Here is a 225,623-nt window from a genome sequence, read left to right on the forward strand (position 1 = left end):
TCGATCGAGCTCGTACGCCAGGTGCACGATTGGACTCGTGTAAGGGTGAGGTTAAACGAGATCGAGAACAGAAATTTGCCGAAGAAGCTGCTCCGGGGCTGCGTTCCGTAACGAGAGATCACCTGATACAGCGGCTCCGGTGAACCGGTTACTTTCAACGGGTTGCGTTCTAGGCGGCCAATCCATGTTTTCTTCCCGCAAAAAGAATGAGACGATAATCCACGATATCGGAAATCTATCAGGTAAGCTGACCTATATAGGAATCACGGACGAAGGAGAAGTTTCAAAGTTGGTTATGCGCGCGAACGAGTCAAGCGTATGTGTACCACCTGGCGTCGGATCTAGTAATCACTGTTAATCACGTGATCGATCTTTAGCGTAAGTAGCGTAATAATCGTTGTAGCACCGCGGACACGGTTATTCTCCGCATACGATAAAATACGGCGGTGAAATAAATAAAATCGGGGCCATTAAAAATCGGTCCCCCAGGGGGGGCGAGTCTCTTAATTTTTCCGCCGCGTCCGCCATAAAAGCTAACGACTTAATCGCACGTGAACGTACAAATTGCGTGATTGTATAATTAGAACCGGCCGGGATCGTGTAAGCGGGCATTTTTGTCGTCGGAAACGTGCGGCTCCACGGCTACCTTTTTCTTCCTACCACGAAATATCGCGGCCACGTTGTAAACAAGCTGCCTACGTGAGTATAAATAATTCATGCACGCGCGCCAATTCGCCAGAGAGAGAGAGAGAGAGTGAGAGCGAGTGAGTTAGTGCGAGAGAGGGGAGGGGAGAGAGCAGAGTCTGTTCTTGTATACATATAGGTTTACGAACAGAAACAAAAAAAGAAGTAAAGTGGTTCGCGATGAATTCTCGTATACGATTCGCGTGTGCGAGTATGTACGATGTAACGACGAGGAAATTGTTATTGGGGTCACTTCCGCGGAAATTTCGGGTTGCTTGTTAATTTTGTGCAAATTCGATGGGGAGTCGAGAACATTTACATATTGCATCGTCGCGAGTATTTGCATGTGCAGATTTGATTAACTACAGCGAACCATATCGTTATTATTCAAACAATGGCGTTAATACCCGTGCTCAGTGGTTTTAAGCTAGGTTAACCTGGCTATAACCTATATTCGACCCAATCGAACTCCAACGTACAACAATGGTAACATGGTAGGTTTAACCTATACTATCTCGTGAAAATATTCGAATACTTGTCATAGCAAGCTTTTATGTGTATAGTGCGTATGTTGCGTAAAGCATTTTGAAATTTCATTGGTACTTTCATAAGGAACAACATACATTTATCAAATTACTGCGAATGTCTACGCGTTTTTGGGATATTTAAGGTTTCCAAGATCTACGAAATGCATATAACATGTACAAATGTATAAAATATTCAAAGTAAGACACTTATTAGAATATTTAAGGAATATTCAGTAAATAAAACGAATTTTCATTTAGAATCTATTTCTTTAGTCACGTTAAGAAAAATATAAAATCGCGTAGACAATCGCGGTCTATGTATAATTAGTGTTAAAGATGGGCGCATTAATTTAATATTTATTACTAAATAATTGCCTAAGTAATGTCTTATTTTTCAAAACTATGTCCCACATTCTTAATCATTCTTGAACGTCTCTTCAAAAAATTCAACTTTTATTCTTATCCATTTTGACAAGCAAAATTAAATAGATAAATGTGGCAACAGATAGTAACAAATTATTACTGATAGCCAGGTCTCATTATAATGTTAATGAAATTTCAACGTGTTCTGACTAATATATATAATGTATTCCGATACTTTCGTAAGCTACTGTATGTGAATACGTCAAACCTTGTAACCTCGATGACTAATCAGGCTAGTGGTGTATTTGAAATTTCTTGGTACTCGATTAAAAAGTAAAGTTCGATTATCGATGGCTACGGAACGATTGATGAATTATCTCTCATCTTTCACGAGGCGCATCGTCTCGAGCCGGACCTCCGTTCGCGAAAAAGGTGAAAAAAGACGGTTTACCGCCGCGAGTTGTAATTATGAGCTTTTTTCTCAATGGCAACACGTTGTAACTGTTAAGGCGTAATCGCGAAATCTCCGGAACGTCGACTGGTTCGCCTGGGTGTTCCCCATTAATTTTGCAATTTTTAAGAAACGAACGATCACCGTAATCGATGTTGAAATTTTTTAATGGCTTCCTCGTTTTTTCTTCGGGGCCATGGACGATGATGATTCAAGGTGTATCGAAAAACGCGCAGACGGTCTCTCTGTATGAATATTTATTCCCCCCATTATTTTTCGAGAATACAGTAGCTCGCGAAGATATTTCAACACTTGTAGATAACTTTTATGAATATCTTGATATTTCATTAGCGCCGTTATGAGACTCGTCTATTGTGATTGCATCGATCAAATTTCCAACTAATCCGAAGATGTACATGCGTAGAAGTTGCAAGATATTTACAAGTTGCAAATATATATTTCTTACCACAAACAATTTAAACAATTGATATTCGGTAGAACCACCTGTAACACATAGAATATTCAAGATACCCTATACTAATTTTTTATAAATTAATTTCTATGCTACTTTTACTACTTTTATTAGATATATGTGTGCACTAAATATCTTGTAATATTTACATTACATTTTCAGATTGGTTTTAAACTTTCTCAACATAACCACGACACCCGTGTCTCGTTACAGATACTGAAATTTTAAAATGTCTTACATTTAAATTTAAAATTAAATGTCTAAACATAAAACATAAAAATATAAAATTTAAATGTCTAATTTAAAATGTCTAACGAATAGAATATGCACATGAAAATTGTCTATGGTAAGCGTTCGAATGATTCCACGAGGCACTATATTCATTCTGTCGAATGGAAGAAAGCGAGCAAAACGAGAGGACTGTTTCACCGGCGTCGGAGACTTTTACGATTAACCTGTAAAAAATTTACAGGATTCTCGTCTTGGCCCTTGGTGGAAATAAATTTTTCCGCTCGGCGTGCACGAACCGCGAGCGTCGCGTGATGAAAATGTTAATCCATAAATGTTTGAAACGCTCGCCAGGGCGAATTCGTCGCATGCTTAACCTCCTTCGATTATCCTCGAGCGCGATGAATGTTTCATGTGCGCGATTTTACGCCGTGTCCGCGAAATTCCATTGCCATTATAAAATTGAAAAGTATTTGTAATTAACGATGTCCATCTCCACTATTATTCTTTTCCCTTTGTTCCCTTTTTATATTCTTCGAGTGTTTAGACGAGGTAATTCAGAAAAGGCATAAATCTTTAAATCAAATACAATAGAACTTTAAAATAGCATTTCATCAATTCTATCCACTACCTATTACTTAACTAACAGCATACATTGGTAATGCAACGTATGTATATTCCCAATATTATTTTATCTGTTTCTCATTATTCTTGTCAACGTTACTATTTTTAACATCAATACAAATTTTCTTTCGATTAATACAATTCAGGTAAACGAAGTTTTACCGTAAAGGATCAAATAACGATGGAGACGGTGGAAACCGGAAGTAACTAACAGAAGGAGATACAAAGAATCAAACGAAGTGGAACGAAGTAGAAAAACGTTATAAAACTGGAGGAACGAAAAGGTAAAATGAAAGTCTAATGAAACGCTTCTATATTTGCGAGAAATTCAGATAGATATACGATAAAAATGGTGGACGATCGTGCAGATTTTCCACGTTGGTGTTGCAACGGTTGGTACGGTTGAAAAAAACGTATGGACTGTCGGACACGTCGGTGAGAATATGGCGATAATCTCTCGGGCAGAAACGAGTGGCAGTCACGGCAATGCCTAATCTGGAAAATCTACGAGCCGTGACATTCCATTTTCATGGTCAATTAATGCAACGCAATCGATTCACCGCCGCCGCTGACACCGTTCCAATCCTTTCACTCGTGTCTCCCGCCGATTTTTTACCACGGCCAGAGGCGATAATTGCTCGTCCAAGTTGTTGCCTAGTTCCAGCTAAACGGAATCAATTAACGAACGGTGAACGCGAACATGGGATTACTTCAGCGTTCTTTCATTACCGATCCCTGTGATTTAGACGTCGGTTAAGTCCTGGTTAAATAGAACTTGATTATAAATTAACTTGAATTAAGTGCAAATTAATCTCTGCGGGAACGAGCTTATTAAGGTGAGAAAATGTAATTATTTTTTATCTTTTAATTGTATTTGGTTAGTAGATATTTCGAAATTTTATATCTGGCGGATAAGACTGGAATGGTAGCTTCAGATGGCTGAACAAAATTTAATTATATATCATTAGTACGGCTTTTGTATTCTGGATTTTGTATTTGGAGTTTAGAGTGACGAACCAAAGGAAGTTTAAAGTTAAAATGTAATGAATAAATGCAATATATATTATAGAATTGACAATTGTTACCAACATAGTAAGAAGTGGTTAGTGTAAAAATTGCTGGAATGCATCCATTCCAATCTTACCTTTTTTCAACCGCCACCATGTATTTTGTATTTTTGTATCATCTTTTGGAATAATGTAGATATTACGTATGTAGTTATCGTAGTATATTTTAGACTTTATATCTTTGGATACTGTGTGTTGTATCTTTTGGTTCATCTCTTGCAATAATACTCGAACTCAACAGGAACTGAACGTGTTCCATATGAGATTAAATAAATCTGACTTAACGTGGATTTAAATTGCTTTTGGATATATATTTAACTTCGATTAGGTCTCGAGGTGAATTTAAGATATCATGCGACAAATATGCATGACGTTTATTGTCTCCATAGCAACTGTACGGTAGATAATAAAAGAAGAGAATCAGGAAGCTATCATTTAGACATAATTTGCATTATGTGGCAATAACTTCTCGCGTTGAACAGCTCAGATTCTGCTGACATACAAGGTGTTGAATTAAAATTCCATTAGGTTTATGCAAATTTAAATTTCGGTTACATCTAAGTCAGTCCAACTTCCCACGACAGAAACTTATTTTAAGCCTGGATTAATTAAACCTCGTTAACAAGTAGCATTGTAAATAATAAAATATTCTCAAATATTCATTTTCCAACCTGAATTCATCGCCACTGTGATAATCCTCCTGCCAATATCTTCTCAAATAATTCATAAAATTTTACAACATGCTACAGACGACTGTCTTATATAAAATCACCCGTTAACGTGTATCATTTTAAATAACAAAAATCTGACCAACAAGTAAACGTGTAAAACACGAATTAGTTGAAAGTGGAGGCAAACAAAGGTTCGTGCAGGATTAAGCAAAATCCACAGGACTGTCTATATTAAAATCGAAGGGTAAACAACCACTTCGTGCCAATAAATGTTCTATCGTGGTCGCTTCGACCGCGAGACACAATTACATCTGCAAACATCGCGCGGGCAATTACGAGTGGCGTGCGTGCACGTCGAATCCGCGAACGCTATTAAGTCGAGGATAGTCTTGCAGGAAGCAAGATGAAATTGAAGGGAAGGAAGAACCTTCAGGTCGGGAGAAAATACTAACTGCCAGGAAATGTGGCTGAGCTCGAGCATTTTGCGGTGGAGTAGGTCATGGCCTGCCCGCTTATTTACCAATGGAACGTTCCACCCGAATTTTTTCTTTCTTTCACGTTTTATTTCTCTTCTCTTTTGCGACGAATACTACTGTATATAAGTTCAAGAGATCATTTAATTCCTTGTAATGAAATGACAAAAAATTGAAAGCGATTAATTTAGGAAACAATGATCACTTTATCTTCAAAACGTCTTGCGTTTCTTCATCTCTGTATCAGATACAGAAAATTTATAGCTTGAAGTTTTAGTAGGAAATAAATAATTAGTAACTGCATTATGTGTGATGCCACTAATGAAATTTATGTTGCTAATTTCGATGCCTCGGAGTATTAATCTTCTATAATCGTAATTAGATCACGGATGTTTATACATTTATTGGAAATTTAAAAGCGCAAAAATATACCTACATGACTTGTAAGAATTTCTAAAAACGTCTAAAGCGAAACGCTGGCTATAATATATAGTATGTGAAATAAATCTTTATCAAGATTCCATTTAGTTACATTTCTGGAAATATGAAATCGTAAGAGAAAATTTTGGGAAGTAATAATTGTTATAACTGGCAGTAATATCGGTACTGAAATTAAAGAATAAAATTTAGATACTACAATTTAATAATATTCGAAGAACTTGAACCATTTATAGCACTGTCTTCAAACTACAGAAATCTCTATTGTGCCTTTGATTTATATAATGCACGTATCTAACATATTAATCTACTTTATTTATTTGTATATGTCTATCGATAATTTGGTCTTTGAAATGTTAAAATTAGCTAGATCACTGACCATGCTTCAAAATTTATTTCATAAATTACCAATGTTATGATAGAAACTTGAAGATATTAGGGATTTAGAAAGATGTTCATTAGACGTTAATAGTGTGAACGATGGAACTATTTGATAGATAGATATAACAGATTACTCGGGAGACTCGCGATTTTATGGAATTCCTTCTGGCTAATTGGTGGTTGGGACGCGTTTGAATTACAAAGTATCTCCCTGTATCGAAGTTAATAAGACAGGGAGCGGCTGTTGCAGGTGTGAATTATTGCGGGCACCAAAGAGATTGAAGTTCGACTTCGCGCTAATTATAGGAAACTCTGGTAGCAAGGCTGTCATTAGTGTTCAGCATGAAACTATTAGCAGAATTATTTCCATCGATGTTCAGACTTGCCTCTTTGAAACACTTGATGAACCTTGCCAGTTGCGTAGAATTTAATCGTACTAATTCATTCGGTACAGAATAATCTTCATTCTGAGCCCGCGTATCAGATAGCAGAAATTTCAATTACATTAAAATGTAAATTGCTTCAGAAAGTAATTTAGTAGGTTTATCTCTCTTCTGTCATTTATTTATTCTTTCAAGGGAACTCTTTAACATGTATAATTTGTGACATAAGAAAAGAAAGGAAAACATTGAACTACTGTGAATAAGTTGTTACTGAAGTTAATAAGTTTCTTTTCATTAGTTTATTTATCAACTTGTTTAAGTTTAATATCTGACGTGTAAGTTAGAAAGAGAAGAAAAGGATTGGATTACTATAAATTGTCAGCACCAGCAGACGATTATTCCTTCTACTTCCATTATCTTATTTATTTATTTCTTGTAACTGAATATTCTTAATATCCAACGTCTGACATAATCTTTAATACATGTCACAAAGTAGCAAGGTAAATATTCAATTACGATAGGTGTCACAGCTATCAGACATTTCTCTCATCTTCAATTTCATCTATTTATTTATTTAAACTGAAGATTGTCTAATATCTAAATTACAGAAATACATTTGAACTAAGAAAAAGATCATAAGCAACGAATTACGAGCATCGAATTAAAGTTGGCTTGTAGTTCCAATAGAAATTCTGTTGGAAGCCAAGTATATCCATAAAAGAAATCGATATTCCTACTTGATACACTGCATCGTGTTCTGTTTAATCTCTTTATTTAGAGTAATAGAAATTTTTTAGCAGAAAAATCTACAAAAGAAACCAATACTCCTAACATAATTGCGTTCTCTTAACCCTCTTATTCCACTGTCCTTCCTGCTTTCAAACGCCGAAAGACAAGCAGAAGTAATTTGCCGGGTTCGATAACGAATCAATGTCCCGCCCTTTAAACTCGACGAAAGCAATAATCGACGATCCGAGTTGAGGCACGTAAAACGCGATCACTTAACCATCACGAAACACGGGAACAGTTGGAAGGGGTTCAGGGATTCCAGCGGAGGCAAGAGATACGTATCGGTTGACTTTTATGCGGCTCGTTTTTCGATTTTATTCCGCGCGTTCGCCGAGCAGCCAGCCAGTTTCGCGGTAATCGATTCGATCACGAAAGCTGCTCGTCTTTTCGTTGTCTCTGAATACGGCCAACCCCCTTGTATCCCCTTCCGCTTCGATATTAGCATAGCCGCCACCCCCTCGAGCTTGGATTAGCGGTTTCTTAAAAAGTCGTTCGCGAAACGAAACTCCTTCCCTTAACGTGTTTTTCCCTGTTAGCAACATTTGTGCGCAAATTGCGCCCTTGTGAAATCCAAGCAGATGCCATGTTTAGGATTAGGGTTAGGCTATCGTCATTCTTAATAGTTTTCGTATGACCATGATCAGTTTCCATAAATCTTTTTGGAACGTTTAAGGTGGAAGCTCGTATGGATGGAGTTTCTCAGCTTGAATTTTCTATTCGGTATTCGGTGCTTTGCTTACATACGTGAAAATACAACTCTTGGTAATTATCGAAATTAAACGATAATTAATTATTTTGTTGAGTTTCAAAGATAGCAGTATAGCGTTCTTTTTTATGAATTTAAAGTGGACGCTTATTTCGGTGGAATTTCCCAGGTTAAATTTCTTCTTGCATTTGGAGTCTTGTTCAGCTTTTTATTTGTCCAATATGAAACTTAAGATCTCCATACTTTATCTCATTAAACTCCTCGAGAAATTCGAAAACTCCACTTTTCAATACTATATTTAGAGATTCTATTTCCCTCCTCGATAGATCAAAACGCTCCCCCAAAAAGAAAAGGACAAATAAAAAATAAATTTCAAAAAATATCCCCGCTTCCTAATTATGATATAAAATTAAGAAAATGAAAAATAAATTTCAAATAAATTAAAGGAAATTCTCCATTGAGAAAACATTTAAAAATCACCTCTTTTAAGCCACTTACACCTTGCGAGTCGTCTGTTAGTGGTAGAATCGATTGACTCGTTCCCGGTGGATCGAAACGGATTTACATTTAATAGTCGCAGAAGTCGCGGCCAATACGCGATGACAGATTGCATTCCCGACGATAAATTCGAGACCACCCCCTTTGGCAAAGGGGTGGGCCCGAGGGCTGGCCGGTACCAAGCGTGTAGCGTGCTCCGGCCAAAGAGCACGGTTTAATATCGTTTATAAATTATTCCACGGAGATAGCCATCAGCATACAAATTGGTTCGGCGAGGACCTCCGGCTGGGCCGCGTGTTTCCTTCGATTCCCATTAGGCACGGATCCTTTTTCCGCGTCTGTCTGCCACGTAGAACGTTTCTCCACCCGAGAAACCATTTCGAAATAGAAAGTGAAGGAAAATTAATAGCCATTGTTATTTTCTTGCTGTAAGATATTTCGAAGCGTTGAAGAAGTTCTTAGGGGTAGTTTTAGTGATAGTGATCGGTAAACTGTGAATTTTTATGCAAACTCGTATTCTTATAAATCCAATTAAACAAATGGAACCTAAGTAAAAATTAATTTCATCCACTGAATATCGCGTTAACGTTATGCGTTGGATATCTTCCATACTTTTGTATATTATGTAGATTCTAACGATGTTTGGTAATCGATTTTTAATTTCCTACGGGTGCATGAAAATTCGCTGTTTAATAATTAATTGTGCTTATAATTAGAATTTTGTTTCCTCGCGATAGAAAACAGCTACGAATACATAATCGATCACCACTTCTCGATACTTCGTTTCAAGCCGTGTAAATATTTTTTAAAATTCCTTAATCTGAAGCTGAACTGTATAAATAACGATGTACAAATGAAACGGTAGATTTGATATACAATAACACGGAATTATCTTCATCAAGTAATTAATCATGGCATCGTTCTATACCGAATGATTTTCCACGAAGAACTTCATCTCGAATATCGAAGTTCGATAAAATCACATCGAGACAACTGGACCTTGCCCGCTATCCTATCAAGAAAAAAATACCACCCCAGGGAACCATATAGATCAATCAAAAACTCGTAACCGATAAAGGCTAAAAGGTAAGAAAAAAGCCTGGCTTCGACGATACGAAGATTAGGAAGCAATTGGAATGCCCGGTGGTCTTTGATCGGCGTCGAAACTCGTCCACGACAGAGGCAAGGGGGCTAGTTTCGGAGTTGAAGGGGACCCATGGACCACTCGACACAGTCCGATAGCCGACGAGGATTTAATTGACACCGGGAGGTGTCGCAGCGCTAAACTATGCAAAGTGGCCGACTCGGCGGTCGGCTTTCGCTTTCTCGGCCGACCCTCTGGAACGCGAAGGGACGTCCTACGTGACGATCCATCCGGAGAAATTAAGGTTGCACGCGTTTTTAGACTGATCGATCGATCTGTCTCCGACGTCTGACCCAACTGTCTATCTGGGCTGGATGGTTTTGAGGGAAACGGACTTTTGTGGCTGTGTTTTCGGGCTGGAAGAGATGGAAGAAATGATGGAGGACGCCGTTAGTGTGCTTCTGAACGATTGGAATGGTTTCGTGAGCAATGATCGCGAGATCGAGAAGAATTGATTGTAATTATGGCTTTGTCTGGAGAGAATGGAACTGGTCGAGTAGTGGAAAAGTTAAAGACGAAAAATGTGGATTTTGTAGCTTGCCTGGTATATTGTGTGTCCTTTCACAAACTTTACATCGAAGTAAGAAACGTCACTACTTACATTTCTGTTGTTTTTTCATGGTTACTATGATCCCTGACTCGACCTAAATTAAATTCATGTAGCTGTTTGTTTAACAGAACTGACAGCTCATTTGGTAGCCTAAGATGTCGCGTATTATCACAGGTTCAATCAAACTGTAAAGATGAAGCTTTGTATAAGATATAATCGTCGACTATTTTGTCTCTAGTAGAAAGAAATAAAGAACAGTGATAGGAAATAAAAGCAACCACGCCTAGTCACGCCTAGTCAACAACGTGTCAGCTGGATTAATTACAAATTCCCTGCGAAACACACACGACACTAACTAGTTGCCAACCCACCCTCCAGTATCCATTACTGAAACCAAACATAAAATCGATCTTCCCCTAAGACATAATCATGCAACCTCCAACTTCTTTTCCAATTCATACTCCATCTGGCAATTCTTCTCTAAATGCAAAGTATCCCTAACAAGCCGTGGACAATCAAGCAGGTTGAGCCCCGTCAGATTCCCTCGATTCCTCCGCCTTTCCTTGCGTCTACCAAACGAAGAACTCCGCAGGAGAAGAAGAAGAAGAAGAAGAAACTATGAAAAAAATCCGACGAAAGGATCGGAAGGAGACGGAAACGGACGCGGAACGGTAGGAAAAAAATGGCGAAAAATGCGAACTTCTCACCGCGGCCAGCGACAAAGGGTTGCCGTGGCGTGCTCGCGGCTCGCAGATAAATCTTTCCGTCTCTGTTCCGCCATCGTCGGCGCGTTAGTTGGAAGCGGAGAGGAGCCTTGGCCCTTTCTGGTCCAAGCCTAGCCGGGTACCACCGTTCCCCGCCCCGGTTGGCTCTCATTTACACTACGAGCACCAGGATTTACTGGCCGCAGAATACAATGCGGACCTGTCCGTGTCCATCCAGCGCGACCGGGAGCCATCCTCTCTAGTCGTGTACACCTCTTCGTCGTGGGCTATAGATATCCGTGGCTTTGGTCGCTTTGGCTCGAGCCTTCTACCTCTACTCTCTCTTTCTCTCTCTCTCTATCTCTCTCTGGACTCGGCTTGGTTCGGTCCTGGCTTGGTGTCTTCGATGGGAAGAGGAATAATGGAAACGGAGAGTGTCGGACGGAGCGGATTTACGCTGGCAACCGACGCGAGATTGATGCTTGTCCACGGTTCTTGCTTCTCGTTTTTCGGTTATGCCCTGGCTGATTAATTGGACCGCGGCTGGGATTGTTAATTGACATCGTCAACTTTAAGTTCTCAGAGATTCGGCATTGGGATTCCTGTTTGAGTTCTTGCTTTGGGATAAAGGAAGACCGGAGGCATTCTGATGCAGCTTTTTGATCGTTCCTGTTTCTGATGAAAGTTGCTATCGCGCGTACAATGCAAGTGGAATCTTGAGAACTGGATGAAGTACTACACGCATGCACACCGTAGCCTAAAACTGCTACGACGGTTACCATATCTTCTTGAAAGTTGAAAAGAGTTGTATGGCTGAATTGCGTTCCAATATTTTGCATAACTCGGCAGTTTGGACGACGAAGAAAGTATTATTACTTAAAAGTCATAGCCCACACCAAGTATGGAAGTTTTATTGAAAATGGCTAGTGTCCTAGGAGTTTTGGAGCGATTGAAGTTATAACAAGAACCTTAGAAGCCTGGCTGTCCAATTAACCGTTTACTTGTAATTAGATTCGGTCCAATCTTATGTTTAAAGTTTCATGAACGTACAGAATGGATATAAAGAATACTACTTTGTACAATATTCGATAGGTCAAGCAAATTCTCTATCTAAATTCCGTATTTTTAATTGTATTTCAAAAAATGAAGCCGAAATATTCGCAGTCCTCTGATGATGTGATTGCGTTTTATAGTATAGCATGAGGATTGAAAATTTTAGGGTAGCTTCATGGCATTGCGAGCTATTGATCGAATGGAATCCTCGGTTTGCGAATCTCTAACGAGACCACATCGACGTGAAACTTTCGGCCTGTTCTCCATTCGCACCTGGTCCCCGAAAACGGTCTTTCGATCGCCGTTTCACGATGAGAGAACGAGACGCGGCTTGGCTTTGGGAAAGGGTTAGCGGAACGAGGGCTTTCTAGCGGGACAACGTTTGTCGGCGCGTTTGAGGGCTCCGATGCCGCCGCCTCGAAGCCGCTTAAAGGCACCGAACTGTTACATTGGTACAGTTCTCTCACCCTCGGAAGGTGCCTGCCTCTCTGGTGTCCAGGTGAGAACGGGTGGTTGAATTCTGGAGATGCTTCGGGACAGAGCTCGACGACACGATGCTCTTCCGATGGTCAGGGATTCCAAGGATCCTTTTAAAATCGTTATCAAGAAGATTCTTAGGTACTTATGGGCTACACTCTCTTGCACGATAATTTTCCAACTGATATTATCATTGTGTATTAACAAGTGGATTATAAATATAATTTTATAATTTTCGGTAGAATGTGAGTGCCAAAGTTCATTATCTGGAACAAGATTGGAGACCTTAGATCAAGACAGATAGAGATTCTAGAACGTAATAATGTAAACGTCATAATGTAAACCTGTTTACGAGATTATGTCTCTCCTCGATTATTTTAATCATTTGCAACGATTACTTCTTGTTATTCGATTCCAGATTTTCCTCTTCGCATTTGTAATGTTCATAATTGTTCCTCTCATTCTTGAATCGTTATCTGGCATGAATGCAAAATTCTGTCCGATCGATTGATCCTTGATAATTTATTCCAATCGTCACATCTTATGGTATAATGTTACGCTGTCTTAATAATTATGAACAGGGTGTATATATATACATAGAACCGCAAAAGGCCGGGTATAAAAATCAAAATGACGCGAAGAACGATCCCCTAATTGTTTAAAGGAGCGCATAAACGAGCACCAATCCTAGGAACGTTGCCTGAAGCCAAGACACCAAAGCTAAACGCGTTAGTCGTTTAGAGGATTTACATTCGCGGCGATCGTTGGAAACTAAGATGGCCAATAAACCCGCGACCGTTCGGGCATTACTTTTCTCTCTCATCGTCGTTCAAGGCCTGGTCTCGCGTACAAAGTCCTGGGCTGGGCATGTTTGCGTCTCTTCCCCTTTCCCGGACGGATCGTGTGGGAGTGACTCTCGTCCGGCGCGGCTGATTTGCGATCAATTTGCCCTAATTTACAATCGGTGCCGTGGGTGCCGCGGAGCCTTCAGCATCTCCTGGCCATGAAAGGCCAGAAGACCGGCCCTTGCGTTCCTCCTGCGGACCGAAAGATTCATCCCGACCGACGAGAAATTAATCGGACGCCTTGTAAACGTCGCACGGCCTTCGTCCACTTCGCTCGAACGCTTTTGTGGCGCTTCGAATGCTCTTAGAAGGAGATCTGGCCTGATGGCGCTAGTTGTCTAGCTACGCCGCGTGAATAGGAAAAGGAACAAGCTGGAACCATATAATTAACATTCTACGCTACTTTCTTGCACTCTTAAAGGAAGCTTTAAAAGTCAAATCGATCAACATCGTGTTTTGTAATTTTCTCAATTTTATTAGGATACATACAATCAGTAGGACGCTTTTTATCGTTTATTCTACAATTAGACTTTTTTTAAAACGAATTATTTACTTCTATAAGATTATTTATTGTAAGAAGATGATGTGATAATTGTTGATTTGAGAAGTTTATCAATGTGTCATCCGAGTAGTTCGGGGCTTAAGGTGAGTTTCACATATTTGGCTACGTAAATTATTCTGAAGAAATTCATTGAAATACCCTGTTAATCTGAGTACGTCCAAATTTATTTGAAAAAACCTGTCCAAATTTCCTCTCTTTATTTGAGCTTTCGATTCGATGTATTATTTCAGTTGTAGTATTTCTTTGTTAATTAGTTCCAGAAAAGAATATTGCATAGTGTGAACGTACTGTAAAAATCAGAAAACATTGGATGGAATTATCGTTCTGGAAGGATGAAAGGGTTAAATTCGAGGTTACTTCAAAAAGGTAGGGATAAAAATTTAGTCAAGTTAGGATTTAAAAAAAATGGAAGAACAACGGATAGATTTTTTGAATGATTGAGCTATTAGTCTGTCAGATTTATAAATAATTGCTCGGCATTTTAATAGCGTCATAACAAATTCATTGACATTCCGCGCGGGATCTATGGCTAATTAATTAAAAACTTTCTCGCGGCGTCGATGATAGAGCATTTCGAAAATTCTGCCCGGCCGGCCTCGTTAAAATTTTAACGACGTTATAATTTTTTAACGAGCGTCCTCGACTCGACCCCGAGTAATTAAATAAAACTCTGACAATTCTACACTTCATTAACCACCGCCCCGTCAAATCCGCGCTTGACTAATTAATTTCCCGCCTTCGTTAATCGCGCTGATGCCACGTTAATTAATACCTCGATACACCTATGCTTGCTTATTGAATGCCATTCACGTCGTTCTACAAATTTTCATGTCAAAATATATCAATTCGATGTATTCATTTCTTTTTTTTTTAACATTTAACGTTTCCTTTTCATTTATCACTTGCTGGTTTAATCGGATCGAAATATTTTAAAAAGCAACGAAGATATAAAGCGATGAAAAATTCTATATACAGTGGCTCCTTCTTCTTATGCATATATTATACAAAACATTTTGAAATCACATCAGCACTGTAACGAGATCACGACTATCGTGATTATATTAGCAAAATTTGAAACGGATGTACAAATATACGCACAAGTTACATTTACAGATATTTATTCGTATCTCCAAACTATTGAAACAATCAAATTATTCGCTATATTAATTAATACGCATTGCGACGATCTTTAGCACTAATTGTATGTTTAAGACCATTACGTACTATACAAGCCATATACTAATTTCTCGCTCAGTGTATATTTGCAATAAATATCTTGTAACTTCTACACGCGTTTCCCGTTTGATTTCAAATTTTCCTATCGCAATCGCGATAGTCGTGTCTCGTTACAGTGCTAACGGAACTTTAGAGAGTTTCGTACAATGCGCGTGATATATCCGCAGAAACATTCTGCGATGAATGTTCGAACGATTTGGCGGGTCACCGTATACATTTCGAGAAATATTGAGTAAACGACTTGAAGAGATTCAATGGCGCGAGATTCAATTAACCGTAAGATCTCGTTTCTCGATCGAATCTCAAAGTCTTCAGAAAGGAGCTCTACTACTTGAGCGGTTCTCGAGCCGCTAAAACGTTTCTATCGCTTTGATTAATCCCCGTTTTATCGCTGAATGGACGTTTCCGCTGGAGCTCGAGACGTTTTTCGCACCTACGAGCAGACAGGTCAGTCTTTATTAGTATCAGGCGAGAACGGCGGATTTACGCGTAACGGTATCGTCTCCTGGTACTCTGGGCAAGTTTTATTCGTTTCCAGACTCCTGCGGAATACGCGGCAAAAATAATGGCAGGAAATATAAATTTCGCCTCGCTGTGACGGCGAGATAAGCGACCGGCAGACTGGTTCCTCAGCAACGACACACTCTTTTAATTACTTTATTATTTGTTCGATGAACCACTTCGATGGTCACGAAAGACAAGCAGAACGTTGTCTGTTATCAGTTGTAAAAGGTGGAATTAAATTGAGTTAATGAGTCGAAGTAAATATAAGAAATGGTACGAGATAGATTTATTGAGGAAATCAATTTTTAATGGTGAGAAACGAAGGAGATTCGATAAATTTAACGTTAGGACTGGCAAGTCTGTTAAAACTCTGTCCTTTTCCTTTTCTTGTCTCTGGCTGTATAATTTGCATAAAGACATCAGCCATCTAATTTCAGAAATAAACGTTACAACAAAAACCACGGAACAAACTCCATAAAAAGACGTACGCCAAAATCTCATTTCGAATAAACGAGAAACGCGAAGGTGTGTACCAAGAAGGGAACCAGTAGAGGAGGCGGCTATATACCATAAGGGACATATCGTATACATAAAGACGTCGACCAATACGTTAACCACCTGATCCTGATCCACCTGAAAATTAAACATCGTAAAAATTTCATTGAAAATGAATGGGAAACACAAAGGTATCCCACGAAAGAAACCAAAGTGGATAAGACCACTGTGATATTAAAGTTACAACGACGTCAACCAATGCTAGACATTTAGCATCTAATCTGAAAATTAAGCGTTACAACAAACTTCAAGAAAGCGCATACTATGGCAAAATTTCACGTAGAACAGGCAAGAAACGCGAAAGGAGGGAAGCACTGGACAGGACGGCTGTATTTAATTATATAAAGACACCAAGCAATACATTAACCGTCTAATCCCAAAATGAAAGATCGCAACAAGACAAACTTGATAAAAATACGCGCGCCAAAATTTCGTTTAAAATAAACGAGAAACGCGAAGGTATACCAAGAAGAAGACCGGTGGTGGGGACGGCTGTATTTTACCGTCTCGGTTCCATGGGGCCCGCTATACATAACGCTGGCCCCCTCACAAAGGGCTCGTGGTGAGATGGTAGCCTACAAGATCGGATAATATGGGTAGTTATTTGTCGGCGCCGATGTTGGTTTTTCGAGGCGATGTGTTGGCTCGTGCGTGTGAGGCCCCCCGCAGCGTCGGACCCGCTTGCTCCGGGGCCCGATATCCCCACCGCTATTAGTATTTCCATCGTCCTTGTCGCTCTTCCCGCCTCGTGGCCGTCATCCGAACCACCCGTTCCACCACGTTCCCTTATCTCCGCGCTTCTCATCACTTTTCGCGCTCTATCTGCCGGTCAGTCGCGACCGTTCGCGTTCTGAGAGATCAGCGATCAGATTAAACGCGAAATGGGCATTAATAGGGACCCCCGGCTGGTGAGCAGCTCTGTCCAGTTTTGCAGTGGGATTCACTCGCTCCGATCCAGCCTGATCACTTTCGACGATCGAGGATTTCGATTCGCGGGACTGAGGTTCCATTGGGTTGGCAACTAAGATTGCGGATTTTGTTATTACCACCTAATGACAAAATCTGCAATCGCTTAGTTGCCAACTCAATGTTCAAAGTCGAATTTCGCAGATGTTAGGCCTGTTCGGACGAGTCGACGTTCTGGATAAATCGATATACATGTCGGAGATGAAAGGACATCGGGGCTTTTCTTTTGGAATGTTTGGGAAGGTCCCCGATACTTTAGTCCAGACTTTTTATTATAGCCGTACTTAAACAATAAAACTGAGAAATAGGTGTTTATGATTTAATCCAATTATGTTTGCCCGAGATTTATGACAGTGGGCTTGGGCTCGAAGTGACATAACGGGTCGCTGAACGTAGCCACGGTCACAGGAGGGACGTGTATCTAACAGAACTATAGAGTAATTAAATAGCTCTCCTTAAAAACAAAGATTGACCCGAGGGATACAGAGAGGTACGGAGAGGAGTATATAATCCACTTGGACTGAGGTTGAGTCTAATAAGTTTGACTAGTACCGTGCACCAGTACGTTGAGTGACACCAGAATCTTGTATCAGATCGGCTTCGTCATCCCGTGGACCGTGGATTGGTAATCGAACCTGAACTCATTGTCATCGACTTCTCGATTATCCAATCAATCTCATCTATGTTATCCAACAACGATGTCCAACTCACATGAAGATTCGTTACACGCCCCGACTTGCAACGTTAACCCGACATCTGTATCAATGTAATCGAATATCTAAATAGAGTGGCTACAAGAGGTATTAGCACATAGCCTGGGTATGAATTTTTAATGAAGCGGTTCTTCACCAGATTCTACGTTTCTCTTTCATGGTACCAAACTTTTGTAGACATATGGAAGTACCGTTGGAAGATACGAAATTTAATATACTTGAGCCTTTTTTAATTGGTATATTATGGACCTTGACTAATTAGTATCTAAATGTTACGATAAATAGAATGCGGATACTTTTTGTAGCCACTGTAGATCGCTGTGAGTGTACGAGTGTAGCCTTCGCATGGTTCGAAACGTCAGACAGCGTGGCATTTGAACGCGGATTCCGCACAGAAATCAGAATTCGCTAGCCACGTTCGCAGGTCACGTTGGCACGTTTGCAGGCCACGTCCTCGCGTTGCGCCAGTTCGAATATGCATCAATTGTAACTGTGGTCTTCTTTTCTTGGAAGAAGTTCGGTATAATGTTCGTGGATCGGCCAAATGAAATTCTGCCTGTCTCGCTTCAAGAAGATTACGAGTTTTCATGCAAATTTATATTTTTACGAATACAAATAACGAAATTGAGTCTAAACGGAGACTTGTTTCGTTCGCAACCACTTTGGATGTTTCACCTACCTTGTTGCATTATATTCACTTTTATTCGCTTACAACTGCTTATGCAACGTAATATATTTAATTGTAACTTAGGTTTTCTAAGACGTTTGCAGAAATCCTTAGAACAGAGTCCCTAAACTTTGTGGCGACCATAAAGCGACCTTCGGCCGCGCTTATCCGACTCTCGGCTTGTCTAATCGCAATAAACCGAGAAAGGCGAGAGCCGTTAACCGGAAAAATATGGACACCGGCTCGGAGGGGTGCAAACGACGTGCAGAACGGTGTGCAGGGCGGTGTGTGGGTTGGGAAGGGGCCGACTGCCGCCACACACATGCTGCGTCGAGGCGTCCGTAACGTCTTTTAATCACGAAATGAGCCGGCTCTCTTCAAACGGGCAGGGGCCCGCGGTCCTCTGTTGGCCGAATTAAGTAAATCAATAAATAACGAGGATACCTCGGCAACACCTGCGCGCACCTCTCCTCGCCGGCACCGAGTAACAGGATTTACGGCGCAGGGCGCCGCGTCGCGCCGATTCTTCTCTTTCTTCTCTCTCTTCCCACTCTTTTCTCTTCTCTTCCATTTTCGTCCTACGATTTTTGCCTGCCTCGCAGTCTTACAGATACTACGACTTTTACTATAATTGGATATAGTTGTTGCATACAAAACGTCAATTGGCGTTGCCGAGTCGTAGGCGATCTATACAGCGTTTAGAACGAACATATTTGCTTTCCGAGTATTTCATTTCCGTTTACGTTCTAGAAATATTTCTCGCGATCAAAATTATTAATAGTATTTTACGCGTAGAACGTAGAATATACTTTCGATTTGGATAATCTACTTAGGACTATGGTGGAAGACGAAAGAAGGTTTAAAGGATTATAACACTTTGCTATAGTCTGGATTATTGAGTCACTGTGGTTATGTCCGACCTCACAATACCTAAGATACTAAAAGATTAAGATCATTCTGACGATCTCGACACGACTTTCTATCTAATCTCGAAGAAAAACCTACTGTCTACGACGAAGCTCTTGGGTTTAATTAATTTTACAGTAAGCTGGTGAATCAATTGCCTCGTAGTATGAAGTTCAGCGTAAAACCGCTATCGAATTTTATTGACAATCTTAATACAATCTTGTACAACTGCTGGAACTTTAATCTGCAGAATAAATCGAAAAACTCGAAGCACATTTATACCGTGCAGCTCCTTCCTTCTCATTAATTTTACATGAAGCTGGTGAACTAATTCCACCGTAGAACGAAGATCACTGTAAAACCGCTATCGTGGTTTCACGCCGAGTATAAAGACTATAATTTATACGGGATCAGACGTCGTTCGAGAGGCTGAAACTGTGATCCGCGCGGGTCAACGCAGCTGCACGCCTCTCGCGATCTCTCTTTATTAATTTTAATACAGATAAGAGGCGGTAATGAGGACACGCTGGATCACACAGATAACGAACGAATGAAACGAAACGATCGTATCGTGGCCGCAATTAATCGGCCATGCGTTTAATTCCCGCGAAGCCCAGCTGCTTTTCGGTCTTCTGATTTTCGCTCGCGATTTACAGCATCCAATTTGTTGACAGGCAGAAGCACTTGAAACAGTCCACTGTACCGACTATCGAGTACTGTTTTCGATAAAACGGACCTTATTTAAATAAATAGCACGAATTATAAAATAGAAATGTCGATGTCAATGCTGGTTTAAACGAGACTTATTTTGAAACGTCGATGCTAATGTTCGCTTAAATGAATTTTATATCGTAAGAATGAGCGGAATGAGACTCCACGCTACACACGGTTAAGGTATATTTGCTGTTGATTCAGAACGGTAAATTATTTTCATATCGGAAACTACTTTTTCATTCGTTTTATAAAGTTTAATATAATCAACGAAGCTCACGAATAATTATACTTTAATAAGAATCTAGACATATAATCTATAATTAACGGCGTATAATTAACGACATGACAATAATTAGTAACGCAGGCTGTACGCGAGAACGCAACCAATCAAAATTAAGCACGATAATTCCCTTCTTGTTAAATGAAATTTTATCATTCACGTTTATAAACCAATTTTACGTTTTGTTCTTCGTCCATACGTTTTTAAATCCGTGACGTGTTCGAAACAAATGAAACGATAAGTAGCGACGGAACGGCTGAAAATGAAACGAGGACAAAATAGAAACAGAAATGGCACGGACGATCGTCGAAAGCGATAAAAAGGTAGAATCGTTATTGGAAGATCGTGTTGGGCAGCAACAATTATGGGAAAGGTAACAACAAAGGGCACATTAGTGAAAATGGGAACGACTTGGCTGCGAAGCAGGAAGCGACGATGAGAAGGAGGCGCCAGTAAAGAGGACACATAAAGAAACGAATGAAAAAATGATCGTAGAGTAACGTAACGCAACCGACGATACTATGGGACCTCGTAAATAATAATTATCATGAGAATCATCGGGGAAAAAACGTGGATAGCCGCGGAAAAAGCTTTCGATCGCGTTGATTTATGGCTTCGCGTTCACAATGGACCTTGGATTAGCCTGCCACACTGGGAAATCAGGTTTCCTGATTCTCGATTTCAATAGAAAATCTTATTGCCATCTTAAACGATAAAACAGGACATAAGCTCGTTATGCCAATCGCAATAATAACCCTCTGTAACAGAGTGGAATTTATAAGACGAAGATTGTTGGTGGTTACGATTTTTCATTTTGATTTGGAATGTACAATACGCGTATAGGAAGCAATAGTTGTCTCGCTTTTATTTGAAAGCACGAAGCGACAGATTATGTGGCATCGGTGACGATTGCGATGATTTCTTTTCGATTAATTTACATCATCGAACTCTGTTTCTTAATATCGTGGCTCTGAAAGAGAATTCCAAGATTCGACTAATATTTTTCACGCTACAATTTTATGGAACTGAACGAAGCTGAAGTATTTATGAAATTTCAACGAACCAATGCCTGGTTTTTAATTAATGGGTTAATAAATATATAGCGATGACATATTTGAGACACTTGTACAGGATCGATCATGAGTCAATAATTATAGAAAATTAAAATTACTAAAAGATTACACGCTTTGAAAAGTGAGCAACGATTGGAAGAATACAGAGTATACGAAGATACTGAAAATAGTTTGTAAAACTGTAGAAAGAATAAAATTTGTAAGAATGGTTCGACAAAAGAAATTTCGTAATTTTATCCAACTTCGAGAAAGGCCATAAATAACATCTATTAAAGCGTGCATACATTTCTTACTTCTAAGTGAAATTTCTAAGTTAATTAATAATCGCACGACGAAGATTAAAGTAGAAGATTACGTCGTCGAAAGACGATACCGCAAGAGTACTGCGGAATAAATGAAAATAGCTAAAATACCTATGTTGAAGAAAACAGCAAGTGGAAAACGCTAAACACCGTCATCAAGCTCCCACGAAACTCAGCCATATTAAAAATATTACAGGAATGAAGCAAACACAATGAAAAGTATTACACACGAAAGTATCTCCTACTTGCTCGATGATAAAACAGTTGGTAAATCATGGCATCAACGAGCCATTAAAATCCTAAGTTGGCAAAAATGTGTTCTCCGTTAAGAGAAAGAACGAAAGGGGGAAATTCCTGATTGATGCAGACAGGAAACAGGTCCTCGATCCCTGGTGAATCCTCGCAACCGCGGGACAAAGCGCTGGTATGGCCAGAATGTTAAACGCGCCTGCTTCAACTCTAAACTTCTTAACGAGCATAATTTAATAAGCTGGCCGGTGCGTTGTGGCCCGATTTTATGTGGCATTGTAAGTAGAAGAGCGCGGGAATCAGCGGCGGAAACTACGCGAACAAGCCATGACTCTCGTGTCCTTCTTCTGGCTGGTCGTTGTCACGGACCGATTGCCACCCTGGCTCTCGATCTTTCCGATCGAGATAATCTCTGTCGAGAATTAACGTCGTCACGACGTTCGATGAGAAGGATAGTTTTATCGTGACACTTTTTATTGGGTTAATTAGAAAGTATCAGAAGGTTCGTAAATTCGAAGAAAAGGAGTTTGTGTGGCGTTCTGCTACAGAATACTCGACTGTCATAACCAATTTCTCAAAAATTCTCATCGATTCCGCGATAAAATCCACCGTCTCTTCCTCGTTCTCGAATCTCCCAAGCGAAAGCTAGCCGGTGGAACAGGGACAATCAGATTAATTATCATGATTGACGATTAAACTCCCAAAATGCTGAATTACCATATCTGATATCTCGAACATTCACAATAAAGACACGATAGATTTGAGTGTAGCCAGCGGAATAGCGATAATCAGGTAAACATTACCATTACCGACACTTGAACCCTCGAAACTCTGAACTACCATACCTAGTATCTCAAGAACTCCCATCAATCCCACAATAAATTGAATCGACTCATCCCGATGCTGAATCCGCCAAGCGAATGGTAGCCGGTGAAACAGCGATGTTACCATTACTTGAACCTTAAAAATAGCGAACCAGCGATTTATCAAAATTCGATGAAATTTCTCAAAAATCGTTGAGAAGTGGCCATCAGTTGCGTAATAAGCGACCTAATCCTGATGTCGGATTCCACGAAGCGAAAGGTAGCCAGCGGAATAGCGATAATTAGGTAAACATTACCATTACCGACACTTGAACCCTCGAAACTCTGAACTACCATACCTAGTATCTCAAGAACTCCCATCAATCCCACAATAAATTGAATCGACTCATTCCGATGCTGAATCCGTCAAGCGAATGGCAGCCGGTGAAACAGCGATGTTACCATTACTTGAACCTCGAAAATACCGAACAGGCGATTTATCAAAATTCGATGAAATTTCTCAAAAATAGTTGAGAAGTGGCCATCAGTTGCGTAATAAGCGACCTAATGCTGATGTCGGATTCCACGAAGCGAAAGGTAGCCGGCGACAGCAGCGACAAGCAACGGGCCACGGTAGCCGCAGAGCGCCATTTCGCAAATTGAAATGGAACGGGCTGGCGGGTTTTTTTCTCGCCGTTTAACCGTAATACGCAGCGCGTTTATCCGCGTGTACCGGGGGCCCCGGCAAAAAGAGGAGAACTGGCGCGTACAAACGGCAAGGAAATATTGCTCGGTGTCGGCGCGCGAAAATTTATTGCCGCGCCTGCTGTCGAGAGCCGGAGGCCGCGCGAACACAGCCGCCCGACTTCCAGAGGAAAGAGGGCTATTCGAGGCTACGACGGCGTATACGTGTGTTTGCGTGCGTTTCAAGACGGAGAGAGGAAATTCGGAATGGGAGGAATTGGTGAAAGGAGTGGATGGAAGAGGAAAATGAGGAAAGTGGCTAGAGGATGTTGGCGAATGAGTGATTGAGGAAAGAGAACAATGGACGAGCCGAGGTAGGAACTGGTTAGTGGATGTTGAAGTATTGGAAAGGCGCGTATTGGGTAAGAGAGTGCGTGAGAGGAAGTAAGGGAGAAGAACAAATCGTGAGTAGGAGAAGAGAAGTGAAATTAGACGGATTTGCGCGAGTTAAGATGCGGAGGAAAGAATGAAAGATGAACCAAGATGAAATATATAGGAAAATGTCAAGAAGGAAGAAGATTGTGCAAGGCGGAGGTAAGAGAAAAGAAGTAAAATCGAGTGCCATGAGGTTGAGAGTAAAAGAGAAAAGAGGAAATTACATGGATCTGTACGAGTTAGAATACGAAGAAGAAAATGAGAAACAGCTCATTTTCGAAGCAGCTAATTATACTTTTAGAAACTGTCTCGTGTTTTAACAAAGTATCGACAAACTATCATTAAGTATTCGAACTGTACATAATAATTCACGTAAATGTTTTGTCAAAGCGTTAAAAGTCTTGCCCCTTTGCTGAAACGCTGAAATATAAAAGATGGAAAACCGGGTTAAAAATACGGAGGCAAAGAGGGGCCAAAAAATACCCGAAAACAACGTCAAGAACATGAAAGACAGCCAGGAAGAAAAAGTAAAATAAGAAGTCGCAAGGAATAGAGAGGCTTTAATAAAAGGGAATGGACAAGGGGAAGGAACGTTGTGTTTCGGCTAATCGAAAATGTGAAATGAAACACGAACGATGCTTTCGTGTAGCCGTGTCTGACGGTCCGTTAAATTATCGTGCAAAACGATTACAATGTCCTCGTGTTTTCTTTTGACCCCGATGCTCTGACCATTTACTTTCCTTTCTTTTTCTTTTCTTTTTTTTTTTGTTTTATTTCACAAGCAACGGCTCGTTAAACGAGCTTCGTCGTCCGTCGCGTATCCGTCAAGTCGGCTTTTTTCTTTACGGATCGCCGTGATTCGCCGCGACAAATAGTCCGAGTGAAACGAGTCGTGCTCGCTGTTAGAAGCGGGCTGCCTTGGATTCTGACGTATGAGCCCGCGCAAAGGGAAATCGTGGAGATCCTATGAGCGATGGTCCCTCGTGAAACGCGACTTGATATTTTATTTCTGGAGATCTATCCGTTTTCTCCGCTTTTTCGACGAATTACTTCTTGGAAATATTCGAATACTCGTTTACATATTTTTGACAGAGTGTAAGTCTGTTGTAGAATTGTAAACGAACGTGGATCAATGATAACTTTGCTTCTTATTCTCGTTTTTGAGAGACTGTTTTACGGGAAAGATCTTCAGGATTCGCATAATGTTCAAAAATACGTTACATGTATCTTAATTATTTAACGTTTGTTTCCACGTACGTAAATCTAACTTTTTTTTAGCTACGCCCGTAAAAAAGCGAAATGCCTAACGAACGTTCGTTTCCAGCAATTTTTACAACAGAAATTTACCGATACTTGTATCGATCCAAATATTTCGATATTTTTCTATCGCCAAAATAGACGGAGGGTACAGGTCTTCTTGCCATAATTTTTCCACGATGCGATAAATTGATGGAATGAAACGAAACACTGACGGAACTTCTAAAATTAAAAGGGGCGAGGTTAAAAAATAGAGCAACGTCGACGGTGTTTTTGCTAAAGCGATGATCTCGAAAAAAAAAAAAAAAATTGTTAACCCACGTTAAAGAGGATTTTTCTGGTATAATTTTCTGCTATAATAACGGTGAATGAGGAAAAAACGGCGGGTATCTCGTTACCCGGGGCGTACGCGCGTTAATAAACTCACGAGGGCGAGTTTCCTCGGTGCGGACCGGCGAGCTACATAAATTTCGCGGATAATTCCAATCTATCAGGCTTACGTAAGCGCGGAGTACGAGAGCGGTGCAAAACACCCACGTGCGTTCCCTCGCCGTGCGAAAGATGCTATCGTTCGTTGACGGGATGCATTACAAAATTATGCAAAGCGGCGACGCTCGCGATTAATATCTTCGGGAGGTCTGAGCTTGCCAGCGAGCCATACAGGGTGGCTCTTGCTCCAATGTCGATTCTTTAACGAGTAAATCCGCGGTCTGAGTGTCCCATAATTTCCTCATGATTCTAGGAATACAAATATTTGGACCTTTCTGTGGTCGATGAAATTAGAAGTGAACAAGTTTTTGGAAGAAAAATAGTTTCGTCAAGAAATTCCATTTCTGTGAATTCACGTATACGATAATTAAATTTAATCGACGAATTAGTCGGTAGTTTCACCTTTTCCATAAAATCACGTGTTTTTTCAATAATTCTCACCCGCAGAGGTAATATAATTCCGTTTCCTCGACGTCTCAACTCCAGCAAAGTCTATTCGAAAAATCGTCCTGTAGTAAAAATACACATTGCAAAAACTCACACTGTTCATCTGCAATTCAGATCCAATTGATCTTTCAATTCCTCTAACTCAACTCCTCGCAAACTAATTGCAACATTGAAAATTTCCATTCCTCGGTCATCCCAGATGGCCAGTTTACGGTGAAGCTTATCCAAAACTCCTATTCCTATTCCATGTTATCCGCCTTAATTACCCCAGCGATCCGTAAGAACCACGTAGCTCGTAACGATTCCTTTTCTCCGAACGTCGTTCCAATTTTCCATTTCCCTGTCGTTGCACGTTGGCCAGCTCCAACGAAGCGTATCCGGAAGAAGCTCTCGGGTCGGATCGGTCGATCCAGGGAATAGATAAAAGCCCGGCCAAACGTCAGCGTTTCGAAGGAAGCCGGCAGCTGTGTCACAAGCTGCTCACCTGTTGTCTCTGAGTCTAATTACGCGACCCGATATAAAGCGGACACGAGCACGCCGTTATGCGGTCGTGCATGCAGCGAACGCGGGCAAGATTTATCGACTCGTTTAGCCCTCTCGTTCCAGAAGAAGGGAGAGGAAGGAGAGGACCACACAAGAAATTAGCCAGGAGTAAGGAAACGCTGGCTTAATTCCGTTAGCACCTTCCGGCCAGCGACTGATTATCGCGTTCCTCGTACACCTTTTTTTTCTTTCTCCTTCGTTTCCTCCTGTTAATCGTGTTGAACGGTCCGCAGGCTCACCGGGCAGGTTCGTTTCGAACTGTTTTTCGCACGGTTCTTCGGTATATTCTCTCGTTCTACGAGATTATCTGCCTGACGATGATCAATTAGAGGCTCGTCGATATAGCAAAGATTGGTTTGGTGGAGAATTTGTTGCTGGAAATGCGCTGCCGTTTGGAAGTCGCGCGTCGTCGTTTATTCTTTCTTCGTTTACAATTTTTTTTTTAATTAATTTACATAGTATAATGGTATTTCTTTAAAATCGTGGCTGTGAAAGAAGATTCATGTATTCGTTTAATACAATTTTCGTCAGAATTTTTCATATAGGTTTTACATTTCGAAAAGGTATTCAAAAAGTATCTATAGATACGAGAGAAGGGAAACTTCGTATTAGGAAACGTGAAAATTTATTAGTAGGAATATAGGTTGATTAAGGATTTATAATTTGAAAAAGCGCTTAATTTTTCGTCCGTCTACGAACATTACCGAATAACCTATATATATAACAATTAGTTTAATCTTAGATGCAGAAATTAGTGTACACCGTGTCCAGATTAGTTTATTCTTTGTTATAAATAATTTCTCGTGGAACAAGTTGAACAATACAGAGACGCAATGAGATTTATGGAAATATATTAGCAGAGAAGGCACTTTATCATCTTCAGGGACAAGTAGATACCGTAACCGAGAACCTTAAACAGTATCGGCATTCGAAAAGGAGATCACAGGCGAAGACCAATTAATGCAGGCAATTACAAGCGGCGCTGGCTGAAAATATTCCATAAAAAGTTGTCACAGGTCATAAACTCGCAGTCTGTTATTCTCAGCCGTCTGATAGCTCTCTAAGGGAGCAGATCTTATCAGGTGGCACTTGGTTCTGGACGAACATCAGCCATGAAGCTTCCACTATTGGGCTGGTGTCCAATTTTAGCTCGGTCTAATTAGCTCGAATATTTTCAAGCTGATCCATCTGCGATCAAACGAAAATCGAACACTTCAGAATGAAAATTTCTTTGTGTCTGGTGAAACGATTATAAAGAAACTATATTGAAAACTATACTTATTCTCTATAGAGATATTAATTTATTTTTAGGAACTATACTTACAAAGTAAAATTAAACTTCATGGAAGAACTATATTTGTGGCTAAACGTATATTTCTTCCTAATATTCCAATGTTAAATTCCAACCCAAAATTCCAATGTCTAACGTTATTCCAATTCTTCAAATTTCTTGATCTTTTTTAAGTTTCTTTTCTAACTTCTCCTTCTTCTGAAACAAACTTCTTGCAGGCTCTTAGAAAGTCCAATCGAGTCAATGAATTCCTCACTCTGGTTGGATTTAATTTAGGATGTAATTTGGTAAAAACTCCTGTACTTAACTCCTCCAGGATCGAATTTCATTGGATTATAGACATTTTTTTTCTTTTTACGAATTAGTAATAATTACGTAGCTTTCAGGTAGTTTTATTCATCGATGCGACTATTCAAATTCTCTCAAAAATATATTTAATTCTTTGTAAGCTTTCTTTTTCTTCTTTTTATTCTTCCGAAACAGACTCATCGTAGTCAATGGACCCTTAGAAAGTGCAATCAAGTCATTGGAATCCTCACACCAGTTGGATTTAATTTACGTAATAAGTGCCTTCCCTGCTAATATATTTCCTCTTCTTGATACGAGTTTTTCTTACGATTATTTACTTTGAATCGGTGGCCTCTTATTTTTTCGTAACTACTTTTGTTCTCTTAATTTTCCTTTCTCCTCAATCGCTCCTTCCATTGCTCATTTTTTCGTCGCAATTTTTCCTATGAATTACCAACAATTTTTCTAAAGTACTCCTTCTATGAATTCTTAAATACTTTTCCCAATTTTGAAGATCCTTTCGAGGTCTTTCTCTTCAAGTCGTTCGCATTCGATAATACGAAAACTGACCTAAAAGCCAACGCCTTTTTCGCTCAGATATATTGTATATTGTCTCTCTCATCCATTCAGTTCCACAGATTGCACTTCACAATTTTCCAGTCATCGGAGAAGCTCGTGAATGATACCGAGCCGATTTTATGCGTTTCTCCCTTTCGACGTCGGTCGTGCGACAATTTTTCGCGTACGTTTCTCGATTTAGCGCCGCATAAAATCGCATCGGCGACGAAAAGCAAGGGCCCATTACGCGATTCGCCTCTTCAACGGCGCGCGACGAGTTAAAAATCGGCACGGCATAACATTGACAAATCGATTCGCTGATTTTGCGTTATTGAAACGCATCGGTTCTGCTGAAACGATAAAAATAAAAAAAAAAAGAAGGAAAAAAGCGACACGTCGATTATTTCGCGCGTCGCGCGATATCCTTCCAATATGAAATTAAATCGCATAAATGATTTCGTGTAAATACACGCGTTGCTCGCAAAATTGCCAGTCGAAATGCCAAATTTCCTTCGTTTTCAACTTTTCCGCTGCTTTTACAATTTCACCATAGAATCTCGTTCATCCGAACAATCCGAGTTTCGCGATAATAGACGACTCCCTAATTTTCTTATTAAACCGAACAATAGATTTTAATTTTAGGATTTCTATCTTTGCTTCTCGTCCTCTGTAGAATTATTGTATCGCGCGAAAGTATTTGAATATTTGTTACAGAAAATTTTCATGAGTGGCATAGAATATCCGGGAAATTTATTAACATTGTAACGAGACACGATTTTCATGATTATATTGGTGAAATTTGAAACCATTCTGAGATTGTACATGGAAACTATGAAATATTTATTGTTATATATTTTTAAACTATGAAATGTTTTATATACTGAATTATTTGCCATACAATGATTCGTATATTGAATCATTTCTACATCCGAGGTTTTACGATATTCGTATGTTTTCATTATGGATGAAAACTTGTTTAATTTCGACGAAGAAATAAAACAAAAGGGAAGAGTGGATGATTCATCGGCGTGGAGGATGCAGCTAGCAGACTCTATCTTTCGAATTTCATCGCTGTGTAATCGGCTTTGCCCTAAGCTGACAGCGGAACACCGTCTTACAGTCTGCTCGTGGCAGCTTTGCACGAACCTGTCGACTTTGCAATCGATTCCACTAGTCCAGAAATCGATCGACGCGTAAGTGCTTTCAGCGTGCCGCTTCAACTTCTTCGCCAGTTTACCGACTTCGATTGGCCCGTGATCCTTAACGATCTTTTAATAGAAACGCGCTTTTACCCGATGCGTTTGTAAAGACCAAGTATCGTACTAACATAAAAATGTCGAGATTTGGACTAGAAAAAGAATCTGACGAAAGAAACAGTCAGAAAAGAGCAGATCTTCTGGAAGATTAGAAAAGTATTCTTCAAAATGCAAAATATAAAAAACAGAAGAACAGAAACGTGGGCTCAAGAAATCATAGAGGAAATGAAATAATAGTAAAGAATAATCTCAAGATATTAGGAACCAGAGGATTAAAGATATTGAATAAAAAATATTCTAGAAAATCGAAGAATCGATCTACGGAAGGAAAGAATAACGCTAAGGATTAAATAAAGCGAATAGAGGGAAAAGAAAGAAGCAAAAGAAAAAATAACGTCAGCAGGAAACGAGGGACACTTTGAAGAAGCTTGAAACATCAAGAAACCCCGGATCGACGTTCGAGCGAACGATATAGAGGAAAGCCACGAGAGAGAAAGAAGAAAACGAATCAGGAAACGAACGACACCGATCCTCAGGCGTATCCTCGTCCCAGGGCTTCGGGTAACGCGATCGATGCGCGATATCGATGACTGAAGCTGCAATGAACCGAAACGACCATCTTCGACGTGGCAGCGAACGGATGCAACAAATTCCCCATCCCTCGAACAGAAACGGAAGGCCAAACTCGAAGACCAAAGATGAAAACGAGAAGCAGAAAAAGAAAAGACGTGGAAGAACCCGTGAAAATAATAAGAAAAATATGACGAGTGCATTTTCTCCGATCTCTTCGCTTTAATAGTCGCTTTGTAATTAAAGAAACAATAGGAGCCAGCCTGGTGCGAGCCTAATCGACGCACGTATATTTCCATCGTTTTAATCGCTAGACTGCGAATTTATGCGATTTTGTATTTCTAGCAACGAGACTGAAGAAATGGAAGCTAGACGTACAAGTTTCTCTAGTCTACTAAATGTTATAACAAATACTCTTCTTGGAATACTTTACATACGTGTATTTATGTATCGTACATTCTGTATATATTTGTTTCTCATACATTTTGCAGTTTTAAATTTCCCAAAAATGCCACAAATCTATAAAAAGGAAAACTGCTTCCCGAACTAACAGCCAAACATCTGCAGCCGAGACGAATCTCTCGGCATAAGTTCCATTTGTTCGGTCGCGTCCAAAACGGTATATACCCGCGTAGAAATCCTACTTGCATGTCGTATTCTTCCTCTACGATCTTTACATGGCAACACGAAGTTAAAGTTGAGAAAAAGATGTGAAGATGAAGAGAGTGGAATGAGAAGCGAATCACGTGAAATTACCAGGATCCAGAGACGAGAGTTGGAGATCTTGGACACGCGAAGACGAAGGGATCGGCGATCGAGCGAATCGATAGGGACTGGTCGAAGACTTGGCTTGGTATAAAGTTGTCCGTTACGGCTTCTCTATATAATCCAGAAGCTGAAAAGCCCCTTATGGCGGGCAGACAGTTGGCCGTCGTTTGTTACGACGTCTGCCACCCCCGTAACCCTCCCACTTGCTATTCCTGGGTCGCATGGTTCCCCATGGTTCCACGGTTGGATTTTCAGCGAGCTTGAACTGCGGGAATCATCTGATTGCGTGCAGCCGGCCGGAAGATCCAATTCCTCCAATTAAGCTTTCGCACTTTTTGATGGCGAGGGAAACGTGTTGGCAGGGTTGTCGGAGGAATGGCTGTGAAGAAGGAAGCAGGGATTTGGAAGAAACGGAAGAAAACGACGGAAGTGAAGGAAATAGAGAAGAAGTCGTAAATGTTGAGGATAAGAGGGAATTCACGAAGAAATGGAAGAAAATTATACGGTGGAAATGGAACAAGCGGAGAGGAGGTTGTAGATGCGGAAGTTAAGAGGAAATTCGCTAAGAAAGGAGAGAAAAGGGGAGGGATTTATAAGGAAAAATAGAAGGACGACGGTGAAACGGAAAGAAGCGAGCAAATTGGAACGAGATCGAGGAAAATGACGAAAAATTTGAAAACATGTGAGAAATCGTGAAAATCGAGATGACGATGGAATACGAGGGATGAAGAGGGGAGAGTTCGAGACAGAGCAAAGAGCAAAAGGAGGATGAGTAGGCGAGGGTAAAGAATCGCGGAGGGGAGCGAGAAAAAAAGGGAGAAAGGATTAAGCCGCTTGTTAAAATCCGACATTAAGGGCGTCGCCGGTCGATTGGATTCAGTCGGCTCGCGTGACAATTGACTCACGTCATCAGCGTGATCCGCAATCTCGTCGTCGGGAAGGAGATTGCTCTGCAAAATTCGCGGTCCCGACGTTATAAAGTTTGCGGCTTCAGCGGGGGCTCGCCGCATTGTTCTCCGAGCCTTTTTTCATTCACCGAGCCAACCCTGTAATTCTTTCCGATCTCCTCGTTCTTCCGTATATACGTTCGTTTTACGTTCGAAATATTCCGATTTCTCGTTCACGATCAATTTCGTTTTCAACGTTGCGTGGTGCAGATCGCGGTCTTTAAGATTACGAGTTCCAAGCGATGCTGTACTGCACACAGATACATATCGTTGATCCACTTCTTAACCGTTCTAACTGCATTTCTGAGAATGTATCGGATTGGCAACTAAGTGATTGCAGACTTTGTCATTAGGTGATATCAAAATCCGCAATCCTTAGTTGCCAGTCCGCGTGCATCTCATTAATGTAAAGAGTACGAATGTATCCTGATGTGATGAAAATTCAACTTGAAAACTAACAGATACGATTCTCTTGACTCCTAATTCCAGACGATCGTGTTAAACCTCGTAAACCTTCAACTCAGTTTTCTCAGTTCACGAATTAGCGCAGATAGAAGAATTTTAAGAACCACAGCCTCAAATATGTTTACTTAGAATCCGTAGCACGGTATCCACGGTCTAACGATCGCGAATACGATCCAACAATTTTGACCGATAGGGACCACCGTCCATTCCACCGATTCGAAATCCGGGGATTCAGAATGATCGATAGTGCACGAAGATCGCGGTCAGCTAGCATCGAACGCATCCCATGGTTCCAATGGTGAGTCCTGTCGATGGGGTGAGTCGATTTCGTCGACGCAGCTGACTCATCTCCGTCAGACGAGTAGTGTATCGGTATCGCCCCACGCGTTATCACGTTCCATCTCGGCCGCCTCTCGCAGAACCTCCACCCCCGAAACTCGTTTTCCACGCTCGACTCGTTCACGATCAGCGGCCAGCCCGCGTTTATTCGTTTGTGAAATTAGTGCTGGTTTTGTCGTGTCTACGAGCGACCACCGAGGGCGATCCACGATAGCCGTGGATATTAGCGAAACCGAGGGTGTTCTAGTCGCGCTACCCTGTCCCTTGCAGAGCCACTGCCACGGTTTATAATAGTTATTAGGCGAACAGAATCATTTTCGCAGGATTTACGTCGTGCGGGACGATGTTACGCGTGTTTCGAGAGTCGTAGAAGGATTTCATTGGACGAGGAGGAATTGTTTTTTGGAAATTTTGTATTTCGCCGAATTTTCCTATATTCGTTTATATCGCGAATAGGATGACGTTTCGTTCGATGGTTTGTAAAATGAAAATTATCAGTTTAGGAGTTTTGTATTTTAAGGAAATCTTTGCTCTTTGATAATGGCAAGTAGACGATGTCCCGTTCGATGCTTTGTAAAATGAAAATCCTCCGGTTGGAACGGAAGAGACGTCTTTGGAAATTCTGGAAATTGCTTTAAAATTGGATAATTCAGAGCTTGATTAACTTTCTTAAAAATCTATCGCGGTAGTTGTGCACTTCCTTCTCTTTATCGGTTTACTTTTAACGCGTTCGAATTCAGCGATACAAAAGACTCGATTATTCGAACTACTCGTCAAAGACACGAACCTTTTGCAATCCTGGTCGTGCGCGATGCTTCGTTCGATGATCGATAGAAATTCTGTGTCTTGTGGTTGCAGTGGTTTATCTTTCAGAACGGAAGAGTTGTCTTTAGAAATTCTATCTTTTGATGGAATTTCCTTCATACCCTTGAATAATGTCTTCTGCAATCTCCTTCAGCCATAGGACGAAAATTAAATTTTTCACATATTCGTGTGGTTTTTATACAAAAATCGACAAAGCACGGATTGACAAAGCGAAAGAAATTATTCTTCGTCAACGGCAAGCAATTTCATCTTCGCAAACGCAAACTCTCCTCGACAAACTGTCAAACGTTCCAATGTCGAAAAATAAAATCATCCGCTGCAAGAATCCATAGGGAGTACCATTAGAAAAGACGTTGCAATAAAAATATTCGAAAACGACTCTGAGGCTTGCACGATTCCCATCGTAATCTTCGAAAGCCAGAGGACGTTCGGACGGTTGGAACGGTCTAAAAATCGTTCGATTCCGTGGATGTCCACTGTCCGGATCTAATTGCATCGGTTCCGAAGGATCCCGCAGGGACACCGTAAAGCCGATCTCCGATCGGTCTCGGTAAACGATCTGTATTGGCGGGGCCGACGTGATCTTATCTTGAGCAGCGGCGGTGATCTCGCTTTGGTCGCCGTATTCCCCGGCGATGTCTATCTTTTCGACACCCTCACCGATAAAACCGGCGTTCGACCGCGTACCACGGTCTGGCCGATCTCTCTATTCGTACCGTCGCGCCCCACGAACAACGATCCACGCTCGATCCTACGTCTTACCAATCCTCCAGCATCTCTCGATCGTGTTCTTTTAATATACGCTACCGGCCATGAGTATATCAGGACAGCTCTTGATATTTAATATTTGATATTTAATGAGATAAAAATATAACATTTAATATTAAATGATATTTATTTGATATTGATAATAATATTTGATATTTAATTACAGCTCTTGATATTTAATATAACGTCTTTTGGAATCTACCTCAGTCATAGGACTAAAGTTAAATTGTTCACATATTCGTGTGGTTTTTATACAAAAATCGACAAAGCGAAAGAAATTATTCTTCGTCAACGGCGAGCAATTTCATCTTCGCAAACGCAAACTCTTCTCGACAAACCGTCAAACGTCTCAATATCATTCATTTCGTATCTACATCGGCGTAGCTTTTATAAATCTGTTACATCGTTTGCGAAGTATGTGTCGTATAATATAAAGTATAGTGTAAGGTAGATGTAAAATTTGTTTTTTAGTAAGTGTTTTAGTCTTTTAAGATGTGATATTTATTTATAGCTAACGGTGTACAAATATCCCTAATACGAGTAATATTTTGAAAAATAGCCTTGGTAGAAGTCAGCAACTAACTGAAGCTGCAGTCTACATTGCATACGGATGTGTTTTACGCGCATGAAACACGACTAACGTCTTTCTCGTTCGATGGTTTCGTATACAAGTTTGCCTTATCTTTTACTCGAGAACGATTTGGAATTTGATGGGCGATATTAGACGCACTTAGCCTATGTACCTTGTGAGAAACTGGGTGGTCCAGGAGAAATATGTACGCATTGGTTAACGTTATTAAAATTTATAGCAAAGTGCTGTTGTGATACTAAATTGTCGAAAGATTCGAACGTCGTACCTCTGATTCGAGATAAGTTTTGATTTCCTAAAACATGGACAGCCTACAAGCTGCTCTTAAGTCGCTTCTACCTTCGGATTCCTCCGATTTTCAGCTACGTCGTATTGAAATACTATTCTTCCTTATAGAGTGACGTCAAAATGCAAAACTTACGGGAAATGCAATTACCATATATTACGATACATACGATGGCTAAAAATGTCTTGTCCGAAATTGTACCAGTACGATGACGACAGTCGAGTCTCGCCAGGCGATAGCTAATGAAGTTCAGCAAGCGATACATTGGCAAAAATATTCTATGCTGAGTGTCGGAATACTTTCGCCTGTATTACTTTCAACTGTATGCGTATCTTTCGCCTCGATATCTGCATCCTTCGTTCGGAGCAGTCGTAGTATTAAACGACACCGAACTTCACGTTTCTCGAGTTATCGCGGCGTAGCCGCGGCCGCGGCGCATAAAGTCCACGGCCAGCGCAGAGATCGGGCTTAATTAACTCCGAGAGCGGACGATGGGGCGAGCTCGTTTGGCGGGGCCCCGAGGACGCCCGGGCCCTCTGGGTGGCCGCTGCCTCGGCCACGGATTCCAGTTTCTCGATAATTGGTCGAGGTGTTTCGACACCCGACCACACCGGCCTCCGAGTATGAGGAATAAATCGAAAAAGGCTTCCGTCTCTCTCTGCCTCTTTCTCTTTCCCCTTCTGTTCGATTATGTTGCCTATAGTCGGGCCAGACTGATTTAAGGGGCGATCGCCGGGGAAGGGGTTGAGAGATGGCACGATAGCCAGAACCGATGACACCACCAGAGGCGCCTACTTACGATCGTTATGACGCCGAGACCGGGCGATTAATTTGCTTCTGGTGGTGGTCCCTTCGTAAGGGTGTGCATTTGGAAACGATTTGGCCGAGGATTGAGACATAAAGATCGCGCTAGGTTGCAGATTTTAATAATTTTGAGGGGAGTAAATGTGCCTGGAGCTGCAAGAGTTCACCTGTATCCGATCGTCGTCGATCTCCGTAGTTTTTAGCGTTTTTTACAGAGTCGAGGTATCGAAGAGGAGTAACATAGATCGTGGAATTTGTATTTGAAAATATTTTTAAAATTCATTCATTATCGTATATATGTATCGTTCCTATCGTACGTAGGCTCGATAAGTATAGTAATTGTTAAGGTTATTTGGTGTATGTGGAATCAAAGAAACGCGTGGGTAAATTGTAAGGTATTGTAAGTATATATATATTGTAAATATTAAAGTACAAAGTGTGGAATACAATGTAAGCTGGTCCAGATCCGCACGCTAGCAATGTTACCCTGAGACTAAAAGAACTCTGAAGCCAACGTCGCACATGTACCGCTTATGGTCTGTCCTCGACGCATTCTTTTGTCTATGCGCTATCGATGGCTTCAGCGCTTGAGAAAACCGAAGACCAGATGTAGAGTTTTCTTAGAAGTGGCGATCACTTCAACGGTAATATTAGAAAATGTTATGTTAATCCGGTGATATTTAATGTTTTATAAAATTACACTTGTTCTTCCATCGTATAGACATATATTAACTTTTATACATCATAGTGTTCTATGATAGTTCTCACGAAGGATCGAATCGTTCTGAATCTTCCTAATTGTAATCTTGTAATTACGTAACGCGTAAGACTCGCTTCAAGCACGACACAGATGCAATGAAAATAATTCATACGCACGTACGTGCTGATGTTGCCTCAAATCTGTAACCATTTTTGCGTTTCCATAATCCGCAACTGTTCACCTACGTAAAAGCTGCTCAAAGTGGCTACCTTCGGTCTATGTACGAGCTTGCGGTCGTCGCGTAAAGAGATCACACGATTTTTCAAAAATGTCAGGTACGCGTCGAATAATACAGACCGGGGGAAGCCATTTCCATCGTCTTCTATGAACGTAAGCGGTTGCGGATTATTGAAACGCAGAAACGTATAGATTCATTCATAAATTCGGAGTAAAATAGAACGCACGTTCGTGTGGACTCTTCTCCTTGCTTTTGCGTCTCTTGTCCACTCCCCAAGCGAGTTCCGCGTGTTATGACACACCCTGTATTACGTTCTACGAAAAATAAATAAGCGTCCACGTAGTAGAGCAAATACGAGGAGGCAAATCACACTGGAGGAGAAACAGGTGTGTTAAAATTCCTGGTTTTCGTGTATCGAATCGATCGGATGCGTCCTAGTTTCGCGTGAATCGTTCGACGAAATATCGCGTTGGTAAATCTTGAACAATCGTGGTGCATAACTACGGCTCAAAGTAAATACTCAGGGCCCCGAAGAGAAATTGCATGATATGTGTAATTGACCGTAAAGAAACTGTAGCGCTCCGCCTCGGCGAAATATCTTGATTACGCCTCGGCCAAAGCTGATCAGAATGAGTGGACACGCGCATTAATCTTAACAGCGTCGGTCTGTGCAATTATAGAAACGCCAACGGTTGCCTCGTTCTCATGCAAAAAGGAGAAACTGGCTGTGTTGGTGCGTACAGTAAGTCACAGAAGTATCCGCACTGTCGCAATTATCGAATTCGACGATTCCTTTAAATTTCCATTTATATCGTCGCCAATTGCTATCTTCTAGAAAACGATATATTTCAATCAGAAGCTTAATTGCCACACTGTAATGTATATCTATACTGATAGACATTTGCCAATTGTATATTGTCGGAGAGTATCAGAGAATATTAACGTAAAGACTACCGACAGTTAAGACAAAACTATTTTTACCAAAACCAGTCAAAATGGATGGTCTTTAAAAAATACGTAATAATAAAATATTCTTATATTCTTATATTATATATTTTTTGATATTATTAATTCGTCTGGGACTATGATCCCTAAACGAGGGTTGGCACATTTATGAAATTATAAAATCATTCGCACTGGCGTGGTAGTTCTCGTGTTAAAAAGGAGAAGAACATAACAAGTCACATTTATCGTTTATTGGAGGAGGACAGCGTTACCAAATTCGTCTTCCTATTTGGCTTTTACATTCTCTTCGTAATTTGAAAAGTATCGTCGTAATATTGCAACATCTAAGATATTAAAATATTGCTTCCTGATAGCTTGCAAACCTTCGTCGACCAACGATATTTAAAAAAAAAAACATCTTCTTTGGTCATAGCACGTTCTTTTCATTCTCAGCCATGTTACATTAAATAAAGTGCTACTTGTTAGTAATAAAGTAACAGGGAAGTAAGGAGATGGATAAAAATATACAATTTATCAGATATCCCTGCTGTGATCTTCATTCGAATTGAATAGCTGCGACGATACGAGTATTTCTGCGACATACTGTATATCGTTTATAAGCAGGCCAGCACACGGCCGTTGAAATAATTAATCAGCGATTAATGCCTGGTTCGCAATCAGGCCCTAAAGAGAACTGTTTAATATGCATGAATCGGTGACTTCACAGGCCGATATCGTCAATTTGTTTGCCGGCAAAATCCTCCTGAATTCTTCGACGATCGCCAGGTAAATCTTGCGTTCGCTTCTTTTCTTCTTGTTCCAGTTGTATATCTGCCTTTGGATATATGAGCTTGTAAGTTGTTGCAGATACTCGAGATTAAGTTTTCGATCAGCATTTTATAAATCATATTGGATATTATCGAGTTAAGAGCAACCTATATACAGACTTTCTGCTTCCAATTAATCAACATATTATCCTTCGTCTAAATTCTACAATTATATCAAATTTCAAGTATATTTCACAGCATCCTCGTAATCTATCATTTTTTCGAAATTACAAAACTCGTTCTCACCCAATACTAACCTTCCTCGTTGTTTCGTTAAATTTGTCAGATATCCTGTTGGCTCCTCGAGTTTCTCATCCTTCGTTCTCCACACATTTTCATCGTCGTTCCGTTTACCGAATTTCCCTGCACAATTTCACCAACGGCCGCAAATGTCGACCAGGGAATCGCGTCATTCTCGTACAGCACGTTTTCCCAGGGCTTTTTATCCGAGCGTTTCGCCTGGAAACGAGCGCCATGTCGCTTGCAGCGTAATCCTGATCTCGAGGATGCAGGACAGGGTCCGAGGCTCGGTCGTCGATCCTTATCTTCGCTCGTGAAAAGAGTTGAGAGGATATTTCGTAGTTTCACCACGTTTTCGGTTTTCGTTGCGGTCGTAGCCAAAGGGAACGGGAAGAATCCTTCGTCCCCCTTCCTCCCTCTCGATGGAGGGAGTACGTGCACCGGAAACCGTGCACGGACCACGTTTTTTATCTCGAATGCATCTGACACCCGCGCCTCGTCCACCCAGAAACCAACGTCCAACCTGATATAAACATCTCTTCGTCCACCCACCCCTCCCCTCCCACCCCACCGCGCTCCACGTTTTATACAAGTCTCAGATCCAGACGCCGGGTCCTGGGACACACAAAGAGGCGCTCCTCCACCGGAAGCCAAGGTTACAGTCTCGAGATCAAAGAAAGGGGGAAGGCGGAGTGACGTTGCTTTGCAACTTGACAGTTCGCGTCGACTTTTTGCAAACTGCGAGATCGTCGCGCTGCAAATTCTTGTCGCGTTTTCGTCGGTTAATAGACCCGATAAGTTTGAACCTCGGAGGAGGAATCGAGGCAAAGGAATTTTTTCACAGTTTCATTGGTTCTCGTGTGTTTTCGTTAGAGCTCGTGGTGAAGAAGGCGGAAGTATCGCGGTAACAAGCGATGAAAATTGGGAAAATTGGGAAGAATAAATGAAACATGATAAAGAGAATGTTTCAATAGCTTAGAAAGGAAAGAGTATTGGAAGTTGGACGAAGAACGTGGAATATGGAAGATAAAAATTCAGAATAAAAAGAGAATCCAAGGAATGCAAAAGAGGTAGAGAAATTTCGAAAAGATGAATCAAGAAGCATGATATTTCGAGTAAAATTACATAAAATTTTCAAAGACCACGCGAGGTGAATCTTTTGCCGTATTCAATACAGGGGAAAATAATTGGAACAATTGGGGAAGAGAAGAGGAAGAAGCGACTGATAACGTACTCGGCGGGCGAACAGATAAAATTTGTAGCACGGCGGGATCGAGCAGGAAGTTAATAGCTGTGAAAGAGCGAGAGGGTGGGGAGGGTCACGAAATTTGTGAGGGTTTTTTTGGTAGATTCATTAGAAACGTACGATTAGCCCATGGAGAAGCGGTCGGGGCTAGCCTCGTAAAAGTAATCTATAATTGGCTCGTAAAACAATAAAGTCTATTAAACTTGGACGAGCGTGAGGTACTACAGGAAAGTTCCTCGAAAAGGCGGCCAGTGTAATGGCCGGCCAGTACTTTAATAACTAATAACCAACGATCGTGGCGCAATCAGAGTTCCAACCGGCCCTACAACTCCTTGGCGTCTTAATACGACGACGTATTCATGAGATCTTATGAAAAATAGTGAAACTAAAATGTCTATTTAGAGACAGTGACCGTGAAATTTCTGAAATTTTGTTGCGACTGTTACATGTTCAATTATGTAACCTCCATCGTGTGCTTTTTACCGATTTTCATGGAACGATAATCTGGTATCGTTAATTTATTAAATCGTTAACCGAGTTGTCCTTTAACGGGAAATTTCTGGCGAACACGAAATTGAAAGTGGACTGAGACAAAGGGATTTCAAATATTTTAATTGTTGCAAATGTAAATATGGTATAATTGAAACTTTTACTGCAAGTGAATTAAGTCGACGTTTCAAACGATTAGTAAAATAATTGTACGCGGAAGACGAGAGACCAGAGCAACGAGTTACATTTGTGGTAATTGTACAAATCAACAATCTTACGTATTATTCGGCAAACTTGAAGACCGATCAAAGCGATCGATTAACCTTCGTTTACATTAAAAACGAGTACAATTCTCGATAAAACGAACACCTACCCGTTTGATCGATAATGACAGTTCTATGCAAAATATTATTGACGTAAGCGACGAGTTATATTTGCATTAATTATAAAAATCTTGATATGTTCTATATAAATAATCAACGATCTAAAAAATTAACTAAACTCGGTTAACCCGAAGAGATCGATTATCCATCGCCCATTCAGAACGAATAAACATTTTCAAAAAATTGAATATCCTCTCCTTTTACCAATAATGGCAAAAAGAAAAAAAAAGAAAAAAATAATGGCAGACGACTATTATTCGTCGAACGCGGGATGAACAACGGAAACTTCAGAAGCAGAATAAGGTTTAAAGTCAGTGGATTGCTCCATGGAAGTCCATGGAGTGAATTTAAAAGCACTCGCAGTTCCTCCTTTCCTTGTGGAGATAACCGTTGGCCCCTGGTCGCTTTCCTTCGCTTTGTTGCATGCCTGCCGATACGATCCGGTGATTTGGTCGAGCAGCGAGACCTTAAGTGGCCGTTTATGCGAACCAGAGGAAGCTGAAGAGGGAACCGGAATTTCAGCGAAGCCCGCGCGCCGTGACCTTATACGAAGCTGACTCGATCTCTCGCAATCAATTAGATCGCCGATAAAGACGACACTGTTCCGGAAGCAACTTGTCAGCTTTTTGTTTATTCGAACGCTCGTTCGATACGTCGACGACTCGCCTAACCCTTTCCTTTCTTTACAAATCTTGGAAATCGTCTCTGGATATTTTCAAGCAAATTCGATAGAAGGTGCACGTATTTGATATTAAATATTTTACTTCAAGGTCAGTTGTCCGATGTCTCCTGACGTTCATTGGCGATCAATGAATATTTTGTGCTTCGCTTAATTTTTTAAAGCTTATCGATACGAATATTAACGAGTCTCTTGGAAACTAAACCGATCAACTTATGAATTTCAATAAATTTTTCTATTTCCTTACTTAAGCGTACAATCAGTAAGTTAGTCCATTTTTCCTTGAAAAGAGCAGTGTGCGAACATAATGTTAACGTAACTAATTTAATTAACAAGTTTCTTTATCTACGATAAAGGTTATATTTTACGAGAATGAATTTGATTAAAAAAAGATGTTTCTTTTACATCCACGTTTATTATATACCCAGCTATCTGTTAATCCATCGCAGTAAACAAATCTTTTAATTAATTAATCGGTACAGCGACGATCATATACATTGTATCGGTTCGTATCTTCGTTTCTTAATGGCATAGTTGATGGAGTTAGAATCTGTTATTATTGTCGAAGGGTTTAAAACGTTCGAGCCTACGTTTAACCATGGTTTCTTCGAGCAGCCCTTTTGCCAGATTATTTGGACGGTGTTTATGTCTAGCGTATGGTCCTTGTTCTAGCGTTAGCCATGTAAAGAGGTCGATACTGATCTCGAAAATTGGATATCGTATGTCCCTTTCTGTCCTTCGTAAAATCACTCCTGAAGGGATCCAATAGTGAATAACATAAAAAATAATCCGAACCCAAGTGGTCTAATTAACGACAAATCTCTTTATCTAAAATCAACGCTGCGTGCTACCACCATACGCAAAAGTGCTCAGTGTCAGAGAGTCCGTGACAGGGAGCGAAGCGATAACGAATGGCGTCCTCGAAGGAACAGAGATCTCTAGAATCATCGGTAGACACCTTCGAACCGATCGGTACAGGATCTAAGATACAGCTACCTGAGTTCAACCCCCTGGTCGAAAGAGCAAACTCGCAGCAGCAACCGCCACCAGTCGAACCTTACCCGGCAACAATTTAATTAATTCCTCGTTCTCCGGCGACATGCCGGCAGCCCGGGATCAAACGGATGAAGCGGATGTCAGGCGAGGCAAAGCCGAGAAAACGACCTCCGAGTCGTTATTACCTGTCCGACCGGCCGTTGGAAGAGCGTCACCAGTCAGAGGATCCCTCTGCAGCAGGTAGCACACGTGAACGTGGTTTTCGCGAGGGGGCAATGGTGTCGAGCGACACTTGTCTCTTCGTGAAAAACTGGACGTTCCTGGTCGTCGACCAATGGCGTGGAAATTGCTCGGTTTCATTCCGTGAACGTAGCAGCTTTTGCAGAGTTTCGATGATACTGGAAGTCCGCGATGGCAATTTTCACTCTAACACTTTCATTTCTTAAGCAAACCTACGATCTGTATAAAATCGACAGAGGATGTTACACGTGTCTATAACGATTCCTTGTATTGTTCTATATTTCTCAATTCTATCTGATCCTATACTTTGTGCCTCGACTTGACGTATTTGTCAAACTTGAGATAGGTTTTGCTACTCGAAAAATATGATACGGGTGAAAAGAGACCAGCGAGGTTGAAGGTCAGAGGATGATACATGGTATTATACGTGGTTGATGCTTTTATCTTCGGAACAGGACACGTTCGATTTGACGAATTTGATTCTGGCCGAATCTTCGTCAAGATCGAAGAATATTACGTGGCGTTAGAACCGAGTCGCGATGTCGAGGGTAAACGTACGCTCGATTTCACGATTCTCTTTTTGATCACATAATTTTTTATCCGCAAACGAATCCTCGAAACGTAGCATAATTTACCTTTGCGCGTGATTAACAAGGGTCGACCTCAATTCCTCATTGCAACCTACGTTTCGGTCACTTGTGGTTATCTATAAACATCGTGATAGCGCAGATATGGTAAGAAATCTTTCGTCATATGACAACCTCGATGCACTTGGGATGTATCTGATATTATGGTTCTTCTAAAATTTATCAGGAATGTACCAAATTATTAAAAAAGGCGACGATGAGTTCGGCGCCAATGGAGACACCGAGCTCCATCCATCAGCGGTGAACGGTCGTCTTCTGGTATTCTCTACCGGTGCCCCCTTTACCCCTTGGCGTCGTTGGACCATTCCTGTCCTCATTCCACCTCCGTCCACCATCCTTCATTCCTGTTGAACCTTAATTCCAACAGTGCATTCTCCGTTACGTCCTGGCCCTCGTTTTTACCACGCAGCTGGATTTTCTTCTCGATTTTTTTCTCCAGGCTCGATGATCAGGGGCGCTGGCTGCTTTAGGCACAGCACTGTGTTCTCTGCAGTCAGATTAGGTTACCGTTATTTTCGTATATTGATTATGGAAGCCCGATAAAAATTTGTCTATCACCGATTGCTACAATATTTAGATCAGGACGTGTATTTTAAATTATTGTATATATTTGCAGGAATTGTTTATTATCGGGGTAAAGTTCCTTTCACACTGTAGCTGCAGTATTTTTAGTTAGGTCGCAGGTGTATTTCGAATCACTCTACGTGATTACAAAAATTGTTTATGCCCAGGTAAGGTTTTTTCTTCGCTAGAAAATATTATTATATAAATATATTATGTAATAAATATTGAATAGTATACAAAAATTGTTTGCATTGTGGTTAGAAACTTGTTGCATTGTGATTCGGACAGGTATACGTACTCCTCTGTACATTTGTACTGACATCGACAAGTTAAGAACATGTCGTGCCCTAGTTGCAATATTTCTTCGCCACCGTATACATTTAGAAAATTTTTACTACTAAGGAAGCTGAAAGCTTGTTTCATTAGTGTCCAGATATTTTCTCTATATTCACGAAAATAAGTTATCGTTAAACATAGCAAAATCAATCTGTCGAATATTTCTCGTAAAGAGGATTATTCATTTCATCGCAACATCTGTCTCACTGTTTTTTTTAAATAATTTTCTGCTCTCTGAATTTATTATCGAATAATTCAATTTAGATGATTCACGGTCTACTACGAACCGTTAAAAATAATCTCTTAGAGCAGAAAGTAAACTATAGCAAGATATAGAGATTATGGCCGCGAGAATCGTTTTAAATCAATTAGGATCGCGGTACGTTGCTTCATCGACGCGAGAAAACGATAAAAATGGCAGCTGTTAGGTCGCGATAAATATAATAAATCCCCTGTAACAGCGTGAAATTACCGAGACGTGTATTATTCAATTTCCGCCGACCTACCTAATAAATCCTGTTAATCGTTTTATTAATAGGTCGTTTTATTAATTAATAAATATACTGCGATCGAACGTGGCGTCGATTGCCCTTTGTACGCCGATGTTTTATCTTTTTAATTAAAAGCCCACAGCGTGTGCACGTCGCAAGTCGTAATACGCGGCGTAATTGCGCGATCCGACGCTTCGATTTTAATTTTCGATACGCAGCGCTCGATCCGTTGTTGAAACTTATCTCTACCCCCATGAAATCGATTATTTATGAGCTTCTTATGGCAGCATCGGTGAAACTATTCATTACATCGTTACCTAGGTTTCCACTTTTTTTTATTAACCGCTTTCGATCAATTATCACGGTCATATTGCTCTTTATAGCTATATGCGTAGCTTCCTAATTAATATGTAATTAAAAATACACCAACTCTAGCGAGTTGTTCAATACCAAAATATTCCATCATCGTTTCGTATATTGCAAGATGTAGCCATTAACCTGTTAACCGCGGAATTTAGTTTCAAAAAACCCTTACGGGGTGCACAGGTAAAATCCACTACTTCAAATAAGATAAAAAATCCATCAAGTTCCAACTTTGTAAATATCAAGGAAACATAAAGAAACGCCAAAACTGTTCGCGATGTCAGAGATCGTTGAAAGTAAAAATGAGAATTTACCAACAGAGCGATTTAATACGCGAAATTACAAAGTAATCGAAGAAATTATACAACTGCCGTCGGTTAGTCCAATCCGAGTACAGACGTTAAAGAAACGACGTTCATAGCACGAAACCAATTAACACGGATGCGATGTTGCAACTATAAACATAGCGTTGCGTCGATTATTACAATGTGGTGGCGCGGCGTCGGAAAATTAAAGGGAAAAACGAAGGAGTAACGAAGTAGCTAATGTATTCCGATTATATGTATTTCTTTTGCGCCACGTTGTATATCCGTCGCGGAAAAAGTGATTTACAGCGGCAAGGTATCGGTAGTAAATTAGCGAGGTCAGTGAGTTATGCGCGCTGTTAATTGCAGAATTCATTTAACCAGAGGAAAAGTGGTGGTGAACTGTGTAGATGTAGAATGCGGAAAAATAGCGAAACGTGTCGCGCGTTCCACGTGCTCGATAATTTTCCGTGGAAAAATTGTGACTCGCAGTGGCTCGATCAATCGCAACACGTCGCTTCTACGGTTCGTTAACGAGTACGTGCGAGTTTCAACGCTTGGGATCAGCAAATATCAAAGAAAATATTTCATTTGATGGAATAAATAACACGCATTATTCCATATAGAGTTGTGCTTAGAGTAACTTAGCTAATGTCAGACGATTATGTATGTAATTCATTAAATAAAACATTCACAGTGAATAATTAAGTAGGACTGTACACTTAACTAATATGAAACAATTATGTATGTAATTTATTGAATAAAACATACACAGCGAATAATTAAGTAGGACTGAGTTAATTAAGTGAAACAGGATTTTACCACCCAGAAATGTGATAGTTACGATAAATTCTCCAGCTATATTATTAAGATAAGTCTTAGAAATAGAAATCCACTGAGCAAATGTAATGCGTAAAGTGGCATGTATTTGGAATATAATATTCATGAACTTTTTGCAAAAACAATCCAACTGATACATGTATAATTTAAAACGAAACAAAACTGTACCTGGGTTTCCTGGTAGTAATTGTGTGAATATTAAATTGCGGGTTTGAGTAGAAAAATGGTTGTACACGTGTATTTTTTCACGAACAAAATAAGTACAGCAAATGATGTATAAAGCTACTTAATTTAAGAGTTTTATTACTTGCACTGTTTGCTATGCAGTTAATGCGCATTGATGTAACAAGTATAACATTTAGAAACATACAGATGTTAAAATTCTAACAGGCAATTTTCTCTAGTAGAGTGTAGATACAGGTTTTTCTATTCAAACTTAAACATATTTCTCTATTAAAATGCTAGTTTATTCTTAGGTTTGCCAAATTAAATATACTTTTACTCTTTTCCTCCCTTCGACTATACAAAATACATAATAATCGAATAATTTGTGTAATTTCTCATAATCGTAAATATTTAAAAAACGATGCAAAGTAGATCTAATTACTTTAAGCTCGTCGATAAAAGAAGGACAAATCTTCCTCGTAACAATTGTAACCTACATGCAACAGAAATAAATCAAACTTCTATATTCGATGAAAAATTGGTTATTTTGGAAATTCTATCACGTTATACCAAAGCTGCAATAATTCTGTCGATTTTGTAAATCGTCCCACCATAAAGACTCAAAATCTAAAGAAGAAATTCCTGTAACAAAAAAAAGAACCTAATTTCTGTATTCGATTAAAAAATTATCGTTTCAGAAATAATGCAGCAAATTATAACAGCACTGCGATCATTTTTTGCCTCATCAAGAAACACTAAAAACCGTCATTAATCGTCCTTGGAAGAAAAAGAAATCCTTCCAGTTCTCCATTGGGCTTCCGGAAAAATTCCTCGAAAAGAGCTGGTGGCGCAGGTAACGCGTCACAGAACCCATTCACGGCCACCCTTAAATAACAGCGACACCTCAGCCTCCCGTTAACGGACCGACCTGGTCTCGAGAAACACGCGTGCACGTTTTTCAACGCACGCTGCGTTCCACTATAAAGGCAAAGGGTGGCTCGCCTCGATGCGACCAGATAAGCCAGACTCGTTATTTAGAGACTTTCTAAGGGACGATCGCTCGCCAGACACGGCCAGGAATTACAATGACGACGCGTGACACCCTGCGCGCGTGGAAATTTTCAATCGCGCAGGAAGTAACGAGGAAAGGTCGATAGAATCTGGCTTCTGAGCCTCACGCACGGCTTTCGGTGATTTTTACAGAGATAGGGTGAAGTATTCTTATGTGTTATACGTTGCATATTCGTATCTTTGAGGTTAGGAATATTTGGGATTTTTTGTCATTCTCTACGAAAGGGTCACGTTCGTGAACGATGATATACGAAGAACACACGAGAAGAACGTGAGAAGTTCGTGTTTTGTAGCTTCGTATTTTCGAACAATTCGTTAGGTTCTCGAATATAGGCTTCTTGAGAGTAGGCGATACTTTGTCAAATTTTGCAAACGATCGAGCAAGGAATGATTTTCCGAAATGTTCGGTAGGATGGAAAAATGCGTAGTTTGTATCTCAAACAAGTCCAAATCTTGAACTTGATTATTGTTTTTCGTCTGTTGCGTGGTGCAGCTTGAAATGCAACGAATCGATCAATTTCAAACTAAAACAGTTGCTCCGAATTTTATAAAGAAATTCATCCTCCATCTTACGAATGAATTAAAAAGGATAACGTCGGGGCAAGAAACCAGTCAACGTCAAACAACAATGCCTTCTCTAAATTTTATAAAGAACTTCATCTTGAAGAAATAAATAAAAAGAAATCTTAGAAAATTCTGTGCAAACCTCGAATGAATCAACATGCAACAAAAATAGCTGCTCTGAATTGTACAAATAAATTTGTCTTCGAATACCAGTACGAAAAAGTATCTAATCTGGAAGCAGAATCTGAAATTAATCACGAGAAATAATCTTAAAGCAGAAACTCGGATCTCCTTCGCGGTTTATCTTATCCGTGACCGATTCGCAACACTAATTGCAGCCACTAACATAATCTTTCAACTCAAGTCTACCGAACGATTCCAGCTGTCCGAAGCTTGTCGCCCGTGTAACAGTAAAAGCAAAAGACGCGAAGGCGGACTTTAATGAATCGAAGGGCTCGAAACGAGCTCTCTACTATGACACCTACGCGTCCAGCCTCGTGGGTGCGATCGTAAACGAATTAAGGGTTTCCAAGCGGGTTGTAAAGCGACACGATTAAACCGCCGCGCGGCTATAAAGGGCTGTGAAGACCAATTAACACGATCCGTGACAACGGGATTGTAAGTCACACGACCTGTTACAGTTGTCGCTGCGAAAAACAGCGTCGGATGTCTGCTTCTCCAAAATTTAAGATTTTTGCTTTTTCTTTTTTACCTACACCAAGTTTCGATGCGACCAATCTGCTAATTATCGGAGATCGAAAACAAATGTAACGTTGGTACAGGGTTTCTTCCCTCTGTACCCTCTAACTTCAAATATATTCTACCCTTGTGTGCTTTCGATTGACTCTCTTTTGAACAGAGTCTTTCGAGAACCGTTGTAAGTGTCAATGGAAACGTAATAACTAGATTGTGGATCCTTATGCATCTTTGGATCTTTATGGACGTAGCTAGAGAAAGAGGAAAGAAGATTTAAATAGGAATTTGTTTCATCTAGCAAATATTATAACAAAGGCTATATTATTTATATGTATTACCTATATATATTGTGAGTGCTTTTGCAACTTTAAATTTCCCATAAATGCGAACAAATTTGGCTAACAAATTTTTAAAAGCAACGTATATGCTCGAAAACCTAAGATTTTTGCTTTTTCTTTTTTACCTACACCAAGTTTCGATGGGACCAATCTGCTAATTATCGGAGATCGAAAACAAATGTAACGTTGGTATAAGGTTTCTTCCCTCTGGACCCTCTAACTTCAAATATATTCTACCCTTGTGTGCTTTCGATTGACACTCCTTTGAACAGAGTCTTTCGAGAACCGTTGTAAGTGTCAATGGAAACGTAATAACTAGATTGTGGATCCTTATGCATCTTTGAATCTTTATGGACGTAGCTAAAGTAAGAAGAAAGAAGATTTAAATAGGAATTTGTTTCATCTAGCAAATATTATAACAAAGGCTATATTATTTATATGTATTACCTGTATATATTGTGAGTGCTTTTGCAACTTTAAATTTCCCATAAATGCGAACAAATTTGGCTAACAAATTTTAAAAGGCAATGTATATGCTCGAAAACCAGTAGGCGTGACATCCGCCAATCATCGTGAAAGTTTGACATCCAAAAATTAATAAGCACTCGTCAATTATCAGTCCTTACGAGATCTGTTTCGAGGAAGCTTCTCAATTACGAAATAGAAATGGTACAAAAATGAAACCGTCATACGCGGAAGCATCAGGTCCCAAAAAAAGGAAACGATGATAGAGGTACTGAAGTTTGCTCAGATAAAAGCAAAGATACATATCAATTTCTTATTTCCTGGACTAGTTGAGTAGCCAAGAAATACAGGACACACCAGTCGATAAAGGAAATCTCGAGGAAAAAGAACAGAACGGTTCGTTCCTATCTTCCTTTCCTGTTTTCCGTTTCCCAACGCGGACACGCAAAGAGTTTTAAGGGGCTTCCCGTTCGACCGGCCGACGGCAGGCCGGCCAAACTAGCGGCACGAAACTTACTCGCGAGGGGAGCCACTCGTCCGGTTCTTTTCTAACGAGCAACACATTTCTGCAACGCGTTCTCCTTTGCATTGCAAATAGGTGTCTAACGAGAACTCTATGTTCGACCTGGCCACTGCTGGAAAAAGTTTCTGGGATCTAGATCTAACGCGTTTCCTCAGAAAGTTCCTAGATCTATGCCAATCGCGATAAAAAGATGAAAATTAATACCGAAGATTCGTACTTTTGTCGTAATCGAGAGTGAAGGATCGATGTTTCTCAAGATTTCATGATAAATTTAACGAATATTATTCCCGAGGAAAGTTACTGCGAATTTCCTGAAAGTTCCTAGGTCCTCGAAAAAAGGTCGCTAAAACCATTCCTATTGGAACTATCGTTTCTGGTCTGTTGAAATTAACTTTGAACCAGTTCCAAGAAAGAAGAAGAATGACAGAGATTTCCGTAAAAATTCCCTCTTCTATGTTGATCTAAGATATCATAATATTTAATAAAGATCGTTTCTTAAAGAGAAAAATCATTATATAAAGAGAATTTTGTAAGAATTGCTAATAGATCGCCTGAAAAATTATCCAAGCGATCGTCCGGATGATTGTTACACTGTTTCTCTTGAGGCCAATTTTGGATCCAATAAAAACAGGAGAATCGCAGTGAATTCCCTAAATTATAATAAAAATTCCCTATGACCGTACATCAATCCTTATATAATATACGATAAAATAAGGAAACGTGTTAAATAAATTTTAATGTAAATTAATTAATTTAGTACTTTCAGCGAATTTTCATTCCTTTAAGTTCTGATTATGACATTTAATACTCGTGGAAGGAAAATTTGCTTCGAAAATCGATCGAGATCCGGATATGTTTCTATAATCTGAAAATATCGAGAATAATTGCGACTGAGATCTCAATCGAATATAATTCGTCTCTTCCTGAAATTTCGATCGATATAGAAAATAAGGGGTTTCTTTAACCGGATACGCCAACCCTCTAAAACTGGCATAACGTGTCATTCCCGAGGAAACTATTGCCACGTTCTAGGGTCTAATTGGCCCGTCAACGTCTCGTTATCCTGATTCTTTCACCGTAGTCCAAGCTCCTACCTTCTTTTTCTCTCTGTCCTTTTCCTTTTTTTTTTTTTTTTTTTTTTTTTTTTTTTGTTAAAAGAAGACGTCGTGACAGCTGGTACCGAGATCCCTGGTAGTGGATCGTGATTGACGGTCGCATGAAAACTCGTCCCTTCTCTGTTTAGAGGTATCTCCATTGAAGTTAAGCTTAGTAATAGGGTAGCTTAAAATTCAGCCTGTCAAACCTGTCAACGATAACTTGAAAATTTCTTAGTTTTATTTATAATGTTCCCCTTATACAGCAGCGTAATAGAGTAGTTTAAAGTTTCAACTACGAAACCAAACATAGCTATGAAAATTCTTGCTTATACTTGGCGAATCTTGCTTGAGAAATTATTAAACCTTCTTTTAACCGAGATGCAACGTTTCTTTAACCGTTGCTTGACCGTTACTAATAAAAAACACGTATTTTCCTATGTTTCGGCAAACATGTTTGTATATTTGCACTCTCCTCAAACAGTACGTTGATTTGGATTTTCCATATCCAGATTTGTTTTTCCCTCGACGATGTCAAGCCCATCTTTCGAGCACTAAAATATACTTACTTATATAGATCCAAATAAACGTACTATGTTTTCGATTTACTATGTTTCGTTAGGAGGTACAATTTTTCATTTCAGCATTTTCGTTTTAATTAAAACCGATTCATACTCTGGCCATAAATTCTTTCTACTAACATTTCGAACTAATTTTACCGAAAACAAACACGTTCGTCTTAATAATTTGTACGTAGATAAAAATTGTAAAAATTGTTAAAAATTGCAATTAAAGGTAACGTCGTGTTAACTGCTCCTTACGGTAAACCATGAATAATTGCACGATCTAGTACGTGTTCAGCTAAAATGTTGAAGCCGCGGCATCTTCCTGCCATACGAGAATGTCTACCGCGGCGACCTCTGTTAATTACCATCGTTAATTGGCCGACCTATCATCCGAGAGACAATTATGGAAGCAATTTACGAGCAGGCGGACAACGCTCGATATCCCGGTGGCGGAATCGTCGTAGGTAAGTCGCGAGAGGCTCCGAGGGATAATCGGTTCTTCGACAGCTTGTCCCGGTTCCTTGGAGACAGTGCGGGCCGCACGCACTCGGTTCTTCTGACGATTGCGTGCATTCCCTGCGACGAAGAGTGAAACGCGGCACGCCAGGCCGCGTATAGCTGTGAAACGCACAGCTGTTAAACCCGCAGCTAAAAAGCATACTAAATGACCGGCCATAAAGGCCGCGTAATGACTGCCACGGGACACGCAGGGCGCCCGTTTGCCCGAACTTTGTCCTTCGGTAATTGACCCTCACTATGGCAAAAATTCACTACGGTGACTCCGCTTTTCCCGTAACTTTGACATTCTCCTCGAACGAATGCCGTGGAATTCTCAAATTGCCTCAATTTGGAGAAAGTATCGGAGCTTGTTCGAAGAGTTGGTTGCGTTTTTATGATGAATTTTTATCAGGTAATGAAACAAATATTGCCCTTAGCCGGCTACCAGAGAGAATTAAAGAGGGACGTAAGAAACTCGCCAAGGAAATAAGTTCTTTTCCAAGGAGATAACGTCGAAGCTGCTATATTCCGGAAATAATATTTCTTCGTCTCCTTTAACATTCCAAAAGTATCGCTCGTTGTAGCGTTAAAATATTCTTTGTCATAATAATGGTAGTTTTGGTTTCTACAAAGCAGCGTCGATTTTCCAGAAGCACATTTATGACGATTCTCTAATTTGCGTGTCGTTTTATGATTAAACAGCAGAATCTTGGTATCAAGTTGTCACATACGAAATTCCCTTTCAACGCTTCCTAATGAGAATTTATTCGCTGAAGAAAGATTATAAATAATGTACAAAGATAGAAAAATTGATTTATCAATTTAGCAAATTTGTATAATACAATTGGACGTCTGATACGCTAAATTTTAATCTACGGTCGTTGTATAATATTCTTCTCCTGTTCCAAAGTAGTAAACTCGAAATTTAAATGCATAACGCGGCGAATACCTAATGTGTCTATTTAAAATGCTTATCAGTTGATTCAAATTTGGGAATAAATAAATTGCTATTGCAAATAAATAAATATGTTTTATTGGAAAAATACGATAATAACTGGCGTGTGCAAGGACTGTGTGACGGCTGGAAGAGATCCGCGGGCCGCAGGTTAAGAACCGCGCATCTGAAGAGCCACCTTGTGCCACCTTTCCAACCGCACAATTCTCACCCCACAAAATCCAACGATCCAAAACCTTCCACTCATCCATACCTCCCTGCAGAAGGAGCGTCCTACCATCTGGAAATACCTGTACTCGAAACGAGCGAACGTAGCCCGTGTCAAGTGCCGCACGATTTGACGCGGACCGCTCCGCTCCGCATACCAGGACCACGACGACTTTATGGGCGGCGTTCGTCGCTTGGATTCTCGTTGAATTCTTTCGATCGGGGTTCCTGGCGACTCTCGATTCGCCAGGGGGACAGCGGGGTGCTTCAGTCGGATTTCTCGATGGCACGTCGCCGATTTCACACCCTAAGTGGCGCGGTGCCTCTGTTCCGGCCACCAACACCGCCTCGCCCTTCCTATCGCCACAGAGCGCATACAAGTAGCTGCTGGCTGAATAAAAGATGAGATTCACACCGAGTCTTGTTCGCGGCTTTCTCTTCTCGCTTTTTCTGTCGTTTCTCGCGGCGGCGGCGGCGGCTGCGGCTGGCTGGCTGGTTGGCTGGCTATGCTTAATAAAGTGACTTCGCAAGCGGCGGGCAAAAGCTTCGAACGAGAACGCGCGGGACCGGTCTACGGACGCGGTGAACACGGCAGAATGGAAGCTGGTGGCTGGACACAGGAGACCGGTTCCGATCTTCATCGGACGCTCGATAAATCGGACGATAGCGTTAAACGCGAGTCCACCGTGTGAGTTTCTCAGGAGACGCGGAGGAGTAGGTGGATGATGGTCCAGGACGCGTCTCGGATGTTGGCTTGGGGCTTTCCAGAGCTTCGCTTTGCATTGTTTAGATCTTTGTTCAAGTGTAACAACCAGTTAGTTCTTTTTCACGAGTATACTCGTCGTAGCTTATCTTTCACGACACGCTTTTCAAAGAGTTTTGCAACAGCTAACTGGTTAAGTTGTAGAAATTAATGATAAGTCTGTAATCGGAAGACAGTAGGTGCTAGCGTCTCGTGCAATCAGCAGACTATGAATTAATTTGCTATGTATGCTCTAACACGTGTATGATACTTACCATTAACATCTACAAGTATTATCTAGTAATAGCTGTTTAAACACAAATCAAAATTCAAATTTTAAAACATCAAGAAGCGTTTTCGACAGTCTTCAGAGACGAAGCGGCGATATTTTAATAATAAATACCAGATAGTATATTCACTATTAAATAACAACTAGAGTATTATATAGCAAATTAGTTTGTAGCCTGCTGATTTCATAAAAGGATAGCGAGTACTGTCTTCCGATTATATATAATAATTTCATCGTTAACCTGTACATTTCAATCAAGCTCGAACATCGTTGTTTAATGTATAATGATGTCGTGTAATTACATTAATTTATTACGATCCAAGCCAAATGTTCAAATTCCCATGAACGATAATTTATATGCCACACTACGAACCAAGACACTTTGACGAATATAAAATTCTGTAAGATTGAAATAATAGCTGCAAAAGTAAGAGGAAACGAAAGACTCAATCACGAATGGGTTAAACATGGAACAAATTCGGATTAATAGCCGTACAAAGACAGCCATCATCGCATGGAATAATCCTAACCTATCGAGGAAGCCTGGACGATCCATTGGAACTGCGGGAAGGTTCATATCCGTGGATCGTTTCGCAATGCAATTTAGAGGCGCGTCTAGGACCTAATTGGACCGTCAACGTCTCGTTATCCTGTCTCCCTGTCCCGTGACAGCCGGTACCGGCGTCCTCGGTTCGCAGTTTTCAGTCGTTAAAAGCCAGGCCCGCGATCCATCGGGCAAATTAAACGTCCCACGGAAAGTCTCTTCTCGTCCTCGTTCCCTTATTGATTCGTAATGGTCGGACGCTCGCTGGCGTGTCTCATGCAATCTCCCGATATTGCGAAAAGACGATGGAACGCGGTCCTCTGCGACGAAAACCGGTTCCCAACCGCACAGAACCAAACGTTCGAACCCCCAAATATAGGGTAAGCTGGGGGTTATTTGAGAACAGAAGTATATTAAAGTCGAGTTAAGTGATTCACGTGGTAATTGGGCAAATTTGATGATGAAAAGACTGGGGTTGTTCGTGGAAATTTTAATTCTTCTCGTGACAATCGGAGAAATAAAACTTGGGAAGAAACTTGCTTCGTCCATCGATTATTACAAACGAGTGGTGTACTTTGGATATTTTATACGTATTTGCGTATTATGCGTATGTTTGCACTTTCGAATATCCCATTATTGCATAAACATCCGCGCTCTAATTAACGTATTACCGACTAGTGGTCTGTCTTGATTAGACTGGCAGATACTTATGCAAATTCATATTTCTGCGAATATAATTAACGAAATGATACCTAAAGGTACATATTTATTTCGCCTGCTGTAAATATTACAACGAGTACTATACTTACGGTATTTTCTATATTTGTGTGTTTCTAGTACACACACATTCGGCCTATTTCTTCACCATCGAATTTCTCATAAGTTCAGAAGAATCGGTAGTCTACCCATGGTATGAGAAATGTCGATTATTCCGTGCAAAGTTGAGGATTAAATTTCACAATGCTGAATTTCAGGTAACTCGAGTAACCATTCGTTACCAAATATCGTTTAGGCTATCTTTTGATAACTGTAGTATCGGTGAAATTCCAATGGGAAACGTTGACAGTCATAGACTCGAATTATCGATGACGCTGAGCGTATTTGCATAATGACCAGCGTTGTATAATTAAATGGAACACGTACCAATAGATCGTTCGTCCGCCTCTGGTATGTATGCAGGGTTTATGTTTGATAATATATATCGGATGAAAATTTCAGGAGAATTTCGTCAGATAATGGAAATTTGTGAGTTCGACAGATATAATGAAAGTTTGAGAAGAAGACGATAGATTATATTCAGTGTGATATGATCTTTGAAAACGTATACTGTTTCTTGGTTAGTATTGGGTTGTCCCAAAAGTTCCTTTCGTTTTGTAAGGAAGTAGATGCGCAACATTTTTTGTTTTATATTAATTAAATTACGTTTGATCCATTTTATTCTATTACTATAAAATGGATCATACATAAATCCATAAAATAATATAAAACGAAAAATGTTGTGCATGTATTGTTTCACTGATGAAACGAAAGAAACTTTCCGGACAACCTAATAGTATCATAGAAGAGTACGAGTTGTGTAGCAGGAAATCAATGATAGTTTCAGTTCATATATTGTTTTCGTTCGGAATTATGTATATTTTAAACTAATTTATGCTAAATATTAATAAATCCTTTTTTATAAATTTAAGAAGACAATTTTGAACGAAGAAAACTATTCGCTAAGTTACGTTCCACTTAGCGAAAAATATCCTACTTGATTAATTTCACAATCCTTGTATCTCGGCCATTGCAAAGCTACATTCTCGCACCTCAACAAAACCGCGTTAAAAACCAACCGCTCGTTTCTATCGCAAACTACGTATCTGTGTTCTCGATCACGGTACAAACATCCATCAAGCCACCATTGCGATCCATACGCTCGAAAGCAAAGGAAACCTCTGTGCTAAGACAATCTTTCAGCAGAGAAAAAAACCTCTTCGAACGCCGACTAAAAGCGGTGTTCTCACCCCGGGGACGCGACGGCTCGCAGACAATCTTGGAATCCCGATAAGACAGGGGCGTGCCAGGTGAAAATCGGTTGGCGGACAGAGGTTTCCGTAAAGCCGGAGCGTAATCGCGGTCGTCTGAATTACCGTGGTCGCACTAATGGCCAAATTAAGCGGCGTTTCTATACGGAATTACGGAAGCCGCCGCGCCGATATTTCAAGCATTCGCCGCCGTTAAGGCGAAGTAACGAGGCGAGATAAGGCGCCCCACCGTACTTAAGGCCCTTAGGGCCCTGCTTAGGGGCCCACACAGAAGCCACCGCCAGCTGACTCACCCCACTACCGTTGTTCAGGGCCCAGAAGCCCATCTTCGTCGAACGCGCAGCGCAAGGCCATCGTACTGTCCTCCTCCACGCGTCTCAGTCGGAACAGAGTGTGTGGGGCCACGCATTTATTTGATGGTGTTTCACGTTCTCCGCGGAGAAATTATCGCTACGAGGTATGCTCACTTACTGTGACCAACCGCGCGAGTAGCAGTGGCTTTGAGTCGCTTTTGAGATCGTTGTTTCACGCGTCAACCTTATGGACGATCGGTGTCCGCGTACGCTACTGCGCACAGGTCATCCAACACTTGCTTCCTCTGAGCAAAATTGAATTGTACCACATACATTCGACTTTTTTAATTCGTCTCATTCTTTGGTCGTAAGTTATTCAGTCAAGGATTGTACGATTTTGTATTACGAAATAAGATTCGTAATGGAACGTTTCGACGTCGGGTAATGCCGAGCATATGTCCATTCTTCAATTTTAACGATCACTTTATTGAAAGTAGACAAGTGTCTGAGTGTGACTTATGGACAGGAGCGCGCATGTAACTTTGACTGGCAGCTTTTTGATATACTCTCAGCGTATAAATCGCGCTGAGAGCATTGCAAGACGAGACGCTTGTTCGTGGAACATTCATGAAAGACCAAACTGTGGCAGAATGTTTAAAAAATATAAATCGAAGGGGAAACTATGCAAAGGTTCGTCGCCTAAGTCGTAGATTGAGTTGGCAAGGGAACTTTAAAAAATCATAGGCTGTCATACTTGGATTTCTTCAAATTTCATTATATCGTGGATTGTGTATAAGCGAAGGAAGAAGTAGATGTAGAAGTAGTAGGGAGGATATAAAACAAACTCTTGAAACACTCTCTCGTAATTAAAATGTTGAAATTCAAGATTCAATTAATTTAGATTGACTGGACAAAGTTAAATGTCGCATTGTTGCAACGTCGCTGCTTGATGGTATAATATTATCTAGAATTTTCAAGTCTTAAAATCTTCGATCCCAAGTCAGCTGTGTGGAGTGTTCACGTCACGAGGATCTGCATTCACATAGCGTTTGAAAGATCGTTTCCTCGTTTCAGGCAAATTGTGACAGCAGTCTGGCGTAGAAGTTAGCGATTGTTATAGCGGTTGAGTAATTGAAGACAGCTGTGGGTAGCGGAATTTAGAGAAACTCGGCTTCCCTTTAATTCGTGAGCATAAATTACGTTTCCTGCTGATACTAATCGGCCTCGTTGACGTTTACACGGAGAATTACAGGGTGGCTAGACAAATTTCACAGATGCTCATGGAAATAGGAATTATTCCGCGACACCGCAGGTGTGGTGTAACAAAGGCAAGATTCTACAGTACAATTCACACGTGCTGTGGGAACACATTAAATAGCGGATTCTTTTTATTTCGGTGTCACTTCATCGTCGTTTAAATTCGCTGTAATCAGGTCGCTGTACGCTCGTCACCATCCAACGTTATCTTTAATTCGTTCACCAGAAAGTTTCCAATTTTTCTTTGACTGGTTCATCCTTTGCAGTCAACTACAGATCGTTAAGATTATTGACAACTCGTTGTCAGCTGAGATCGTACTTGAAAGTGAATTCTTTGTCTACAAAGAACGGCTTGAAGTAATTTACCCTAACGTTAAAATTGCGAGAGTTTTTAAACACGCCAGAATCATTCCTTCATTTATAAAAATTATTACGTCGAATCATTACCGTTACGCTATCCCAAGAAGTTTTTGAAAGAAGACCGGTATAAATGACAAAATTTTCAAAATGCAGAGAAAATACATATGCTATGGAACATCGAGAAACTCGGAAATTTATAACAGAGTATGAGAATAGATATCCTAAAAATACCTCATTTTTGGAAGAAGGTCATTCGTGTTGTACTAGTTTCCGTCTGTCTTCCACGAGTCGCGTATCAACGGCGACGATTATCTCGATTCATTCGACGTACGTGTACAACACACGCTTTACAAATTCGGCGGGTCAGCGGCATTAAACTCGTGGAGAAGCTTAGTGGTGAGCGATGAATGGCATTAAAATCGTTCAAGGATGACCAAGGATTAAGATCGCGTTTCGGTGTGCCGAACACAGAGGGACCTTTCGCCTGTTTTCCGGCCAATTTAGAGCGATTACGCGTCCACGCCAGATCCGCCCGGTCCTCCCTCTCCTTTTTCGAGCATCAGGATAATTGCACACGCCAAAAGATATATTACATATACCAACCTGTCGCGAAGCTTGCTCGTTCGCCATTAGCACCGGCAACGTGATTGTTTCCGGGCTGGCAATTTAATGCACCGGGTTTCCTTATCTCGCACGACAGTGATTTTTCTTACTCCAACTTTGATACTAACGACGTATCCACCACATATACATATTCATTTACAGTTCATACAAGTTCAGATTTACATCATTCAGTTACATACACATTTATTACACTACCCAACGTGTATCTTTTTCTTTTTTTCTTTTCATACGAGGATAATCCAAACCGTATAGCTTTAAGAAATTAATTTACATATAATCACCTCTCGCGTTTGAGCATTCGCGATTCGACATCCTTGGATATTATAGCGAACCGACGATATCCTTGATCTCCATTCGAACGAAAGAAATTTGATGTCAGAGAAGAGAAGGAATATTTTTCTCTCCGTATAAATTCGGATTTCGGAGACTCCACCGTACTACGTTTTAAATAAACATTTAGACCAGCGATTTTCAATCTTTTTCCTCTCGTGACACACATAAAGTAATCACTGCGATTATTCTTATATATATATATTACACATATTACACTTGGTTCAGAACATTTCGAGGACTATCGCTGTTCCGGTAGCTGTCACCTCTTTTGTATGACGATCTAACGAGAAAGTGCAGGTGAAATTTGAAAAATTCTGTTCGGAAATAAATTTACAGTATGTGATATAAATGACGAATCGAACTTTGAGAGAGATCGGAGAGAAACATCGCTTCTTCCACATACAAGATCAAAGCTTACTATACCGAAGCATCGTTACCCGCTTGTCCTCGGTTTCCCTATCAGTAGATTCGTCCGCGGAGCGGGCGTATTAAAATGACAGAAATTGGCCGCGCCCGAGGTGCGTTGTCCAATGGACGGGCCGGTGGGTCCCCGTCATTTCCATATTGTAATGTCCCGTATCCTGTCGAGGCCGGCCGATATTATGCGCTAACAAACCATTTAGGCCAGGTGTTAAATTGTCTGTGACGGGTTGGAACGGTCGATACCCGGTTGTCGTCTCCTTCTTCGGCCCCGCGTAGCGTAATTCTTGCGCGTGTAACCGAAAGATCGAGTCCCGTGGACGAGCGTTAATGGCTGCAAATTGGTCAGAAAAACGGACCCTGGGTGCCGACTGAAAAAAGGTCCGCCCGTTTCCTGTTTACGATCCATCGAGACGACGAACGAGGACTGTCTGCCTCTCTCTCTCTTTCTCTCTCTCTCTTTCGACATCCTTCTCATCGTTTTCCTTTTTCCTTTTTTATCATCTTTCTCTCTCTTCTTTAGAGGGCCCACGGTGACTGGTTATAATCGATTCGATCGGCCAATTCTTCGGACGGAGTCATTAGTAGACGGTCGTCATGAAATTTAATCCTTCGCTGCATCGCGCGCTGCTCTCTTCTTTTCAACCCGGGACCCTAAAGAGTTGTTTATTATGTTCCTTTTTCCTCCGCTTCGTCAGGGCGATCGTAGTGTCCGATAGCAGGTAGACCGGCGATCAAACTGTCCACCTAATGCTGGCTAATAAGCCATGGGAGGAATAAAAGTTCAGGTTTTATTGATATCAACACTTCCTGCGTCTTTCGAAGAGATCGGTGGTCGGTCAAGAACGTTGCTCATTGGTAGCCAGATCTTTTGATACGCGTGTTTAACGGTTACTGAGTTTTTGGAAGGTTAAGAGCGTGATTTTATCGTTCGATTCGGTTGCAGTCGAAACGCTCAGATTATCGAGTACAGGAAATCCTAAGCGATATATTCTAATTCTTTCTTTTACGATCAAGCAAACGTTAATTCCGAAGAACCGAACGAAGCTTGCGAAAATATTTACTTTGCCAATCTAATTACGTAAGAGAAGCTGAGATTCAGAGATGAATGAATATTCTACAATCTTTAAATAACGACGAGTCTATTTTAAATATCGCTACACAGTTGTATCTATTATGCTATTTAACCATAAGCAAACATTAAATTTCGTGTGATCTCGTAGTATTCCCGTTCGAATAAGAAAACCTTGACGTTAAAAAATGAAATGCATATACGAGTTTATAGAAACTGAGAAAATAAAAAATAACCCAGTTACTGACGATTGCCGGTAATCGAAAAGAATTTTGATCATTTATAATTAATATTCCTAAACAAAATTATTCCAAGCAAGATACTTTCAATCAAAACTCTTGCAATTTGCTAATAGTCCAATCGAAATTGTTACGCTCGCAGTATGCGACGATACTTTTTGTAGCCACTATAGACTCTCCTTTATTATCCTGATTTAAGGAAACCAAATGGATAGTTGGGTTAGCGACACGCATAGGAATCGACTTGGTTACGTTTTGCCGAGAAAAGACAGGCAGAATCGAGGGATAATAATAGGCGAAATTTCTGCTGGTGGCGATTCGCAGGAAGTGACTTCCGGCGCGGCGTCGAAGCGGCAACTTCACGGATTCACCTGTGTTCCACGCGAATCCTCCAGGTGTCCCTTCCTGTCTCGCTGTGAGAAATTCCTAGACCGCTTGGGGAGCGTCTTTTATTAGCGGAACACGTCAATCATTATCATCGTGGATTTTTTCTACGGACATATGGTTCCGGAGAACGCACTGTTGCAACCGTTAGAAGGTTAATTAATCTCTCGGAAGTATCGCGATACTTCCAAGAAAGTATCGTTGCTTCCTCGAAGGAAGACAGTTTCGAAATATTTCTGTCTTTAGAATGTCAGACATTGGGTGGATCTAAACGTAGATCTAGAGAAAGTTGCGTTGAATTATAAGAAGATTAGATTCGTACAATGTAGCCGGAATAGTATGTTACATACGGTATAATGACATAATATCATCGCAAAATATTATATTCGTGCGATATAATTGTATGGTATTATGGCATGATATTCACGATGTTCATGTGATATGACGTAATGTTACAAGATTTGTATTCATACGATGCAATGATATGATATTACCATACAATGTTGTGTTCCTACCATGTATCTACCATTTAAGACCTACATTTATCAAAGCTGCACTACCAAAATTGAAGTTCAGAGCATGTCGACGTCCACTTCTTTTCGAGACACGTAATCCAATTGAAATATTGCAAATAGAACATCGCAGGATTATTTGGCGTTGTATTGAAACTATCTTAGAAGGTCGCAGCATCGTAAAATTTACTCTCAAACATTAGAAGATTAACCTAACCAAAGAAGAATCAAAGTGCAAGCAGAATCAAACTCCCTGAAAGACCAAAGCTCGAGCATGACCCAAAAATTAGTCCGGAAGCAAATTGAAATAAACGCGAGTTTACCATCTTTCGTTCGCAAAGTTCCAAAGTTTCGATCGACGTGGCAGCAACTCTTCCAGTAACACGAATCAACGTAGAACTAATTATAAAACGAATGAAATGAAATTAACGAGGAAATAGAACGAATTAAAAAAATTGGAAAGTTTGTTCGAAATTGACATAAAATTCCAAATCGACACAACGTTAACTTTTTTGATAAGATCGCACCTGATTAATCCTGTTACTCTTCTTATTTTCCCCTAATCGAATATGATTTCGCGTTTGAAAGGATGTAACAATAGCGCGATATAACGGCAGACGATCGTTGTCGTCTTCCCCTAAGCGTCGGCTCCGCTCGTTTCGCAACACCAGAAACCACTGGCGTGTCGTGGTCGTCCAGCAACGATTTGACATATGGGACACTTCCTACCGGCGTCGATTCACCGTCATTATTCCGCGTCCCGCGGTGCACGCGTGTGCTGCACGCCAATAAGCGTCACGCTCGCCCGCCGGACGCGGATTCGATTATCGTTCCGAGGGAAATTAAACGGCCGCCGAATATGTGGGATACGCGCGTTACGGCCAGGTGCATCTTTCCTATAACTATCATTTCCGATGGAAAATTCTGCTCCAAAATTTCTACGCTGTCAAAGATCCCATACATGAACGTTCAAACATGTCAGAGGAAGGAAAAGAAAGGGAAATTAGAGCGGAAGACGCTAGTTTCTGGGTATACAGTGTGCCAGATGTTATCGACGTATACATTTTTTCGTAACAGTCAACTAGCTGAAGGTTTTTTAATGTATTAAACTATCGTAGTTGGTAGAGGAACGTATATTTCACGTGTTTAACCCTGCTGTATTCCACGAATTTTTATATTCCAATTTCGCTATTGTTTCAACGAACAGAAAGACGTAGTATTGGTAAGAAGAACCTTTAAGAATTAGGACAAAAACTTGGAATAAAAGTTCACGCGCGGTAACAGTTCTTTCGCAATTTCTTGGCGCTTAAGAAACTTTTAGCAATAGAACTGAGAATAAGCGTTTTATAAAAAAACCCAGCCACTGACGATTGCCGGTAATCGAAAAGAATTTTGATAATTTGTAACTATTATTCCTAAACAAAATTATTTCAACCAAGATACTGATCCTTAACCGAGACTTTAGTGCTAGAAAAACACGACTAATAAAGAAGGTGGTGCAAAGAACGCAGCTGGCTTAATGGTACTTTTGACTACGATAAAGTAAATAACGTTCGAAATTCTTGAAATACGTATCCTCGTGTTAACGCTACTCGCTGTAGGCTAAACCATTATGTCCAATTAGGTACAAAGTGGTCGTCTGAACGTTCGTCTCGAAGAAGCTTGCCACGAGCTACCCTGCACACCATCACAGTACACTTTGCATGGAAAGCAGGAGTCGTGCTGAATACCTTGAAACTCGCTTTCGTCTCTTCTTTCCTGCCAGTCAGAAAATAGCATCGCGACGAACGACACGAGGTAACGCGGCAGGGCGAGAGGGGTGGTTTACGATAAATCACCGAAAAACGGCAATTTCCGCGAAAGGGGAAAACGGCGGTTGGCTGTGACGAGAACATATTACGGACGACAGAGAGGTGTGCAGTGTGTTTGACCAGCGGTCCCACAGGCTCGTTTGTTCCTGCGCCGTGCAAAGACACGCGCATCGGAGCGTGCACGCGTGCAACGCTCGCGGACGAGCGGGGGCGGCGGCCACCACCGTCCCTTTATAGATTTGTAGACGAGACCACGGTCATTCGACACTGCGTTTGACCACACCCTCGGTTGTACCAAGATTTATGGCGCTTCTCCGCTACCCCCGCTCGCGGCTCCATCGTTTCCGCTCGATCCCTCCACTCCCCACCGCCAGAGGAAACCTTGTTACCAATTCCGATCGGCAGTTTGGATTGTAACTACCGTATCGGTCCGCGTGCCACCAGTTTCCAGTTTCCGTGGTTGCGGCAAGATTTCGGTGAAACTACCTCTTAATTATACGCTTGTCAAAGATAGATGATTGTTTACTGTAAATTTATGTGAAACGACAAGGCAACGAATTGTTAAACGTAGAGGGTAACGAGACGAATCAATGGGAAAAATTCGGTCGGAATGGACAATGGTGTTTTTTAAGAGAACAATGCCTGGGTTCAGTGTATCGTTTATCATCGATATATCGTTTATTACACGTCTCGCGTAGAATACAAAAGTTTTATGGCTGACAAGAATCCTATTGGTTTCTAAATTTCTTTTGATTTTCGAAATATCTCTCTCCGATTTTTTAAACGTTTATGCCCTCTCTTTTGATTTTTGGAATATTTCTTCGGGCTTGAAAAATTCCTTCGTTCGTTCGTTCGTTAGTCGCTGTTGCTTTTTTCGGCCAAAGTTTTTCTCTTCTTCCGAAATTTCCGTCATCGTCTCGGGAATGGTTGGTTCCTCGTCTTCTTTCTTCGACGGCGATGACGACGGCATAAAAGTTTTTACAGCTTTTCCCGGCTGACCGGCAGATAATAAAGTTTTTGCGTTAAGTGAGGTTTCTAGTAGCCGAATCGATTACACGGGTAGTAAACTAGATAAGCGTAATTACCGTAATCGATATTCCTTGGAGCGGCATTCCGTGAAGCAGCCGGCCCCAAATGACGGCTACATATGGTGATCATAACGAGCGTGTCCTTAGGGGAGGGAAAATGTCGTGTTGCCCTTAAACGACCCAATGGAGTCAAGTTAAAGGTCGACGAGTAGGAGAAAAAAAGAGAATATAACGGACAAGGTACACCTGTTCACCCGTGATAAACCGTTTTAACGACGTGTCTCTTTTAATGGCTCCAACATGCTTACGCAAGAGATCATGTCTTTGGTCATGACTAAGTACCAATAGTTTAAATGTTTCGTGCATTATCTTCAAATTAACTCTCCAATTTCTATAGATGCATTTACACACGACTGCTTATAGTACAATATTTATTTTATAACGTAAACAAAAATTGCTGGTTTGTGGATTAACAATTAATTCAGATACTGATAGAAATCAGCTTTCACTTATTGACGGTTTATAGATCCTAATGCGATCCGTAGAAATATTTTAATTCGTAAGACTATCTAATTACACGATTATTAACAATAACAGGATAATTACAATTACAGCGTTTGAGCATTTGTGAGAAACTAAAAAGTGCAAGAATGAATGCAACGGAGTACACAAAGCTGTACAAAATGTCCAAAATGTAGTATTTGTTGCAACGTTAGCCCCTGCTAGTGACGTTTAAAATTAAAAATAAATTAAATAATAAAAGATTAAAATTAAAAATCCGCATGAACCCTACAGTCTGTGATTCGCGAATCGCTCTGTTATTCAAATTACTATTTTGCAGAATCAACTCTAATATCTCTAAATTCCAAATAAAATCTAATCTGAAAATCAAAAGAGAGACACTTTCGCAAAATATGAAAAATAATCTGAAGCGTATTCGTTCCGAGACAAGAGGCGAGAACGATCAATCACGAGGGTAAGAGAAATTAACGTTCCTTCCGGGAAGATCTTCAACGAGCTACCTTTCGAAAGAATTTTCCTCTTGACCGAATAACTGAACGAGGCCGGCTCGATTTCGTCTTTTGAAAGTATCCGAAAGTCAGTGGGCCCCTTTCTTTCTTCTGTCTTAGGGACGATTATTCGTGCGGACACACAGATTAGCCCGTTGGTTTGTGGATCGTGGCTCTGAGGGGATCAACCCCAAGGATTAGCCCTCGGTGTGGATGAAGAGATTATTTTGCGGAGATAAGCCAGGATCGCTTGTCGGATGGCCAGGATCGGTGAAACCGAGTATCACTGGATCGTCTGAATGGGATATTGGAACTTAAAGCTAATCGTATCGCGTGACAGGGAAAAGTCGAATTGTTTGGAAATAGACCAGGCAATCTTCTTAAATAATTGACAGACTCGTAACGAAAAGGATCCTTGTCCACGTTCCTGTCCAATATGTTCCGCTTTTAATAAACTAAACATTCATTATGTCGCATAATTCCTATAAGTACGTATATTTGTCGTTATATTGGGCACCAAGCGTGTCTCATTAAATTATAATAAACTAATAAATTATAATAGAATACAAGGATTAAATTATGACACAGATAAGAAGAATTTTTCTAAATAGAAGATAAGAAGAAAAATATGCGGCAGAAATTCACTACTCTTGAACACTTGTCTTCTTCGTATGCTTGCTTTCGTTATAGGCCCTTCAATTCTCTTATTCTCTGCTCTTGTTATTTCAAAAGCAGCAAGAAATTCCTTCTTTAAAAGTCTTACGTCTAATTCTAAGAATCGAAAAATTCTATCGTATCTTAAATATCACTTAAATCTGTTCGAAATTCTTTGTGCCAACGGTACCTATTTTTGTTATTTACCGAACCTGCCATTTTTCAAGCACAGAAACCAAGCTACGAATTAAAAGCATTTCTACGATTTTTAATATCTCACGAACATGTTTTCAATATCTCAACTCGTGAGAATGCAGGTTGAAAACAGGAATAACAGTGCAGCCAGTAAATATCGGACGAGATCACACGATCTTACCCAAGAGACGTGGCATTTTCCCAATTTTACGACTAATAACCGGATGAACGAGAGAAGCGAAACGCTGATAAACACGTGGAACACCGGTAGCATCGTGCTTATTCCCTCTGGAATAAATAATCCTCATGGAATAAATAGGAATATGCTCGATATGCAGGAAGTCCTTTGCGCGTCCGTCCATCGGACGAATCTTTCGTCGCTTCCGGCGCGCCGCTGACAAATGGATCGACCATTTCCTCGGGTACAGAACCTGAGGGGGGTGGGACCGCGATTAACGAACGTCGACAGAAAATTAAATGACGCTAATAACCATTACAATACACGGCCACGTCGCCCCGTATCAACGCTACCGACGTTCCCACGTAGCCCTCCGCCATGATAATTGCTGAAGTCGCACAAAGAGCAGCGGATCGATGAATCGCTGCGACGATAATAATCAGACCGTTCCGATTCGTAGAGACGTTCTAGCAAGTCGAAGCTTTTGTAAAAATCGCCGTCAAGTATTCTACGATCAGATTGTGCATTTTTATGTCAATTTATATTTTTTATGCATATTTATTTATACTTCTGAGTATAGTATCGATTTGAAAGTTGTTCCATCTGTTACTGAAGAGTTTTTCAATGTATGGTAAGTTGTTTGAAAAGAAATTGCCTTGGAACACGAAACAAACTGTAGCAGCTGTATTCCTAAAATGTTAGAACTACGCGATTCGTAATTATCATAAATTTGCAATAGCGAAACGTTAATTGTATCGACATTAACTTAACAATGAGGTTAATAAAGATTGCTCAAAAAGTTTCGTTCGTTTTATGAGGAAACAATAGACGCACAACGTTTTGTCGAATTACGCACGATCCATTTTGTTCTATTGAGATAAACACCGCGACATTTCACAGACTTGGTTTCACGTTTGCACGAAGGTGCATTGTTGTAAAAAACACGTTTGCGAAAGAAGGACATTTTTCGGACAACCTAAGTTTCGCGGAGATAGGCAAGATACAAATGAGTATCCTCGATATATAATAACGCCTTGCCATAATGTTCCACAATCTAAGAAGTTTTCTGAACCGTTAATTTGCGGTTAAATTATTTACAATGATAATGGTTTTGCGACGGAAGAAGTTCGCTTATCATTTCTCACGGAAGATCCTGGAAAACGCCGATCCAACCCCATCTTCGGAAAAACTTGCAAGTGATTAGGGTGTGACTTCGTTTCCGAATTTCTCGCCGGGACACCGTGGCTCCCCATAGCAACCCCCTGTAGCGCGGCAGGTTAAATGGCCGGTGCAAAAAGTCATAAAATAAGTTATAATTTGGCGCAGTCGGCGTCGCGATGCTCAATGTCCTGTATGATCACCGCCCTCTCACTCGACTGAACTTTACCCCCTCGCTTTCTGCGACAGAATTGAGATGACTACACCACCTCTACACGATCGTTCCTGTTTCTCGAACGCGGCTGGTCGTTCCGAGTCTTCCCTCGCGATTCGTTTTATCTTTTCTTTCCTTTTCCTCCTTTTGCTTAGCCATCCCCTCTTTTCTCGCAATTCTTCGATATTTTCGCGTGGCGTGTTTCTGCGCCACGGAAGACGCCCTATCCAATTCCAGATTAATTGCAGGATCCAGCGGAGAGGTCAAGGATCAACGAAGAGCGAAAGAGGGATGGAAAACATGGGGTTGTTCGTGTTACCACGGGGAGAACGCGTGGCGAGTCGATGACGATACCACTCGTTCGGGCTGACAATAATTTGGTCACGCTGGTTTGTCGTTGTTTTATTGCTGCTCCAAGAAGATGGTTTCAGATTCGACGATATTTTTATCGATGCCGGCAGCGATGGTTAAATTAATTTCGTTCGCCATAGCGTTGTGGATTTATTGTGCGAGCGAGTCACAAATAGATATCGGACAAAGGAAATATTTATTTTGAAGCACAGTTTTTTAGAAATTTCACGTTCCATCGATAACTTCGATTCCTTCAAAATTTGTAATATTTAATCAACCAGTCGTGTTTTTTAGCAATTAATTTCCAATTAATAGTTTTATTAGCACTGGCAGTAGATACGGTTCTTAAGCGAATCGTACAATATTCGCGAATGTAGAATACAAATTACAAATAAACGTACAGATTACAATGAAATATGTCACCTGTCAAAAATTCTACGAATTTCCCGTGCCACTCGATACATAATACTCGACACTCAAAATGTGTAATAAGGCAGAATCAATGACAGTTTAACGAATCATTTCGTACGGAAAAATTATTATTACGGAACAAAGGTTCAGCAATAGCGAGTGCGCCGTTTTATAAATCGACGATACGAGAAAGATCCTTGAGAAAATATTGCTAACAACGTTTTAATGGAAGCTTAAAGGGGTCTAGACTCGCGAGATCCCCATAAACGACTAAACGACCAGCTGGCTGCCGCGATAATGAATTAATAATAGGCCCGGGCCGATTGTAAAGAGGGAAGTGATAAAACATAAAAAATTAACATTGTCCAGCGCGTGACGAACGACGATCGCGTGTTGATAAGAATCGTACGCGAAACTCCAATTGTTTCTTCGCTCTTTTACGCGGCACCCGTAGCTCGTACTCGTGACAGCTTATGTCACAAACGCGGACACCATGACGGGGCGACGTTGAATACCACGTACACACACGATTAAAAGAGGAAATTGCAACGACACGGTGGCTTGGTAAAAGAAAAAAAGAAAAAAGAATATAATTCGATCCCTTCCTCGTGTTTTTTATTCGACGACGCTTATCTGAGTTTAATTGAACCTTTTAATATTCAGCAGGCTTGAAAACACGACTCCTCCAATTGTGTAATATAACAGGTTAAACGCGGGCGTCGAATAAAATGCGAGCAACATGGAACCATGATTTCTCGAATAAGCCACCTGGCGCGATTACCTGCTATGCAATTATCAAAGCGGCGGCTTAAAGATTGCATGAGTAATAAGATAAGCGGTGTGACCGAATTAAATGCCTTTATAAGGAAATATGCGAGGTACGGCTGTTACTAAATCAAACTAGCGCCTTACGTCCAAGTGAAATTAATTAGCCATTCCGCTGTAAAGTAGAATTAACCACGCCCAATCTACATCAGACGCTCTACATCCTGAGAAAGGGAAAAAGGAAGAAAGAGGAAAAGAAAAAGAAAGAAAAACGAACCACACAAAAATACTCAATTGACTTAATTTGCTGTATAAATTTAGCCTGTGGCCCATTGGAAAAATATCCATATTAGCACACCTTCCGTCTACGTGAAATTAATTAGCCGTTCGCCGCAAAGTAGATTCAGCCACGCCCAGTCTAAATCAGACGTTCTACATCGTTAGGAAAGAAAAAAAGGAAGAGAAAGAGAAGGTGGGCAGTGAAAGAAAAGTAAACGACGTAAACACGTTGTCTTATATCGATAAGGCAAATCACGAATTACGAATCAGAGATAAATATACAGAGAAGGAAATATCAATTCTGAAGTACGATTTTTCAGAAATATCACATTCCGTGATGTTATGTGCAGGAAAAAGAGTCTCCTACCAAAAAAGACTATAAATAAATTGTGGATTTTTATAAATTTATGAAATACACAGAATAATACGCAAAAATATGTGAAATATCCAAAGTATAACTCCTATCGCGATATCTAATAGGTCAAACAAATTTCTGTTCAGGTACCATTCCGCTAATTGTTTCTAGGAAGGTGTGAATTTGCATAAATATCCGTAATCTAGTGACAACAACGTTGTAACTTTATTTCAAGCGAAACAATGTCTCGGCATTGACCATTGTGGTAAAAGGGAGAAAAACGATTGTCCCCTAAACGTCTTCGCGAAATCTGCGGAACAAGGCACCACGCTGCGAACGTACGTCCTGTTTTATGACTATCTCCTCGTGGAAACTAAACTTATTACACGACGGGGGGTGGCGACTTGGTTTCCACCCCTTCCATCCTAAAAGGGAGGCTTTTTATTAAATCACACGTCTCGCGTGTTCCTCGCCGACCGATTAATTTACCATGACGCTTCCTTTTGTGGCGTCAGACCGAACTTATCCATATTTCATACCGACCCACCCCTCTCCTTGTATTTTCACTTTCCTCGGCGCGTCTTTCGTTGGAACACGCGCAATATTTGATAGGTCCTCGACTATAGCGCTATTTTATGGCATTCTTGATCGCTCACCCTCGTAACACGTGTTTCAAGCATTCCGTAACTCTACAAATTGTGGCTTGCGAGCTGCTTACGAATTTCCGAAATTGTTCCTGCAATCCTCAAACGCGTATATGTTACATTATTCGATTTAACAATACTTTGTATTATACAATGTATAATATATAGTATATAATGTAGTTATATATTGTATACATATACAGAGGGTTCTACGAATCGATCTAAGTTTAACAACAATTTATTGGCATCAAATTTAAAAACATGAAGAATTTATCGACGTATCAAAAGCGTCATCTTCTCATAATGAAAATATATGCAGCCATTTAAGGAATCCTAACACTTGCGAAATTCTCTTTTACATCAGTGAATGGATTCTTGTTAAATTACCGGATCTATTTGAAATATTCTGGCCACTAATTCACAAGCCAACACACACACACATATATATATATAAACGTTGAAAGCACGTACATACGAATCTTCAGAATCTCTGATATATTTAACCACTAATTGTTCCACAAAGTGTAATGGATGTTTATATAAATTCGTATTTTCGTGAGAATAATTAAGAAAATGGGATCAAAATCGAGAAGCTGTCTCGCCTGCTAAATATTGCAACGAATACTTCCACTCGAGATATTTTACATATTTCTGCATATTACGCGTATTTCGTAAACTTTCTATAAATGTGTACGAATATCTGGAAATGAATTTTCAGAAGTAACGCGAATTTGATGGCTACATGAATATACTGTGACAAAGGGAATTAAATGTTTATCCTTACGTCAGTTCTAGACGCATTTCTGTCGGCGTACACTAATAGAATCATTTATCGTCGACGAACCTTTTGTCGAGGTCGAAGAAACACAGACAAGGGTGGTTCCGAGCAAAAGGGGGTGGCGAAAGGAGTTCTAGAGTCCTGCAAGGGACGGCTAATTCCACCGTGATCGCATCTGATCGATGTCCCTCGACTGCCCTCGTCGAGAAGTTATTGTCCTTCGTGCTCCTTTCAGTCCTGCCCTCGCCTTCCACTCTTTTACCTTCTGTACCTATGCTTCGATGGAATTTTTCAAGCTGCTACGATATCACCGAGCACGAACAAATCGAAAATTTCCAGGAAATCAAATTTTATACTTCGTGATTCCCCTGTTCGAAACTCAGATTCTTTCGTTACGGATTCTTCGTGTAACGTCTTTGACGTTTACGATATGGGCGTTCTAAAATCTTGGAGCAGTGTTTCATAACTTTACAACTTTGTGCCTTCCCAACGATCTACTTTTCCAAAATCCCAGCGGTTCCAACTGAAATATAGAATACAATTCCAATTCTTGAAATTTGTAACAGGTTCTGACATTTTATATTTTAGAGACTCGCGTCTTGATCTTGGAATCGTACGTTTCAAATTAGAAATCATTGCCGGATATTGAACCTTTCCGAAATCCACAGCGAAGAAATCGCAGACGTTTCTATCGAGGTTCCAACATTTTGTATTTTCGGGTACTATGTCCTGAAATCTTAGAAAGGTATTTTACAACTTGTCAATTTTATATTTGAGAATTTTACGATTACCCTTCGAACTGGAAACCACCTTGGGAAATTTCATTTTTCCAAGATCCGGTCAGATCCGACTACAGACACTTTTATAGCCAGTTCGTTCGATCTCCAAGGTATGGACTAAAGAAACGAATTTGATATTTTAGAGTTTAGGGTATTACGTCTCCAAATGTTAGAATGTTACATATATTTCGAGCGAAAATTCTACTGTTCGAAAATCCAAACGAGTCAAACTACAGACGCGTTTTACGCTCCGTGTAAATCACTTTTCTTCGATCTTGCAGACACGATGGACGAAATTCGAGGTCTTCGACTTTAACAAGTCCCGGAAAAGTATGCAATCGAGGACAAAACATATGCATCTCGTAGGAGCTGGCACATGGACAGTTTCCCCGGTCCCCAGCCAGCATGATTCTTTTATTTTACTTTCTGCCGTGCTCCTGGACACGACGTGCTCGATTTTCGACCCTCCAACTCCCGAGGAAACAAAGAGGAAAAGTCTGTGTCCCCGGGTAAAAAGGGAGGAACAGAGAGTGCGAGAAGGAAGATAGAAGAGAACATAGGACCGTTCTAGCGGACGAAGAAGGTCGCATATGGTATCCTCCACCCCCGAAAGTTTCGTACTTGGGGCTGAGAGGAGAGGGTGGTGGCTATCTACGCCTGTCCCCCTCGACTCTGACCCTTTTATCTTATCTCATGGCCGATAGATAAGCACCGGCGATAAAGCTGCCGGACGAAATGAAGGCACCGTTGGCGTGGATGCAGTCGCCATTCCTTAATTAAGTCCCGACGACCGTTTATTCGGTTTATTGGCTTGTTTGCCGCGTGCCCTTCCCTCAGTGACGAAGATGCTGCCGGGAATACAGCGACGTTACGTTCCGTTTATGGAATTGTTTCTTTCTCTCGTGTCTCTTCCTCGCGTTATTCTTCTTCGTGTTCGTCTTCTGAGGGAAAAAATTGGTGTAAAGGCAGATGGATACAGCAATTGATGAAAGAACGTTTAATGTTGGTAACTTGCGAAGTAAAACTTTTTTATCATATTCGTAACAGTCGCTTATCCTGTCACGTATGTTATATTTATTCGTCGCTCTTATTAGATGTCAATCCACTTTGCTTTTTTATGCTTCTTATTTTATACACTTTCTTTTGTTCGCTGCTGTACAGGGTGCGCCGTTAGAATTCGGACAGAATTCAATTTGTAGTTCCCACCATATTAGAATTCAGATGTTTGTGCTGATTGACTCTGAAGTTAGTTAAATATGTCAATAAGTCTTCTATAACCTCAAAATGACAGAACTCGTTAAGCAAAACCCGGAATACGATAGAAGAGCGGCGATTATAGAAAGTCTTCGCGCCGGGTGGATGCCAAAGTGAATCGGAGGAACGACCGTTGGCTGGCCCACAATCTCGAAGATGTTCCTGTTGTGGGCAAAACCAAATTTCCAGCAAGTGTTCACGTTTTGAGCGTTGTCTCAAGTGAGGGCGACGTCATGCCTCCGCACTTCTTCCAAAAAGGCGAAAGAATCACAAAGGAGGTTTATTTGGAGGTCCTGAAGACAGTAATAAAGCCGTGGATGGAAATTACGGCTTCTGGAAGGCCGTATTTATTTCAACAAGATGGCGCACCTGCTCACACAAGTCATCTTGTTCAAAATTGGCTCTCTGACAATGTGGACATGTTTTGGTCGAAAGATTTCTGGCCTCCTAACAGTCCCGACCTAAACCCATTGGACTATTACGTGTGGGGCGTTATCGAGAGACAAACTAATAAATGCAGGCACCCCAACGTCAACTCCCTACGAGCTGCTATCGAGTCAGAATTCGCGACAATTAAACGCGACCAGTTGAAGTCAGCGTGCTCGCGCTTTAGAGCAAGAATAGAGCAGGTCATAGAGGCAGAGGGTGGTTACATAGAATAAAAGTTCTCAGCAAGGACCCTTTAAATGAGATATAACAACATTTTCATGTGTTTTTGTGTATTGACTTAAATAAACAACTTTCTGCACAAAACTTCTTTTGTCCGGATTCTAACGGCGCACCCTGTATACTTTAGCTTTCCAGAAAGCAAATTGCTCGGCTCTATCTTTTGTAAACTTCTCAGTATCTAATTTAATTAATAGATTGCGGCTATTAAAAATAGAATCTAGTTAGAGAATAGTTTTAATTATTATTCTTGCGTATTATATGTATTTTTGTATGCTCAAATTCTTCATGTGCAGTCCAGAGGATAGGAAATTATTTACTTCCACAAGATCATTCGTTGCAAGAAAATGGAGGATTCTAAAGAAATTGTAACATTCCACATACTTTTTTTACTCTTCGATTAATAGAGTTAATTAACGAATGGCTTCCGAGCTTATTTCACAGAAGACAGAATGAAAACGAAGTCGTTGCTAATCGAATCTCATTGTCGATGTCCAAAAATATATATAGATAAAGGTACATAGATAAAAGTTGAAGGAAAGAAATGTATATTAATCGAATCTCACTGTCAATGTCCAGAAATTCTTACGTATTTCGATCATCGACCAGCAGGAAAATAAAAATTAGAAACGCAGCGAGGGAGAGTATATAGGCGAAGGTTGAAAGAGATACGAGATAGAGAGCAGGATAGGCGGAGAGCAGAGAAGAGAGCACATTACGTATTCCTCCGGCATCCCTCTTGATCTCCCCGCATTTTTATTGCACTTGCTGCTGGTAAGAATATGTTTTATTTATATTTCATATTTCTTTCTCTGTCTTCCACTGGCCGGTTTCGTGACCACCACGAGAAAGACCGATTCCCGGGATTCGCACAGGGTGACCACGGGATACCAGCGAGATCGACAGGGGGATCTTTCCCGCTCTTTCATATTTCTGTTCCCTCTTTTCTTTTCCTTTTTTTTTTCTTTTTCCTTCCCACCGTACCCCGTAATTTCGCCTCAGCTTTCGATTCACGTCCCCATTCCACCAACCCAAACCCTGAAATCAGCCATATCTTCGTGGAAAGCTTTTGTCCAAAAGGTATCTCGCCGTTTCGAACGAGTCGCACGCATTGATAGGAATTGGAGAGAGGGCGCTGGTTTGACCCAGATCATTCGATGGGATCACGCGACAACCCTCACCCCCGTGTTTCACTTGATTAATTGAACACCGTGAACGGTACTCGTGTTAATTCGTCGGAGTACTCCCCGCTTGTTATTACAACGCGGACATTATTTGTCAGCCTGTGTTTGTTCGGCTACGGATTGTTGAAAAACAGGCAGGCAAATTGGAAAATTTGTGTAAAATTTGTGCCAGCCGCTCGCCATTCGTCGCATAGTATCGCGGCTACGTGCGTTTTTCATGCTTGTATTGGGTAATTGTTTTATGGAGACCGCAATTGTAGGCTCGATACTTAGGCAGTTTCGCGAGAAGCGGGAAGGGAATCGAGCTTCATCGACGCGTTGCGCGATTGGCGGCGGATTGTTAAAAAAACAGGTGGAAAAATTGGAAGATTCGTTTATTCGTTCGTTATATTACATTAGAGCTGTATCGTGTGCGTTTTTTGATATTTATATCGATGAATTGTTTGATGCAGATTTACAATCTGGCCAGATACTTTGGCAATCGGAAAAAGAGTTGAGTTTCATCGATGCGTTGCGCAATTAGCGAATTGTTGAAAAACAAGTCGACAGATTGGAAGATTTGTATAAAATTTGCGGCAGGTACTCGTGATTCATCGTGCTGTACATATTACAGCTATATGTGCTTTTTTGTTTTATGTTTATATTGTTTGATCGTTTTATGGATATTTAGGCAGTTTCATGGGAAACGGAAAAAGAGTTGAGTTTCATCGACGTGTCACACAGTCGGCGGCGCGTAAACCCGGCCGAGGACTCTTTGTAACTTTTCGGGAGGGGTGTTACACGCAATTTGCCACACTTTCCTATAGTAATGACTTCCTCGGCCCCTTCGGCGTATTTTATGGATATCACACTGGCTGTGCATAACTTACAGCCCAGTGGACGGACACGATGCTCACCCTCGTCGAGCGTGAAGCGACCAGACGCCGGGAACCAAGAAGTAAATCACGTCTGTTGATCGTAAAACCGAAATGTTGAAGACTCGGCACGCGTTTATGGCTCGTATATTGCGTATTCGATACAGTCGCGTATTATTAATCCGCACATCTTTGATTCTGCTTCCTACCAATAAAATAAGAAATTTTAAACTTCACGTTTGTTCAATCGCGTCGATATCTAAGTTGACGATTATATATCTTTCATAAATCGAAGAGAAGAAACTAGAATGATACTAAATGTTACGTGAACAGTAATCACATATATTGGTTAAATAGAAGAATAAATTATTCCATTTTATGTATGAATAATAATAAAATCAACTAATTTGCTCTAATTCGTTGGTTTCAGAAATTAAATTGTCATTGGTGTATAAAATAAGTAATGAAATAACACATGTGGACATATATTGTTTAGTATTTAATTTTTTTAATTTTATTAGCAATTTATTAACTTTTTGTAAAGTATCTTTGAAGAAGCTACTTCATTCGATCTATTCTTCGAAGCTATTGTAACTGAGGTCTCGTGTACCACTGATTTTGTTACAGTCGCTCACCTAATTCGTTCCACGGATGCTACAAGCGATTTGAAAGTAGGATTTGAAATGATCAAGGAACCAGGATATACTTTTCATCTACACATTTTTCGGCTACTTACCAGAGACAGCGAAGTAAATCGAGAGTTACGAGAGAAACGTATTCCTCCCATGCAGCGTGTTATCATTAAGATATACATCATAACCGTGTGAAAACGCAAGGATTCCTCGGCGAGGATCATTCGAGTAAAAGTACGTGAGCTGAAAATGCTCTCTACAGTCTGAGTAATTTCATTGCATATACGTGACACGGTCTCTCTCAGACGTTCTACGTTTGTGATATGGAAACATGAACGCGTACACGTTCAATTCATGTCCGCACGGACGTACGTACACTGGTTCATAAAAGTATTCGAAACAATTTAGCATAAAGAACTTTACAGATATACTATGTGTGTTGTACGAAACTTTCTGAAATTTCATTACGTTTATTGCAAATGTATATTCAGTAAAAAGTTACTATACATCATGAACATCCGTCTTAAGCATACAATAAATGTTAAATACGGCCCCGCTGAAAACTAAGATTTATTAATATAATGTATAATTGACTGCTTAAATATTTGTATAATCTCAGAGACACATATACGAGTACTAAATATTTTGTAATTTCTTAAATTAATGTTGTGATTTCGAAATGGGAAAACTCGACAAAAACTCGATAATATTCACAAAAGGCCTATCTATAATATTTAATCCTAATGTTCGAATACTTTCACGAACCTGTGTACAACGAGTTTGATTATTCTATGCAACGTTGACGATTGAATTTTATAACGTTGAAGCTTAGGTAACGAAAATAACCCTATGTTGCTATAAATGTTCAAATATTTCCGTATGCCACTGTGCATAAGTACACGTGAAAGTCGTGTATCCAGTCGCTCGTGGGAATTTCGGATAATTTGATAAGGATTCATGTCAGCTTGAGATGCTTCTCTTCTCATGGACAGAGTGAGATTCCTTATTCAAGTCGCACACGCGCCGGATGGCTTTTAAATTCCGTGGCCCCCTTTGATGGGGGCCGCTTTCGAAACTGCGGGACACAACAGCCACGTAAATCAGAAGTTTGATCCGTTGGACCAGCCAGGAGGCATAAATCACACGCGGAAATTATATTCCTTTTGCCTTTCTCTCCTTTTTGCCCGCGTCTTTCTGTCAGGAAGAGACGTATCTTGTTTATGAAGGTCGCCGAACAACATCGGAATTAAGACTCCGAGGGGCTACGCGTTTCACCTGTCTAATCCTGTTCTCTTCAGAAATTATGTTTCCGCGGCGAGATTCGTGTGGAATAATGTCCCGTATATTTAGTCGATGCTGATGGCAGGATTTATATGTTATGAAAGCGAATTACCGCAAGACACACAACGTCTTCCTAGGTTAAATTTGGCTTTTTTGAAAAAATACTGCGCATAATGTTTAAACGGGTCATACATTGGTCAAAGTAGTAGAGATTTTTGAAATTTTGGTGTCGAAGCACTTGGTTCTTGGTTATCTTATATTTTTTCTATATTTTGTTTTGCGAGGATATCGATTTGATAAATAAGCGGCTCAAATAATATGAATTTCAAAAATGAAAATGAAAGAGAAAATATAATAATGAATATTTCTTCTATCGTGTCGCATATCTATGAAATGATACGTAAGCATAATATAATTATTTTCCGGTAATTTTTTCTACAAAGTATATTCATAGGGATATGTAATTGCATTTTAGAAAATAAATTGTAAGACTACTCTCTTCCACATGAAAAGACATTCAAAATTCAAATATCGTGCACGTGATACTTTAGTCACGTGACTGTTCAAAAACTTGACATCTATCAGTCTTGCAGTGTTTCTAACTTTATATTTCTCACGTTTAATTTATACTTTCGTAGTTCGATTCGTTGTAACACACAACCGTATTTATGAATCTCTTTGAAAATGTAATTTAAATATCGCGCGCAATGTGAATAATATAAACTGTCGCGTTTTGAAGGATAAATAAAGGCGCGGGAAACACGTGTGGCGTGTGGTTCATAATCATCAGATGTTTCTCTTCGCTTTTAAGCAGTCTTAATCGATGCTTGTGATTTATGTGATTAGTGCAGTGATCGTATTCATCATTTATACGGGAGCCAAATTAAAACTAGAAGAGTGGTTTGAAGAAACAAAGTATGTAACTGTACACGTGATAGTATATGATTTTTGAGGTTATATTAGCTTGTTGCTCTGTTTCCTCAGATTTTTGCATTCATTTTGTATGACATTTTATGAATATCGTTAAAAAGACTTCACAGTGATGCAATAATTGTTAAAACAATTCTTAAATTGCAAGACATTTCTAAAATATTATACATTTTTTTATTTCAAGATACTTGTTTAAGTATCATTCGTTGTTTGATGATTGTAGCTTATTGTGCATATTTTTGTTCATAGAATGAGTAGATTACGTCTGAAAAGAGATGATTCGAGGTATGAAAGATCCCAGGTTGAAAGTTTATGTCCAGAAAGCCCAGATAATATCGAGATATCTTCTGATGAAAGTGGTATCGTGCCAACTAACGAGATAATAGAAAGTGAAAAGGATTCTTCAGACCCATCGATAACAGATACAAGTTATGACGAAGAGACACTATCTAAATTTCAAAAATCTACAGACAGTATAAAATCAGATGAAGATATTAAAGAACTTACGTATAACACAAGTTCAAAATCCAAGACTTCCATGTTTAACTGGGGCCAAGAAGGCCCAAGTCCAAAAAGAAGAAACATCTACGATAACAGTGATTCCAATTCTTCTGATGAATTCAACTCAAAACCAATATGGTTTCAAAAAAAACAGGAAAAAGAGAAAAACAAAAGTAGTCATATTAAACAAACCAAAATTAAAAATGAACCAAACAATAAACAAAAAGAAGAAACCGTGACTCAAGTGAGTATACAGCACGAGCAAATGATATCTGGAATTAAAGTGAAGCTTCCTGTGAAGCCTTACTCGTGTCAGGTGGCTGTAATGAATCAGGTAAGAATTTTTATAATTTAAGTATCTGATTGAAGAGATGGAATATTGGTAGAGTGATTTATTAATAGTAAATAATAATTGTATTTTTACAGCTCATACAAGGTTGTATAAAACAGGAAAATTGCCTTCTGGAGAGTCCAACAGGAAGTGGGAAAACCTTGGCTCTTCTTTGTGGTGTTCTGGCGTGGCATGACCATCATCTTGGTGAGTTTAATTAATTTTTTAATTAGTTATAAATTATATACACAATAGTGTTATATTATTACATAATTATATATATTATATAATATAATATATACTGTATTATTACATTATTATATATAGATTGTATACATCAACATATTGCAAATTTACAATGTCATATCGGGTGATAGAAAAAATGAACTTACATGTATCGACTACGGAACCTCTCTATTTACGGTCACGATGTTGATAATGTTTGTAAACTCTCGCGTATATCTGCGATCTAATTCAGTCCGCATGTCAATGTCATTAAAACAGTTTTGTAAATTAAACCTGTTTTCTCACGTCATGTCTTTGTTCTATTTTGACGATAACTCGTATTTCGTATTTACTTTTCGCAATAACTTCATGATAATCGGTTATCAGATCGAAATCGCGTTCGATCGAAAACATTGCCACCCCATTGCGACAGATTTTCGAGTGTTGTACAAATTCCAAACGTGAACACTGTTGTCTACTTTACTTTATTAAAGTTTCCTCGAGTTTCGCTCAAAAGTTCAGAAAGTCTCGCAGACAATTTCTTAACGCGTCAGTACAACAAACGACGTACACTGTCTCGCGGGAGATGCAAAATGTTCCACGTCGCGCCACGTCTTCGTCGCTTAAATTGGCCGGCTCTTCGCTGCTCGAGTTCGCGAACTTTTCGGCAACTTGTTACTGTCGTGAACGGTCTCGAGAAATGATTGTAAAATTAACCATCTATTTAGAATAAACATGTAGTGGCTTTTACATGTCTGATGCAAGGACGGCCTCCATGGAAAAACGTGGTGAGTAAATACTTGCATTTCAAAATTCATTTACATATATGTATTTAATATTAAGATTCTATTTATGAATTAGAATGTAGAAAGTTAGAAATCTAGAGTTCGAGCTTTCTGATTATTGTACATACTTTCTTCCATACGAAATATGGTGACTCTAGACCATAATTTAAGTTTCCTAGAAAATCATGTTTTGTTTAGAATTAAAAGTAAATGCAGTGAAATAATAGGAGTCCAGATATTTTCTCATTCTAATACATACTAAATACTCGTAGGAGAAAAAAAGAAAAATTGTATGAAAATTGACTTATTCTAGTCGTTAATCTTTATAAATCCATATAATGTTCGTTTGTATTATTATCTTTTTATTATCATTCTTCGTATCTCTCGTCGTTGTCTTTTACCCTAAACAAGTTTGATACATGGAACAGACGAAAGAAAAATTTGTGCGTTGTCAGTTTCAATTTTCCTCTCCGATTCTCAATTTCCAATACGAGAAACAACAGAATCAATTTTCTCGTCCAATAAAACAAAGAATCGCCAGCGTAGACTTAAAAATCAAACAAGACTTTTTATATTAAGAGGTTGAATTTGCAATACAGGAAATAAAAAAAGAAAGTATCAATTTTCTATAGCAGTCGTTACCTCTGATAAAATAAAGAGTCGCCAAGATATAATTAAAACCTCACTCGAAATCGCTCGAAGCAGGAATTTATGTGGCGTGCGGAAAGTACGAAGCGTGTAATCAAGGACTTTAGCAGCACGAGAAGGAGAACGTTTAAGAAGTTCCGTGGTGGAAGTCGGGGTGAACCGGCTGTCAGCTTGTCCTCCGGCTGTCCTATTAATTTAAATTATTCGACCATTTCGGTTAGCCCTTACGTTAGCCGGATTCCGTGCTTGTTTTCACGGTGCATGTCGCTAATTGGTCGCGATTCGCGCAATTCCTAAACAATTAGAATCGAGATTGGATGTCGCAATCGCCTCGTCCTTACCGGTACCAGCTCGCGAAAGGACGACGACGCGTCCTTTCCGCGTCTGCGTCTTACCATTCGGTTATTATTTCGCATTTGCATAATTGCCTGACTACTTTACTTTGTCGCGGTAGTTTTCTCCACTGTAGAAACTATCGTTGGCGGTTGATTTAGGGGCATGAAATAGCAACGTTGCTAAAATTAGAGGTATACCAAAGAACGAAAAATTACGAGCATTTGGAATTTCCAATGTTTCGTGCCATGTTACTTCGTGAAGCTAATTTTGGCTGTTCGATGTAATAAATCTAAAATTTGGCAATAGAGGAAACTAATGATCCAAGTTTCTTCTGTAATTTGTGGACTGAGGATGCTCGTGCGTGTGTAGGAAGTTTAGAGCGAAAATATATAGGACAGATATACATTCTGTGTAAATTTAATTATTCAACTTTGCGTACTTCAAATTTATTGTGTATCTTATACATTATACTTTATGTTTATATCTCAATAATAGTATAATTATATTGTATAAGAATTATTATTAATGTAGAACGAGTACTAACTCGTTATAGTATTTAGAAGATAAAATAGATATCGATATATCTATTCCATTTTCTTATTTGCTTTTATAGAAATGTGAATTCGCATAAATATTCACAGTCTATTAAATCGTGACACGATGACTCTGAAACGTTTGTTTGCATTGAGATTCTTCAATGCTAGCGTAATATTTCGCGACAATGTGAATCGTAGAATTAATAGTGCATAATATGAAAATTATCTTTCATGTGTTTTTCCAAGGAATAAATATGACGCGAGAATTGTATCTAAAATTGATCGTCGAAGAGAACAATCTGAGATTCGTAAACGTTTTATCTGATGCTTCTTACGGTTCGAGGAGAGGAAAAATGAGCGTTCTCTATCGACAATCGCGTCATTTCTTATCTGGCAGGAGAGTCGCGACGCAGACGGGCCATTGTCTCTCTGAAAATTCCTTGGGGGTGGAGGTAGGTTCGAGAGTCGGGCCCGATGATTCACAAACTCTTCAGGGGGTTACGTATCATAGCTCGTGATCTTAATATTCGACCGGATACCGAATGGAGACTATAACGTTGCTTCTTCTTTCTTCTATTCGTGATATCTATCGCCGGATTGCGTAGGAGTTTCTGATAAGCTTTAAACGATTTATTTATTAAATATTAATTAGTGAAATATTAATCGTGTAATTGAGAATCTTAATACTGAGATACTAACGCAATTAAAGTAGCAAGTCTTTGATACTAGCGTCATCAGAGTGATCAAAGTGATGGATTTGTAATTTTATAGATTCCTATCATTCTGTATTTTTGGAAACTTAAATGATTTTTTATAAAATATATAAATAATATCTTAGTTTACACATCTTAATTGTTCGTAGTTTCAGTATTTAAAAAATGTTACTCGAATTTGGCTGGTATTTTGTCCCGCTTCTTGCGTTATATATTTTGTTTCTTTGGTACAAATTTAGTATTTTAGTCGTCCGTAATTCTCTATCGTAAGAATACGTAATTCGTATAAATATCACATAATTTATATAACAAAAAGATTGTCTTTCTCTATCACTTTAATCGTCGATGACAAATTTCTGCATTTTCACGTGCTAAAATTTTGTTCATCCACGATGAAACACACAGTGCACTGTGTATTTTCCCATTGAAAACGTCGAAGGAGCAATTGGAACAAGTCAGGAAGCGCATCGTTCCGCTTCCGAAATCACGGATGGAACCTCCCCGGGTTTCCTCCTCCGCCTTCTCTTCCTTCTCTCGTGACAACGTCCTCGTGAATCTGGAATTATCGAGCACGTGAAACCCCTTTCCGCTTGGCGGACCGAATGTGTCCTAGCGTGGAGGAAGGAAATCCTGGGATTAATTGGTACCTTTCTGATGCTAGCGTATCATCGTTGCCAGTAGTTTCCCTCGCGTTTCCACGCTATGTCGCGTTGCTAGGGGAAAATCGTGCAAGGTGTTACGTACTCGTTTCAATCAGAAAATGACTGAATCTTCGATCTCTGAATTGGAATATAATAGTAGTAACATAGGAACATAATACAGATTAGATGTATTACATAATAGGACGATTTTATTCTTCTGTAATTTTTAAATTAAATAATTTTTATTAATTCCTCTATTATAGATCATTATAGAACATTAATTGTGAGAAATCTTTGAGAAAATACGTTATACAGGGCGTCACGAAATATGTGGTAGATATTTATATGATATATTGTAGATATTAAAACGACGAACAAAATTTGTATATAAAAACATGCGGCGATTCGATAGGAATAAGGATGATCAAAATTATCATTGCTTAATATTAATCAGTGTAAAATCTGGCAGAATTTCTTCTTTTTTCCTACTATATCAATATAACAGATTTTTGTCACCTATGTGAAATATATAATTGATATTAAATACACCTTGTGTTTCTAATTCCTATGTATGTATATCGCCAGATGTGTTCACATTTTACCAATATAATCACGATCGTCGGGTCTCGTAACAGTGCCAGAGAAATTTCAAAATTGTGCAACCATAACACACTTAACGTACTCGTAAAAAAGATGTGGAACGAGCGTTCGAATATTTTCCTACTTCATATTGAGCAAAAATTGGTGCCCTCGAACGTGATCGAAAGAGGCGCGTGCGGATCCCCGGCGGCCTACTTTGATTTCAACACTCGTGTCGCGCGACACTCGATACGCTTTGTAGTACGCATTCGTAATTAGGCGAACGAAAGAGTGTACTGCGGTGCCTCGATTAGCGTTAGTCATGACAGCCTGTCCCTGCGACTCGGCCCGGGCACGACATGCTCCTTTTTCCAGTTATAATTCCCTTGCTCCTTTAAATCTGCCACTGTCACGCTCCAGCACGGAGGTCGAGTGGTACTGCTAGCCGCCGAAACGCCGTAGACTCGTGTGCCCTCAGAGAGCGGAAATAAATCATTAGCTCCTCCAACCACTGCTAGAAAACTCTCCCTATGACGTTGGTTTAATCGATACACACGATCCACGATGACCATCGAGGGTGCGCACACTGCGACATTTGAATGAGGATTCGGGACAAGCATGAAGAAATGCATATAATGTGCAGTTTTCCTGAAACTTGAATGACATTTTTTAGTATATTCCTACCTTCTGGCTCAGTTGAAATATTTTGAATATTTATTTCTGTGTCCAATCACACGCGCTGATGTTTAAGTATAAATAACGTCGATGCTGGGAACTATCTCTCCGCTTTTTCGTTAGCAGGAATCATTCATTCTCTCTTTTGTTTCTTTGGTTATCGTGCTGACATTTAATAAAGAACGGAGATTGAGTAACTTTGAAAATTTTTGGGGCAAGTGTGATCAGAAATATAGTCTTGAAGCAAGTCGCGATTACGAATAGATTTCACTAAAAAATAAGGAACATACAGAAGCTTGTAGGAGCACGAAATTCTGTAAGAATGTAATACAATACCCTGTTGATATAGAATAATAAAAATTACAGGATGGTTTGAACTGTCCTTTTTTTTTCAAGTTGCTCCTTAAAAGAAGAAAGAAATTTTTTAATTGGAAATTGAAGTTACGTATGTTTGCTCAAATGTTGCATGTTTAAGGTGTAACAAAGACTAACTTGACTGTTTCTCAATACTATTTCGAACTAAGTTAATCCTGCTATGTTCTTTTGATCATTATTTAACCAAACGTAGTCTTTTTTCGCAACGGCAACACGGTTTGTCTGGTTGTCCGGTGAGATGTGGTTTCCATAAATTAGAAATTTCCGATAGTTACACATCCGTATAGCCTTCTTAATAATTGCTCCAGAATTTATGAAAGGAGAATTTACTTTAATACCACTTGCAGATTTAAATATTATTCAACGATGGCAAGCAACAAAACAGTTATCAAAATGGAGCACGTAGACGAATACCAAAAATCTAAATTCCGCATATGATAGTTGCTATGCCTCTCGATCTGAATATCAATCAGTGACGTGTAGAAGCTACCGAAAAATTTCGATGTCGACCACGTAGCATCGTCGTTCTTCTCCAACAGAAAAAAAAAAAGAAAGAAAAAGAAAAAAACAGTAATTCCATAAATGAGTCCATCTTCCCAAATTGTCAAAATCCCATATTACGATATAAAACAACGGACACGAGAAAAATCGTTGATCTCAAATACGTGAACGTAACACGCAACAACTGGCTCTCCCAGTCCCTTGGAAACGAAATGACAAAAAGTTCAGAATGAACAATTACGTCATAAATCGCTGTGTAAGGTGTGTCCTTTGGCTACGTTACAGGAAATACAAAATTGCATCAAAATCTGCAGTCTAATAATGACTACTTTTTCGATTAAATGGTAAAGTTAATAAAGAATTAACAACGAGTCTCTCTCGACCCAGTCTATTGAAGGGTTAAAAACCTCAGGTCCACCAAACTGCAAAAGCACTCGACCAAACAACAAGCTCGCACAAGCGCGTACAACAAGCGTACTCCAGTCAAACCAAAGATTTATTATCTCGTGAATTCAGCTGCTATTAGTCAGCCATCGCTAAAACTCGGCGTTCCTCGCCATTATCGAAGAATCTGCAAAGTCGAAATTGTCTCTTACGGTATAAACAGCAAATAAACGATGTTTCTGCCTTCGAGGGGATAAAGGGGTGTATCGTGAGAAGTCGTGGGGGGTATAAATTTCGAAAGTTTATCGCGGAATCGCATGCCGGCTAATGTCACTTTATTACGAGGCGCAGGTTCGTCTCGACTCTCCGTGTACGAGCTAGAGTTTCGGAATAGGCTGGCCCACGGAGAAGGAGCCATTGTATGAAAGTTGCCGAGTCGCAATAATTATCGGCGAACGGGGAATTATATATTGTGTCCCGGGCAATGTCGGCCCCGACGTCGTCGTGAATCGTCTTTGCGCCTCAGCATGCAACTCCACCGCGCGGAGTACGCTCTTCTGTGACGTTCTGACATTAATAACCCGCGGCCCGGGTCCTCCCGGGGCTTTTGTTGCGACGAAAGGTACCAACCGTGGTACCATCGTCGAGCATCGTTCCCAGAAACGAACATAATCGCTTCACCGCACTCAATCCGGCTCCTGCTGCACGAATCGTCTGTTTATACCGCTGTCTGAATTGATTTCCAAGCTTATTTGCATCTTTTGGCATGGGTTGCCAGTGGCTTCTTAAGGAATTTTAGAGATTTTGTTGAATTTTCGAAAGTTCTCTGACGTTTTACAGCATTTTGTGAAAGTTTGACAAGTTTTAGGAAATTTTGTGAAAGACGAAGCTTAGCAGATATTCGACATACTTGAGGAAATTTTGTGGAATTTTGCGTAACATCGTACAATTTGTTGAAATGTTGCGAAATTTTACAGAATTGCTGCCAATGTTTCTAGAATCTCGCGTAACTTCTGTTGAATTCTGTAGAATTTCGCGAATCCTTGGGAAATTTTATGAAACTTCGTAGTACTTTATGAAAGTTTACAAACTCCTGTAGAATTTTGTGAACCTCCGAGAAATTTTGTACAATTTCACTTGCACATTGTAAAATCCTAATCTTCTATCTTTCTCGATTACTACGTTACACATAGGCAATTTCAAGAATTGAATCGAACCGAAAGGATTGTATCACGAGCTACGAAGAACCCGCGATCTGTTCGATGTTAGAATCTCTTTATCTTAAATTCTAAACTATCTTTTTAAACGATTTAGTAGAAGTTAGCAATTTTCCAACGTCCAACGAAACTTTGTGCGATTTTATAATTTTACATGTTGGTTAATTATTATATTTAATTTGGAGGGTCGTGGCAGAACATTTGAAGTTGGCCAAAAAAGGGAGAACAAGTGCCGACGGTCTGTTCTTGGCAAAGGAAAAGGGATTTGTTCCCTTGAGGTTTTATCTATTAAAATTTAGACATCTTGAACAAGAGTTGGTAATGGAAGCGGATAACAGAAACGTTGACGTTGAAACGTAGCTAAAACTAAAATCTGTTACCTTTGAAATGGAATATTTTACTGGCAGCGAAAATGTTTTTCTCCGGTTGGTTTTCAAGTTACATAACATTTTTCACGGGATCGCGTTTCTTGATGGAGTCGCGTTTCTGAGAGAATTTTTCTCAAAAAAAAGTGGAGGGAGAAAATGGTTTAAAGGGCTGCGCGGATGTAGAATTTTTGCAGGTTTCAACTGGTGGCTCGTGAAATTTTAATGGCTCACCGGTAGATGATACCCAATCTTAAAACGAATCCCACTTTATTCCTCCTTCAAAGCCAAATCGTCTCTAATTCGTATCGATTTTTTTCCTATTTGCGTATTTTCTTTTTTTCAGTATTTTGTACGATCATTCTTTACAATACACCATGCGAGGATATTTATTTTAGATGATGCATTGTCCTTTCTAGTAAATGCGAATTATCGATAAAAACTTTAATCTGAATTCTTGTAGTCTTCTTCGGTCTTCTTAAATCTCTGTCGCGGTACACACTACTCGTGTTGCTGTCGAACACTCGTAACACTATCGCAAATTTTATTCATGATTTTACTCGCCACTCGCGAGTATACGTTCTAGAACAGCATGTAAAGACCGAATACTTGTCAAGTGCAGGATAACAAATATAAATTACGATTAGTGTTCGAGGCCTGTGAAGAGAAACTATGAGACAAAACTCGGATTTATAAATACGTATCGACTCGAATCGCTAGATCCTGACATCCAACTTTTCTAACGATAGAAAAGAACAAAATAAAACCTCGCAAGTTTCTCTTAATTGTATCAATAACCAAGAGCCGTAGCATCGCGCGAGTGCTCTAAAACGAAGCACGCGGAGGATGGTTTTCGGAAGGCGCTGCGAAACAGCGAGAAGAAGAGACAGAATCGCGGAGGGAGGCGAAAGAGGGAGAGAATGTCGGCGAAAGCGAGCAAAGGAAGACACAAAAGCGTAGAGAAAATCGAAAGGGAGCGAAAGGAGGGCAACAAACGGAACAGAGATCGAGAGATAGAGTGAGGAGAACAGTGGAGAACCCTGGAGGAGAGGAGGGAAGAGAAGGGAGATTCAGAGGGGGAGAAAGAGAGACAGATTCTCATTGTGAAGAAAGCTGTATGCGTACGTAGAAGACGTGAGATCCGTTGGACCCGCATGCGGACCTTATTGTGTCCCAAAAGAGCGTATACGGTAGGTACCTTAATGTCGGCATGGATGAAAGCGTGGGCCCTCCTTTGTCTTTCGTTCGTGAAGCTGCCACAGCAAGTAGCGTGCTCTGCGGGTAGCCCTGCACCATTCCTCAACTACCGTTCTTCCCTTTATTTCCCTCTCTTTTCAGCTTTCAGACGGCGTACCGCTCTTTGTCCTGCTTTGGCATACGCGCAAGGTAGAGCTTGTTCCTCCTTTTTCGCGAATCGCCGAAACGTTAGAGCCGATTTTTCTCGTTGGGGGCTCATGCGATCGCTAGGCGATTATTCCTCATAGGGGGAAGCTAAATGTTTGTGAAGTTCGACAGAAAGAATCGAGAAGCACGACCATATGTGTACTGCATGAACCGTTCTCAAGTCAAAGTGGTTAACTCCAATTTTTGAGGGTTTTGATATTTTAGTGGCGACACGCTTGCTTCGTATTCCATGATCCTCTCAGTTTTCTCTACTTTGGTTTCGATGCGATTTGGCAGATGAGCCGGTCGTAGGTAGCGAGGTAATCACCTAGGCTTCAACGTCTTGGAATTCGATCTGAAACTTGGTACAGGATAATGAAAATCATTGCAAATAACGAGATATGATCGGTAGAGATGGAATAATAACGAAAGAAAAAAAATGTTGCAAATACATTTTAAGTTCAGCTAGAGAAATGAGAGGAACGAGAGAACGAACGAGCAAAAACGAGGGTGATGAAAATAGTAATTTTAAACATAGAATTAGTGGCAAAGATTGCCTCGCTCAAATACTTGTATGATCTCTAAGGTATATATCTGCGATAAATGCCTCGCAGCTTCCATATACATTTTTGTTTCGCTTGAAATTCGACCAATGTCAAATGGTAATTTCAAAACGTTTCGTGTAACACATCTAATTATATTCCTAAAAAATTTCTATGAGTGTTGAAGCGCTTTCGCGAGCTACTGTAATTTAGAATAATATGCTGCGTCGTGTTATATCACATCATTATGCCATTAACCAATCTGATTTGCAGCCGAGCAATTTGGATGTGATCTTATTATGTTTCAATGACCACGACAACTTACGTGGTAGTTTTCTCTCTTTTTCGTTCCCTTTTTTTTAATTTCGTTGACGTTATTTTGACGATCGATTTTTCGATTCGACGAGGATGATTGGTTCCTCGGGGGTAAGCAGGTACGTTCGAAATTATCAAGTTTGCAATAATAAACCGCGGCGTTCAGGGATTACGGGGCCGGGGAACGTAATTGATTGCGTGGCGGCGGTTAACGAGGCCAATTATTCACAGCCAGTCGATACGAAGCCCCGACTACGCTGAAAAAATAATACATCGGCTAATCGTTATTCTGTTTACCGATATTCACCGATACCCAGCCTCGTGGACGTGTCCCAAGGGAAGATTCGTGTCGCTCCCGGCTACCTCTTATTCCTCTTTATTATTTCTATCCTCGGCTATGCTGTGTTTATGCAAAGTAGTGTTGTTTCAGTACGTATCCCCATTAATTTTCAAACATCACGTGCCATGTGAAGTTTGAGGTTCGTACGTAACTTTGCTTCTTGTTTCTTTAGTTTTCTATAAGCTTAACAGCCAACAATCACTGCGGTGTTGAGATTGAATTCTCAAATGATTCTCGAAAATCATGATCTATAATTAACTGTTAGTACGAGGTCTTGAAATATCTCGGATATTAAAAATATTATATTATTTTAATGAACCATTAATTAGCTCGAGTCTTGTAAATACAAAATATAGCTTGAAAATACGACATAATTTCACAAATACGACTCGCCGAAGTATTCGTACAGCTCTCTCCTAATTGCCAACTTCGAATGATTCGTATCTCCTATCGATGCAGGTTTCAAAATTTTCAATAATCAGAATGCTGATTAATTAAGCTTAATTATCCCAAACGTACATGGTCATTAGGTTGCCGCTTTTTATTTCATGGGAAACTTACAATTGCAAGAATGCACGTAGTATGCAAAAATATTAAAAATATTCCATTTGAAGTAATTGTTATGACCTTGAATAGGCAAATAGATCCCCATAGTAGGATCCATTTCCTTCATTACGTTAATAAGAATACAAACTCTGCAGTATAAGAATCCGCAGACTTCTTCGTCGCCTACAATTCAACAAAAAAACTGCCAAGCCCGTCAAAACGACGGATTGTAGGTTTTTTCTCTTCAAAATTGTTAATAGCATACAGGTATTTTTGTCAAAATTAATATCGACTTTTATCCAGATCGAAGCATAATTATATAAATCTATTTACTTGAATTAATATCATTCAAATTATACTGACTTATATATATATATATATATATATATACATTTAGTGTTAAAGTAAAAATTCTGACCCAAAAGATTCTTAAAGATAAAAATCCGTCAAAATAAAAGTACAGAAAAACTCGTAAAGCAAGAATTACCTGTACCTGCCTAAAATACGGTCTACTGGAATTTTCCCAAAAAGGTAGGTACGTTCGTACGGTTACAGCGTGACGTTATGCAAGAGCATACGCGGCTATTGATCGATAATAGGATGCAGAATGCTCGCGGGAGCAAAAGGTTCGCGGACAGGTCTTGCCTGTCCCGGATGGTCCTGGTCAGACGCGGAAGATAAGGGACCCCCCAAAGGTATGGCGTGCGCCGCCGGTTTCCAACCAGTCCTGAACTCCTCTCTCGGGTGGTCCCCGACGTTCTCCGGACCCTTTCCCTTTATACGTTCCTCGTTCTTCACCCCTCTGTGTCTTTTCCGCGCTCTGTTCTTCGTCTTTGCTCCTCTTCGTCCTTCCACGATGATGATTCGTCCATTTTCATCGACCGTTTTCTAACTCTTTTCGGTTCGTGCCTGACTCCAGCAAGAGGTGGAGTCTCAGATTTTTCCCCTTGCGATGATGATGATTATTAGCGTGATTATATGTAAGTAGATATTCTGTAGGTGTCGGTTACGGGTTATAGTTAACACTTTATTATGGACGAGCGATTTCTTCGGGGATTGTATTTGTTGAGTTAATCGAGATATCGGTTTGAGAATTCATTTTTTTTAGCTTGTACAAAGTAGAGTATTTTTATAAAGTTGTTCTAATTGTCAATCTAATGTCGCTATGTTGCGCCGGTGAAACGAAGAATCTCATAATGGCAAAACTCTGTTTGAAACTCTGTCTTATGAAATTCTTTCGCCAGAAATTTCTATCGACATCTCTGTAGCATTAGTTTCGAATTGATAGCAAAGTTAACGACTGTGATTTCGTACACATAGATACACGAGGAAAAATTCTGGATGTTTTCAAGAAAAGGATCCTAAACCAAGGAATTCCCACTTCGTTTCGAACAAACGATCTTTTTTCATGATATTTTTTCATGAACAAGAAAGGAATCATTAATCCATTTCTTACCAAACAAATAACAATCGAAAGATCGCAACTTGTCTTCGGACACATGACCCGATATACAGGGTGCGCCGTTAGAATCCGGACAAAAGAAGTTTTGTGCAGAAAGTTGTTTATTTAAGTCAATACACAAAAACACATGAAAATGTTGTTATATCTCATTTAAAGGGTCCTTGCTGAGAACTTTTATTCTATGTAACCACCCTCTGCCTCTATGACCTGCTCTATTCTTGCTCTAAAGCGCGAGCACGCTGACTTCAACTGGTCGCGTTTAATTGTCGCGAATTCTGACTCGATAGCAGCTCGTAGGGAGTTGACGTTGGGGTGCCTGCATTTATTAGTTTGTCTCTCGATAACGCCCCACACGTAATAGTCCAATGGGTTTAGGTCGGGACTGTTAGGAGGCCAGAAATCTTTCGACCAAAACATGTCCACATTGTCAGAGAGCCAATTTTGAACAAGATGACTTGTGTGAGCAGGTGCGCCATCTTGTTGAAATAAATACGGCCTTCCAGAAGCCGTAATTTCCATCCACGGCTTTATTACTGTCTTCAGGACCTCCAAATAAACCTCCTTTGTGATTCTTTCGCCTTTTTGGAAGAAGTGCGGAGGCATGACGTCGCCCTCACTTGAGACAACGCTCAAAACGTGAACACTTGCTGGAAATTTGGTTTTGCCCACAACAAAATTAAATTACCGTCGATCTTGGGTAGCTAAAGAATTTTATAATTTCGACCGGCGTTCTCCCGGCGCGAAGACTTTCTATAATCGCCGCTCTTCTATCGTATTCCGGGTTTTGCTTAACGAGTTCTGTCATTTTGAGGTTATAGAAGACTTATTGACATATTTAACTAACTTCAGAGTCAATCAGCACAAACATCTGAATTCTAATATGGTGGGAACTACAAATTGAATTCTGTCCGAATTCTAACGGCGCACCCTGTACATAGAAATAGGGAGATGAGACCTGAAATTTTGCCGGAAAGGAAGAAAATCAGAAGGGAAAGCGGATTAATCCCTAAAATTTCGACTTTGTTTGAACGTTTGTTGATTCCTTGGAAACGCGTGCTGGCTGAAACAAAGGGTGCACGGTGTTGGAGGAAGAAACGAATTTCTGGAACGGCGGATTAAAAGAATCGGGGGTCTGCGGGAGAGATGCTAGTCAGAAGCAGGGGCCGGCTATCTGGAATCGTTAGCCCAGCCCTAGAACTCCTGGAACGGGCGATTCCAGGACGGCGGCCGATCTTCTCTCGCTGGGCGCGCGGAATTATGTAAGATCGCGGGTCGTCTGGAATCTGCAGGGGCGGCGCTTTTTGAATCGCGAATCCTTTCTCGGAAGTAGAGGGAGATCCTGGTGCCGTGGAGCCGCCAGCTTGGTCAAACCGAGCGTGCAATCGCTGCTGCTCCATCGAGTTCCTTACGCGACTCCACCTATGATACATCAAATATACTGTCGAAACCATGAAAACGAACGACTTTCGGATTGTCTATACTATTTTCTGATGGTTTATGTTTATACATATTTCAATATCTTTTCTTTTTTTACATTCTATCTTCGGTATCAATTATTATACCAAACTATGAATTTTTATGAAAATTCATATTTTTGAGAGTATAATTAAAAATGTAAAAGACAGTTTTAAATTTTCTATACTATTTTAGATCGTTTATATTTATACATAATTAGTTTATATTATCGCGACGAACAAAATAACTGATATATAAAATAGTAATGTTTTCACACATTTTTCCCAAAACGCGTAATTTAAAGTTTGTGATCCACGTCGGATATTAAAGTTTCATCGAATGAAATATAAGGTGCGCTAAGATGTTTAAGCTTCTAATTTTTCAAGAAGAAAGAAAAAACATCTCTGGACCAATCAGTCTGCTACCTTTCACCATAGATTTCCACTTACGCCTCGACACTCGGAGGACCATTATGAGCCTATCTCTCTCTTTCTGTCGGCCATGCTCCTCCTTAGCTCTGCTTAATTTCCATAAAACCAGCATCCATTGCCCTCGGGAACGCGATCGTGTTCCCGTTCGTAGTCCTTCCGGCTAGCGCTGCTCGAAGTTAATGAAAAATGACGCGTATAAACCGTCTGGAGATAAATTGACTGTTGGCCTTGAATGATCCGCGGCCCGGTGAATTGGCTCGTCCGACGAATTCGACCGCGCATTCCCTGATGTAATTCACGTGGAATCGATCCTCTCTGTATTCGTGTGCATCACACAGCCTGTGTGCGTTCGTGTATATTTGTGTGGAACGGGCCGACGTGCTGTGGCCATTTTTCGTTCGGCCGGAAATGTTTTGCAGGTAAATTGCGGGCGCCAGGCGCCCCAGCTCGGCCAATTCACGCCGATCCTCCGCGAGCAATTTTTCTCCCCCTCCTGAATCGCGTCGATTTCGCCTTCTCGCGTTCGTTCGTTCGTTCGTTTCGTTTCGTTTCGAATACCCGGCTCTTCCGTCACGATTAACGTCCTGGTGACGTGCTACCGTGCTATACGCATTGTACAAAAATAGAAAAAAAAAAGAAAAATAAAAAAATAGGAAGACTAAAACAGGACTCGGTGGTAGATACTTTTTTGGAGAACGAAGGGGAGTGGACACTTTGAGTTGCTCGAAATTGTCCACATGGTGTTGGCTTTCCTGGATCAATGTAGAATTTGTCTGTTTGTCTGTGTAAGTTCGGATGAGTGATTCGAACAATGGAGTTGAGAATGTTATTGATGATTTAGATAGTGGAGAATTATTACTCGGAAATGTTAGGTAGAAATTTGGCGGCACGTGATAGGAATACTCGTTTACGCGCGCGTGTGTGGAGCCTCTAATTTATTTCCAATGGAAGATATACGTCAACGTCTTATCGGTAATTTTCATAAGTGACGTATCTCGAGATTGATTGACAATCTTCGAATACGATTCTGTGATTTCCTTAGTGACAAATTGATATTCAAAAAGAACGTTTATTATTTTCTTATGGTCTGAGTAGATACGCAGTATAAAGTATATTTAGTAAAATCAATGAATAAATGTAATGATGTACGATACAGTACAAAGTATTAATTTTAAACTTTCTTCTATCCGTCATCCTATATCATATGAAATCAAAATTGTATATTTAAAATCTTATCGATAATACATTAAAATTACGTTCGCGATTCGTTTAGGTGGTTAACCGGCTCTCCTTGTCCAATTTTGTGATTCGACAATCTCAGTGTCCGGTGTCTACATTCGACGATCTCCTTCGATGAATTCATAACAATATATATTTACATAAATATCCACAGCCTACTTATAAATCTGGTAGACTTGCAAACGATAGGATTCACATAATATATATCAATTTGTAAAAGCTAATTGCCGAACCGTGTTAATAAATTCCAACCGATTAGCTCGAGGTCGGCGCCGCCTTGAAGATTACAGAGACCAATACCGGTAGCCAGTGGAATATCAGCATTTTCACGTGGCGAAAGTGCAAACATCGTTAAGATACTTTTTTCGAGCGCGGCGAAATTTACATATTCCTCGAGGGATCTCGAAAACTTGAGATGTCACGCGACGATTCGACGATGCGACTAAATATGAAAAATAAAAAAAAACCAAAGGCCGTAAACGATGGTGAGGAGCAAGGTTGACGTTCCTTTATTTCTACTAAAGCATCCAGTCATATCGGCTAATTAGATTTAATTGGTGTGCGCCAAAGATCGCAGTAATTCGGACTTTTTAATTCGGCATAATCCAGCAGTAAAACACATATATTCCCGAACGAATTGCGCGCCGTCTGAATTTCTAATGAGTCGTGCGCGAACGGAATTATTTTGCACGGCAACATTCAGCTACCAAAACGTCCAGTCTTCCCACGCTGGAACTTCGAGTTCCTTTTCAGCCTTCCAAGCTTAAAAAAGAAAAGAGGGAAAGAGAGAGAGAAAAAAAGGAAGAGAAGGAACAGGAGAAAAGATGGATCCGAAAGAGGAGCAAACGAAGGTAGATGAATGGTTATCGCGGAAGGGTGATTAAACAATCTATTTGATTTTATTATCAAGTTGTAGCATCTTCATGGGAGACTCAGTTGGTCGAATAATTGTAGCGTTTTTATCAGTATATTGCAGCTTGTTCCGACGCTTTGCAAATATCCAAGTTCGCTTCTTCAGGGTAGATTTCGAAGTAATTTTCACGTTCAATGTGTCATCTAACCATTTCAAGTTCGATATCTAACGTTTGATTTCGCGTTTTAGTATTTTATATTATACAAATTAATTTATATATCTTTGCGAATTCGCGAGGAATTTCAAGACGAAAAAATACATAAAATGCACGGAATGTGCAAAAATATCCAAACACAGGGCTATAAAAACTGTTTTATATTTAAATTACACAAATACAAATTATATTTATATTTAAATTTCGAGTAGTGACGTATACGTATTTTAAATCTAATCAAAGGCTATTTCAAACTTGTATCGAATCTTAGAAATACGACATGTAGCATCGAAAATTCTGTTCTCCACACGTATCTTAGAAATCCAGGCCAAGCGACTGTTACGTGTATCGATGAAACTACTCAGCACGTTGGCCTTGACAACGCATTTCAAAATCACTACAATTCATAAGATATGCGATATTCTACGTAATCGTACATCGATATTTCTTCGAAAAAAAGAAACAAAAGTAGATGTAAAAATGGAGCGAACGAAGGCACAAAAGTGGTTATCGAGATTTTTTATCTCGTTCGTTTTTATTTCGTAGCTTCGGAATCCTCATCGAACGGAAGCTCGGAACGTGGAAACTCAGTTTGTCGAATTACAGGATCGTACAGGGAACCGTCTAAATAAATAAATTTTTGATAGACGGCGCGACGCGTCCGATCGAGCAGCGTCGATCAATCGGCTTTTTAATCGTCACTGTAACGCTTCAATTCCGCGGGAATTTCGCGTGTTCCAGGAACCGAAGGGTTTTCCGACCGCAGACAGTGGAATCTCTCGGAATTAACGGCATCGAAATTTCGATTGTTTTCCCCACCGTTGTTCGAAGGCTGGACCTTCGACCTCTTGATCCTCGCGATCAGCGCGTCCCATCTCGCGCTTTTTCCACCTCTGTTTCCACAGTTTGCTGTGTTCAACGATATAAAAATAGCTTGTTTTCCCCGCAACCCCGTGCGCATCTAAACAGAACACGCGGATAGAAGAGAAAAATTCAACCCCCTGGATCGCGTGAAACGCTTCGTTTTTTTTCCAGTGATTTTTTTGTTTTTTGTTTGGCAGAGAAGCTTGTACTGGGTTTTAAGCTTTTCGGGCGAATGCGTTTGGATAACGACGCGAAAAGTTGCGATAACACGAGACCGCGTCCTCTTTTCCTACCCGAACTGTTTTCAGTGTGCGTGGTTTTTTAGCGTTTCGAGTGAGTGTAGTGATTTTTTGACGATTTTTGTGATAATAAAGTAGGTTAGTGTTCTAGACGTCGCTGCGATGATTGACATTTTTGTTACGGCTATCGCTGCCACAAAGAATCTTTCATACTATGGTGTACCCTATTTTTCGTTTATATAATATCGAATTATTTAATCCAATGTATAAACAGTCTTCGCTATAAAAAAATAAAATCTGGTTTGTGAAGTCACAAGCGTGATATTTACTGAAACTACACGCACCAATGAGATTCGGGTGATTCTACATGAAAATACATATCGAAAATGTACAATATAATTCTTTCCATTTAAGACGATTTCGAGAAAGTGGAATTAAAAAGTTTGCTGTTTCACACTCGCTCGCTGGATCGAAAAGATGCTCATAAAATGCTTCAAAAATGCTTGTTCGATCCTTTTAAATGCTGGGTCTAAATTTTACGATCTCTACTTGGTCGCGTTCGTCGAAGACACAAAGCATTCTTAAATCAGACGGATGTTCGATGTCCGATTCAGCAAGCAATCGCCCAACGACGAACGAAATCAGAATCGTACGTCGTGGCGCCAATAATTCAGCTGTACATTTAATTACCATAAATTACGAAGCTTCCATATTTTACTTAATCGTCAAACTGTGTCATCGATCATTGTTCGCTGTCCATATAAAAGATCATCGTTCCTCAGTGCAGTAAACGTGCTGTTCAATAAAGATCAAGGTCGCGTCGATCGTTCCACCTGCACAGCCAGAACAACTGTCCTCTTCACGACGACGATCAACCTACAGTCGTCTCTCGACTAAACATTTGCGTCGTTTGCACCGTCGTTTCTAAATTTTACCAAAAACAAAATTTTGTCCCGTTAATGCGTTCAGTTTCCAATTTTAAGCTAAAGCGGACGAAGAGCGAGCGCCCGCTCCCTCGCTCTAAACGCACTATACCATAAGCAACCCTCTTTTCCCACGAACCCATCGAACTGCGCGCGTATCCTCGCGCGCCATTCCGTAGGATCGGATCGCGTGTCCAGGTCCAGCGTTTCATTATCGCAAGCTTCACCGAACGACTCTGGGACCTTACCTTGCAGAAAAGCAAGGAATGGTGGCGGCCGTGGAAGGTGGGCGACACCCTCCTCGCTTAGTTAAGTGCAGAAACTTCTCCCGCGCATTCTGCGCGCTCCTCCCTCCCTCTTTCTCTCTCTCTCTCTCTCTCCATACGAATTTATGGCGTGCATACGCACAATATGCGTGCACACGACGTTGAACAAAAGCGATAGCGCGCGTCGCCGGCGAACGCTAGTGGCGTTGTGTGCGAGCCGTGTTCGCGCGGCTTTTTGCGCGTGCGTGCACACCGGCATCATGAATATGTATGGGTCTTTGCGGAAGATATGCGCGTGTCCTTTTTCCAGCAGCGTGTGTGCGTAAGATCAAAGGATGCCGTCCACCTTCTTTCTACCACCCCTCCCCCCTCCTTTCTCTGCTAATCCTTTCTCTTCGTTTCTCCGCCGGTTAATCGACCACTTCTCTCTTCTCCTCGTTCTCCTACCTTCTCCCCTATCTTTTCTCTCGCTTCTGCTCGCGCCGTGTTTTTTTCTTCTCCTGCGTCTCTGCGGTTCCTCTTACCCCCACTCCGCGGCTCCTGTCAATCCCCCACCACGTCAACCGGCTTTATTCGCGCGAGTGTACATTACGCGAACCGTAGATTCTCCGTATATAACGTTCTCTATCTCGCTCGTTCGCTCGTTGCTGGATTTTTGTTCTTAGTGTTCTTTTTTCCTTTTTTCTTTCTTTTTCTTTGTACTCTCGTTCTACTCTTTCTCGTTTTGCGAGAACCACGGTCGCGCCTGATTTTCTGCCGCAGAAATTTATCAGCGGCCATAAGCGCGCAACCTGCCAGGCAAATAAACGCTATCGGGTATTTAAACGGGTGTCCGAAGTTTCGGGTCGGCGTCGAGGAATAGGTTGGCGTTGCTTTTACGATGTAATGACATTGTTGCGATGTTGTTACTATTCTTGTCGGGTTTGATTTTCTAATGTTCGACGGGCGAGTCTTTGATGTTTCGAAATCTGGTACAGAAGAGTGAGAGAATTCGCAATGGTTTTGATATTTTGTTATTAACAAATGGAAAGATCGTTAGAAAATGTAAATATATAAATAGATACCCGATTACTCACAATAGGATTAAATAACGAACGATACGGACAATGGCAAATAGAGCGCGTATTTTTCTATATTTATGAAAAATTCGAGGGTGCAAAAATGCGCAAAATGTAGGTCGTTCTATTTTACAGGATTCTATGAAAATCGTGATTCGAAGTTCGAAAAAGGATTCAAATAAAACTTCATTTGCTCCAAATATTTATTTCGACAGAATGTTTTAATCCGCAACGCGAATGAACCGATAGTTTGGACAACATACGTACAAAATTTGTCCATTGTTTCGATGAACTTTTCGTTCTACAATTGCGAAAATGTGAGTTTCAGAAAAAAATGTCTTCATGTAGACTGCGATAGGTCTTCGTAAGTCCATCGACGTTATCGACTGAACGCGCATTCAACGATCTTCGTCAAAATATACCTCGAGAAAACTTTCAAGTACAGCGAATTAAGTACAGAACTTTTCAAACGCGTGTGCTTTCAGAGAAGTTTCTCGTCAGTATGTTGGTCTTCTTTCATCTTCCTGGAACTTTAAAGTACCGTGAACGATGTTTCTGCCCTTATTTTGCCTCTGGTCGATTTCGATTTCTCACATGCCGAATACAGCCTCTCGAACTGTATCCGCATTCCTGTCGAAACAATCCACTTTTCTCTCCTTTTCATACTACTATACATGTAATTAAATAAATATATAAATAATTATGCATATATAACCTTTATATATCATTTATACTAATATACTATTTGTATAAATATTTATCGAATATCTTTTATCAAATACCATCGGTAATTAATCGATAATCGACCAAGATAAAAATCGGGAATTGTCATGAATGATGGACGTAAAATATGAAATTCCTATATCGACTATTCGTGCGTTAAAAAGACAGTTTTAAAATTTTTAATAAGTCATTCCTAAAAGTGATCTTCGTTAAGCTTCTTGATGATGTAAATTACTAATTATTGCAATAATCAGACGCAGGCCTCGTGACATAATGAATTCAATTTCATGTAAAACGACATACAGTGGGTGTTAAAGGTATTCACACAACCGTCGATTTTACAAAAACTATGTGGAACGTTGTTCATTTAAAATATTTCAACTTCTTCGTCTGATAAATCACGATCCTTTTATATAGGTCTAATTGCGAACACATAATAAGACGAACCTTCTATTTATCTTTTTATTTTATTTAGTATCATAAACGAGCCAAGTCCTTCTGGGATTTATACGACGAAAAACTTACAATTAGAATACATTTACGATATAGAAGGCACAAAAGGAAACAAAATGCTCCGCTCGATGAAAAGCACAAGTAGAGATAGTGCGCGAGCGCGCATGCACTATTCATAGTTTACGCGAGTTAATGTTAGTGTATCTGTGGTGTGGGTCCGTAATGAAGGCGAATTAATACATCGTTTAACATGGATCGAGGCGGCTGAGATTAGTCCGGCACAGAAACAGTATAGCGAAGAAAGCAATATATAGAATGTTCAACTTTATCGACGGTATCGGAGAAAAGATCGAGATTATTGTGAAATCTGTTGGCCGCGTTGCAAACTCTACCAATGGTATCCGCGTGACCGTATTTAGATGTGTAAGAAGCCTGATAAAATAGGTTCGGTTGTCTGACAGTGTGACGGGGTACACATAATTTCACTAGATTAAGATTAATGCGAGCTGGTCAATTAACCTACTGTCGATAATTTTGTAAAGGAACACGATCTCCACAACGATACATTATTTGAAGGGTGTAACATTGAATCTACACATTATATCGTTACAGTCGTGGTTACTCCATTCCACGGGAGTATTTGTCCCGAACGATAGGAAACGTACGAACAACGCGAATTTGTGTCGTATTTGTTCAAGTCGATTTCGACGTTTTGTTAAGTACTCGAGTGACAGAGGTATATTTTAGACGAGGAAGAATCAAGGACAAATATCCGGAAGCTCTCGTTCGAAAAAAAGATTGGAATTACATATTGATGAGACAAGAAAGATTCTAAAATATATTTTTACTATTCTGAGAAATTCTAAAGGCGAACAAGGGGTCGTTTCTCGTGTGCTCGTTAACTGCTCGTGATCTTTCGAGCTTTCGATCGAAACATTAGATTCTCACGACCAGAGTTCGCGAGTTCCTCGAGGTTCTGTCATTCCACGAAGCAATTCCTCGTTATTATGTTTTCCCTTGGCGCATTGGTATTTCTCCTCGTCGTTCTTCGGCGAACCGCCATTGCGATCGAAGAGCAAAACGATGTGAATTAAACTAGGTGAGAAAATTCTTGGCAGCCGGCGATGAGAGACTATCCAGCCGGATTGCGAAACGGAAGAGAGAAGCGGGCACATCGTTTCGTCGAATAATGTGCCCACAGCCGCGAAGAATCGTCGAGCGAGCCGCGGAAGCGGATGCTAATTAATGACCCTTAATTCTCTTAATTGGTCACTGGCGATCGCGGCGATCCGCGGGCACTCACGCCGCCCCGTGACTTTGCAGAGAGCTACGCTTAGCCCCTTTATGCTTTCCCACAGTCGACTGGTCATGCTACCATGGATCGATCCCTCCGCGCGATCCTTCGATTAATTTTTCAAGGTCACGAATTTTCTGATCGCGCCCCCATGCAGAATTCCAGGTCTGGTGTGCGTGTCTCCATCTAGTGGAGGCGGTGCGAAGCTACTGGCGCGGTTAGAATGGAACAGAACCCTATATACACGGTGACTCGTAAATAGACCGCGGGTTTTTGGAATCTCATGAGAGATTTGAAGAAGACGCGAAGAAATATACGAAATATCTAGATCTTTTAAAGTGTTCGTTACAAATGCTTAGTGGGTGAAGCAAGTTTCCTCGTAGATCTATAATTGTATTCGTAAAAATGTATATTTGTATAGAGATCCTGTGGTCTACTCACAAGTAAATCTTGAGAATAATCTGCAGAGAAATTCTTTTACACAAAGAAAGTCGTTTGTTTTTTTTTAATAATAATAAGATTTATTATTTGATTAAAGAGCATCGTTTTTGACTGCATTAAAGTATGGAATGATAAATTCACTGTTAGCGATATGTATTAGGATACATGCTGATATCTAGTACAAATTCTTAGTACATTAGTTAGTACATTGTGCCCCACGTAGTATGGATAAAATTAAAGAACTGTAAAAATCTGGATCTTCTAATTTGTGGTGTGTTGGTTGAAAAAATTTTGTACGCAAGACCTCTGAGTATTTCCACGTAAACCAGTCGTCGATTTATCTACCCATCCATCATATTCACGCGTTAGTTCGTATTTTAAGAAGTATAATACTTCAAAACGTAGAACTGTAAAAATCGAAAACGAATCGGAACAAAAACCCGGGAAACTCGATGCACTGGCTGCAGAGGGGCAACTATTTTATTACAATAAGTGGGATTTATGTGTCATGCGTATGCAAAAATTTAAATGAGCCGTACAGAGAGGAAATGAGCATTAAATTCGTGCAGCAATTCGTTTGGAAAGCTTATGCGCTCCTCTTGGTCGGATCGCAGCCGTATAAAAGCGTCTGTCCGCAGTATTTGCCTCCTATTCTGTCCTCTTCATCTTCATTCTCGTTGCGAACGTTTTTTTAACCTATTCAGTTTCGAAAATTTCAACCGTCATGATTAGATTTTTATTTTAAAACCTGTTTCTCCAGTCAGTTTGAACATTTGTCATTTGTGACTCGTCAAATCGAATTGGCTTATCGAATTTGATAGAATTTTTCACCCGTTTAAAAGTAATTGCTTCTACTTGCAATTAGAAATTGAATTAGCTAATTCAAGTTGAGGAAGTTGTGCAAATTGCTATTTCATAGTTCATTTTGCATATTCTGCGTAACATGTATTCTGTATAAACATATTCTTTGTAATTAATATTCGATGTTTGTCAATGGATAAATTAAGTCATGATTGCAAAGACCATCCACGTTGATACTATATTCGTGATCGGTAATTAAATTGAAACTTTCTGTTGCGATTAATATTTCGTCATGTTCATTTATCATAATAATAATCATTTTTATTTATGAATAAATTAAGTCAGATCGGAAAGAATTGTCCGAGTTAAGACCAGATCTGTGGAATAATAAATTTGAATATTCTGTTGTAATTAATGTGCAACATTCATCAATCATTTTGGTCGATGGACAAAGTAATAAATATAGATTATAGACATATTAATTCAGATAGGCAAATATTATTCAAGTTGATATTACATCTATGATCAATAATGATAAATTCAACTATTGTATCGTAACGAACACTCTGCCTGCGAATAAATTAATTCCAATTGAAAGAAACCACCCTAAATTGCTACTAGACCTGATGAATTGAAATCATAAATAGATTTATAAAGACAAGAGGAATATTCCGTACTATCAAATATTCATCATCGGTAAACCATTTCTACGTGCGAATAAATTAATTCGAATTAAAAGAAACCCCTACATTGTTATTAGGTCTGCAATCAACGATGATTTATAGTAACGAACATACAACATTCGCCAAATATTTCTCTCTCTAATTAGCAACCCCCACCTTCAAAAGAAACGAAGCTCCTACATACAGCTTCAATGACAGTGAGCAATTTGGTCTGTATCTTCGACTGTTTCAAGCTGTAACGCGTTAAAAGGGGCCATTTAAATGAGCAAAATATCGCAAGGAAGTAAGTACTTTTAATTGTACTATTGGGGGTTTTGTCATTAGGTGGTATTGACAAAATCCGCAATCACTTAGTTGCCAAGCCAATATAAAACTTCCTAAACCTCCATGTAGCATATACCGTGTTAACTTTTATTTCGTCATTTTTATTTCGCTAAATCTAGTCCTAACTCGAGCCACGTGTTGAATTTGTCTTCATGTTAATTGACTACTTTACCAACATACATTAAACTAAACTTCTTCTTAACCTTTTACAATCAAAAGTAAGTAGTCAATTGTTTGCGATACTTTCATTTTCGCGATACCCTGTTTATTCAAACACCCACGCGTTTCAATGCATTGAAATTTGAAGAAAATCGGAGATACCGACCAGATTGCTCGTTATTACCACAGCTTCCTTCGAAAAGAAGCATACAGGGACACTCGAAGTGAAGTCGGGCGAAGATTACCCTCGGCAGGAGAGCGCGGCAGGATCGCGCGGGCCAGAAGGCTTATCGCGACGTCTCCGTTTTGCGCATGCAGAACCGAAGGGGTTGAAATGGGGTGGCTAGAGGGAGGGGTAAGAGAGAAGTGGCTGGTCGTGGGCGTTCGCGATGCATCCGGTAGGAGGTACGGTCGACGACAATGGAAATTAAAAATGCGGCTGGAAAGGAGTCGCAGGCAAGAGAGTTGGGACGAGGGCTTCCTCCAGGATTCCAGGATATTCCCGAGCGTGGAAAACAAAGCCGCCTTCGCGTCACTGCGCCCTCCACGCGTCGCGTCGATGAACTTCCATGAAAACCACGTTCGAATATTTATCCCTTTCCTTCTGCAACATCCACCCCTCTTCTTCCATCGCGCGCTTTTGTCTGGCTTCGGTTTATCCCACTGATGTCTACGGGCATCGAAGAACTTTGCGGCCGTTTTCTACGCTCGTTTCGAATCTCTTCAATATTTTAGTACCTTTATACTAGGTTGTAACATATGGCCCATCTTTAACGATCGATACTCGATGAATTTAACTGTATCGTTTATAAAATGGAGCCTCTACTTTGATTAGGCATCGCAGGAAAGCTTTTTATTTGGCTTCTGTTTCCTTAATTATATTCTTAAAAATATCAATTTCCATCAGAATCCGCAGTCGAGTAATTGTTTTAGAGTAATCGCAATTCTCGTCGAATTTCGTGTTTCATTTCAATGCGAAGTGAACATCCCCTGTTTTTCATTGCTAGTTAAATCTTTGATGCTATTTTATGGAGACATTTGTGTACATTTTGATAGTTGTATAATCCTAACTGCCACGATCAAAATGTGCTACGAAAAGGAAATATTTTTTATCTTTTCCCTTGTTCTTCATTTTAGGAATCAGAGTCGGTTACCAACATTCGAGTAACTGTCGTCTATTTTTACGGAGACTGTGGAATTTAGGTATCGATAGATTCCGAATTGGTGGATATTCTGATAGCGAAGGAATTAAAATGACTAATTTATAATTTTCCGTAAAGGTCAAAACAAGATGTAGCGTTAATTCGTGATCTTCGAATCTCACACATAAGAACTTCATATTGGAGAAGTTTCTTGAATCCTCAACCTCGTGTTGCTTTGATAAAACTTCCCAAGTTTTGTATCGAAATGAAAGTATAAATCGCGGGTCTGCAGAGATCTCGCTCTTACTTTTATCGAAAACTTTTCTCCATTCCCGTCAATAGATACTGTATTTCGAAATACGATACGTCAAAAATAGTCTACGAATTCTTTTTGAATCGGTTCAAAGAACACTTTTATGCCATGTGAACTGCAATTTAACGAATAGAGAATCATAATTGATAATATTAGCACGAAAGATGGGGATGGAAGCGAAATATACGAAAGACCATGTTTTTATTTCTATTTTTCGATCTATTGTCAAAATATTTGTAGTCAGGCAATGGAGGTTTTATAGTTACGTGACTGTTGGCCACGTGATACGTAAAACAGAGGGTAAGAACGTAGCCTCTTTGTTCTCGAGGGTGAAGCATCGTCAAAAAGGATGCGCCGATTCAAGATGCTGCGTCAATTGCGGCGAGGAAAACAAAATTTTGGACACGAGAAAAATTGCAGTGTCACCTGTGTCCTGTTTCGTGATAAATGCGATATACGTAAAATTCGATTACATTATAATCATCGTAAAACTTGCGATTAATAAAACTGTAGAGAAATTCCAAAAGACAAAAAGTTGCAATTAGTCAAGGAACGAAGAAACTTCAAATTTCCTGTATCGATCGAATCTCCTCGGTACAACTGGACGATTTATTTAAGTAGTCATCGCAAACCTGAGGAGATCGCAAGTAAAAGTCGATTCTTGTGAGAAATTTCAAAAAGCAAAAATTATAGTCAAAAGTAAAGGAACTTCAAGTTTTATACGTGAAAGTAATCACATCCTCGCAGAAATTCGTCGTATTCGAAGTAAGCGTTCAAACAACTCGACAGCTCCATAAAGAAAAGGTCAGAAAGAAAATTCCACAGACTATGAAATAGTCTTTAATCATAGACAAGAGAACTTGTGCAGCTTCGTCACAACTCGACAACTGATTCCCAAAATGGCCATCACAGCAGTTCAAGCATCTCATCTACTCAAACAAGAAGACCTAACTCTAACTCAAGAGAAAGTCTGTCCTATGACCAAGAGTAGAGTAGCAAGTAGAGTAGCAGTGATCACTTGGGAAGAAGAAGATACTTCCACGTTAAAGTAAACATAGAATTCACAAACTGACTAGATATATACATTTGTCGTGGTATTCACTGCATGAAAAATCAGTTTTTACTTAGGTTCCATTTGTTTAATTAGATTTCCAAAGGTACTAATTTGCATAGAAATACGCAGTCCACCTATGATCAAGAGTAGTAGCAGTGATCTCTTGTGGCAGAGACAGAGAGGGAGAGATAGAGAGAGAGAAGGTACTTCCATGTTGCAGTAAATTTCACGACCACTCACAGCTCCCTATCTCTCGTCTCTCTTCTTCCAATTTCCCTCTTCGTCTATACTTCTCTGTATACGTGCGGTACTATATGAACGTGTAGTACGTTAGTATACGTCAGGTACGTCTGTACCGTAAGTTCTTCATCGGTCTCTCGGTACCTACGCTAGCGATATCCGTTTCCTCCCTTCCACACGCGTGTAAGGCGAGCATGCACGTGATGCACTTGGTATACACGAAGCGAAACCGCCCCGTGCTACGGCACTAATTAACTGATTCTCATTACGTGGCCGCGCGCGCTATACGAGGCTGCGTTTAATGAGACCACCGGTACGGAGCTTCATCGGGCATTCGACCACTCGATGGGAATTTGTTATGATAATATCGATCGGCCAAGAGACACGACCAGTCCCGTTCGCCTCTTAACGAGTGGGCTTCCATTTTGTTCTACGCCGACGGCAAACACGGATACACGCGCTTCTATTTTACGCGCCTTTCGCCGTTTTGCCATAGACAATAATCTTATTTTAGGGAGAATAAGAATTGGGAAGCGATAAATGCGTTTTATTTTTCTATTCATTTCTTTCTTCTTTTTTTTATTGGAGATTTCTCTTTTGGTTTTGGAGCAGGTTTATTTTACATTTGTTTGATCTTGGCTTTCTTCTGCTTTCCTGATTTCCTTACAGTTATGATGGTTTGGGTTGGATTCGATTGGCTTGATCTTGGAGTTATAACTGAGAGAATGATCAATAGGGATACTTTGATGTTTATGTGATATTTGTCGTCTTTCTTAATTGAAAAATTCCTTTCTGGTTGGCGAAGCAGATTTATTTTACATTTGTTTGGCTTTCGTTTAGTTTCTTTTCGATTATGATGCTTTGGCTTGGGTTACGTATCTTCGAGTTAAGCACGTGGAAATGATCAATAGGTTTACTTTGATGTTTGTGCGATATTCTTGTTTTTATTAGAGAATATAACGATAGATTAAATTTATTTTAGATTCCTCTGGTTTGGCATGGTTCTCTTTGGATTATCATAGTTTGCATTGGATTAGTTTTCTTTGATTTATACACGTGAAAATGATCAATAGAGATATTTTCATGTTCATTTTTTTTTTTTTTTTTTTTTTTTTTGGATAATTCTTGATTGGTTTTGCAGTAGATTTATTTTAGATTTGTTTGAGTTTTCACTTTGTTTTACCAATATAGTAGTTTTATTTAGGGTAGATCTCTTTGATTTGCAATAGTTTGGTTTCTGCATCAGTTTCCTTTGAAATTTCTATAGTTTAGGATTATCCTTTTTCTAGACTCCTTACGATTTCGTAATTATTGCTGTTAGTTTTAAGAAATGTCATCTTTTATTGAAACAGAAACACGGTTATATCTATCCATAAATTTATTGTCCTTATATCAATTTCATCACGGCTAATCGTACGTAATGAACATATTCAGTCGAAGAATTACACGTTGAAACAGAACCCGCGATATTTATTCGTTATATTATTCATATAAAACCACAATTTTTAAATTGTAATGTACATCGTTCCTAGAATTTTATATCCGACTAAACCGGTGCTTATACTCTTTCCGTATCTAATTTCACCATTGTTTTTGCTACACTTGCAATTTTCTATCAAATTGCATCAAATTGGTGTGCTTATATAATATTTCTATCAATCATTGGTAAACATTTTACACGGTTTCTTTCAAAGGGGGATAAACCGCGAGTGAAAGCGGACGATATATTTGCCCGCGAAAGTGGTGAAAGCTGTCGAGTTAATATTTGCAAAATTCGATATTCGACAAGGTATCCCGCGATTTGTTTGCCACCGCCCGTCGACGAGAGTAATTTGCATCGACGCCTGAATCGGACCTGGCGGACGATTAATCGAGAATTAAATATTACATTTAATAAATCCGGAAGAGGATTAACGCCGATCCGCAACCTTCATCGCTGGAAACTGACTACGCGTGCCGTGCCTGATGCGTTATTAAACATCGCCACTCTCGAAATTACCCTCTGCCATTATCGTGTTTCGATGTATATCACATTTTCGAGCACTTGTGCATTACAGTCATTAAATTTATTTAACTTACAATTATCGTGATGGCGTATCGTTCTATTTTCCCGGAAAATACATCTTTCACCGAGCAATCGTATATTATTAATTATTTAGAGAGAGCTTCAAAGAAATCCAGGTAGCCGGAATTTCCTATTATTTTGATTGAATTTATTTATGCTATTTTTCAGTTAAAAATAAATTATAAACACAATTCAGTTTCTCTGAAGAACAACCGTTTCGTTCATTTATCTTGATCAAAATGATCTATTTCTCTGTTGAGAGGATAAATTACAGTCTTACGAATTCCTCTACACACAACAGGAACGTTTTCCTTCGGCTTCATACGCGGATCAAAATTATCCGCCTGTTCGCGTGGAAATAAATTACAATCTCGAAGATGCTTGCAAGAACAGGAATCTTGCTCTTCAATTTCCCACGAACATCAACGACAGCCATTAATATTACACTCTTTCCCATTATTTCTGTAAGTTAGAAATTACAATCTGCGAAATTCCTGTGAAAACAGAAATATCTGTTTCTTCGTTTTTCCAATTACGAACGCCGATAATAAAAATAAGTTAAGAATCTGCTCGCATAAGACTAAACAACAATCCGAGCCGTCTCTGATAGACGATAGAAAATTTCCCTTTTCCAATTGACCGCGTAGACCAACAGCACGATAGTTGAAACAGAAAGGACTGGAAGAAGAGAAGATGAGTCTAAAAAGCAGCTCAGTCCATATCCTGCAGTCGCAATTTCTTCGTTGCCTGAAAATCCCCAGGAGGAACACCATGGTCGTTTTCCATCACCGAGAAGGAATCGTGGAATCGTGTCGGAAGACCTACGTCTCCGCCGCGTATTATACGAGTGCACTTCGGATCGATCAGTGGCATCGATCCACGGGATCTCCCTCCGCGACGGTCCTCCGCGTCCGACTAAACCGGATGCTGCTCGTAGGAAGAGGCCTCTCTGAGGGATCTCGCCGAGGCGGATGGCATTCGTCGTTCGACTTGGTGCTCTTTGTCGAGGATCCGTCCTCGTGGATGGTCTCCATCACACGCAAAATGCCCATGTACATTGTCCTTCTAGCCAGGAGGATCCTCAATTCCCATTGGACGAAAACCGTCACAGCCACCACGCCCATCTGGCCTTCTATAGTGGCTCACCTATAGCTTCCGAAGCGAGAGAGACTCTTTCTCTCTCCTCTGGTTCTCTCCGACCCGGACAAGGTTTCTTCTCTCCTCCTCTGTTCCACATACTTATACGTGTGCGATCGTATATTCTTTCTTATTTGCGTTTATACGTGTAAGTACATGTATACGTGTGTATATTTGGAAACGTGTGCACGATACACGTATGAACAAGGATGAAGAATATATATGGTATAAAGAATATATATGGCAACGCATGTGTATGTATTATATGTACAGTGTATACATACACACACACCTATATATACATATACATACATATGTATATCTAGTGCCTAAAATTATATGAAGAATTTATACAGTACATATGTATAACAGTATGTACGTAATTCTTCATATATACATTTGTTCCTATATTCTTCCTTATTTGCGTTTATACATGTACGTATATACGTAGATGAGAAAGAATATACGGAAACACATGTGTATGAGGAATATGTACAGTACATATGTACTGTATAAATTCTTCCTTATTCGCGTTTATACGTATATTCTCCCCATACATATTTAATATATGTTTCCATATACGTGTGTACATATGTACATCCACTACGTTCCAGATACGTTTTCTTCGTATGTACCTACGTTCCTTACTTGCGTTTATACGTGTTTATACATACCTAGGTGTACACGTACACGTTTAATTAAACGCATGTACACGCGCGCGTGTATGTACGAAGAATCATGCGAGCGTATATGTGCACAGGCGTGTTCCTCCTTGCACATGCACCGGTCGTCTCTTTGCCCTCTGTGCACACCCTACGTAGAGTCCTACCCTTCTTTTCTGTGGCTCTCTTGCCACGCCGCCTCTCCCGCTTCTCTTATTCGGTTCCGTTTCCAGCCGGAGGGACCGGGAGAGCCTCCGTGGAGAGCGACGGATGAAGAGTGTAACCGGGATTCAAGCTACCCTCGCGCAAACAGAGGAACACAGAGGAAAAGAGAGAGGCAGAGTTATTAGCGAGAGCTCCGAGCCGCGGCCGCGATTTATTTCTGTACTTCCTTTGTCGCGATCGGCCCGCGCCAATCATCTCCTGTCAGACTACTCGAGATAACGAGCCAGGAAATATTCCTGGAATCGAGTGGACGATTATGCGATTACATTTGAATAATTTAAGCACCCTGGACTTTGGCTCCACCTGCACTCACGTTCACTCTCGGTACTGTAGGTTTAGGTTGGCTTTGCGGTTTTCTGGTTCGTGATTAGAGCCACAGTCGTACTGTGGCTGATAGGATAGCGGAAGTGGAGAACTTCCTGGCAGTAGCGTCTCCTTGCATGAGAATATTTTCAAGCGTTTAGTAGGTACTAGCGTAGGTTGATTTCTTTTAGCGGTTGTTGGGCCTTCTAGCGAAAATGTTGCAAAATTATTCTGAATGAATCGACAGGTGAAGATCTGTGAAAGAATTTTAAGTATCGGAGATTTAAGCTTGTAATTAGTTGTACGCTTGTTGAATAGTCGCGATGTTTTAGGCAACAAAAACAGCTTGAAATTTGCGAATGAGGGTGGATCCGCTGTCTTTGGATCTGTCGAGGTGAGAATTAAAATGGGGCAAGCTTTCTTGACTTCTCTTAGCATTGACTTTTATCAAATTTGCACCTGTTTTTCTGTCTGTATAAATTTAAAAAATTACCCTTGCACATGGAAATGCACATGGAATATTTTATTTCAACTCGACATATAATTTGTACAAAATTGAGATATCAAACTCGTTAACGTTTTGTCTAGACTTTTTACTAACCGTGATGCAGCGTTGGAATCTTTACGATCTCGTTAGCGAGCACAAGGATTTTTAGTGCCTCAGTAAATAATATAGCATACACTTAAGAAATTATGCGTATTAACAACAAGTCTTTCTTTGATATTGCGAAATTTGTTAGGAATAAAAAGCGCTCAAATTGAATTTAAAATTACCCGAAGAAAATTATCTCGTAACTGGAGACTTGGAAATACCCGTAGAACCTCCAAAATCATATCCAAGTAGAATTTTACAAATTACCAATTTAATTGTCTCTGAAATTAGTTTAGATAGTTTACACCCTCTTCTAAATACGCTTCTTCTTTCTCACTTATTCTTATGGACAAACTATATCCTTGTAACTCTTATGTGATTCTTAAAATCCCTGGAATTTTCATCGCTCTTACAAAAGAACGTTAAACGAACGAAGAATATATTTTTTTACATTTTATACATTCACGACGAGAACGTTTGCTTGGAACCAGAGATCGGATCGAGTCTATCGCTGAGCTGGTCCTAGGAGGGACAAGGCGCATCTAGGAGCACTGATGAGTTTTTCGAGTGGCAGCCAAGCCGTTTGTTGTTGAACACATGTGAAGGAGGACGAAGCTACTTCGCTTTTTAGACTTTCGTCTAGCTGACCGTACTCATTACTCCATCTTCCGGAGAAAAGCGTGCCTCTTCTTCCTCCTCCACTATAACTCGTCCCCTCTTCTCTCTGTCCTTCGCCTCTCTCCTCTCGTTCTCTGCCTGTATTTCACTTTTTTCCCCTTTTTGTTTTTTCGTTTCTCCCCCCTGTTTCTCCAGATCGACCGGAGAAGGCTGGCGAAGTTAGATGAGAACGCAGACATTAGACGCCACTCTTGACGCACGGTATAACGGGTGCTGTGAAATTTTCTGGTTATCAGCTTTGATAGATCATAGATGGTATAGATCGTCTTGAATGTTTTTGCAGTTTTCATTTGGGCACAGCCATTTGAGGATATTTCTGAAGAAAATAATTTCTCTCTTGTATTCCATATTCTTTTTTATAGAGGCAGGATACTTAATAGGTAAATTCGATTTTTTTATTTCACGTTTTTATTCAAGGCACTTTTGTATTTTTTAATACATTCAGTGGTTTTGGAAATGTAAATAGGGCGCTTTTAGTTTGCTTGTATTAGGTACTCGAGATGAATATTTTTATTCGAAAATAATTTACAAAAAAAAAAAAAAAAAAACTGGCAGTTTATAACGACGAGAAATAAATAGAAAATTTCATACATTTGCGAAAATTTATTTGCTTTCTCTTTATCGCTTTGTTACGCTTCCGAAGGTCCAAAATTTCAAATCATTTACAGCAAAAGCCACGGTTTTCCCAGACACTTAATATTTTACCAGAAAAATCCACAATTCTGTTTGTTATCTTTATTAAGTATTGGATAATTTATCGTATAAAAGTCACGATGTTTTACCAATATCACCACTAACATCATACAAGTTCAACGTTCTTTTGCTGCGATTTTGGTGATCCAATTTGACGTTTCTCCTTTCGAGAAACATCTAACATACTCGTCTTATTTATTTACTCTTGAGCGTCGATCGATTTGCTTGAAAATCTTATTACCGGTGCAAGGTTCAACCTCCGAAGGGGCAACTTGTTTCTTATGCTCCGTAGACCTTCGTGAAAGTATTCGAGGGCGGAAAAGAAGGATCTAAGGATCTATCGCTGTGGAACGCGGAGCAGAGGGGTGGCCTGTAAGCTTTTGAACGAACGAGAACGGAGAGAAAAGAAAAAGAAAAAAAAAAAACGAAACGTGAACTTGCACGGAGGGAACGGTTGATGAGAAGTTGTAGAGAAATGGTCAGTAAACGAACTATTATGTAGAGAGGAAAAGTTAGAAGTGGTGGATCGGTTGGGAAAACTAACGGGGGAAAGGAGTGCGGAAACGGAGCGCGAAGAGCCCGTGCTCTTCAAATAAGAATGAAATCGAGAATTGGGGCTAGTATGTACTTGATAAAAAATACACTGTTTTCTTTTTCTACTATCAATATCATATAGATTTATTGCGATATCTTCGTGAAATAATAATTTGCAGTTTAACTTTTTGTTCTGTGTAACTCGGTGATTATAGGTAATATTAATCACCGTTCGATTGAAGTAATTAAGGTTAGAGAGCAAACGAGATGTATTTTTGTAATTTTATTTCATTCGCGAAAGATTTGGAAATCCTAGTCAATCATGGTGTTTTTTGCACTTGAGATTTAATCTTGTTACGATGCACGAAATTTTGTATTTCAATCTCGTTCTCATCCTGGCAAAGAAAAACAACTTGCAATATTTTTAAGGTGTTTGAGCTAGAAACGAGAAATCGTACATGCCAGTGATACTTTCCCCATAATTCGTTCGAACCGAAGGTATCTTTTAACGTTGAAAAAATATAACAAGGTTGAGAATGGTCGGTAAAATGTAACAGGGTTAACACATAAATAATTCGAGAATTGTAGCATAGTTGAAAGCTAGATGTATCATATTCTATCTTACGTATCTATAAAAAATGAAGAACAAATTAATTTCATTTTCTCAATTTTGCGAAATACGAAATGTATTATATTCTGCGTATATCTGCGAAAGAAAGGACCTATCATAGGAAATATAAATAAATGTAATTTTTGAAACTTCGCATCAAGGCTTCGCGAAACACGAAAATTCTAAGATCGTCGGTCTAGAGATCTCTAGAAGCGCATTCTAGATGATGGAAATAGTGTAGTAGAGGGCAAACTAGATTCGGGCGCGTTGCAGCTTTTAATTTAGTCCCGCGGGAGGGCCGCAAAATTCGTTTCATCGACTCGCGTTCCCCGGAGAGAGAAAGGGAGAGGAAACGATAAGCAACCGTTGCTGGGAAATCTAGACGAGCAAAGTGTCCCGCGGGATGTTTCGTATCCCTCTTCTCCGTAACGCGTACACTGGTAATCCCGGCCGTCGGTCTATCGCATAGCTTCTAATTCCTTTAATTAAATACTCCGGGATCTGGCCCCTTTGATCCTCCTTAATTCCTTTCCTCGTACGCGTTTTGCTTAGCTACACACGAAGCTAGAATATGTTCGTATTTTGAAACTGAATCATTTACAACAGTATATTAGTAATATTTGCATGTTTTAACACTTGCAATGATAAATGACGTTTATAGGTAGACTGCGAATATTTTATGCGTTTATGCAAAATGTGAAAATGCAAAAATATACAATCTGCGTGTGCAGGGTACGTGATATACGTGCAGTAAAATACTCGTTGTAAGTTTTAATAGGTAAAGCGAATCTCTATTTAACTTCTGTTTCTTTAATCGTGACAATAAACGTATTAACTTGGGTAAAAATCCGCAGTATATTTATAAGTGACAGAGATAGACATTTTTGGTATAGACAAAAAAATAGGTGTATATATGTATGTTGGTTTAAGGTATAAGTAAATTCTGTATCTAAATCGAAAATAGATATTACAATGTACAGATACAATGAGTATATCGCGCGTTACGCGTTGATTTCATTAAAGAGAAGACTGTCGAAACCATCTTTCAATTTTCCCGAATTTAGTTCTACCAATTCGAGCAAGAAAATTAATCGTAGAGTTAGAATTGTAAAGACACGCCTGCTCGTTTCTAAGGCTTCTTAGAGTTAATCGAAATGAAATTTCACGAAGCTTCCAGGAAACCTTACGCTCCCCGATATCTCTGTTTCTTTCACGAGCAGGCTTCCCTGCTTGTAATCGCGTTGCTATCGCCAATCGAAACTTTCTTCCCAAGGAATTCCATCGAACGAAACCATTCCCAAAGAATGTTCGTCCCACTGTACAAAACAATCCCAAGAAGACGAGAGAACTCTTGAAACATGTACCAAAAAATCGTCTCGATGTCCCCATTCTGCAACACTTAACAATCGTAACCTCTCCGGTTCGACCGCAGATCAGATCGTTTACTCCATTCAATAATAGAAACACACTCGGTGATAGAAACGGAAACCTCGATGGTAATCGGACTCTGCGCGAAAAACGATCCTTAACCTCCGCATCCTCCGTGAACCTCCGTTGAATTTCGCTGAATCCTATCAAATGGTAAAATCGATCGAAACACACGACGGTAGAGAAACAGGGAAACGGTTTGATGGAAAAAGGGGCAGGAGGAGAGAACGAAGAGGTTCCTGTTGATCCCGCTAATCTACGGTGAAAAGTAGCTGTTGCACGACGACCTGTTTCTCGTCTGGCTGGAGCATTGTGTTGCACGGGCTGGTTCGGGTCAGCTCCTCCTCGAGTGTTTACGCAATAGACGCTTTTGTCCATCGAACGATGAGCATCATTGTCCGTCCATCTGTCTGTCCGTCTGTTTACCGAATAGATATCCCATTCTTTCTTATTATTTCTCCCTTTCTCTCTCCTTCTTACTGTCTCTTTTTCTGCTTCTGGTTCCTGGCTTCGAGGCTTCCTCGAGGAAGATGGTACTTTTGTGCCTTTATGAAGGAAGCTGCTGCCTCGTCCCTCTTTTGTTCTTTGTTCGTTGCCCAGGTTTTCGTTTCCCGCCAAGAGGGAGGATCCCCGCAGGACCTCGACATTCGTTTTCTTCTCTTAACTTTCCTCCTTACGAATGCTGAGTTCTTGTCTCTCCTCTCGATATCCTGCACCCTTCTCTTCGAGCTGGTTAGCCAGACGTTTGTCTCTCTCTCTCTCTCTTTTTTCTTTATCTCTTTCGTCGCGTGTATCCTATAAGAGAGAAAGAGAGAAAAAGAGAGAAAGAGTAAGGATCGATGCCGGAAGAAAAAGGGAGGATTCGTTCTTTTTCTAATTGGATAGAACGCGATCTTCAGACCAGGAGGACGGATTCTCCTCGTTTATCGGCTAATAAAGGGATCGAAGTGGTGTGTTTTTTAAACGAGGATAAAGGTTTTTCTACTTCCTCGTTTTACCTCCCTTCCCGCTCTCGAGTGAGCGTTCTTCGGCGCGACGCGACCTTCGAAAACGATTCGTCCGACGAGAATCGTTTGAAATGGTAAAATGATATGATCATCAGAGTGATGTCGAACATCGAGTGGAAGTTGCGAGGTGGTGCTCCTGTCGAATACTCTTGACGAAACGAATTAACGAAGCTGTGTGTATCGCGTTCTTTTTCCTTTCTTTTTATAAGAAATACATTATTGGCTAGGAATTTGGAATTGGAATAGAATCGAAGACCACGAACATGGATATAAATTGTTATTAATTCTGAATTAATTCTTCAAGTATCATTTCCTCTAGTTCAATAGATTTTTGACAAAAGTGTTTCTTAAGGTCAGACAATTTCATAGTTTTAGCTTTAAGGAACGCCTAATAATTTCGAACTTTCCGCTAATAATATGAATTTTGATTAATGTGGACGTTTGTGTGTAATTTTCAAGTCGATTTTGTGTAAAGTTTAATTTTTACGCTGAATTTGAAAGAGAACCTTCTTAAAGTACAACGTACAACGTGCAGAAAGAAAAAGAAGATAAAGCTGTCGTGGTGATACGAAAAGCCGGTGAAAAATTAACGGACTTAATTAACCTGAAAAACCGCCGATGGTATTTTCCGCGTACGCGGAGGAAAAAAAGCTCGGGGAGAACACTTGGGGTGCGTTGAAGCAGATCGTCGGTAAAAATGAAATCATGTGGTCGATGAAAGTAAACAAAGTCCGTTCGTGTACACGAGAGCTGTGAACGTTCCAGTTTTCAACGTGGTCAAACTTTGTTCAAACTAAAAAAACGTGTGGGCTTTAAAAAAAAAAGGAAGTGATAGAGAAGGAAGAAAAAAGTAGAGAAGAGAGAGAGAAAAAAAGACTAAAACGGCCGATATATCGCACGAAACGTCAGCACGCGAATTATCCATTTTAATGCATTTATAACACTAACACGAACTCTTTTTTTCCTGCCTCTCGAATTCGTTCTTTTTTCTCTATTTTTTATACGCGCGCTTCGTCGAATGTTTTTAACTATGGACCACGATCCTTTATTTCAACTTGGCTGTGGAATCGTGAAATTCTTTGTTTGTTTGCCCAAAAATTTTTATTTGAAAAAGAAAAAAAAAGAAAAATATAATTCAGCTTGGTTGAACAATTCGTAAGAGGAATTTTCTAAAATAGTAACACTCGATGGATTTCGTGTATTCTATGGAAAATAAATTTCTTTTTGATCTTCCGAAACATATCGAAAAGAAAATAAACGAGTCTGATCGAAATGCCATTTTTTCCTCTATCGTTGATTAGCTGAAATTGATTGAAAGTGAAATATCGAATTTGTCCGGTTAGTTTTGCAAAATAGAGAGGGTATGCCTTTGGTAAAGGCGTTCGGCACGTCAAAGAGTAAAATGTCGCATGGACGCCATTACAGTGGCCATATTTACCCTGATCGTCAACCCTGTAGGGAGTTCTGCCCTCACGGTGCCCATATTCGCTACGTAAGTGGTGTACAGTGTCAGCCAAAAGTACGCGGCCTGTTCCAATCGAACAACCCCTTTTCGTGTCACAGAAACATCTCTTGCCTGTATTAATCATTTAATCGCATAAATATTTTTATAACCTGACAAAATTTGATTATAAACAAATTTATACAATTTGCACATTATATATCGTACATATTTGGATCATTCACATTGCGTTATATCATAATTCATACGTATTTGTGCACTTCAGAAGACAAAAACTGATCTATTATTTCATCTTTTACAAATCTTTAAATTTCACTAGTTCACTACCAAAGTACGTTATTGATACTCAGTTTTTCAGAAACAAATAATTTACTGGCATAAAATTATCTAACGTAAGAGAATTTCATTGTCTAGTACGTTATTTCATTGACTTACTTCTTTAAAATTATTTATTGTACGAGGATGATACAAATAATACTAAAAAACTTTAACCTCGCTGTATTTCCCGGCTCTTTACATCTTGTTACATCTCGATAGATATTACTAAAATATCGAAGGTTTTTAATTATTTGGTTGTAGTATTTAATGTTAGTTTCCCTTTTGTTTACTGCAAATTTCACGTGAACGAAGTATTCAAACAAAACCAGATATACGAAGAGATGCAAACACGAAGAAACGAAGGCTTACAAAATTTCAATCAACATATCAATATATATTTTATGTCTTTCTTTGAAAGATTCTTCAAGAAAGATCGCAAAAGTCCCATAACCTGCCAAACGCTTCATCATCTATCCATAAATCACAAGTACACAAGCTTCGTACCGATTTCCTAATAAATCTTTCACCACGTCGCTCGCGAGAAAGCTTAAGAAAGCTCTTGGAAGACTCTATCGAAGAGCAACAATGGTTCTCGAAGAAAGTAGCAGAGGTCATTCGAACAAAGGCGAACTTCGGTTAAGGGCGTATCGAGCTGGTAGAACGATCGAGATTCGATCGGTTTCCGGTGAAAGGATGCTGCGAAATAAACCTAGGGATTTCCTTGTTCTTGGGGCGAGTTTCGCGTTAGAAACGTTTCTCTGGAACGAATCCGAAGAGAAGAAGAGTCCTCCTCCTCTAGTTTCTACTGGAGTGGCTCGACTAACAAGTTACCGCTGCTAACAAGCATCCAGCTTCCTCGCTTCTTTTCCTCTCTGTCTTTCCCTCTTTCTCTCTCTGTATTTTCCCCTTCGTATAGCCTTCCTACATTCTTCCCCTCGTCACGGCGAAGGAAACAAGCGGCCATCGCGATAATAGGGCTCCGGTATCTACGCGAGAACAGCGAGCGCAAACAAACCCCCTGGCAAATGACGAACAAGCGGCTCCACTTCCGTCACTGTCTCTACGATGAAGCTTCTCGCGTTTTTGGACTGAACGTCAGGTTGTCGAGTACCGGAGTCAGCCAGGTTCTACTCTTGGTGACCTGGAAGAAAGATTCAAGTGTTGGAGATTTGAAGCTTAACTTAGGTCGTTGGAGAAGATACTGTCACTCCAGAAATAGTTCTTTTTTTTCATAAAGGTAATCTTAGCGGAGGTAATTTAGAATGCTTCTTTCTGACAATCACATGTTTAGCTCGGTCTATACTTTCTCACTTACGACAATCCTTCCTATTAACCCATGCACCAAGCTCTTTAAATATCCAACTCGCTCGCGTAAGAAAACCCTTCGTCCTAAAATTCCATAGAAACTTGCAGAGTATATTTGATTTAGCGCATGCTTCTGCCACCTAAAATAATCCTACACATTTCCCTGCACATCTAGAACATCCAATCCAACCGTTTAAAAATCCATCTTGTCGTTTGCCGATCGTCAAAGATCTTCCCACGGCTCCACCTAAACCGCCACCGACAACAACAGAAACGAACAAAAGACGAGCCAGGATACTCTCTAGAGTCCTGATGACTCGACGAAGGAAAACACAGAGGCCGATGGTCTCTCGCGAGAGCAAACGATGTTACGCATCGCGCGTGCGGCTATTCGGCGCATCCATCCTGTAAGCTTTAAACCGTTGCGCGGCGTGCAATTAATTCCACACATGGAAATTCAATCGAGGGTGGGAAGGGACCGGCCAGTTAATAGGGTGGCCTGACTACGCGTCCACGTTCCCGGTGCACGTGTGCCCGTATGCATACACGGGGGTGAAACGTAAGGGATCCGATAGGCCTCATAGAGAGAGCCGCGAGGCCTTTGATTGGTCAGCCGGCGCGTGCACGAGCGCGCTTTCCACTTGCATTGCTAATTCCCAGCTTCGGAGCTTACCTATTCCATGGATCTCTCTTTCTATCAATCAGCTTGCCGCTTGTGCGTCCATCTGACCACCTCGTACCAGACTCTGTCTCTCTATCGCATTAAGTCCATTACACGCGGCATAAACATCGCGTAACGAATTCCTCGTTCGTACGAATCGGAATGGATAATTGGTATTTGTAAGGTCTGATTCTTCGAGCAGTGGATTTGCTGTGAGATTGTCTGTTTCTCGAGTTGGATAGACGAGGCGAACGATGAACTGCGGATGTCGATACAATTTTATGCTTTTTAGGAACCTGATCGAAGAAACGAAGTTTAAATAGAAATTTGTTTCGTCTACTATTCATTTCCATTTATTTTTAAATATTACATGCGCCCTCTATATTTCTGGAACCTTAAACCTCCCAAAAATGCAATAACGCGCGCAGTTTAGCGAACAGTTCTAGGTTTAAGATTTTGCAAGTTGCGAGAATAAAGTTGGCGATTTTCAGGACATTTGTAGGACAGTTTTAGGGTAGAAAGAGTAGGACAGTTGGATAGTTTTAGGTCTTTTGTAGATTTGGGGAATGTCGTCTTGCAGCTGGTTAGGATTGAGGAATCGATTAATTCTTAGTTTGTATTGGTTTGTAGATTGTACGAATACGGTGTGCGGATAAACAAGCAGAGTTTTTTAAGTAGACTTCGAGCGATTCAAAGATTTACGAACTATGAATTGAAACGAACAGATCAATTCTTCCATTTTTCAAAAATTAGCAGGATGCGGTAACACAAGCTAAACCGCTCGATGCAATACTCTATTCACTTTTGGGTTTCCCTTGAAAATGTATCGAGTTCCACGTGCAATCACTGGTGAAATTTTATTTCCCAATTGAAATTCGTTACATCGCCGTTGTTCCACAGCACCGGAAGAAGAACGGTCCGATTGAAAACGATATTTTACGAAGTAACGCAGTCTCGAATGGTTATATCCCGATTCTACTCTTGTTTCAACAACCGAAGAGTCTTTTAATCTATTAAGAAGAATTGTTGTATAAAATTGGAAGGTGAAACGGCTACTCGAAAAATTGCAAACTACCACTTTATTCTTGCAGTCTGCAAACAATTCAAACAGATAATGAACACGTACCATCCCAAACATTTTTTCAATTAATATTCAGATATTCCAAAAAACGTGTAACCCCATTTCTATTCTCGTAGCTTATAAAAAAAGAACGAATCAGAATTTTTCAATGTTCCTGTTCTAAGCAGCTGGGAAAGAAAAATATTCTCAGAGATAGATACCTTAAAAACGTGCAAAATTCAACTCTCTCTTTAAAATCTATTCAGCTGTATCTCGAGAAATTTTCACGAGTATCGCGAGCAGTATAATCGTAGGATTAAAAGAGCGTGCGCCGGATGATGCAGTGTTAGCAAATAAGCCGCGGTTCCGTCCGTGGTCCTGGCGGCCGCGTCCCCGAAAAGGAAGCGGTCCACGATTTATTTTACATTTTTTCATGTGTTTTATTGTCGCACGGTGTCCAGGCCGAAGTGTGCTGAAAGCGGTTAGACGGTTGAAACCGGAGAAGCCGACGAAACGCTTGCTCACTCGCCGCTGACGAACAATTCGAATTTCAAAGGGCCAACTGTCGCTCCCTTACCTGACTTTGCCTGCAAAGGAAATCCGCCTGGGAGCAGCCATTCCGCCTCTTGCCATTTCTTGATTTTTGCCCTCCACAATTTTCCCTCGCCAATCGATATTTCCAGAAATCGGTATTTAATTTACGTATAAAGAACGTGTATTAAAGCGAAATAAGAAATGCAAATATCCCTAGAATCACCATAGACGTCGTCCTTTGTCTTTTGAATTTATTCCGAGATTTTGTTCTATTGAAGATTTAAAGGAAATTGATACAGCTTCCTTCTTATTTGTTTTTTCTTTTCTTTTTTCGTGAATTCTGTTTTTTCTTCTATTTATTTCAGTTTGAAATTAGATTTGGGGTATGTCTAGTAGGGGTTAACTGCATCGCCGATGGCGACAAGGTGTGCGCTCGGAAAGCAAAGGCAATCGGCCGTAGGCGAGAGATTAAATCCCGGTGCACCCGAGAGTTTTCGGTAATTTCAGCCGCGGGCTTGTTTGCACACCTGAGCCCTACTCTCCGTAGCCGATATAATTCCGTGGGAGCGTTATTAATTGCTCCTCCATGCACGACACCAGTGTTTCCTCGTCGTCACGTATTTTTGATAGGGAAGACCGATCCCTTGAGAATCTCTGTCCGGGAAATTTTCTATTCGTTTGTTCTTCTTCTTTTCTCTCATTTTCAGTTTAACATCTTTAGAAATGTTTCCTCTTTTTCTATTTTTTATCGCTGTTACATCCTTTGCAACACGTCTATTCCTTACTTTGTATCCGATTGAATACCCACGTTACTTTATTTGCTTGCCTGCATCAAATTTTCAATAATGACAACAATCTTCATTCGTATTTCACTTAATTTACAGTGAATCAGCACAGTTTCTCTAAAATATACCCTACACTGAATTTTACGGCATTTTTTCATATTATGTGCTTTTAGTATATTTATTGTATATTATACGTTTCCTTGTGTACTAGAAATTTTCTCTCGTACAACAAATACCAAACAGAATAAAGTGCAACCCTAAGGGTATTAAAATGGAATAAAACTAGGGCCCTTCAATGGTTAGAATAGAACGAAACAGAACCACGAAAATGGGTATGAAATAAAAGCAGAACTTTTTAGGAATTACAATAGAATTAGGTAGAATTCTGAAACTTCTTAACTGAGCGATATGTTCTCAAAATTTCTCAAAATTTTTCAATGTGAAACATCCTTTAGAGTTACATTCTCATAAAACCTGTACCAATCTAGTTGACCCCAATTAACTTGGATATAAAGAAAATAAATTCACGAAACTCTCAGTTAATACCCTGTACGTAAAACACGTGAATAGCAGATTCTTTGAAGAACTACGGGAAGGGAGAAGCTAAAGCGTGTTAACGCGTTAAACCGGCTTTATCGCAAAAGTTGTAATTAATTGGACGTTCAGGAGCGCGACCATTAATTTAATACGATTATTCTGGCCGGTCGTTACGAGGCAGTTTATGATAAGTTACGTGTGCGCGATGTGAAATTTATTTGGAAAAAGCCGGGGTCCCGAAAACTCCTCGCCCGTCGCGGATTATTGGCATAATGAAGAGTCGTGGCGGTACGCAACAGTGAAATCAGGAAGCGTTAGATGTAATTTTTGTCGTGAGAGAGCCAAACGTAAACAATCACGTCGATCTTTTATAGTCTTCCATAATTTATTTATTATCCTTTTCTATCCTATTTCAGAAATTTAATCTATTAAGATCAATATAATACATGAAAGCTAAGTATTCGTACTAAAAGCAACATTTTTTAGGATAAAATAATAGAATAATATTTTACGAAAATCCATTGCACGAATTAACAACATTAAAGAACAAAAATTTCCATGATTTACCACGGTGTTTGAAATATTTCCGTTTCTTCGAGCTTCATAAAATTGTAGAACTCAGATGGGATTATAAACAACGACAAAATCCTTGAAATGACAAATTCTTTTTCACAATGTCGATGTTAAAAAACAGAGTTCTAGAATGTATCTAAATCGATCAAGAAATGATTATTGGATTATCTAGTGGTTTAAGAAAAGCATTAATGAAATATCGCAATGATACAACGTTTGCCATTAACGATATAATTCTGTACAACATTATGTGACTTGAAATTTACATCAATTTATATATAATTCGTAATTCATATTTTATTCATTCGTCACTGTACGCATTCTACTGTATATCCTTTGCAAATACCAATAACCAATTTCTAATTTTTCGATCTCAACGAGAGATTACAATCAGTGAGAATTTTTTCTCATACAAGGAAGCGAAATTCTAGCTATATGGGTTTAAAATAAAATGAAACCGTGATTATACATTATATTCGCGTTTGTCAAACGCACCTGAAGCTCGAACGTTTTTTCCATTTTATTAAAATTCGAGACTGGAGCCGACGTGTTCGGTCGTAAAGAGATGCGTCGATAAATATTTTAATAATCCTCAATTTTTTTACCCCTTACCCTTCCTTCCTACGTATCTTTTTTATTTCTCCGGGAAAAAAATGTAAAACCTATATCAACCACTTTCAGATCGCTTTTATCAGTCTCGCGTTATAAATCGACTCGTAATTTCAACTCTCGACGATGGCCCTTGAATCGTTGCAATTCGTGTATTTTTCCTCCCCACTCTCCTCTGCTCGCTCTTTCTCTCTTCTTTCTTCTTCTTGTTTCTTTGATCGCACACGAACAACGCGCGGGCTTTAATTTCATTCGCGCGCGCGTACTCGCTTCCGGCGAGCCGACCTGTTTGCACGCGAAGATTTGTTTAACAAATTCGAGGGAAGATCGAGCGTCGCCGACGTTTCGCGATATAAATTCATAAATCCGACCGGAGCTTTTGCTTGCTTTTCTCGCCGTACTCGTTCGATCGACTTTCAACGCATTTTCTTCTTTTTCCCTTCCCAGTTCCGGTGAATTGGATTTCTCCAGTTGGCGATCTCGTTGCCGCCATGCTGCGTGCTATAATTTTTTGTAAGTCCGTATGGCTCGATCCGTGGCTTTCGAATTGGTAAAACTACTTGTTATTGGCAAAGCAAAGTTTCGAAAATTATTTTGAATTACGTAACAGGAAAATTACGTGCAGATATATTAAATTTCGTAGTATTTTTTCATACGTATATGGAAATTTGGGGATGAAATGTAAAAGCGTGTAAAAGGAAAGCTTTATTGAAAAATAGCTGTATATTTCAATTTGTAGGCACTGTGTACATGCAAGAAGAATATGGTCGAAGTTAAACCTAAGTATAACTTCTCACCTTCAAATTACCAAATAAAGCAAATAGAACCGCTGATAACAATTCTCAAATCGGAGAAAAATTCGCAGATTAAAAGAAATTATAAAAATTCGAATTAAATGAAATGACTAACAAACAAAGAAAATGTTGCTACTACGATAATAAAGGGAAAATTCTCAAATCAACGAGAAATCTTTCGGTAAAAATAATTAATAGAATCTTTCGTTCATTGCAATGGGAAAAAAGGAAAATTCCTGAAATATCGCGAGAAAAATTCATAATTTGGTTTGCGCGATGGTGGCGAATCGCGACTACCCATAACCATCGCGGCTTGTGCAATTTTGTCGAGTAGTTATCGCGAGACACGTACACGTAAAAGGGGAAACCCATGGTCCAGAAACAGGGAGTGGAAACAAATGTAACTAAACGATTCGCGGAAAGTACCTCGAGGCGGTCAGTTTGTTTCCACAGTCTCGATCCAATACGTCGGTTCTGCGTCTAATTTTTTACCAACCGTGTGTCTTCCTCGACGAAAGCTATCCATGTTCGTTTAAAAACAGAAAACAGAGGCTACATTTCCGAAACAAACAGTACGAGCAGCTTGTTACGTTATAATTTTAATGAAAATTTCCATTTCCACAAATCACAAAATATCGAAAAATTCTTCTGTTCGAAAGATTCTTGGCGAAAATTAAGAAAAGTTTAACTGGGATTAGAATTACCGCTATTTGTCGCCTGTCTTTCGAATAAATTTTGTAAAGACTGATAAATAATAATTAGACTATAGTATATGTGGCAAATGAGCCATAATGCGAAATTTCTTGTATATGTGAGGTTCAACATAGTCTTACTGAGAAAAAGGAACCTATTTTATTAACGAACTTTGCGCGTTTCTGCCTCTAACTCGCTTCAGCATCTGACGAAGAGCAGTGCTTGTTTAAACATTTCGATATCCAAACAAAAATGCTACGATCCTTCCGAGCGACGATACAATGATACATATTCCTCTAAAAGTCATTGAATTCATCTTCATCTACAATATAAATAAATAGAATAAAAAATATGACGCTTTTTGTAAAGTACGAAACAACTTCTGTTCTTTATGGTGTTTTTCAATATCTTTATACATCGGTAAATTTTTCGCTCCATATGAACGAGCTTTTATTTGCAATATTTTTTCGATTAATCGAATAGATATGTTTCCAAAGATGAAACTCGTGGAAGATCGAAAAATCGAGCTTCAGATAGAACCACACTCGGTGCAGCATACCGATGTAACGACGGGGTGTCGCGGAAGTTAAACAGCAGCAAACAACTGTACGTAGTTTTATTTACGACCTACAAAGATGGAAAGTTTTCGAGCGAGAGTGTACTAAGCAGAAGCTGATGCTGGAATACTCCATCCGCGAGTGTTCTTCAGGCTTCCAAGAGTTTTAGACGAGAACGTGGGAGTTCTACCTCCCCGCGTCTCGTTCTCCAGGAAAAAAAGAAAGATTTCTGCCCACGTTTTTACTCCTACGAACCAAATCTCCGGTAGATTTCCGGTTATTTAGTTTCGCTTCAATTGATCACTTGTTTGTTCGGATGAAAACAGTTTCGACCATCAAAAACATCATCAACATTCTACGTAATCGTTCTTATTCGTCCGACTATTTATATCTTTTATCACAAATGTGGCAATATCGTACATATAATGACGTACGTTATTTATATACACATATATAATTATATATATATTTTTCGAACACATTTTTATGAATATATTACGTGTCTTATGTAAAACATTTTGAAGTTTCATTAGCATTGTGGTGAGACTTGATTATCACGATTATATCGGCGAAGTTTGAAACAAATCGGAAAATGCACATAGTAACTAGAAGATATTTTATACAAGTATGCTTAAACAGCAATTTAACTACTGTACTAATAAGCAACAATATTTAGTGAGATCATCTTTAACATGCTGTATACTAATTATGTACTAAATGTATGTCTGCAGCAACTATCTTGTAGCTTCTACATGCGTTTTCAAATTAGTTTCAAGTTTATCCAATATAATTATGAACCTCGTGTCTCATTATAGTGAGAATGAAACTTCAAAATGTTTAGTATGACACATGCAATATATACATAAAAGCTTCGTATAACAAAGTGTTTCCGGAAAATGGTAATTGGTATATATTTTTAAACTAACGATTCATTCGTTCACAAACGCTAGCTGCCAATTGTCACTCGCAAATCCTAAGACGCAGATAAAGAAGCTCTCCTATCTCCACATATTCTGTAAAGAATCATGAATACCACGTAGTCGACTGCAAAATCATGAACAGGGAAAGGGGTCGAAGCTATACACAGTCATCATTACAGAATAGACTCTCGATGGCTTCCATTGGTCCATTATTTCTCTTCGTCAAACTCCTCGTGACCAAAGGCATCGAGCAATAGGGAAGAAACGGGATGATCGTGTGGTGCGTGTCGCTACGCAGCTGTGCGCCAGCATATCGCGCGGCCCCTCAGATTGGATCACTCGGTAGATTATTTGGCTTTATGGTGCGGGGAATATACTATGCCAATATGACGTGGAGGGCTTGTTCACAGCGAGGGTGGTGGTAGCCATGGAAACGCCGGCACCCGTGAGTGTCGGCTCCAACGCCAGCCGAGTCCCTCATCTCCCTCCCTTCCTGGCCACCCCCGCGAGCTGGAGCCACCCCTCGCCCACGCCTGCAGCAGCCGCCAACCCTCTTGCTCTCACCCTCCTTCCGGCGCCAGCCGACAGCCCCCTCTGGACCGTAGGGTGAAAGCCACCCCTAAACCCTGGTCCTGTAACGGATCTCTATGTACTTCTCTCCTATGTTATTCTCCCTCTCTCTCTCTTTCTCTCTCTCTATTCCCACCCTCTTGTCCTCTCGTACATACACGTATACATGTACATATTATACGTTATGTGCGCCAACCGTCTAGCGTGGACGTGTATCTTTCGCTGTAGACGTGAACGTCTGTGTGTGCGCTTGTGGCTGCCACATTGATTCACTGTGTGTGCAGAGAGAAGTGAGAGGGTGTACGAGTGGGTACAGAAGTGTAGGTGGCTGTATAGGCAACCGGGGGTGCCTTCGCGATCAATATGGTGGACAGACGCACCGACACCCTCCACGGGAAGGCCAACTCGATTTACGAAATTCCCTCTTCCTCGCCGGCCTCCTCTTCCTCCTACGCGCGAGCTCCACTCTTCGACCTAACCTCTTTTCCAAGTTTCTTCCTCCTCTTCTTTCTTTCTTTTTTTTTTTTTTTTTTTCGTTTCTGGTTTTAGTTTGAAGATTTTTTTGCAGACGATGGAGTTTAGTCTGCGTTTTGATTAGAATTGATTTTAGCTTCTCTGGGGGCTTGGAATAGTTGCTTTGTTTTTAGTTTTGGCAGAGATTCTGCACAGGGTATTGTAATTTATTAATTTCGGGGAATGAAAATAAAGTGTACTTTTGATTTTGAACGGATTTGGTTGTTCTTTTGGAGGTTGAATTAGATTGCTTTTTTTTTTTTTCATTTTTCAATACTAATTTTGGCAGAGATTCCGCAGGGGTTGCAATTTGGATAGAGTTTGTATGTCCTTTTGAGGATTGCAATAGTTTCGTTCTTTCATTTTGCATTTCTAATTATGGCGAAGAGATTCTACACGTCGTTGTAATTTGTGCGAAAATCTTTTTCAGGAAAATGAAGTCTACTCTTAATTTTGTGTAACGTGGATTTGGTTGTCTTTTTGAAGGTCGAAATAGCTTTCTTCTATTATTTTTTATTCCTAGTTTCTGCAGAGATTCTTTACGAGATTGTGATTGGAAGATTCTTTTGAGGAAGATGATTTTATTCGAAACGGATTTGAGTGTCATTTTAAAATTGAAATAGTTCCTTCCTTTTATTTTTTATTTCTCGCTTTGATGAAGGCTTTACATGGAATTTGACAATTTTTTGGACAAGACCGACACTACCTTCGATTTTGTTTAGGACGAATTTAACTGTTTCTTAAACAGTTGAATTATTTCCTTCTGCTTTTTTTATTTCTGACAGACGTTCTGCGCTCTACAGAAATTATATTCAAGGAAGGATCTTGATTTATTTCTCGAATCTAATTTCTTTCTACCTATTTTATCTAAAAAACAAACAACGAAAGTTTCTCCAACATTTTTATCCAAGATATAAAAGACAAATAAAATTCAAATAATAAAGGACAAACGATGGAGAAATCTTCGAAATTTCTTTGTCAATTCTAATCAACAAAATTCAGTCCTATTCGCGAGATAAAAATTCCCCATCGACCATTTTTCTCTGTCAAATTATTAACAGGGAGAAAAAAGGGATATTGATAAAAGAGTGAGGTAAAAAAGGGAAATTTTTCGCGACAATTGCGAAGAGTGTACGGAACACGAACGAGAAACAATCTGGCCGGCGGACGAGAATACAGGGCTCGGCGAACCGCGAACAAAGTTACTTTGATCGCTATCAGCGAAATCGAAGCGCTTTGTCCGGCATTGCACGTGTCTACTCCAGGATATTGCTACTTGATGGCGGTGCGCGATCGGCGAGATTATATTTCGCGGGGTGAGAACGAACGATGTAGAAGTCAAAATACAGTCACTAACCACCCACCCCTTCTCTCTGTGTATGTTCACAAAGGGGGTGGTGAAGGCCGTTCGCGCGCATTCTAGCCTCGGGTCATATTTATTTTCGGGCGTTTTCGAGCGCGCTCTTTTTCCGTGTAATTGAGAACGCTCGTTTCGATAATGTAACTGTTTCCACTGGTTATTTTCCCTCTCTTGTTTCTTTTCTTTTTTCGAACGGACGTGACTTTTCGAAAATGAAAATGTTACAGCTTGCAGCATTTGAAAGATAAAAATATATTCATATCGTGCGACAAGTTCGTTCGCGTTTATTTCAAAGGATAAAGATCGTTGTGCAATCTTTATTTAAATAACGATTTAGGTGTCATTTTATTTCACTATCAAGTAATTTACCTGTCCTATTAGTCTGGAGATTTTGTTGTGTTATTGAAACGATCGTTAGAAGGTAATTTTATTACGTTTTGCGATTTTTCTAACATTAGTAGTACAATAAATATTTCGATAATTTCTTGAACCATTCTAGACCCAGTCGTGGCTTTTTATGGCTCATCAATTTAAATTTGAAGAATGTGCGAAAAAATCGTTTCGCGTACGTAATTTCCTGTCTTAGATGTATGTCAAAATTTGTCTTAGTAAATTAAAGATCTTATTACTCGTTAAAACACTGTAATAAATATATGACGAAAAGACGAACTAACTAATTACGCAATTTAATAATACAAATATAAAATATGAACTATAAAAACTATTGATAAACTAAAATTCCCTTTTGTAAAGCGTTTTTCTTTTTCTTCTAGTAAAATATAGCTACCGAAAATAAACATACATACTTTCTTAAAAATTCTCATAATAAAAAATATACACACATACATACGTGCATTCCTTTACTTCCTCTTCTATTTTTCTTCGTTTGTTGCTTCATTAATTCGTAACAAAAATAACTCGAGCGGATTAGGTTGACTGGAAAGAGGGAACGCGAACCGCGCCGGATTAAATTACGAAAAAAGGAATCACGAAAGCGTTCTTTCAATGATAATTACGATCTAAGCGACCTACGCTCACCTGAATTAGTACTCATCCTACATTTCTACTTTTATCTCGCACAAACTTCGTTAGCCAGTCGATTTTCCATTCAATTTTCAATAATAACGTAATAGATATGTTGTGGACGATATATTTCATGAAAAGCCTGAAAGGTAGAATAAGCCAAGAAAAAAGAGCGATTCTACGAAAAATTTTCTCAGATGAATCTTTGAATCTTCTTATTCAGAAATATAACATAGGGAGATTGAATGAAATGCGTAGGAGGCGAGGAAAAAATAACAAACGATCCCTGAATGGACGAAATTTCATGAATGGAATTATATCGCAATAATAGAAACTTATTTTCTGCTATTATCGAATGAAAACAAGAATCGAAGAAACGTAAAATGATATAAATTAATTTAAGACAGGAAGGGCGGAACGAATTAATCGAAATAAAACGAAAGGAAAGTTTCCCTGTGGAATTATATCGATTTTCGGCATAATTAATTTTATTCATTATTTTTGAGCGTTAACAGCACGGTAGAAAATTACAATTTTTCACGGATCTTGGTATAATTGATTTTTGCCGCGCAGTGCATGGTAATGAGCATAAAATAATAAACTTCTTTCGTGCGGTGGATTTTTAAGGGCGTGTTTATTCGGGCCGGCGAAGGGAAAGCGAGAATAATTAAAACGTAAATAAACGAACTCTGCGCTGCGTTCATTAAACCGTTGGTTACTTATGTTTCAATTCATTTAACGAAGTGTAAAACGCAAATAATTTGATCCTACGAGAAACTCGAATTACACCGCGCAATGTGTGCAACTTGGAGAGAATTAATAACGCGCAGATCATCAGTTTTCTCAGACGCTGCTACCTGCAAAATTTCTCTCGTCACTTTTGTACTTCAAATTTGGAAATTTTACAGCTCATTTGGATAGCTTGAAATTTTGCGTTTTCTCTTCTTTGCAAAAATTCGATTCTTTGATACTCTTGATTTTCAATTGTAGTCATTTCAAGATCGCGAATTTTTGATTCTCCTAAACTTTCATGTCGCGTATATCGACCTTTCTGAATTTTGAGATCTTTAAATTTCCAATCGCAGAAACCCCCACGCTTCGATTCAGAAATATAGAAATTCCTACGCTTCTACTTTCCCGAACATTCGATTAGTCATACGAATTTCGAAATTCTGATTTCCACAAATGTAGAATTTTTAATTTCCTTGCAAATTTTTAATCTTCATCGGTCACAAATTTCCAATAATCAAACGCAAAAATCTCCAATTTCGAAATTTCCCAATTTTTCAATTGCTAATCGTATAAATTTGTCAACATTCGAAATACATAAACTAAAAAATGTTCGAGCGACAACTGAGCAATTCTGCGGACAAATTACGGAACGAGGTTACTTTATTTAGTTTCCAGTTAATTATTGCTGGTTGTCGCGGATGTACCATCCGCTTCCACCGTTTCACGCATCCGCGTGCGCGCACGAGCTTGACAAGCGGGGGTGGTTATACGGAGGCATGCACCACACCTATCTGCGCAACGTGTCACTGGCAGTATAAGGGCAAAACAAATCGTCGCGATAGGGGAGTAAGTTCTCCCGGTTCCTGTCAATATCAGGAAGCCGGCTTTACGTATATTGCGAGACTCGATTTACGCGGTATCGCTTTCCTTTCCCTATTAAAGTATTAAACATTTACTGGCTCTTTTAATCCATCTACCAGCGATCGTAACATCCCGAGCGATGCAGAGGGATGTAATAACAAAAGTTAGATTTTATTCTATTTACGATTGGTTTTTATGGATCAAGCAGTTTGTGAAAATTCCAGCAACATTTCTAAAAACCATTTTAGACGGAGGATTAGGACAAAAGCAATCCTGAACTTAACATTCTGTAGCGTTTGAAAAATATTTTGGCGTCATCGTCGTCCGAATTTTTAATAACTTGAAATCACGGATGGTATACTACATTTTGTAGTCTTTTATATTTGTTCGTATATTTTAACGAATTATATATTCGCGTTACAATTCCTAATAATCCAAACAGTTTGCAATCTGAAGAACATGTCTACAAATTGCCACACGACGCGTCAAAAAGCGGCGCGTCGCGACTCGATCAAACGTTGCGATAGAATCAACCCGGTGCGTTAAAGAAATGGACCCACCGCGAGACCAAAACGGAAAACCAAAAAACCCTGCAAAATTTCCACTAGCTGGCATGATACCCGTGCAGCCGCCTGCGAGAAACGCGAGCGAATCCGCGAGAACAAAGACGAGGAACTCGCGAGGTATTGCAGACAGGGAGGCGGATACGATAGACGAGAGGAAAAGGGACGAAACAATCGCGGGACAAGTTGCAGAAGCCCGTTGGAAAACTCTTCCTCCCCATTTCGAAAGACAGAGAAATAGAGGAAGAGAAACAAAGAGAGAAAGATAGGGAGAGGGAGAGAAAGAGAAACGAAGATAGGAACGTACAGCCGATGGCGCGAATCGTTTTCTCGCTGCTTTTCCCGCGGCTGCATCGGTTGCGGGGGGTTGCAGCCTGCGTTAGAAGGGCTGTGCACGGCTGGCAGAGGGGATGGGAAAGAGGACGGTGGCTGGCGAGGCTCATTTTGTCGGCGGCAGAGATGGTGCGGCCTCTCTCTGCTCCCTCTATCCTATTCGTCTCTTCCTGTCTCGCTTCTCCCTTCTCTCACCCCCCGTATTTTCCCTCTGTTCACATTTTCACCTGAACCCACCGCGCCCCGTCACCGTCTACTCGCGCCCTCGCCTCGTTTTTCACTCCGTCCGTCTTCCCCGCTTTATCTCGCCACCCGTCACACCCCCCTCCTTCCACCGCCGTCAACCCCCACGAGTGAGGATAGAGAAGGAGGAGAAGGATGAGGAGGTGGTGGAGGAGGGTGGCCGAAGCCGAGAGGGGGGTGTGGTACGCGGAACGCCTGGCTGGCGACATTATTAGACGCCCCCGATGAGTCAGTGAGGCCAGGGGTGGATGACGACGCTGCACGGGCGACGCTCATCCCCCTCTTCCCCCGTCGACGACCAGAAAAGAGGGATGAGAGACACCAGGAATGGGGCAGCCAGGTAATGAGAAGAAAAGACGGCGCGCACAGCGAGATATCGCGCGCCAGATACGCCCGGGAAAAAGGCATCGTCGCGAAAAAAAAGGCGCAATTTTCGCGTGCGTCGCGCCCACACCCCTCGTGATATCACCCGACCGCCAACGGGGGATTAACCCCTCGTCTAGCCTCGCGGCGAAGAAAGGCCACGTCGTTCGACCAGCTCCAGCCACCAGTTTTTCCTTTTGTTGCCTTTCTCTTCGTCTTTTTTAATACTCTCTTCTTTTTCTCTTTTTAGGGGTTGTTTAGCTTTGTTGTGTAATTTTTTTGCGAGTGTGTAGTTTCGCGGGTTACGTTGTGCGCGGATTAGGCAAGGTTTGATTTTTAACATTTTTTCTCGTTTTCTCATTCGGGTTCAGGCTACTTTCGGTTCGTTTTTTAATCGAAAAGGATGCTGGGTTAAGTCACGTTTGTACCAGACAAGTTTTAGTCGACAGGTTATTACACAAGAATCCACCACTAACGTTTGGAGGTTCAACCGATATGCATATGTGAATTCAACTTCTAGTTGCACGATTATAATGAAATAGGACCCGATGTGTATTAAAAATAGCATTTTTTGTACATTACTAGGTACAATTCTTGACATCTCGCAGACATGAGCGTCTAAAATGACGTACGAAAGAAATGATATCTGCCAGACATCTTTGTATGTTACGGAGTTAACGTGGGTAGTTTTGATCGACTTAAGGTCGACTCGATCCTCCAACGAAAAATCATCCGTTATTTGTAGACGTATCTTTGAAGCACCTGATGAGTTTCCACGTTACTTTATAATTGTATAGTAACTGCAAACAGTATTTACGCGTATCTTGCTTTCCTATAGAGCATCTATTTATCAGATTCCATATATGTTTCATTTCCACAATCATGTAAAGTGCTACTGAATGATACGAAATTTAATACACATGCACATAATTAATTAGTATGTAAATATTATAATAAATATAATGGTGTACAAATGTTATTTTTACTTGATCTAGTTAATTATTTATTAACTTATGAGGTTTCGAAGACGAATAGGAGGTCGTTATTGGAGAAAAATCGAGCTTTCACTGTGTATTCCGTGATTATCGCGGCTCAAAGCGGCTCAGCAAGCGTCCTGCTAGGTGGTTTCCCCTTTGATACTATTTTAAACAGGGCAAACGCGATCACAGTTGATTTCCAATTAACTGTAACGCAACTCTACCCTGACTGGATTTCATGAAACGCTGCGTGAGTTATAGGCTATCTCGGTTTTGCAACTTTTGTTTAAAAGCCAGCGTTTCAATCGGCATGGCTTTCATTTGGTTCACGATCCAACGATCGATGTATACCTCTTGAAGCCTCAGAAAAATTTATGTTTATAGAAACCTTGCTTAATTCGTCAATAATTTACTCAATTTCTCCTTTTTTCTTTTTTGTATGTGCGTGTGTTTTAGTTTGATAAATATTGATGTAGAAGAAGATCTTTCGTGTCAGTAATGTTGAATAAATAGAAACGTTTATAGCTCATTACCAGTTGGAATACCGTTTCTTCGTGTATTTCGTCGAGTACTTTAATGCATCACGTTTGATTGAACGTAGTCGCTGAAACGTTCGCTTAAACGACGAGTCACGCTCCATTAACCTAGCGATTTCAAATTACCCCAGTTTTTTCCACTTAGACATAATTGTAGATACGAACAGTTAGATCGCTTTTACCATTCGACTTTCTGCTGAACATTCAATATTATTTATTATTCTTCATCGAAATGTATCGTACTAAAATTTGTAAACACTGTATCAACAGGCTTATGAATAGGTAAATAGACAAATTCGATTAATTTTGCTACGAAAAGCTTTTTATCTGCAGTGTAGAATTAAGAAATACATTTCCTTTACTTTGGAAACTGTGCTTCCAAATTTTTTTTTGATTAAATTTTTCTCCATTAAATGTAGATAAATATCTTTACAACAAAAATATATCTATGTATTAAATTCCCTTATTTTCAAGGCAATTGAATCATTAAATTTCCGCAGTTCCGACCTTTTAATTTCTACACGTCTGTAATCTACCTTCTTTAAGAATCACGTTTTTTAAGAGTCATTTGAGAATCGAGCGTGTCATATACTATGTTACAACCTACTCAAACCAATCGCGTGTCTACACACCGTACTTCGAATCACGTCGTCCATAAAACAACCCTTCGCTATCCGTAAACATTTTCTAACTCTAGGTTACAATAATCGACGTCTAGACCTCATTTGCAACACCGAAATAAAACGACAGCTACTACGCGCGCTTCCATCCCCTACGGATATTTCCACCCCTTCGAAGGAAACAACAAACAGAAAAAGCAACAAAAATGAGAAGGGCGATGGGAAAAGCGTAGCGCAGAAAACAAAAAAGAAAGTATATAAAGAGAAAAAGAGAGAGATAAGGTAATGAGGGAAAAAATGTTGCAGAAGTAGGAAAGAGGATAGGAGGGAAGGAAGGGGTTCTTTTCATGCCGCCTCCTCTCGGCGAGGTTTTCCGCAGGAAGAGCACAACCCCCGGTTGCGTGTGACAGCCATTTTAATTCCGAGCCCCCAGGGGGTCCCTGATTTTCATTCCCCATGATGGAACATCAGCCATCCTCCTTTATCCAACCCCCTCTCTGCTTCATTTTTCTCTCTTTTCCACTCCCTTCTCTATATCGCTTCTTTTAGCTAAGTCTCTATCTCTTTCTTATACCTAACATCTCGCCTTTTCTATCTCGAATCTCTGTCGTCGTTGGCCGTTCCCTCTTCTATTCTCCTCTCCTACGGTTCGTGTCTTTCCCCGTCTCCTATCTACTCCCTCTGACTGGTGGAAAAGCTTTCAGAGGCGTCTAAGGGGGGATGAGGGGACGAGGATGAGCCGCACGGTGTGTGTCGGCTATCTCGGCTGTCGCATCGCGAATCGAATAAAAGCTGCCGGATGGCTGAGGGATGAACCGCGCTCGTTTAATTTCGGCGAAAGAACGACCACCGTTGACTGCCACGGCTTTTTTTCTCGCCCGTGGAACACCCCCGGAAAAACTAGTTCCGCCGACGACACTTCCGCTCATGAACTCTGTACCTCGCAGAGAGTCACGGGAAAGCGAGAAACTCTTGCCTCTTGATTTTTCTTGCCACTGGTCTTGCGTTTTTTCGTATGTACGCGTGGGAATCTGGATGCCCTCGCTTTTGGAAGATTCTCGTTTGTAACTGGACATTTTTGGAGCTTGAATTTTTTAAACTAGAATTAATTCGTAAATATGCAAATTCCCATGCTTTGAGGTTTCTTGACGCTGGCTTCACTGTTTTTGGCGCGTACCCCTTGACGTTTGTACGCTTTGGGCTTTGGAACCTTTCCATTTCAAATTGGAGATTTTTAAAAGTTGAACCTTTTTAATTTTTAATTAACGAATATGACGTTTTTAAAAGTTGAAATTTTTTATCACAGAAAGTTTAAAGGCCATCAGCGATATTAATCGATATTGTTTATAACCACTACAAACGATATTCTCGCCACTTTTCGTCTAACGTTAAAAAATAGTAAAATATATATAATTCCATTCGTTTGACTTTATTGATCTTTAGAATGGAAAAATATCTGCCGCGGTGGAATCTTACCCTCAATAAATTTAACGTGATTTCCTTTGATGGTAGCTTTTAAAGGTTAATGAAGTGGCTGCGGAAGGATAGTGGCGTATAAAATACGCGAACGACAATAAAATTCGGGAAACAGCTGCAAATCAATAATTAACAATTCTACCCTGAAGTACGTATTTTTCTCGTTCTTTAATAAACATTGCATTTAAGAAATCCTATTATATAGAGAAACGTAAAAAGGCGTCGTCATAATTTTACAAAGTGAATTTATATCTTAAGAAAAAAAAATAAATAAATACAATAGTAGAATTTCCATTATAAATATCATAGAACGAATGACCATTGCCGATATGGTAAAAATTGTCGATAGGTATAAAAGCCACTGTATACCTCCCAAAAACCACTATCAAACCCCAGAACCGCGCTTCCCAATGCCAAATCAACATTCAAGCGTCTAAAACGTAGCTTTTAGCGGTGCAATAAAACGAGTCGTCTACCCATAAAATTCATCCCGGGTAATCCATGTGGTATCCGAAATTTCTCGGGGGACACCCGTTAGAGGATCCCCTTGGTTGTACCGAAGTCGTCGTGGTAATCTTGCGAAGGGTGCCGTGCGTGCACCGCTCTCGCCCCTGATTCGCTCCACCTTTGGTTGGCCCCGAGGGGATTGAAATTAAAATGACAATGAGGGCAGATCCGAAGGGAGGCTAAAAACGCGTACCCTTGCCATCGTCCAATCAGCTACAGATCCGTGGACGCCATGGCGACCCTTCTCCCCTTTGCCTTCCTTCCTTCTTCCCCCTTCTGTCGCTTTTTTATTTCCTTTTCCTCTCTTTCTTCTCGCTATCTCTTTCTTTCTCGTGCTCTGATGCCTGTTCACGTGGAGAAAAAAAAAGGGCGCGAGAAAGATGGAGGAGAGGACAGTGGCACGAAATGAAAACGTTTAAAGCGTCGGTGATCTTCACAGAAGTTTTCAACCCCTTTCGCGACATCATTCGAGGGAGAAACAAAATAGATGGAACTCGCGTACCGGTTGAATGGCGAGGGGATGGAAAACGGAATGCATAATCGGAGAGAGGGCAGACTCCGGGTTCGAACAGCCCCGCGATTAATATTCTAATTACAGGAATCGGGATGAAAGTGTCGTCCGGGGTTGCGCTCCCTCAGGGCGCTCCCTCAGGGCACTCTCTGAATTTACATTTCAGGACAGGTTTCCCTTCCTCGGGAGTGCAACGTTTGTTTTTTCAAATTCGATAAAATATTTACACGTTCAGCCGTTGTATGTAATATTATCAACCGCTCAATCAGTGAACGTTTAATCGACATCCTCTGTTTCTTGTGTTGCTTTTTCTTTTTTTTTTTTTTTTTTTACTGTAAAGACAACTGTCTCGTTTCGTTTTCATTTATTCTGATTTGGATATGGCGTATTGCGTACTTTTTGTCGTATATTTTATATTGAGCTTTTAATAGTCTTACTGACTTAGTTCGGTGGTGTTTCATTTTCTCTTCTACCCACTTTTCAGTGACAATTTTAATATTACTCGCTATAAAGTTAAGTCAACCCCAATCTACCTACCTAACTACAACACAAAGAAATTACTGGAATTCGGAAGAAGGAGACTGTCAATGATCGTTAATCCTACGATAACGTCTATAATTATTAAATATTAGAAACAATGATTCTCCTTTAGAAATTTATTTCTACCTGCAAATATATTTCTATTTACAAACCTCCGTTTATTCTATCAAACTCCCTCGAAATATACCTCAAATATAAAGAAACTCCTTCGAAAAAAGGAATAAAGGAAGAGAACGGGCTCGTGGGAAAATCGAAGAAATCCGCGGCGAACGTTTTAATTTCCGCCCCATTTTCCATCTTTCGTCTATCTCCAATCCCCGGGTCTCGCCCGTTCTCCGCGATCTCTCCACCCCCTGTCTCTCAACCGGTCCACCCTCCTCCTTCTTTCTTCCATTTTCTCCTGGCTGGAGGATGCGCGCCATGCAAAGCCGTAATTAGTGGCTTCGCGTGTAATTATCGTGGAAAAAAGGGCTCTGAATGCCCATAGTATTCAGGCTGCCGAGGATGAGTCCTTCGCGATGGAATCGCACCAAGCACCCTTGAGACATGCGGTTCTTCCTTCCTTTCTTTCCTCTTTTTTCTCTCTTCTCTCTCTCTCTCTCTCTCTCTCTCTCTTCTCTCTCGCTCTTTGCTTTCTTTTTTATCATCCATGGTTGTGGCGAGGATTGGTTGGTTGGTTGGTTCGGTTGTACCAGCCACCCCATTTCGTTTCGCAAAGCGATCGCGTTTTCGACTGTCATTAGTTTTCGAGGATGGGAGCGACTCCATTTAGTCGGCCGCTCGTTCGCCATTCGGCATGTTCGACGTTCTGTCGTTTCCTTCCTGCCTAATACTGGCTTCGAGTTTCCAAAGGATCTATGTCTGTCTCTTTGTGAAATCCGTTATCTTTGTTTCTCCTCGTCTTTTTCTTTTTTTAATTAATCTTGCATCGGGTCGCTAGGAAGGAAAATAATCTATAAACTAATAGATTTTTCATTCGTTGTTGTGCATTTATCAACTTGTAAAATTATAAATCACGGAGATATTTGTGTCTTCTTGTATCTCATTGTAATTTCCATACTATGATACTTCTTCATTGAGCAATTTATAGATAAACAGATGTAAATTAATGGATTTTTAATTCTACGATGCAATTAATAGCTATAATGGAAATAATTGCCAATAGTGTAGCCAATTTTTTAATTATTTTTTAATCATCTACATTTTTTTCATTTTAATACCTGCTCTAGCCAGTCATCCTAATTAAGAATCTCTTCTAGGTTCTCACCATATATAAGTAGAACGAACGAATTCGTTGATACCGCGAGACAAGTTTTTTTTGTCACTTGTAAGGCATGTGATGTCATCAATTTCGATTCTTTCTCGACGAACGAAACGACAAATGTTATTAAAATATGTATAAATATAGCCTGAAAGCTTGACTGCAAAGAGTATTATAGTTTCTTTGTAAAAAAAATCACCTAAACCATCCCGAAAATGGGTTTTTCACTGGAATAACCCGCTCAATGCACGTTTTTGTTACCCTCTATAAAAATATTCGAATGGAATTTAAATAAAAGAGTGCCACGTACAATTAACACAAACGTCCCAATCGACGACGAAGACATCGATGGCGACGAGAGACGCGGGCATTACGTTCCAAACCGTCTATGAAACCCGATGTGCAACCCCCGAGTAACGACGACGATGACGACTATGGTGTATGGTGGATGGAGGGACGGGGGGTATGGAGGGGGTTTGTCAAGGGGGGTAGAACTTGGCCGCGGGGGTTTCGAGGGCTCTACCGTCCGCTTTCGATTCATTGTACAATAATATGACGGAAATGTCAGTCAATTAATAAGCATACCGAAGCTGACTAATTTCCGCCTTTGTTCGTTCCACGGCCCGGCATGGATGAATAAGTGGCCATTATGCGGCTTTTATGATTGGTCAGATCCGTATCACGACAGCCGGTTCCGCTTTTATAAACCAGCGCGCGGCACGTCGAAACTTCTCTCTTGCGGCGAACCTTTTTAACCGCGTGCACGTGCCGAGAGCGGAATATATCGTTCTCTCTGCCCTCTCTCGTTTCTTCTCTTCTTTCTCTTAGTTTTTCTTTTCCTTCTCCTCCTCCTCCTCCTCCTCCTTCTTCTTCGTCTTGCTTCCTGTCTTTCTCTTGCTTTCGTTACCACCACACTCTCTCTGGCGATCTTAAACTTTGCTCTTTGCTTTAAATTTTCTTACGACGCTTCGTAGTTGATCTCTTCGTGATCGGTTTTGAAAGACGTCGATTCATTCGTCGAAGAAAGTTGTACGAAGAGAGCAAAGTTTTTCATATATCTTTATTTAAGAAGATGGTTTTTCGTAGAATTTCCACTTGGAGTATCTCGTAGAGACTTTGTTTAGAGAAGATGGTTCATGGTAGATCGTGACTAAACTGCGGATTTTTATACAATTCTACGTTTTTATCAACATAACTGAGGGAATGTAACCTGCATAGAGACTTGTTCGCCCATTAAATTATTGCAGCGAGTATTTCGCTTTGAATATTTTTTATCACGTGCATTTTGTACATTTTTGCAATTTTAAATTTCTCGTTAATGCATAAAACTCTGCAGTCTAGCTATAACGTTTACAGCATGAAATAAATTTCTGTTCACATTCCATTTCTTTCCATTGCGTTCATTAGACGTCATAATTAGATTAGTTACAGTGCACGGTTATAATAGCGTGAAAATGTTTTTTGAGATTCCGAAAACAATGTTAGATACGCGTTCTTTTACTATGGCAGAGACAGTAAGGGGATGATTCGACGCTCTCGTTGGCTCTTTAATTCGGCTAATCGCGCCACGACACGGTTCCGTTTCGTTTCGGCGAAATGCTTGGTCCGGAAGCGAACATTTAATTACCGTAAACAGAATAAACACGGGGACGCCGAGGGAAAAATCGGCCGGGCGGAAATGTTTGCTCGTCGACGAATTATTTTTTGCCGCAACGGCTTAATTTCCGCGAAGGTCAAGGGAGACAAAAAATGGTGTAATTGCTAGCCTGCACCCTTATTCCGCTCGTTCGTCGACGAAATAAACGAGGGTGGAAAAGCGGAAAAACGAGAGATAATCCCCTACCACGCGGTCAATCTTGTTATCGTTTGCGTTTCGGATGCAACGCCCCGGTGTAATTTACGTGTTTCATGAAATATGTAAAAGAATTTAATCAGAAATGAACATATCAATCTTGCTTTTTCTCCTAACATTAGGTTGCATTTTTCGCTAAATACATCGATACTTCTCGATAATAGATTAGTTAAGTTTGTTCTATATTTCTGTATTTTGCGCGACAAATTTGATGCCAAATTATGAATTTCTACGTTATATTTATTTTTTTTGTGTTAATTTCTATATTTTACGCGTCGGAGATCATTAACTATGTATCCTAAACTAAATCTATATCGTCGCTTACGAAACACTACCCCTTGAGTTGGACAAAACGACTTCTATGAATCCGGTCATTATAATATTTAATTATTTTCGTACAGTAATTATCGAGCCAGCTTCGTTTCCCACTAAAAAATCTACTAAATCGACTTTCCTCTCAAAGCCTGAAAAAAGAAAGGACCAACAGAGGCCAGCGCCTGAGAGAAGAACCGATAAAAATCTCCAAAGAATTTCTTGTCTGCCCCTGTCGTAGTACCACTATCCTCTTCCTCCCTTGAGGTGTTTTGCCGCGTCCTTGCCACCCTTGGCGAAAGGGTTGCGCGAGATGGCGGCTGCTGCTGCTCGGTTCTTGGAACGGTCAGGCAATTACGCGAACCCTCGAATGACGATGACGTCGCGTTATTCCGCTGACGCGGCTCGCCTATCTTGCGCCTCCGCTTATCTGCGAAAGGCGAGCTGGGTGGTGTATTGGTGTGGGCTGCGGCTGGCGAAGATATAAAAGGGGGAAAGGCGTGGCGGGGTGCAGCTGGTGCGCCACGTATCAGCCACCTATATCCTTGTCCGGCTTATATTGCCAGGGGGGATAATAGCACGGGGGCGCCGGAACGGTTTCATTACACGGCTTCCCGAGGGATAATATCCTCGGATATCTCGCTGGCCGTCCCCGCAGGCTTCAAATTCCGTACCAGCGACCCTCCGCCGTCAGCGCGTCACCACCGCTAACCCCCCTTCTTCCAGGAGACCCGCAACCCCTTCACGAAACGATGGAGGAAATTGTCGGCACGCCGAGGGGCCGGTTCGATTACGGAAAATGGCCGATCTCCATGATCCAACCAGTTTTCATTTTCTGCGTTTTCGTTAATATTTCATTTCAGTGAGATTCAGATGAACGTGAACATTTCGTGAGATAAGAGGTCGTCTAGAGGGGTAGTTGTAGTCGTAGATGGTATAGGTATATAGTTCTAGCGTGATTTAGGCGAAGGTAGGCGAACAGAAAGAATGATTTGGCTGGCTTTGGGGGTTAGTTTCTACTTAGCATTTAGTTGTAGCAGTGATTTGGGGATTTAGGTAATGATAGTTGACTGGGGAAAATTTGTTGAATCGTGTATCGTGGCTGGAGTTGTGGTTCTAATAGGATGTACGGAATTTCAGGATATCTTTTAATAGGATAGTTTAGAGGAGTAGGCATATTTAGTATTTAGTTCTAGTGAGATTTAGGCGAAGATAAGTGATAGAGGAAATTTTTAGAATTGCCTATAGGGTTAGTTATAGCGATTTATTTATAATGGAATTTAGGCGAATGGTGAGTGACAAAGAAAACTTCTTGTAGTTGTTTGGAGAATTAATTGGGACTAATATTTCTTTGTAGTGAAATTTAAATGAATGCCAGATAAAAGAAGAATTGTTTAGGGTTCGTTAGAGAGTTAATTATTAATATATGCAAAAATATGTGAAATATATATTACGCTCTTCGTAGGGCGAAACAAATTTGTTACGTAATTATATAAAGAAGGAGCACGTTGCATGAGAAATGAGAAAGTAAAATGAAATGTGAGAAAAGTTTCCCCCGTGGAAAATTTTGTTAATGAAATTATGAATATTTCCGCGCGAAATCGATATTGATAAATCTCGTTAAGGTGTTTGTTTTTTGCATTAAATTGGCGTTCATCGGGATCACGTATTCCAACGCGAGCTGAATATCGGATGCAGTTTTGAAATCGTGTGCACGCAATTAATTCCAACGAAATTGTCAAAACTGATTAACACTCGACTCCGATTACAAATTCACCAGAAATTACCGCGCCGCGCCAGCTCGCTGGTTAATAAAACATTACCAATAATTAAGCAGTTCGGAATTCACATTGATCAACCCCATAAATTGAAAAGGAGGAAAAAGAGGATGATGTTGCAAATACTATCTTTTTAAATTTGCTTTGGAATTTCCTATTATTTATGTCTTCTTCTGGTAGTAAAGCAAGTAATTTGCTTCTTTCTAAGAATTGAACGTTGATCATGTACTTTGTAATGAAATTGATAAATTAAGAGAAAGCTAAGTTGATCGGATTGACCGACAGCCTCGATTTAGATTAACTAATTAAAATCATTTTACAACTTACGTTTCGTCACGTTCAAATCTATTTTATTAGAACATTCCAATGAAAAAATCCTGCTTCTCCTTTTTTATTTCAAATTTCGAACTACCCTCTGTAAAGTACTTCATCCCTGCTTAATTCTCATATTCATCGTTCGAAATCAGCGAAACGGTTCATCGATAATCTCCCACAGTCATTCCACCCTGTCAATCCCCGAAACAACCCTTTCGCTCAATCCTGCCTCTACGATCAACAAAAAAACCTACATCTATATCCCCTGCACCAGAAAACAACAAAACAAAGATCAATCTATAGTACTCGAAACACGAGTCTAGCACAAAAGGAAGCACGTAAAAGCAAGGTATGTCAACCACTCGATCTAGCACCCTTCCTAATCGTGCCCATCGTTTCTAAGTCAGTTTACATTCGCTCAATAACTCATCTTTTTTTCTTTTTTCTTTTTCTTTTTTTTTATAGAACTTGTGTTCTCAATGGTATACTGGGCCGCAAAGTGTTTTCTATTCGAGGGTCGTCGTAATCTTTTTAATGGTGAAAGTTTTTAGCACTAATTAAAAACTAACTTGGAATTATATTCTGAGACTTATAATGAGAGACTTATATTCTCTTATGTATTTTCTTTGTCGTATTAAGAGAATTTTCATTCACAAAGGAGTTAAAGTTATTCGGTTATTATAGGGAAAAAGTCGTGACTCAGAAGGCACTATGTTGAAAAGAAATGAAAATGAAAAACTCTGTTCTACAATTTTTATTTTGTAACGTGTCTCTCTACCTTATGAAGAATATTTTTTTTATGGAACAAATGATGTACATTCTTGCAAAATTTTTCTCTTACGAAGAGATTGAAGGTTAGGTATTTCCTCATTATAGAAGAAGGTCGTGACTCAGGAAAAAATCATAGGACGCTCTATATTCAAATTACATAGAGTTAACAAGTTCTCTTCCGAGATATCTATTTCGAATGTGTTCTGTTCTCTTCGTTAAAAAAATGTATTTTTACGACGAACCGCGAGTTATATCCCTACTATGGATAAGGATCATGGCGCGAAAATCGTATTAAAAATACGAAAACGAAGAAAAAATGTATCGTAGCACGGTTTCTGTCGAAGTTGCCGAGTTCTCGCGGAACAAGAAATTAAATCAATCCCGCGAGGCAAACGGGGGGTCACAAAAGGCGAAAGAGTGGGCGGCGATAGAAACGAAACTCTTCGCTGGGCCTGGAAGAAGTCTCACGAGGTCGGCCGGTAAAAAGAGGAGCGAGTGGGAAAGAGAGGTGAAGAGAGGCCACTGTGCAAAAGCTTTTCCCCCGGCCTTTGGTCGGCGGCCTTTGATGATCCCATGCGCTAGTACAATACGCGATCGTGCTCGTGCGCATTGCGATTAGTGTTTTTAATGCGCACATTGTATAAAGAGAAGGGCCCCGTTTCCCGTATCAGATGCGAGGTGGCCCACCGAGGGACCAGTTATTAGGCCTCTGACAGGCCCATAATCCCGTCGGCTCTCCTAACGAAAAATATAATGCCCATTAGCGGAGATCTTTTCAGAGGGTTGCCGTGTGTGTGCCTGCCCTGGGATATTTTCTTTTGCCTCCTACTACTCAGTTCAATTCCCTTCTCCTTTGATCTCTGTCTTCTTCTTCTTCGTCTCTCTTTTTCTTTTTTTCTTATGCTCTATGGTAAACTAGTATTCGTCGTCTCGTTCCATTTTGCTACCCTTTGCCAGCTCTCGCTCCCTAGATCGAGTCTAGCTTTATAGCCGATGCGTGCCACTGGGTGCTACCGGAAAACGCGTGCTAAGCGTTTCGAATGGGATCACCTCCGAAACGACGCTAATCTGCGGCTGCGATCTCTTTCGGGCATGTTGGCACTCTTTGACTCGTGATACAGCTATGTACGAACACTTGGCGACGTGGGTTCTTGAAGTAACTGAAACGTTAACGTTAACGTTTAAGGACTTCCCTTTTAGGTACAGCGAAATAGTGGTTATTGCACTGTGGTATTCTAACTTTCTTATATTTAAGCTTGTATAAGGCTGCAACATCGTTGCACGTCGGTGAAACAACTTTAAACAAATTTTGCGGATCTCAATGTGCCACAGAAAAATATGTGATTTTATTATCTTTACATATATGTCTTTATATTTATAACTTTACGTCGATTTACGCGTTTATCAGTCGAAGTAAATTTTCATGATTTCTTTCTGATTGCCACATTAAAAGATACCTTTACGCATTTATTATGAGAATATTATTCGATTATGTCCAGTTATTGTTAACCAGTTAGTTATTGCGACTTCTTTGAAAAGCATGTGCCTAAATTTAATTAAGTTACATTTTATAAGCGACAGCATAATCCCAAAGCCATTCTGAGCCAAAGGATAATACAACACTCCTTTTCTATGAAATTACGATCAGTTTTATCTAGCTAATTGCATGATAGATTTCAAACAGTATGTCACGATACGTGTAAATATAGCTCAAATTTCTAATATGCTCGATACTTTCTCTGTTCCAGCCGAAGTGCAGAACCATAACGAGAAACTGAAAAAGCAAATCTACGAGGATATTTTACGTAAGTTAATCATGGTTAACCTAGTCGAAAATATGGTAACAGTTCGCGATGGAAAAAGGTTCTTTCGAAACGGATGTAAGGCATCGTCCATAGCTTCCAGCCTCTTGCTTCCATTGTGCAGGGCCGACAGCAAAAGAACGAAGAATATTACGTAACATATTCCGGCTCGTTCAACCATGAAAACCCCTGTCGGTTATTATATTTAATAGACCTAACTGATTTTGCAACATCTGCTTTTCCCGCGTCGGTACAACGCGAGGCCGGTTTTTGAAAAGCGAAAGCTCGACCCGCATTGATTATCTCGAAAGGAAACAGGAACTTGTTTCGTTCAGTTGTTAAAGCTGTATTGGACGACGCGCCGTGAAAATAGTTTCCACACCCTCGAATGATTCTCGAATGAAGTTTCGTTTCTGCCGTTTTGTTGTTCTTTTTAGACTAAAGCGGAAGAATTAAAGAAAAATGTGGAAAACGTTAGATCAAAGAATTTCAGGAATTTTTCAACGATTCTAAATGTTTCTGGCATGTGGGAGGAAGAATTGCTTTTTTTCAATTACGTATTAATAATGCGAACCAATATTAATTGGTTAATTCTGGAGCATTTGATTATCGAAGTATGTCCTTGATTTTCTGATAAAAGTAAGTTTACAGTCCAAATCATATGATTCGTGGAATAGTTATGATTAATTATATTTAACTATTTAATGTATACAGCAATTTTAATGGATAAAATAACGCGTGCTCGTAATCAAAATTGTTTAGATACAGTAGGTTCACATCGAGCGGTAACAAACGCAAGTACGATCGTCATCGAAAATTGCACGGAAACGTGGGACACAGGGTCGAATGATTTTATTGTTAAATTAGAATGTTAAGTGATGTTGATGCACGGCCCGACAGAGATGTAATGAATACCATACGCGGTTATTAATTCCGTCGATAATATGTAAAGCATATTAATGTTGCGAATCCGATTGTAGTTTCATTTCAATGACTACGAATGATAATGATGATCGTTAATTATGACACGAATTGCAAATCGAATGTCCTAAGGGGGCTTAGCAAGCACAAACGGATTGTCAATGCGTTCGTTTGATACCGTTTAATGCCTGCTAGCGCCGAAGTTGTCAAGAACAATCGCGCATTAACTACGCGATCCGAATATCAGTAATTGATTCCTCCAATAAAGATAAATCCCCTCTTGCGACCATTTCATAAAATATCTCCAAATATTTCTTCCGTATCGCTATTAAATTAAAATGCAAGCTTCTCAAAAGCCAAACTGACCGACTCCACTTTCTATAAAGTCTCCTATTTACGAGCCACGTATCTACGCGCGTGATTACTGTTCAAAAAACAGAGGATATTCCTCTACGAATTTATTTATCACAAAGACGTGACACAAATAATCGCAAATTCCAAATTAAATTTTCGAAAATGCTTGCGTTTTAATCTCTGCAGCTGATCAGCATAGTCTCCGAAAAGCTCGTACGTTCCATCAGAAACGTTTTCAACATTACGTTCGTCTCTACTAAATTCTCTAAATTCTCAGAGTAGGAACACTCGGTAGAAACAGAAAAAAAAAAAGGAAGAAAAAAAGAAAAACTATTCGCACTTTCACTGGTCGTACTCGTAGCCCGAGATACATCGAACACGCTCGGTACACGTATCAGGGGCGAGCTAGCGAGCGCGCAGGGTGCGTAGAAACGCGCGCTGGGGTGAGTAATGTCGGGAAATGCAGCTAACGAAGTTTACGAAGACACTTAACGGAATTACGCCCTCGCTAGCAATGGCCTCTGCGAGTGCTGCTTTCCCTCCGTGTGTCGGTGAATTCCCTTCTCTCATACTCTCTCTCTCTCTTCTTCCCTCTCTGTTTCTCTCCCTCTTGCCACCCTTCGTAGTCGTTTCCCTTTCTGGTGGCAGGGGATCCGTCGCGTTAATTACCGCGAGCGGAGGCAAGAAGCCGGGGAAAATCGCGGCGAGAGAGCGCATCATCGTCGTCCTCGGTGAATATAGTCCAGGAACAGGCGAGGCCTGGCTGGCTGGCTGGCTGGCTGACGAAAGGTCGTGGAAGGAAAAGCAGCTGCTAGAAAGCAGGGATGGGTGAGAGAGTGGCGTGGGTGGGCGACGTTGGGTGGGCTGAGGGTGACTCTCGGGGCGAAACGAGGGAGGTTGGCTCGGTTTTGCGTCGAAGAAGGGTGTTATTGACATGGTGGGTGTCGCGTCGTCGGCCATCTTGGCCTGCTGCACCCTCTCCTCCGCTCAGAGTCTCTCTCTGTACCGAGCTCGATCCCCCCATTTCCCGTCTACCTTTCGCACCCTAACCTCTTGCTCGCTCACACAACCCACGAACGAACGTTCCGTCTCGCTCGCGTCCAGGACATCCTTGTGTCCCCCTTGTGTCGAGTGACATTCGGGCTATACGCCCGGCCTAACCTGCCCGACAGACGCCCTGGGCCACCCTTTTCGACCAACCCCGGCGACGAGCTCCGTGGGTCCCGGGGGTTGCTTGTCGCCATGGCGACCGAACCCTCCTCGCCCAACCCCCGTCGACCAAACACCGGTTCCTGTCCCTCGGTACACACTTCCCTCTTCGTTTCTCGCTGTCTCTTTGCTTCCTCCTCGAACCATTTCCTCCACTACGATTTTTCGTTTTCTCCAAGGGGTAGTATTAGTGCTACAAGTTTGCTGTAGTATAGTGGTAGATCATCCGCGATTCTTCGAATTCTTGCGCCATACACTGTTCCACGTTGAAGCTCTCTTCGATCTCGTCTATTTTATGAACTTTCATTTTGTTCTGATTTCTAATGGTTTTTATAATATCACAGTGCTCTTTATAGTTTTCAAAGCTTTTCTTTCTTCGAGTAGGGACAGCATTAGCGTTAGTGGTAGTAGTTGACGTAGAATTCCTGCGTCATACACCTCATCGCTGATTACTCGTTTTTTCTATCTTCATCTATTTCCTGAGTTTTAATTTTCTTCTCCTTTCTAGTGATTTTCTTACTATTTGGCCGTTTTTCGGTCATTCGAATTTTTGCACCATTTCTAACTTTCCATTTTGTTCTTCTTTCTAATGGTTTTCTTAATATTGGATGGTTTTCCGTCGTTTTCCGATTTTTCCCTTCCTCCAAGCAGGGCTAACGACAGTAATCGACATATATACTGATAGATCATTCACGATTCTTCCTATTCTCCTCCTGTCCATCTTGTTCCTTCAAACTTATCCATTTTCTGAGTTTCAGTTTTCTGTTCTTCCATCTGATGGTTTTTCTGCGTTTTTCTTTCCGGCCGGTTTTTCATCCCTTTTTCTTTCCGTTCAACGTAATATCGACGTGGTTGCCAGGTTCTCTGTGTCTCATTTTCACTCGGAGCTAATGTTTTCTTGGTTCGAGGAAAAGTAATATCGCTGGGAGAAAAGTATTTCCAACGCTGAAAGTATTTCTTTGCCTCCCCGATCCCATCCCACTTTAATCCCAACGCTCTTCTCGCTACTTTTCCTTTTATTTATGTATTTGCTCGACCTATTTCTTCACTTTCCGCCAGTAACCGTATCTCGATCCGACTAAGGCAGGCATTTTTCTCCCCTGCGTATTTGCTTTGCCCTTAAGCATTCTCGATTAGAAACTTCGGCTCTTTTCTCATCTTTTCTTCGTTTCTTATTTTCTCGTCATTTTCTCAAAATAGTTTTGATATTCTTCGAGCGAAGTTGTTAGATCGCAACATACAAAGATGTCAATTTTTTAAACTCGAAATAAATATTTCTTTACTTTTCATTGAAGTAAAGTCATTTTCACTGATTGCTACAATCTAATGAAATATCGTTAATATTTTTAAGGCCGTCAATTTTCGAAAGATACTTTTGTTCTAAACTTTATCGAATCTCCGTAGATATACAGTTCCTTTCTTAAATACTAGATATTATTAAAAAATCGTTAGCAACTTGTTAGGACCTTTAAAATTACAATTTCGTTTAGAATCTCAAAGCATATAAAGAAAACCTCCTAATACAGCTACGATTTTGTCTCATACGTATCATTTTCATCTCACCATTCGTCTTTCGGTATTTGCATTATTGAATTTTCCGTTGTATTTGTCCCACGCGTTTAATAAATAATTCCACAAACTAGATTCGGATTCTTGGCAGACACCTCTGAATTTTTCATAACCGATTCGTCCACTTCTCATCGCAACTTCTCACATCGACTGATTTCTCAATGAGAAGTTTCAGCTGAACGATTTTTTTATTTAAATTTCTCATAAACTCTTATCGATAACCGTACGCTTACAAACGTACGCGTTTCTCGACGCAATGCAGATTAAGAATCTGGAACGTTCAAACGTGCATCTCATACGTTACAACGTAATGCACCCTCTTTTTCTCAATTTTTCCTCTTCCGTGTTCTCTTCATCCTTGCAAAGGCAACGCACAGAGGGATGAGGTCACTGGGTGGTTGTAGAAGCAGAAGCTCGTGCTAATAACGTTTCTGTACGACACGGGGGATGCTATCCCGGATGCCGCATTCTCGTCGACTCTTTGCCTGTTTTCTTCGCGGAACGAGGAGGCCTCGATCGCCAGCAACCCCCTTTGTTTGGCCGCCTCCACTCGCTAGGTCTTTTCTACGCCGTGAACTATTGCCGAGGATTACGATCGCGTCGCCCCTATTTGCCCAGGAATGTAATGATTCCACGTTGCTTTTATTCCGCCAAAGAAATGGCGTATATTCAACCACCATTCGCGTAGCTTCCATTGCTGCAATTTTAATTCTTTCTGGCTTTACGTGGAAAGACAGACAATTGATGTTCCATTTCATTCATTTCCTTACAATTTAGTCTTCTGTACTATGAATTAATTTTAGTACGTCAACAGGTGAAAATGTAATAAAATTGGCTCTTTTAACATCTTTTTATTTAGACATAATATGATCGAGATTCTTAAATAGCGGAATTCAAAATAATACTTTTCGTTATGAAATATTAATTGGTACGTAGGTAGGATATCGTTTTTGCGTTACAACTTAGAGTAGCTGGTTTTTTTTTTTTTTTTAGTATCGTTGCTGTTGTTGTCGCCGTTAATTTTGTGACGTGGTAAAATTTTAAAGGATTGCCATGACTAATTATCTCATAATTTTTCAAACTACAATTTCTCAATTTTAAATAGCAAATATTAAGAAGGCTTTCCCGTTGTTTTATTGTTTCATAAATTTCTGTTTCATTCTCGACTGTGCGAATAATTCTATGGCACACTGTAGATAGATTATTCATTACTGAATTATGAACAGCTTTTGAAATGGCCACACAGAATCAATAGATAAACTGAAAAAGGCTATTGTTTCATTCGCTATTGATAATTCAGGGGTTGTTTTAAGGTTCTCCATCTATCTATATCGTACAATAATTGTTTCCAAGAATCAAAGAGAAAATTTACGAAAGAAGAAACAAAAGATAGAGTAGTTTAGTAAGATTCTATACGAACAGAAGAGGACGAAGGATAATAAGAGGATCTGAAAGAAAACGTTCTTTTATTCCATATTGATAATCTGGAAATAGTTTCGTAATTATTTTCCATTTAGATACGTATTGATGAAGGAAAAGGAGAAAAACAAAGAATGTCACAAAATGGTTTTATTTGAAAAATTAATTTTGAATATCGTAGTCTACCAGAAAAGGAATAAGATTCAGTGAATTCGACTGCACTGTTCATAAAATGAAGTTTACATACTTACAATTAGTCGTCATAAAAAAAAGAATGATTAATAAAACGAACTCTAATATGATTTATAAAATATTTTTATCCGTATTTTGTTCGAGTACAGAGTGAACATTTCCTGTTTTTAACCAGTACCTACACCAAATCTTTAATGCTGTCTTATGCAGAAATTTCGAAGCATCATAATCGTCGTAATTTGATAGTTTTGCAATTCTCATAAACGAAATGTGTCACAGTTATAAAACTGTGAAAATCACGAAAAATCGACATTCCTCGTTTTCCCTTGCTCCTCGTATAGAGTTAGATAGAAAAATAAATGGACGGGCAGTAAGAATAGATATCAATGAAAATACCAATATCAATTAATTATTATAATATTTAGTAATATATAATAAATAAAACTTAAATAAAATTACGTATGTCAAATACATACAATAAATTCAAAGCGTCGCACAACGTTGAAGATTGATTCTATTTACTTGCATTCATTCGGAATTCTAATTTGTTCTAACTGCATTCGAATCACAGGCGAATAATTAAGCGAAAGAAGAAAGAAAAAAAGAGAAAAATCTCGCGAATTAATCAACGAGCTGGCGTCGACCCCATTCGGGCGCAGCATCGCAGAAACGTTCGCATTGAAATTGCCGCGTTTTCGCGATGCACCCGCTGCGCGAGCGAATTGCGAAACGATCCGGCGACACAATGCCGGCGCCGATGTGCGCGACATATGGACACGATGCACCCGTAAACTACGGCGAATCGTTTAAATTCCCGTAATCCCTTTGTCGACGGCCACGGCATCGCAGAATTTCTAATCCATCCCCAGCGGTACAATGGCCACGATCGATTCCTCTTTCTTTCTTTCTTTTTTCCTCTCTTTTTCGTTTATCGCCTGCCGACAAGAACAAAGAAAGGAGAAGGAAAGAATCGTTTCGAGCTATTGCGTTTTGAAAAATCAAAGATAAGAAACAATTCGTTGCCCTAGTTCGTGACTGTCTTAACTTCATTTTTAAAAAAGAATCCAATTCACCGATCCACATACGTTTCGTATTATAAAGAATACATGTAGGGAAGAGTCGTAACAATACTTAATTAACTGCACTATAGATAGAGAATTAAATGAATACTATAATCCTGAGCAACAATTTATTTCGGCCAAATAGTAAGTCAAACGTCATCTACCAAGAATCTCGATCTCAAAATATCTGTTTTTGAATGTATTTTTTTTTTCCCCTTTAATCTTAGTCTAAAATATCGATCAAACACTGTCTCCCCTATTCGGTCCCGAAGAAAAGAATAAAAAGGATTCTTGCTTAAAAAAGAAGAGATCGCCTCGACAGAACCGATAATTGGGATCCCGGATCGCGGCTTCTTCCGGTGTTCTTAACGCGATATTCCAGCCGGGCGGGGAAAAACGAGCAAGAAAAATACGAGGTGAACCTTGGAGAGGAACGGCGGTTTCTCTCATCGAAGAGGACTTAGAGTATTTGTTGTCGACGACAGACGAGGAAGAAAACGAGAAAGGGCGGAATGGCAGGGGGTTGGGGTAGTGGAAGAAAGTCGAGGACCAATTAATTCGTGGCTGCGGCTTGATTTAGCAAATCGTTGCTAATTGGTTGGATTGCGGTGCCTCGCGAAACTTTATGGCGAGCCGAGACAAAAGCCATATCGATAGAGACCGAAATCCCCCCGCTAATAATCTCTAATTCTCTGGACAACTTCGGACAAAAGGAAGGCCGGGGTAAGGCTGCTCCAACTTTCGATAAATTCGTTTACGATATTACAATGCCAATCATATTTTAATTTATCCCCTCGTATTCCTCGTTTTTCTTTCTTTTTGCGCAAAAATGTGTTGATATATTTAACCCTTCCTGTGTCGATTAATCGACAACGTGCTGCCATAATTGAGACAAAAATAGAAAAAAATACGGATATTTTGATGCATAGTGTTTAAGAAAACGTTTCGTTTCTAAGAAGCAAAAATTCAGATCTTTTTCAGGAGAGATAGTTTCGAAGGAAGTTTGCTACGAACTCAGTAACAAAGTAGTTACGCACTAATTTTGAAAAATGGTTATTTACCCCTTGTTGTTTAATGTCGCTACGTTTCTTGACCCATTATATTTTTCTACCGTTAAAAAGTATCTCTTGTTCGAACAAAATGGAGAAACATATCATTAGCATGCGTGTTCTCGTTTCAATTTTACGTTCGACATCTTTCGAAATGTTATGAAATTAGAACATATTTTTCGTTTCTTTAAATGAGAGAAAAATTGACGTAGAAGAATTCGCGTTAAATTCACGATCCACAGATCGCGGTCAGGGCTAATATTCCTCGCGTATCATTCTTTTCATCACTCTACATACACGTTCATGTTCAAGTATACTTGATAAATTTTCAAACTAGACTTTCTCGAAAATTAAACTTTAAACGAACAAATTTTATTCCATATTTCGTTCTTATTTTTCCATAAAGAATCACTTCGTACCTATTTGTGTATGTTATTCGACCACACCCTGTATATTCCAATATTCTCTCCAAGTAGCGATTATGCTTACGATAACCGATATTAATTATTCTCCGCAGCAAATCGTACGAACGATCCACAGACTAGAATCGAAGAATCGACCGCTTTATGCTCGCGGAATCAACTGTTTATTTATTCGCGATATACGTGAACGAGTATGCGCGAGATACGGAGCGAGTGATCGACGTGAAACGAGTTCATTCATACTGGCCACGATGAATGGGAATGAAATACGCAACGGGACACGACACCGTATTGTTCCTCTTGGATTTTCTTCTTTTCCATTTTTTCTGTTTCTTCCTTCTCGGCCAGAATTATTCGCAAAGATAAGAAGCGGCACAGTGGACGATTCATTTGGGGGGCTCTCAATAGCGCGCGATATCATCGAACGCATCTTGACCTCGATTTCGTTCCAAACAAAGGTCGTTCTCCGCGATTAAATATCAATTAAATCCTCCTCGATCAATGAAAAATACGAGCGCATATTTCTGCGTTCGATTTTCATTTTTAACACAGTCATACTGTTTTTATGGTCAATGTTTTGTTCGATAATTTTAATTCAGGAAGAAGAGAGGATGAATCGAATGAAAGAGTAGCGCGATACTTTAACGAATCGGCGAATGGAAATGAGAGCCAATGGTTAATTGGTATAATTGCTTGCCGGAGGAAGCTCGGTTTACGCGCCGTATAATAAATTTCAAAATATCGCCACGGTGATACGAATTAACTCGTGTGGACCGAGAATCAAATTAATTGCTGGATTCGAGCGGTCTCGTTGACATTTTCGCGCGCCAAACTGATGATCTTCGAATGCAACACTTTTCTCGCGTATCGCTTTTCGACGAGGTTAATTTCAATTTGAATTTGTACATCGTATAATTAAGTACAGCGAGTAACTTTGATATTCGAATACCGCACAGTTTTTATTATCTCATATTGTAATTTCGTTCACCATCAGCAAAATTGTTTCAATCCATTTACGCAATGAGTTACATCAACTGTAGTTCAATTTATCTTGTTAGAATAATTTATTGGAGCTTTTAGCGACCAGTATTTTTTATTTATACCGAAAATGTAAACTTTTAGCGGTTACACTGACCACGCGTAAGCAGCTAAATTTATTTAATTAAAACAGTTTAATAGTACAAGGTAGTAAAGTGTAATTGTTAAATTTATTTATTTTATTTAGAAATTTACGCTTCTAGCAATCATACTGCCACCCATAAGTATTAATACTTATGCTGTGTCTAACCAGAAGTCGAATGCTTTCTGTTACTTTTGTGATCTATTTTTATTTTATTTTATAAACTTGTTTTATAACTGCGAATGTTTGAGAAAAATTCGTATTTTTATAGATACAATTCTAAAGTTTTTTTGCGAACTCATTTACATGCATTTTGCATACATCGTTTGATAAGATAGTGTCGTGAAACTATTGCTATTTGTGGATCTATGGATCGTTTGTTGGAGTAGGTTAACGTTCGCGTTCTACTTTACAGAGAATGTAACAGAAACTTTGTGATGATACTTTAAAACAAACGAAAAATGGAACATCTCAACGAGAAGGTTCTTAAAGTAGGTCCTTGGGGCAAGTTGAGATTATTCTCCCTCAACACGGAATCCTGCACGAAATCGATGGTTCAAACATGACTGATAATTTATATCGAAACTGTACATTTGTATCAAACCAAAAAGAAAAGAGATACAAAATCTTAATGAAAGATTTTATAAAATCCAGCCACGTTATAGTTTACTTGTCGAAAGCGATGATCAAAGAAATCACAAGTGAAGAAAATTAATCAAATATCCATATCATATTCGAAACTCGTACAAGTAGATACATCGAGTAAATCAAATTCGATCTACTGCACTCGAAACGATCGAAGAAATCACAGAAGTCGAGAGATTCGAAATTGCGCTCTATTCTATTAATTTTAGCAGATCACACTGTTTGTAAGTCGTAAGTTAACGAACAAAAATATTTCCTTTGTTTCTTTTTTCTATTTACTTCAATTTTTCTATTCCATTAAAGTTCTCTCGATGATAAACCTATACGAGATGTAAATCGCTCCGACGATTTTGCACAGAAAAATAAAGAGGTGACTCGTGAATGGAGGGTTAATCGCGTATTAGTAAAATCGTGGAAGTGGATATCGAATAAATCGAATTCGATTCAATCGAGCGCAGAAAAGGTGTTCGACTTTCCATTTTCGTCGTTGAGGAACGGCTCGATGGGCGAAACGAGGGATGCAGAGGGGAAGGGTGGTTTTGATCGTCGATAGGAGGCACGGTCGCGGCTGGCTGATTGTCGAAGGGGGTGAGAAGAGAGAGGCTAAGACAGGAAGAAGCGGGACGGGGCCAATCAGAGCGGGGACTTTGAGGGTGTCGTTGCCTGGCAACGAAACACACCCCAACACCCGAGGGGAGAAAACCCCGAGGGGTATCATCCAGCGATACAGTCGACGCCGAAAGTTATCGCACCCCTGAGAGACGCCCCCTTTAACGTCGCCATCGAATTACGCCCTCGACGTCCGGACACTTGCGGGTTGTTGCGTTCGTGCCAGCCAAAAGGGATCGATGGAGACGTCGAGGACACGCTTCCACCTCGAATTCGTTCGAAAATGGTTGTTCGTTAAGCCGGAATTTTCGATAGGATAGTCGATATCGGCTGGAATTGCTTACGAAGGCATAAACTGAGAAATTATTAATTATTTACACTATACATGGTATCGTCCCGTTTATGCCAAAGCCATAAATTTCCGCTTAAAGAAATGGGTTTTGAATATTCTTTTCTTATTCTTATTGTTAACTATTTGTTCATAGCTATAGGATGTTAGCTATAAATGTACTAACCCTTTAAACACTGCTGTCGTCAAGAAGGGTTATTAATAGCGTTTGAATGAAGTTCGAGAAAATTGTTGACAAATTTGTTTTATGCATTACTTTACTATGTGAATAATTGGAATTTTGTGTTCACCCTGTAGATTCTTTTTTCTACGGAATAAATATTTGTATTTGTACGTAAGTGGTTCTCCAAAATAGGCTTACTTATTCATATTGGTATTTAACTTTTCATTTTTCTGCGTTTGAGGTGAATCATTTATGAAAATGTACTTTAAAGAATTACAAAAGTAGGTGTTATACGTATATGAATTATTAATTATTTACACTACGGTGTACGTATTATAGTTTGATTTTATTATATTAATTCTTTAAATCTCCTTTTTGTTCAACAAATATTTTCATCTTCATAGGTCTTTTTGTATATCACGTTGAAACTTAGGATTTTTCCTTTCTTATACAGATACTAAATACTGACGGAGACATCGCGTGGAGAAAATTTATATTATCTGAATTATTGTTTTATTTTTTTGTATCAACTTTTTAAACCTTCCTTTTGTTCGTCAAATATTTTCATCTTCATAGATCGTTTTGTGTATCATGTTGAAACTTAGGATTTTCTCCTTCATATGCGGATATTGAATATTGAATATTGGTGGAGACATCGCTTCGAGGAAATGGTTCGACGTGGAATTCGTTAGAAGATGATAGTTTCGTAATTAAAATGTGTATTTTTTAACTTTTATGTATTTAATGTGGAAACGACACACTTTTTACATTTCATTCTAAATATTTGTTATTTTAAATCTCCAAGAAGAATTTTCGTGAGAAGCGATAAAATAAAATCAGATACTTTATGATCGTCCTAAATTAATAAATAATCTTATCACACAATGTTACAAAACGTTTATGTAGAAACTCACGAAGAATCATTAAAATAATGTCGATAAATATTCATAATAATACCACCTCCAAAAGAGAATCTTCGTATCCTATCGATATCGGTTCAACCATCCACAAATATAATCTTAATATACAGTCTAAAGACAATCTAAAATATATTATGCACACGAAATATCGATATAAAAATAAAATGTCATCGATATTACAAAACGTGCTTATATAAAGACGATGTCAACGAACACAAAAATAACGTCGAACGTACCGCCCCATCTACATCGGTAGAAATTCATCCACCTGCTGCTCGAATCTTATCAACGTCAAATATCATCCATCACAGTACCGCGTCCTCAATCACGAAATGGCTTCACCTCGCATTCCTCCTCGTCAAACATCATGTCAAATATCATTCATCAAACTACCCCATCTGCATCGAGAAATGGATTTACCTCTCGAAAATCTTCGAATACCCCGTGAAGGACCTCTACCAGTGATCTTCGTACGCGTTCGTCGAAATCCGCTTACGAATAAACATCCATTTCATTGGCTTTTCACTGTCATTTCACCATCATTTCTATTTTTCTGACTCGAAGCAAACCGAGGCACGCGAAAGGATTAAAACCGCCCCTTCTCCATCTTCTTCGGCCCCATCTGTGCGTTTCCTTCGAGTAGCTTGGCCCCTTTTGTCGACATCCAGCGAGAGGGTGGATTAAACCACCCCTATTGATCCCGCTCAATGGATTCCCTGCCCTTTCACCTGCCACCGATCCCGCTGTTTTGACATTCCTCTCGCTCGTCTCCTCGTCTCGTTTTCACAGGCATTAATAGAACAGAACGAGCGAAAACGAGAGGAAAGATGATCTCTCTCTCTCTCTCTCTCCCTGTCTGTATTGCGGAGAAGAGATCCTTTTCAACGGCGAGGAACTTCCTAAATAAGCGTAATCCTTTTCAGTTAGTCGAGCGCGCCCCTTAGAAATCGCTCGCATCGAGGATGCGCCCGGGGATCATGCGAATTCGATGAAAGATTCCTGTCCCTTTTCCGACGTTTCGCCCCTTGGCCTCGTTTTTATTTTCTTTTTTTTCTTCTTTTTCTTCTTCTTCTTCTTCTTCTTTCTACTCTCCGTTTCTTTTTGTTCTTTGTGATCTGAAAATGAATCGGCGGATTTTTGCTTATTTCTTATTCGGCTTCCTCATTGTGTATAAATGGCGCGGGACTTGGAATGTATAAGGGAAGGGGTTGAAAAGGGCTGAGATATAGTGGATACAGATTCGAGAGCTACTTTTTATTATACGAGATTAGGAAATTTCTTGAGAATGTGATATTTTTTATTGCAGCTGCTTTTTCTGCTCTTTGCGATCCACGTACGAATCGGCGAATTTTTGCTTATTTCGCATTCGGCTTTTTTTATTGTGCACAGGATCTTGGAATATATTACTATGAACGACCGGGAAGAAATATTCCAAGTTTTCAAGAAATCTTCAGGGAAAAATTCGTAATTTCTTTAATAATCTTTGCGTAGGATTTCTTTTCATAAAAATTTTAATATACAACGAAAGACATGAGAGAAAGGGTTGAAGAAGATCGAGATGTAGCGCATATAGATTTCAAATTTGCAAGCTTTTCCAATGGAATGACATTTGTTGTTATATAGCGTTTTATTGTATTTTATTATACTTCGCATCTTTGCTTATCTTCGTATTTTTATCGTATATAAATAAACGAATTCAAAGTGTATAAGAAGACGCAGGGATTGAAACAACATTAGATTAAGGAGGATATAGATCTGATAGATCCTTTTTAAATTTCTTATAATAATTTTAGTAAATTCTTTAATAAACGAAATGGAACAAAGCTTTTAAAAATGGAAAGAGAATTTATATTTAATTTGTATTCTTTTGTATTATCATATTTTTGGACGCAAGGGGTGGAAGAAAGATTTTTATTCGAAAAACACACATATTTTGAAAGTAGTTCTGTGGTGAATATAAAATTAGAAAATTTCTTATGTTTGATTGCTATTACGATTCTACGTTACTGGAAGGTTTTGAGTTAATAATACGAGTTCTTCGGTTGATAACGGATAAATTATAAAAGGGATGGTTGCAGAGGAAAGATACTTACTGAAGAAAAGAATTATTGACATACCTTTTCTCTCGTCAAAGAATCTCAAGTATAATTTCTTGAACTCAATGACGGTAAAGGGCAGATTTAAATATTTTTATCAAGCGGAATTTGTTTCAGAGGACTGCAAATCAACGACGTCGCGCGAAAACAATGGAGAAGACCTTCCTGAAAGCTCGAATACAAAATGTATGGATTATTGCGAGGACTATGACGAGGAGGAAGATCTCAGGAACTCGTATGAAGAATTGTGAGAATTATTCCAACTTCGTAACCAAATTTTTCAATTTATTTTTGTCCGTATGAATGTATAATATCGTTTTAGAAAGAAGATAAAGATATCAAAAATATTCTACGGTACGCGAACGCACAAGCAAATCGAACAGGTTGTAAGGGAATTAAAGAAAACTTCGTACAGACACAAAAAGTAAGAGAAAGTTTTTCAGTAGCTTACATTGGAAGGAAATTTCTAATTTGATTGCTCTTCCTTTTTCTTCTTTTTTTTAGAATGACTATTTTGAGCAGTAGAGAGCGCACTTGCATCCAAGAGACTACGAAAAATAAAACTGAGCTCTGCAACGACCTGTTGGACATTCAAAATGTTTGTTTTCACCCAGATCCTGAAAATTAATCGACTTTCTGATTGTTCGTGGAATTTTTTGAAACTACTTCCAACGCTTTGACTCTATTCTAATTTTGTAAAAAGAATCTTCGTGAACAAATTCCAAGTTCTAATTTTCGAAGAAACGTTCCAATGTTTCAAGAAAAGGAAATCTCCGTGGAAAAATTCCAACTTCCTAAATTCCAAAGTTTCCAAAATTTCTTCGATAATCTTTCCAAACAATTTCTTTGCGTAAAAATGTTCTCCAGACGAACTCCTACATTTTGTTCCCAACTTCGAAGGCGAATTTTCCAATGTAGTTAAAAATCCAAAAAATTCTTATAGCGCAAAGGCTGTCCGTTTTACAACGAATCTAACAAAAAGATCATTGCAACGTTTCGCGGGGCGAAAAGTCGAGGTTTGGACGATATATGGGACATCGAAGACTTGGTAGCGATCGGAAGAAACGAAGAACTGTGTCCATATTTCGCCGCCAGAAATTTAATGGATCACGCGGACATTATTTTCTGCCCTTATAACTACATCGTGGATCCCGATATTCGTGAAAGTGTGAGTCTATTTATTGAAATAATACGTGCAAAATATTCTATTGAAGTTTCATACAATATTTTATAATTTATTCAGATGCAACTCAATGTGGCCGGCCATGTGATTATTCTGGACGAAGCTCATAATATAGAAGACATCTGCAGAGAAGCTGCAAGCGTTAGTTTTCGCGAGGATCATCTTACAGCCGTTGCGACTGAATGTGAATCTCTTATGAAACAAAGAGCTCCAGATTCCGAGATTTATGGAACTCTTCAAACGTATTCCCTCAAGCTGGTGAATTTTCTGAAAATCACGGGCGTCGATAAAATCGTAAGCCTTTTGTTAATTACTCAAGAAATTATTTATACAATAAAATTACACGATCGCTTGATTATAATATCAAAATACGTATGGTATATCTAGCACTTCAATCCAGTTTTCAATTCAAGATATACCTTGTTATGTATTTTCTTATGGCATCTAATTAATTTAATTGAAATTCCATAATTATTTAGTATTTAGTTCATGTTTAGTTAATCTGATTTCTAATTATTTAATACTAGACAAATTTAATCTATTAATTCTATTACCCCATTAATTTTATCCCGATTATGTCATTATTATAAAATTGTAAAATTATTGTTTCGAACAGTTAAATATTTTCTAAAGATCTTCCTCTAACATTGCAATATAGTAAATTCTGTTAATAGGGCTATAACAGCGACAATCTTTCAAGTCCGTACTGGACCGGTGCAGAGCTGTTAGAATTATTTAACATGAACGGTTTAAACGAAACCATGTATACTAATTTCCTGGGAGCGTGCAACGCAGCAATTGCAGATTCGAATAAAGCGAAAGAGGAGAGTAGAACAACTCAGAAAGTGTTAAAGCCGATCATTTCACCAGCTACCAAGAGATTAATTGAACAACTAATGTTCACTGTACGGATGATCACTTCTAGCGAATACATGAATGACTTTAGGGCCTGTGTAACAGAAACCACAGTAAATGATTTCAAATACGTAAGTTTAAAATTGAAAATTCGTTTTTTACAATTGCGTCTGATTAAAGAAAATTAAATAAATTTACAAGGCACATATGAATTATTTTTTCAAGTTATGAATGAAAAAAATTATTTGAAACAGAAGAATTCTCTAAGACGATTATTTTAAAAAATTTTGATATGATATTATATTTAGGATATTACATTTTATTTCCAATGACATTATATTTAGGATTCAGGAATCATTCGAAAGTTATTTTTTCCAATGTTAAATAAAAATATGATAAATTTACTTTTTTAAGATCTACAAATTCTTTATATTCTCTTATTTTGAAATATTTCAGATCCGATTAATTTAATAGAATTTGAAATCTCTGTTCCCCTAAAAAAGATTGTATTTAAAAGAAAATCACAGAATTTCTGATTTCTTCCCAAAATCGCAGGCCACTGAGAATACATGGTTGTCATCGAAAGTGTGTACACAGCGTGTACGAACCTTGAAACTACTGTGCATGAATCCGGGTGTGACCTTTGCACCGCTTGCTCGACAAGCGCGCTCTATAATCCTCGCGTCCGGTACCCTGAGTCCGACTGCGTCGTTCCAAGGCGAATTGGGAACGTCATTTGCACACGTGCTCAACACCGGCCACGTGATACCCAAGGAACAAGTTTACGCTATGTGCATACCTCGAGGACCGAATGAAGTTAAACTAAGGGCGAATTATCAATCTGTGAACAGCTGGGCTTTTCAAGTATGTTATGCATATATATTTCCTTCTTTATAATTTGAATAACAAAATTATACATTTTCTCTTGAGAATAGTTTAACGTATTCGCTATTGCATACTAAAAATTCGACCTTTCAAGTATAATGTCGCTTTCTTTACAATTTTATTTAATTTTTGATAAAATTTCTAATTTCTCTTTATATAATAATTCAGCACATTTAATACTACTAAAACTCTATTATTAGGGATTGCATATAAAATGGCTTTTTTAGTCGTTGTGTTACTAAATTGGAAATCTTTATTACTTCAAAGTATTGTCCTGTTCTATTTGAGCTGATATATAGTTGATATATGATTTTTTTCCAGGATGAACTAGGTGCAGTATTGTTGGATGTTTGTGAGTCAGTGCCACATGGAATCCTTTGCTTCTTCTCATCCTATAACGTAATGCACACACAAATACAGAGGTGGAAAAATAATTCCATTTGGATGAAAATCAACGATGTGAAGCAAGTCTTCATAGAACCACGCCATGGTGATGATCTTAAAGATATCATGTATGAATATCGTCAAGTGATAGAGCAGACATCTACTGAACGAAGAGGAAAAATCACTGGAGCTTTATTTCTGGCTGTCTTCAGAGGAAAAGTAGCAGAAGGGATTGATTTTAAGGATAATGAAGCACGTTGTGTCATTACTGTAAGTTTCTATCACTTTTTAGTAGAATTGAAAAGAGAAAATCATGACCAAATTTACAATATTGTTGTTTAGGTTGGAATACCATATGCAGTAAGAAAAGATCCTGTGATTGATATGAAACTGAATTACAATGATACGAACGTTAAGAAAGGATTGTTGAAGGGTTCAGAGTGGTACAATATACAAGCTTTTAGGGCATTGAATCAAGCTTTAGGTCGTTGCTTGAGACATATTAACGATTGGGGAGCTGTATTGCTAGTCGATGAAAGGTTGTTGATCATTTAGCAGAATATAAATGGAAAGTTTTTGTTAGAAGTATGATTGATTCGTTTATTCTTTAGGTTTCTGATGCATGAATATAAGGAAAATCTTCCAAAATGGGTGAAAACGATGGTACATTTTTTAGCATTTTAACTTAGCATTGCTTTAATTGCTTTAATATTTTCATTAATGATTTATTTTCAGTGGGTCAACCAAAATGGATACAACTTGAGAGAGAATCTTAAAGACTTTGTATCAAAACAAAAGGCAAGAGAAGAAAAACTATTAGGAATTACAAACAGTTAACGAAACTGGTTAAATTAAGAAATATGATGATATTTAGTAAGATTATGTGCGTGTTATAAATTCATATGACATTTAAAAAGTATATATATGTATTCAATACAAAACCTGTATCCGCAAACGGAATGCATATTTTGTTAATATGTCACATGATATACTAAATTTTACCATGAATGACATAATCTTAGATTTTATATACATTACAAACATTTCTTTTTTTTTTAATATATAAAATGAAGACAATTTTGTTATCCATCTTAAATAGATCACAAACATTAGTTTCAACAAATGCTTTGTTTTTTACATATTGAGCGTATCTCTTTTTTGTATCATTCTTAGATGTTTCTTCTTCATCTTCTTTAATTTTGCAGTATTTGTAATCTATAAATAAACGTTATATTTAATCATAATTTTACTTTTTTTAAAATTATTAATTTAATTTTATACTGGAACAATTTAAATTATTAACAATGACACTTACAACTTGTACTATTTCACTCTTCTTCTCATTCTCCTTTGCGCGTTTTAGATTAGCTCTCCTTCTCTCTTTCTTTGCCTCCTTTTCTGCCTGTTTTTCTGCCTTTATCGCTCTTGACATTTCTTTAACGTGTTTTAAATCATCCCTCAATTTTTGTTTCTTGTCAAAGGACGATCGTATGCCACGTGTTTTCACGATAGATGAAAACCTGTTTATAAAACAAACACAGCCTTTAAGGTTAACCTCAATAAAATCAAATATATCTTTCTTCTTTATTCTACGAACCTCTTCTTTTGTTCCTTCCATATCCTACCAGACTTTGGTTTACCTTTTGGAATTTGTTGCTCGAATGATTTCTCTTTCTTAGCTTTTACTTTTTTCGTATTATTGGTAATAATTATATTATTTGTGTCTGCAATATCAGACAATTTGTTATTCAATATCTCCTCTGCTGTGGTTACTTTTTCATCAGTCGTCATTTTTTATTAACGATTTTTATTTCAATAACAGTATTATAAACAAAGATTGCTTCTTTCCCACTAAATTAGAATAGGTTATGTATTCACGTGGTTACGAGCGCCATATTGGAAATGGTCCTAATAAACTAGGGACATCTGTTAACATATGTTGGAAACTTTTACCCAAAATAAATTCGTGACTTATCTTAACTTCAACAGGTAATGCCAATGGTTACCCTAGTATCATTTTATTCAGTTTAACGCATTCACCGTTAGATATCACTATAATCGTTTTTTTACGCGTGTTCGATCAATATACGATACATATTTTATTTTAAAAAGTTACTTAATTAGAATGGAGTCCCTTCAAGAAATTTCTCAATACTTAAATCCAAATACGCGACTAGACTTAAAAGCTGTTGCATTACAACATGTCCTCAGTGAGTAGTTATGATCAAAAAGTGTTCAATCCTTGTGATCCTAACCTCTTATTTTTATTAATTTTCATAATAATCTTTGAATATCAGGCGTAACTGGAACCACAGAGGGACGAGAGCTGCTATTAAAACTTCCAGATTTATTGACGCAATTAATTGCATTGACACAAGATTCTTCTGCAGCAATCTCCAAAGATGCAGCTCTGGCTTTAATAAACATAACTGCGGATGAAGCAGGAACCAGTGCATTTCTGTTGATATCAGAAACTCAACCAAAGGATGGAAAATATAATTACAATTTAATACATGTTTGTATTAGGTAAACACATTATTAACAACACTAAATAACACTCTTCTTTTTTTCTTTTATCATTTGCTTCTCTTGGTAGGTGTATAATGGATGAAGAAAGCATCTTGGCAGATCCATGCTGTATGATCCTTTCCAATATGACCAGACCACAGCACTTGGTTGATAGAGTTATAGCACTTATTGAAACAAGCGGTTATACATGGGACTCCATTGTGGCAGCATTCACTGCAAAGCATTATAACAATTCTGGAGCCAATCTGCATTATTTAGGCCCAGTTTTCAGTAATCTCAGTCAGTCTCCACATGTGAGAAGGTGATCAATAATTAATCCTTTATAATTTATATCTAATCGCTAATTAATATGTTTATAAATTATAATTCATCAAATTGCGAATTTACTGTCCATAGGTATTTAATGGACAAAGACCGCTGTGTCATCCAGAGACTGCTTCCTTTTACAGAATATGCAGGCAGCTTAGTGAGACGCGGTGGAATTGTTGGCACTTTAAAAAACTGTTGCTTTGACGTACAAAATCATGAATGGTTATTAAGTCCTGAAGTGGATATTTTGTCATACCTTCTGTTACCATTGGCTGGGCCAGAAGAACTTGATGACGAGGACAATGATAAATTACCAATTAGTCTGCAATATTTGTCAGAGACGAAACAGAGAGAGCCAGACCTGGATATCAGGTGTGGAAACGTATCTATGAAATCAATAATATTTCTAAATGGAAACTGTTATTTTTCTATTGTGTTTTAGGATCATATTACTAGAAGCCTTAGCTCAACTTTGTGCAACAAAAAAAGGCAGGGAAATATTGAGAACACAAAATACATATATAATACTCAGAGAGTATCATAAATGGGAACAGAATAAGAATGCGTTATTAACCTGTGAGAATGTCGTAGATATTTTGATCAAGTACGAAATTTTGCTCCTATTTTACAATCTTATATCTTTTCCAATTTTCTTTTTAAATTGTAATTCTTAACGAATGTTTCTTAAATTTTAGGACAGAAGAAGAAATAGGCTTGGATAATCTGAAAGACGTAGAAGTCCCCTCTGAGTACACAGAAAAATTCCATAAAATGGATCAAGACTTTATTAATAGTACATGAAGAAATATCGGTGCAACAATAGGAATTGCCTCATATTTCATACACATTGCACAAGAACTGTACATATTATAATAAAACGATAATTTACCTCAGAAGAGACGAGGCTGCGCGTGGTATTGCACTGTTCCCTTGCTTCGTTTGTTAAACTATCTTTAGTCAAGTTATCAGGTCCTGTGTAGCAACAGAGGATTGACAAAAATACAAACTAATAATTGATCATATTCAACCAAAAATCTTACAAACAGATCTATACTAAATTGGATCAGCTATCATTGCGAATTATTTTCACGTATACATTAAACAGCAGTCAAAAAGACGAATAAAAAAATTGTTTAAATCTCAATAGATACTTTGATCTATAAATAATTGTCAAGAATGCAAAAATAAAGGAAAGAAAATTTTACAAGTGATAATGCAGGTACTTGCAAGATATTCGTACACGTTATCAGAATCACGGTATTGAATATTTTCCATTTTTATAATGTCTGTAGTGCGAACAGTAAATCGCTAATTTTAGCGTGCTCGACTCAGAGTCACTTTTGCTGAGATCAAGTCTCGCAGAAACGAGAATATGGTACCGTTATGGAAAGAACTGGTACATTTCTGCGAACCATGTAAACGACAGTACCGTTATTAATTAATATACACGCGCTATAATATCAATATATACGTAGACATTATATCTCCGTGATTTTTCATGCCAATTAGCTTGAATCAACTAAATAGTAATTGAATATCAAAAACGCGAGTTCAAGGTATTTCTTTAGTAAAAGACAAATAATATTCTAAAAGTAAAAATAGAAACTATTATTGCTGGAGCGTTTATGCCCTCGTAAAAAATAGTTCGATGTCTTTTACGTATCTTTTTTTTCTTCGGCGTTCTCTTTGAAGTATTTATTTCAGTATTTACACCTCTTTGCTAAATGGTGTCTTTTTTTTTAATAAAAAATAAAAAAATAGCTATATATATATATGTATATTTATGTATAATATCTACTAAATCTGATCGAAAATTTTTCCTCAAGAATAGACTTTTCTATATTTTTTGATGATTGATTAATGGTTTATACTTTATTTAATTTTAAAAAGAATGCGTATATAAAAGTTAAAAATTAAAAGTATACACGAAGAAGAAATTTCTCTGCTTTGACATAATGGAAGATATTATCTCTACAAAAATGGAAACAATTATGAAAGAAGAATTTAGAAAATTACTAGGACAAATTTAAATCTTTTAAACTTTTCCGGTCCTTACTTTTTACTTAATGTCATGTAAATGTCATTACTGTATAATTTGGCGTATTAATTTAATTTACAATCATCCTGTGATATAACTATATTTTCTAATCCTTATAATTTTCCGATCAGATCAAGCAGAGGATGTAATTTTATCAAGGAAAAAAGGATCTTCATGGTAAATATCCTAAACCAGCCTCCAAACTAATGGAACTCTTGACGCTGGAAGCGTTACTGGTTCGCCTGCTGATTCTACTCGATTCAGCGCCGAAGATGGCCGCGATTTCCGCGCTTTTCTTGATCGAAAGGGCTTCGTGATGCGCTCCAGATCGACTGGAACAATGGGAAAGACATTTCTTGTCTCTGTCAGCGCCACCGACGTACACTAAACGGCCCTGCGTGTCTCTAGCACTAACGACTAGCACCTTCTCGCTGTCCGAAGACTGTTGAGACTTTCGTCCTGGATTGAACAGGTCGTAATCTAGGGCGAAGTTGTTCGAACTACCGTAGCTTGACGATGACTGCTTCTGGAAACGAATAAAAACAATAAGAAGCCTCATTCGTCGTACTATAATCAGCTAAAATTTCTTCTTTTATAATCAAACAAACATTTTTTCTAATAGTTGGAATAGATCGATGAACCGTTCATTCCTCTCATCTTAACAATTCTCTATAAAAGATCAAGAAATACAAGAGATTAGAAAATGGGTTGATAAAACAATCAACGATTTATTTTACTACCTACGTTAATTTACCAAACAATGCTGATACATACGTTGCCACAGACTCACAATTATAGGCAAAATTCACTGTAGCGCTACTGACAGGTTTCTGCGAATATCTCGCAAACTAAGCGAAACCACCGTATGAAAAAGTTGTTCAAAATATCGATTTCTACAACATATCCAAAAATCATCGAAATCGGAGATGTTCGGTTCGAATCGAACCGATCGGTTCGATCGTTAATTTAACTTGATTAATATTACTCTGCATCGTTAATGTTATTGAAACTGTTTAAGCGTTCCAGAGAAGAAGAAAAACGCATATTTGATCAAACAATGGAACGAAAAAATAGCTTCGATATAGAATTACTGAAGAATGTATGGAATTTTAGAATCGTCCTATGAAGTTCAAAAATGTTCTACGATCGTATACAACTGAAAAACTAAAGTACACGGTACGTGTTTTCATCAGATGTTCTTTACTTATTGCAGTGTGTATAGATTCATCTCCTGAAATACGAACATTTATAACTCACCCTGTATAGGAATTAGGATTTTTACGTTTCGAATTACCTTGAGTACATCCAAACCTTGGGAGGGCGTTCGACATCTGCTGGTCTTGACCGCTCGAGCTTTGTCCGGGCTTCCGGCTCGGCTGAGGGTGCCTTCAGAGGGCACGATGCCTCTCTGCCTTAGCTGCTCCAGTATCGTCGGCCGGATCGGCTGCCGAGCACAGTAACACTTATTGCTTTCAGAGCAGCTGTCAGTGTCACAAGCACATACCACCGTGTTTGGAGGAACGTGAGGCTGCGTCGGGATCCTCCTCGACAACGAGCAGTAGCATTTGTCCGCTGACACGCAGGTGCACGACTCTGAATCGTAGCTACACTCGCTGCAACTCACGTAACCGCTGCTGCTCCTGTTCGCTGCCGCTCCTGCGCTTCTGTTTAGTCTTCTGCCTGAACAGCAATATCATCGGGTTTTAGTAAAACTTATTTTACAGTGGCTACAAAAAAAAAAAAAAAAAAAAAAAAAAATAAAAGAGAGAAACATGTTTGAACACCATTGCATTATTTTACGTACTAATTAATTAGGTTTAAGTACATTAAGTTTCGTATCAGTCTTTTGTATTTTCATACGACTACAAAAATTTTCTGCTCTATAAACGAAATTATGTACATTTTCGATCATCTCCCAAAGAAACGTTTGGATATTCAAAGTTTCCAATAAATTTTTAATTCCATAAAAAGTGAAGGTCGTCTTGAAACTTAAACTTTTTGTTCAAAGCATTTCTTTGGCAGATTATCGGAATTGTGTGAAAAATGCTGAATCTTGAAAGATACATCGTGTAAAAGTATACAAACTGTTCTACAGCATATAAACGTATACGTTGTTTCAGAAAGTTTTACACCTTCGGATACATCAGTTTTGTATCATCTGAATCTCAGATATCAAGAAATTAGAAATATTGAGACGATGCTGAAATACATTACAATACTCACAAGTGTCGCTATCTTCAGAAGTAGTATGGCAGGCGCCATTTTTACTCGTCCTCCACGAAGATCTTCTCTTGCCTAATTTATTAGCCAATACACGATTCCTATGATTGTTCCTGGCGTCGCAAGAAGAGCTACTACCGAAACTATCGTTCAGTCTTCTCGCAGGGAAGATCACGGAAGTGAATTCCGTCGGTCCACCCTTCAACCTCGACACAGACCTTTTGATAGCCCTGCCAAGTAAGCAGGTTCGACGACTGGATCGTCTTCGTTGTGGCCTTCGACGCCTCCTCATTATGCTCGCTGATCTCTGATATAGCTCATCCTGTGTCAGTGTGGCGGCCAATTTTAACAAGAACTCTTTGTACAGGGGTTTCAAGTCGTTGAATGACATCCCTTCAGGATCTAAAGGAATCAAACAACATAGTGATAGAATGTGATAATAGAAGAAGCATTTAATATGAAATAGAAAAGCATTTCATATTAACTTATTAAGGACTAGGCACAGTGATATAGTACACAGTGTGTAAAAGTTAATTAACAAACGAAACTTATATGTATAAAAGAAAAAGAATTCCACGATATAAGTTGACTGAAAAAGATTGCAAATGAAAGGTTGGCTTTCAATTAATCTGATAATAAAAGAAAAGAATACATATAATATTATTAACATAAAAGTAAGAGGAAGTGCTATAATAATATTAGTATAATAATATACGTTTCTTCCTCGTCATCGTTTCTATATTGTTCTCCTACAATTTATAAAAAAAAAGTTGAAATTCATAAAAAATCAATATGGTCAGCTATAAATCTGCATCTTCAAAGTCTTTTAAAATTATTCAAACAATAGTAAATCTTCAATCTTGAAGCTTTCTTGATTAATACTTACCGATAATAGCAGCCAAGATGTCGTCGACACTAGTCAGACCCTCCTGATTCCTAAACTCATCAAAAAGTTCGGTGAATCCCAAAGGAGTGCCACCTTTGATACTATTAGGTCTCCTAGCGCTTCCAGGATTCAAAAAGCTTCCTCTCCTGGGCAACTCGACTCTGGTCATCAAATCTCCTCTATCCACGTCTATATCACTCTGAGATCTCTTCAATCTAGTCTCCTCGAGAGCCTTCGTAGCATCCTCTGATCTGCTGACAGGTGGTTCACTTCCAGCTCTGCTTCTCTTTCTGACTCTTGGCTGATTATGCTCTATCAAATTCAAATTCGACGTGGAATCGCTCAGTTGCTTCTTCAAAGGTTTATCCATGGTAACCACTCTGCTCACTCGTCTTCCAGGTGTGATCTTCTCTTGGTCCCTGGATCTTCTTCGTTCCACTGACACAGAATCTCCACGACTCTCCTGACTCAACTGATAAATCTCGCTATTACAGGATCTACCAAAGAATATATCTTCTTGCGAACTCTTTATCTTCCCTGGCCCCAGTTTGCTACCTCTGCCACTGTAAATTTCTTCCTGGGCAAGACTGTATATTTTATCAACATCTTTAAAGTGTTCCTCATAGAGCCTCTCTTTGCTGTTTCTCTTCAAAGCTCGTTCGTACAATGCATTTTCTTCGCTCTTGCAGCCTGATCTTTCGATCCTGTCGTAGATTATAACGTCTGACCTCGCAGAGTGTGTTTCTTGATCCTTAGACGCGTCTCTCGAGGACACAGGATTATTCAGGTCATAGGAACCGTGAGATTTTTCGTACATTCTTTCCTTCACGTCATCTGCTTCTTTAATCGGAGTTTCTTGCGCCGGACTCTCGACTTTCCCCGCTTTTCCAATTATTGGAAGCTTCTCGTATCTGTTAGAGACTGTCTCATAAAATCCATTGGCCCCTATGTCGTAAATCTTGTTCGCAGAATTATTCGAGTTTTCTACTTCGATCTTTTCAGCAGCGTTTAATTCTTGTTTAATTCCGAACGTTTTATTCTTCGAATTTTCGCGTTCCTCTTTCTTGGAAACTTTCGAGTCAAAGTTCGTCTGAATAGAACTGAAGCTCTGGACCACTGGATTGGTCTTTTCTTTCGGACCAGCCTCTTTTCTTCTTCCTCGAGCCTCCAAAACATCTTCTGCTTTGATATCAGAATTTTTCTTCTTTCTTCTGGGAGTTTTTTGTAAACCAGATGATTTTTCAGTTTCCTCTTCCGTTACCGAGCTGGATACGGAGGTCTTCTTCGTTCTTGGAGGTCTCACAGGATGTTGAGGAGTCGATCTGATAGCTTCCGATTGTAATATGTTCATTCTGGTACTGAGCCTGCTGCTTGGACTCGGTTCTCTGACGCTGGAGGCTACCGAGGCTATGCTCATGCAACCAACGCCGTTCGTGTGCCTTGGACGACGTCGATTCGCGTCCAAATCAGCGAGTAGAGACCTGTAGAGGGTCGCCGCAGCAGCCACTGCATCCTCTTCCGTCTCACACGCGAACGCGTGGCATTCTAGTAACCTGGTCGCCCCTGGTCGTCGCATTACTACTGCAAATATCGGTGAATAGTGGTCTGATGTCGTTTTCAGGCCACGCATTGTTCTGAAACACGTGTGTTTTAAATTTAATTGTAATTTCGTAAGTTGTTGTAAACCTATTTTTGTAGTTCTACTTGGACTTTTGTTTGAATGAAGTATAACGCTAATTAAAAAATATCAACTATTCCAACGAAAAATACGCTTCGAAAACGTAGAATAATGTAAAGTAATTAAAAAGCAATCGTCTTTTACATTTATATTTATCATCGTAATAAATCATTATTTCTGTGTATTCAAACAATTACCTAGAATATCTGAAAACTTAAAGTGATTACCTAAAATACTTAAAAGCCTAAAATAATTACCTAAGACATCCAGAAAGCCAGATTGATTATCTAAAATATATAAAAATTTGACGATTATCCGAAATACCACAAGATATAAAATTTGACTATCTGAAACACCTAAAATCCTAAAATGATTATCTGAAAATTCCTGAAATACCTAAAAATTCAAGATGCTCGTCTAAAATACCTACAAACACGACAAAGTTTGACAAAGTTTGTCAAACCAAAGTTTCCCTGAAATCAACCGAATAAACCTTTTCAAAATAATTTTTGCAATCCAAGCGTGAACTGAAAATTAATTACAGGTAGCCACAACGCCATTAATTTCACCCGATGGCGCTTTCCATCGCCATGCTCACCTGTACAAGTCTGCGTGCTTCTCCTCGCTTGTCTGGCTCTGTTCGTGATCACCGACTAACGGCAAGAAAGCGTGATGCAGCTCTCCCGATGGCATACGTTTATTACGAAGCCTCAGTGCACTCCACACGGCGATCCTGCGGAAGGGGTTGTTCTTCTCGCAGGCGTCAGACGTGCGGAAAGTCAACCCTCGTCTGGAGACTTCGAGTTCCGCCCGCACAGAACATTGGATTCTTTCCAGAAGCTGACGTAGGGGTTCTTGGAGGCCTCGAACGCTTGCCACGCGACCACCCACAGGTGCTGCGCCCATATATTTCACCTGGAAAGGTAATTTGATGGTCATTTAATGGCCATTTAATGGCCACTTAAGCCCCTTTTTCATAGTGCACCTAATTACAAGAAATACAATAGAATGTAATCCTTCGATACATCGTTATAGTACTCCAAATTAGAAAATATCGAAGAACATCAAGTTCGTGGCAAGTACCTCGCTTTTTACCGACATCACCAAGATGAGAAAGAGATAACAGCTCTACTAGAAGCACAAGGAGGCGCCATGAACGACAGGATAATGAAAGTTCACCAAGATGCAAGTACGGTGTAAATTACGTAGATTAATCGATGGTGCGCCGTTATCGGGAGTTTTCATCGGCCATTAGCACTAACTACGACCAGTGTAAAACGTTTCACGATGCGCGCGAAACACGTTTCCATTAAAAGCGAAACGTAAAGTATCGGTTATCTTCACGCTTAGAATACTTACTAAACCTTATCTTCTTATCTTCCACGAACGAAACGAAAAGTATATTGCCTGTCATAAGCGTGAAACCATTTTCTCCATTTTTATACAGGTACTTGGTATGAGATATAACAGGATAAATCCGGTTAGAAATATTTAGGAGTGAGCAGCCAAACTGAAAGTTACTATTACAATTCCTTTTTGTCGCGAGTTCGATTGTTGAGTCAACTTGTCCAATTCCACTTTTTGTATAATTTGGATGTCATACTGGTTCTGCAATTATGAAACGAAGATAAACGGTCCTCTACTTTTTTCTTACGTTCTAACGAGTTTCTTTTTTCCACTAAACGTAATTTACTCTTTTTTAGGAAAGGAAAGGCTAACTTGTTTCTCAATATAATTTTAAACTTCGTTTCAACATGTAAAATATTTTTGATGCAATATATAAAAATTGAAAGTATCTCTGAGGTTTCGTCGTTACGAGATGCAGCGTGTTTTCATTGGAAGAACGTCAAAACACGCAATAAAGTGCCATTTTTATAAAAATTCCGGTCTCTCGTATCTTCTAAGGAATGGATATTTATTTCATGAAGATATAAACTGTAATGGCTTTTAATGAAGAAGTTATTTCTAAACGCAATTATGCGGTTATAATCGAGGCAGTAAAATGTTGAATTCTTATCCTGTTCTGGAAGAGACAACAACGTGACATATTCTTTTATCATTCTACGAGTCTTTGTTCGCTATCCTCTGATGTAATGACGAGGCTGATTTGCATATTGGGACACATATTTGCGGATGTTGGACAAATAGTCGATATGGTAATGGATTATATTTGAACGTCACATGACATTTGACATTTTTACGATTTATAAAATACGTAAAAGAATATATTGGATGTACCAAGGTTGGGTATGTACATAATTTCCAGTGAATATGCATATAAATTCTACGAATTATTTGCAGTAAGTTAATAGCATTTAAAATTTTTAATGAGACGCGATTTTCATGATTGTATTGGTCAAGTTTGAAAACATTCTGAAAATTTATGTAATTTAATATAAATATATATTTATCCAAAAAGCACTAATAACTATCTTGAATGTATAATCTTTGTGAAATTAATATTACTATCATTATCATATATTATTTGTACTAGATATTTTGTCACCCCTATGTGCATATATATTTCAAAATTTTAGAATTTAATAAATGAAAAATTAAATAATCAATTTAATGTTAACAATGCAGTCCTACGACTAGTTGTAGAATTAATTATGTATCTCTTATGCACCCCACTGTACATTTAAAAAATGATTCTCTGCTCGATTATGTATAAAATTTCATAGATCTGTGTTAATGAAATTTCAGAGTGTTTCACGTAGCACGTGATATACGTGTATTCATGAAAGTTTCTACAAGTGTCCGAATACGTTTTTTACGAGACGCTGTATGAGTTCTTCTTGCGTCCCTTTTTAAAATTTCTCAGGAACCTACTTACCCATTTTCTTTATCGTCCCATCGCAGCTTCGGAGCCGCTATCTTTCATAAAACGTGCTCTTCATCCGTACATATTGGATGGTTAAGACCTGATAAGTATAAAAGTTCGTAAAATCGAAGCGCGGATGAAATTCTACAGGTTTTAAGATTGTATCTCTATGGACGTCGAGGCAATGATCTGAAGTTGTTGCTGACCTCGACGAACGCATCATCGAGGATGGCGCAACGAAACGATGCGGAAGAGGGAGGCCATAAAAGCGGGGCAATAAGAAAAATCCGCATACCGATCCGCGGCAACGAAGGGGAATTTTTCAATGCTCCAAATAGTCAGGAGCAAGCCCCGTCACGCTTCGCGAATCGTGAACGGAATGAAAGTGATGATTAAAAATCGCTGGGACCACGGCCGCTCGAGGAAAGTCATGCAATTTGTCTTTAAGAATGACTTAGGGTACTTATCGAGAGACTGCGGACTTTTTATTATTTATGAAAAATTTGGAGATGCATAAATGCACGGGATGTACATAACGTGCGAAAATATATGAAATATCCAAAGTATGGTACCTTTTACAGTATTTAACAGATAAAACAATTTTTTATCCAAATTCTAATTATGTAATTACGTTCGGGAGAATATGATTTTGCATTTTTAGCACCGGACTGACATGACTGGAAAAAACAAATTTTATTTTGTGCGTTTTATATTATATTTTTGCATCTTTATATTTTATATTCTTAAAGTTTCATATTTTATCTTTCTTTTTGGATTTGTATGTTATCGAAATGTAGGCATCGAGAGAATATAATTAGCAAAAGTATAGAGAATAAGGATAGAAGAGGTAGAGTGGAATCTCGATTACCCGAGGTGACGTGGACCGGCCCGATCTCGAGTAGTCGAAAACTCGGATAATACGGAATAGTCTATTAACTTTCATAAATTATAAAGTTCATAAATTATAAAATCGTAAAATCGTAGAAAACTTTTGGTAGTACGATGTTGAACACGTATTTAGGTTTGATTAATTATTTAAACGGTTGAAAGTTTTATTAACTACTTTCACAACACTTGACTATTTATATCTTCGTAATCTTCGCGTTAAAGTTTAAAAAAAAACGAAGTTACCGTAAAGTTCAGAGCATCTCTGATAGTACAGCACTTCGGTTAAACGGGACTCGAACAACCGAGATTCCACTGTATATTCTAAGGTCAAGTTTAAATTGCAGATTTGAAGTCCAAATGTTAAGTACGAGAAATGTTAAGCTTGCTGATTGAAAATCAAACGTAATCAAATTGAAGAAATATAACTGAAAATTGGTCGTAACTCGGAGAGGAAAAACTATGAAAAATAAAAAAAGAAAAAAAGTCCTGTATCATTCTGTTGAATTGAAGAAAATATAATATATCGTTCGATTTCTACACCAATTATGTTTCATACTGCAACTATGTACTTTAACTAGGCTTTTCCCCGGAGAAATCAAATTTTGAAAAAGATTATGGCACGATATCATGCGATGGAACTTGAAATCGAACGGAAATAATGTTTCCATAGTACGAACAATCCTCATCGGCATATTTTTCACCGTTCCCTAGACATCAAGAACGATATTCGCCTCCTACTCGATGAAAACTGCGCTCGACCGTGTCGCATAATTAGTAGTACGCAATATTAAGTGTTACGACGTTCTTAATCTCTGCCAGCACGTTTCGTTCTACTCTCATTCAACTAAATATTATTTAATACACGCCTATATGGAAGCATCAGATAGCAAAGATATTTAATTCGACATTAAACAAAAATATTCGAAAAATATTCTTCATAATCATCCACCTAAATTCATACTTAACTAGAAGTAACACGAGACCATATTCCAGTTGAGCACAAAACTGCAAAAATTCTATTTTTGTTACCCTTCTTCTACCTTTTTATTTTTTTGCTTCTCTTCGTCTTCGAACGAGCAAGCAGTTCACCAGACCAATTATACGTCGATCTCAATTTTATTTCCATTCGTAAATGTATCAGATAAATTCGTCGATTTTGGTACACGAACGAATTGTCGAGTAAGTCAGGTTTATATAAAATGATTGGAACATTTTATATTTTAGTAAACTCCTTTGACATTTGAATATTTCATACTTTCTTATATTCTCATTTCCCATATTTGGACTACGAGTGTTTATGCAAATTCATATTCTTGCGGATATAATTAAGAAAAAGCAACTCAGGCAAAATATTGCTTTTAAATATTTTTGCATATTACGTGCACTTTTGGATTTTCAAATTCCTCGTAAATGCATGAAAATCCCCAGTCTATTCGTATGCTCTGCTAATATTTCTTCTAAAAAATGCAATGAAATTAAACGAGAAAAGCAATATGGAAAGACAGCGAGGCGTTTTCGTGCAACGTCCGTAAAAGTCCGAGGTTTTCGTAGCGAAATATGAAATACACGGTCGGTGCGTGTTTCGAGGCGATTTTCAGGCCGCGAAGTAGGTGAATCCTTGGCCAAGGCGCGAACAGCTGCGAACTCGTCTCGAGAGTGGAACGAATGGCCGTTCCCCGAGATTTTTCTGTGCACGGGGGCAGGGACGCGGCGACGCGGCCGTACGATCGAATTAACATAAGTGAAAATCCTCTTTTTCTTCGTGATCCCGTCTAATTGCAGTGAAATCTTTGTTGCGCGGATCCGCGCTGCATTCGACTCTACGACAACTGATTTCGATCAAATCGACTTCGTTCTTGTATCTCGACGAATGAATATACAAACGATAAAAGAAATACGAACGTAGAATTTTCTGACTAACTCTAGTTTGACAATGAAAGGAAAGCAATGTCTTCTAACGACATTTGAAACGACAAGTGCATTAACATTTATACTGTGATATTTTCTATCTTTAATAAAAGAAAAATTCCCTCGTAAGAAACTTTAACAGTAAAAGCAGAAAGAAACGTCTTTTAATAATATTTGAATGTAAGTCGAGTATTTAATAATATTAAGTCGAGTACATTGAAACTTACGCTGTAATATTTAATTACAAAGACCACAATTGCTACTGTTAAAATTACGATATCGTATCTTTAATGTAAGAAAAATTCTTTCAGAAGAAAGATTCCAATATAAACGCCACTGTATGCATATTTTCGAGATCAATACACTACTAACAGTGATACTAACGATGAGTTTGATTAATGAATGTACCAACAATGAGCGATAATATCGTTCTACAGGTTCACGAGAGTAGAGAAAAGTGGCTGGTGGCACGAAAACGACGAAGAACCACGGAGGAAAGTAATCGATATATTTACCGGTAAAATCGCGGCGGCGCATTCTCCGGGTGTTTCGCTTTCGGCTTCCACGGAAGCGAACATCGCCTCGATCCTCGCCTGCACGGCGCTGTTCACCCTTCTTTGCTCGTCCACCCCCATGTCCTCCAGCTGATTCGAGTTCATGGTTGATACCGCGCCATACCAACCGCCAATGTTCGATCCGTAGATCGACCTGAATCAATAAGTTTCACTGTAGCCTTTTAGGAATCTTTTTATAAAATTGTATTGTCTTGCGAAATTAATGAAGAAGTGTGTCGTTTGTTATTTGAGTTTGGTACAGTACTTTTTTACTGAGTTGTATTAAAAATTATAAAGCGAGTTAAAACAATTTATCGAGTTGTATTAAAAATTTTTAAACGAGTCTGAATTGAATAACTAAGTGAAAATCGTACCTCGAATCTTCGAACAGGGCATCGATGCGGGCCTTGCTTCTGAGGGAGCATTCCGATGCGGGACCAGCCAACCGGAAGCCATCCTCGTAACAGGACATTCCCAAGCAAGACATATTCGGCTCTAGATCTAAACTAGAGCACGATCCACGTCTGTATCTCTTTTAAGCTCCCTGGAGCTTTTCTCTTCGTCGTGTTTTCATCGAGCGACGTCATTCGTTCTGGAACAATTCAACCATCCTTATGAAGAATATCTAATCTCGATCGTTTTCTAAATATGTATGTGCGATCTCTTTTCATAATTTTATCGATTAATTATACCAATGAAATAGTAATTATTTTATATCAAACAGCAATTCTTATAATTAGACTGCAGATATTTATGCCAACTTAAATTTTTATAAATGCAAGTAAAGAGATAGAATCTGAAAATAAGTAGAGAGATTTGTTTCACTCGCTAAATATTGTAACGACGAATGGCATACTTTCGATATTTTATATATATTTTTATATTATATACACTCTGTGTATTTATACAGTGTTAATAAATAATACAGTGTTATAAAGCAGAAACTGGTCTACTTATTTCAGAAATCTGCTCTCTAGAAGTCTAATTAATATTAAGTATTATATAAATGTTAATTATTATGTAAATGTGGAAAGGTTAAATACAAATTCAATGTAAAAATCGTGTTTTATTTAATGGAAATACCATCTCTCCTATCGATCAATGCATCTTCACTTAATTGTGTTAATTCATGGAAGTACAGACACAACACAAAGATATCCATGCAAATTATTATATAATTTAACAATATGTGTCTTAATGCGTTCAAAACATATACATAGAGATTTTACTGTATTTTACATTTAAGGGATTTGTGTAGATTTTTGTGACTGTATTTATAGATCTGCTTAATTACACAGTATCGCTATTGAAAAATCAACCACGTAACATCTGCATCGAACCTAAGAACAAACAATGAACGCCTCGATGTTCGATAGAAATTTGTTCAGAAACACTCGTAGTTAACAAAGTTCGAAAGATTCGAAAGAGGTGAGATCTGGACAGGATCTCACCTCGTTTCCACGGACCCTTGCTGCTGGTCCGCAGTCTGCGTTAAATTTATTCGAGAATACGTATCACGTCGGATAATGGCAATTAAAACTGTAATTGCAAGACAAGACTGGATGAAGAACGATCGACAGACACCGTTTCGAATCTGGGCTCGAGTAAAAGTGGCGGGCAACTCGTAATTTCACCCTTTGAGACGGTACTTTTAATCAAGGCCATCGGCTGTATCCTTTTCAAACATGTAGCGTGAAACGTGCTTGTTGGAACAGAGATTGTGAGACATTTATGATCGGTTATCCATCTTAACAAGTATCTCTGGATCGTAAATAGCTAGGACAAGTTTTATCAGGTTACTTGTTTTTGAGGCACTTAATCAGCTAACATTTTATATTTTAAATGATAAACATCATCAACGAAGAATATTCATTATAATTTATATAAAATTATACGAGTGTTGATTTAAATTTTGGGGACATTAACAAAGAGCAGAAATTTATGAAATATTCAAAGCGCTAATTAAAGTTTCATATCGTAAGTTGCATTCATAAAATATGAAATTGCATAAACATCATCAGTCTAATTAACCTAATAATATCGTTCCTACGAACATTTCTCAGCCTATAATTCCCGACAAACATTTTGTGTATATCATCAAAAAGATTTACTGTCCCATAACTATGTCAGATGAATCACTGTTTGCCTATAGTTCGTGTCTGCTCGCAAAACATAATAACTGGAACGTTTTTGCTATTGTTGCATCAGCGAATTCCAGCGAAATTTTCACACTCGTGGCGCCGCGCCGTCACTCATTTACAAGCTCGCCAATCACACGAAGAATATGGTTCTCCAAGTGGGAAGAAGGGATTGCATTTCGCGAAAGATCGCATTGTTCACCGCGGTAGAAATCGCGGGTACGCGGCACTCGATACCCACTCGTGTAGAATTATCGCGTGCATGCCATCAGCATACCGCCGCTCGATTTTCTGCGCGAGGCTCGTCGAGTTTCTTTTAATACGTTGATTGTTGCACAGTTCCAAAATTTCAATTCTTTTTTTCTTCTATACTTAACTATACTATAATATAATACTTAACTATTAAATTTCCAATCCATCGTCCGCAGATATCATCCTTTTTCTATACAATCAAACATCTATTGCAATCCCTCCTTATTCGATATTCAATTCTTCCTTCTCAAGTTTCACGCTTTTCGAAACAAGAAGTGTATTCCAATTTCTACCCAATATCCAAGTTCCAAAGTCCAAATTTCATTTTTTCTCGTAATATTAAAATGATTTACTCCAGTCCTTAATCATTCCATGTCTAACTCATAATCCCAAAATTTTAATTCTTCCTTTCGTAGAAATACCCAATTTATTGGCAAATTCCATCGTTCTCCAAATAATAAAAAAATTCGTTTAATCCGCCACTAAATTCTTACTTACGTAAAATCCAATATATCATTGTGAAACTTTGTATATAAATTTTGATATCCTCAAAAACGTTAGCGATGTCGTCGTAATGAATGGTTAGTGACTAACGCTACTATTTATTATTCCACTTAAAACCTATATAAGTGGCCTAATGGAAGAGAAAGGAATAAAGAATAACCGATAAAAGAGTTTCTAGTGCGAACCATATGAAGTTTTGTCGAAAATAAGTCGAAGGTACAGCTTATCCGTTGGTAATTAGAATTTCTAATTTTACGTCGTATTCTACTGGGAAACGAAGCAGCGTGAAATCTTTTACAGTTAGCCGGATCGAGGGACTTTTCAGAAAGGCGTCTGTCGGCTCGCGTATTATGGGGAATAACTGTCGCTGACACGTACACGTAAACGGAGCCCATCTGTTCACGTGTTCACCGTTGCACGCCGAGGTCGTGACGAAACTGATTATCGAAAATTGGACGATTACCGATCCGACCAGCTAATTACGGCAACGGGAACGAATCGATTTCGAGAAGATCATGGTTGGAATACTGGTCATGGATTTTCAATTGAACTTTCAATTCGAACACTTGTTCGTTCGAATTATAGACCGATATGAAATCTAATGCTTTTGATTTAATAACATAATAATACCGATGGCAGATTTCTTTGAAGATTTGTTTTAATAATTTAATTTCTATCCTATGTATGTGCTAATAAATAATTTTTGTATAAATATATTTCTGTGTTGGAAAATCTTACGTATGTGTTTCGTTTATGAATGTCATGAAAATTGCGTTTAAATCCTGGTGATTTTTAATTTATGTTCTTCGTTTGAATATTTGGTATCACGTACATGCTATAAAACCACGAATCGATTGATAAAATTCTAAGGATGAAAGATGGATTGGTTAGAACGATAATACGATTTATTAATGTTTATAAATTTGTTGGCAATTTATTTTAAAACGTAATTGTTTCTTGATTTAAAAATAAAATGAATCTAATTGACAAGACGTAGTCGTAAAGTTAACGCCTCGTGAACACGAGAAACAAAATTTCGTTCAACTTTATGGACCAGTACTTTGTCTCAGGTGCGTTTACAAAATGGAATCTTGTTGAATGTTTCATTAAGTTAAGGCACGGTCAATTAAGGACAATTAAGGCACGCGTTTAATTTTTGCTCAAGATGAATAACGAGGGTAAATTTTACAACTGGACTCGATTCACAGTTATACGTCTCTTTGATTTTTAGCCGCATCAATTAAATATTCCTATCTTCGTTTCGAAATTTGCTTCGTAATTTTTCTACTTTGATTTTAAATCTTTGGAAGGAAGAGACCGAATTATATCCACTGCGATCCTGTAGAATTTGAAAATTACTGAATGCAAATGTAAGTTTGCCGAAATTTAAAAAGCTTGAAGTTCCGAATATTAAAAGATTCAAACATTTGAAACATAATAACAATATCAATTTTAATTTAAAATATCTAATATTCGAAATATTCAAAAATTAAGATATTCAAAATTTAATGATCCGAGGGAGAAGGTTTATATTATTTTAAAAATTCTTATTCAGGATCTCTATCGAAATATTAAAACATTTGTTCTTCTACTCTGCTATTAATCTTTCTAAGCCACTAGTTTTCTTGGTTTGCCAGTTTCCATTAATTTACAGCCAATTACATGGTAAACCAATTGTTGGACGTTTAGGCGACTGTCAGCACTACGAATGACGAAGGATCCTCGTTCAATGCGTCGAAGGCAACGGTATTAAGGTCGACAAACAGATTACAGCATCACGTGTCGACGAATCGCGTGGAGAAGCTAACATGCGCGGCCGGATTTAAAGCGTGTGTGGATCGTTCAACTTGCAATTACCAAGTTCACGGTTCGTTTACCAGCCGAGTTCGGTCTAATGGGAATCGAATAAACGAACGGAAGCAACCGGACGCACGAAACTGTTCGCGTGCCAGGGAAAATCGTATCGGAGTCGTCTCTCCGCGGTAAAAATCCCAATTTCGGATAAATAAATAAAATCTAGGTAGAAGAAAGTACAATTTAAGCCACCGTTCGAATCTTAGATGATGGAAGAAGATATCGAGGAGGTAGATGATATTTGTATTTCTGATTCTAAATCCTCATTTGTATTTCTAATTCTATGATATATAAGGGGGGAGATAGAAAGATAAAAATTCAAAATGGTTGAAAAATATCCATAATCTGACAGAGTACTCTCTTTAAACAAGTTCAAACCTATTATTAAGTAACCTTGGTTTCTCCATGTTAGAAAATTATCAGCAAATGTGAACTCTAAACAGCCTAAATGATAATGAAAATGAGTAATAGTAGGGTATTAAGATGATTGAAAAGTACAATTTTAATATCATAATATCTACTTCAAACAGGTTCAAACCAATGATTAAACAGTCTCGTGTCGGATACAAGAAAGTGTAAATAATAGAGAACTACGATATCTAAAAAATAACTAAATCGAAAATAAATGGAGAACACAGTACCCCACCATAGTATTCCAGAGTCAGAGATCCATCCAAGCTTCTGTAGAACGTGATCTCGAATATGCAACAAGATATCAAAATTCATCCACTTACTTTCCAATGCTCCACGATCTCAATTTAGCCCAAAAATCCTCAAACAGAGTCTCCTAAACAAAAGTTTTCTAAAGTCTCTCGAAAAACACCAGCACACCACCGCCACGAATCCCATATTATCGTATAGATCACTTAGATCGTATAGATCCACGGTTCTCCGGACTCCTCCATCTTCTTTGTATCGATACCACAATATGAAATGAAATGTAAGAAACACTTGCTCGATTTCAAATTTCACAAATTTTCAGCAGATAATCGATCGTTGTAACAGAGGACAATCGATTCTTGTAATTTCACAAATATTCAAATAGATAATCCAATTGGCGTAATTCCACAAATTTTCGATAGATCATCGACTGTCGCAATGAACAATCAATTTTTGTAATTTCACAAATTTTCAATGAATAATCAGCTGTTATAATTTCACAGATTTTCAATAGACAATCGACTTCGTTCAGCAGGAAATATTAAGAAACCGACGTTTTTCACACGAAAAGAACGTTGCCGTTGACGATCGACCTTGGCCACGAGTCGATCCGGATGACCGTCGACGTGAAACTGCCGGGGATGTTCCGCAGGAGAGACTCGAGTTCTCTAGCCAGTGAGTCGGCTCCTCCACGCTGGAGCGAGGAGAAGGAGGAAGAACAGGAGGAGCAGGAGGATGAAGATCGACGGAGAGAGCCTTTCTGCTGCTCCACGGGAAGGGTGAATGTCTGGTCGTGGCTTTTTACCGGAAATCTTGTGCGTCGTGCCTCGCCTGACACGTACGCATCATTGCGATTAATTGGTTCAATATCGATATCTATTTCTCATGAGTTTGATATTCCTGGCGTGGGTATGAGATGAGAAGTGTTGCTGTGACCGATTTTCAACGAAAGTCTAACGATTTTGAGCTTTTCACAAAGATTTGGAATATTTGGAAAAAATTAACTTTTGAATTTTTAATGGAGATTTGGTATTTTATCATTTTTTCGGAGCATAGACGATTTAGAATATCTTAGAAAATTAGTTTTTGAAGAAATGTTAGGTTTTGTTTGATTCTTAAGGAAAATTTATCACTATTGGCCCTTTTGAGAAAATGGACACAGTTTGGAATATATTAGAGAATTACTTTTTGGAGAAATTTTGCACTTTTTGGGGAAGTTAATAGTTTGGAAGATGTGGAGAGATGATTTTTCTTCTTGTTTATTTTGCTTGTTGAGGAGAATTATACACTTCAATATTTTGAGGCAGAATTCGATGATGTGAAGTATTGATTTTCCTTTTGAAAGGTATTAACGAGGAAAATATTAATTTTTAATAGTAGGAAATATTAATAAGAAAAATGCCAATCTTTTCTCGATCGTGAGAAATACCAATTAATTAAAGATATTTTGTGTTTCTTTAAGCAATTGCTATAAATTTAGGTATTAATTTTTCCAACAACATCTTTTACAAAATTTGCTTCATTCCTGTTTCTTTTAGTCCCTTTTCCACTGTAACTATCATACGGAATATTCTTCAAAAAGAGACAGGAAAAGTAGAACACACGGGAATACTAATTTCGAAATTTCAAAGATCACGATTAAACGTTTTCACGTACTCGATGAGTACTTTTGTGGAACAAAAGGTACTGGAAAACTACAATAGACTATTAGTAATGATAGTTTATTCAAACTCCTGCGCTTTAGCAAGCCGAAGAAATTCAACAGTAGGAAAGTAGGTCGAAAACTAGTTACGTATATTACGCTAATTACGGTGCATTTAATGTGGTAACCATCATTCAGGGAAGGCCGAAAGTATCGAGGAACTGAAAAACGTTCCTGTCTCTTATTACCATTATAATACTAAATTGAAATATATACATCGAAATAGAATTACGGAAGAAAACCAAACCCCATTGTCTCTCACAGCAGAAACACGTGTGATTACTGTCGAAGAAATTTCGAGACGTTTTCTAACGAACAATTTCCCTCGAGAAAATAACAGACACTCTTAACTCTTTCGACTTTTGTGGCCCAAAAACAATTATTCTAAAGAATACAGCGAATATTTTCTAAAAAGAATATTTTCTATTCAGATAATGATCTGTTAATTAAAATGTCTATCGATTAAACTGTTTAATATTCAAAATTTTCAAAATTTAGTTTCAATAAATTTCAATTAGTACCCAGTTACAATTTTCACGAAATCTAAAAATTCTAGCCCTAAAATCCTCCAGTTAGCTAAACGCCAGTGATCAGAAACCATGGAATTTTATCCGGTTAAAACAACGTCCAAACAGTCGACCTGAGATTAGCATATAGAAAGCAAACCAAAATTTTAAGCCATTAACATCGTCCCGAATTCATCTCTATAAATTCAAAAAGACAGCTCATAAACCAAAATGTTTAACTGTGGTCAGATTACCAATAACTATAACGAGATTTACTCTGAATATATACAGTAGCGGACGGAAGAAAGTTCAATAAAAGCTGGCACAATTTTACAAAATATATTTAAATCTGCAATACAAGTTATTATTTATTATTATTTATTATTAAATTCCAGAATAGGCAACTATCAGCAACACGGTAAAAAATATCTAATATAAAAATTATTATACGAGCATATACACGATAAAATTCCAGAAATGACTGTCAACAACATGGTGAAAAATATCTAATACGAAAGTTATTAACATATCACTGCACCTTTTTATACACTTGTAGAAAATTTGAAATTGCAAAGTTGCATAAAATTCCCATAAAGACAGATATTTCGCAAAAGAAATAACAGGTTTGTAATAAAGCAACTAAAAACTAGAAACAGTGAGAAGCGTTCGATCCATACTAAATATCAACATATTTATAATACCATTATAGTATCATTATACTTATAATAATACTATTAATAGTACTTTTGATAATAATACTTTTCACTGGCATCGTATATCTAGTGACCAACATCTTTATCCTGTCCGGGAAAGGACGCGTGGGGTCAAGGAAACACATGGAGCAACGAGAACACGAAGAAAGAAAGGAGGAGGTGGAGGAGGAGGCTTACGGGAGAAGCTGAGGAGCAGTCTGGATTCTCTGGTTTCCGTCGCCGGTCCTCGTCGGCGTGGTAACGCGGTAACCGATAACGGTACCGTGCTTCGACGGCGTTCACCAATGTGAGAGTACTGTTATTCCAACGATGCAGTTGCCCTCTCTGTTCCACCATTGACTAGTTGGTCTTATTTGTCCTGCTCCTTCACCGATCGGCGAGCGTAAAGCAACACGAATGGTTGTTAGTCGTTCTTTAGCCTTCGACAGGAACGTTGTTGACGGAGGAATGCTAGAAAATTAAGTATGGAGTAGATTAAATTGATAAGGAGAATATCTTGGGAATATGTAACAGTAAATGGTAATTTTTTCGAATACCGAGAGTATTTTAGAAATTTTAGTAGTGACAATGAAAGAGGTTTTGAGAAAAATAGGGAGCAGGAGATTGGGTTCTACGTAAGTGACGATTAAATGAAATTTCTAATTAAAAAAATTAAATGTGGGGTTGAAGAGATTATATTAATAAAGAGAATATTTTGGGAATATGTAATAGTAAATGGTAATTTTGTAATTTTGTGGATATCAAGTAGACGAGATTTAGTAGTGATAACGAGAAAGCAGTAAGAAAAGGGTTTACGTATGCGCTATTAAATGAAATTTTTAATTTTAAGGGAAAGGATGAAATTTGGTTCTTCCAATTAGTCGCTCTTAGACTTCAACAAGATCTTTGTCGTTAATATTTACAGAACAATTATATTAACTTTTATTTCGTTAATAATAGATGCAGCACATGGACGAAACATGACCATTTTTGTACATCTTTCTTATTTCGAACAACTTTGATAGTCGTACAACTTAAAAGATGCAGGTTTCCTGAAAATGGGTAATATATCTATGAAATTTTAATAAAAAAATCATTTTTGAACGGTGAAGAGGGAATAAAAATACACGTGTAAGTTCAATAACCAATTAAAAGAACCGTGGTAATATGGAATTTGATTATTCAATTTTAAAATTGCTTATGTATATTTTGAAATAACATTTATAAAAACACCTGCAAGTTGCAAAATCGACATATTCTATAATACATTCGAGCTTTCTAAAGATTTAATTTATATTTCGATGAAAAAGATCTATCAGAAAAATCCACGACAAAAATCTAGGAGAAAAATGCATTCAGTGATATTTCCATAAAAAAATATTTTCTCACACGAATGTTTCGTTCCTTTTCATCCTGAACTTGATATTCAAGCTGTGTGTGCCTAGATGGATCGCATTAGCCACGCTTATACTTATGTAATAATCACTAATGTGATCGCTCATACACGACGGGATCAAAGTTCATCTTGAAATAAGGTGGACTTGGAAATAGTAATTTTAACGGTACAAGAACGCTGTAAAGTACCCTCGTTTATAGGTATATTCCCTGTCCATCCATTTGCATATTTTAATTTCTTGCTTACGATTCTCGTATCTGCTCGCCTTTTTCTCCATTCTGGCGACATTATCGCGGCGAAAGTAATCGTTTGAACGATAAACGCACTCTCAGCAAATTCTTCTGCTTTCTACCAACAATTATTCCATGAATTTAGCTTAAGCCCTCCCTTTTTTCAATGCCAATTTTTGAGACACAATCTCATGACACAGGCAACAATTGATATTGTTTTATCAATGATTTATTTATTCTAGATATTAAGGTAAACAATTATTCACTAGCTCTTGAATTAGTATACTTATACTTCAGATCCTGCCTATGCTTCCAATTATATATATTCAGAAACAATCATAATTTGAAAAGCTGTCAATATTAGTAGGTTTATTAAAAACGAAACACGATATTGTAATTAAAACTATTTTCATAGTAATTGAAAATTATTTCTTTTTTATTCGTAAAAGAAAGAATTATTTCGTTTTCATTCTAAACATAATTAGACAAAAGAGAGCATTGCTAACAATTAAATAATAATTAAATAATATGCATTTATAGGAAAAGTAACATTCCAAACAAAAGTAAAATACACGTAATATACAGAAATATATAAAAACATACAAAAATATGAAAAAATATGCAAAATTATGTAAAATTATGCAAAATTATGTAAAATTATTCAACACTATACAAAAATATAGAAAAATATACAGAAATACAAGAAAATATGCAAAATATTCAAAGTGTAGTACTTGCTATAATATTTAATTGACGAAATAAATCTCTACTTGTAATTGATTGTATTTGCTTAATTAGATTTATAAAAATACTGACTTGCATAAAGATCTTTAACGCAGTTTCAGTAAAAAAGAAAAAGTTGGCCACCTTTTTACGATTTATTCGAAAGGAACGTAAAACTTGGGGGGACAAAGACTGTTAAAAGCTGCAAAAATCGATATTGACAGTAAAAAGTGATTGCACCTACTTTTCAGATTCTCGGAAGACAAGCGAAGTTCCTCCTTTTCCATGTTTGCGGTTGCTTTGATTAATACATGCTGGTAATTTTACAATAATGTCCAGTTATTTTATGCATTGTACCATTATACGACTACGTAGGTATCGTTTCATTAACGACAGCTGGTGGATACCGCTTCGAAGCGGAAGTTATCGTGGCCGTTGATTTTTCATCGACTCGCTTTCGCAGCTGTCGCTGTCTCCCGTTTCTTTTTTCAATCGCCGGTTATGCAATGTTTTTATACAAATATCCAAGTTCATAAATATATCTTGTGGTATTTGCAAATTATCTCTAGCATCGTTATTTCTTCTATAATCATATCGTTTAACTATATTTTCATATTGATTCTTCAATTATTTACATTGATTTCTTTCGAAGCTTCGATGTTTTTCCATTTCTGGCTATTGCAGATTTTTGCACAAATATCAAAGTTTATAAATATCCTTTGATCTTCGAAAATTATCTCTAGTACTGCTATTTGTTCGGTAATTATACCATTCAATCATATTTTCACATTGGTTTCATAATTGGTTCTATTATCTCCTTCTGAAGGCGACAAATGGACGCTGAAACTATGTTTCAGTGATAATCGCTCTTCAATTATATCCTTCTGTAAATGTGGAGCGAAATACAATTGGAATTCCTGGAAGAAAATGTCTGACCGTTAGTCCTTAATGTCATTTGATGTCAGACATATATTTCCTAATATAGCGAACACAGAAATATTTATTGCATTCATTGGTGTTGTCGATTGTATTTATTGTACTAATATTGCAATCGATGCTTTGAAAAAAAAATATTGAGGACAATAGTTACACCGATATATAAATCCTTATACGAAATCCACATTTTTTAGTGTTTCTCATTTCTTGCGTCTAGGATTCGTGGTAAAAAGATCTACAAATATCCTGTAACATATTCCAGAATTTTGTTAAGATATTTACATGCCATTAAATAAGAAAAATAGTACAAAAATGAGTAATCTGAATTTTCATTCTAACAACCCTCCCTTTTGATATACCAGGTTGAAATTTGATGTTTCCTTTTGATAAGCTATCAAACGATTCATCATACTTTTTGTTCATTCGATTATTATATTTGACATAAAGCTATAAAATTGTAAAAGATAGGTTTACAATCCGCAATTGATAATTTGTCAATTGACTAACATTATTACTTAGTAAATTGTTCTACAAGAAGCCCTTTGTTGTTTCTTTCTTAAAACGAAACCAAAATCCCCATTATCAACTTTAATCTGACTAATTTAATTCGCGTCATGCATCGGTCGTTTCTTTCTCATTCCTATTCAAAACCGGATACATTATCCACTTACAAGTTCCCCGTTTATAATATAGACCTCTTTTAAAAGTTTCCTTTGTGCTGTTCTCCGCTTGTTTCCTCTTGATCCAGTCGCGAGCATGCGTGATGCAATTACACAGTCTGCTTCGTACGAAAAGGAACGCGCGATTGTCAACGCTGAGAAACGCGTGGACAATTGGAGGTAATACTGGAATTTATCGTACCTCGTCTTTTAACCTTCGTGTTTCTTTCGAATTCGGTGACCTAGACGATTGAAAGTGTAATTTGCTTTGGAGGCCTCTTTTAATCTTTCATCTGCCACATTTGTAGAGGAAAATCTCTCGTGCGAACTGAAGTGCCTGAATGTAGTTTGGACTTGCTTTTCTTTAGAAGTTAAAAATCTTTCACTTACCGAAATTCTTGCGTTTTTATAAATAATTAGCATAACTGAGGTTTTTAAAAGAATCGAATGGTCGTTTGAATTTGTAAAAATAATTCGATCATAATTTAGATTAAAAAAGAAATAATTAAAGAAGTAATTATTACACTTTCCATTTCGTAATAATTTGCATTTTCCAACTTAATCCTGATAATGTAGGTTTTTCGAAGTAATCATCATCATATCTTTATTAAATGTATCCCAAACCTTTTGAAGTATCTCTTTTTTATTTTCTATTTCAATACAATAATTTTCCTGAATTTTTTACCATTTTTGGAATTTATCAGAAAATATTTACATTAGCATCGTTTCTTGCAAATATCCTTGAACCTCTGAAGTACCAATACTCTTGCTGGTCAAAAGATCGAAGATGCAGATAACAAAATTGTTATACTGAAAAAATGTTTACTGAAGTATGGTAACGGTGCAGCGTTCGATTCGCAAATTGCCTCAATTACATAGTCCCGTTAGAAAAATAAATTTTACGAATAATTAGATATCGATCGATAACTGATGCACGGAATTTCACGAATGACCGTGTCGTTTCGTCGCTGACCTTGTTTCTACCTAAAAGCGTGTACGCTTGTACGTGCACGTATATGTAACTGTAAAATTGTCGCGTTACCTTCTAACTGTAATGCAGGCTATTGATGTTCTCACGGTGAAATTACATGGAAACTTAACAAAGATCATTTTTCTCTCTACGCATTGCGTACATTGCCGAACGTAACTATTTCAAACACTTTCTGATGTCTCGTACAAATCGAATGTTTTTCTCTTCTGCTTTTATCCTCTAGATATTTTGCTATAGATCTGTTATTTCAGTTGCTTCGTATCTGTCTTATAACTAAAAGTAGTAAATAAAATAAAATTTTGGAGAGCTTCTCAATAAATAATAAAGAGAATATTGTCATAATACTCTTATGACCAACAGTATACGTGCACTTGTTTTATCATTGAATTGTTTGTTTATTTCATCAATTTTCTTGACACTAAGATTTCTCTCTGATGATTTTTGCTAATCTTAGTCACTCTCTAGTTGTGAAAGATTAAAAATTCTAGGAAGAAAATATCGTAAAAAGAGAAAAATAATATTTCTTTTTTATTTTTCTTCAATTAAAATTAATTTTCTTCGATTATCGTAAAATTTATGATAACTGCTCGATCAAAGTTTTAATTAATTGTAAAATTATGTACTTCGAATGGAACGAGTAATTTTCTCGATGGCACATTCCAATCGATGATTACCTTCAATGTGAAAATCACAGTTACGCATCTGAGATCTTTCAATTCTACATTTTCATCTCTTCTTTCGTGTTTTTTAAACGAGGACGTTCTTATCTGGTAATCATGTCTTAAGAAATTATGCGTATCCGTCCTTCGATTGTAATTACAATTGTAGTTGAATACTTTCATTGCGGAAAATCCTTGGAAAAATAGTTTTAAAAAGAATCTGAAAGTTTTTCGAGAGAAGATATACGAAGAATTCTCTGAAGCTGTGGATAGTACTTTATCGAAAATTGTATTTAAAAAATCTAAATCTTGAGAATAATTATTTCATAATCAATGTGGATGTTTTCTAGAGGAAAATCTATGAAAAAGTCTCTGAACGTTTATAAAATTCTTTAAAAGAATCCTCGATTACTTAAATAACGATATGCCGAAAATTTAGTTATTTAGAAAATTTAATTATTATGAATAACATGTATCTATAAATTTTGAAGAAGTTTCTATTGGGGGTGGGGGTGGATCTTTATTCACCCGAATCTTTCCCACGATTTAGTTGCCGACAGTTTGCGTAAAATCGCCATCATATTATAATTTATGAATTATTCGCAGTGCTCGGTAACTCTTGTTTGTAAATTTCAATCTGTAACGGGACTGCTTGTGTTACCATTGTTTTAGTAAGTACTGTTATACCGTTCACTCCCACGTTGATACGGTATAGTTGTTGGGAAAAATAAATTTATTTAAAATTGAAAAATCCTTTGAACAAGAAAGATTTTATAAAAAAAAAGCAAAATGTATCTTCTTTGAGAATGATTTTCTTTTTATAATTCTTAAAACAAAATTAATTATCTTCAATTATCGTACAATTTATTTCTTAAATTTAAGAAAACTAATACATATAAAGTAACCTTCGTACCTTCAAATATCTCATAATTGCATGAAAATCCGTAATATGTTAGTTACTGGATGATGAATTATGCAAGAGGATAAAATTAAATTCCTTTCCTTTCAAAAGAAGGAAAACGGATTAAAAGATGGGACACGGATTTTCTGAGTTACGTCAGGTGCAGATGCACAACGAAGGTCGATTCTCGCGCGTTCATAATCCAAGGCTGTCTTTTTATATTCTTTATATCTTGTCATCGTTCAAAGTAATCGTCTATCATCATCGAGGACTATTCCAGAAGCTCTTCCAAGTATCAAAGTGTAATTTCAATCGTAATTTAGATGGATGTTCTGAGACTTTCATAGTGCCGAGGAAAAAAAAGTGGCGTACGAACACGTAATATACGATAATTAGCTGTAGGAACGCGAATCGGTTGGATGCACTCGACCTGCCGTAAGGTTGGCACGTCTAAACAGCTGGTGTCATCGCCTCGATCCCGGTAATCTACGTATCACGAGAATTTTAAGACTAATCAACCGTGATGTTGTTTTTTCAGATTAAACACGACGATTGGCAGTGATCATATGCAACGAGACACGTTTCTTCGTGATTAGGAGACTTGTTAGTTCCGTTTATTGGAGACGAGTTAATGGGAATCCTGTTTATTATGGTCGTAAAAGTGGCGCAAATAAAAAATAAGAAATATCGGGAAGATCATTGTTACGTTTCGAAATTAATCTTCTTTAATTAATTATTAATCGACAACTTTCATTTCGAAGCTAAACGTTTCGAAACTAATCTCCAATTATTAATTTCTAATTTACTACGACGAAGTATTAATTACGAATATCTGAATCTTCGAATGGACGATTTAGAAGCTGACCTTCTTGAAATCAATTTTCAATTACTAATAAACTTAAGAGTCAGTCATCGTGGAAATTTCCAAAGAAATCCCAGCGAAGCGAACAAGTCGATGAAAACAAGGAAACGAGCCAATAAAGGAGATCCAAGGAAATTTCATTGAAATTCTCGACACGTTGGATTGGAAATGCAACACGTCTAACGTAGGTCTACCAATGAAGGATTCGCGATAGAAGAGTTCAACGAGACTCGTTTTCAAAACCGTCGAGGAGAAATAAAGAAGGAAAAAAGCGTTCCACTTAGGCTGCCAATCAAGGCGATTTGCATTCCAGGGACGTTTACCGCGATCGCGAAACTGGCGTATCGTCGGCTGTGGTTAACCCTGAAAATTGCACGCGAGAATGGAATGTAGTCGACGAATGTGTGAGTGTGAAGAGACCAGCGTATAGTCAATTACGAAAGTCTACACATGTGACTAATTATCCCTATCGACTGAAAATAGCACATAGCACCATTCAAGCATTACGTTATTTATTGCTTATTTTATTAAAGCTGCTTTGTATGTTAACATCTATCGAATTCTGTATGTCTCACCAGATTTATAAAACTAAAACTGTACTATTTATTATAAAATTATTTATACTTACATATCGATACAATTATTGTTAATAGACTTGCGGATGTTTATGCAATTTTATATTTTTATGAATATAGATAAAAAACGGAGATTAGATGGATGTTTTATTTATTCAAATGACAATAAGTATTTTACTTTGCAGTATGTGCAAAGTTCAAATTTCCTCTAAATACACAAAAATCCGCAGTCTAGCGTTGTAAAGTATTAAATATCAATGAACCTCTTAGGAGTGACTTCGAATTGATCGTAATTCTATTTTTTATTAATTTTTTAATTTCACTATATCGGCACACGATTCTAGTATCTAATCTTTAATTCTCAAGAAACAAATGACTTAAGTTTGCCTATTGTAAAAAGATGTCATGTAAATAATAGTAAATTGTAAGGTGAATGGAAAAAAGCAATGTTTTGCAATATCATCGCTTTTCTGCACTTTTCAATTTATTGAATTGATCAATGTGGCTTCTGAATGGTTCGTAAGATGATCCACATCTAGAGTTGCATTTCTCTTCTTTTTCTATTAGGAATATTTCTGTTTTAGGTAATGGAAGCTTTCTTTTTTATAATATACTTCTTTTATAATATTTTTTATAATATGTTCAGTGTTCCTTTTTGTTGTAATTTTTAAGAACAAGTTTTCCAAATCGGAAATTTTGTAATTTGTGCTATTTCTCACTCATGGAATTATTTTCCATTTTCCTTTCAGTTTAGAAAATTAAAATTCTGCTGACCGATTTTTAGTTGCATTGTTAGTTTATTATTAATTAATCTTGCATGGCAATCGACACGTAACAATATACATAATATGTTCACAAGTAATTTAAGAGGATAGGACGGATCTCCGCTTCTGGTATTTCATGCGCGCCATTTTTAGAAGAAATGTCTTCGCTCTCTTTTTCGAGCAAAAATTAAACTCGTCGCATGCAGAATGCTTACTATCCAATTTACAAAATTTATCACGACACGCTATAGAAACTAAATATGGAATAAAAAATAAAAAATCCGAAACACAACAAAATCGAATCGAATTAAATCAGATATGTCTGTCGATCTTCCAAAATGACGAAGATAAAATTATTTCATCTTATGATTTCCAACAGCATTCTTCCGGAGGAATGGTTATTTTCTAAAAAAAAGTGGCTAACAGCGATAAACTTTAATTAATAACAGCGAAACTTTAATTCGTATACCTCGTATCAATTTAGATCTCAATAGAAACAAAAATTACATTATCCAAAGAGTAAAAGAATACCTGAGTTGATGTCCTTTTTAACATTAAACTACACAGAGAAACTCCTCGACTTTTATCGAATATTTCGTGCACAAGAAAATAGCACTCTGCATGTTGGAATCGGTGATCTTTAAAAGGCTTACGTAAGAGGATGGATGTAGACATAAGCGTGTCACGAGAGAAGTTTGCATTATGCAGGGCAACACGAAGCTACCAGAAAACAGATGCGAGAAGACTCCATCGCGTTCGCCGTGTGATAAATACATTTTCATTACGGTACACGTCCGCGAAACAAGCACAGACCACGATAAATAAATAATCGTTTGCGCTTCGTCATGATCTCGCGCAACTGAGTCACACAGAAACCAAACTTATCAACTCCATCGACATCTATCTTGTGTTTTTTCAAAAATCAAACGACGTAAAATCATATATTCTAGTAAACAACGATTAACAATAATTTACTTACTATTATTATTATTGTTATTATTATTATTGAAGTAAAATAAAAGATTCTAAAAAATGAGTCTTCGATAAATTTGACTTCTGAATGGCCCAATCTCCGCTTTTCGTTTAACTCTTCGTTTGAGCAGCCCATTTCTCCCTTGATCTGTTAATTTCTTTTCACCTCTCTTTCTCTTTTGCTTTACTCTTTAATGGTTAGTGTTGATTTTATTCGTCAAACGAAGAGTTAATAACAATAATTCCCGCGAGAAAATCCTAAGAAACTGTAACTACCATCGACCGTGAACGATTCGTTTCACCCTTCAACAGAAATGTACAATTATTCGCAGAGTAAAACACGATATCTTTTTGTTATCTGCGATGCAATTATCATCGAAGGCTGAATTACATCGAGGAAGGAATATAAGAGAATTTTGCTCTGCAAATATTTGCCACGATTTATACGATTCTGTTCGATCGAAGGGTTTGTTTCGAGTACAATAATTATCGTCGAGTTGAAAACACTCCACTGGTTGAAACTTCCTATACAATCATCTGGCACATACGATTAAATAAATAAGTTCCAGTTGCACACCTCCTGCTCGACTTGCAACTCTCGAAGATCGATTCTTTCTTCTTCTTTTATGACACCGGGCTGATCTCTGTTACGGAACTGTTAACCTTGTCCTCGATCGCGATTAAGAACCGAGGACGTCGAAGGCAGCCGTGTGTCGCTCTTTCGAGATTTCGTTCGATCCTTTCGCTGTGAAGCTAAATTTACGAATAACAAATTCGATAAGCTCGACGAAAAGCGGACAAAGTATTTTTAGTATCCCTTTCAATACTTTCATTTTATTTTCGAGTAAATTTTACTTTAGAATAAAATAAATGTATTAAAGTTAGCAGGAATGAAAAATATAATTTCATTTTATGTGATATTGCTTTTACTATATCGTAAAGTATCTTCAATGATTGCGCGTTGTATTAGCATCGATATAAATCTTCGTATTACTTATTATTAGTCGGCGGATATTTATGCAAACATAAAATTTTTCTCATCGCAACTGGAAGAATAGAACCTAAGCAGAAATTTTCTTTACCTGTTAAAATATCATAATGTGTGACATACTTCGGATATTCTCTGTATTACTGCACATATTGTGTGTATTCCGTGTAGTTTTGCATTTTCAAATATCCCATAATCGCGTAAAAATCCGCAGTCTACGTATTGTTTCATTTTATCTTACGAATCAAGACGCAACATAAAAAGTGAGATTACTAGATCGCGGATTTTTATGCAAATTCATATTTTTGGGGATATAAATGTTATGAATATATATGTGAATATATATTTAAAAAAGTAGAACTTTAGTAGAAAATTGTCTTACCTACCAAGTATCATAGAAAGCGCTATCTACTTTGGATGTTTTATATTACGTGTATCCTCTACAATTTTGTATTTTCAAATTTTCTATAAATGCATAAAAATCCGCTGTCTAGAGATTACTTATGGTACAACCTGATACTTAACACGTTGACTGCCACGCGAATTTTATATACACTTTTATATACTATTTTGCACTGGGATTCGCAATACATTGAAATATACTGCATCGTGTAATATTCGATTTTTACAAAATATTATATCACATTTGCGCACCTTTTTCTAACGATGTTACCTAAGTCATTCATATTGTTAATAATTTTTTAGTACATGAAATTTATCTTCTTTTAAACATACTAAAAAAATATAGTAACTTAGGTAACCGATGTTCGTCGTGGTAGGCAACGTGTTAAAAAGGCTACTAAAACTAATTTTTGTCAACCTCGAGGAACAAACGAGCGAAACTTCCGTTCCAGCCTGATAACCTTAATGACTAGGCGAATTCACGAAAACTCGCGTGTCATCCCCATTAAGTTTGAAGGAACAGGACACTTCTTTCTGTTAAATTCAGCACAGCGAAGGAATTAAACGTGACATTCTGAAAGGAGCAAAAACAGTCGCGATACAATTTTGCAAAGTCGGACAATTTATGGCGTTTGGCACTGATTCCCATGCTGGCTAACGCTTCGCTAAAGCTGTCGTTTATCGATCTTTTACAGAATAAAAGCTACGGCACTCGTTGCGTGCACGGTTAACGATTCGCTGTCGAAGGGAAGAATTTGTGATTTTAGCGTGGAAAATTGGATAACCAATTTGTCAAATATTTTTTTATTACTATAACGAATGGTACAATTGGAAGATCCTTGTCATAAAATGCAACTGAAATTGAAATTTCTTCTGTGTATCTTTCCAGTTATTTCTGACTTTTAGTGGCCAATTTAGCCAATCATTTTTAGTACTATAACGAACAGAACAATTGGAAGATCGTTTGCATAAAATCGAATTAACATTGAAATTTCTTCAGAGAAATTTTCGAAACATTTTCATTGCTATAACGAGACCGTATTTAGATTCGTTTGAGATAGTGACGCCATCAGAATCGAAGAACAGTCCACTCGAGAACAATCAATTTGCGCACAGTGAAAGGAATTTTCGTCATGTCGCAAGATAGAGACTTCAGTTTGTTGCCTGATAAGTGTCAGTGGGTCGTCAGTGTTTCATAAACTCCTTCGACCACCGAATGTGGTTACGAAAAGCGATTACGTGGCCTGTCCACGTACTTGTTTCCGTTTGTTAAACTCACAACTACATCGTGGAGGCAAGAATAAGCGAAATAGTCGATCGTGAATATATCTCTTGGAAAAATCAACTCTGAACGTGGTTCTTATGAAAAACTTGTGAATTTTTCTGATTTTTAACGATTTTTTCGTTTGTATGAACAATTCGTGCATTTCTTGTGGATTTTATACTTTATTATGAAAGAGATTCTTTATTCGGTTTCATATATTTATTAACATCATTTTAATTTCGGCCTTTGCAAACCCTATGCAGAATTTCTCTAATTTTTGAAAATTTCGCTACATTTTAGGTATCTTACTGCACGAAAGATTGTTTTAAATTCTCCTTTCGATTCTTCCATCGAAAATGTATCTACGACCTTGCTAAACGAAATCATGCAACGCACGTGGGATTTTGCTATCTATGAATAATATATTCAGCGGCATAATTCGGTCCATTGCACTCGCGATACCTTGAAATTACCACGCAATTCATTCTTTTTTTCTTCAGTTTTTTCTTTTCTCTCTCTCTCTCTCTCTTTCTCTCTCTCTCTTATTGCAATCGTCGCGAGTTACGTGTCGCGAGAACGGAGAAACTCGTTGCGAAACCGAAGCGACACTTTTCACCGAGTCGATCAATGCGATCGATGAAGCGCGAGCAGCAAAAAGCAACGCTTCCAGGCAATGCTGCGCGATACCCATTCATTTGCATACGTTCGTCTGCCGATCATTAACCACGTTTATGCCTTTAATCCTTTTAGGTCCTTTTTCTCGTCCTGTCAGAAGATCGCTGCGCAATCTCGACTAGCAAGAAAGGAACGTCGAGAATCGTAGACGTTGTAATCTTTCCGATTTTGTTTTCCTTCCAGCCACAGACAGGCGATTGACGTCTTTTAATAATAAAACAAGGAGTTAAAAAAAGATTTTCTCCTCCCGAGAGATTATGAAACGTTTATAAGCTGAAGAAATTACAATAGTGTTCGATTCTTGAGTTAATAAGATCGATAGAAATAAGTTTGCCGGTTTTTCAAGGAAATGCATATTTACTGATGAAATTATTCGTTATTATTTACTGATATTATTAAATATAACATACTGACATTATTGTATTTAACGAAAAATTCCTTTCAGTCTCATGATCACGGATTATTTTTAAGCTGAAGCTTCAAATGCATTGGTTCTTCTAATATTTAAATAATATTCATAAGTACATATTCGATGGCTTAATAAATCTATAAAAGCAACTTAAAAATAAAATATTCTCAAAGTCAAACAAGACAGATGACTCGATAAATAAAGATATTTTCCATTTTCATCGGGGTAAAGTACATATTTCTTCAAAGTGCTCAGATGAGAAAGCCAGAGAGAAAAACCACGTTGAATAACGAGATATGTCGCGGCAAGCGTAACAGTCTCGCGTCGACCACGAATCGATAATAATTGAACCTAATTGTATATGCATATGCGACGATAGGAATGTGTATTCATCCGAGCATACGAGGTATCTGTAACCAGTTTCGAAACAGGCATGCTCGATGCTTGAGCAAACACGCGTCTCTGAATTGAATGGTAAAATTTCAGGTAATTAATTCAGACCCTTTTTCCCTTTCATCGATGCTATTAATTAAGTTCCTAATCCCTCCGCGTAATTTTTTCGACGGACGAAGAATTTATCTTAATTAAAAAGTAATCTTTCAATATTTCAGACCTATTAATCCAAGTATATTCATTATTTTGTTAAAGCAACGATTACTAAATATTTTTATTTCATTATTTATGGATGTATTGTTCACTGCATTCGTTTATTTCCCAAAATATTGTACTTCTATCATCCTTCTAAAACAATATCTTTCTTTTAAATTAACAATAATATAGCATCCAAATAAAGTAAGAAACGATGATATTTCTCAAATAATTTGATATTTATTATCGCCAAATTATTGATAATTATTATATTGAAAAAGGAGAATGCAACCTATTCGGCTCACTCTTCTAATTTTTAATATTTCTATCAAAGTACGAAAATTTCATCGATGCATTCGATTTAATCTCGAAATAAGGGGAGGGAATGATATCATTTTTCAAATTATCGCTAAGGACAAATCTGTGTAAATTTTCTAATGTCAAATGTCTTGAACAAAAGGCACAGAGATCAAAATGATCTCTCAATTTTTTATTAAAACGTAGAGAACTAGAGGTCTCGCGAAATTTTCCTCGCCATTAAACCGCGTTCTAATTACGATCGTTAGGTTAATTGTCTGGAACGTGTTTGCCAGCTTCGTGAGCTGGTGATACTGTTGCACAGTGTTCGAGATTGCATCTGGGATTTCCCAGATTTCGTTCTCATAAGCGCGAAATCGCGTCGAACTATTAGACTTAAGCAATCTCGATGTCTCCGTGGTTATTAAACAGTCGTTCATTATCGTTGCATTTTCTCATGGAAAAACGAGGCCGTACGTCAAAGGAATGCGATGCAAATCCCCTTCATGTTAATGTTGGCGCCCCTACAATCTCCTCTCATTTTTCTCATCGTGTTGCAGGTCAAATAAAAAGATAAAGAAGCGAACACCATGCAAACGATCGTAATTATCATGTGTTGCGTGGGATATTTCATAGATCTGAGTAATTAGCGGTCGTAACAGGATTTGAGGCTAATACCGCAAGGCCAGTTCGCAATTAATCGCGTTTACGAAACCTGATTTGTCGTGAAAGCGATAACGTTGATCGTTCGTTCTTCGTGTTTGCGTTAACTTTCTGATAGATTCGTGTAAATTATTGGTGAAGAATTTTGACGTAGAAAATGTTGGATGAGAATCTTTCGGAAGTCAAAATCGGCTCAATCCTGTCTTTTGTAAATTAGTTAATTTTATTATATTTGAGGATTCTTGCACAACAATTTAATAACTAATAATATTATAATCAATATTATAACGAGTACTACACTTTGAATATTTTTTTATCTTATACGTATTTTATATGCATTCTATGCTTTAGAAAATTTCCATAAGAAATCCAATCACAATTTTAAAAATTTCATTTCTCATCAAACTTGTTGATTATTATATAGAAAAGTTAATACCGATAACTTATAACTTGTAAAATTTTATTAATGATATTAGTTTAACCGCGCAAGATTGCCTAGATATTATGAAACATTCCACTTCCGAAGAACAAGTTTACTGATTTTCATAAATTCATTTATGGTAAATAATTGCAAATTTCAAGACAGATTTTTTAAAAGTAATGTTTGCAATATCGTTATTTTTTGCTGTGCTTCAATGCATTGAATTGATCAACATGGTTTCTAAGCGTCTTAATTATTTCGCTCTTTTCCCGGAGCATTATACGAAAGAAAGGCGGTGAAATGCAAAGTTCTCTGTTTCTTAAGGCTCTCGAAACCCTCGCCGTATAACTTTTTCTCATGCAATTAAGATTAACGTTCACGTTCTCACGAGCAAGTCGGCTGTAACTCGTGCGTCGGAGATCCGAACCGTCGCGTAATCTTTTCTAGGGGAAACCACTGATACGATTCCTCGATTATAACAAAATATAGCGAGGTTATCAACATTAATACGACAAAGAAATTTCAATCGAATTCAGAGAGAAATTATAAAACGAAAAACGACTATTTCATTAAACAAAGACGATCTTCCAATAGTTTCATACAAAACTTTACATTGTAAACGAGTATAAGAAATTCTAAGGTTTAAAAAATAAAGAGAGAGAAAATTCTTAAAAAGGTTCTTAATAAATCCTCTAATTGTTTTAAGCAAAATTTTATATTATGATTAATTTGTAAAAATTTCAAAAATTCATGCGCAATAAATTCATTAACGAATTGTCAAATAAAGAACGATTGCAATATTGAAAAAAGACGACTTTTTGATTGTTGAACAATTTTAACGATTCCTGAGTAATTTTCTGTTAGTGAAGGAGGATCCTAAACAGAGTTGTAATTCTGCCAACTCGGAGGAAACATTGCAAAGTTGCGTGTCTGTGTCTAACGAGCTCCGGCCATTAGAACGATCTTCGTTGGACGACAATAATTCGAGCTCGTCCAATTAGCCTGTTCATTTTGCGACAGGAAGGTCGCGCAAAAATATTACGTCGTCGTCAATCTTTTCCGCCAGCCGCGATAAAAATTCTCGAACCTTTTGTCAAACGAAAAACGGCAAGAAAAATAATCAATTTCAAATTATATAGAAAATCGAGACATAAATAAAATTATACAATTCCAAATTAAAAATTAGAAATAGCAAAAGTTGGCAACTTACGAAGAAAACAAGTAAGATATAAATAAAACCGAATAAATTCTAAATAAAAGAATAAAAATGTTAAAACCCCATCTGAAAATTCACAAAAATACTTCAAAACTCAATTTATCCAAATTGGATTTCTACTCGAGTTTTTTCGATGCGTCCCACGATCAAAGCCCTGAATTCGACAAAGGTGATCGACTCTCGAGATAAGACGATCGAGGTCACAGGTAGAAACCAGCGAGACGAAGATGAGGCCGGGTGTTCTTCAGCTTTTTGCCTATCCGTAATTTTCCTACTCGGGCAAGGTTCTTCCAAGAAACGAAAGCCAACTGAACCAGTCGGGCACTCGACCACCCATCGCGATTTTCCACGCTAACACCACGAACCAATCTTTTCCCTCATAAACTAGTGCCTCGATTAACAGTCCATAGACTCCAGAAAACGAGTCCAAATTTCCTATGAAAATCACTTTCCATCCAAAACAATGGACAACACCATACGTTCTTATTCAACAAACAGTAAGACAATCGGTCCAAGTCGTCTGTTCACACTGCTATCTGGTCTCTGACTAAACGGTCCAGTCTCAAACAAGCTTTTTCACATTACCATGAAGCAACAAAGCGTCTTCAACAACCAGAATCCAAATAGAACAACATCTGCCTTCATATTAGACCGACTGTATAACTTCCAGACTCGACTCATCGATTAATTCTCATGATTACAATAAGAATCGACATCCAGAAAATTCCTAACGAGGTCGTGGCCTAGGTAGAGGCTGAAGCTGTTGCTGATGGTGCGAGTAACCGCTCTTGGAGTTAGCTGGCATCGGCTGTACCCTCTCAGGGCTGTCATCCAGGTTCAAACCAGCCACCAACTGAGCAATCTCCCTGTCCTTCTTCTCTTCTTTGGGCAGCGCGTTTCCATTTTGCCCGCTGAAGCCCAGAGAGGCCAAACTTCCGTGACTTCTGCTACGATGCTCCGCGCGAATGCTATATGAGAACGCTCTTTCGTTCAAATGACCCTTTCTTCTATAGATTCCGGTTCCAAAACGCGACTCGTTCTCTGGGCTATCAGCTGCTCTGCTCATCTCTGCGGTGGTAAGATCCGCGTGAGAGGCAGCCAGTCTTCTGGAAGCTCCTAGAGTCGAAGACTCCGCCTCAAGATGCTGTCTTCTGCCTCTGTTTCCAGCTGTCCCATAAGTTCCAGCTGGATAAATAGCTGCAGCGGGTGGAGGAGGCACTACAGGTAGTGGAGCGTACACTGGAACGATTGGAGCGGCTGCTGGAATCGGTCTGAGCCCTTTAGGATGATGGTGAGCTTTCCTAGGTAAAGTTGCGGCTGGTACCAATAAAACTGGCGCTGGTCTGGCCAAAGTTCCTGCGACTGATCGACTGCTAGGTGGCAGAGGATGAGGATGATAGTGCTGTTGCCTCACTGGATGACCCAGAGTATGGTGTCCATGGCCATTAGTGTATATTCCTTGATGCAACTGAGGATGAAGGTGAGCTTGTTGCAAGGGATCTTCGTGAGAGGATCGGTTTTTCAGCTTCTTGAGCTTCTTGTTCGCTTTTCTGCGGACTGAGGACGATGAAGATTCTTCAAGGAGCAAAGGTTGAGAAGGTGGAGGGGGCGGAGGCGGTGGAGGAGGTGGAGCGACCAGCTGACGAGGTCTGGATCCCTTGGTGCTTCTCAGAGTCCCCTGTTCTTGATATAAACCGTCTACCTCTTCTCGACCTCTGGCCCAGACCTTATGATTCTCATCTCCATTATACAAGCTAAGGTCGTCTGTTGAGGTAGCGTCTAAACGAGTCGCTTGTGGACCGTCTAGGGTAGTACTGGATCCTCCTAGAGTGTGGTAGAGACTGTTATTCGAAGGATGTCCACCGGTGACTCCGTTGGTCGTTGTGGCAGAGGGATCAAGGCCCTTGGCGTAGCTACTGTCCGCGTACGCGTGAAAGCAACACCTGACCAGGGCGTTGGCCGCCATGTCGCGCTTGCATATAAATGCGTGACATTCGAGAACCTTGATACCCGTGGTTCGTCGCAGAACCGCGGCGAAAAGCGGCGGATGGTTGGCACTGGGCGTTCTAGCGAAGGGAGAGTCCAAGGGAAGGAACCTCGTGTTCGAGGCGTCGCCGCTTCCGCCTTTGACATGCCTCACAGCAGCGCAGTAGTGCAGCGCCTCGATGGGAAAGAACCTGGTGACCTTCTTGCGATGCTCGTCCACATTCTCCAGCAGCAGGCCGTTGCTCCAGACGCTCAGCCAGGAGTCGAGTCCACGTGCTCCCAAGGCACCCTGTTCTGGGTATAATTCTCTCAAAGGTTCCTGCACCCCTAGCAAACCTTCCTTACTCGCATGGGGCACCGAGCTGCCTAAGTAAAGGACTCTGCAGCGACAGTACGGCGTCGCCGTATCCTGATTGGCACCTCTCATTTTTGTATTCGTTAGGTCAGACCGTCGGATCCAATACTAGTGATCACTGATCAGTAGACCGAAGATTCTTGCGATGATTATTCTACGTCGTTTTGGCTTATTATCCTCTTCTATCAAGATGAATACTCTCGGAAGAGGAGCAGAAACATACTACGCGTAAAGAAGCCAGCAACCATTCAGAACCATCGAATCATCGGACACCGTGTAACCATCGATTCGAATGAATAGAATTCAAGGAACACACGCGACCGTAAGGTACACACGGAACAACGTTACAGAGGACTCCACCCGGTAACACACTCCACTCGCGATTACGCAGTCACTTTCCAAAGACGTAGCCCGGTTGCAAAATACGCGTGCGTGGACGAGAGAGCCGCTCTCGGCTATTTCGCAGCAGCTGTAGCCGCCGCTCGCGAGAGATCGCGTCAGGCCATTATGGCCGCCTTCTGACGACTTCCCCACCAACTAGCTACCTGGCCGTGTCTCCTCTTCTACCTGGCCTTCTCCTCCTCTGTGTCAGTCCGTTTTTCTTTCTACCAACGCGTCCTGGCCCGACTCTTACCAACCTTTTTCAACCCCCACCAATCCTTTTTCTCCCACCTTTCTCTACCAGCCGCTCAAGCCAGGTCCTCCTGTGGTATGCGGTGTACACCAGTGGCGTCTACGTCCTCCTGGTTGCCCCTTACCTCCACGTGTACCGATCCACCGACAGGTACACACTCTTTTCACCGAGGGAACGCTCACCGACGATCGAACGGGCACGCTGAGTGTGTCGCCGCCGTTGGAATCCAGAGGCGCGGTCGACAGGCCTCGTCAGCTACGCAGGCCGTCGTCTCTGACGTTCCTCTATGTCTCATCGGCACTCACAACTGGGATAAATGTCCAGATATACGTGTACCTATATCCTGATTGCGTTTATCCGATATTATTGGTCGAACTTTCAACGGCTACTTCCGATGTTCTTCACTATTACTGTACTGTGTTTCGCATAGATGGCGTTGAGGTCGCATTCACTTGACGACTGGTCCCACTTTGACGAATTTATTTCTTGTTTATGGCCCCTGGAGGATCGTGTTGGGTACGTAGAAGTGGAATACGAGATTGGTGTTCCACAGCGAGGTTTCTGATGGTAGAACGCGCACGGAGAGAAGGTAGGAATTGAACAGCGAGGCTGTTGACGCTTGTACGCTCCCCGTCAGACTGAGGACTGACGGAAGGCGTGAGACTTCGACCGACTGGGCCCCACTATTCCACCAGGCCCCTTCTCTCTTTCTTTCTTCTTCTCCCTCTTTCTTCCTTCTTCTTCTGATTCTCTTTCTGCCGCTTTTCTGCCTCGGGAAAGGCACTCCCTGGCAAAGGCCGTATCTGCCTCGGGAACCCTTCGCCCGATGGGGTGTCTGGAACTGTGCCGAGGAAAATGGACATTCTTCCGAGCCGATTTTGCCGAGGAACGCCGATAGCCTTCTCTTTCTATCATCGTACTTCTTTTCGCGGAATCGAGTGATGCAACCAACAGTGTTTTGTTCCGAGCTGTTCTCGGTTGAATGGATTCCTGATGACGATGGAGGAAGCTGGAGAAATTTGTAATGGGAATGGAGAAGTGATTAGGATTAGGATTAGCATTAGCATTAGCATTAGAGAGGAACGAAGCATGAAAATTACGTTTAAGTATTTTTGGAATATTTGGCTAAAATAGAGAAGTTGAGAGGAACCATTCATTTTAGTCACTTTGATGATTCTAAGATTCAAAATTATTCCAGTTAGTTTCAAGAAAATGAAAACAAGAAGAACTATGTGCTTCGAGACGATTTGGTGGAATCTGATATATCACTTTCGATACTTACAGCATTTCTGAGAATTAATTATGAGTTTTGAATTGCGAAGTCGTAAATTTTATAGTCAGAAGAGTTTATGGCTACGGAAGAGAAGAAACGAATGGGTACCACCTTTTTCTTTTTTCGATGCCATTCAAGTAATTTGCTGGAAATAACACCAAAGAAGCTAAAATGAATGGTATAAGAAAAGTTACATAACGCAGGAGAAGATAAAACCATGTACAATGTGCGTTACTAAATGCAGGTATTAAGACACCAATCTTCTGCAAAATCTAACAAATTTCAATTTATTTAATATTTTTATATTCCACATATGCTATACTAACGAAACAACGAGTTTTTTTTTAAAAGAACAGAAGCACACAACTAAAGCAATGAAAAGCATTCAACGTGTATCAAATATCACATTTTGTGATACAACAGGTGCGTTCATGTTTATAAATTTTTCCAACAAAACAGACAAAATTCGGTAAAAGGCATTTTTATAAATCCGACATATATCTAAAAACTTAAGAATTAGAATTTTTTCGCATTGATAGTTCTATAATATTAATAAGGAATGATTAAATTTTGCAGTTTAGAACGTGTAAGAAAGTACGCGTTTTATGTTGTAAAGGCGGCTTTCATGAAAATTAACAGAGTCTGTGTGTCGACACAGAATTTTCGACACCCTGATTTACGGACGAAATCGCAGGGAAAGGGTTAACACGGATTACTCGTGAAAACGATACACGTTACGATCGAATTCATGAATACCCCGTTCATAAATATTTAGCGAAGCAGTTTCGCGTCGCAGCGATATATCTCGCGGTAAGATTTAAGCATCGACGTCTGAACTTTGAAATTCAACTCTCCTTTAAACTACGGTACAATATATTTCTAGTGACAAACGTCCTTTTCATGATTAAATCACAGATACGTTTTTCAACGAGAACTTTTTCCAAATTTTCTCAAAATACTATATTCATATTTCAAGAAGAGGAACAGATGAGACAAGAAGCAAAATTGTAATTGTCCATGGAATGCCTCCTCAAATTCCCCAAAACAGATGTTATTTCTTTGTTTAAAAAAATCGAGTGTTCGATGGAACTGCGTTGTAAATTTTGTTAGGCCAACCACAAATTCAAGTGCTAAAGAAGAGTGTACGTAATAAATCAGAAATTCCTCGGAATAAAGAGTGGATTAGATAACGAAAGGAATTGCAACGCCAGTTTACCATTAAATGGCAATGATTCGATTTTCACAGACGCGTTCCCTTTTCAAAGCATTAACGGCGAATGCTTCGATTCGTGCAGTTGCGCAATAAATATTCGCGATTTCGCCTTCGTGGCCACGCGACGAGCCGCGAAGCGAAGCGGACATCCAGACGACTCGACCTGGAGACCTGGAATCGGCCTCTGTCAAAAGAGAATTGTAAGCGTTCACCTCGTTCACTGTGATCCTGCAGTCTCTGACCTATAAAGGACATGTCAGCATACGTGATCTTACATACAGGTGTCAAAATGTTCAATATTTGCCACTTAATTAGGTTTCTCTCATCTGTCATTTTATCTGCGACGGATTTGTATTTCATTCGAGAGGAAGGCCATTTGCTATCGTAGACAGTACGATCATTGATTGGTATAAATATTCAAACACTTGTAGAAACTTTTTATGTACATATTATAGGAAACATTTTGAAATGTTATTAGCAGTAAGCTGTAGCAAGACTATCATGATCATATGGATAAAATTTGAAAAGGATTTGAAAATTTATATTAGAAGCTGGAAGCAAAGAAAATCAAAGTATTCGAACAATCAACTATTCTCTATATTAATAAGCCACGATACTTTATCGTATATATAATGCATTAATTGCATGTTTAATACTATTATTCCTAGTGTATATTAATTTCTTGCTCGGTGTATGTTTGCAATAAATTTCTTGTAACTTCCTCAAATCCCGTTAGTTGGTAGAAATTGCAACGATTCTGTCATTCCGTGATATACAAATTTTGTATACTATTTATGAGATCTAGCAATTCTTACCTCTTAGAGATAACATTTTTAATTACGTAAAGCGGACGGCTGTCAGATATTAAACAACATATGTTTCAAACTATCCCCTATTAGTTCCAAAGAAGAAACAGCATGTAAATGTTGGTGAGTGATTATACAAATACTAGGAATTAATTATCATTTTGCATAGATGTGTATAATCTTTAGATATTCTCCGCTTATCACAGTCGAATAACTTCTATCTCGCACGAATTCTTTAATTAATTTAATCGCTATAAATCGTATTAGGTACACGTTGCATTATCAACTTTTTCCTTCCATCTAAAATTAACATCTACACTTCATAATCTCAAAATTTCACACTCCAATAACCCACGATAAGAAACATTAATTACACGCGCTAATGAGGAAGATTTATAGATCTTGCTTTTACTTCTAATAAATTCTAAATCGAATCAGAGTTACAATTTCTTATTTACCTTCTTTTTCTATCTATCTGTTCATTTTACAGGATGCCCCGTGATTGAAAACCACAGGTGGGAAACATGTTAAGTCACATTTCCTGTATTTTATATAATTATTCATTTTCAAGTGGTTTCACAAGACAAAATCTCGCGAGTTGGCCACTGTCAGGGTCTTCGGTCACGCGACCCTGATTCCATGTTTTCTGGTTTCACGTGACACGCTCGCGTTCTACGATTCCTCGCCGCTTCCTGTACTCGCGACTAATTACATGGAAAACGTCGTCCGCTCTTAATCCAAAGGGAAGACGTAGAAATTGTGGGGGAACGGCTCTTCCACGCCGGAAATTCCAACCGGAATTACTCATAGTCTGCGTATGACGCTGCAAACAGGATTCTTATAGCTTCGTATTTTTTTTTCACTCGATCGTTTAATTCCACGGTAGTAAAAGAAATATTTTTCACTTTTATTAGTGGAAATTATGATGGAATAAAATGACCGAAGAGTTCTTTCACGAGCGTATTTTAAGCTTTGGAAAATAAATCGTAAATGTTAATTAAAATTAAAATTAAGGATAGATTTTAAAAAGACGGTGTTATGTTACTAAATAAACAGTTCTGTGAAAAATCGCGCGTTGGACGTTATTTGTACACCTCGTCAGTAGCAAAGGAAATATTTTTCGTTATTATTTGAAATTATAGTAGACGAAAAGTCACCAGATTTTGCTCTTGTGTACTTACAATTTTATGTGAGAAAAATTTCACAAAATCACAGGCATGTTTTAACTGTCGAAATATAAATGATAAAAAAGGCAATGCAAAACCTATCATTGGAGATATCGTTTTATAGTAATCATTCAGATATACATATACCCATTACCGAATAAATTGTTGTATAAAATAGCACTTTGATTATATTTTTCATGAGTGTCAGGTAGACGAATTTCCAATAGAGACAACTTTCACGTCTATTTCTAAATAAACCTAGTAGTTTGTTTAAACCATTGTAACAAAGTTTTCTGACAGGAAGAACGTTCGAAAATATATTAGAATAATGATTAGAATACAAAACTTAACATTTTGAGCGAATTGTAAAATCGATGAGAAACGATCAGAAATGATACTGAGCACTATACACTGTATTAATAGATTTATACAACTTGGGAATCAAGCATCAATTTGAAGAAATTTCAAGATAGTTTCGACAGAATTCACTAACTTCTATAATTAGAAAATAAAATCCCGCGAAGATATCACGAATACCAGACGTATCTTCCGATCTTTACGGTCTCGTTTGAAGTGGATAAAAAAGGCAGAATGCCGAAAACACGCGAGCACACTGGACCAGTCGAGAATGGAACATTAGTATGCAAATGGGTCCAGGGCCGACTCGTCTGCGTATTTATTTCAGAAGATGGAACCACGCGAGATCCTTCGAAGGACGATCGTTGAAATCGACGTAAATCGTTCGACTCGCTGTATCCTCGTTTTATGATTTTCCTTGCGATCTTATCTAAACACGAACCGTGTCTTTTTCTGTGCCGTGTTTGCTTTTTATCGACGCCGACAGAACTGTTCCATGGTGCTAGTAATTTTATTTTCTTCGCAGAAAATGAGAAGAACGTTAAGAAAGACGAGCTTTCTAATCGTTGTCAGAAACTTTGCTAAATAATAAATTTAATATCTATATAAATCGGTTACGTTATTACTTGGTAAAAAGATTACACTTTCTTAGAAATTGTACGATTTTACGATGCTATATTTATAGGAGAGATAGCTTAGTTCAATTCATGGGCGAGGATATCGTTGGAATGTGAAAAATATTTCTGTTGAGCGATTTTATTTCAGAACAGAGTGGGTTGCACCCTGACGTTTCGAAGGTTCCTGAAATCGTCGATCGAGTGGGTCAGTGGGTCGTTGTCACGTTAATTACGAGGAATCCAGAGGCTGCATACACCTCGAGCAATCACCTCCTTGTACAGGAATTCTCTTCGCTTCTCCTCCTTTACTTTTCGTTCTCGCCATTTCCAACAATGACAACATGGAAATGAAACGTTTCGTTGTACATTCCTGTCATATAAATCATATTTTTTTCAGGTCACTCATATTCACAATGAAAAATATCTTTTCTGCCGAAATTTACACAATGGGATACGTTAGCCTAATTTTTCGTAGCGAGATTTGGTATTTTGTTGAGTTTCAATTTCCTATTTTTCCAATTGTTGAAAATATGTAAATGGTTTCAGGAAACTTGATTTTTATTTGATACGAATAACGGACAATTATTATATGGCTGTTATTCAGACCTATGCCTTTTCCTTACATTTTAATTGACCACATACCTTTTAATTGAAACTGTGTATGCATAGTATAGTTAATTATACACTAGAGTTGACAGCTTAATTAAAATATTAAAATTTTCTACTTAGAGAAATTCCAAGTCATCGCTGAATAAAAATAACATAAAAATAATAATAATGATCTATTTAAATGTCATATACCGTTATTTGTTAAATCGTGAATAAACTTTCCCTAAAAGGAAGAATAAATAATGTAACATTCGTATGAAGAGGATAAATGACGATCGTTATAGCGTAACTGCTTTCGTTATAACATTATAACATCCTGATTTTATTGATAAAAATTGCCCATTCTAGGATACTTCAGTATCCTAATATATAATAATTAGGAATAATGGTAGTCGAGTAACGAGTAATACCAGAACCGTGACAAACTTTTACCAGAGAGTTCGAAGCTACAAAGAAATCCCACTTATATTTCCGGTAAAAGAGCAATACCGGTCTCGAGGTAGCCGGGGAAAGCTTTTAAGATACTTGGCAATCTTCTTTCTCTTTTTCCGGGTTAACGATGTTGGGACACTTGCTCGTTTCCTTTTTCCTCCATACTTCACCTCACAACATTGTAATTTTCATTGTACATTTGCAAACAGCTCGTCAATCCAATTGTAATAGAAATACCAACATTTTCATCCAATTGCGTTGCGTGTCCAAATAATTATATTATTATAAATTATTATAATTAAATTACTATTTTAGCAATTGAACAATTTTTGAATAATACAATTTTTGTGAAAGTTTAGTGAAATCTATAAAAATTTGTTTTCTGTATATTTTTTTATACCGATTTCGACGAAGAATCTCAATTCGGTGATTATATCTTTTCTGTATACTTAAACGTAGCACATATTACTACAAAAATCATTAATTAGCTTCTAATGATCCTCAATGTTACGATGTCGTTTCCTTTTTCCTCCATACTTTGTAACATTATGTTTTTCACTGTACGTTTGCAAACAGTTCATCAATCCATTAGTAACGAAAATACCATCCATTTGATAGAACTGCATTATATTGCCAAATACTTATGGCCGGCGTAACTGTAATACGAATAAAAAGAAAAATTACGATGCACAAATGATATTGCAATCTTTCGAAGGAACGCTGACATCTTTTTCGAATCACCGTTCTGATCGGCTTGAGCCTGCGACAAAAAGCCTTCCCATGACTAAGAGTAATATCGGTCAACATATTCTAAGCGTCGATGCATGACACAGCCTCGAGTTTCCGGCATAAAACGGTATACCGTTTCGAATTTGCTAAAAACATCCTCAAAAAGACCGGCGACTTTTTTCTTAATTTAATTGCTCTCTGTGAGAACGATCGCGGTTGATGATTCCCTTTTTACACGATTTATCAACGTCTTTGACAGGTAAGGAATTAATGTTTTTCAAGAGAGCAACGTGAAAAAGTGGTACAGTTAATATTAATCATTAAAAGAGGTATAATTTCGAGCGAGAAATTAGGAGAGCGAACTAATGACATGGGATGATCCAGTGTGTTTCAATTGCGGTATGAAGAAAAGCCAAGAGATATGCAGAGAATTCTGTCCGGTGGAAATGCAATAACCTCACCGTTAGCGACTCGAGTCACGGTACCCCGATAAAAAGGAAAGAAAGTATCCTTTCTCGTCTGCGACCCGAGCGCTTCGCGTGTATTTTTAAATTCTTTGCGAAAAAGAAATATTTATATTCGTCTGTGGAATCGTTATTTGAATGTTTCGTTTTCCATCGACATGGACGAAAAGATGCTTTCATCTCAGAGAGTAACCTGTTTTAAAACGAAATTATTTTTAAAGAATTTAAATTCTTCTTCGATTAATTTTATAATCTCCCAATATTTTATATACGAGAATATTATATTCAAATTTATAATACTATATTATAGACATATATCTAAGGCAGATTTAATCAAATCCTAATGTAATTTAAATCTGATAAAAATCAAATTAAGTCCATGTCGATTAATTTGAATATTTTATTCACATGGACACCAAGTTACTCTTAAATGACTGAAATTTACATTCAACTAATCCTGGAATATTTTATTTACCAGGAACATTTAAATCACATTATTCTCGAAAATTTAAATATTTCGATACTTTCACTTGCTCAAATAACCTTCCAACATTTCATTTATATCATCGATTAGACACCAAGTTACTCTTAAATAATTGGAATTTACATTCATCTAATCCTGGAATATTTTATTTACCAGGAACATTTAAATCACATTATTCTTAAAAAATTTAAATATTTCAATGCTTTCACTTACTCCAATAACTTTCCAACATTTCATTTATATCATCGATTATTCATATTAATATTTATTACATTATATATTTCGAATGTTTTGTTTATAGAAAATTTTTTTCAATATAAAAATATCAACTATTTTTGCCCAAAATACACAGTTCTTTCAAAGTTTCTACCGTTCTGTTTCGTAATCAAACTATCTCATCGACTAAATAGTTCCTTCTTACGTTTCTATCTGAGCGCTCTGTACACGATTTCCGCGAAGTTCAACCTTGCCGCGTACCATGTAGATCCTTGAGTCGTAGATCAATCGTTTGCAAGGCACGTCGACGATCTTGACTGCTTTCTACTACCTCGTGCCGAGGAAGCTTCGAAAGTTCTACGCAAATAAGCCGTAGGCTATGAGACGCACGTAAGAATCTCTCTTTAACACTTCAAACACCTCATACTTTCCATCTCGTGTCGTCATTTTCCAACACTAAGAAAGCTGTTTGTCAGTCTGAGCATCGTTTGAGAGTCGAAGGAACGCGAGAAAGTTCGTCGAACGTAAAAATAGGGGTTGCATTGACGTAATGATCGCTCTTCCGGTTACGTGACGACTTGGTCACTGGCCAAACGAGTGGAGTGTTAATTAAGACGATTTGGTTAACGTTCGATCCGTCGAAAGCGCGACTGAGAAACGCGAAATCGGTTCTGCTAATAAGCGCGATTACTTCGGAATGTTTTTGCGTCTTGAGAAAATATCTACACTTCGATTATTACGAAACTTTCTCCTTTATCATAAAACAAGTATCAAAGCTAGACGAATACAAAATTGTAAAAGTCGAGGAGTTCAGCTTGGACGCTTTTCTATAATTAAATTACTAGTCCGGTGGTTGGAAAATTGGACAATTACCGTTTCTTAATTATTTCTATGATTTGTTTTACGGCTTCGCTTATTAAACTGAGCTGTCTACTTTCGAAACATATACAAATAGATGGTGAGTGTTTATGCAAATTTATATTTTCTATGAACGAAACCTACCCAAATTTCTTTCATTCGGTGAACATCATACGACTACTACACTTATACGATTGTGTTTTTAAATGTCTCATAAATGTATAATCATCCATACAATAATATGGAAATGATCAATTTTTGCTTCTGATGAATTTCAATGTCATGAACTAAAATTTAAAATTAAAATAAGAATACAATTTGAATAGAGCTAATATCATAAAGAAACGGCTTAATGAACTATAAAAATGAATTCTTATATTTTTATATTAAGAGAATCCCCTTTTTAATACGATCGTTGTGGTAATCTCATTCAACCATAAGGCTCAACCATCTATTGACTGCACCGTGCCGATATAGTTCGCGCTGTGTATATGCGCGCATTGAAATCTCCAGCCAGTTAGAATAACGGAAGGAGAGATGAGGTGTGTTGCTCCATAGCGGTTCACTTTTACTAATGCGGCCGACTTAAGACGTCGTTGCCCTGCCAATCTAACGGGTGTCGTTCCACTGAACATTCCTTCTATTAATTAACACTTCATTTAATATGCACGAAGATACTTGTTCCAAACATTCTTGATAGTCTTTCAAGAATGCTCTCACGAATGCTCCGAGAAATGCATTCGAAATGTTTGATAAAGTAAAATTTCCAATATTTGAGAAACATATTTTGTAAACATCATTTTGCTGCACGCAATCTAGAAATTATTCTTCGTTTTCACGATACCTAGCTTTCTGAATCGATTTGAATAATATTACATGTTCTTATAGAGTCCATTCGTACATACGAAAATGATCTTTGTTTCTGTAGTTTTGACTTTATTTTAATTGCCTTTAATTGCCTCCTAGTGGTCTAACAAACAAGTACAAACTCCTGTGCATATATTTTAGATGAAAGGTTATTAAAATCTTCCAAACTATACTATCGCAAATCTATAAAATTTCCATTAAAAAAGAAAATTACAAATACTCCATCTCGATTACTATTCAAAGAAGATTCATGAGAAGTAATAAATTTGCCTTCGATTTTATTCCACGTTAAATAGTAACCACGCTTCGATTGCCTCTCATTGCTCTAGCATACATTTCATCACAAATATCATAAAAATCTTCCAGACTGTACTATAGCAAACCTGTAAAATTTCAATTAAAAAATAAAATGATAAATAAGTCATATCGACTAGGATTGAAAGAAGATCCATGAGAAGTAATAAATTTCCCTTCGACTTTCTTCCTTAATTAGTAACCACGTTTTAATTGCCTCTCGGTTGTCTGACAGACACCAAGAAAGGAGGATTATATTCATAATCAGCGCGAATACCGCAGGAGAAACTAGAAAAATTCTTTCAGGTACGCGCATCGGGAGCAACAGGAACTTCCGGCACGGAATATCCGCTTTTCCGTCACGTAGCCGTGTGCCTTTAGATAGTCATCGGGTCATAGCTTGCAATACATCGACATGACTATTGATGGCAGGAGCTACGAACATGAAACTCATGCGAAAACAGCGTCGAGTGACGTGCACCCATGGGCGCCTCACGGAATACCACTCGAATTCTTTCTACGACCTCATCGATGCTTGTGCACCGAACCGTGCTCGTTTCACGATTTTGCTCCGAATCCCAGGATGGCCAACCTTTCTCTATTCGTTCCTAATTTCGTTACGCTGCAGAAATTTTAGGAAAGTGAGGTTTCAAGGTGAATTCGCAGGAACACATTCTGAAGGGTTGATCTCGTGATCTTAATGGGAACGGTCCGGCAAAATAGCCCAAAAGAAAGAAGCCGAGACAGGTATCCTTTAGTCTGGAAGACTGTTCTGCATACCGAGAATTCGTAGCTTCTCAGAAACGAATTGTCGATTACATAGAAGATTGACGAAAACCGGGGAAATAAATTTTGTGAGAAATTGGTGTGAAATGGAAAATTATTAAGTAGTTACTGTGAATTTTTATGCAAATATTTTCATGGATACAATTAAACGAACAAAATCTGGACAGAGATTTGCTTTGCCTGTTAAATGTTATAGAGAGTACTATATTTTCAATGTTTTATATATTCTTGCATTATATGTATCTTTGCACTTTCAAATATCTTATAATTGCATAAAAATCTACGGTCTAAACATCACAAATTTGAACTTTCCTAATTGTAAAAGTACCTGAGTCAAGCTGTTCAAACGACAAAGCAAACGTTTATCCAACATTGATCAACCCACGATGAAAATACTTTAAAAGCGTAAGTTAAAAATGCTAGTGATTCGATCGAATGGAATCCATTGGAGTCGCCCGGTTGCCTTACGAATTTTCTCGCGGTTTAGGTTTGCGTAATGGCGAACAATAACATCGACGGACAAATTTCCTAGCCGCACAAAAGGCCTGGCATTTAACCGAGGGATCGCACGTGAGCATAAAGCATGAGGCCCCGTGAGAGAGACCTATAACAGGTCACTGCCATCGAGAGAAGCGAGCAGGTTCGTAGTTCCAGGTCTCTTTATGGGAGAAGGGGATCCACTTTATTCCATGTACGTGTCCATGGAACACACACAATCATCGTCGGGTTACTTCTTTTAATCCGTAAATCTGTTTCTCTCACGGCCTGCGACGAACCGTACGTGTTGCAACTTTAAACGTCGAAGTATCCAACTGTGAGAAACGATATTTAATCAAGATTTCTTTAGAAGTCTATCTTCGAGGAATTCGACATTTGTCCTACTTGTAGCTTTTGTTAGGAATTCTTTCAAGTAAGTGTAACTGGAGCCTCTTTAACATTAGAAAGATAAGCAAAGATATAACAAAGTATAATATAATAAAAATATATGTTAGTATCGTGTAACATTTTCCTCGACAGGAAGCTTTATAGAATTCACGATGTTCTCCAGATTTTTATTTTTCCGATACAATATTGTGTTCTTTATCTTTGATTAATAGTTACACATATTGTTAATGCTTTGTTAATGGTAAAGTTACATTTAAAATTATTCTTGTCACGCGACGTTGCATATTTCATCTTCAGCTAATAGTTTCGTACATGGTTTAACAAATGACCAAAAAGTTTCGTACGCCGTAAAAACTTGCGAATATTCGTGTTTTAAAATTCAAGTTTCATTTTCTTCAAGTCTCTGTGAAGATGCTGTTTTATTTGCGTCTCAAGACAGAACAAATATCATCTTCCAAAAACAAAGAACTTTCTCTTTGCGTTTTCAAGTAAAATCAACCAAGACGCGGTTTCCTTTTGCCAGCATTCCTGTGCAGTGGACTCGTCACTTTTCCCTCAAGCTCCCTTGAAATCAAGGTTTCGTTTCTTTCTTCGCATTCCATCCAAACCACGGTTGTCCTCGCTCGTTTCTCAAGGCCAAGGTGTCAACTCCGTTCAGAATGCGTCAGCGTGGTCGCTGGCAACGGTAATCAAATTTCTGAATTCCACTAGACGCGCGAATTTCATTACCCAATCCCGACAACCGGACCTACTCCACGATACCGTTCCCCACGTCTCCGCTATAACGGTTTAGCCTGCGAATCCGACGACGTTGTGCGCGATTTCTGGCCTCCATCATCTAACAAGGAAAGTTCGCGAACGGCTGCGACTCTTTTTATCTTATCCCTCTTTCTCTCTTTAAATTGACATCGATTTTAGGAAGTGGAAGATAAAAACAGGTAGATGATATTAATCAACGCTTCGACTCTAAGAGACACGGAAGATTTTACTTCTATGACAGAGAATCTTTTAGAATGAACAAGATGCAAGCTTTGAGTTCTATGATATTCTTTAGCGTATTTTCTTCGTTCATTTTTCGGTTAGTTTATGAGTTTACGAGTTTAAAGTATTTATGAAGGATGAGAGATGCCAAAAAGGCACGTGGACGAGAATTGGAGAGTTTTGTTTAAGTCTAAAAGAAGAAGAATGTTTTTTAGTTCCGTGATAAAGAATCTAAAGCATTTTTCGCCACGGAATGTTTAATTTCTTCAATTTTCTTCTTTCTGTCCGTACAAAGTACCTGTGACAAATGGAAAACACAAAAACGATGCTTCGAGAGTGACTGGAATTTTCTGTGATTCTAAACAGGAAAAAATAGAGATAGAGAACTTCAATATATGTTTGTGGGAATACAAGTTCCATTCTGACCAATATTTTTCTAATTTGTTTCGTGAGGCAGAGCTGAGTTTTCGCTCATACTTCGATACTTTAGTTCAGCGATATATCTTACGTAACAAGCCGGTCGAAGCTTGCGAAATTCCACCGAGAAACGAGGAAAACCGCGGGCTAACCGAGATGCATTAGAAATCGGGGGTAAGTGGATCTGGCTTGTGCGGTGAACGCGACTGCTGTCGCTGTGGTGGTTTCTTAGATCTTGGCGATTTCTTAGAATCGCGATGATTACGATTACTACGGTCTAATACGATTCTCTGCAATCTGTTTGATTAATTCAAGAAATCACGAAGTAATACCGCTCACGATGATACAAAGAATTGTTTAAATCGCAAAAAGGATTAAAAAAGCTAGTTAAACTCTAATTCTTCCAATGAGGAAAGAAGAGTAGTAAGAATTCTTCGGGTAAATGAATTTTTTCGAAACAAAGAGGAAATTCAATTATCCAATTGGGAGAAAAAACAGAACGGACGAGCCTGAGATTTATTCGTCGCTCTGGCACGAAAGACTTTCTATTCATTTGTTATTCGTGCAACAACTATAGACATCGAAACAATGCAAACCGGCCACTTCCTGCTCCGTTAACCATGAAAGCAATTTAACGAGCCACCGTACGTGATCTAGCCAGTGGACGTGTGCCTGTGGCTTATCAGAGAAATTTTCGTACCGTCTCGAAACGGTGCTAATGAATTGACGCACGATCTGCAGAGAGAAAATGTATACGCGAGTAAGTTAATGGCCGCATATCATTACACGCGAATCTCGGCGCACCTTGCAGCGGATATTTTATCACGATTATTCCTAGAATAATTGGAGAGAAGAAAAGTGACGATGATTTTTGGTATATAGTATCCAATATCGAAAATTGAACAAGCCAAGGACTCATTATGGTTATTTTTGGAATTTAGAATTTGCGAAGACGGGAAATTTTGATTATTTTTGACGTTTTATAATGCATATCTCGGAGGAAGAGGAATTTGTGAAATTTCTAAATTTAGCAAAGATTACGTGCGTTTACGTAAAATTTGCGCTTTCGAGGAATTTCGGG

General features: G+C 38.7%; 5 protein-coding genes across 8 annotated transcripts; 2 read left to right on the forward strand and 3 right to left on the reverse strand.

Annotated features, from left to right (window-relative positions):
• The first annotated feature begins 731 nt into the window (after nt 1-731).
• LOC132913880 (Fanconi anemia group J protein homolog) lies at nt 732-168,624 on the forward strand. Of its 2 annotated transcripts, XM_060972504.1 has the most exons (17): nt 732-1,178; nt 3,496-3,633; nt 3,718-4,185; nt 81,095-81,680; nt 81,773-81,884; nt 149,922-149,978; nt 164,191-164,320; nt 164,396-164,497; nt 164,578-164,671; nt 165,017-165,241; nt 165,317-165,550; nt 165,931-166,242; nt 166,667-166,975; nt 167,318-167,650; nt 167,723-167,919; nt 167,992-168,043; nt 168,116-168,624. In XM_060972504.1, exons 4-17 carry the CDS (start codon nt 81,096-81,098, stop codon nt 168,215-168,217), a joined length of 2,844 nt encoding a protein of 947 aa, XP_060828487.1. In that variant the 5' UTR covers nt 732-1,178; nt 3,496-3,633; nt 3,718-4,185; nt 81,095; the 3' UTR covers nt 168,218-168,624. The 2 variants fall into 2 exon arrangements, with proteins under 2 accessions (XP_060828487.1, XP_060828486.1); XM_060972503.1 differs by lacking the exons at nt 732-1,178; nt 3,496-3,633; nt 3,718-4,185 and adding an exon at nt 80,502-80,830.
• LOC132913911 (coiled-coil domain-containing protein 86) lies at nt 168,310-169,282 on the reverse strand. The gene is made up of 3 exons (XM_060972573.1): nt 168,978-169,282; nt 168,696-168,900; nt 168,310-168,595 (listed from the first exon to the last, which is right to left on the reverse strand). The coding sequence occupies exons 1-3, from the start codon at nt 169,169-169,171 to the stop codon at nt 168,515-168,517; spliced, it is 480 nt and encodes a 159-aa protein (XP_060828556.1). The 5' UTR covers nt 169,172-169,282; the 3' UTR covers nt 168,310-168,514.
• Nucleotides 169,283-169,430: 148 nt separating this feature from the next.
• LOC132913897 (protein HGH1 homolog) lies at nt 169,431-171,110 on the forward strand. The gene is made up of 6 exons (XM_060972549.1): nt 169,431-169,590; nt 169,678-169,906; nt 169,977-170,210; nt 170,306-170,590; nt 170,661-170,822; nt 170,914-171,110. Exons 1-6 carry the CDS (start codon nt 169,506-169,508, stop codon nt 171,017-171,019), a joined length of 1,101 nt encoding a protein of 366 aa, XP_060828532.1. The 5' UTR covers nt 169,431-169,505; the 3' UTR covers nt 171,020-171,110.
• LOC132913875 (uncharacterized) lies at nt 170,981-194,635 on the reverse strand. Of its 3 annotated transcripts, XM_060972493.1 has the most exons (10): nt 194,116-194,635; nt 191,806-191,993; nt 183,589-183,806; nt 183,176-183,368; nt 177,639-177,955; nt 175,363-176,996; nt 174,480-174,878; nt 173,761-173,936; nt 173,551-173,700; nt 170,981-172,782 (listed from the first exon to the last, which is right to left on the reverse strand). In XM_060972493.1, exons 3-10 carry the CDS (start codon nt 183,699-183,701, stop codon nt 172,429-172,431), a joined length of 3,336 nt encoding a protein of 1,111 aa, XP_060828476.1. In that variant the 5' UTR covers nt 183,702-183,806; nt 191,806-191,993; nt 194,116-194,635; the 3' UTR covers nt 170,981-172,428. The 3 variants fall into 3 exon arrangements, 2 of the variants coding, with proteins under 2 accessions (XP_060828476.1, XP_060828475.1); XM_060972492.1 differs by having other exon boundaries at nt 173,551-173,936; XR_009659479.1 differs by having other exon boundaries at nt 172,670-172,782; nt 172,865-173,936.
• A 5,596-nt stretch (nt 194,636-200,231) lies between these two features.
• Nucleotides 200,232-211,708, reverse strand: LOC132914123 (uncharacterized). The gene has a single exon (XM_060972960.1). The coding sequence runs from the start codon at nt 210,524-210,526 to the stop codon at nt 208,841-208,843; it is 1,686 nt and encodes a 561-aa protein (XP_060828943.1). The 5' UTR covers nt 210,527-211,708; the 3' UTR covers nt 200,232-208,840.
• Between the last annotated feature and the right edge of the window lie 13,915 nt (nt 211,709-225,623).

This window comes from Bombus pascuorum, chromosome 14 (assembly GCF_905332965.1).
Source record: "Bombus pascuorum chromosome 14, iyBomPasc1.1, whole genome shotgun sequence".
Taxonomy (NCBI): domain Eukaryota; kingdom Metazoa; phylum Arthropoda; class Insecta; order Hymenoptera; family Apidae; genus Bombus; species Bombus pascuorum.

Bases quoted from the DNA above. Each gene is read 5' to 3' on its own strand.
- LOC132914123 (XM_060972960.1), bottom strand. From the start codon at position 210,526: ATGAGAGGTGCCAATCAGGATACGGCGACGCCGTACTGTCGCTGCAGA.
- LOC132913875 (XM_060972492.1), bottom strand. From the start codon at position 183,701: ATGTCTTGCTTGGGAATGTCCTGTTACGAGGATGGCTTCCGGTTGGCT. The intron at 183,369-183,588 runs GTACGATTTTCA...TTATTGATTCAG, and splicing joins GCCCTGTTCGAAGATTCGAG to GTCGATCTACGGATCGAACA. The intron at 177,956-183,175 runs GTAAATATATCG...TTACCTTTCCAG, and splicing joins GCGCCGCCGCGATTTTACCG to GTGAAATATATGGGCGCAGC.
- LOC132913897 (XM_060972549.1), top strand. From the start codon at position 169,506: ATGGAGTCCCTTCAAGAAATTTCTCAATACTTAAATCCAAATACGCGA. The intron at 170,211-170,305 runs GTGATCAATAAT...TACTGTCCATAG, and splicing joins CAGTCTCCACATGTGAGAAG to GTATTTAATGGACAAAGACC. The intron at 170,591-170,660 runs GTGTGGAAACGT...ATTGTGTTTTAG, and splicing joins GAGCCAGACCTGGATATCAG to GATCATATTACTAGAAGCCT.
- LOC132913880 (XM_060972503.1), top strand. From the start codon at position 80,739: ATGCTTGTGATTTATGTGATTAGTGCAGTGATCGTATTCATCATTTAT. The intron at 166,976-167,317 runs GTATGTTATGCA...ATTTTTTTCCAG, and splicing joins TGAACAGCTGGGCTTTTCAA to GATGAACTAGGTGCAGTATT. The intron at 168,044-168,115 runs GTACATTTTTTA...ATTTATTTTCAG, and splicing joins CAAAATGGGTGAAAACGATG to TGGGTCAACCAAAATGGATA.
- LOC132913911 (XM_060972573.1), bottom strand. From the start codon at position 169,171: ATGACGACTGATGAAAAAGTAACCACAGCAGAGGAGATATTGAATAAC. The intron at 168,901-168,977 runs GTTCGTAGAATA...TTTTATAAACAG, and splicing joins TGGAAGGAACAAAAGAAGAG to GTTTTCATCTATCGTGAAAA. The intron at 168,596-168,695 runs GTAAGTGTCATT...GTTTATTTATAG, and splicing joins AGAGTGAAATAGTACAAGTT to ATTACAAATACTGCAAAATT.